This window comes from Drosophila miranda, chromosome XR, assembly GCF_003369915.1.
Source record: "Drosophila miranda strain MSH22 chromosome XR, D.miranda_PacBio2.1, whole genome shotgun sequence".
Lineage (NCBI taxonomy): Eukaryota > Metazoa > Arthropoda > Insecta > Diptera > Drosophilidae > Drosophila > Drosophila miranda.
The window spans coordinates 29480164-29731669 of record NC_046674.1 but is presented as its reverse complement, the minus strand read 5'-3'; the positions used below and the strand labels follow the sequence as shown (position 1 = coordinate 29731669).

The 251506-nt window shown below is 45.7% G+C and overlaps 13 protein-coding genes and 2 long non-coding RNA genes across 35 annotated transcripts; 7 read left to right on the top strand and 8 right to left on the bottom strand.

Annotated features, from left to right (window-relative positions):
• Nucleotides 1-10400: 10400 nt before the first annotated feature.
• Nucleotides 10401-90670, top strand: LOC108151943 (fasciclin-2). Of its 8 annotated transcripts, none has more exons than XM_033386285.1 (11): nt 10401-10703; nt 15303-15554; nt 65658-65832; nt 66231-66278; nt 72471-72634; nt 79549-79673; nt 79730-81220; nt 81282-81465; nt 87512-87713; nt 88699-88821; nt 89229-90670. In XM_033386285.1, exons 2-11 carry the CDS (start codon nt 15479-15481, stop codon nt 89350-89352), a joined length of 2712 nt encoding a protein of 903 aa, XP_033242176.1. In that variant the 5' UTR covers nt 10401-10703; nt 15303-15478; the 3' UTR covers nt 89353-90670. The 8 variants fall into 8 exon arrangements, with proteins under 8 accessions (XP_033242176.1, XP_017136363.1, XP_033242179.1 ...); XM_017280874.2 differs by having other exon boundaries at nt 88735-88821; nt 89229-89352; XM_033386286.1 differs by lacking the exon at nt 10401-10703 and adding an exon at nt 15101-15195.
• A 1135-nt stretch (nt 90671-91805) lies between these two features.
• Nucleotides 91806-93362, bottom strand: LOC108151945 (galactosylgalactosylxylosylprotein 3-beta-glucuronosyltransferase I). Its single transcript, XM_017280880.2, has 2 exons — nt 92903-93362; nt 91806-92835 (listed from the first exon to the last, which is right to left on the bottom strand). The coding sequence occupies exons 1-2, from the start codon at nt 93130-93132 to the stop codon at nt 92124-92126; spliced, it is 942 nt and encodes a 313-aa protein (XP_017136369.1). The 5' UTR covers nt 93133-93362; the 3' UTR covers nt 91806-92123.
• A 2144-nt stretch (nt 93363-95506) lies between these two features.
• Nucleotides 95507-96172, bottom strand: LOC108153501 (translation machinery-associated protein 7 homolog). Its single transcript, XM_017283552.2, has 2 exons — nt 96065-96172; nt 95507-96008 (listed from the first exon to the last, which is right to left on the bottom strand). The coding sequence occupies exon 2, from the start codon at nt 95992-95994 to the stop codon at nt 95800-95802; it is 195 nt and encodes a 64-aa protein (XP_017139041.1). The 5' UTR covers nt 95995-96008; nt 96065-96172; the 3' UTR covers nt 95507-95799.
• A 199-nt stretch (nt 96173-96371) lies between these two features.
• LOC108152874 (mitochondrial tRNA-specific 2-thiouridylase 1) lies at nt 96372-98025 on the top strand. Its single transcript, XM_017282504.2, has 2 exons — nt 96372-97100; nt 97158-98025. The coding sequence occupies exons 1-2, from the start codon at nt 96447-96449 to the stop codon at nt 97665-97667; spliced, it is 1164 nt and encodes a 387-aa protein (XP_017137993.1). The 5' UTR covers nt 96372-96446; the 3' UTR covers nt 97668-98025.
• A 1214-nt stretch (nt 98026-99239) lies between these two features.
• LOC108152875 (monocyte to macrophage differentiation factor) lies at nt 99240-102965 on the top strand. 2 transcript variants are annotated; one of them, XM_017282505.2, is made up of 5 exons: nt 99240-99477; nt 100927-101256; nt 101336-101526; nt 101591-101810; nt 101874-102965. In XM_017282505.2, exons 2-5 carry the CDS (start codon nt 101044-101046, stop codon nt 102153-102155), a joined length of 906 nt encoding a protein of 301 aa, XP_017137994.1. In that variant the 5' UTR covers nt 99240-99477; nt 100927-101043; the 3' UTR covers nt 102156-102965. The 2 variants fall into 2 exon arrangements, with proteins under 2 accessions (XP_017137994.1, XP_017137995.1); XM_017282506.2 differs by lacking the exon at nt 99240-99477 and having other exon boundaries at nt 100552-101256.
• Nucleotides 102966-103687: 722 nt separating this feature from the next.
• LOC108152073 (HEAT repeat-containing protein 6) lies at nt 103688-107017 on the top strand. The gene has a single exon (XM_017281098.2). It carries the CDS (start codon nt 103708-103710, stop codon nt 106957-106959), a length of 3252 nt encoding a protein of 1083 aa, XP_017136587.1. The 5' UTR covers nt 103688-103707; the 3' UTR covers nt 106960-107017.
• A 48-nt stretch (nt 107018-107065) lies between these two features.
• Nucleotides 107066-113076, bottom strand: LOC108152074 (retinoblastoma family protein). Its single transcript, XM_017281099.2, has 8 exons — nt 112570-113076; nt 112360-112499; nt 112085-112273; nt 111658-112012; nt 111254-111585; nt 110458-111193; nt 109906-110295; nt 107066-109817 (listed from the first exon to the last, which is right to left on the bottom strand). The coding sequence occupies exons 1-8, from the start codon at nt 112756-112758 to the stop codon at nt 109647-109649; spliced, it is 2502 nt and encodes an 833-aa protein (XP_017136588.1). The 5' UTR covers nt 112759-113076; the 3' UTR covers nt 107066-109646.
• Nucleotides 113077-113182: 106 nt separating this feature from the next.
• Nucleotides 113183-114107, top strand: LOC108150844. 2 transcript variants are annotated; one of them, XR_001774693.2, is made up of 3 exons: nt 113183-113483; nt 113604-113655; nt 113829-114107. It is a non-coding gene; the product is annotated as an uncharacterized LOC108150844 (long non-coding RNA). The 2 variants fall into 2 exon arrangements; XR_004471286.1 differs by having other exon boundaries at nt 113604-114107.
• Nucleotides 114046-115719, bottom strand: LOC108153784. The gene is made up of 2 exons (XM_017283928.2): nt 115428-115719; nt 114046-115370 (listed from the first exon to the last, which is right to left on the bottom strand). Exons 1-2 carry the CDS (start codon nt 115591-115593, stop codon nt 114136-114138), a joined length of 1401 nt encoding a protein of 466 aa, XP_017139417.1. The 5' UTR covers nt 115594-115719; the 3' UTR covers nt 114046-114135.
• An 86-nt stretch (nt 115720-115805) lies between these two features.
• Nucleotides 115806-117130, bottom strand: LOC108165244 (ESX-1 secretion-associated protein EspI). Its single transcript, XM_017301280.2, has 2 exons — nt 116017-117130; nt 115806-115945 (listed from the first exon to the last, which is right to left on the bottom strand). Exons 1-2 carry the CDS (start codon nt 116814-116816, stop codon nt 115864-115866), a joined length of 882 nt encoding a protein of 293 aa, XP_017156769.1. The 5' UTR covers nt 116817-117130; the 3' UTR covers nt 115806-115863.
• Nucleotides 117131-117548: 418 nt separating this feature from the next.
• On the top strand, nt 117549-119667 carry LOC108151731 (vesicle-trafficking protein SEC22b-B). Its single transcript, XM_017280531.2, has 5 exons — nt 117549-117764; nt 117852-118087; nt 118169-118278; nt 118403-118704; nt 118773-119667. The coding sequence occupies exons 2-5, from the start codon at nt 118013-118015 to the stop codon at nt 118919-118921; spliced, it is 636 nt and encodes a 211-aa protein (XP_017136020.1). The 5' UTR covers nt 117549-117764; nt 117852-118012; the 3' UTR covers nt 118922-119667.
• Nucleotides 119522-246878, bottom strand: LOC108151729 (uncharacterized protein CG43867). 12 transcript variants are annotated; one of them, XM_017280518.2, is made up of 13 exons: nt 245957-246878; nt 224968-225744; nt 224811-224903; nt 148341-148403; nt 127031-128558; nt 125728-126188; nt 125234-125656; nt 124871-125153; nt 124695-124807; nt 124411-124620; nt 123134-123229; nt 122544-122885; nt 119522-122478 (listed from the first exon to the last, which is right to left on the bottom strand). In XM_017280518.2, exons 2-13 carry the CDS (start codon nt 225712-225714, stop codon nt 121162-121164), a joined length of 5676 nt encoding a protein of 1891 aa, XP_017136007.1. In that variant the 5' UTR covers nt 225715-225744; nt 245957-246878; the 3' UTR covers nt 119522-121161. The 12 variants fall into 12 exon arrangements, with proteins under 12 accessions (XP_017136007.1, XP_017136008.1, XP_017136012.1 ...); XM_017280519.2 differs by having other exon boundaries at nt 124441-124620; XM_017280523.2 differs by having other exon boundaries at nt 125728-125861; nt 245957-246877.
• LOC117186075 lies at nt 138980-139614 on the top strand. The gene is made up of 3 exons (XR_004471251.1): nt 138980-139182; nt 139300-139429; nt 139486-139614. It is a non-coding gene; the product is annotated as an uncharacterized LOC117186075 (long non-coding RNA).
• LOC108151733 lies at nt 153586-154302 on the bottom strand. Its single transcript, XM_017280533.2, has one exon. The coding sequence runs from the start codon at nt 154177-154179 to the stop codon at nt 153934-153936; it is 246 nt and encodes an 81-aa protein (XP_017136022.1). The 5' UTR covers nt 154180-154302; the 3' UTR covers nt 153586-153933.
• LOC108151732 lies at nt 226328-227013 on the bottom strand. The gene is made up of 2 exons (XM_017280532.2): nt 226902-227013; nt 226328-226833 (listed from the first exon to the last, which is right to left on the bottom strand). Exon 2 carries the CDS (start codon nt 226828-226830, stop codon nt 226417-226419), a length of 414 nt encoding a protein of 137 aa, XP_017136021.1. The 5' UTR covers nt 226831-226833; nt 226902-227013; the 3' UTR covers nt 226328-226416.
• Nucleotides 246879-251506: the final 4628 nt, after the last annotated feature.

Below are 251506 nucleotides of genomic sequence, written 5' to 3'. Positions count from 1 at the left end.
AAAACCAAGCCCAGTTTAGTATATTCTGGTCCGGTCTGCATTTCCGCTGCATTGTATGGTGCTGGCAAATAGAGCGCCAACCAGAACCAGACTGCGTCTTTTTTTCGGGCGCTTCGTTCTTACATAACCAACAACGGAACGGGGACGGCACGGCGGCCTTTGTGCGACGACAAAGGGAAAGCCGACCAAAACTGAAACCGAAAGAACCGAACAGAACAGAACCGAACCGAACCCCGGGAGCACGGTAGACAAAAGCCGTGCCGCTGCAATGTCGAAACCCAAAACTGAAGAAATTCGCTAGAAAATGCCACGGGGTAATGACAAATATTGACATTTCCTGGGGGTAACCTTAAACCATCCATCCACACATATCCCACACAATAGACACGCTTTTATCGATAAATAGCACAACGAACCCGCCAATCCCCGAACTTTGAGTATCTATAGGGATTTTTGGGATACTATTGGGGAGGCACAGCAGGTTCTTGCGGTTAGGAACGATCGGATTACATTCACACGGTCCTTGTTCGCGTTCACGTTCGCGTTCTCATACTCATGGTTTCGGCTTCTTTTTTTTTGTTTTTGGGTTTTAATCTATCGTTCCTCAATTGGTTTTCTGGTCAGTCGTTGGTCAAATATTTAATCTAAACTAGAATCCCATTTATGCTGGTAGTTCTGTTTAGATTACCAATTAGCGTCAGTCTAATCAAAAGAGTACAATAAACTAGATTCCCAGGGCGTGATCCACTTTCGAGGGAGATCTTTGCTCTTGACAGCTGGGGTATCTCTAGAGACCAATTGAGGGAATGAAACTCTCGATGAAACTGGAAACTCTTGGGATACTTGGGATGCTTTTCAAAGGTTTTTAGGAACGTTTCAGGAACTGTTGGAAGATCAATATGCTCTTGGCAGTTGAAATGTAGCCTCTGAAAGAAAGATATACATATCTACAGCTTCCAAGGAGTACCATGGGCTCTGGGGAGCCTTCAAATTTCTCGGAATTCGCTAGGAGTTGAAAAAGAGTCTCGGTTTCTCTTGATTTCCTTTTGTGCCCTAATGTATCCCTATATTCTGCAGCAAAGATTATCTCAGATCGCATAAAGCACAACCCATTTAACCATCAACATTGAACGTTGAATAGCACCGGTCGGTGGCATTGTCCTGCATCCCGTGGGATGGCTGAAACTGAAACCCCATCCTGTTGACCACAACAAAGCGTCCTTCCGAGACGTGCGGCGCGGCGCCCTTTCTGGGCTGAAAGCTAATAATTATGGCACACGAAAAAATACCACACTCTTGCCCTGCTTTCACACTTGCCACCTGCCGACGCAGAGTGTCGTGGGCAAGGACCCCAGGCGGCAGCCAGTAATGCGTTTAATAGCAACGCATTACATTCCCGGCGCGTGGCACACGGCTGAAGCCCTAAATTTGCACAACTCCCCGGAAATGTTCAACGCCCCCGCTTGGCATGAAAATTATTTTGTTACATTTTTGTATACCCCACACAGAGTGGCGACAAGGAAGGGTATATTGGATTCCTGAAAAGAACGATGGAAAATGAGTGGTTCTGATAGGATTTCTTTAATTCTTTTCTTTTGGAATTTCTAGGCTTGCAATTCAATAATTACGAGTATGCGTTTAAAAGTGTGTCCCAAATTCTGAGAAAATGGCATATCAATCATTCCTGCATTCTTCGTTGAAGGGTAATGTTTAAGTCTTTGGTATTCACATCTTTCACACCCTGGCTGTAGAAGAGAAGGTATATATGTATCGATTATATATATAGTAGCTGTAGACAGTAGACTAAAGCATCAAAGCAGCATTGTTAAACCGCACCACATGCAGACATTTTGTGTGTGACCACATGGCATAATGAGCAAATGGCAAAGGACAAAGGCAAAGGACGAGGACTACTGGCCACTCGGACGACTTGCTCTCAGGTGTGTGGGTCCCTTCTGTGCCGGTGTGGGTGCTGGTGTCAGGCGGCAGGATGTCTGTGGTTAGGCGGCCAGCGATTGCCTTCCCCCATTTCGCTTGAGTAGGTGTAAAATTGGAATGTTATTCATGGGCAGCGAATGCCATGCCCCAGGCAAGGGCACAGCACGAGGTGTTCCCAAAAACCCTCTAACGAAGGAGATATATACATACATATATTGCTGATCAGCACTATGTAGGTGCCCGTCTTTGGGTGTGTCTCTTGCGTAATTATTTCCTTGTCTTCTAGGAGTTTATGGAATTGGATCGCCCTATCATATGACTGCTTATAGTGCCCTATAAGTCACGTCGATATGTCTATTTTCAAATGCAGATCTAGTCTGATCCGATGACTAAATAATATAGCAACCAATGGAGCAACCGTTGTATTGAGAGGGCTTTCTCCCAAGAGAAATCTAGTGAATTATATTTATAATATGTCTACGCATAATGCAGCTAATGAGTTCATTGATCTGCCATTCTTCCCGGATCTTCCACTACTCGCTAGAGCTCATCTTCAATTCCATGTGAATAAGTGTTGAATGTGGCCATGTTTCCAGTGGGATTAATGTAAATGTTTAAACATTTGGCGCTTCCAGTTTCACTTTTTCAGGGTGTTGATGAGAGTGTGGATGTGGGGATGATGAAGGGGCACGCGTCATGGCAACCAGCAACAAAAGAACACGGACATCCGCGGGCAATGTCCTCTCAGAGAGCCAAGGGAAAGTCCTTGTTTGTTTGTTTGCTTTCGGATGGTTGAGTCTCGGATGTCCTGCTCACGTTGCATGCACCACAACAAAAACAGAACAATGCGAGTGTGGCCCCTGCTGTTGTCCTGGATTAGTGGACCCATGGACCCTCCTCGCTGACGGCTCGCCGTCTGCAATATTACTTGCCCTCGAAAGTTAATTAAGGTTCGCACAATCTATGCGGAAAATGTCAACGAAAGCAAACAGAGACTGTATGCCGACTGTAATATACCTCTTAGACGGAAACATCTTGGAGTGTCGAAAAGAGTCACAGAGGATGGGTTATTTCTTCCAATCGTACTCCACTTTAGCAGCTCTCATTTCTGGAAAAAAACTAACAGGAAATGAGGTAAGATTTATTAGGAAGATCCAATGTCATTTTGAGGATTAGTAGTATACACTGATGTTATAGATAACTGTTTTGCGATTTGATGTAGAATGATGTATCAGGAAGATTTGATGTGCATTTGATTTCGGGGAACTGAAAGAAGTGTTCCGTGGCACTTTCGTAGTCCTAGAATGTAATATCTGCTCCTTAGTTCATACTTCTAGGGTGTTATTTTTATCTCTTATTTTGTTCATACTGCTGCTGGAATACATTACACCCTTGTCCTCTATGAATACCCCTCGTTGAACAGAGAAAGAGAGTGAAATTTGGTCCGAGCATTGAACCGCAAATGAGCCAAAGCCGTAGTTGTAGCCAGAGCCAAGGTCCCGCAGCCTCTGCCTCGCGAAGGTGAATGTGAATGTAGACATGGCTACCACCCGCGGCGACAGTGCCCATAATTAGCTGCGGCCGACGCTAATTGTCCTTTACCTAGGATGTGCTGTGCCTCTTCCTACTACTCCTACTCCGACTCCTCTCTGTTTCTGGGTTGGCATTCGGTGGGTTTTGGTTTACATCTGAATGCAGTACCATCCAGCATTATGCCATGAAATTCAGTGGAGATTCAGACTGTTTCCAGGTGACTTCACATTTTGCGCATATTTCGGGATTTTGGCTGCCAAATGAAGCGAGGACTGTACCTCCAATGTTTGACATTTCCTTCGCTATCCTGTGGCTAGGGATAGTCCAAAGAATGTATACCCATGGAGGAGAGTACAAGACGTCAAGAAACCATCAATCTGCAGTGTTTTAGGGTCTTTAATTCTAAATAAGAAGGAATTATAGAGACTTGCATTGGGTTTTGAAGGTTCTTTGATTAGAGAATTTAGAACAGTTTTGACCCTTACCCCATATCCCTACCCCTACGCCTACCCCTGGCCACCCAGCAACCCCTGCTGTTCCCGTTCCTCCTCCTCTGGAAAAATTTAAACAAAATTCATTCAATTAAATCAAATCGTTCGAGACGCAACAGGAAACAGCAGCCGGTCACAATTACCGTTACCCAATGGAACCCCGCACCCCTTTTACAAGCCACGCACGCTCGTCTGGTACCCTGCTTCTTACTCCCGATTCCACACCCAAAAAGCAATAATTTTTGGCAATTTAATTGAAAATCGACTACGGCACAGTCCAGGATGATATCCAGGGGACGAAATGTTTTTAAAACAATGCGAGGGCGGGGTCGGGGTCGGGGTCGGGGTCGGCCAGGCGACCAGGGGTAGGGGAAAGGGTCACGCGTGCGCTCTCCCCTGCTGGTCTGCACTGGTACGAAAAATGGGAACAAATGGACCCGGTCACGCGCCAAACGCTAAAAGGTCAACAAACAATTAAACAATCCGCAAGGAGAGTGAAAGGCTGAAGCATTAGATGCACTATCGAAATCTAATATTGTATGGAAAATATTTTCGAGAATTATGAGAAGATATTTTAGAAATAGCTCAGTGGAAAATTGCAAGTTTCAGGAGATATCTCTTGGAATGAAAGATGAACCTTAAATATGATCAGTAGTACCTACACTTTATGGAGTGATTATAGTCAGAAACATGAAGACATCTGAAATTGTATCAACAAAGCACAAAAACACAAGGATACATATGTATGGCTCCGTCAATGCATTGCAAACATCTTGCATGAATAATACGACCCACCGCAAAGGGTATGTGTCCTTTGAGATGCGGAAAGAGATGTAGATATTTGTGTAGTAAGGGGAGGAGAACCCTATATAAGGGTCGCTACCCCTGGCTAGGCCTGTGGATATTTTCCGCATAGTTTTGTCATTTTTGCGGTCATGCCGGACGCTGCTTGCCAGTGTGGCAGGAAGTGTGGCATGAGACACCCATTAAAGGTTCACTGTGAAAATACTTCATGTCCATTTACTGTCCAGCAACGGATGGTTTAATGAGACCTTTTTTCGTTGCAGAACCTCATCGACGCGGACTTGTTTGGGATTTGGAAAGGGCTATGCGAAGGGCTGACAATGGAGTGGAGTATCTAGGGCATAATGAGGCCAAAAGGGGTCCAAGGGTCACTGCTAAGGCTCCTTAAGTACGGGGTACATTCAATTATTAAGACAATTATCATTGTTGTTGGCTTGTTGAGCGCGGAGATAAGAGTTCTTTGATGGAGATCCTTTTAATGATATCCAAGGGTTACTAACGGATTCTGTGGCAGAGACTTAAGCCAAGTTTCTGTTGGAGTTCAGACGGACTTATTATTTGATTGTTTTAGTCCAAAGAGTATACAAACTTTTTCAATTTTAATTTCTGTTTGTAAAGATCGAGTTCGAGAACATAATGGATTAATGCTTTGATTCATATAGAAATATCCACTGCTTTCAGAACAAGAAAATAAAGCAAATAAAGATTTCTTTAGATGCACTCGTATAAAGAAATCTCTTATTTTTGAAAAACCATTATCAGAGCAAGCATTCCTTTAGAAAGAAGAGCGAATCGAACTTTGATTTGAGCCGCCATTATCCTGGCAAATCAACCCATGAAGCAAATACTTAAATATCAATTTATTACGTTGGCACCTCTCCCTTCGGATGGTATTTGTATATGTATCTGTGGCTGCAGTAGTATCTTTAGCTCCCTCGTGCGACGGGAAAACAATAATCCATCATTTGCTTTGTGCATGACCGTGGCTGTGGCTGTCCTACGGCTGTCCGCTGGCATCATTAGTCAGTCCAGTGGCTCAGAGTCTGGAGTCTGTCTCCTTTCGATGGCAGACGAACACCTGTCTGTCGGTGCGAGTCAGTCAGTGGCTTTGCCAGAGTATAGATGAGGGCCCTCTGCCCTCTAATTGCTTATAGAGTTATTAACCATTTTATAATGATTTTCGGGGGCAGCGGTTACCGAGGTAATTCGATAGCCCCGTTCTGCAGCGTTCTGATTCAGGTGTTCAGGTGCGGAGGGGCATTCTGAATCTGAACCCGAAATGAACCCGATCCGAGGTAAAAATTGGTACAGATTTAGAGATCATTTGGGATTGATTTGGGGACCACCCAATGCACTTCTTTAGATCTCTTAATTTGTCTGCTTTTTGTTAGGGAAAGTTCCATTGTATTCCATACACATATTCTATATAGTCCATGATATTGCCTCATATTTTTTCCCTTTTAATGGGTATATACACAAAAATATATGATAATTTTTAGAGCTAATTAATGGGGAATTAATTTTCAAGTGTTACTATCGCTATATCATAAAGAGCCACGTTTTTCGTGTATTACCTACGTGCAGTACGCAAAATATTATTAAACCGTTTTTTTATACAAATGTAGAGGAAATTCCCAGTCTATTCTATAGAAAAATTACTAGCAAAGTGCATTGCACAGAGATTATTGAAAAAACTATTGATTTGCAGCTTCTAACGGTATGGCTTTTGCTTGAATAGGATTCCATATGATACATAACATTGAATTTTCAATTTGATCAGTCACTCTTCATAGAACAATTCACAGATATCCATAAATTAAATATAAAATCAAAAATCTATGAGTAGTCGTTATGATACCACTTAGAAAGCACTATCAAAAGGCTCTCCTGTTTATCATCGCCCATTTCTTCGGTAATTTCTGTTATTGAAAGCAGACCGATCACTAGCTGTATCATATCAGGTTCCTGGCAGCTGCAGGAACGCCGGAGCCGCACCACTGCCGCTCTGTGTGGAGTCCTCCGAGTAGCTGACGAAAATCACAGCCGTAAACGGGCTCCTGGCATCCGTAGAGGATTGCCCTTCTCTGCTTTTCCGCCTTCGCTCAGTGTCGATTGTCGCATCCTACAGCGGCTTCGTAGGATCCAGCCAGAAGACACCTACTAAGGAAGCAGTGCCAGCTTCGAAAAGGCTCCCTAGGGGACATTTTGGTGGTTAGTCATTTCTCTCGTTGTGTTGCTGTGCCAGAGTATTCATACCATCATCCCCATCACAGATCCACGGAGGCGAAATAGCTTCGAGTTGCAGGCAGCTTGGTGAGGGACCTGTATGTCAAATATTGTACTACCCTATGGATGGCTTAGTTGAATGAACTTACTCGGCAAAATTTGTTGCGCCTTCTTGTTCAGGCTGTAGGTCCCGCTCTCATCCGAGACTGGGCCCTCATCCTGTTGCATCCGTCTGCATTAAACAACAATTATCAAATCTATGCTTATTGTAAACAAAATGCGATGCTATGCGTTCATCTGTGTGGCAACTCTGTGCGCACGGTCGTACAGCGACCTATCGACCCGCCTTGAATGCTGCTGCGTCTTCTATGGTGGTAACATCTATAGATTTCTTTTTTACATTTTTGGTGATAGAATTTCTACAAAATATAAATAAATTTTTGGAAACGTGAATCTTAAACGTGTAATAGAGAAGAAAAACATCGAACCCTTGCTTCTATCGATATCTCTAGTATATGCTTTCAAGATAGGTGGCAGCTCTGAATGTAGAGCTAGTCAGTGTGCTTTTTTTATTTAGTTCAGGCTAGAAATACAAATCTACTATTCTGTGGAAGATTCTGATGTGGCCGCGATTCCTTAAGGATGATTCCGCGGGCAAGAAGATTGGCGGGAGCAGGGAAAAGCGCAAGAGACGGATACAACAATCCGTGGACGCCGACTTTACCAATGTGGACCAGCCCCCAAACTGTTCAAGTTGATGAAAACTACTACTACTGCCTGTGCATCGTGGAGCTTGCCAGAAAAACTGTGCCCAAGATGATGATGAAGGAGAATATGCCCCAAGGCAAGGACTTCACTGACGCCATGGAGAGTGAGAAACTCCAGGCGAGCGCGTGCCACACGAGTAGAACAAAGAGAATGCTTTAGAATGCAATTATAAGTAAGTACGCAACAATGTATCCGATTCCATCGATATATTAACTCTAGACCCCTTATTCCTAGGTGTATCTTCGCCAACAGAAACTTCTCCTCAAACCCAAATCCCTGTCTCAATTTGCCAGCAGCAGCAGCCGTAAGGCAGTTCAAATGTCAAAGCCATTTACTAATGAAGCATGAAGAAAGGACAGGGAGTGAGCTAAAGATGCATGTACATACTCGTATGTAGAGAAAGACCTTCCCACAGTCCAACTCGTACGATCCCAATTCCATAACCATTCGTGGGTTCGCATGGAAAATGCGTTTGTTGTGCGCGGAAAAATGGAAGCAAAAATTAACACACTTCAAATCGGGGCAAATCGGGCGAAACGGTGGTACCACAACCATTGTCACTGCCGCAAACGAGGGGAATGGCATGGCATGTGGCAGGGAATCGTCGTCCGTAGTCCGGAGACAGTGCAATAAATAAAGCGCAACGAAAGTGCGACATCAACGACAAAATAACAATCCTATAAATCACTTATTGCCAGCCAAATGGGCGATGGTAGTGGGGCGGCGATGGGCTATAGATACTGCGGGGGTGGGTGCATTACTGACTGATCCGTGTGGCATAGTGGGAGGGGAGGGGAGTCCTACGCTTGGCCATTGATAAATTGCTATACGCTTGCACACACACACATGGAAATGGCAACAAAACTAAAAACAATGATATAACCAATCCACAGCCAAGGATTATCCACACTTTTCAGAACAGTCGAATCAGGAGATACCCTGTATAAAGGGTATCTCGGATATTAACGGATCGGAGGCTTTTTTTGGGCTTGGGAACCGACCACTTGGTCGACTTAGAAGGTGATGAGAGCCCTAATGGGTTCGACTCGTTGCTTTCCGAGCCATCTGCACCAAAATCCGGAGACGCAATCGAACATCCAACACCAAACTCCTCCGCCGGGGACTCTAGCGAGATGATCCCGATCCCGATAGCCCGGACGAGGACGAGGCCATCCAAGGACCACCAGCTCAAGCTTGGCAACCGCCAATGATGAGCCCCATAGTAATCGGGACCGCTTTTGACACTAGCGAGTGGTCCAATGGTTATATGGGAAATGGAATCGGTGTCGGTGTCGTTCTTCAGGAAAACATAGGGACAGAGGGAGGGACAACCGTAAACGTAAAAGGGATTCCACGGTCGGCCATCTGGTTGTGGACGAAGAGGGGCCTGAGGAGACGCCGGCTAAGCGCTTGTTTAATTTATGTTAAATTGTAAATGCTATTCTAAGAACAATGAAAGCCTAACCCACACACAAAATTACTATACATTTTCTTTTTGCTCAGTTTTAAATGCCACGACCAGCCATTGCCTTTTTTCGCAATTTTTTGCTTCTGCAAAAGCCTGCTGGAACTCGTAGTACCCTGAGCAATAACAAAAGGGTATACCAAAGCAATGGCTCCGGCAGATACGCATTTTTTCATTTGCTAAATTGCATTGAAACGTAACTGAGATTTCAGCGTGGGGTGGTGGGCGGTGTTGGTTTTGGGGGTCTTAATTGACAGCAACAATTAAAAACGAAGGAGTCCGCCTGTGGCAGCATGCTGCCGGTTCGAGCTTGCGCAACAAGTGGCTGCCGAAATGTTGCCACTCGTAAGGCTGCGCAACATTTCGAACTGCCGCCGCGCGTCGCTCTTGATCGGCAGTAGCACCACGGCACAGTGGAGCGCAATGGCAATGTTTTTCATACAAATAAAAATTCCCATTAGGTGCAAATGCGCGTTGGTACATGGCTGGTTCGCAGTGACCTGTTTTTTCTCACAGAGTGGGCCTCATGGGCACCCCCCCTTTTGTTTGTAGAGTTTTCACTAAACTTCTCTTGCAACAGAACTTTCAAGCAACGAAATTCGTGTCAGACTTTTATGAGCCGCAGTAATTAATGTTTCTAAACAAGTAAAGCTGACCTTGCCTGACATGACATGGTCTTTCCGCCTCCTCTTTCGCCTTCTGTTTCACTGTTCAGCGACTAACGGTTGCTCCACTGTGCCGGCAGCGCTGCTCTCGCTCTCTGGCAACATTCGAGTGTAGCTGCTGTCGCTTTCGTCTCTGCTATTTTGTAGCTCGACAGCATGTTGCCGCTCCCACTTGAAACGCAAAACTGAGTAGCAGCTCTCTTCGTCTTGATCGAACTTGCTAAGAAAACTTGAACCTCGACTCGAACCTCTGGGCCATGTTAAGGTATGGACGTGGAAAAAAGGCCCAGCAACACTACAAGATGGTACGAATATCACCACACCGTCTTGGATTGGCAATGTGATGTAAAGGTTTACAAGCCTTGTCCACGTTACCCTGATGTCCGTACCCTTCTTTTTCATGGCAACATCCATACTGTAGCTGCATGTGGCCGAGCAACATTTCAAGCACCGGCAACATCTGCGGGCGGGTGTATTTGAAAGAAGCGGCCTTGCCGCCTCAATCTTTGAAATTTGTAACGGCACAAGCAAAACGACCGCGGCCACCGAAACAACATTAATACTGTGGCGCCTCTCTTGTGGCATGCGTTCTGAGAAAGTTCCGTTTGCGTTACGATTTGGAAATAATATATCCAACTCATAAAAATATCAACGATATTAATATAAACAATTTCCGGCATTTTACCTCTCACTCTCTCCAACGGTCCCGCGTTCGCGCCTCTGCCGTCGCGTTCGTGTGTGTGCGAGTGAGTGTCGCGTACCGCACACAGTGTGTGCATGTGTGAAACAGTTAAAACAATTACAACAAAATTGGTAATAAAATAAAATACAAAAAACCATGAAAATTCCTCGAGAGTTCCCTATTTTTTAGGCCAAAAATAAACGCTGGTGGCATTTCTGTTGCTGTTTTTTTTTGTGACAAATACTAAAGTGTATCTCCCTCTCTGTCTCACGCACGCTTTTCGCTGTTGGCATGTTTGCACAATTATTATTATGGGTGTTGAGTCACGTGCCCCGCAGTAGCTTAATTTTTTTTTTTATCAGTTTTTGGTGTCAGGAAAATCGGTTATGTTATTGTTATGCTATGCTTTGGAAAAATGTGCATTCAAAACGCAGAGAAAAACCTTCGAACAACAACAAAAATTACCCAAGAAAAACACAAAAAACACAAATAATAAAAAAACAGGTTTGGGCCCGGTCCGCGCGCCGCTTCTGACGCCGCCGTCCGACACACACACACCTATACCGCTTTTGTTAGTGTTTTGTTGCTTTGTTTTTTTTTTCAACTTTTTGTTGAGTCACACACTGGGCGCTAAAAGTCAGTCAACTGGCATTTGGAGGCAATCGTTAGGGAAGGACGAAAAGCTATAAATAAAGTGAACTTTTTAAGAAATATTTATACAAGCCGAACTTAGTAGTTCCTATGGTACTTTCACTGAAATAATATTCAAGTGCGTTTGTTCTACGAGTAGTAGAATCAGATTAGTACAAATAAAACAAACACCCAAATAAATAAACAGAGGATGTATTTCGCAAATGAAAACGTCGTTAAAACCGTAGTTTCTATGGCCTTTTTGCTGAAATCATTTTTTTTTCCTTTTAATATTCAGCAGATTGTGAAGAATACAAAGAAAACCGACAGAAGAAGTATTCCGAAACCCAATGCCCTGTAGATTAAGCGAAATATTATTCAAATTAAAATTCCAATGGCGATTCCAATTCAATTCGTAAAATATAAGGTCTTTTAGAGAAATCTTAATTAAATTGTGTAAACAATTGCTATAGAGTAGAAAACGAAGACATTTAACAGATGAAGTATTCCAATAGCCAATACCTCTTTGAACCACTGAAATAATGATTCGATGTGAGTAGATTGTGGTGGAAGTGGTAGTGCAATTTAAAATATAAATCGATATTTATTAAATCAATTTGTGTTTTAGTGCCGTAGTTTGAGGGAAGCCTCTTCAAAGCCACAGTTTTTATGTTATTTTTGCTGAAATTCTAAACAAATTCACTTAATTGTATATTGGAAAAGGTAGAAGCGGATTGTACGAGAAGTACAATCCAAAAACGTTTTATTTAATCCAAAACATTATTCATATAAAGAGTACAAGTACATATGTACATACATATACATATACGTACACACGTTTAATTGAAGAGGTCTCGAGCTATTTATGTATGTTGCTTGGAAACTTGTTCCGCGATAATTTTGACGAACAAGAGACGAATTATTCCCTAAAGGGGAAAATTCCGTAGTATAGTATTTAAAAAGAATAATTAATATTGGAACTAATATTCTGGTTGATTTTTATAGGTTTTTTTTATTAAATAATTAAATGAAGAAAAATATAATACAAACCATAATTAAAGATCTACAAATCCATTGAAATATATTCTTAAATTTGATACTATGAAAATTAGTATTAAATCATATTTTAGTAAAGTCTTCAAAGTTTCGTTACTTTTTATACAAAAAACAATGCAATATTTTGATCATAAACGCCTTAAATAAAAGAAAAGATTAATGTATCTTTAAGGAATCCGTTGTTTAAGTTTTAGTATCCAATTTTTGCCTAAAAATATAGTAGAACAATTTTTAAAGTTTAAATAGAAATATTTCAAAATAGATTTGAAGAAAACCCCACTTTTGGATCCATGAATTCCACTGGATATTTCTTCTGCCTAGAATAGGAGAGTTTTTTTGATTTATATTTGATACAGACAGCTATAAGGGATAGTTTTTCCAAAACCAAACTGAAATTTCTTGCCACCAATACAAAAAATTCCAATAATTTTATTTTTCCTATTAATTTCAGTAATCTGAACTGTAGCAAGGGATATCCCGTGATATCTCGTGATATTTGAGATATTCGCTGTTGATGATGATGGAAATTCTTTCCATTATCATTGTCATGCCCCTACCGAAAAGTCCTGCTTCTCCGTTGTGTGCAAAACTTTTACTTGTATCCTTTTTGTCCCCGCAACTAATTCGATATATGAATATGAGGGCAAGAGAACCTCAACCGCAGGACTCCTGCATCGTGCAATTCCTGCAACGAAGGAGCAGCAGCACTGCCAAAACTTGTGTGTGCACCACACACACACACTGGAGGGATAGGCGGAGGCATGGGGCGGCGGCATATCATCCAATTTTCAAATAAAATTTGTGCTTTTTCTGTGCAGCACTAAAATGTTTCCAAACTTCCCAAATGTGATTTTTCTTATTTAATGACGAGAAAAAGAAGGGAAAACTGTCGTTGAATGTTGCCGTTGCCTCAATGTTAATCTTTTTTACAAATTTCTTGCAACTTTTTGATGCAACAAGCAATTAAATTATAGGTTCTTTTCGGTTTGAGCTCCATTTCAATTAGGATCTTAACATTCTCTTAATCTTTTATTGTGCGGGAAAACATTGCGGAAATGAATTATAATTTGTTGATTTTCAGAACAAAGTTCTTAGCGACAGGCTTAAATAAATTTGATTTTGGAATTTTTTTAATTTTCCTGGCATTCCGAGTTTCCTAAAAGTGTAATATGCTACGCAAAGAGCTCTATGGATGTACTCCATGCTTTTTCGGGTAGAACCTTAATTCCCTTAGAATGATTTCAATGAAATTTTGACACTGCAAGAATTTGGCTTGGACCTTGAAAACATTGTCGCGCGTCATGTTGCAAAGTCGCCTCTTGTTCTGCCATTCGCGGCTAACAAACTTCGGCTTGGGGCCATATTTATGATAATATTCGAACTAGAGAGCAAACACACTGAACGGGATAGAGTGTGAGATAGAGAGAGAAAGAATGAGTAAGCGCGTAGAAGGCGACCTGATCCGACCTGATCCAGTTTCCGGCAATCTTAATTCAGTGTGTTATCATAGGAGCCTGCACACAGAATTTTTTTGCTATAGCTCTTACAGTCTCTGAGAATTAGGTGTCAAACAAGACGGACGGACAGACATGGCTCAATCGACTCGGCAATCGATGCTAATCAAGAATATACATATATACTTTAAGGGTCGGAAGCGCTTCCTTCTGCGTGTTACACGCATCTATTTTCATCACAAGTCTAATATACCCCTACATTCTTCGATTAAGGGGTACCTCTTCTTTTTTTAAAGTCTTCAAAGAAGTAAAAAATCCAATAATTTGAAATCCGCATTAATAATTCTCAAATATCAAGGGAAAAGTTTTCAACTTTAATGAACAGATTTTGCACCCCTCCCCACCACGCTGTATTCTGTGACAAAAGTTTCCCCTTTTCTTAATAAGCGGTATATATGTATTATTTTTTTTTACTTTGTGAATATTTTTTAATATTTCGTCATTTTTAAGCGTTAAAAAGGAACCCCGTCTTTTGAGCGGTGCCTAGGCCTGCCCCAAGTATCGATTGAACGGGTCCTCTAGTAACAAGGCTAAATAAAAATATCGATTGGCCGCTCCATAACGGCAGACACACATCGCGTTGCCTGGAGGAACCTTTTGAGGGAGGAGGAGATGGATTACCTGTTTCCCGCTCTCTTTCCACAAGGACAACTCTAATGAGTGGGAGAGAGCGAGTGAATCAAAGCCGCCTTATCGCCAAACAGACAGCAAACAAAGCCACTAATCGAAGGTGCGCTCTCTCTCGCTTTCGATAAGCGCGAGTGAGAGAGGGCACCAGCAACAGATAACAGATAAAGATCAAGATAGAGAGAGAAATAAAGACAATATAATTTATTGGAAATTGTATATTTTTTTTATTAAGAGAAAAAATGCCAAAACATTTTTACTGTTTAAATATGCGCTGCAGGTCTCTAGCTCCCACCCTTATTATCCCCTTCCTCTGCCGCTTCCCGTGCGACGTGTTTCGACTGCAGAGAGTAATTTCCGTTACAAAACTGGCCGAAGTGGCAGCGACGCCGACGTCAAAAAAGAACAGACAGGCCATAGCAGAGGCAGAAGTAGAAGCAGCGCGCGGCGTCAGCGACTGCAAAGAACAAAATTGCAGCGTATATTGTATATGAACCTGAATATGAGCGTGAGGCATTTTCAGTGCACTTTTGGAGCGTTTAAGCAGTGCCTCACCCTTGTATGGCATGGTACCTTGGAAGAAACCTGCTGCCAAGACAAAGCACACACGAACACACACACACACATACACATGTGTGGACAAGTTATTCTCTTCTTTGACTGCTGTTGCGGTCGCTGTCGACGCTGCTGCTATCTCGCTCTCTGCAATCGAATTGCTCGTGTGTGACGCAGCGTCAATCCCCGCGTCCCTCCCTCATACATTTATAGAAGTTAAAAGGCCAACATTTGGCATTTGGTAAAAACCTAACACTGCGTTTTGCATCTTTTGAAATATCAAATGATTTGTCACTGCTTAACCCTTGGCTCTTGCTTCTCACTCTCACTCTCTTTTGTTTCTTGCAGATCCACACGCAACAACAAAATCCACATTAACAGAAAAAACTGTAATTTTTTCAACATTTTTTTTTCCTGTGGAACCAAAAATTTGACTAAACGTTGTGCTAGCGAACAAAAAAAAAACAGGGAAAACAAGTGGAAGGGACACCGAAGAAGAAAAAGAGAGAAGAAAGGACAACAAAATGGGAGAACCTCTGCGGACGCCGTCTCTGTCCCTTGTCTGGGCAACGCTGCTGCTGTGCAGCTGCTCGCTAATAGGTGAGTAAATACGTTCCACAAATGGACTTGCAGTCCACACATATTCCCGCCATTTATAATTAGAAGTTGAAGTTACACCAGCAAAAAAAACATGCAACAAAAGGTGGAAATCTTTCGATTACGCTTAAATTTTTTACGTTTTTCTTTGATTCCATTAAAGTTCCACTCAAATCTACATTATGATGATCTATATGAACACAGCGAATATACACAGACACCCCCTTCTGACTCTTTTCATTGAACAATCGCAATGAAACTTGACTGAACAATGGATAAATTACAAAGTGTACAATACCTAGAAGTCGAGAATTTTCCATCACAAGTAATAAAGATATAGCATTTCGAAACTGGAAACATGGCCAAAATACTAGTCGCTCTCTTATCAGCATTTTATTCTTGCACGATTTGGGTGTTTATTAAGAGTAACAGACAGATGGAAGGACGGGCTATAATCCGCACAAATTGCCCGAGGTGTACCTGAGCATTTTCTCGTTACCTGATTGTCTGATTGCCGCATGCCGCCTGACCGTGAGGCAAACGCTACGCAAATACTGACCTAGCGTAGTCGTATCCCAAAACAACATCCCAAATGCAGAAAAAACACCCAGAACTATGTATAATGAAATCCCACCTTATCGCAATCTCAAACGAAAATTCTATAGTCAATATTTGTCTGAGCTGCGAGGCTCTGGAGAGAGATGCGCTACTCGTAGGAATCGTACGTTTTTTGGGGGAATTACAGACAGAACACAGATACAATTTACAGACACATTTTGAAATTCAGGCAAGGCATCACCTGACTGGCGGTCTCATAAACACAAACACGAAGCGCTGGACAAACACATGATTCTAAAGATTGCGCAACAAGCGAGAGATGTTGCCATGGGAGAAAATTAGATCTCACATTTATGGAACCCCCAGAACAGATTTCACGTTCGTGGAACCTACCCAGACCTCATATCGTACCTAAAACTGAAAACCACAGAGATTAAGATACTACTCCGAAACTACTTTTCATGATAATAGCGGAGTAACTAGAGAATATGGCACCAGGAATACATTGAAACAAACAGAAGGTGATAAGTATTGGAATACACTCTTGAAACGATTGCCTCAGTGCTGTTAAGGAGGTTTAGAAGCTGAGGGACACCTTTAGTGGGCATCCTTATGGGGTGCTTATTTCGAATGGACATGTAGATACCGCTTATCTTAAAATATTGATCAATGGGCACGTCAAATGACCCCCATAGTAAGTGCCGCCAGTAGTGCAAAAACCCTCAAAGGGCCTGCGCTGCAGCTCCCGTATGTGGCGGTGCAGGTTTTCGATAGACCAGGATTATTTCAAAGAAAACAATGCTGTCAACATTTGTCTTGGTTTGTAGTCACCGTTTGCGGCACATAGACAATATCTTGTGATCACGGACGAGAGGGATTGAAAGTTGCCAGGCCAAAGAAAGCATTAGAATCATCAAAGAACTGGAAGGGCGAATGATGACTCGTCTGCCGCTGCCCTGAGACCCACTTTCTCCCGTCTGTAGAGGGGTGCAGTAACTTCTCTAAAAAAAACAGACTTCCCAAGCAATTAACGCATCCGGTTTTTTAGAGGGAAACAAACAAAAAACAGACCTCAGACTCCACACTTTTTGGGAGTTTCTAAAAACAGCAACAAAGTTAAAATTAATTAACGCTGATGCTTGCCCCCCTTTCTGTGGGATTTAGAGACGAGGAAGAAAAAGAACTTGCAACGAAGAGAAAAGCCAGCGTCATGGAATCATGACTCACAGAGAGCAAGAGCCGATCAATGCGTGCATTTTCTCCAGCCACAAAACAAAGAGGGAATTAAGGCTTTCAGTTGGAGAAGGTTTGCCGGTTCAAGCCTTAAACGATCGACAAAAACATCCAGAGGATGGGCTTTAACCAAAAGTCTTAGCTGTAGGGAAGAATCTTCTTTCTTTTGAAAACCTGCCACCTTTAAAGTTTTGCGTCGTGCGAGAGTTTCTCTCGGTTTGAGTTTCGTACTGGAATTCCGCGATGAACTTTAAAGATCTGTATTTTACAGAAATTCTCCTCTCTTTTGTGGTCTTTCTCAGAGCTCTCTCTCTCTCACTTTGCTCCAATTGATGGCCTGCTGTCTTTCTCAAGAAGTGGAGCCTTTGTTTTGATGTTTTCTCTTGCAATTTTCTTGGAGGAAAGCAGTCTTTGTTCGACAGCAGCAACAGAAGAGCAACAGAGGCCAGAAGGAGGCTTAGAAGGAGGTCTGCACGCCTGCCCGCCTGCCTGCCTGCCTGCCAAGAAGGAGAGTGCCTCATCGAGGGGACAGTCCCTAATTAGAAAAAGCCACCGAAAAACCAGCTTAATTTGTGAGGCGCTTTTCCCCAGAGAAGGAGGAGAGTGAAAAAGGATTGACGTCCGTCTGACAGGAAAATTGTCAGTTAGTCATAGTATATAGTTAATGGATGGCTCTTCCCGCCTCTCTCCATTCCCTGTCACATTTTTTAATGCTCGCCACAGTGCGTTTCGTGGCTATAAAAATGGGGACAGCTTTTGGAGAAATGGGGACTGTAAAAATAAATTGGAAGTTTAATGGAATTTTTAGTAATTTTTAGAAGAAATTCTGAGATGTTTTTTCAGTTTCCTGTAAAGATCTACTCCTATATGTATGTCCTCTCAAGATCCAAGTATTTATAGACTTATGGCACGCACTGTACTTGCGCGTGGAGTCTTTTGCAATACAGTCCACATGATGATGATGTTCCCTGTTCCGAAATCTTCTGCTGCTCATCTCTCAATTCCAGTTTCCAGTTCTCAAGAAACAGACTCCCTCTCCCGCTCTCTGTCTCTTAAGTGGGGAATCTCTCAGGTGCAAGAGACAGGGAGAGAGAGAGGTAGAGTCAGAGTCAGTGAGTGGACAAGCGGTGGGGCAAGAAACCTCTTGAGTTTCTTCGCAGTTGTGTGCCACTTGACAACAAGACACAAGGAGCGATGTGGAAGACACACAGAAGCAGTATACAAAATAAGAGAGTAAGAGTCAGAGAGAGACAGAGAGAGCTTGAGAATGAAGGGGGTACAAGAAAACGAAGCAACAGGAAAAAGGAAATTCCAATTATGTTGAAAAAAATAAAATAAAATACAAAAAAAAAAGTCTGCGGATTTTGTGCGTAGAAAACGAAGAAAGAAATGGTTGCTTCTTGTTTCCCTCTATCGCATCGCTCCTGCTCTCTTTAGGCCACTCCGTTCTTCTGCAGTTGCCTCTTCTCTCTCCCCCCTTTCATCCTCTATTTTCGCTTTGTTCTGCAATGTTCTTCCGCTTCTGTTCTGCGATTTGTTAAAAAATACCCTTCCGCTTGGACAGAGCATCTTGAATTTCCGATCCATAAAAATATACATAGCATATTCATGATCTGGACCAAAAGAAGCTTAAATATGGAAAAATATTTTTAAGTAATACGATTCTTCTGGAACTAAGTAAATAAAGCGGCGAACTATATATCTAGAGGGATCTTTATGATTGAAAATTCTCGCTTTCCAGAGATCGTAGATAATATAACTCATCTTTCATTAAAATTGTATAATAAAAATACATGAAGGTGGTTCTGAAAAGAAGGAATAGATTTAAAGACTCTCTTTCCACTGCAGTTTCCAAGGAATGTCCCTTCGAAATTTGAAGGTATATTCCTCAAAGGTTCATACAATACTAAAACAAATCGAATCCCTCGTTTTGTGGATATACCATATAGATTTTGAGACATTTTCGTGGAAACATTCAATCAAAACATTCTATCGGATGCCTTTTGTTAAGAGTATCTTTATCTTCGTCTATCAAATATGCTAATCTTTTCTACTTGTTTTAATTTTAATCCAAGTAAACCCACTCCTCGTCCTCGTCCTCGTCGCCTCCCCATCCCAGTTCCATCCGTTGGCTCAAAAGAGCTTTGCATTCTCTTTAATTAATAAAACAAAACATTTTTGGATTAAGCGCCGCGCCGCGGTAGGAAAACAAAAGCAGGACTCAAGTGCCTGCCTGGCCCCCGCAGGCGGGACAGCCAGAAGATACATTTGTATCTTTGTGTCTGTAGTATCTTTATCTCAATGCCTGTCTTGATTTTTAGAAAGAGAGGGCCCGATCCAAAATGAGTCTTTTCCCTAATTAACAAATTTACTACGCTCCTCATCGAAGGGGGGTGGGAGGGAGAGGGAAATGGAAACATTTCAGTGAGAAATTTCCTCCTGCAGGAAAACTGTTGGCCAAACGAGGCAGGCGGAGTGGGACGGCTTTTCCATGTCCCATTTAAGCCTCATATATTGATTACATTTGCACTCCAGTCGCAGATTCCAGGCAGAAGTGCAGCCCCAGCGACCGAGAAGAGCTGCTGCATGGCGCGTAAAAAGTGCAAAGGAATAGAAATCAATTCAATTTAGGAGAAAACTACACTAAAATATGTTTGCGTGGCTGCTGATAGAAACATTAGATCTCCTTCTCGTTGGACTGAAATCAAATCAGCATCGAAGTTGAGGCTTTCACGCTTAGACAGCGCTTAAATGATCGGTGCCACTGGTGCAGAAAGAAAGAGAGAGAGAGAGAGAGTGAGGAGAGAGTGAGCGACAGGGAGTGAGGGGAGGACGAAGGGGGGCTAGAGAGAGTGAAAGAGCGACAGAGACATACCATAATTATCGAATAAGAGGGAAAACACGAGAAATGAGAAAAAGAATTGAATTGAATTTGTGTGAAAAATCAACCACAGAGAGAGACAGAGAGAGAGGAGGGGAAATGCACTGGCGCCCGCGGGGCAGTGACGGGTTAAGCCCGCATAATCCCCCCACGCCCGGGAGGCGCAAAACAATGGGACAGAGGGAGAGACAATGAAGGAAAGTCGGAGTGAGGGATAGATAGAAAGAGAGAGCGAAGAGACGCCTAAAGAAATTTTATTTTTCTTTCTCGTTTTCCCATTTTGAATAGAATGATGAATGAATTTTAAATAAAAATGCAACCAAAATACAACCTCATGTATGTCTACCGCGATCGAATCAACCAAATCAAAGACAACGGTGAGGGCCCGCATGGTGCCCAATTCCCATCCTTAAGAGATAACCTAAATTTCTCCAGAGAATGCAGCCGCCAAGCTACTTACCCGACTCTATGCACAGAAGAATCCTCTCTGGAGACCTGCTGGTCACCACGAATAAAATATTGTAGCAGTGAATATTCTATATTCTTTATTCTTTACACCACTATACCGACCGATCCTCTCCGAAATCTGCAATATATGGAATAATAACACAAAAAACGACCACACAATGTAAATATACGAAGGAAAGAGTCCCAGCTTTCCCAACAATCCCCTTAGGCAATATAGCTCTTAGCCTACTTTCAGTCCTTCCCGCCTTCTCGTAACGCACAAAACATTATGATTATTTCTGAATTTCTGCATTTGGTTAGGGCCACTACAAGTATGATTTTTAGGAAAAGTGAGAAATATATATGGCATCAAAGATACACCTAAAAGATACATACATCATGGATCTCAAGAGATTCCTGAAGGAAAGAGGGCTAAGAAGAGCCTTAGATGATAGAGGTGACTTCTTTCTCGAGGTTCCATTGATGGTTGATAGTTTGGGTCGTCTGCTGCCGGTGGCAGGAAGTTTCCTCCTTCTCTCCCCTCCCTCTCCCTCTGCCGTGCCTCAGGCCATGTTCGGCCGACGTGCGTTGCCTCATCAAATGGACGTCCGATGTCGTACTCTGGCCTCCAAATTGAGTTATAAGACACGGGAGGAGGATAGGGATGGGATGGAGGGGGGGGGGGGGGGGGGGGGGGGGGGGGGGGGGGGGGGGGGTTTCTGCTGTTTTTCATTTCTCATTCTTTCGATTCGACTCGATTCCATTCGATTTGGGATTCTACCTGCCGTTGCACGCCGCATTCCGTATGCGGCATGTAGAACCATCTGTAAGGCAGCACACACAGGTAACCCGATGACGATGACGACAGGGGCATACACAACTAATTGCTAATTGGATTATGTCTTACTGCCAGTCCCCCCATTCCACATGTGGCATGCAGCAGGGAGCAGGCAGTGCAGGAGGAAAGGTCATTGATATACGCCTCCGCCTCCGCCTCAGCCTGCCGTTCCCGCCTTTGGCCGTAATCCGAAATGGTCTAGGCCTGGACTCTACCTCTACCCTCTTCTCCTCTCCTCTCCTTTCCCTCGTGTTTCGATGGAGGGTTGAATGTTTTTAATTGACTCTTGCCCCATCATTGCAATTGCATAACAATGAGAGACGACGGACGGCAACCCTATGCCTGCCCGGCCGCCTGTACCCCGTGTCGCCTTCAGTCTCCTTTGCAACCCTGCGACTGTCGCTCCCTCTCTCCCTCCCTCATGTGTGTGTGCCTCCCTCTGCCGCCTGATTGCGGCGTCAATTGTCAATTTTGTTACCTTCTGTCCCGTTCCGTCTGTGCGTCCATCTGTCCCGTCCGTCTGGGTCTTCTAATTGGTAATGCAAAGTGCATGACCAGTGCCCCCACCTTCATTTCTGACTTCTGGTGTGTCCTTTCATTCTTTCTTCCTCTGCCTCTGTCTCTGTCTCTGCCTCTGCCTCTCTCTCTACTGTACTCTTCTTTGTCTTCTGCCCTCTTTTCCCCTACCTCTTTCGTTCATTCATTTCTTTGTCTCCTCGTTTGCCTTTTGTTCTCTCTCTGTCTCTCTGTCTCTAGAAACGGACCTGGAGTTCGTTTAATCAATTTTCTTTTTTCTATTTCGCATTTTTCAAGTGTACTTTTGAGTCCTCTGGCCACACTGAAAGGGGCACCTTTATTCTCCTGCTCTGTGGAGAGAGTCCTGAAGTGGATTGCCAGTTGTTGGGTCAAATGGGATTTCCATTTGGATTGCATACGAATCTTGATCCAGTTTCGCTTAACCTTAATTCTTAACCTCAATGGATCTAAAGTGGATCAGAGTGGACCAAAGGATAGTGGTATAGTGGACCCAAATGTTGATTTGGTGCCTAGGATGTACATATGTATGATCCATAGAGACTGTAGAGTGTGTGGATCGCGTTGAATATTCCAGCAGGCGACGGTGGATGCCAATTGTGCGACGAATGAATTCCATTCGAGCTCTCCTTTTTCATTACCTTTCCAAATGCATTTTGTTTTGCATAGTCCTTCCCTTCCAGCCTCAACGACGCCTCCCGACATCTCTTGCCATCATGGCATCACTCATTAGGTTTCCCACACACTGCAAATTGTCTCCCTCCCACTCACGCCCCATCAACCCCATCCTTCGGTCTCCCACTCATCTGCATCCTTCAGCACTTATCTACCGTGGTTGTTGGTATATTTTTTTGTTCCCACCATTAAGCCGCGGCTATCAGCGGCAGAGGAGCGGCAGAGAGCATTACAAAAACAAGCAGAAGTGGAAAAGAGTGCAAGCATACGATACCCAGGACCAGTACTCCCCCTAAACCCTTTCCACTTTTCGTCTTCCGCTTCTTTTGGCAATTTTCTTCATTTAACCAAATAAACCGCTCCTCTGCCAGCAGTGCACCTCAGCTCTGCTGCCCCTCTGCTGCCCCTCTGCTGACACTCTGCTGCCACTCTGCTGCTTGCACTCCAATCTGCTCTGCTGGCACCTCTGCCGCTGCCGCCTGCTGTCACGCTCCAGTCGCTGCCTGGGATGCACACACCTTCAATCACATTCATATGGTGTTACGGTGTGCTGCTGCGCTCTCTCCGTCTCTCTGTCTCTCTGTCTCCCTGTCTCTCTTCGTGCAGTGGCTCTCGGCGTCATTATCAACGTTTACCTCTGTTGCTGTCGCTGCCTCTGCTGATGCTCGATTCCGTTGCGCTGCGCTGTGAAGGGGAAAGGGTAGGGTATGAGGTATGATGATTCGTGTGCAAGGCAATGAACAGGTATCTTGCCGATCATGGTGTAAAGGGTATCAACAAGCTGACTCCAAGGGGGAAGCAAATTAAAAGTGGACTACAAATTGTTTTTCGCTCTTCTTTGTCCTTCTCTGGATGTTCCTCTTTCCTTTTAGGGAGGAGGGGAAGAGACCAAGAAGGGGCGTGGATCACAGGAAGAACAAATGGTCATTAGGCACATAAATAGTTCTTGCTAAAAGATAAATTAATGATGCAAAATCAATCATATGTATGTGCACTAAACCATCTTCCGACTCTTCAAATACTTCAATAGGAAACCCCAAAATGAACTAGTTCTCGCAGTAAATGCTAGCAAATTTCAGTATCAAAAAAATGCCCTCGGTAATCATATAAACAATACGCATAAAGCAAAAACCATCTGGTGCAACTTCTTCTCGGTGAAAAGTTTTCGTAAACTACTTATGTAGTTCCGCGACTTGAACAATGAACTAGTTCGGCAAACTCCTTTTGGCTTTTGGCTGCCGGCTCTCTCACCCTCTCCCGCTCTACCGCTCACTCTTCAAGCATCTCCTTTTGGCCTGAGCCGCTTAGCTGCTTAGCCGCTTCCACCGTCATCATTATTATCCCATTCCACAAAAGTTGGCTAAAAACTTTTCAGCCGCGTGGCCGCCAACTTGGCTGTGCGATCCATGGGAGAGATGGCGTCCCTCCACATCCCCGCCTCTCCACTCCCCACTCCTCGCTCCCGTGGGTTGAGACATAGTTTAGCGTAAATTTTCATAATTTTATGGCAATTTTTCACATGCCCATTCGCTACAACAACAACAAAAGGGAATGCAGCAAAAGTAACATCTTACCGAGATGATCCGAATGTGTAGATACCTTTCAATATTGATGTTTTTTCACCAAGCCGCGAACGAAAAAACCCAAGAAGCACTGCCGCATGACGTGTGACACAAGAAAACTCTTAGCTTCGCTTTACAGGGTATTAAAAGAAGACGGGCAAAAGTAACAGCAGACGAAGCTTGCGAAAAACGGTCAAGCACAAGCTCTTTCCCACTCTTTCCGTCAGTCGTCTGGCCTCGCCTCGCCTCGCCTCTCCTCTCCTTGCCTCTCTGCCTCCGTCATGCTCTTCGCCTCCTCTCTGCCTAGACCCCTTGTTTGTGTGCCCATTTGTTTGTGTGTGTTTGCATTTCAGTCATGAACTTTTAAGCATTTGTCATGCATAATTTGAGCAGCAAATGTATAGGAATGAATTTCAAATTGATTGTTACTCCTTGGGTACTCTTGGTGTCTGTGTTTATGACTCCTCCAGGACTCTGACTCACAGCGAGAGGGGGGTTGGGGAGGGGAGGGGAGGAGAGGAGGAAGAGTTGCGGCAGTGAAGATTGTCCATAATTAGCTTAACCCATTAATAACCCAAGAATGCAGCAAACTGACTCAGCAAACGGATTGACAAGGCGGACACTCAAGATTAACGATGTACGGTCGTACCTGCTCCCAGAGCAGAGAGAGAGAGCGAAGTAGCTGCTGTTAACACGAGGACCTTAAAGCCGATGATGGTTTACCGTCGGTAGGTCCAGACATTCGAGGTATTTTATTGGCAGAAACTTTCATGTTTCGTTGAGATTTGAGGCCTTTTTTGGTGCAACAAATTATTCACTCTGCCCTTCGCTCGGCTGCTCGGCTCCTCTACTCTCTCCTCCTCTTGACTTCCTCCGTAACTTAGGGAATGCTTTGGCTGTGCCCCTGCTTTAGTGTTGCCTTATGCTCCTGCTGCCCAAATTCCAAGTAAAACGCATAAAACACCCGAAAGCGAGAGCATTGCAACACTGCAGGAAGACAGGCATCTGATGATTAAGTTCTCCGGATGATTCAGTTTTCCCCCAAAAACCATGTCTTGCTCTGTCTGCATGTCTGTCTGGGCTTTCGGGGGTTCTGTTCTGTAATCCAATGGCTGAGAAAAGTTTCCTTCCCCATTCAATTGTTTTCCTCAATAGCCTCGGGCAACTGTGAATTTGAGACTGCAGTTTTGGCCTAATCATCTCCACACGCAGTCGAAGGGCATTTCTAATGCGATCAGGCAGGAGGATTCCATTTATCGATTGCGCATCCATCTAGGCCCTGCTCCTGCATGAGGATTATATTTGTGGAATGAATGATTTGCTACTGATTTGGCCCAATTCTGGTATGGGTTATAATACCGATGGGCGCTGCTGCATTACCGGTGGACACAAGAAAGGAGTGCAGGAATCCTGAATCTCTTCTTATGCTCTGGTCTCTCTGCACTATCTCTCCACTCTCTCGCTCTCCCTTTCTGGATCTGTTCTCAAAATAGCCGAGGGGTGCTGCTTCATTACGCGCTGACATCCTTCTCTGTCGTTCTTCATCCTCTCAATCGCTAATAAACGTAATTGCCGCTGCACAATGCCTGCCAAAGAGAGACAGAGAGAGAGATAGAGAGAGTGTGGGTAGGTGAAGGGGGGAGAGTACCGTTAACAATAACGGGAACAATAAATTTGCCGTCGTCTAAAAGGTGCCTAGGGGAGAAAGAGACAGGATTCCTACTCTTATTCGCTGGTTAGCATTTGATTTCTGACGCGTGCCGCTTTAACGACAGCCCCAGAGGGAGAGGCACACTGCCGGAGTGGCAGGCAGAGGTGGCTGCAACACAAAGGAGTGCCACATGCCACACATACACACACCCCTCTGTCCCCCGTCTCCCTTCCACTGGTTATTTTTGTCTTTATGATTGTTTTTGTTTAATTCTGTTTGTTGCAAACAAATAGGCGGAAAATTTTGATGTAGTCTAACGACAGCCGGACTGAGAACGGGAGGTGGCGGAGGGAGGGTTGCAGGAGGGTGCCCATGGTGCATGCAACATTTGGCATGCGCCCGGGCCATTTATCCCGGCCCCCCTCGCACCGACCCTCCCCGCGCTAGATGCGGAGCGCGTGCTGCGGCCCCATTAAATTGTTTCTAGATTTATTAATTATTCAGTTTTCGCCAGAATCGGACGGATATTCACGGGTGGGGCGGCGGATATATCTTCTGGGAACTTCTTTGAGGAAGTGCTTTTCCTGGGCATGCCTCCCCCGAGGGTCATTCTCGGGCAGAAGCGTTTTGTTCGAAGCCAATTAGGAGAACATCTGCAGCTATTTATAGTTTTTCTGGCGGTGACTGTACTTGATATAACCGATGTGTCTATAGTTGAAACTTAATATCTTTCACTTTGGGATACGGCTATCCATTAACCGGTGACTACTTACGCCATAGCCATGGGTTTTTTTTATGAATTGCATATACATATATGTAGAATCGCATTTTTGGACACTTTTGGCTCTTCCTATCTGTATAATAACTGCATCTATATCATTTTATCTGCAGCAATCCTCATTTATTTTTTCGTTTTTATATCCTTATCTGTACAACCATGAATAATCGATAATTATTGATATCTACAACTTTATTTATACTTATTTTCTTGCCATTTCGATCTGCCTGCCCGTCCTTTTATCCCATAAATAGTGTCGTTCATAAATTGCATGCTTTATACATTGCAACATTTCATCCCTTCCTCGTTTCCATCCTTGAATTATTTCCACACCATTTAGTCACGGCGTTTATTTCATTCAGATATTTCTTTTTATCCTCTACATCTCCCTTTTGTTCAAAAACCCCAGTACAGTACATTTATATCCTTAGATCTCCGATGTTTGCAAAATACATGTCCAAGATCTCTCGCTTTGGACCAGCCTTTGGCTTGTCTTCGACCCTTGCCTCCCAGAGACACTCCAGAGAGGTCAGGGGCCTGTCGGATCGGTTAATGACTCTGAGACGACTTCCTTTTGCCCGTTTTTTGTCGCCCCCAATGTCGCCTGATGCCCACTGAAGCCCCAAACGGAAGTCATACAACGACATTTTCTCACTGAATGAATACCAAAATGTGGTAGTAGAGAGGCAGAGGCAGAGGCTCCTCCCTCTGTGTGTGTGTGTGTGTGTGTGTGTTTTTTTGGCACCTAATGAAGCCATCGATGCGTGCAATGATACACCCTCCAACAGGTGTTCTTCTACTTGTTTTTTCGGTGTTAATCGATGCGTGAAAACACATCGATAACCATTCGATCAAGAGGTACAGATGGTTGGGGGTATAAGGTTACTGCGACAGGAAGAGCCAGCGAAAGCTGCCACCAAGCAGGGGAACGGATGTGTAATACGCTAAATACTACCAAAAGTTTACAGAAAATATGAAAATTATGTTAGTTCATAGTGTTAGGCGTCATGCGGCAGCGCACCTCTGTTTTGTTTGGGATTTCCATTGGTATTTCTACGGCTGTCTGCTGCTTCCATTTTGCATATTTTTACTCGTAATTGGAATGATTTCCCCTTCTGCTGATTGTAGATCTGTTTTTTTCCGGTTGGAAGATACAAAAATCTAATGAAAATTCTCTATTTTTCCTCTCCCATTCTCTCTCGTTTCTCTCTCCTTTTTCTCTTGTCTGTAATTAAGTTTTTGTTCAGAGAATATTTTGTCAGTTGGTTTATGTCTCCGAAGTCTCCGATTGAAGCCTGTGATAAAATGCAGCTGCAGATGCATTTCATTTAGATACGGATACGTCGTCCGTGTCTCCTTCTCTCCATGCATTTCGAACAATTCAACGGGCGGCAGAGTGTGTGCCCCACAACAAACCGAAATGGCAGGGAAATTTACACAATTTTCTAATAGAGAAAAGCCACTCTCCACCAATCCATGCTCCCCACAGACGATCGCAGATGGGGGGAGACGGCGGCTGAGAGCTGTGGCTATTTTTGTATACTAATTGTCAGCGGCGTATAGCCGAAAGATACATTTGTATCTTTGTGTCTGGGGAGCACTCTGCCGCCTGAGGGAATACCCCAAGTAATTCGCATCCCGAACAGAAGCCACACTTGCCGCCCATCTATCATTCTGTTGGAGGGGAATTCTGTGGGAAATACGCAGTCCTCCTAATGATGGAAAATCCCATAATATCTCTAGCAAGGAAGTCCTAATGAAGTGTTTCCAATGCAGAACCTTGGGTTCTCTCCTTGCTCTTTGATTTGGAGAATGTTTTGTCGGAGCTCAAGATAGTTTTGGAAACATCTTGAAAATGGAAACTTTCGAATAATTTTAAAGCTAGAAACTTCTTGCTTATCCTAGGAATCCTGTCAATCCTGTGATTCCTTCTTAACTTCTTGAATATTTCCCAGCACTCTTGGAATTATGATTGAATAAACATTTCGAATGCTCTTTTTGTTCCAAAAAAAACATCCCCCTTCAGTGCAAGAGCCAGTCCCATCCCCCCGTCATTCCTTCTTCCCAACTTCTTCATCCAAGCTGCCGCTTGAGCAAATACAGCTGCCACAGGCTGCCACGGGCTGCCACCCCATGCCATCATGTTGCAAGGACAAATTCAATAAAAACTGAACAATGTTAACTATCCTGTTTACATAATATGTCAATTAATGGGCAACAGAGAGAACAGAGAGAACGGAGAGTGAGCGCGAGCACTCAATGAGGAAAGAGGAATGAGGACAAGCTTTTACTCTTGCAACAAAATTTATGGCCCGCTGTGGCCCGGTGGCGATGCCTAGAAATTTTGGCATAGTTCTAAATGTCGTTACGGCCTAAGAGCAACATTATCTAGCCATGCCACTGGGGGTGATGGGGCAGCAGTTGTGGCGGGGGGGCAGCAGCAGGAGGTGGGACTTGGACTGGGACTGGGACCGAGCTTGGGCCTTTGGTGCACTGAGGGGGTGGGTTCGAACAACATATTAATTTGATTTTCCTCCTTTTCTGCCAGGCCGCATAAATCAGTGCCCGCGCAGTGCTGACAACTCTACGAAAAGGAGGTTAGGGGGTGCGCTTTGTGGCAGGGTTGTAGTGTCATCGATTGCTCATTCCCTTGCCGGGACTGTCCTTTCTTTAGTCCTTAAATCAAAGCGCAAGTCCACGCACTGCACTTTGCCAAATTGCGAATGTGATTTATCTACCAAAAAGAAACCCTCGCCATTTCTTGGCAGCCTCCTCTTAACACTTCATTTAAGCTGAAAATCACGGGAATATCCGAAAGATAATCTCAGAGATTTCAATTAGCATTAGATCTCAAAGATGCGGGGGAATGGAGTGCAGGGGTGGCGTGTGTTTTTTATGACAGGGACTTCCCCCCTGTAATTATTGTTTACAATTTAATTTTCCCTTCGCCCCTGAAAGGGGGGGATTGCAAGGCCATCAAGTGGGTGTCGTTGTCACGTGTCCAACAATCATTTCGAAGGATTATCAAATTGGTTTGCCACCAAAACACCAAAACCCCGAGTACCCCATTATGAAATTAAGGCGATTACGTAGAGATTTTTCAAGGGATCTGCGAAACACGACACATAATTGAGGGGAAAGCCATGGAACAGGAAGGAACAGAAACTATAAATAGATCCAGAAAATAGATTTTGGGTTTTTTGGGGGATGAGAAATGTTGTTTGGAAATTGTCTTCAATGAATATTGAGCACTCAAATATTTTCGAACTGTATTGATAACTCAAATCCGTCATTTAACAGGCTTTGAAGCATTTGTATCTCTGAAATAATTTTACTGAATTCCTAGATTAATTCTAGTTCTCTAATGATCACTACAGATGTAAAAAAAACATCTGAGATACATTTTTTCTCTTGAGATACTTGGGTTTAACTAATATTTTTTCATCTGTATGTAAAAATAAACTTTAAATCGCTTATAGTGTGCAGAACCATAAGTAGCTTTCGTAATATAAATCATTTGGCTTGAAATGTATCTGAATTGAAATATTTGTATATATCTCATACAATAGTATCTCTAGATGTGCACTGTAGTAGATAGATACGTGTGTATCAATGATATATGAAGAATCAACCAAAAAGATACAAAAGATACAGTTGTACAGCTATAAAACTCGACTCGGCTCAAGAATATATGTACTTTATGGGGTCGGAAACGCTTCCTTCTGGGCGTTACACACTGCCACACTGTTTTACTCTGTATCAGAGATAATGTATCTATTATTGAAAAATACATAAAAGATATGTGCTAGCTTTTTGAAAAGACTTTTCATTGAGGTTCTGATAATTTGAGTGGAATTCCAAGTAAGCCGAAGTTCCTTCAAGTATCTACTACGCTTTTTTCATACCAAAGTCTACCCTTTGATGACTTCTGTGCTGTTTTTAGTGCAGCCAAACAAATCAATCAGTGCTGCGCATGGCTGCCAAGTTAATCAATCAAACAAACGAAAAATCAATGACTATTTACATGTTTTTATTTGTACAGCACTGTATCATGTAATATCTCAAACTTTATGTACACTCCTACGCATAAAAGTATCAGCGTTATCTACGATATATATTTTTTCACACCCACTAATGATTCCCATTTCTCTTTCTTTCAGGTAAGTGTCAATGTCAATGGCCATCATCGCCACACACGCAAACACGGCAGAACAGACAGAGAGACAGACAGACAGACAATTCGTAAGTCATGATTGATGATTTCACACCTTCCAAGAATGGGGGGAAATGGGGACTCTCTAGGGGTAGACATTCTCTGGATGATTGCCTTTCTCTCCTGGGCGTCGCGTTTTTATGGCCTGTTTATGCCACACATGTGCCTGCCGCCAAAACAAGAACTAATTAAAGGTGACAATGCAATGTGGCGACGATTCCCCACAAGCCACGCCCCATAACTCCAAGCAAACGCCCACTAATTGTCGTGTCGTATGGAGAGAGTATTGTGTTGTTTAAGGGACATCTTTGGGACAAGAACCTCTTCGTTCCGGAGGTGTGAACATCCCCCGTAAAAGATACAAAGATACAATTAATTTGACAATTATGTACCGCTGTTTGTTGTCATTGGATAACAGCTGCGTTGACATTGAATGGGGCTCCAGCTTCAGAGCTCCACAAGTGAACATATAAATGTGTAAATGTATCTGTCAGATACTGCGGATGCCGCGGCTGCGGCTGTTTGATGCAAAAGGTCAACTTTTTGGAGAACAGAAATAGAAAATGAAAAATATAATTGGATTGAAAATGTTTTCGCTTTCAAATGGTGGAAATTATAGCGGATACGGAGTATCTATGGAGGATCTTACAGATACAAAATAGAGCAAGGAATGGAAAACATTCAAACGAAAAGAGAACAAAATTTGCAAACATTTTCTTTCCTGCCACGCGAGTCACGCACAACGCCTCGTGCAGCAGCGCCACTCGGTCGAAGCCCTGCTTGGGTGCCCCGCGGAAACCTGTTAAAGGGACGTCAGGACTTTAATCAATGGCCATAATTGATTGAAACTCTTTTACCCCGACTCTGTGCTTCTTGCGCCCAATGACACGAAACAAATTCAATTAAGTCCCCTTACTCTGGGATTGGATTTTGGTTTCTTTATAAATAAATCAGGTCAAAAGCAACAGACACACACACAGCAGATGCCGATGCCGATGCCGATTCCCTCTCTCCCCTTAAAATTCTGTGGCGCCTTCTGCTGCAGCCCCTCTGTTTACTGCCTGCCAAAACATAGAAATTTTTATAGTTTTGTTTATGGGAGTACAACAGCAACAACAAAAACCAGAAGCAGAACCAGAACCAGAAGCAGAAGCAGAGGCCAGGCATTTAAATGAGTTTCGGCTTAAGCTACGAGATTTTAGATATGATTCAAAGCCAAAGCCAAAACCGAAACCAAAACCAAAAAGAGAGATATTCCTCTATTCACAATTCGTTGGACTTCAAAGTGCCTTGCTAGTCTCTGGAATTGATTTTCTTTTTGTCACACAGCGGAAAATAATTCTCGAAAAATTCTAAAAATACAAGAGTGTATGCTCTCCCATCGCCCATCTCCCATATCCCATCTCCCATCTCCTGCTTGTCCGAGAAAATGAAATGTGTCGCCAAATATATAAAATTCTGTATGTACGAGTAGCTGTCGTGCCCGAGTATGAGTAGGAGTGCCTCTGCGGCAAGTATCTACGCATTTACTGCCTGTATATTTAGACCAGGGGTTGGGGCTTAGGGGCTCCCCTGGATTTCTGGGTCAAGCCCCTGCCTCTGCGCCTTGCGTTTGTCGTCGTGTATTTCTTTGGTTTGGCTTTGGTTTCGTGTTTGTCTTATTGATTGGGAATTAGGGAAAGGTCAGGCGCCAGTCTGCTGCTTGTTCCGTTTTTGGGGCTTTTGTTCCTTTGTTGGCATCCCAGGATCCCGGCTTGTGGGTAGGTATCGGCCCATCGTCTAACGAGCCCTGTCTTTGCTTCATTAGCCAGCCAGCCAGGGAGATACAGCTCTACCAGATACCACTAGGTAGAAAGCCAGCCACTGAGGGATACAAAAGTGGTTGAGGAGTCCCAAATCAATGCGTAAAAGTGCTTAGGATACATCTTTTGTTGTCTGATAAATGTCAAATGGTTGGCAACTCCCTTACTGACTGAGTATCGGGTATAAAGGTGGAGCCGGCGCCCTAGCCGTAGCTCCCAACGAGACCGGACCTCAGTAGATAGATAGATGTGTATCGTGACATTGAAAGAACAGACTAACAAGATACGTAACTATCTGCATCTATAGGATATCCCATTAATCATCGAATTGAAGCATTTTCGCGTCTCTTCGGGACAATCGTCCCCTAATTGCGCGCTCCGTCCCATAACATCCCATCCCAGCCAATCCCTTTCTAATTGTCAGATAGATTTCTATGCGCGCAATTTAAGCGAACGGGAGAGGAGTATCTTTATGAAACGGCCATCAAATGGATGTAAATTTACGAGTATCTTCGCTCGCCTCGCTGATAAAGACAACAATAAAACAAAAAACAAGAAAAGAAACAGAAACAGAAAAAGGCTCTCGCCAATTGATGCGGAAAGTGCTCTGTCGCTGTGCTCTGAGGGGAGCACGGGACCAAGGGCGACCCCATTTTAACGGCGATTTTTGCTAGCCAACAAATATCTAAATGTTTTCGACGCATCCAATGGATTTCCGCGCGAAACTATGCGAAAATAAACGGGTAGAATGAGAAATGGGGGGGAGGGGGATGCCCCTGGAAAGAGGCGGAACTGTACGCTTGAAAAGTTTGCAGACAGTTTTGTGTCGAAGAGAGTATCTGTATCTGTGTGTCCGTGCATGCGGATGCGGGCGGATGTATCTCCGTGTTTGTATAATTGCTGGGAACAAAATCGAAATAAAACGCAAAACAAAAAAAAAATGGCAAAGAAACCAAAAGACTCGGAAACAGAAAAGTGCAAACGTGTGTTGTTCTGAAAATATTTCCTCTAAGCGGAAATAAAAACTAAGCAATTGGTGTTCGAAGCTTTAGATACACTTTCGAAATGGATATCTTAGGTATGTTTCGATCCCCCGAACAAAACAAAAGCAGAGCGACCGAGGGGCGCTGCTGCATAACCGAAGCTGAAATGTTCTGAATCGTCTATTGATTATTTCTTACATAAAATGAAGACGCACAAGCGAATGCAGAAAAACAGAATGCCCGAGCATTGAGCACATTGATTGAATCAGCCTGCCCACCGCTGATCCTATGCCAAAGAGCCCGAAAGAGCGCCATTTCCCGTCTCTATATGCCATATGCACATGCCACAACAGGTTTCCATTCGAAATCAATCAAACCACATAAGTCGAAAGTTGCATTTGATTTGTAAACACAAAAACCGCAAGAGAAGATGGAGAATTTCATTAAGCGCATGCAGTATCGGGAGGAAAACCCATCAAATATTTGGTTCATTCCATCATCATTCCATGGGCTATACTCGTATCCATCCATCCATCCATCCATCCATCCCCCCTGTCTGTCCGTTGTCCAAACTGTCCAAACAAAACATCTCAAAACATGGCGCAAAGAAACCAAAAAAAAGGTTATTAAAACTGTCGATAGATGGATGGACGCGCGTTGATGGCAAATTGCGAATTGAGATGCTCAATTGGGGCCAGCATCTGAAGGATAGAATGGGGTCTCTGGTCTCTTCTCTCTTTGTCTCTCTCTCTCTCTCTCTCTCTCTCGCTCTCGCTATCTCTTCTAATATTTTCCTGTGTTGCAGTTTGGTTCTCCCTGTCTCCCGCAATTGACACATCAACTGGGATGCACTGTTTGTACGATGAAATTTATTTGTCTAGAGCTCTCTCTCTCTCTCTCTTTCTCTCTTTGTTTTGTTTTGTTTTCGTTTCGTTTCGTTTTGATGTGAAATTGGTGATTGTTGAACCTCTCTACTCCTCCGTGTCCTCGGGAAAGGGGAGCTGCTTATAAACAAATTATGACAAAGTTGCGCACAATTGTGGATTCTCTGTGTCCCGACAGTTATTGAATTTCTGATTTCCGATTTCTGTATATTTTGTATATTTTGGAATTGGCTGTGTGTTGATTTAGCCAAATGAACTGTTTGCGCAGCTGAAATGAGCGATAATGTATCTCTGAACTGTTTACCGAGCTCAAATTAAGTATCTCACAAATGTTTGAGGACCTCTTGTAGAATCTTTAAAGTGTTTGGAGGCCTAAAAAAGTATTTTATGGTTTGCTTAGAGAGTAAACGTCTGAATTTGTATCTAAACTGTTGATAAGGAATAAGAATTTGTATCTTTGAACTATTTGAGTCTTTGATTTCGTCCAAAGATTGACCATCTATAAGATGTACGAATTTTTTTTTCATTGTATTCATTCATTTCGGATTGAAGAACAGGCAATGTCTTTGGTTTAAAGGTCAAGTTTAATCATTCGTATCTTTTCCATCTTTAAAGAATTCTTTTACTTAAAAGGGCCAGAAAGCACAGTATTTGTATCTTCTAATGAAGAAAGCACAAGAGGTGTATCTTTACTAAACCATTGGTATCTATGACTATCTCGATATGCTGTTTTAATGGAAAAAGATATGTTATTTATGTGGCAATATATTCAAATACTTTTGAAGATCCATTCAGAATATATCACTATACATCTCTTGTTCCTTTTGTTGTTTTTTTCTTAGATTTTAGATTTTTGTTGTATCTTTGGTAGATTTCGATAGATTTTTAATAAGGAAAAAAAATAGATTAAGTGTCATAAATAGTTTGTATCTATGGAATTTTTTTGGCAACGAGAAGAAAAGTGGAATTGTGTCATTGATTTGTATTCAAGAAACAAGAAAGTTTTTGTGTCCCAAAATAGCTTTGAAGTATTTTTAAATCAGTCAAAATGTTTTCGGAATTCTGATTTCTTCAGTTGAGAAGTAACTTTTGTAATTTTATCTTTGTATCTTTCAAGGGGCCTTCAAAGAATTTGAGATACTTTTGGTATATTTGGAGATAGTTTTTGTATATTTTGAGATACTTTTTTATGTACTGTGTTACTGTTGTATCTTAAGTATGTATATCCAAGTATCTTTTCATCTTTAAATGTTGCTAAATTTCGTATCTATCTTGATTTTTGTTCTTTTGTATCTTTTCTTAATATCTGATGACCATTGAATCGACTTTGGGTTTCCTTCATTGATATTTATGCAATCTATGTATCTTTTGAGAAGTCCTTGGCGTCTTGGACGCACTTTATGCGGGTGCTTTCGCGGCGAAGCCACAAGAATGTGTGACTTTTTTATCATATTTTTCTTTGGATGGGTCTTTGATTGTTTCCCAAATCATTCATCGACGAGGGAGAGCGCGTCTACCCGTTGAAAGTTTTGGGGAAACATTTGCCACATCGATCATCCAGACGATGTCTGGGGTCTGCCAGGGCCATAAACCAAATTTCGTATAGTTTTCTCATGGACAACGATGCCATGACTTGGATATAACTCATAATGATGCCACACCACAACTGCCCCCTCCACTGTGCGGGGCTTGGGGCTTGGGGCCACTGTTTATATGCATATAATAAATGTTGTATAAAAGACGCAGACGCCAGCATTATAATTGTTCTGCTGATGAAGCTCGTTGTTGTTTGTTGGGAGATCTTGAAAATATAGGGATGGGGCAGGGGAATGTGAATGTGAATGAGCTGAATGGTTGAGAGAAATGAGAACTGTGTGTGGAATCAATTTGTCGAAAAACGAGTACGACAGGGGCCGGAGTGGGGAAAGATATATTCCGACATGCAGCAATCGTTAAATGCCCCAACAGACAGCCAGACAGAGCCGCATATAGAGCAGACAGATGGACCGATGGACTGATGGACCGATGGGGCGACGGGCCGACGGTCATACTCCCGACGCACACAACTCATTTGGAAATTTGTTTGCTGGCTCCATCATCATGCCACATACACAAATGCCTGGGAAAAAATGCAGAGGAAATTCTTTTAGCTTTCATAACTTAATTGGATTAGTTTTTTAGAGAGGGGCGAAATCCTGTGTGTGCTCGCTCTCGAGGTTGGATTTTCCTGTGTGTTAATTAAAAGATCATCAAGTGGTTTTTCCTGAACAAAGCGTGTGCTTTGCGGTTCAGGTGCCTGCATTTCCCACAGAAAGAAAGCACATCAAAGCGGAGGAGTATCTCCCTAATTGCATTTTAATTGAACATCTTTGTGGATGTATCTGGAGTGATGCAGCTGCACCCATCGGTTGCTTCCTAGTAATAATTTTTGCATCTCCCACCTCCGACCTCCCTTGCTTTTTGAGGGGAAAAGGTCGTGCCTGGCACTGGCTAAAATGTCAGGATGCAGATGCATGGCATTCAAAGGCTTGTGTTTTATAGGTACATATTTGTGCAAATGTCATAATGTGCCGCAACCAATGGAGGCCGCCACAGGGGAAGCTGCTGCTGCTGCTGCTGCTCGATCTGCTGACAGTGCCCCTTTCGCGTTCCCCTGTTTTGTGGCACGAGGTCAATTTTTGCTCTGGCGCTTGATAGTAATTCTGCCATAAAAAAGCACACAGAGAGACACACAAAAAATGGGTACAAATTGGAACAAAAGAAATGGGAACAGCCAGAGAAGAACAGAAGAACGGCAGCAACAATTGCCCGTCATTGTGTTGCATGTTGCATGTGCAACGCAGCGTTCAGCTTCTGCCACTGGTACTGCCGATGCGCTGCTTGTCAGTCACGCAACAACAGTAGTGATTGCCTCACACAACTGTACTACACTTATCTGCCCCTAATTGTTTATCGAAAACGAAGAGGAGGAGGAGGAAAAGAAGAGCCATGCTTATATCCCAAGGTTCTTCATCATTGAAGCGCCTATCGGCTTGACTTATGTAGCTATCGATTAAAACCGACTTGAAAAGTTACTTGAAACTTTTTGGTTAGGAAATAACTCAATAATAAATAAGATGTGTAAGATAAGATAAATAAGATTCAGTAATGAATCGGTTATACTTTGATTAAAATCCATCAGTTGGCATAACACGGCGTTAAACTCGTGGAGAGTCAGTATTAGGAACAAGCTCCAAACAATTGGTCGGAAATTAGTGGAACGAAAACACTGGACAACAAAATTGAACCAAAGCGACTTTTCCTGATGGATTTGGGGCAATTATCGATCGGTCTATAGTTTTGAATCGGAATTAAATCGATAAATCATCCTCTTAGCGCAATGGCATTGTCTGAAAGTCCCAGCGGAACGCACATCTCTCGTTGGTTTATCGTTAAACTGTGTGGGCCACATTAGCGGAGGGGCATTCAGTCATCATTAAATCAACTCCATATCTCCATATCGACCACATTTGGCTGCCGCACCACCAATTAGAGGCGACCATGCACCGGGGGATTCCGGGGCGTAGGCGTAGGCGTAGGCGTAGGCAGAGCCAGCAGATCAAGTTACATCATTAGAATGAAAACAGTAGCCAAAACAGCAAGCAAATGCATGGGCAAAACGAAACATTTGGAAATTAATTAGGGCCCAAAGTCGTGTTGAATTAGTCCGACGGCCACAATGTTGCAACTGCAACAACTGGCAACAACAGCAGCAACAGCAGCAACAGGAGAATATCTAATTGAATTTTAAATAACCCGTTGCCCAAAAAGGGATTTCCCCCAAAAACTTTTGTGGGCATCACAGGATAGGATTTGTGGCCTAATCAGCTCTGTTCCAGTCTCTGCTGATGCTGCTGCTGTTGCTGTTGCATGCATCACCAGTGATCACATTCCACTTTGGTGCAAGGGCGGGAGCAGCACAAAGTTTTATGCAACTCGGAACGCAATCATATTATTTTAATAATGGCCTGACAGTTGCACAAACTGTCGTTCAGCGGCAGCGTTTGGTGCACAAACGGATGCGGGCGCCAGGGCTGCCGAGCGACACATTGAAGCGCTCTTTTGAAGGCACACTTTGGCGCACATCACACAAAGTCAGTGATTAAACTATTTATGACAGCTTTCAAATGCTCTCCTCTCCCCACTTCCCACTGCCCACTTCCCATTTTACACTTTACACTTTACAGTGTCCATAAAAGGGCTGCCAGGGTTGCCAATGCGGTCAGCAGAAAGGAGCAGCAACAAAGAGCAATAAACATTTACGCTGGCAAAAAGGAAATTAAGAAAATGAGCCAGAAATGGGGCAAAAAAAAAAAGAGAGAGAAAGAAAGAAAAAGGCAACCGCAGCGCAGATTCCACATTGCGGTTGGGGCAACACTGTTGCTGCTGCCACGCCTTGGGGGCATGACTCTCGACTGTCGACTCGCGACTCGCGACTCTCCCCTTCCACAGAGACACACATTGTTGCTGTTGTGGCAGGCAACCCTTTCTTCCCTTTTTGGACCATTCCATTGTTGTCATGTACAGTTATGCCCGGCCTTTCGTCACGCAGATTGGAATGTTTTGGGAATGGAACACGGCCTTGTCAAACGAAATAAAAGCGGGATAAAAGTACCAAGGACTGCGACTGAAAATCAGTATTTTATGTGCCACAAGAGCAGGGCTCATATTTGTGTTGACTTCCTAACCGATCTACAGCTGTTTCGTCTTCCGAACATTTATACCGTTTCACAGGTGAAACTTCTTTTGGAACAATCAACTCCCACACACTTTCCACATAATTATCATTCTTTTCGCCACGCCCTGCCTTTCATCTTCGGCGCCTAATTAAACCTCTTTCACCCACTTGAGGCAGAGTCGCACAAATGGAGGTGGCGGTGGAGGAGGAGGAGCAGGAGCCAGGCAGAAGAGCTGCTGCTTCAAAGTCGCCGACAAAGTGACATCTGAGGCATGGCGGGGGCCTACTGCCTCGTTTAGTTGTTCATTTGTTTGACTCTGTCTCTGTCTTACTTCTATTATTACCATGCAACATGAGAAGGGGCAAAGAGGCGGTGGCAACCTCATCAATTGACTTCAATTCCACGATGATGGCGAACGGCAGCTGCCTCAAGAACTTCCTACTTATGCTCCACGCTCCACGCTCCACTCTCCACTCTCCACTCTCTCCACTCAAAGCCATTTGACAGTTTTCTTCTCTTGTTCCATCGAGTGACAGAGGCAGGCAGGCAGCCAGAGCAGGGTTACCACCTGAATAATGAAAGAAGTACAGTTGTGTCGGCCGTAACTACCTGCCTTATCCGCCTCGCCCGCGTCGGAGCGAGGGGAAACCTAATCATAATGAAAGCGTTTTCCCCTTCCTGCTGCTAATGGAATTCTTTTGCAGTTTCCTCTCGTCTTAAGCCTTAATCTTCTCTATCCTCCACTCCTGCACTCCTCAGTCAGCGCTCCGCTCCAGAGTTGATTACACATCGAAGGCTTCTTTTTGCTAATTAAAAGCTCGTTTGGCTTCGGCTCCAGGCCGAAGCTCCGAGCAAATTTCTTTTTTATTTCGCTTTCCCGCCGATGATTAAATTATTTAGTTAAATTGTTCCCAAAAGGATTCCCCCGAAAAACAATTGAAAGTCAAGGCCTCTGGTAGGTTCTGAATTTCACTGTCTGCTGATTGCTGCTCGACGGTGCCACCCTCTCCCACGGTCTCTAGTGCTGCGGAGTTTTTCCCGGAATCAAGAGTCGAGAGAGAATCAAGTGTCTATCAGCAGTCGCAGTGGCAGTAGCACTGGCATCAGCACAAGGCATCTGGTGCTGCTGCTGCTGCTGCTCCTGCAGCTGCAGTTGACATGCAAAGTCAGCATTAAAAAAGTGAAGAAAATCAAGAGATAGCCACGAAATAGGAGATACACTTTGCAAGCGCAGTGAGAACAAAGTTCGAAGTACAGTTTCTCACATTTTGAGACTCTTTCATAGCTTTGGGGGCGTTTTTCTTTGTTAAAATCTTCACCTGTTATCGATTTTTCCATAAAATACCTAGAAAATAAATCTTTTCACGGGCTTCATCTTTCTATCGGTACGTAAGGATCTTTCTCAAATTTAAGCTAAGATTTCTCTTAAATGCAGCTGGACATGAGCTGAAAAAAAAATTATTTGACTCGCAAAACTAATCGATATCGATAAAATCGAAATTATAGACAAACATCGAATTTGTCGATACTTTTTTAGTATTTCATCTTCAAAATATGAGACTAAATCGTAGCAAATTACTTCGATGAACGATCAAAATTATCGATAAGCTGTTATCATAATAATACAGAAATCACTTGTGGCAACGTGTGTCGATATATCTATATATTTTAAGTTTTCGTCAAAATGGAAAATATCGATCAAATATATACAGTTTTAATATTGCATTGTCAAAATACCAGAATCAACACGTATCAAATGATTTCGATACCATCTAAGCATTCAACCCAAATTCAATTTAGCGATCTATCCATCTATAAATCGATTTATTTCGTATTATCTAAGGTAGACCAGAAGAACCCTTGTCAAATGGTCTCCAGTCCGCTTCGAATGACACGTAAGCTTGGAGGAACTCTAAGGAAACCTCCGTAGGAAGGGCATCCCAAAAGAAAAAGCCAAACGAGCAGTATATATTTATGTACGTAAGGGTATACCCTCGATACAGATATACATAGATATTGTATGGTGGGGCGGGAGGAGAAGCTAAGTGGGCAGCAAAGTAGTAGCTAAAGTAGCTTCCTTGTGGTGTTCAGATGTTCTGCTGTTCCGCTGTTCTGCTCTTCTGCTGCCCCCTCGACAGCTCGACTGCTACCAAATGCAGTGACAATTGGCCGTTCGTTTTTGAGTGTGGCCAGAGCAGACAAGTTGACCCATTTTGTGGGTAAACGAGTGGAAGGGCAAGTGTTGCAAGTCTTGCAAGTCTTGCAATTGGCAAGTTTCGCATCGGAATCAATGAGAAGGAAGCCAACTGGCGCTGACATCATCTTGGAAATTCAACTTCGACTCTTCGCCTTCTCCTTGGTTTTTTCTTTTCTTATTTTCTTGTGCGATGTTTTGTTATTGCAGAATGTTCTTTTCGTTTGAGTTGCCATGAATTCATAAACAGTGTTGAAATTGCCACTGGAAGCCCCCCACAACACTCCATTTATAAAATATATTTTTGATACGATATACGACTATGTGTATATGTGTATATGTATGTGCATTCCCTCTTCTCAAACAAACTTTTGCTTAATACAATTTAATTTCTAAATTACAATAAGGGACGCGCGTACAACTTTCTTCCATTCGCTGGCTATAAATTTTCAATTTTCATAACGAACAATGTCGTTCGATGGGGCATGCCACAAAGAGCCACCACCAGCACCACAGAGGAGGGAGTAGCAGGAGGGAGATGACTTTATGTCTTGATTGTTTTTTGGTGGAAAAGCCAAAGTTTTCATTTTTATCTTTCGACTGCATCTGAATCACGAATGTCAATTACTGGGGAGCCAACAAGCTGTGGGAAAGCAGCAGGGGGGAAAAGCCATCCAGCATACACATTAGGGAGAACATTTGGGGTGGCTGACGTTTCCCATAAGGAAAAGCGAAAGTTTGTCCTTGCCGCCGAGGCTGACGCCACTCCGATGCCCGATGACATCAGCATCATCCCATCGTTTGGATGTCTTTTCCATACCCTTTTCGACGCGGACGGGGGGAAAGGATATCGATTCAATCTACGAACTATGTTTTATTTTGGCTTTAAGCCCAACGAAGGGAAATGCTTTCTTTTGAGGGGTTCCTAAGTGACCTGTAGAGGCGATCGGTTCCGGATGGCTTGTCTCTTCTATCTAAAACTAAGATTACCTTTTGATTAAACACTAACACAATATTTTGTTTGTTCTTTCTCTTTGCAGGTATGCGTTTGAGGCCACACGACTGTCCCTCGAAGAACATTTCCACATCGTTTGTATAATTAATAGATTTTTCAAGTGGGGAAAAGTGTGGCCAGCTGCCAGCACTCTCGATTATAGCGGCCTTTGGGAAGTGGGGTTCATTATTAGTCATCCTCCTCGAAGAGCAAAAGTGTTCCCCCCCCCCCCCCCCCTCGTTCAATATGCGATAAATCCATGGACATACCGTCTGAATCACTCCTCTTTTATTGGTTATGAAACATAAATTTCGACTTAGTTTTCCAGCAGGCAAAGAGAAATACAGAGCTCGGCAAATTAAATGAAATTCCGCAAACCACATACAATATTTTTCGCATCGAATTTAATTTGTTGCTGTTTAAAAAAAAACCATCTTGGAGAGCCTTTCATTTATCTGTAGTCCCATTTTTTGTTTTGCCTGATGCAAATCCTAAAAATACAAAATCATCAACAGAAATCGCACGCGAAATGGAATGGCATGGGATTGGGAATGGGAATGGGAACGGGAAGGAATGGGTGGGAAGTGAAATGGAATGGAATGGAATGGAAAGGGTTAAATGGCAGCGACAGTGGTAGGGACTGGCACTGACTCTGGCACTGACGCTGGCGCTGGCACTGGCACTGGTTGTTGCCACAGTTGCAATTGCAACGTAAATAGACTTTTTCAATGCACTTGACACATGCTATTAAATGGCAGCCGGCGGCGGTGGCGGCGGTGGCTTCTGCGATGGAAGTGGGGTCGCCTCCGAATGGAGCAGACAGATACGAGAGAACGAGCGAGCGCTCATATGTGCCCCGGTTGCAAGGGGGGAAATATGTTATTTTTCGTCCCTCCTCTTTGTGGGCTTTATTTTTCTCTCACTGTTGCCACTGCTTTTTCAATACATCCAATATTTATATGCTGTTAGATTCGGCCGCAACCCAGCAGCGATTGCCCCTGCCACTGCCCTGCCAGTGCACTTGCCCCACCGATGCTACTCCAGACGGACAGCACGCCAGCACGCCCCATGGGGGGGTTAGGGCTGCTGCTAAGCGATGTTTAGTGGCTCTCCGAAGTGTAGGGTATACAAAATACTGTCCCGTAAGCGAATTTCGATGAAAAGCTTATCGATAGCGAGCGATTATCCCATGCTATCGAATGTTACAAATGACTCTAAAATAATTTGTAGTCAAACTTAATTTTATCGATTAATTTAGTATTATCGATAGCCAGGAGACGAGCCCCCTGCGCGTAAAATATCGGGACGACCACGACGACCAAAAACTTTTGTATATAATAGAAGAGAGATGATGCAATTTTTAATAGGGAATTTTTAGTAATTGAAATTGAAATCGATAAAAAAGATAATCTATCGATATTGCAGGAACTATTCAGATAAGTTTTATGATATATTTTTGAATAAGTACCTATTCTGATACCGATTAAAAACCGATACCGATTACCGATAATTTATCGATCTAAATATATCGATAACCGATATCCATAAGGGCTTTATAGTCGAAATGAGATCTAAGTGTTCATTATCGGATGCTAGTCATTCGAAATGACGATAATTTATCGTTAGGAGCCATAGGAGCTCATAGAACTCTAGCCATAAAGGCTGTGTAGGGCACCTCAGCGAACGGAGAGACAGAGCCAGATATGCAAAACGAAAAAACAGGAGGAAAACATAAATGGGGGGAAAACGTTATCCAGCAGCAGACGAGCGATGCGACTTGATGCTGTGGCATCTGAGTGGGGTGGGGGAGGAGGAGGGGGAGGGGGAGGTGGCGGTGGCAAACCTTTTTAGTGACATGAAAAATGTGCAACAGAACAGAAAAGAGAGAAAACCGAAATAAAAGTAGAATAAAACCAAACGGAAAAGAAAAAGAAAAAGATAGAGCAGGTCTAAATAATAAAATCAGAATGAAATGAATCGTTTCTGGGGAAAACCTGAGGGAAAAGCTATTGAAAAAATATTGTCGGCATCATCGGCCAAATCCTGGCCATTGACTCCCTGTTTTGCTTCTGCTATGCGAATGGAAAGCCAAATAAAAATCGTTTAACCGCAAAAAGTGGCGCACATAATAAAAGTCCGAATTGCCCGAGGACGAGGCAGGGGCAGAGGCAGAAGCAGAGGCAGAAGCAGAGGCGCCACAGATCCCTGCATGCCATATATGTATGTGTGTGTGTGTGTGTGCATATCCCTGACCCAAACGATATCGGAACGTGGTTATGAATTGAATGCAGAGTTCGGACACTCTGTCCCCGTCCACATTAAATAACTACAAAATGCGGAGATTGTTTTTCCTTCCTTTTTGGGGCCCGTGGTTCGTCGTCCACAGCTTTTCCTCTTTTGCTGGTGGCCAAATGTGGAATGTGAATTTGATTTGATTGCAAAACCGAATGCGAATGGGTCCGTGGGCCGTGATTTTTCATAGCTTCACTTTTAATTGCCGGTGTCGTTTGGACGTCGAATGCAATTGATAAGCCGAAAATGGAAATGCGGCCGAAAAAGGGAGAGCGACAAGTCAGCGGATGGAAAGCGTTATGCAAAAAGGGTTTAAAATAATGTGTGGGCGTTAAGAAAGGTGGAAATTACACGCACATGTATTTGGGATTGAGCAGGCAAAGGTGGAAGTTTGGTGGAAATATATCGGTGGAAGAAGGTTCCGATCATCGCTGAACAATTGAAACGATGAAACTGGGAAAGAGAGAGGACGATGCTTGAGTTTCAGGAGAAATAGAGAAGAAATCTCATACAATAAAGCGATAATAGATAATTTATCGATAAAATATGTACAAATATTGAGGGAAAAATTGAAGAGAATCAGAGAGAAAGAAGAAACCATAATGTCAACCTTCATTTGCGCTTCATATGACACAAAAACAAAAGCCCCTTTCACGCATACAGATATCGACCACTGATATCGATACAATCGATATGCAAATGCCAAGCAATCGCTTTGCAATCGTATGAAATCGAGAGCTGAATAAAAGAACACCAAATGCAGTCCCCATTTCCATTTGCATTTGCATTCTGTTTGCCCTCTGAAGTGGCGGCTACTGCCACAAATGACCGCTTCCGCATTCGGCAATCGGCGTTCGGCATTCGGGCGTTGGGGCAGACGTGAAGGCTGAGAGAGTGAGAGTGAAATGAATTATTTATCGACTTAATTTCGTATGTAATCGGATTCTGGGCACGGCCATCTGACTTGAGACCTCGCTCTCTCGGTGCTCCCTGCACTCACAATCGATAATTCATATGCATGGCGTCTGCTGTCTGCCGTCTGCCGTCTGGCAGAAGTCGTTGCGCTGTCGAAGATCTGCGTCTCTGCTCTCTGCTCTCTGCCATTCCAGATACATACATACATCCGACATATTGTAAATCATTTTTGACTTTTTTACGTGCGGCATTATCTCTGCTTAAGATTTATGCAGGCAAAATTGTGTGTCAATTTACTCCGGCCGTTCCTCGGTGCCACACAGCGTCCCGGCTACACCATGGCCTCCACATGCAAATTGTCCTCGTAGTCGTCGTGGTTGTTGCCACCAGGGCTCAATGATGTGGAAAATGTGAATTTATATGAGGCGGCGGCATAAGTAATAAAATGGGAGGAAGGGGGAGGGGCGAGGAACGAAAGTGTGGCAATCGACAAGAGTCGAGGCCTGTGTCCTGTAGCCCCCGGCTCCTACCGTAGCCGCAGCCGTAGCCGTAGCCGTATCCTTGTCAATGATGCCCGTAAAGATAATTTTAACGATGTCGATAAACTTCAATTTCCATTCCCACTGAAAGAGAGGGTGAGAGGGAGAGCAGACCGGCCATTTATGAGGAGTTTTTTTTTCCATTTTCCAGGCTTCTTTTTGTTCGCTTGAATGCCATTTAACTGTGTGTAATATTGGGGGGTAATAATGCGACGACAAGCGACAACCGATGAACGAAAGGGAGTCTGAACGGGAGTCGCTAGTGGGTGCCACATCCTGATTGAGTCCGATGCTTCGATGATTCTTTATTGCAATCGGATTATCCTCCGTGCGGTCAACGAGCGCTCTGATCCTTTATGCTCTCTGTGTTCAATATTTGTATTTTAACTATCGGAAAGGCTTCGATAGTGCATTTTTCACACTCGATAGATTCGATATGAATGGATCTGAGGAAATATCTTCAAGCTCAGCTTTGCACAAGCTTCAACGATTACATATCGACCGCTTGTTATCGATAACAACACACGAGTAGTACCGTTATTGTGATGGATTAATTTCGATATTCCCTATCGATATGAGTGCTGCAGCTGTCGTGATCTCGATAGTCAATTGCTTCACAATGAAATGTCGCAATTTGAGGGGTAATTAGTCTAATCGATTACCATCGATTATCTTTTATCGATTACCGATACATGGTATTGGATTGGATCGCTGCAGGAGCGAACTATAGGGTCGCAGGATGACCAAACCATAATTTCAATCTATCTTAAAGTTTAAAGATGTTTTAACGTCGGCTGACCGACACGAAAAGAGTGAATAGTTAGTTTCTTGGATCGCTATCTATAATAGTGGTAAAATTACGATGCGATTATCATTATCGATATTAAATCATCAGCCATCTAAATCTTCCCCCTTGTAAATCTCCTGAGGAGTGAAGCATCTTTCCGCATCTCCCGCACCTCTCGCACCTCCCACCGGAACAATCAAATCCCCATCGCTGTCAGCATCAGCATCAGTATCCCCCCATCCTGCATCCTGCATCCGCCCACCCTCCCTGGGTCCACTTCAAAAGTAACCTAAATTTTCCATTGAGCGAACCCCGTGCCACTTGTACACGTCATGTCATGTCCTGGCCATTGTAGGGGGCCGCTGCTCCAACCCTAATCAGCGGACAGCAGTGAGGATGCGGGGAGGAGCCTCCTCCTGCTCCTTCTTCTGCTCCCAGTCCGTGCTCCAAATTCGCAATGACACTTCAACTCGCTTACACTTGAATACGCATGCCACGTCCAGAGGAGCACATGAATGCCAAATGGGTTCCCCAGGAAGAGGGCAGGAAGCGGGCAGGAAGCGGGCAGGAAGAGGAGGAGCAGCAGGAGATATTCTGAATGAGAATGGACCCTCGTTGTCCGCCAGCATTTATATCGAATGGCTTCATCAGCCCCGGCAATGGGAGCGACAAACGGAAGTCGAGACTTCCGTTTTCCGTGAATGTTCAACATCCTCCCATTCGTCCGTTGGCCTCTCCGCCCGCTCCCCACCTGCGTAACATTAACCGTAGCGTTTAAGCGGCAGCCCGTAGCCTCCCCCCAACAACGACACGGCGACACAGCGACACAGCGACACCGACACCGACACCCACTCCAGAGACGAAGCAGTAGCAGAAGCAGCCTGTCAGCCCATTGCCCGATAATGACAAAAGTGTTAATAGCGCCACACGCTGCATGGGGCACTCCTCACATCGCCTTGCATCGCATCGCATCGCGCTTCGCTTGGCATCGGAGCATCAGGAGAGAGAGAGGATGCGACGGAACAGAAGCGACACTGAATGCACTGCGAAATTATGCAGGCACTGCTGATGAAATACAACAGGAGGCAGCAGGCAGCAGGCAGCAGGCAGGAGCAGGGGCAGGGGATGGGGAAGAGGCAGGCACAGACAGGAGTATATGAAGCTGAAACTGAAAGAAAAGATTGAAAAGAAGTGCCTGAAATAAGAAGCCCACGAAAAGGGGGAGGGCCATGCAATGGCAGCGACAAGACCGCAGCGTGGAATACCCTTCCACCACAGACAGGAGGAGAGCATTTAGAATTGGAAATCCTTTTGGAATGGGAGATATATTTTGCCGATTATGGCCAGTGCTCTGGCTCTCCTAGCGGGTAACAGCGCCTAGGTGATCCTTCCCCACTGCTAGCTCTCTTCCAGCGAGACTTTGTAGACAAGGGACCCTCTTGTGGAAGTGTAGTGAGACACAAGAGCATCAGAAGCAGGATGAGGCTGAAGGGACAGGCAGCCCACACACACGCTGCACAAAAAAAGAGACAAGACACAGAACGGGGGATCGTCGACGACTTCCTTTTTTGCCTCACTTTGTTTCCTCAATTCACGCCCCAAGTGAAGCGGCGGCAGTGTCGAAGTCACTTGTCGTAGGACGAAGGAGCTGTCGAAGGAGCTGGTTCGTTGTCAACGAGGGAAATCCTTTTCACTCAATCCCTGGCCTGGTCGTGTGCCTCGCATTATCTGTGCATCTATATTCCAGCCAGAGCCGTTAGAGCCGTTCGACCCGGTGGAGAGAGGGCCTTTAGAGCAGGAGCAGCGTGGAATCGGGGAATCGGGGAATCGGGGAAGCGGCGTCTTAAGTAGCACTCCCGTGGCAGCGCTTATGCCATTAAGGAGTTGCATGCAACGTCTGCATTCAGATGGGGTCGCTTTTGTGCTCGCCCGAGCATTGACAGCAGCAGCAGCGACACATCACATCCTTCGGTGCCTCCTCCTTCGGTGTGTGTGTGTGTGTGTGTGTGGCCCAATTAATGTCCTGATTTGCCATGGATGATAAGGTGGATGGTATTATGACAGCCCCCACCCCCCAAATATGCATATCCATGCATATGGGCTCCTGGCTTATCGTCTTATGGCCTTATGGCCTCTACTCCTCCGATTCCACCCGATGGACTTCTTAGAGCTCTAAGCCTCTATTCCTCTATGCGCGTACGTCTTATCCCACGAAAAATGCTCGGATCCCCCAAGCTGAAGCCTTAGCTTGAGATTAACTTTTGAGTGCTTTCCATTATGGGTTTTCTCAGCTTCAATTTCTCTGGCAAACATTTGGTTCATTCATGTTGCACGACGAAAAATGACACAAGGAGGGACGGACTGTACTGCCATTCAGCAACTGCACTGCCACACTAATTGCCATTCTCATGTAAACACTAAACGATACAGAATGCGAGTAAAGCTCTCATTTCAATTACTCTCTATAGCGAAAACTTCTCCTAATTGTCTTTCGAGTTGGGTCCTCAATTAGTTCTCAAAGTTTTCATTCAAGTCTTCATTTCATTTTCCATTTTCCATTGCCCATTGCCCATTTCCCATTTCCCATTTCCCGTTCCAATAGAATGTTCCCCGACAGCCAAAAGTGTCATAAAACTGTCTTGTTGTCTGGGTGGGTCTTCTTTCGTTTTCCATTTGTTGTTTTTACTTTTTGCTACGCCATGTGTCATGTGTGAAGCTCAAGACTTCAGACTCCCAAAACGGGTGGAGTGGAGTAGAGTGGAGTGGAGTGGAGGCGTGGCTGCCACGCAGAGGAGGAGGCAACAAGTGTCTGTTGTCTGTTTAGCATTTCATTACTCTCGAAGGAAGGTGACCCCCGAAAAGACAGGGGGCCAAAGTATGTGGCAAATTTATTACAATTAAACTTTTGTTCATCCCTTCGCTTTTTATTCTTGGTTTTTTTTTTTGGAGCTGCTTTTTAAATGAGGCGTAAACGAAAAGAGCAGGCCATAGCCAGAGGCAGAGCCAGAGCCTTCTCCTCCGCTCCTCTGGCTGTGGAATTAGCAGGAGATGGGAGCCAGGAGTCGGTAGACAGGAGGTGGAAGCCAGGAGTTGGGAGTTGTGGGGCCCAGACGCGTAGCACATTTTACAAAGTGATTTATGAGCCGTGACGGTGGATGGGTAGGCAGCATTTAAAACATGGCAATGCATATGAATGGATCCCGAGACCCCAAAAACTTGACACATGTCTGTTGAGCGGGGGGAGCCCGAGAAACGGTCTCTCCTCTCCTCTCCGCCAGACGGACAGAAATACAGACAGCTCCAAGAGAGAGAGAAAGGGCGAGCGAATGAGATATTTGCAATAAAAGTATGGAAATATTTTGCGTAGACCCCCCTCCTCCATTGCGGCTGTTCCCACAACAAGCAACAGTGCGGCAACGGCGCAACTTGCAACAGCCACAATCCTGTGCAACAATACATACATTTTTGCTATAAATTTCCCTTTTGGTTGTCAGTGGCATTTTCAAGTGCCACTGCCACTGCCACTGCCACTGCCACTGCTGCTGCTGCTGCTGCCGATGCTGCTTCTGTTGCACTCTACGAATATCGGGGTCGTTGTCGGAGTCACAGTCACAGTCGGTGGCAAAGTGGCAGCGAGGCGGCGGGGCAGAGGGGAAGGGGCACTCATTTCATTTCATTTCAATGCCAACCGCAAAAAGCATTTCATTTGGTTACTTTCTTAGACGGCATCCCCCTCTAGACCCTGGACCTGGACCGGGAACTGGGCCTGCGGTTTCTGCCTGAATTTAATTAAATATTTAATGCTCCCACACCACCAGCGACCGAGAACCAAACCTCAGACTCCACACCAGACACCACACCAGAAGCCAGAAGCCAGAGACCAGAGGCCCCCAAACCCCCCAGAAGATGAGGCTGGGCGCTTTGGAAGGGTCACCTTTCAATTGTGGGGTTTCTTTGGGCAATTTTCGGGGAGTGACCAGGGCCTGCTGCTTATCAAAAAGTTTAACATCAAATGAAAAAGGGCTTTCCTCCTTTGCTGCTGCTGTTTTTCCAATCGGTAATTGTTTATGATGAAAACTTTTGCGAAAGACGAGAGGGAAAAACCACCAGGCACTGAAAGAAAATGTGTGATATTTGATGTGAATCTTATGTTTTGGCCACGGCTTTGGCTTACTTTCGGGGTTGGTAAACGAAGTGGCGCCAGTGCTAACAATGAGACTAGTGTCGCTTAACACTTTCAAACTTAATCAGTTTTAAATATAGCTTAAGTTGATTTTCACTTTTATGTTCAAATAATTAAATCTACGACAGCACACCAATAAGATTACGAAAGCAATCAAAAACCAGTGTTAGAAACTCGTTAACGAAGATATATTCACAAATATTCCATTTATTATGCAACCGATTTGATCTCAATCGATGATATCTAATCAACATTCTTATAACTGTGATTGCACACTTTGTTTAGTGCTGCAAAACAGTCAAAAACTGTGTTGACAGCGATTTACCAAAAATAAAAGCTTCTTTCAGAACATTCAATTTGTTTTTCAATCGATCCATGGTTTATAATCCTTATGCCATAATCGACGATTTCATTTTAGTTTCAGTGTTGGTAAACCATCATAATTCGAGAATTATCAATTTCTTCTGCAATTAAACAATCGTTTTGCCACTCGATCGAGGACGAGACAAAAAAAATAAAAAATATAAGAACAAAATGAGATTATACAACCCGGTCACTTGTCGCGTGACTAATTTCCCATTGCGTATTTTCCATTTTCCGAATCGCGCAACATTTGCACGCACTTCACCGTAAATTTCGTCCACGTAGTGCAATTCAATTGAAATGTACGATTTTCATTAACTTTCCAATTTCCGCATATTCCCCGAATCGTTTTGGAAAGACCCAGAAGAGTGCGCGAGTGGAATGAAAAACCACATGAAATTGTTAATTATAATGGACAATTGAAACCCATTTGCCCCCTCTTCGAGTGGGAAAGGACTCTCTATCAGGACATACATATGTACGGCCTCACATTGTGGCACACGATTTGTGGGCTGGAGATTGCTTTCCATTTTGCATATTTGAATATATATATATATTTGTAGTCCCGCCTGCCCCGTGCCCACCAAACCGAGTGAATCGAATCGAATCGAATCGAATCGAATAGAATTGAAATGAATGAATTGCCCAAGCAATTGTTGTGGCCCCCTCATACTCTTGTTTTTCGACATACTCTTTGGAAGAGTGTATCCCCGATGGTTCAGCGAATGAGCGAGCGAATTTGCGGATACCCCAAAGTGAATCATGCATCATCGCTCAAGAAAGAAAGTGTATCACGAACAGCGGGTACTGTACGGAGAGTTTCCTCTTCTGCTGTTTGTTTGCCATTCAATTGTTCAATAAACGTTGAGCAGGGACGGAGGGGACTGACGAGCGACAGAGAGCATTTGGTGGTTACATGTTTGCATTTTTATTAGCTCTCAACGACAATGACAAAGATCGAAACAAATAGTGCAGACATATCTACGATACGACTATAGAAGAGATGGAGGCAGAGGCAGATACAGATACAGATACAGATACAGATACAGATACAGATACAGATATAGATACAGAAGAGTATGCGGAGAAGGGGGAGCGGGAGGGGAAGGCTTTGTGCAATGGCATTCGAAACGGGCATTATTTGTTTTAATTGAAGTCAATTAAAGTGTGTGATGGTGTTAATTTACAGAAAAACAGAGAACCGAACACTGCAGTACAGCAGATGAATACAATATCCACGTTGCGATGGAGAGATGGGGAGATTGGGAATAGACCGACACTTGACCTCCATTCGGAGACATTCAAAAAGCAACTTTGTCGCGACCCGTGAATGAGTCAATGAATGGGCCACACAATGTCTTCCCAGGGACCCCGCCCAAGGAGTCCTCTCTCCTTCATGGCTTCGGCCATTTCGCTATCGTTTTTAGGGGCCATCAAGTGGGGTGCTCGATTCGATGAGGGAAATGGCAAACTGAAACTGACGGGAAAACTGACGCCCCTAGAATCAATCAGTGGAATGATGGTTTGTTAATCGAATGGGAGCGACGATACTCCTATTTTTGTGCCAAAGGATTACCTCTTTCAATGCCCCAGAACTCTACTCTGCAGATGACCCTTCACCGAGGGAGAAAGAGAAGGGAGGACGCCAAACCCTACTCTATTGCTCTCTTTCACAAAAGTTCAATTGCATAAATTAACCAAAAATATTCCACATTCCACAGCAGAGTATTCTGTGGCAGCAGCGCATCATCCACGTCATCGAGGGCTTCCATTATTGGATGCTGCTGCTGCTGCTGCTGCTGTTGCTGCACTCAATGACAATTCGAGCATTCGTCTCTTTCTCGTTCCCTCATTAAAATGCCATTTAATTAATCATCGGAGAAGCCAAGCAAATGCTATAATTCAACGCTTCAGCTTCAGCTCCCTCCGTTCCTCCCTCCTCTAATTGTTCGAAAAGGGAATGCCATGGGACGCGGGACGCGGGACGTGGGGGGCAGTTGCTTTATTCATTCCATTTGGGGCCCACTGCTGATGGTTGATGGTAGATGGCTGATGGCTGATGGCCGATGATGGGGCTCGCTGTCCGCTCATTAAACAGCGCCAACTGCTGCGATGCTGGCCCCCATCGTCGTTATCGTCATAAACGCTGCATATCATCAGGCATCAGGCACCAGGCATCATGCAGCAGAATCGTACTCAAGAGCAACAGCTCCAATCCCCCAATCATCATTGTCCATCGTCTGTGGCTCCATTCAATTGGAACTTTGCTCCGCATAGATGGTTTCGTGAATCACTGAATCAACTGAATCTTAAGTGCCTAAAGATGATTGCTGAACGCTTACCATCAATATGTATGATATCCATATTATCTCTGTTAAAAGTTCAATCGACAGTAGCTCTTTATGGACTATGCACCTTTTTCTTCCAATATTTGTTTATGTATTTTCTTTTGAAGCCTCTTTTAGATGAAGTCCTCCCCCATTTCATTATTTTTTCTATAGAATCACTTTTATTTAGATACTAATCTGATAATTTGCTTATGTTTTTCTTCTTGCAGGTATGTCTTTGCCGTCACTCTGGACTCTGCCCAAGAAAATATCCACATCGTTTGTATAATTCATTGATTTTTTAGTTGCTTAAGCTATAGCCAGCTGCACAACGTTCCTTCGGATCTAAGGGAAGTGGTCCGATCCCCATTCGATATGCATCCTACTGCCTGGGGCTTAATCTGTCTTTGGGGGCAGTCCTACTTCTAATCCCGTCGCACAATTTTCAATTAGCCAAAGCAACTTTCCGCTCAATTGAGTCGCTCAAACAATGCTTGCGGCACGGCACGGCATGCCACTCCCCTGCAAACCACACTCCCCGCCACACTCTCAGCCTTCAATCAGGCCATCAATCAAATTTCACTGCGCCCCGCGCCGATGATCGATTTTGATGCTAGAAGCGATTTTCAGGCTACCTGCCCCCGCGGTCCCTGGCCGCTCGCCGCTCGCCCCTCGCCCCTGGGCCTTTTTCCATTTCCCCGCGGGACTCTAGCTGGAAAATTATGCAGCCCATCGATCAAAAAAAAAAGAATGTTTTGCAGAAGCAGCTGCTGGCCGGCCCTCTCCTACGAGTACTCGTATCTGCAGCGGCGACTCATATTTTTTGCACTCATCAATTTTGGTCTTTGATTTGGCTACGGCTTTGATACCCTAAGAGTCCAGGGTATGTCATCGACTTGCATAAGAAATGTTGTCCTGCCAGAATATACGAGAGCAGAAGGGCTTTACAGAGCAGGAATTTCAAAGATATCTAGAGCTGAGATCCTTTCCTGGGAACTGATTTCCCTTCAAAAACATTTTCTATCCGAAAGTTCCAGGGTATTCAAGACTTCAAATCACGTTTCCCTGATATTTTTCCCACTTTTTTTTCGTTCAGGTTTTAATTTCTGCAACGTTTGCATTTGGGATTTAGGCCTCGAGTCGTCGACTTCTCGCGCGGCTTAGGGCTCGGGGACAATCGAGCTGTCGTCGTCGGAGTCCTGCCAGCCGTGTGATGGATGGCCCGATTTCACAGATATATATAGACACTTATAAGGAGTGGATAGTAGGGTTCATCGCCAGAGGCGAGTTCATCATTGACAATGGCAGATGGGCGATGGGTGATGGGGGGGATGGAGGGCAATAAGTTGGATAAATATGACAGATGACCCCTTACCTTCGATGACACCGTTGCGCCGATTGGCCCAACAGTTCCCCGTATATAGGGATGTGTCCTTTTTTCGTGTGTGTGATTTCTATTATCTTCTATCGCCGATTGTCAATTTGCATTCCGAGCCCTCGACTGGCAACACAAATTGACTTTAGACACTGCAAGTCATATCGTCACTGTTGTATGACAAACAGAGCAAGAGAGAATCTATCGATAAGTAATCGATACATATGGAGTATTCGATTTGAATTGCTTATAAAATAAGAGCCAGGCTTAGAAGCACATCAATCAATAGCCATTCATAGATAGGCCGTCGACAATTTATCGATAAATTTGTATTGGCATTGGCTGAAACATTCAGCAAGTGATCGATAAAAGGGCGATAAATGCCCGACCTTGGCACTGGAATTGGCTTAAACAATTAGCAGCTCTTCGCTTTCGTCTCGACTTAATTTGAAGGCTTACTTCTGTGATCTTTGAGCACTTTTCACACACAAAGCCCGGCCGTCAGCTAACCGGTTAACCGGTTGCACTTACCGTTTCAAGCTTATCGCCAGTCAATCCCCTGCATTGGGCACACCGTCTAATCCCAATGATTTGGGCAACTTCTTGGGCTTACTGATGTCGGGGAATGCTTTGGACCGCCCCCTTGTTCCCTTGTGTCCCCCTGTGCCGGCCTTATCCACGAAGCCGTTCGACTTTCGTCCCTTATTCTCGGAAAAGCTAACTTTTTGGGTTTATTTAAAGTTTTCTACAAAAAGTAACGAAAGAAAAATAAGAGACAACAAAACTTTTGGCACAATACAAAAAAAAAGCCGAGAGAGGAAATCCAAGAAACGGGAGAAAAAGGATGGGAAGAAGGTACAGGGAGGAGGAACCGAAAAAAAATGAGAGTGAACATTGTAACTTTTGCCTTGACGGTTGAACCTTGCGCTAACCAAGTACCAAGTGGCATGGCATAGGCCTGCCCCAGGGGCTGCGTGGGGCAGGTCTAGGAGAAACACTTTGCGAAACATTTTGTGTGTGTGTGGCAGGGGCGGATGCAGAGGCAGAGGCAGAGGCAGAGGCAGAAGTGACTACATGGGGCACCAAAAAACTAACTGCTTACTTAACAAGACATATTCCAGCACTTAAAATGAAAATAAAATGGAAGCGAGAGACCAGAAGGAGTAAAGAGGAGATTCCAGAGAGTGGGAAAGAAGGGAGAAAGGAAAAGAGCGTCAGAAAAGAATAGGTGAAGGGGGAGAGAGTGGGAGTGAGGAGTGAAGGTGATGTCTGGGAGATGCAACAGAGCAACAGTGAAAGGTACATTTTCTGGATGCAAACCACCGTCTACTACCCCTAATCATACGGGGGTACCCTTGGTACACTCAGCCATCAGTCGAATACCCTTTCCAAAAGCTGTTTCCAATTTCCCCATCTGTACTTCTGAAGATATCAATCTTTTTGGATTATATTCCTCCCAAATGAATGAGTGTTTGGTCCACAAGGATATATGCGGCTCACATCAGAATTCTCAGACTTCCAATTAGCATTCTCTCGTTCTCTTCGCTGGAGTCTCACCATCTTCTATATCTTTATATTCTAGCAGGGTATTCCTGCTTTGCTGCCCTGCATCCTACTCTCGCGATTCTGCTCGTAGTTCTTCTCTTATCCCAGGGCGGAACTTTATCAGTGAAGTTTACTTAATACGCAAAGTAACTTAAAAGCAAGCGTCGACGGCGACCAGGATGAGGATGAGAGCGAAGACAAGGCTGCGGATGAGCATGGGCTGTAGACGGGGAAGGTGCTGGGATGCTGTGGATGCTGGGATGCTGGGGACGAGGACGGCCAAAGTTTTACGCACATAATAAGCTCAACTTCTATATGCAATTTCTGTTGCTGGTGCCACGTTTTTTCACTTTACTCCTAGTTTTTTTTTTTTTTTTATTGTAAGAGGCGACTTTCAGTTTCGCGGCGCTTAATACTTGACTGCAAGCAACTCCCATCCTGCCATCATCCTGCCATCTTGCCCGCGCCAGGTTCTCCGCCATATTTCTGTTTTCGTTCGGGGAAGCGAGTTTTAAATATATCAAACGTTGGTCCACCGCAGCAGAGGCGACCTGAAATCTGTTTCTCGCCCTCTCTGTCCTTCTCTACCCGCCACCGATTCATTCGCAGTGATTGAAAAACTTTGCGACAGCTTTCCAGCTTTCCAACGGCTTTTCACCGCACCAAGAAATTCGTGCTGGCGGCTGGCGGATGGCGAATGGCGAATGGCGAATGGCGGATGTGCGCTGCCATTGAAACAGATTTTCGATTTATATGGCTGCAAATCCTATAATTATTAACGTTAATATCTTGTGAATGCCGTTGCTCCTCTGTAGAACTTGTGGATGATCACTTATACAAGCGCTTACTTCTTGTGATTCCCAATTCTGATATATTCCCAATACAAATACCGCACTCTTGTGTACTGCGTTTCTTTGTTGTATTTGTAATTTATGAGCTTTAATCTGCATACTATACAAGGCTTAAGGTGAAAAATGTTTCGTTTCATGGGCTTCGATCGGAAACTGTCGTATTATAAAGTCCCTCTTGTTCTTACTCTCCATCCATTATTATCCTCTTGTCCGGCATTATCAGTGCTGCCTACTACGCCAGATCTGGCTTTTTTGAACAACAAATGCGGGAAAAACTTGTGAATTTAAGACATTGTTTGGCTTTTTTCACCATTTTTAATGTGGCCACCGGTTACATAAAAAGTGATACAACGGGGCCGGCTCATCATTATTTTCTAACGATATTTGCCAATACCAACACTAGTCTACCAGATAATTTAGAAATTCTACAACAGGTTGACTTTTTTGCGTCAACAAAATCTTGTGCGCTAAGAAAAGTGGAATTAGGACAATTTTGGAGCACTTGAAAGTTGAAAATATTCAAAATTAATAAGGCGAGAAAATGGTGAATACCAGCGACAGCACTAGGTTTTTGAGTGAGGCTTACTTCTGCAAAGATTCTGGTGGAAGCCGCAGATTTCTTGAGCTGGCAGCTGTTGCACTGCAAATGCTATCAAGGCCGTGGTCAAAAGCGGAAATTGAGCGGGTTTCAAGCCAGGTCAATACGGTTAAGACAAATCTAAGGAATGCCATGAAACTAAGCATGAAACTATCAGTGAAAGGATATTACTAGTTTTTATTGAAATATACAGGTGTGGCATGCGAAGGCTTGGAAAGTACTAAAATAATTACCTAAGCGTGATTGGTACGACCCAGTAGCCCAGAAGCTAGCCCCACAGAGCTGGATCAGTTAATGAAAATTCTATAAAATACATATTAACTTTCACTTGAATACAAAATTGTTAACACCATTTTGTACGCTTTTTTTTCGTTTTCTTCAAGTTAGAAACAGCTTGTTTCTTGATAAAAAGATGGCGTCATGAGGTGATATGAGAATGAGGTCATACTATTCATACCAATATGCCGCTTTCATACGTTCTCTTATATCATATTTACTCTCTTATACGTGCTCTCATATCATAATAGTCCTTATACCGCAAATCCGCTCCCACACGTGCTCTCGATCCAGTATTCCCCTCTCACAAGTTCTCTCATATCATATTTACTCTCTTCTACATTATAAGTTTGCTCTTATACCCACTATGGATCCAACATACTGTTCTTGTGCCTGTTCTTAAATCATAATAGTAATTCTTTTACTGCCAAACTCTTATACTTTCAACTCGTTTCCGCTCTTAAACAGAAATTCTTAGCCCTGTTTTCATAATTTCTGCATTTTCCTATATAAGAACTCCAGGAGGGGGCTTTCATAACACTCTACCGAACGACATGCTGGGCCGCCCATTCCAATCATATTTCCCTTTCGAAAAACAGAACATTTTAACCCCTTATTACGTGCCCTGGGGCTTGTCACTTGGCGCCTTTTCACGGTTTTCTTGGCTTTTCCCGGCTTTTCCACACCCCCAAATCCCACAATCCGCAAACCCAGTCCCCGCATTATCCGCCAAGAAAGTGTGGTGTGTGTGTGTGTGTGTGTGTGTGTGTTGGTGTGCATTCAAGTGCTAAGTGCTTACTTAGCAGAGTTTTCCCGGCTGCAGTTCAACAGTTTTCCCGAGCATCAGAAGCAGCAGGAGAGTTTTCGCAACCAGTTGCTGGGTGTTTTCCGCTGCTGCTTGTTCAATGCTCATCAACTTTTCATTTGCCATTTTATAGTCTTTCCCCCGAAACTGCAGTGGCACGGAGCAGTGGGTGCACGGGGCACGAGGCACGAGGCACAGGGCAGTGGGGTAACAAAGAGATAAAAACTTTAACTACTTTGTCGCCACTTGGCTGCTGCCATTATTCTCTATCTCTACCGCTCTGTCGCCCTCTCTCCTGCTCTTATAATGACCTCATTTGTATTAGCAATCGACTGAATGGAAGAAACACAGAAAGAGCGGGGGCATGGGCAGAGGGGTTGGGGGTTGGGGGTGAGGTAAAAACTTTGCCACTGGGTTTCTGGGTCGCTGACTTTTTCAAGTGCAAAACCAGAGGCGAAACCAAAAGAACACATTTTTTTGCCAATTAGAGAGTAATTTATCGCCCGAAAACTGATAATCCTTGAAGGTCAGCCAGAGTGTTGTTGGGATCACGAATCGGAGAAGAATCTCCTACAACGAAATACAACTAGATCTACATATGTGGATACGTACATATGTATGTACCATATTCCATATGCCACACATACCCCTGCTCGCTCGTTGCATGCATTGAGGCGTCTGAAGCGTGCAAATGGCAGCAATTACCACACACACAGGCAGACACACAGACAGACAGACAGACAGGCAGGCAGGCAGGCAGACAGGCAGACAGACAGACGGGTGTGGGTGGCACCCACACAATCACAGCCCGTGCGACAATCATAAAAATAGAGTGTGTGCCCCTTTGCCACTTGAGTGTGCCTTGAAGTGTGGCACACGACGAAAATTTCAAGTCAAATCACAAAGACACAAAAGGATAAGGAACAGCCAGCGAAAAAGCAATGGTATTCTATGGCATAGGGACTACGGCGATACCCCTAACATAAATATTAACGAGTTAACAGCAAAGAAAGTACATTTCTCAAGCGAAAACCATTCGCAAATGTATTGGGAGAGCGTCTGGCAGGCACTGCCACTTCCAGCCACAAGCGAAGACGATCGACCGAAGGGCGCTGCCGCATGACAAGCCAATTCGGCAGGTATTGGGCTTAGATTCCTGAATGAGGAAAATCCGAGTAGTTCCTCTTTTTTGAGGAACTATATCTATAGTGTCCCGACTACCTGCTAGAGGATCTGTGGCATCTTAGCATTAACTTCTGAAAGAACATATCTCCATATGTGCAATATAACCTCCGGGGTATTCGAGGGTGTCGAAAGGGTATGGGCAAAACGAAGTAAAATTGTCAATGTCTGTCTGCTCATTCTTCCCGTGGCATCCCCCCTCCACTCGTTGGCCTATTTAAAAATTCAAAAGGCATCCAAAGCGATGCAGTGCGGGTGGAAGTGCGGGGCGGGGGCATGGACGGAGGCGTGGGTGCGGGCGCGGGTGCGGGTGGTGGGGCAACCACTTGAGGCGGCGGCTGTTCCAGTTTCCTGTCGCCGACGTCGCACAAAAGTATGCAACATGTCAGCACAGACGCGGCAGCCGAAGCCGAAAGAAGGAGCGAAACAAAAGCGCAAGAGAGAGGGAGACCGAGAGCGAGAAGGAAGGAAAAGCCAACATAACGGGAAAATATTATAACGAGTGCAAACAGTGGATAGGAAGGCTAGAGAGCGCGAGAGAGAGAGAGAGAGAGAGAGAGAGAGAGAGAGGACTGTCTGCAGAGCAGGAAAGAGGGAGTAGGAGAGAGATATATGCATGCCTAACGGTAATGCCATCAAATATGCCGAGCATATAGGCTACAGAGGGGTACAGTGGGAGGCCGTGCCCCTTTTATGTTTTTATTGTGCAAATAAATTTGGCCTTGAATGGCCACCCGCCCACACACACCCACCCACCTCTGCCTCAAGGTAAGCCTCAGAGAGGGAGGAGTGCACTGAAACAAATCCATCCATCAATAGGCATTTGAATTGGCGCACACTGCCCCGCAATGGTCACGCGCTTTCCAGCACTGTCGATGGAGTTGTTATGCAACACTGCCCTTTTCTGGAGTTCGGAAAACATGTGTAAATACTCGTAGACCGTAGAAACTGTTATCAGCCGTGTAATGTTATTAGATCTAGTTATTTGACACAAATAATCTTCTGCACGTTAATTCTCGATAAATCGCAGTACATCGAGGGTATTTTTGTTGTTGCTTAAGCAAGTGAGACGGGGTTGGTTATTGAATCCTTATTGATTGGAGCAGCATTCAGTATCATTTATCTCTGATGGTGGTTTGATTGGTGGATCCACACACCCCAACCATCTGTGCCCTGTGCGACTCTCCTTCGAGTTCTTCCTGCCGCCTCTTTAGGCACTAGAAGCTACTACAGGATTCCTTGCAGTGTAGCGCCATAAATATTGATCTCCTTTCAGTCTGGCAGACCTCTCTCAAGCGTTCCCTTTGATCTCTCACTTCGTCGTGTTTCTCTGGTTCTCTCTTGAGAGTAAATTTAGGCTGCTCTCGATATGCGATTGAAGTCTATTTTTGGACGCGGCTCAGGTCTTGGGGCACACGCCACTTGTGCACGCCCCACGCTCGGGTGGGGGCGGAGGAAGTGGCAGAGGGAGGCTGGACAATATTTGCCCGTAAGCGTAAGCTGTTTTTTGTTTTTTTTTTTGTCGCCGGAGCGGGAACTATTTTGCAGTCATAATTCAAAAACTAACTTTTCGGGCGGGTAGCAGCAGGGCGGGTGGGTGGTAGGGCGTGGCCATGGCCGTGGGCGTGCCAGGGATTACATAAATCAACAATTTTTTGGTCTGGCCAAAGCAAAAAAAAAACCAAACGAAACGAAACGAAAGAGCTACCCAACTTTTAAGCAAACAAATATTAATTTTAACTTTTGCCGCGGCTCTCTCCTTCTCTCACTCGCCCTCCCTCCGCCTGTCTCTGGCAATAAACGCAGGAAAAGGCAGAAAAATAAAAGGCATTTGCTGCATTTAAAGCTTTAAAAGTGGGTAAAGCCTGGGAAGAGAGTGTTAATTTTTCCAGCCATTGGCCTTTTAATGTGCAGTTTTTAATTGTTTTTCAACAATATTTTCTGTGCGCGCCATGAATTAATTGCAGTGGGATGCTCAGGGAAAGAATATGGCCAGCAGTTGGCCCACACCCACACCCACACACGCGACGACAGCTTCTTCACCGTCGCGCCATCGTTTGATAATGGTCGGCAGTAATCGGTGTTTCACCGATACGCAAAAAGGATGCCAATGGAACAGTGCTGGCAGTATTTCGGGGCTCCGCCTTTGGCTTCGAAAGATCTCCGAAGAAGCTAAGTCCCTGATCTTTCACGCATCTCGCCGTTCTCCAGAGCCCGGCTCAAAGGCGGCCCTCTCTTCGCTTTCTCTGTTTTCACGGTTTTCACTGCGAATGTCAAAGTTTACCGTCGCGACGGTGGAAAATAGCTCCAGTGGTTATCGTGTAGTGCTCGGTCTCTCTTTTCTCTGCTCTCTTTTGAGCGTTCCTCTGAGCCTCGCGATAATTCTTAACCGCTTGTTTATTTATGCGGCGTCCGGAAAAGCAGCACGCACACACGAACACACACGAACACACCCGCACAAAACAGTCCTCGGGGGTCCAGGAAAAGAGAGGAAGAGAGAGGGAGAGAGTGAGAGAGAGGTGGGCAGGGGAGGGGGACGAAGGATGAGCTCAAAAGAGGTAGAAAGATAATGTGTGCACATGTGTGTGTGCGCGTCTGTGCGTGTGTGCGCCAGTGCCTTTATTTATGCAACATGCATTTAAAATAAAATAAATATAAATTAAGCATAAGGCGCCAGCACCGCCAGAGAAGAGCCAGCGCGCCGCTGAATGCCCTTTCATTTTTCAGAAGAAAGAGAATGCGAGGCGAACGACAGATAAAGACGGACAGGAAGAGTAATGGCAATAGAGAGAGTAAGGAAGAGTAATGGCGAAAGACAGACAGAGACAGCGAGAGAGGGAGAGAGTACGAGTAATGGCTACAAAGATAAAGGGGCAAAAAGTGAGCAAGAAGTGATCGTGAAGGTGATTCCAATTCGATTCTGAGACACCAGATGCGTCAGCCTTGACACGGGCTTAAACATTCGATAAATAATCGACTGGAAATGTGTTTAATCGACAAGCAAACAGCCTGAAAGAACATTCCGAAGTGAGCAAAATGAAGGACACACGCGTTTCGGTGTCCCCCCGGGAACACACCTCACAGGCCGCGTCTTTTCTGAATAGATTTCTTCTTCGCTTTCGAAGAAGAGCATTTGCCAGTTGCCCCGCCTTGTTTGTGTGGCGGGGCGGGAGGGGTGCTTTTTTATTGCGCGCATTATTCCCACATTTTTTTCGGGCTCCCGCATGGGGGTGGGGGTGAGAGCGCGCCATTTTGTTGCCTTGCATTAATTGCAATGCAAAATAGCAACGTCGCATAAATTTCTCATATTTAATTTCGCCCGAGCCGCGGCAGATGCTAGCCATAGACGGAGATGGCGGAGCCAGCCGTGGGTGTAGGGGTCTGAAGCCCGGGGGCCAGTTTAATGCACTCTCTGTGGCATGCAGCCCCTCTGCCACACCCACACCCACACCCACACCCACTCCCACTCCCACTGGTATTTGTTTACTACGCAGCCCCCCGCCCCACCACTCAGATGTGTGTGTGTGTGTGTGTGTGTGTGTGGCATCGTTTACATTAAATTATTTATGCACTCGACTGTGCGCTGCGGCACTTGCGGCTTGACAAACAAACCAAAAAAAACCAAAAAAAACCTTGAAAACAAACGAGCAGAAACGACCGCAAGATACCTGGGACTCAGAGAAAAGGGATCTTGAAACTAATTTATGTTTGAAAAAATCCTGGGGACACAGGATCACAGAAGTAGATACTGGGCAAAGAGGATGAAGCCAGAACACCAGATAACGACTCCATTCTAAAGCCATCATGGTGTCGTCCAATATACCCATCGCAATGCACATGCCACGAGAGCACGGCTGCTCCATCGAAGGGAAAGCCTGATCCCAGCCGGCGGGGCGCTGGTGGTCACGCCCCGGAAAGCCCACCCCTGGGCAGCCCTACACTTTAAGCTCTGGCCAAATGTTGACCGAACCATAAAAATGCTGAACAAATGTGCGGACATTGGCCATTAAGGTTCTTCTTCGCCGCTTAACTTGAACTTGGCCAAGGACTAAGCCAAGCTCTTGTCTGCCCTCCTGCCTTTCTTTCTACTGCCCGCCTGCTGCCTGCTGCCTTTCTGCCAAGTCAACTGAGAGAGTGTCCAATAAAATGTCAAAGAAAATGGCCAAAAGGCTTTTAATTGTAATGAAAATGAAAAGGAAAATGTTGCAGGAGACGGGGGCTCAAACTTTTGCAGTGGATTTAAGTTTAAGGAGCGGCTGTAGCCCCTGCCACTCTCCCTGTCTTTTTGGCCATTGTGTGACCCCGTTACAAAGGGGTTTCATGAGCGTTTAATTGTCGGTAATTAGCTAGATGAACAATGGGCAACTTTTCAGCTGCGAGGAGGATGGAGCTGGGGCTGGAGCTGGAGAAACTTTTGTGAGTAGCTCGACAAAAGCTGTGTAGGTCCCCGAAGGAGAGAGGAATGCTCTCAAGAAAGAGGAGAAGAGAATATCTACGGGAAGGGACAATCTGTAGGAGAAGTGATACATGGTTGTTACAATCAACGATAGACTGATGATATGGAAAACTGAAGGGAAAGGCCACAAATCGAAGTATCTTAGATACCAATAGATAAGGATTTAGATCCTTTAAAGACTTAGCTAAGGTTTTCAGAGAGGAAAATCGTATTGCCCAAGAGCTTTTTTATAATCTGCGTAAATTTCAATGGAAATTTCCATTAATTTTTCGCGAGAAAAAAATGTCTTAGCAAAAATGTCGCTTAAATTGCAATAGAAATTTCGATTGAAATTTGCTTTTCATTTAATTGACACTCACACAGATGCACAGCCACACATGGGCATAATGAGCGGAGGCGAAAATTACAAAGGTCCAACAGTCACTGTCTCCCCCCCACTGTGGCGCACCGCCGCTCTGCCCCCCGCCTTTGTTCGCGGCAGCGAGGCAATTAAAATTAATTTAAATTTACTCGCCTGTGCAAATGAGCTGTGGAAAAAAAGGCCACAGCGATGGAGCAGACACTCGCGTAGAAGAAAAAAAACAAAGGCCACCAACCATTTTACAGTCTCTTTAACGCACACTTTAACACTCTCCCCTTCTCTTGTTCTCTTCTCCTCTATTCGCAGAGCTGAGCCACGCGGATCTGATGCCCAGTCTAGAGATCCTTCCGATGCAGGAGGTCCAGCGCAAGCCGGTGGGCAAGTCCCTGATCCTCACCTGCCGACCGACAGTGCCGGAGCCAGCCCTGGTGGCCGATCTGCAGTGGAAGGACAACATGAACAACACCATTCTGCCCAAGCCGTAAGTGTGAAAGCCACCAAAACAAACAGACCAATCATCGCAGCCCGACTGACACATGTGTACATTGGTGTGTGGTTTCTTTATTTGGTGTTTTCTGTACACCCCACCGCCCACCGCCCACCACACACCACCCACCACCCACCACGGACACTTTTCCCAGTAGAAATCTGCAGGAATGCACTCAAAACCAGAGGCCAATGGAATGAATACTCGGTTCTTCCACAAATAGAAATGAATCTACGAATGAATCCATGCATAGATCTTAGGTGGAGTATCATTCGCCGCCATTCTCTTGGCTTAATCTTGGTTCGCTCTTTTTGGGTGCATTCAAGTGCAGAGTGCTCCTAAATCCAAACACTGATATATCCGTATACCATATACCCCGTATTGAATTGTAGGCCCAATTATGATCCACTGTACGATTCCAAGGGGAATAGAAGGAAAGCGTAAGTGAAAGTCGCGACATGCAACAACATTTCATAGTAAACAGTGCCACAGAGACTGTTAAAAGTAACCTCCCCAGTAACAGTAACAGTAACTGCAACCAGTATTCAGTATTCAGAGTAATTGCAAGAATAAAAACTCCGCAGTAACCAGAAAGACTCGAAGAAATGAACAGAGAACCCAAACCTCTCAAATCCCATACCCTAGCAGAATGAAAAATGAGCAAATAAGGCTTCAAAAAGTACAGTACACACCCAAGATTGTAGTCGAATGCATGTATCCTTCCATCGGAAGGCCGTTCTCTGAGGATTCCTCTCTAGCCTAGAGCATTTTTGATTCTGCAAGGGTATTTCGGATGGCATTTTCGGTGTCTTCTTCCGAAGTCTTCCCCCTCGTAGACCCGCTCCTGCTCTCTTGTTGATGTTCTTATTTTTTGTGGCATGATTAATTGTTTAACTTTGATTTGATTTGTTTTCATTTGTTGTTAACTCACTATGTAATACGGAGAGAAATGCATTTTGCGTGGCCATTTGACATCCGACCTTTGACACACACACACACACACACACATCCATCCTCCGCCTCATATCCTTTGCCATCAGCGATGGTTTGCTCTCCTCATGCAATTCCATTCAATTAGCTGTTGTACTAACCCCCCCTCATCCACTTATGATTAAGAACTGTGTGACAAATCAATCTTATAGATGGAGATACTCTGCGGAGAGTCGACCAGACATTAGAGCCTGAATTGGAGAGTGAGTTCTGGCAGAAGAAAGTACAGAGAAAGTGTGTATGGAATGAGATCTGCCAGAATTCGATTTCTGGCTGAAGGTACAGTTGTTTGCGTCACAGAAAGGAAATATCCGCTGATAAAGTTGAAGAACATCATGTGATATCTTCACACACCTGTCTATACTACTACAGGTACAGTCATCACAAAGAGAACTAAGGCTTGGAGCTGCTTCTGTCAGTGTCGAAGCGAAAAAACTTCCAATCTTCCAATTGCAAAAAATCCCAACATTGCCCCAAAAGAAATTACGGAAAATTGCATTCGCTGGCGAAATCAATCAAGGAATCCGAGTGAAAGCTTTTCTTTTTTCTAGGCTCCTGGGAAACATATCAGACAGAAGCCAAGGGAAATGCGCAAGAGGAAACTGCGGTGGAAAATGCGAATGGGAATTCTTGGGCAATATATTCAGATCCGGACTTGCAAAGAACGAGTGATGGGAGGTGTGCGTGTGAAAAGCGAAATCGTGTTAATTAATTTGCCTGCCGACTGACCCTGAAATGGGGAGGTGGGGCGGTGGGGCGGTGGGGGACGGGCTCGACACCGGACCCGGCCAATGCTTAGCTCTCAGTCCCTTCTTTCCCCGCTTGAAAAAGGGTGAACCCCCGAGGGGGCAACCACCCCTCGATTGCGTGCCAATTAACCTCGTTTTCCTCTTCAGAGGTTCAGAGGTTCAGAATTCAGAGGTTCAGGGGTTCAGGCAAGGAGAAGCAAAACTTGGGCGAGTGCAAATTTTCATGTTTGGCTTTGGCCCAAAAAAAATGTTGTATTATTTTTTGCTCATATTTCCAGCTGGCCAACAGCATTTTTAGGGTTCTGCGAGTGCCACTATTTGCTGTGTGTGTGGGTATTTCTTTATTTGCTTAGCTTTAATTATCGCTTGCTGGATGGAAATTATGCTGGAAAGTCTGGCATCCACATCACATCCCATCAGGCATCAGACACACGCACTCGCGCGTTTACTTCGATGGCCAGAAACCAGACACCAGGGACCATTTTCTCTCTCGCTATGCATATCCCTGGCTCCTACAGATGATATGTGCTCTGTGGAGGCGATATGTGCTCTCTCCATTTGGGATACCCTTTTTTTGTGGTAGAGTCCGAAAAATACTTTTTCCGGCTTCAAATACCGCATATTTCCAGAATTTATCGAAAACTATCGGCAATCCGATAATCGCTGAAGCAATGGCTCTTCTCTTTTCATCATCGTAGAACACACCTCAGGGATAAGTTTCTTGGGCTTCCAAGAAACGGAATGAAATGTCGTATATTTCGATCGGTAATCCTCTTCAGTTCCGATCAAAGTCGGTACACAAACGAAACCCTTGCTTGAGCGATACTTTCGCTGATTTCGTGATTCCCAGGATATGGCCCCTTTCCAGTGCTGCACATACTTTCCTTCTGTTGTTTTTTGGTTTGGGCTTTTCGCTGACTGTTTTTTTGGGGGAGGCGCCACGCCCCACGCCCCACACACTTCCACACCCACACCCACTCTGGACAGTGCGCACCGTTTTCTGCATTGCATATTTGCAGGCGCGAAATGTAATTAAGCTGCCAAAAACCCAACGGGGTTTCGACAGAAGGGGGTGCGTCAGAGGCGTTGTTTTTGCCCCCTCCTCGAGTTAATTAAAACGATTAAGTTCGGCATAGTTCTGCGGCCGTGCATTGTCCGCATTTTTGGGGGCTTTTTGCCGCCGCCGCTGCCGCTGCCGCTGCTGCTGCTTTGTGGGGACTGACATTTGGGGGCTTGCCTCCAGCTGCAAGCATGGCAGTAGATCAGGGCTTTGAATTGTGCCAGTAATTTGTGGAGTGGCATGCATTATGAAGGATGGTGGGAGTGAAGTGGAGATTCATCACTTTGGATTAGATTTCGGGGAGACTGGACTAGGGAGAATCCCTCCCAAAAGATTAAGAGGTGGATCCCTCCTAGGGCATTCCCTTGGGATAAGACAGACTTCAGGAGAGGAGAGACAGCTGATCTGTTGATTGCAAGATCGCTCTGTGGATTGTGAGCGTGTGGAAGCCATTGTCCGTGTCAGCAGAACAGAGGGCATAACAGACGACAGATAAATGTCGAAGATTGTGGCAGATGCAGGAGTATGTTACTATGAATGCAGGGAAATCCGTGCAGCAGACTCGCGTCTCCTTGAATCACGGCTCCTGCTCCCTGGTGGCTCATTCCAGGATTCAATAACAACGACAATCGCAGTCGAAACAACGACAAAAGCGCCATCTTGATGCGCATCTAACGGCCAAAAGAAATGCAATAAAAAAACGAGAGTCCCCAAGGCGCCAATAGGATTTTATAAAAAGAGGGAGGGAGATGGTGTGTGCGAGCGAGAGGCGAGATGCTTGTGTGACAGAGACAACCACAATGATGTACCCAAGAGACAATCAAGCACAAACAAAATAAAGAAAGGAAAGTTTTTTATTTTCACGTATGCGTAACGTCTCTTTCCCACTCTGCCTCTGCCTCTGTCTCTGTCCCTGTCTCACTCCCTCCCTCCCTCCCTCCCTCCCAACCGCAACAAGAGCGGTTCTTTTTTTGCCCTTCTCTTTTGTTTGCGTGTGTGTGTTGTGTTTATGTGTGTGCACTGCTTGGCGCAATATTAAAAATCCGAACGCAAATATGCAGCGACATTTTTTCTGCACAATGTCTTCTTCCGCTTCGAACCGCACTTCCATCCACTCCCCCACTCCCTATCTCCGCCCCTTTCTTATCGCCAACGCTGTCGCTGCGTTTTTTCCCAGTGCACGCTGATACCCTGTCAGCGAAGAAAATGCTTTTGCAAGGGATCGAAAAATAGTGCAGATTTCTGAGGCGAGTGGGTGGAGAAACTGGTTTTAGTGGACTCTCATGAGCTAAAGCCGTCGAAAATACTATATATTTGGAGTTTTTAGGCCAAACCGACCGATGGGCGGCACTGGATAACGCGTGATACATATTTGAGGGACCTTCTTTTGGGCTTTCTATTTTCAGAAAGAGGAGGAGGCCATTCTAAGTACAGGGCATCCCTCCGTCGAGACTCCATTCGGAGTCAAACCAGTTGTTGGCTCTCCGACAGCTTTTGTTAGCATAATTTTCGGGGCGCAGTCAACGCCGACGTTTTCTATGCACCGCACACGCACATCTGTGCCTCTGTGTTTGCACGATTGTGTGTGTGTGTGTGTGTGTGGGTGTGTTTGTAAGGCAAACAAATACGCCGCATGCCATACGTATTTTTTTGGTCGGAATTTTTCTGGCAACAATTGGGCGAAACGCAAATCGAACGCAGGTTGTTCCTCCACTCCGTATATTCCACTCGGTATTCCGGATACCATATTCCAGTGCCGTAGCCGTAGCCGTACCCGTACTCCCCCGCACACACACACACACACACACACAAATGCAAACAAACACAAAAATGTATTCGTTCAATATATAAAACCAATTACATTCGTAAAAACAAAAGTAGAGGGAAAAATAGTAGAAAGAAAAGCTGAAGAAGTGGGTGGCACGGGGCAGAGGCTGGCAGAAGGCTGATGTTGATGATGACGACGACTTTCAAAAAATTGAAATCCGCAAAGGGACGGGCGACTGGATGGAAGGATATTTTGGCGGAGGCGGTGCGAGGCGAAGGAACGTGCGTTGACTTTACGTTTATTCCATGGATTGCAATTCATTCGCAATATGTACACTGCCTCCTACAGCCTTCCCCCTGCCTTCTGCCGCCTGTGCCCCTCTCAAGTCGGAAAGTTATTTCCGAAATCGTTTCTTCATCTGGAGGCCGAATCCTCCTGTCTTTTTCATACCCTGGATGAAGGACTCAAGCAGTAATTATTTATGATCACATTGCAATGCACTTCCACCTCCAGAGGCTTCCAAACAATGACCGATGGGCGCTTCCGCATAACACAAACACACATTTAAACCCAGGCAGCCACCAGTCTCGATTAGTATCGATCCTTAGGACTACGGCATAAGATGCCTGTTCAACAATGGTCGATCGCTGAGATCGCTTCTTTAGCTGCAAAAGCATGGACCTCTAATGGAAGATCTTTCTACAGCGATGGGCGCCACTGCATAAAGCGCCTCTTCTGTGGTGATTCTTCTGTTATTCTATCCGCGATTAGGGCTGTTTGGGGATAACTTTATCATCTGCAAAATTTTGTTTCTCCAAGGGTATCGTCCATTTCAATGCCTAGCCTTCCCATTCCTTCTACTTCTTGTTTCTGCTGCTGCTGTGTACATTTGCTTTCGTTGCGTTCATTTCCGTTTCAGTTCTCGTTTTTGTTTTGCCCACTCTCATAATAATCATAATAATAACGGCTCTCTCTCCCTCTGCCTTTCTACTCTTCCTCTATGCATATTTAGTTTCGGGGGAGCCCCATGGAAACTTTTTTAATTAATTAGTACGTGAGCTGCTCAATGGGCAGGCAGCAAGAGCAGTTCGAGAGAGTCGGGGGTTCGTTCCATGTTCCATGTTCCATGCTCCATGTTCATTTCTGCCATAATTTGTTGGCTTTGTGCGATTTACTGTACACAAATTCGTGCACAAATCGCATGGAAATGAAAGGCAGAGGCGTGAAATTTTCCACATGGCCAGCAGTCCTGGCAAAGTTTCCAGTTTTATAAAGCCATCAAAATTTAACTCGCAGAATCGGCTATGAAAAGGATTTCCGACATGCTTGTAAAGCTGTCAGGAGCGAAAGCTCCAACAGGATCATAGACCCGGTCGAAAACTTTCCTTTGATTGTTGGATAGATTCGAAACAATAATCGTTAAGCGGTAACGAAACAGTTGGGAAGCGGTTATGCCATTAAAAGAGAAATATAATTGAATTCGAAATAATAGAAATGCACAGACTGAAAAAACCAGAATCACCCAATTACTTGGATTATACTTGCAACAAAGGGGTTCCGTGCCATGCACACACACAGAAAAGCAGAGCGAAAAGCCACGAGTCCCCGAGTGCCGGTGACCTCATGCTTGCGGCATACACACATACACACACACACACACACACACAAACACAACGAAAAGCCAAAGGAATTTTCCCATTTAGCTGGCAAATTTGGTGGAAAATGCGAGAAAATATACATATTTACATTCGTATGGCGAAAAAGGGAAACGTGGAACGGGTAACGGGAAATGGAAAAAATGCGTAGCACATTTGTGTGGGGAAAAGGCATGCAAATTGAGAAGAAAGGAGAACTAACACGCAGTCAACCAGCCCCACAGCCACACAGCAATCGTTATAATCATTGTGCATAAAAATAATAATTTTGTTCCCCCCACCTTAAGCATATACTTATACTCGTGCTCTTCTACCATTTAAAGTGCATATTGTTCTGTTACTAATACACTCTGTAATGTAAGATCCCCAAAAAAAGCTCATCCGTTTCTCCCCCATCCACCTATCCACAGAACGGGACGGAACCAGCCACCGATGTACACGGAGACGCTGCCCGGCGAGAGCCTCGCTTTGATGATTTCCTCGCTGACGGTGGAGATGGGCGGCAAGTACTACTGCACTGCGTCCTATGCAAATACAGAAATTCTTGAGACGAGCGTCACAATTACAACTTATGGTGAGTCCTTCTTCTCTTCTCTTTCCTTCCTTCTTTCCTTCCTTCCACACGGAATACCTCTCTTCTCCCATGCAAACGATAATGATGATTCGCATTCGCTTTCTCATTATCATAATCGTTATCGTTATCATTACCATTACTATGAGTGTTATTGTCCTTTGTGTTTTTTGCTGCTGTTGTTCTGTTTTAATGGTAAGTATTTTGAATGGTGGTACTGTACTGTACTGTGGGGCGGTACTGTACTTCAGTCAAATGTAATTTTGCAATTTCAATCAATGAGCAGCCTGAGGCTGTCAGGGGAAGTACAGTAGTGTGAGGAAGAGTCTTAAAAGAAAAGGAGCATAGCTTTCTCTGTCAAGCACTGATCGCAGCTATGGAACGGGACTGTACCATGAAATGCTCCTTGCATTTCTCAACACTGGAACAGAGAACAAAGAGCAGCAGAGTCTGTCAGAATAAGTACAGTTTAGAGGAAGATTTCAAGAGCAGAATCTTGAAAGAATAATGTGACGAACTCTCTGACCAACACTGATCGTAGCAATGGGACTGTACCTGTCATTTATCAATACTGGATCAAGACGAAAAACTGTCTGCTGCCATCGAGAACACCAGGATCCCAGGTAGAAACCGACCGATGTGCACTGCCGCATGACACATGTTATAGTATTTCTATACACACCAATAAAGGATATCTAATTTAATATATTATAATCTGTGATCGCCCAATGGAAACGTTTAATAAAGTAACAAATACTTTTCCTTGACCTCCGCTAATATCTGATTGAAGAACGGGGCTTAGTAGTCCCCGGCGTGAAAGAACTTTGTCATTACTTTGCTGCTGGCTGTTGTCATGCTTGACTTGTCACCATTTTGATTGGCGAACCCGCCTGGTTACTGGAACTGAGAGTAATCGCCGTTCAACGTGATTCCTCCTCAGTGCCTGCCACACGATTCATTTATCTTGTTAGCAATTTGTGTCCCCAGCACACGGTTCCAGCTAGAGCAGCCACTTTGAAGTACAGTGTGCAGTCCAGTCCAGTGCAGTGCAGTGCGGAGCAATTGCGGCATTGCCAGCAGTAAGAAATTACAGTTTCCCTTGGATTTCATTACATGATAGAAGAGAGGGAGAGGAGTGCAACAGACATGTATAAAACAAAATGGATGCGTCCAGCACAAAGCAATCGAGCAGCCATCCACACAGACACACGCACACACACACACACATACACACACACACACACACACACACACCCAGAAAAGAAGGCCACAACACGTCTCCCCATAAGCAGGACACGACACGCACACACTTTCTTCCAGAGCGAGCCATGGAATCCCCCTTTTGGGAAGAACGGAATGGATAGTCGAGTGCACATAAACGGCGGCACTGCCGTGCTCTACCGTGCGCGCTCCAGCTCGAAAAACTTTTACGAGATTGATTTTTCTAAGCAATTTAAAGTTCGTTCTCATTGCACACGGTACAAACCACGGCTCCCCGCTCCTGTGGAACCACTTTGTCTGTTCGTGATATGTGAGGAACTGCTGCCGCTGCCTCTGCCGAACCCCACGTCCTGTCCTGTTATTTCCTGGCAAACCTCACATTGAGCGGCGGACCAGTACCAGGTTGTTGCTGCGCTTGAAATGAAATCAAATATTTTGCTTCGTAACAATTTGTGCCTGATATGGGCACTCCATTCCTGCCACCATCCTCCTTTCCACACTTTCCCCAATCTCCCCTCTTCACACTCTCCAGTTCGATGTCGCAGTCGAGTTCGGCCTTTTGTTTGATTTTGGGTTTGTCCACTGGTTGAATGACGGGGTATATCTGTGGGCACCATTGACACCAGTGTTGACAAATGCCAAGGCACACAATACGTGGTATAGCCCTAGAGAATGAGGTGTGCAGGCAGCGCTGTAAAATTTGTACAAGATCCGAAATCCGTTCCCATAGCTTGAATCAGCTTTCGGGGCCCATGGGTAAAGTTCCAGTCTGCAATTATAGTTGCTATCAGTGTTGGTTAACGAATGCACAACCAGTGTGGGTCATTCTGTTTGATCTACTGTTGACAAAGGAAGGATATGGGTGGTATGTGATAGTTTTTAATGTTGTAAAAGGCCAGGAAATGTCTAGGTACAGCCCCTGCCTATGGCGACCATAAGGCTTGGTCAAAGAATAGTTGTTAGTCTGTGCGTTTTGATCAGTTCCAGTGCAGGAAAATGCCAGCAAAAAGCCGTGGTATAATGCCCTAGCCATAACTAAAGTCTTAATAAATGAGTAGTGGTCCGTTTTTGCATACTTTTAATTGTTTTTGGTCAAGGCGTGTGTGCGCCTTGTGTTTCGAGTGTAGTGTCGTCTGTCGTTCACATTTTAAAGAGCTGCTACTTCCGAGCTGGAATATTCCATGTTAAGCCTGTGGTAAGCCCCAGCCATCAGCCCCTGCTGTCTCCTGTCCTACCCTTCGACGCTCAACGTTGAACGTTGAACGTTCAACTTGCAACGTGCAACCGACTGGACCAGCTTTCAAATACAAAACCCAACAGCAGTTAGTTATCAACACCAGATACGAGTACATGAAGAGGAATCAGAATCAGAGGGAGCCCCAAAACCACTGCCACTGCCACTGCCGCACTGCCGCACTGCCGCACTGCCACACTGCCGCACTGCCACACTGCCACACTGGCATTGTGTTGACAACTCAGAAGTTGCATTTAGTTAAGCAAATAAGCAGCCAGGGACACGACACGAAGAGATACTTCTCGTACTCCTCCTCGTCGTAGGTGGCTGAATGCTAAGCTGTAGGCAAATTGCAAGATTTACTTTTCCTATGAAAGCCAACATGCATGGGAGCCAGGGACAGACGCAGTGGTATATTTACATATCATTGTTTGTGGCACAGTCACAGCTTAATATTTCAATATTTATGCTTTTCATAAACGCATATTTTTCGAAGCGCACAGAATTTCCGCCAGAGGCAGACGCACACCAGAAACAGTAGCGCCTTCAGATTCCATTCTTGCAGACACTTGACTAGCATTCCTTTTGTGAAGGCAAACATGGCGCATTAGAGGAGCATTTCAGAGAGAGAGAGAGAGAGAGAGAGAGAGAGAGAGAGTGTACGGACAAGGCATTAATTAAATATTTATACACCTCTATCGATACTCGAAACCGATAATTGCCGGCATCCTTTGGCCATTGCATTGTATTGGTATTGCCGGTCAATGTAATTGACACTAATCATCTTGATTGCAGACATTAAGAAGAAAGTTTTGTGTGCTTCTAGGACTTACCGAAGGATGCCTCAATGCACAAATGGCTGGCACAATGTGCAGCATTTTCCTCCTGTCCATCCTGCTGTATATCTCAATTATTTGTGGACTTGAAGTGTCTTTCCTTCCTACTGGCTGATGTTTATTCAGGAATTTGTGTGCATATAGTTTTTTGGCTCTGTTGCATTGCAGTATGTTCCGTGATTAATTTGATATAAAGAATTTGTTTGTTGTCATGATTTTTATGAGTCTTTAAGCGCTTCAATCATTCGACAATTTGTAGAAGAGAGCTATATTTAGGCCTTAGTTCTGCTGTCGTCTGTCATCTTTAAGTGCCACAAATCTAAAGCTCCTCTTCCCAACCACCACAACTCTGTTGCACTGTTGCACTGTTCTCTTTCTCTGTAGTATTTTGTTGTAATAAGTTGCTGCTGCTGCAACTTTTTCAATATGTTGTGATGTCTGATGTTTGACCATGGCCGCGACGGCATCTTTGGGACCATCCTGCAACCAGGAACCCAGCTCTTGCTCTGACTCTGCTCTCCTGCCCTCCTGCTTTTGCTTGTGTCCTTGTTCAAACTAATAATGAAATCGTAAACTAGTCCATCTTTTTTCCTAGTCCTGGTGGGGATATATGCGGGTGTGTGTGTGGAACGCCAGAGCCAGCGAAAAGTGTTTGAGCAACAAAATCTCACACGCTACGACAATGCGGCAGGCGGCGGCATCATGCAGCAGGCATGCGGCAGGCAGGGAAAAGAGAGAAGCTGTAAAGAACACAACGAGAAGGAGAGAAGTGAAGTGACAGCAGCAGAAAGTTTTGGTTAGCCTCTTTCGAAGAGGGTATAACGAATGCAGGAAGAGAAATTCTATGGGGGTCTACTGGACATCTATGCATTCGTCAAGGAAACTTCTTTCGAAGTAACTCTCTTTGGCGCGCATTTCTGACTAAACCAAGGAGTGCTGCCGCATGACGCGCGACACTTTATATTCATATATGTATATCTCGCTATATCTAGCCCTCTCCTTGGGATGAATCTTTAGATACCTATTCTATGACCGATGTAAACTGCAGTATGACGCTTGACACTATTTTCCGCTATATTGCTACATGTCTTTCTCCTACTTTTCTACCACTTCAGTCACACGTTCAGTCGGGTAGTAGATCTTTGCGATGCACCAGCAAGGGTATCCAAAGTATCAGCTCACCAGCGCTTGATCCTTCCTTCTGGTTATTTATTCTGCAAGTACGAATACGAGGACGAGTATACGCTCCTGCTGCTGCTGTTCTTTCTGTAAGCAGTTGTCTGGGATAAGGATGCCGTGAGGGATAAGGAGCTGTGTAGACCCAGACACTGCCAATAAAAAATTGCAAATAGAAAATGTTTTTAACACAACTTTCCGTTATTTTGGCTTCTGCTTTGGCTTTCTCTATCTCCTTCTCTGGCCAAACTGAATGCCGGACATCCAAGGGTGCATGTCCGTGCATGTCGCTGTGCATGTCTGTGCATGTTTGTGCTTGACAGTCAGCAGACAGAGAGAGTGTGCCAGAAAGAGGGAGAGACGGACAGACAGACAGACAGACAGACAGACAGACAGACAGACAGACAGGCAAACAGACAGGGCAGAGCAGAGCAGAGCGATTGCGATGGCTTGTTATTACACTGATTTATAAATAAACTGTAAATATTTGGGGACCATACACGTGTTGGAAATCGAAGGGCCCGGACAGGGACAGCAGAAAGCGATGGCTGTGGAAAACGAAGAAGGACATCCACAATTTCCGCTTTGAATGCAAAATTATATTCCAATGCAACAGCGACCCATTTTTAGCCCTGGACTCACTCTCATCTGTCTCAGCCTTTGAGCACAACTGTACCTGTGAAGCTGTACAACTGTACTTCTTACATTGTGCTGCTTTGCCTTTGAGGTTGAGGCGCAGAGCCCCTCTCTGATTATTTTTTTCTCCGCATTAAACTAAACAGCTCTTGGCCCCAGAAAAATCTTCCGCTTCACGCCCGCCAACTCCGACTCGACTCTGGACTCTCCCCCTCCCCCTACTGCTGCCTCAGCTTCTGCCTCATCGTCTGCCTCACTGCTGTGTGGCGTCTACTACTATTTGTGTTTGTGCTTTGGATTGTATGGCGAGTATTTGATTTAGGAATTTCAGCTTTTTGCAATTCCTTCTTTTTCTTTTTGCTCGTTTTCCCCTCATTTTCAATTTTCAAGTCATCTCTCGCTGCTGCTGCTGCTGCTGCTGCTGCTGCTACTGCAGTGTAGATTTATTGGCAGGACCCCAGGAATCACAAACCGATGCCAAGTCTGAGTGCAAGTACAAGCACAAGTACAAGTCCCTGTCCAAGTCGGAGTCTTTGTCGACCAGCAGCAGCTCGTTAGAGGCGAGACTACTGACCCTTACAGCCAGCAGTGGAACGGGCGTGCGTGGCTTTGCTGCTTGAGGATTTGTCGCGCACATGTCTTGGCTTTGGCGCTGGACGCCGCTTGGATTGCTTTTATGTGCCTGACAGTTTGTTTAAAATTATATTACGTATACGCCACGTACAGTCACCTCCAATTCCTCCACATCCTCCGACTGGGTTGCTTGCACTTTCCATACCTCTTAATCTTGAGGGACTCTAAGAAGCTCTCTGAGTGTCGGAAAACGTTAGAGCTCAGAAAGGCTGGTACCGGACTGGATCGTAGAAGATGTACAGCCACTAATCGGAACCAGTTCTTGCCGTGAATCGGACCGAACGCTCTCAAATGAAAATGTCCTTCTACTATCACTTTATCACTTCTCTCGCAACGAGTGCCGTCGCTGACCGCGCCGAGCACCATTTTGGATTGATGCGGGAAGAACTCAAAGCAGGAATCAACTTTGGACTGATGCATGCTAGAGCTAGTAGGTGGAACTGGCCAAAGGGGAAAACAGCAAGGAGAGGGAACTAGCGTCGCCAGTGGGAGTTCCACAATCTGGACCAGTCTAGCCTAGAAAGGTTCACGTCAATGTTTGAATAACCAACTTCCCAGCCGAGCCAGTGGCAGACATAACACTTTACGGATTCTAATTATAGATTCTAAAAACAAACACATCAAACGACAGCTACTCTTAACACATAAAAAAGCAAACGCAAGGGACCATGATTGCAGCAAGTCTCTACATAAACATCAAACGAAAACCATGTACCTTTAACGACAAGTGCTTCTAAGGACCAAAAGAACCAAAAGATAAAGCCACATAAGTGATATTCATATGTACATACATATGTGTACAGTGTACACTTATTAATTGTTTTATCATCGATCGATTGCTTGAACAATCGTTACGAATGCTAAAATCATAAACTTTATTCGTGTCACAGCCTGTAATTTTTGTAAGCAGATTCATTTCTCAGGAGAATAGTTACAAAAACCATTCATCCTTTATTTGTTGTTGTTTTCCCATGAAGATTTAGGGGGTATTTCCTAGTCCCAAGACTCACGGTCTGTCGACTGGTTAGCTCTCTGTGTGCTTTTTGGCTGTGTAAATGCCGGGAAAATCAAACAATTTTTGCACACCTTTTCCACAGGAATTTGTACGTGAACGCCTCGTTGTGTCTCCCCTTCTCCTTCAAGATCTAACGAGTGTTCCCCTCTTTCATTCGTCTTTGCAGTTGCCATTACCTGGACAAATGCCCCAGAAAATCAATATCCGACATTGGGCCAAGATTACGTGGTCATGTGCGAGGTGAAGGCTGATCCCAATCCGACTATTGACTGGCTACGCAACGGAGATCCGGTAAGTAAAAGGAAGAGCCACTTCCACATCATAACTAATCCTTTGATCCTTTGCAGATCCGCACTGGCGACAAATATGTGGTGCAGACCCATGGCCTGCTCATCCATGATGTTCAGGAGACTGACGAGGGTATCTACACGTGCCGGGCGGCTGTCATCGATACGGGAGAGCTGCTGGAGCGTACCATTCGCGTGGAGGTCTTCATCCAGCCAGTGATTGTCCACCTGCCGCCAACCCTGGAGGCCATCGAGGGAAAACCCTTTGCTGCCAATTGCACAGCGACCGGGAAGCCAGTGCCGGAGATCAGCTGGATCCGGGATGCCACACAGCTAAATGTTGCCACCGCTGATCGCTTCCAAGTCAACCCACAGACGGGCCTGGTCACAATCAATTCGGTGCGGGAGGACGACTACGGAACCTACACCTGTCTGGCCAAGAACAAGGCTGGCGTTGTGGATCAGAAGACCAAGCTGAATGTGCTGGTGCGCCCTGCCATCTACGAGCTGTACAACGTGACTGGCGGCAGGACCAAGGAGATTGCCATTACCTGTCGGGCCAAGGGACGTCCCGCACCGGCCATTACCTTCCGCCGTTGGGGCACCCAGGAGGAGTACTCGCCCGGCGTTCAGGTCGACGATGAGCGGATTGTTTTGGAACGATACTTTGACGAGGATCGCGGCGAGAGCTCTGGCACCTTGCGCATCGCCAACGCGGAGAGGACGGACGACGGCCTGTATCAGTGCATTGCAAGGAACAAGGGCGCCGATGCCTATAAGACGGGACACATCACGGTAGAGTTTGGGCCGGACTTCAGCCAGATGAAGGACCTGCCGCCGGTGTTCACGTGGGACCAGCGCAAGGCGAACCTCAGCTGCCTGGCCATGGGCATCCCGAACGCCACCATCGAATGGCACTGGAATGGGCGCAAGATCAAGGAGCTGTACGACACGAACCTCAAGATCGTAGGCACCGGACCCCGCAGCGACCTTATCGTCCATCCCGTGACCCGTCAGTACTACTCCGCCTACAAGTGCATTGCGACCAATATTCACGGCACCGCCGAGCACGACATGCAGCTGAAGGAGGCCCGCGTGCCGGAGTTCGTATCGGCGGCAGTGCCGCGCCAGCTGACGGCCACCACCATAACCTTTGACATCCGGGGCCCCCCCACCGAACTGGGTCTGCCCATCCTGGCCTTCAGCGTGCAGTACAAGGAGGCCCTCAATCCCGACTGGTCCACGGCATACAACCGCAGCTGGTCCCCCGATTCCCCGTACATTGTCGAGGGTCTGCGTCCCCAGACCGAGTACAGCTTCCGTTTCGCGGCCAGGAACCAGGTGGGTCTCGGCAACTGGGGCGTCAACCAGAAGCAGTCCACGCCCCGTCGCTCAGCACCTGAGGAACCCAAGCCCCTGCACAATCCCGTCCAGCACGACAAGGAGGAGCCCGTCGTCGTCTCGCCCTACTCGGATCACTTTGAGCTGCGCTGGGGAGTGCCCGCCGACAATGGGGAGCCGATCGATCGCTACCAGATCAAGTACTGTCCGGTAAGAGGATATGGCACTCTATCTAGAGGATCATCCACTGACTGATCATCTATTTTTGCAGGGCATGAAGATCAGTGGAGCTTGGACCGAGCTGGAAAACAGCTGCAATACGGTAAACGTTGTCGAGACCACATCGTATGAGATGACCGACCTCAATGGCAACACGTACTACCGCATCGAGCTCAAGGCGCACAATGCCATCGGCTACTCGTCGCCGGCATCGATCATCATGAAGACGACACGAGGTGAGTCTGATTCCGCTAACAATAATCTCGGCACGTTGCTTTATTCGGCCGGGTTCAACTCCGGCGTCGGGTCGCTACACAAACAACTGTTCACGACCACCACAAGAGCCTCCACATCGACAATCACGACAACAATCACCACCACAATCATTGCGCTGGCCACCACCATAAGCGTAACATTAGTTAGTGTCCTAGCCTCAATGTTAGTCTAAAGCCCAAAAGCTCATATCATCGAAAGAGAAAAGCAAAATCGCTGCAATCGATCGATCGATACACGGTAGACACGCTCAACACTCACACTGGGAGGGGAGAGACAGTGGGCCACACAAGCGTACTAAATATCCACTGTGGGGCCCATTGTTTGAGCCCCAGAATCAGGCATACATATCGGTTAAGAACCGCCCTCTCGAATAATCTACAAGATCCCAGCAAAAAAAAACCAATACATATACAATATATATACAATCGATATATATCGAATACACAAACACCACACGATTTTTACTGCTCTAAATATATGCTATATATAATATATATATATATGATATACCCCCAGATATAACTACTATCAACTATCGTTTATCGATTACTTTTGCATACATACATCGATATTTCTGTAGTGTTTACTTCAACTTGCGTTTCATGATCTTTTGCTTTCCTTTCACACAATCAGTCTGACAGTCGTAAGGAACATCTCCTGTCTCTTGTTTCTTATCATTATAGCATTATCGTTTATCATTTATCATCCATCGCTCTCTGTCTCTCTCTCTCGCTCTCTTTCTCTGTCCTTTGTTGTCGAAACATCTTTTTTGTTTTGCATGCGCCTTTCGTTTTATTTCGTTTCGTTAGAGCATCCTACGAAGAGCGTACTCTCCTCCGTAAATACTTCCATAAACAGTAGGCCGTAATATTATACATTCCACCCACAAACACACACACACACACACTGAAACACTGAGCAGCAAAAGTACTGCAACGCAGTTGATAAACATTATGGAAGAAGCCAAATCAAATATCAAAGCCCCCATCAATGCCCCACATTCATGTCTCATACGGCGCGTGCATGCGCGCATCAGTCAAAATGTCAGAAGTTGTATAGAAATAAATAATGAGAGATGCGCGCAAGCCCGAAATCAACACTAAATACCTTAATATTATTATTCTTAATTATGTTCTCCATATACTTTTTTTTTAATACAATTCTTAAGTATTTACTTAATTATATTTACCAAAAAAGAAAGAAAACAACACACTAAATATTAAACAAATTTATAACAGAAAATTTTAAAGTGAAAAATCAATTTATAATTTTATATTTTTGTGTGCTGTAATATTTTTTGTTTGAATAATGTGTGACCCCCACGAATATACATACATACATACCCTGTTAAATGTAAACCATCTATCTAGCTCTTAAACACAAAAAGAAAAAACGCAATTAATGTAGTAAACGAAAGCCTTTAATCTTATGCCCTATATTATATTTTGTTTTGATTTCGGATCCACTAGAATCACCAGTTTTATTTTATTTTATTTTTATTTTAACTTAATTTTATCATTTGATTGGAACTTTAATTGTGTTTGTGTATTCTACATGCTGCGTCTACTATTTCTATATTTCTTTAGTTAATTTTTCAATTATAAGCGACAAAACAAAAGTTTCTTGAATAAAACAAAGAAAAACCAACAAACAAACTGTAATTTACTGCCAATGCCACATTTCGTTCGTTCTCTCTTTTATTATCGTATCGTATCGTTATCGTTATGTATATCGTATCGTATCGTATCGTATCTTATCGAAATACATGCCTGCGTTGTCTCTCTATTTGTCTCACTTTCACTCGCTCGCTCGCTCGTACTCGCTCGTTCTCGCTGTGACTGTCTTGCTGTCTCCTTCTTCATCATCGTCTACTTAGTATATATACTATTTGTTAGTTTGTCACTTTGTATCTTTGTGTTTTGTGTGTGTTTTTGTCGCTACCTTGTGTCCTACTTTATCCCTATAACCTATCTCCCCGCTACATCCAATATCTGATCCCTCCTCCCACTATGTTCTCTTACTCAATACAACCAATTTAGTGTCTGCATTTAAGTAACAACTTAGTCATAGCTAATATTCTTAACCAAACAACCACTAACACATGTCAAGAACAAAATGCCCAACCCTCCGGCCAGACAAACAAACAACCAACCAAACAGCCAACAAACGCACACATGAAACACTCGCATACTAAACTAGCAAACAACAAACAATAAGAACAAACAACTAATCCTTAATAGTAGATGACTCAAACCGGGTGTGTTCTGGCGACCTCTATTCGAACCGAAAGCTCTAGAACGCAATGTAATTGTCGGTGTTCCTGAAATCTCCCCCCTCTAATCTATAAAATAAACCCTACGACTACAAATAGCACGAGTAATTAATCCCATGATAAGCTATTAAAAAGTGAAACTCTTAAAGCCTCTTCAATTTAAAATTTCATCATGGAGCGTCTACAAATTGCTGGATAGCTTGAATTTCACGGAACTGCCTTCATTCAGCAGAATGAAACCACCTGTGGGTCAGCCCTTAACCTAGCTGTCGAAAATTCAATTGAATTGGAATCCTCGAGATTTCAGGAGCACCAACATCAGCCACAAACCCTGGTCCTGGTCTCTAGAGATTTCTGGAACACATCGGACTAACCCACACACCCACCACCACACATTCGTCGTCATCGTCGCCCCAATAACCCAAAAGTAACCAAAAACTTAAATCAAACTAAAACAATGCCTATAAAAAATAACAACGAAAATGTAATGTTCAAAAAGAAAAGACCAACCAACAACAAAAATGTTCTTTTTGTGTGTTTCCTTTTCTTCCTTTTTTTCTTCTACCACTTTTTCTTCTTTGTTTTTTCTCTCTTCTATGCTGTGTGGGTGCTAAAAACCCACAAAACTACAACAAATAAAATCGAACGCAAAACAAAACCTGTAAAATGAAACAAAATACCTCGAAATACTGAACAAACCCGAACCGAAAAAACCCACGAAAACCTCGAAACTCTCATCTAGACAATCCACATCCCCGCAAGCAAAAAGGCGGACAAGCTGTTGCTGTTGCTGCCCCACCGCTGGTTCTACTGCTTTCCACTGCTTGCGCGCTGTTGCTGCTGCTTCCGACGACGACTGCTTAAGCGAACAGCCACCAATCAGAAACCAGTGCACGGAGGAATCTTCAACGAAAAGACCCCTTCTCTCTGTCTTTCCCAGATGTTTGTGTCGTCTCCATTGTGTAAATAATAAGCCGAAGAAAAGAAAAGATAACATTTATCAACTAAACAAAATATACTAAAATATCATGAAAATGCGGAAATAAATACATACTATATGTTGAATGTGCTCAAGTAGAAAATATGATCAATATGAAGAAAAATATCACCTATGGTGGGGTCACCAACGGTCACCATTCCATTACCTGTACAAAAACAAAAACCAAAACAAAAAGATACAAAAAATAATGAAATAATAGTCAATGAAACGGAATGCCAAAATCGAATCATATGAATACATAATACCGATTAACGGTATTGATAATGAAGATGATGTACTTCTTGTATGTATCCTACTATAACCGATGTCTAACCGCTATAGACTTTGTTTTAATCACTAAGTCACTGTTGATTTGTTGTTATTTAGTTAGTATGTACCACAGAAATACCTGTATGTACGAGTATATTTATGTATGAGTCCACAATTCTTCCGATTAAAATTACGACTACGATTCCAAAAACCCGTTCCGCTTAGTTCCATGTGAATTTTACAACACTGCCAAGCGTACGAAATTAGTACATAAAGTAGACAACATTTTAGTGAAATTCTACAACCAAAAACAAAGCAAAAATTAACCAATTATCAAATGCATACGAGTACAATTTATTGAAAAAGAAATTACATTTAGCCAAAAGCTTTTCCGCTTCGAAGCATTTGCAAGCAGCTTATGTTCTGTTTGTTTTTTGAGCGTATACGTTAACCGTTAAGAGGGGACAATAAGTAACTAAGTTAAAACATCGCTTAAGCAGTGCACACTGCTAGGACTCGGGCTTGTGCTCCACTACGAATTTTTATCACATGGTGTAATTGAATTATGAAAAACAAAGCAAAAGCCTCTCGGTTAATTCGCTCATGAAAATGGATAATCTATAATACGAGCATAATAGTACTTAAAAAAATGGTGAAGAACCCAACTAGGACGCAGTTCAATTTATAGGGACAGATATTCCTGTATACAAGCAAAACATTTTTTAGCAAGCAAAATGGATGTTTTCTAGCCAAATATATCGTAAACCCAACAAAACAAAAATGCAACTTATATCTTTACAATATCTAGTTATACTATATACTATATACATACAATATACACGTATAGCTAGAGAATAATTCAGCCCGCCTAACGTTGCTGAGAAGACGAGTGTTTTTTTTTTGTTGGTTCTAAGCTAACTGCAAGCAGTACAAGAAGTACGGGGAGCACAAGCAGTGCATTATCCATTGCTTCCAAGCACGGACACAGACCAGACACACACTCCCCCGCACATAGTCCGAATAGGGCGTCTTGAATTTTGTAAGCAGTGTAATAAGAAACGATACCTAACAATTAAGCAGTTCATTTTTTGGTAAATAAAGAAATACTTGAAAAGAAAGCAGTGTGTGACTATGACTTGGAACGGGGAATCACACCACCTTACCACCACCCCACCGCTTGGAAAGCCCACCCACCGCTTGGAAGGTAAAATACTGCAGAAATAGAACCCCAGCCATATGTACGAGTATCATCATAGTATCTTTTATATATGTACTATATATATCATATTTCTATCAATGCACACGAAATTAACCCAAAAACACACCAAATCGATCTGTCAATAACCGAAATTTGTTAATGATTCTTAATAATTCTTATATTGTATTAAAATAATATTCTATATTTTACTTTTGAAACCGAAACCCCTGTTACCGCGCCAGCACTCTCAAACACACACCAAATGAATCAAGCTTATCATTTTCTGTATAAAAATGTTAATGTTATACCAACCATATACTATAACATATATGCTTTATACACCAAACAAATATTGTTCCCCCCTGTACACCCACACAAATATACACATATATATATACAGATATTACGTAAGCGAAAACGATTTGTAAATCATAATTTCAATCTGCTTTACACTGCTTGTATACTTTGCATATTGGCATTTTTCTGTATTTTGCAATTGTAAAAATAAAAAAATCACTGAAAATTCTTTTGAAAATTGTTCATTTTTGTGCTTATCTCAGTCTATCACTTACGCGCTCTCTCTCTCTCTCTCTCTCACTCTCTCTCTCTCTCTCTATCTTTTTCCTGTCTCTGTTTTTCTATTCTTCTGTGCTGAGTCCCTGCCCCTCCCCTGCCCACCCTCCAAAACTCCTTCTTGTGAAAGCTGCATGAAAAAATAGGGCCTAAATGAAAATTCGTATCCATAAGTTTGTTGCTTTGTTTGAAATTGCTTTTCATGTCATGTTAATTGGTGCTGAAATTTGAATTTTCCGTATGATTTTCGTATGGTTGTTAATCCTTTGGTTCCATTGCGATTAAGTTTATTATTTCGATATATATTTTTATTTTAAAGTTTCGACTAATTCCGTTCTTTTGGTTTCCAACAAGTAATACACACACACAAAAATGTAAAATACCATTAACCATATACCAAAAAATTTAGAACAAGCAGAGGAAATAAACCAAAGCAAAACCGCCAAAAATAATATAAGACGCGATCATTATCATCTTATGTGTAAGAATAGACTTAAATGGAGGATCTGCCCATAGGATAGTTTTCGGTGCCAGGGTGCACTGTACTGTACCACCTACTTAGATATATGCGATATACGACCTATGCTATTCTACATACATACATATATTTAAATGACAATTTACTAATCAAGTACAATTATCCCTTCCACCTTCACCTCCACCATACGCATCCTGCATCTCTGTGCACCTTCCACGCACTGCAACACTCAACAGGTATCGATGTGATCCAAGTGGCCGAACGCCAGGTGCTCTCCTCAGCGGCCATTGTGGGCATTGCCGTGGGCGGTGTCTTGCTGCTGCTCTTAATCGTGGACCTACTCTGCTGCATAACCGTGCACATGGGGGTGATGGCGGCTATGTGCCGCAAGGCGAAGCGGTCGCCCTCGGAGATCGATGACGAGGCCAAGCTGGGAAGGTAAGTAAGCGCTAAGGCGATCAACAATATTCGATAACTTTTGTAGTACTACTTTTGTTTGGAACTCGAGACCATCTTCCCACAAACGAAACGAATATTGCACTAACAATCGAAAAACCGAATCGAAAATCGAATTAAAATCAATCTCTTGTGTTTTTTCGTTGTGTTTTTTATCTTATCCGTTTCGAACAAAAGCCGAAATTGCAAACGACCGGACTTCGAGTACAATTGGGTCTATGCGCGTCCCAAATCCTTGTTGTTCAATCGCAATTCCCTGATATCCGTCTGAGAGTGCGGCACCAGGCACAAAAATTAAACCAAAAAATGCACCGAATTAAAAATTCAATATTAAATTTAAAATTCAAAGCTCACCTCTTACGTTTGTCATACAGTTTTTTAGTGCAATATACAAAAGTTTTCAGTTTGCCACACACTCGCTCACCAATCATTTAGTGCAGAAAAAATCCACTCTTATCCCCACACAAAAAACAAAGAGAACACTACACACAGACAAGTGCTTAGATCTTCTCAGTTGTCGGCTAATTTTGTGCACAAGACTTGTGCGTGATTCAATGTGTAATCAAATGTCCGATGAGCTTCAAACTGGAACTTCTTTGTGTACAGTCTGTTGCTTTCTCAAGACTGTCCTCTCGTTTGTTCATTTGCAAGCGCCACTTGTCTTTGATCAATCACACAAGCATACACAGACACACAGACATACGCACACGACACAACCATCATCGTTATCATTTCATTTAAGATCATCTACTATTTGTATGTGTACTCTCTCTTCTCCTACTAAATGAACATCATCATGTATTACTCCAATCCATTTATCCAACACAAAAATCCGACTAAATCCAACTAAAAAACCAATCCAAAAACCACCAAACCTACAAACAACCAACCAACCAAATACCGAAACCAAATACCGAAACCAAATACCGAAACCAAATACCAACCAAATTACCATCTAACCAAGCAGTCTTTACGGTTGGCGTTTTCCGCTACCTTATTGCAGTGGACAGCTTGTTAAGGAGCCGCCACCGTCACCGTTGCCACTGCCGCCGCCAGTAAAGCTGGGCGGCTCGCCCATGACATCGCCATTGTACGTACCACCTCCTCCATAAATCTTTGCATCCTGCCTCTGAATCTTCTTCTGATCTTTCCTTTGAGTTGAAAGCCTGTGCTCGCCTTCTTGCCTGCCTAACTGCCTAACTTCCTACCTAGTGTACCTATCACCTATCCACCTAATATATCTATCGACCACATCAATCTAATCATCTTCGCTCATTAGCACTGCATGCGCCACTCTATAGCTGATATAGTTTTATACACCACTGTAGTTATATAGCTCTATAAGGTAAGTGCACTGCTTGTTTTGGTACAGTCACACAGCTTTTACGAGTAGATGGCTTGCGAGCCAGACAACCTTTGCATGGCAGATCGTTTTAATCCAACAGCCACACAACATTAATATCCAAACTAATCAAAAAATGCTCTTTTCTTCTATAGAGATGAAAAGGAACCGCTGCGCACACCCACAGGCAGCATCAAACAGAACTCCACCATCGAGTTCGATGGCCGTTTCGTGCACTCGCGAAGCGGGGAGATCATTGGCAAAAACTCGGCGGTGTAAGTGGGCCGAAGAGGAGAGCCCTCGAACACCTCGCAGCGTGCACAAACGATAGTGGAGTATAAATGAATGTCGTCTAAAACGAGAACAAGCCAAAGCCACAGCTGGGGGACAACAAACGGGAATATCGATACAACATCGATGATGATGATTGATTGATTGATTGATTGGAAAACTGAGTTGGGTTTACTTTACTTTCGTACACAGCGTAACTCTTACTAAATGTCTTACTATAATACAATACGATATCCAATGCCACACATATACACATACACATACACACATAGCACTCTAAGCTCGACAAAAAACAATGGGATTACAGGGAAATCCCAATACCCCCATTCACGTGTCCCCGTGTTGCTTCATTTTCTAGTTCGTATTTATTTGTATTCGCTGCATTTTGTATTGCTTTGTTTCTCCCCAGCCCCTGGCCCATCCCCAGCCACACAATAGAAAAAGTAAGAAAGAAAACCCAAAATTAAACAAAACAAAAAGATAATGGAAATGAAAATGAAAATGAAAACCTAGCCTAAGATATATATATGTGTATGCAAAGAGAGAAATCTTAAATTAATGCCTTACAAACAAAGAAAAATTACATTTATTTAGCAGGTAAAGCGAGAAGGGACGATCTATGTAAGCAAGTAAGCCGGAAGCATGGGATAAGAACAATTTCTTTAGTATAACTAACTTAAACATGCCATAAATAAGTTGTAACATTAAGTTTGCATGTCCCCACTACCACTACCACTCCCCGCACCCAAAACCCTATCCCACATATCCTACCTAGCCACCAATTCATAGTACTTAAAACGCTGAACAAAAGACTTGCGAGCATTTCTTTCTAGAACATGACATTAGAAGAAACAAAAACAAAACAAAAAGAATAAGGACTTGAATATTTGGTTAATATGTGGACTCCTTGGTTTCCTATTGGTAATTCATATACTATACTTAATCCACAGCCACAAGTATAATCTATGCGTAAGGATGAACAAAATGCTCAATGTACATTGATGTTAAAGGAAATTTGAATGTTTGAAAAGGACGGCCCGCAACTGTTTGGCACTGCTTGCCGAAACAGTGTTAGGGAGTACAGCGCACTGGAAAGCGCATTCCAAGCTGCACATGCATCCCACAAAAACACACACAAATATGAGAAATGACAGTTCAAAGAAAATTCTAAGAAAAACCTAAATAAAACTAAACTAAATTAATGCTAAGTTGTAGAGAAACGACGAGAACTATGAGATTGCCAAACAAGAATGTTCGTTCGTTCACCTTTCGTTCATCTTTCATCCCCACTTCCATCAAACAAAATGCAAAAATCGCTCAGTTTTATGTTGAAAGTATTTTCGTATGTATTGTAAAAACTAAACAAATTCTAGTTAAGAGATCTGCAAATGCATTAATCTAATGGATATATAAAGCCTATGAATATATATGTACATGTATTTACAATTACTCAGTAAGTAAGTTTTTTTTCTACACAAAACTACAAATAAACAAAAGAAAAAAACAGAAAAACAGAAAAGCAAACTACATACTCGTACATACCCCAGTATAATCGTATTTATATACTCGAACACACCAATCTGAATGTATGTATGTATTGTATATTCCATGGACAGCCCGTTTTCATTTGCCTCCAATGTCGCCAATCCCCAATACCCAGGACCCAATCCCTTAGGGGAGATCGCTCCCCCTTCTGTTTGTTGCCCAAGAGCTTTTGTAGCTTATGTTGCCTTGTCAGAGCTTTTTACCTATAAATATACAAGAATATTATACAAACCTATCGAATAATAATCCTGCAAGCCAAGCATACAGCCAAGTCGACCAAGCTCGACGGCCAGCCCAGATCAGATCACGTTCAATGAATGGGCCACAATTGTAGTTTATGCCGAACGTGCAGCATATGAAATATGATGCAAAGCGAAAGGAACGAAGCGGAGCGGAGAGGAGCGAATTTCTCGAACATTTCGGCGAAAAGCAGAGTGTAGCTTTTTATATAACCCGAACAAACAAACCAAGCAAAATTGAAAGAAATTGTACACTAAATCTAAAACCGGGGAAAATAAATCATATTTACTGTACTATAAATCCAAATCAAAGTCTTTTATTTGCCTTCAGCTAGAGGCAGCTATGAGTATTGGGCATTGCGCAGAAACACCTAACCTGCCCACCCATTCTATATGCATGGCATCTAAAATTCCAAAGGTGTAGCGACACGAGCCAGCCATCAAACCAGACCTATTCTCATTTTAACTGTATCGGAAATACTATATGTTGGTGGTTGGTGTGCTGATGTTTACAAAATGAAACTCGATCAGCGGCATTTATCGTCTTTCCTTCCGACCAAATATGCGAAAAAGCAACTTGATCTCGTATACATACATATGTATGTATATTGTGAGCTCCTGTAGCTTCTAAAATACTTATAAGGAAATACCATAACATATCGACAACAGAATATAATACGGTTACAGAATCTTAGATACATATGTTACAAATTGTATTTGAGCATTTTACAACTATAATATTATACAGACGAGCAAGGTAGCCGCAGATTTGCTTGTGTTGCAGTTTGATGCAATGTTATGTTCAATAGCAAAGTTGGGAATACCTTGCCAGTATACAGATAAGAAAAGCTCTTGTTAATACATTCTGGGCAAAAAAACGTTCAATAAATTCACTAAGTTGAGGCATTAAGTAATGGGACGAGGAACAGTTGCGTGACAAGTATGTACAGGCGAATCGGGGAGGCAAGATCTTCGCTAGACCTCCATGCCAGAATCTGAGCGCTTTCCCTGGCGCTGAAGGGCATCCTCAGAGGTGAGCTTCGTCTTCTCGGTGCGCGTGTGCCAGACGAGCACGTCCCGACAGGAGTTGGCGAGCGGCTGGAGCTGTTGTCTCGTGGTGAGGTGTCGCAGGATTTCGCTCTCCTGGTAGCCGCGCTGCACCTCGTAAGAGAAGACGGCCTGCGGGTTCTTAATGAATAGATCCATGCTGATGGCGAAAGCGGCCATGTCGATGGGGAAGGGGCGCTTCGGTTGCCATGCAGCGTTGAAGCCCACCACCTGAGTTTTGTCCTCGTTGAGTATGGGCCGTTCCACCATGAGACCTCCCACCAGCCCAACGGGCCAGACGCCGACGTGGCCTGGCTTGATCTTAGTCATCTCGGCGAAAAGTTCCGTGGAATAGGAGTTGTCATCATCCATGAAGAATACAATGGCATGTCTATCTACATCCACGTGGGTGCGCAGCCAAGCTAGCGCCATGTTGCGCTGCTCTACTCCGCGCGGCTTAATCCAGTTGGGATCCTTACCCTGCAGCTTGAACTCGGGCGGCGTCTTGATGTTCAGTTGCGTGGAGCGCTTCTCAAGCCCCGCCCGCTGCAGCAGACTGCGCACCAGCGGCGTGGTACTGTTAGCATCCTCCACAATGATCCAGTGCAGGTTTGGCAGCAGCATGAACAGGTGCGACAGTCTGTACGGAGATCGGCAGTGGTTAGAGGCTAGAAATGCAGTTTCCGGCCTCTTGGGACCACGCTCACCTGGTCAACTCCGCTTTTTGGGCTGGCCGCGCATACGTCGGCGTTATGGCGTAGATGTTGGGCAATGTGCCCGCCTCTTGCTGCGCGTACATGGCCTGCAGGTACTCTGGGCCCTGGCAGGTGTGCTTCCCATTGTGGTGGACCAGCTTGAGCACGATAAGGAAGACTATGATGAGCACCAGCACTTGGCGCGGACGAATGCGCGCCTCCGACATGCTGGCGTAAGCCATTTTGGGCAGCTGCCTCTCAGACTCTCAGTTTCTCAGGTTTTTGGGTAAATTCGGATGGAGCCGCTTTTTGGTCGCCAATTATATATTGAAAAAACAAGCTTAGCCCACTTAAGCCCCCTCTATTTAGATAGGCGAACAACTTAAGTTAAACCGCAGAAAATAATACTGTTTGCAATTTCTTCTTTCACATCCATCTTATCCTTCCTCTTTATCTACAAAAACCCCACTATATCTTTCATCTGAACTGCACTTCATACTGCATCATTTTCATGGAGAGTATTTTAATACCCACTGGTCGATAATGGGTTAATCGTTCTCTGGCCATGATCAGAACCCATATTTCTCGATTGTGATATTCGGTTTAATATTACTAGATAGGTGGAGCCCTCAGCCCTGCCCACATAATTTAATCCGATAAATAAATCAATTTTCTACTTGACTGGCTTGTTTTAAAATCTTCCATTTATTGTATAGTGTCTATCAAAAATATCGTTGAAATACCTTTAAAACAGAGACTGACTAATTTGTGCATTAATTAGAGCCTGGGATGACAAACATTTCTGCAGTTATATAATATCCTTTTTCCTAGGGTATGCCGAATGTTGAGCATCCCGCCCCACATGAGTCTGGCCATACAAATTACTGTTGCCGCAACTTTTGCGCATGGAATGAGACTCATTGTTACCTACTGGTTCAAAGAGAGCCTTAACTGATTTGAAGAAAACAACAAATAAATTGCTTGAAAGTGAATGAGCGACAAGGATTTAAATGCAATCTAAACAATGCGAAAACACGATTTGAGAGAGCGAAAATTTAAACAAATCTTGTGTATGTTAGTCTATATGCCCTGTGTTCTTTGATATACCTTTAGAAATAAAATTTAATAGATTCATGAAATTGATTAAATATACCATTATATACCGATATACCGTAAAAAAAACTTCAACTCAATTTCGACGTCAAAATAAACAGGAAAATTATATCAAATACCATAAAAGGTCACCCTGTTAGCCAGATTCGAATATTCAAAATAAACATAGGCGATAACGATATGGTCGTATGTGGGTGCTACCTGGCGGAAGCTTCCTGCTATGCACGAACATGGTCGCACTGGGTAAATTAATCATTATCGCTTCGCGATTAGCTATAAGCGGTTAATTTCAATTGACAGCCGTCAATGAACATATATTGTGCCTGCCATTTTTACTGACTCATTGAGCAGCCATCTTTAAAATTGAAAGCATTCATTTTGCGTTCTTGTGCCAATTATTACTCTTAAAATAAGCGCGATGAGCGACTCCAAACAAGAATTAGTTGAAATTTCTTCCTCTACAAAAGGCGAGGCCACTCTGGCCTGTGAAAGCAAGATGGTCAACGCTCAGATGGGCGCTCTAACTGGGGACGCCACTCTTGCCTGCAAAAGCAAGATGGTCAACGCTCAGATGGGCGCTCCAACTGGGGACGCCACCCCGGCCTGCAAAAGCGCCATACACGCTGAGAAGATCGCATTCACCGGCGACTTGGGGCTAGCTTTGTCTACCAATGGTCAACCGAAGGACAACCAACGCGAGTTGGTATTCCACGGCTGTTGCAAGATGACGGACGAAGAGTTGTCTGAGCACTACAAAGTGGATCAAATGACTGACGAGGAGCTGGCTTCGGTGAACATCGACCGCCAGGCGATGATTGACTCCTATCGCGTCATGCACGAGGTCTCAATGCTGCGGGGAAAGCCTTCGCACACCTGGGAGAAGAAAACTGAGGAGCACGATTCAGTGAAGCCAAAGGAGAAAAGCCAAAGCCAGAAGAGTAGCTTTTTGAACACTTTATAATTCTATATGAATTCCCAATGCTGAACACTCTGGTCCAGCTCCAGGCCACCGATGACGAGCTTTTTGAATCTTTTGTGGAGGTCTACATGGACCGTGACTATTAACTATCCTATTGCATATTCTTCGAAACATTATACCTGAGCTACAATCGCGAGCAAGCTCTCAACAGGGTGAACAATTAAGGGTGCCAATAAAGAGTTTGCTGCCGGTTTCTTTGACTTATTCCATTTCCAAAAGTTCTTTGGGTGCAGCGGAGGCCATCTGGTAGCTTTGGCTCTACTTGTATCCAAATCGGAAGCATCCATACATCTAGATGGCGGTGCAGACACGTGTGGTGCCAGGCACAGCTAGCTTGTCGAGCGCAGATTTACATATGTACATATATATATATGTATACCTATGGATCTAAATACATTTTTATAAATTTACAGCTAGATTAGAGAATTCTAATGCACATTCACACGTCTCTAAGGACACCGTCATTATCGTCTTACTATATAGATGTGTATAGAGTATATCTGAATATAGTTATAGTCAGCCTCTACAATTTCTAAATTCTCCGTTTATTTGATTGCCATTGTGGTTCCAACAAGCGCACACAAGACGGAAATAATGCAAGCTTATATAAATATAGCATTATTTAATCGTACATATTGGTAAGTATAAAAAAAGGGTACAGATGCTTCTAGTTTTCACACACTACAATAAATCTTGGTCCATGGTTCTGACGCGAAAACTGGTAGCTGCAAATGTTCGTGTTTCTGTTGTTCTGATTCTGCCTCTTCTTATTGGTTTGTGTGTGAATATCGTTTCTGGCAGCTGGTGGGCAGTGCAATCACTTCTTTCCGGACTTCTTGATGCCGCCGCCGACGAGGGGTCCCTTCTTAGAGGCGTTAGCCTTGGCTGCGTCTAGGGCCTTCTGCTGCTCCTTCTGCTTTTGCTTGAATGCGATTTCCTCATCGTCCATGTCCTTGGCGTCTTTCTTAGGCGCCTTCAATGGTTTTTTTTTACCACCCTCACGTCCAGTCATGATTTCAGAGTGTTCTAAATGCAAAGAGTGAAAAAATAATATAAATTTAGCAAAAATAGTTGTCACGCACTTTATCACGTTTTCTCCACACGGTTGGTTGTCACAGTCTTTATCGATAAACATTATTGAGCACTAGCATTGGTGCTTATCGCACAAAAGTACCGATATTTTTTTCAAACTTACCCTGTGAATCGATAAGCAAAATATAAAGTCGCGGGTAGCTTTAACGACGTAAAACAACAGGAATGTCGAAGTTCAGAAAAGTAGTTCTTCCGTATATGATATATCGCACAAAAATATAAATATTAATATATTGGCCATTTCAAAAAAAATATCTCCTTCAATGATGTTATCAACCAAAAATATATATCGATATTTTTGCGTATCAATATTTAATATCCCTAAATGGAACATTTGCAAACAAATATAAGTACAAATTTTTATTAATATAAATGATCCGCAATATTGTTGTAGGCATGTCCGGGGGGGTGGACAGTGCTGTGAGCGCCCACCTGCTAAAGGAGCGTGGCTACCGCGTCATGGGCGTCTTTATGCGCAACTGGGACGAGCACGACGAGGCCGGCCGCTGCAGCGGCGAGCAGGATCTAAAAGACGCGGAATGGGCTTGTCAACGGCTGGGGATCGAGCTGCGGCAGGTGAACTACGTGAAAGAGTACTGGTCTGCGGTGTTCAGCGCTTTCTTGGACGACTACCAGCAGGGCCTAACTCCAAATCCGGACATCCTCTGCAACCGGCACATCAAGTTCGACCTGTTCCACCGCCATGCCCTCGACAAGCTCGGCTACGATGCCGTGGCAACCGGCCACTATGCTCGTAACAGTCTAGGTAACTTTCTGGAGCATCGCGCGGACGGAGGGGAGGCCCGCCTGCTCATACCGGCGGACACCTTTAAAGATCAGACCTTCTTCTTGGCGGGGATACCGCGACAGGCCCTGCAGCGCACTATGTTTCCCTTGGGCGATCTGGCCAAGAACGAGGTGAAGCATTTGGCCCGACGAATAGGCCTCCAGCGCCTGGCCCACAAACGGGAGAGCACCGGCATCTGCTTCGTGGGCAAGCGTGACTTCAAGTCCTTCATTCGCGAGGTAATTCCATCCAATGGCTCCCCACTTCCTGTCCTCAAGCTCTCACTTTCTCCGTAGTACATCGCCTCCAAAAGCGGCCAATTCGTGGACATTGACAGTGGGGCCATTGTGGGTAGCCATGAAGGCATCCACCAGTGGACCGTGGGCCAGCGCTGCCGCCTCGGCTCCTTCTTACAGCCGTACTTTGTAGCCCGCAAGGAAGCTTCCAGCAACACCATCTATGTGGCCGCCGGCCACGAGCATCCTGCCCTCCTCAGCACCCGCATCCACATTGAGGCACCCAACTGGCTGTGCGTTCAATCCCAGCAGAGGCTCGCATCCGCAGGCAGCCTGCGATGCCGCTTTCGCTTCCAGCACACCAAGCCGCTCGTTGACTGCTGCCTCCGCTCCTGCCCTGATGGCGGCTTTGAGGTGCTGCTGGATATGCCTCTGCGGGCCATCACCCCCGGGCAGTATGCGGTGTTCTATGACGATGTGGCCTGCCTGGGCGCAGGCCGCATTATGAGCGCCCATCCCCTGACTTGCCCACACGATCAGCAGGCGCAGGTCCAGACCGTCTCCAGCTGACAAGATTCACGAAGGGATTCCACAAAGCATGTAAAACCCTTTTACATAAGCAGTGCAAGTGATTCTTTTCATGAGACTTATTTGTGACGTAACAAACAGACCCACCATTGCGCTTGGTCAAATCAAGCAAGAGGGCTTCGGTTGTGTTAAGGCTGAAAATTTTGAATGTCTGTTTTGTTGTGTTGCATGAAATCAAAAGATTCACTCGAAAATATTTTATGTGAACACGTCGACCCCCTGATTATAATGTTTTGTTAATTATTTTGTAAGAATACCAAAGTTTTTTACACCAAAACGGATTTGAGTGTGCAATAATTTCAATAAAATTCATTTAATATAGTCTTTCCTTGCAAATTAAGTTTCTTGGGCTTGTACTCGCTGTATGTTTAAGAATAAGAACAACTTTCAAGGTGAATTGAGACTTGTCTGACGATTTACAGTTTGTTGTTCTGGTTTCCCTTAAGAGATAAATAACCCCTCTAATTTCTGAGGGTTTGTTTGCCTTTTCTGTAAAAATACGATAATGAATCTTATGAAGGAACGTTTTACCAGTGATTGTTGTTCACAGGGGTAACTTTATGATATCGTAAGGATAGAAGAAATTTTACACCGTTTTCTCAAAGAGCCTATATTTTTGGGATGCTGTGTGTGGACTTGGAAAAAGTCTTCTGTACTTATTTTGTAGTCTACTGAAGTTTAATATTATCATATCTGAGAAATTTCATAGTCTGTTCTTAGTCAACATATTTCATGACATTTCCAATACATTGATGGTTCCCATTTTGGGCTATTCCTTTGTTATCCGTTAAGTACCGATTTGATGGTCAGATACACCACAATATTTCAAGTTTCAATTCATTTATACCAATGTATGCCAGGGATATTGAAGATCATGTCCGACAGGGAAATGGTATTTTTGTACCCGAAATGTATTCATTTTCACTTCGATTGTAGCCAAACAAAAGAACTCTACCCTCAGAGACATACCAATGCCAACTGCATCGCCAAAGGGTTCGATCCTCGCTTGCAGCCAGCAACCCATCCTCCAAAAGACAGAGCCCAAGGCAGTAGTGACTTTCATGGTAATCAAACACAACTACATGAAAATATTTATTCTAGGTGCGATTAACGCTGTTCCGATCGCACAACAATAACAATTTAACTAGGATTGTTAGATGTCTTGAGAATCCCAATATCATATGATATTTGTCAAGCAAAAGAACATCGATATTAGATGATATTTAGCTGTCGATCGGTGCCGCTCTTTAGAATCTTTTAATTTAAATTTTAAGCAACCATAAAATCGGATGTCGGCTCTAAGTATTATTTTCAAAACAAGCATGTTACCACCAAATTCGTTCCATTTATCGCACAAAAATACCGATTAGTGCATAAGTAGAAAAAGTCGCGGGTATATTTGATCTGACGTCATAAAACAACATTAGAGTAGTTTCGTATATGATATATCTATATCTCACAAAAATATCCATTATAATATTTTAGCCACTGCAAAGAAATATCACCTACAAATATATTATCTACAAACAATATATATATCGATATATTGATATATCAGAGATGCAAGTGCAGCGAGTGCGCTCGGACGTATTTAGATTTATAAACAAATTATCAAACAGATGTGAAAGTGTAGTGGCTCTTGGATTTTCTACGCGCGAGTCCTGTGTGGCTGTAAGGGCATCATCACCATCCACACAGCAGTCACAGGCACAGGCACAGGCACGGCCACAGCCACAGCCACCACCGCGGTCGCAGCATCTGCATCTCCTTCTGCAGCCCCAAGAACATTATTGTAAGTTTTACTCCCAGTCCGATATTCTATAACACATCTTGAAAACACGCTCAACTGCCGACACGGAAAGCCGAGTCGCCATAACAAATGGCGTGACGACACATCCAAACAAATTGGATTAACAGCACGATAGAATCTGTCAGACAGTGGCTATCTTAATCCCCAGCCCCGTGCCCAGCCACAGTCGGTGCGAGCCAGCCAGCCACTACCCCCCTCCTGATGCCATAATAGCCAATATAGGGGATACCCTGAGGCGGCGATATTTATAGCGTTAGCATATTCGTTGTTATGGAAATTGGGCGAGCCCAGGTGGTAGCAGGGGTGGGGTCTCAGCAGGTGTGGGTGGCAGGAATGCATGGCCCACATTCCGTTATGATTTGAGTGACCCCCAGCTGCATTTGAGGCATACTTTTAGGAGGTCTCCAACGATCCCAGGCAGTAAAATGCCCAGTGGGTGCTGGACCCGATCAAGTACTGTCTCAAGAATCTTGCGAATCCAGCATAAATTCGACGCCCAAGACCCTGACCATGAGTATCTGGCCTCTTAGTGCTCACTCTACGTGACGGCACTGCGTACCTTACCCTAAGCCACTCACCCATCACCCATCGATATAGATACACTCGAGTATGTATTGTAATCATGCTCGGACCTGGACTTTGAGTCATGTTCGGAGACACGCGCGATAAGCGGGACAGCCACTCAGAACTGAGAACTGAGAACTGGTTTCCCCTGCCCGTCTGTCCGTCCGTCCGCTTTCTCTGGTGCTGTCAATTGCTACAGCTCTAATTGGACGCAACTGCAGTCAGTCTCCGGGTCAGAGGCACACTTAATCCCCACTCAGATCATGATCCACATCCAAATCCAGATGCACATCCATTTGTCCTCATGCCTCATGCCTCTGCCCCTGGCCAATGGCCATTGTGTTTGCAATTGATATGAGCCGACCCAGCCGTTTTATATGCAAACCAAATAAATATAAGTTACGAGAGCTAACGAAAATTCTCAAGTGCCCGGGAATACGAGTACGAGTGCGAATACATCTACGATTACGATTACCATGTTCGGTCTGTCTGCGAACAGCAATCATTGTTGTTGAATTCTTATCGGAACAGTGTCGTTGTCTGTGCTGCACGCCACCGTGCCTCTCCTACCTCCTGCCTCTCCCGCTCGCCCCGGTGATAAGCCATCAACTGCCATCAACGACCAGTGGCAAAGTGATAATCAATTGGCCATAACCCAACCAATTGCTTGGCTACTTTTAGATTGGGAATGCTTTGTGTGTGGTAGGGGTTGGCTGGGGGTTGTTGGGTTGGGTGACTGGTTGGCTAGGTGGCTGGTTGAGTGGATGGGTGGATGACGGTAGCGAACGAAGGCCACTCGACAGTGGATAGACATATAATCAATCAATTTTTAGAACACGGACAACCAATTTTCCAACTCATCCGCAGTTGCGCGCGCTGGCGACCTGGTGTAGCTGTTGCTTACTGTAGCTGTAGCTGTAGCTGTAGCTGTAGCCTGTATCCTGTATCTGTATCGTACGCGGTACGCACTCTCCCAGAAGCACAATGAGCACCATTGGCATCGGAAACAACGGGAACGGCAACGGCAGCATGAGCCTGATGCAGGATATCCAGAACAAGTACTCGTTTCTGGAGAATCTTTTCAGCAAATTCTGGAAATCCATTATCAAGTCGAACTCGTCGCTGAAGCTCCAGCTGCGGAACATCAAGTGGAAGAATGCGAAGGCCAAGCCCGGCTGTGCCTATCAGCCGACAGAGGTTGGTCCCCCGCATCGGGCTTTTATTTTCGGCTTCCCATTTGCTAATTACTTTTGATTTGCTTTACCCCAATAAACAGATTGAACAGATGGCTAACGTGATTACCCATGGGATGTGGATACTGCCGGCATTGTTTGCGACCATCAAGCTGTTCGAGCGCTCCACCAACGCCAGCCAGTATTTGGTCTCGTGGGTGTACGGTGGTGCTCTGTGCATGCTCTTCACCATATCGACGTTCTTTCACTGCTCCTGCTACTGTGCCGAGCACAAGTGAGTGTAAATCTGTTATAGCTTTCTAAAAATGTCTCTATATGGATTTCCTTCCTTTTTGTAGACCACCGAGGAACTACAAGGCCTGGCCCGCGTTCGGCTGGCGCACGTATCAGGGCCTAAAGAATGTCCTGCACCGCTGCGATCGGGCCATGATCTATGTGTTCATTGCTGGCTCCTACTTTCCCTGGCTGACGCTGGAAAATACCGACCACTCGGCCATTCTCTTTTCGATGGAGTGGGTCATCTGGCTGATGGCTGGGGTGGGCATTGCCTACCAGCAGGTGAGAGTCGCAAGAGCCGCCACTGTGTAACAACGCAACCAATCGCAATCCTCCTCTCAACAGCTCTTTCACGAGCGCTACAAGTGCTTGGAGACGTTCTTCTATCTGGTGATGGGCCTGGGGCCCGCCCTCGTTGTAGTTCTGACTGGCCACCACTTCCACGGCATGATACAGCTGAAGTACGGTGGAGCCTTCTACATACTGGGCATTGTGTTCTTCAAGTCGGACGGCTTCATACCCATGGCCCATGCCATCTGGCACCTGTTTGTGGTGCTGGCCGCCGGCTGTCACTATTATGCCATATTGGTCAACCTCTATCCCAGCGACATTAGCATAAGTGATTAGTGGTTAGTGGACGCACACACAACACTGCGGAGAGAAACAGCGGTTTTAGACCTTAGAGTACTTAAAAACAGGGATTCGGGTGCGATATTATATATGTACCTATATGTATTCGCGGTGTATTCGAAGGGTTCTCTCTTTTGTCAGCCATTTGTAACGTGTTCCTTTGAACGATGGTACCCCCCAAGTCACTGCTGCTCCATAATTAGCCAAATTTTATGATGCCAAACCCTGGCGCATGGAAATAGCAATAGTTGTAGCCTAGAATAACAAATGACTAAACTAAAAAAAACTAAAATCGAAACGATTCTTGTGATCAGTATCTGCGGTCTTGCCAAAGATTCAAATTATACGTGGCTCATGTCTCTACTTTTCTCACCCAATATATGTTTATTTTATACATACAATACAATATATATTATATACTACTTTATTATGTATTATATACACTCTTAGCCGTAGCGTACTGTACGATATTAGATATTGATATTCATATACATATGTATACAGACAGATTTATATTATATACATACTGTATATTGTATACACATATATACATTATACAACAAGCTCACGTTTTAGCTATATGTTTCTCAAAGACTTCGACCAGACAAAAGGCAAAACTCAGACCCAAAAATCAAAAAAACAAAAACCCAATTTGTACAAACGAATAACATGAATTTTCAAACGACCGCCCACCCTCCCCAGCCTTTTGAACACTAGAAGCCCGCCTAGCATGCATAACATATACATGTTTATATACAGATATACATCAGATCAGTAAATATACAAATATATAATTATAAACTATTATATACGGTTATACATACATATGTATGTATTGTAGTACGATATTAAGGACAGGCAGCCAGTTACGAACTAATCTGTTGGCCAGTTCATTGTTTAGCTCAGGGACTACTCGATGTATTCGCAGATACTGAAAGATAATGATTTGATATGATTCTCCATTCTTGCTGCTTAGTGATGGCCCCTCCCCCACCCACCCTCCAAATAACGGCTTTCACGCAATATAGCGACTCTTTTTTTGTTGAACTTTTTCGTTTAAACCTTTTTTTACAATAAAAGCAAGGATTAAAAACTATCCAATCTTGTAGAAAATTTATTCATCAATGGGATAAAACTATGTGGGCATTGCTGAGAGATTTAGTTAGTCAGCATTATTCAATGGAATATCAAAATTGAGCAATTTCCTTTTTCGTTTGTCTTGATTGACCTATTTCGCTCCTTTTTTTTTGTTTGACTTATTTCGCTAAAACCTTTTTCTACGATAAATGCAATAAAAGCATGTATTAAGAATATACCAGTTAAATAGAAAATTGATTCATCAATCGTATAAAATTATGATGGCATGGCTAAATGTTCTATATAGCTAGTACTATTCGACGGAATATCAAAAACGAGGAATATGTAAAATAGAACTTGAATTCGTCAGTATATTTACGGTATATTTTGAAAATGAGGCGGTATGTTTTGGTATATTTCTGAGGGTCGGACGGTATATTTTATCGATAAATCCGCGGTCACACTGCTAATAATGGACGGCGATAGCGAGATACAAGCGCACGATGGGCTTTTAAACGTTTTAAACACTTTAAGCACCGGTGGATGCTCGAACAAATTGCCGTTGGACAGGGTGAGTCTTCAGGAGCATCGGCAGCTGCTGCACGATATCAGGAGAGGAGCAGGTGAGGCCCACGGCATCACAGCCGAGCAAGTGCAGCAGCTGTTGGCGGAGGCGGACAAGAGGGAGTACCATGACTTGCTGAGAGCATGGCTTCTCTGGCTCAACGAGCTGATCCTGACTAGGCGGCTGCTGCTGGCGCGGCCACAGCTGCTGGTGGAGTGGCTGCTGGAGCGGGCGGCTCAGAATAGCGTCGTGGACGAGCTGCAGCTGATGCACACCCTGCTGAAATCGCTGCCTGGACAGCATCTGCAGTCGTTTTGGCCAATTCTGTCGATTCTGTCCCAGCCGCAGGAAGCGGAGGCAGCTCTGTTGCTGGTCATGTGCCAGGAGACGGTGTATGTCGAGCTGGCTGAGTCAGAGGACCCGAAACTTAGCCAGTACCTGGCCAACAACCTGCTGCAGCCGCACTATGAGGGACACTGGGTGTCCTCCCAGTCGGAGAAGCTGCCCTTGCTCCTGGCCCACACCCTCCAGCTCCTCCAGAAGATCGTCAGCAAGAACGCCGACTACGCAGAGCAGCACGTCCCGGAGCTGATGGGCTGCATTTTGGCCCACCTTCCTTATGCCGCTTGCGGCGAGAACCCGGCCAAGCTGCACGTGCCCCGAAGGGTGCAGCCTGCCCAGCAAGCTGCTGCCTATGGCGCCGAGGAGGAGGATCAGTCCAACAGCAGCCATAATAAGTCCAGCTCCGGCGGCAAACGCAACAAGGTCCGAAAGGTACGCCCCCGCCAGAAGCAGAAGAACGGCCCATCGGGTGATGCAGCGCACAGCATACCACAGGACCGACTACTGCTGCTGAGCAATATCGACTACGGCTGCCTCACTGGCGACACGGAGGCATGCACCCTGTCCGACTCCGAAGCACAGCAGGCGGCCCCTAAAGCGCTGCGCCAACAGCAAGCCAGCGTGAGAATCTCCGCCCTCCACCTGATGAGCGCTCTGACCAAGCAGCTGCCCCGTCGCTCCTTTTACGGCTACTGGCACGTGATCTTCCCCAGCGACGAGGGCTCGCAGACGCACCATCTGCTCCATTTGGCAAAAAACGATGCCAATTCCCGCTGCCGCGCCCTGGCCCTCCAGCTGGCCGGACAACTGTTATATGGCTCCAAGGGATACCTGTGCCAGGCCCACTCCCGGGGACCGTGCACATTCACCCCGTTCTCCGTAAGCCTGGCCAGATCCGTGATGACCGTCTACCGCTCGCTGACCTCCATCCTGGATCGTGAGTACGCCCCACCCGTGCTGACGCAGTGCCTCAAGTGTCTGGCCATTCTCGTTCAGGCCACGCCTTTCGATCATCTGGAAATGGGCTTCGTCTACGAGTTCGTGCTGCCCGTAAAGAGGCTGGCGAAGACCGGGGGGAACACGCCGGTGACAGTGGCCGCCCTGCTGGTTATGGAGATGCTGGTGGCGACACCACGACTGACCCAGGAAATGGCCAGTGCCGTCGGCCTGTGTCCTTTACAGCGAATGGAGGTTCAATTAGAAGGCCTGCATTTGCAGCACAATGAAGAGCAGGAGCGAGAGCACCTTCTGGAGCTCTGCGATTCTGAAGCAGAGGAAGAGAATGAGCACGACCACGAGCAGAAACAGGGACAGGGACAGAAACAGAGACAGGAGCAAGTGGATCCGCCCAAGAGGCTGACTGAACAGCCATCGATACCGCGAAATTCGTGGCTCCTGCGCATGGTACTCCGATATCTGAACTGTCCGACGACGGAGCCACCGCTGCGGCTGGAGTGCTACCAAGTGCTCCTGGCCATGACCACGCACATTGGTCTGCTCCGAAAACAGCAGGCACACCTCGGGCGGGTCATTGCCTCGGGCCTCATGTATGCCAATGCCGACGTTCAGTTGCATGCCGCGCGATGCCTGGACTCAATGGGTTACCAGATGGGGCGGGCCCTGCCCGAACCGTCCGACCGGAACCTCGAGCTCTCCTTCTGGCTCGGCCTCCTCCCCCACATTTTCGCGGCCTTCTGCGCTGAGGCGGCCCCCGGCCCTCTTAAGTGCGCCCTCTGCGACTCGCTGTCGAACATGGGAGCCGTCACCTTCGAGGACCTACCCACCGCGCAGCGCCACAGTCTGGTGGCCTTCCTCAGCGGCTGCAGCAGCGACGACGCCGAGGAGCCTTTGGTGCGTGCAGCCGCGCTGCGGGCCCTGGCTGTCTTCGCGCATCATCCCTCTCTCAAAGCGAACTTGGTCTTCGTCGAGAATGTGGCGGAACTGGCGCTGCGGCTCACCAGCGATACTCAGATGGCGGTGCGGATCAAGGCTGCCTGGGCCCTGGGGAACATTAGCGACGCCCTGCTGGCCGGCGTCTCTGGCAACTCGGAGCGTGTCTACGACGAGCTGCTCGACCGCCTCATCCAGACGGCCACCAAATGCTGTAGCGATCACGACAAGGTGCGGGCCAACGCGGTGCGGGCCCTGGGCAATCTGCTCCAGCTTCAGCTGCTGGCAGTGCAGCGCCCAGATGTCGCCCAGGCAAAGACGCAGGCTCAGACGGCCATTATCAAGTTGCTGGACTGTATGCGGACCGCTGGCGGGGCAAAGGTCAAGTGGAATGCCTGCTACGCCATCGGCAGCCTAGTCAAGCACCGGGCCTTCTTCTCCGGCAACGCTGGCCTGGGTGACCTCCTCTTCCCCTCGCTCTGCCAGCTGATAGTCCAGCACGCCAACTTCAAGGTGCGCATCAACGCCACGGCCGTCCTACAGCAGGTGGAGCAACGCGCGGACTTTGGCTTTCACTTCACGCTCGTGTGGCGCTCACTCCTGGAGGCCCTAGAGCGCTCCAATGCTCTGGACAGCTTCGAGGAGTACAACCACCGCGACGGCCTGCAGCAGCAGCTGTGCCTGGCCATCGTCCACCTCCTGGCCCTGGCGCTACCCATCGATCTGCCCGCCTGTCATGAGGACCTCGAGCATCGCGTCGACGTAGTGGTACCCAATTGGAGGCGCGTCGCCTACCGCATGATTCCCGAGCAGTCAGCGCCGCTGTTCACCTGCAGTCCGCTGCTTGAACAACGCCTCCATTCCACTGCCATCACGCAGCGTCCTGCCCTGAACTTCATAGTGAAGACCATGCGTCTGGACCCATAGGACTTATGCCGTCTACAGCCCTCATGTTCCCCAATAAAGTCACGCTTTGAATGCAATATTCTGGAGAGTTTTATTCCCCCCAAGAAGAACGCAGATGATAGCAATATCGATTTCTATAAAGTGTATTTCTATATATTTTGTATACTCGTATATAATTTGGACCTTCTTAAATCTCTTTATCAGCGACAAGAGCGCCTGCCTATCGCTCCGCCTGTTCGAAAAAAAGTCTAAAGGCCTGAACTTAAAAGATGTTCCGATGGTTCTGAAAGCTCTTTATGTGTCGAACAATATGTGTTGTTGCGCGAATGACTTGCTCAATAATTGGGCAAAATGGTAACCCTACCCCATGCTAGGATAGTATTCCCCCCACCCCTCACCACGCCATGAACTTTAAAAATTTTTAATAAAAACAGAATAAGGCAGAAAGTCCCTAAACTAACGAAAAAATCGTAGGCAAATTATGGAGATCTAATTGGAGTCTAGTTTGTATATCAACTGCTTAATGGATTTTTAGATATCTATACATCCCTTGGCTCCTTTATTGCACAAAATGAGAGCGATCATGAAAAGAAGCCCAAGAATAGCTACAGACCATCGTATCGATTCTTTTCATGGAATAATTTATGGCATTCTGTGGTGAAATATTTAAAAAACGTACGTGAAACGGACTCGTGAAACACGGTAAAATGTAGATGTTGCAATAGACAAGAGATAGACTGATGCTTTAAAATGGTCATTGCACACACTAGGGGGGATATACATAGTAGGGGGAATAGAATATAGGAATTGTTAGTGGGTGAAACTGCTTAATGGATTTTTAGATATCTATACATCCCTTGGCTCCTTTATTGCACAAAATGAGAGCGATCATGAAAAGAAGCCCAAGAATAGCTACAGACAATCGTATCGATTCTTTTCATGGAATAATTTATGCCATTCTGTGGTGAAATATTTAAAAAACGTACGTGAAACGGACTCGTGAAACACGGTAAAATGTAGATGTTGCAATAGACAAGAGATAGACTGATGCTTCAAAATGGTCATTGCACACACTAGGGGGGATATACATAGTAGGGGGAATAGAATATAGGAATTGTTAGTGGGTGAAACTGCTTAATGGATTTTTAGATATCTATACATCCCTTGGCTCCTTTATTGCACAAAATGAGAGCGATCATGAAAAGAAGCCCAAGAATAGCTACAGACCATCGTATCGATTCTTTTCATGGAATAATTTATGCCATTCTGTGGTGAAATATTTAAAAAACGTACGTGAAACGGACTCGTGAAACACGGTAAAATGTAGATGTTGCAATAGACAAGAGATAGACTGATGCTTTAAAATGGTCATTGCACACACTAGGGGGGATATACATAGTAGGGGGAATAGAATATAGGAATTGTTAGTGGGTGAAACTGCTTAATGGATTTTTAGATATCTATACATCCCTTGGCTCCTTTATTGCACAAAATGAGAGCGATCATGAAAAGAAGCCCAAGAATAGCTACAGACAATCGTATCGATTCTTTTCATGGAATAATTTATGCCATTCTGTGGTGAAATATTTAAAAAACGTACGTGAAACGGACTCGTGAAACACGGTAAAATGTAGATGTTGCAATAGACAAGAGATAGACTGATGCTTCAAAATGGTCATTGCACACACTAGGGGGGATATACATAGTAGGGGGAATAGAATATAGGAATTGTTAGTGGGTGAAACTGCTTAATGGATTTTTAGATATCTATACATCCCTTGGCTCCTTTATTGCACAAAATGAGAGCGATCATGAAAAGAAGCCCAAGAATAGCTACAGACCATCGTATCGATTCTTTTCATGGAATAATTTATGCCATTCTGTGGTGAAATATTTAAAAAACGTACGTGAAACGGACTCGTGAAACACGGTAAAATGTAGATGTTGCAATAGACAAGAGATAGACTGATGCTTTAAAATGGTCATTGCACACACTAGGGGGGATATACATAGTAGGGGGAATAGAATATAGGAATTGTTAGTGGGTGAAAAAGTATATATATTAATTTAATGCTTTTGTAAAGTGCCACCAAAAGTAATTAAAAATGTCACATAGGATCTAATATCTAGAACGTAGAGATAGAAAAAAAGCTCTAAGTTGTTGATCGGTGCTATAGTACAAATTCTGCCAAATGATTTGTGGCGCTATATAAAACAATTGTGTCGCACAATAAAAACAAATGATTGTGTGCGGTACATCCTCATCCTCTGTCCTATTCTGTGCACACAATACACTCAATTGTAGATGATGGAACCGAACCGAACGAGAACACTCGCAAAACCACATACAAAAATTATACGTGATACAGACGCGGATGCGGATGTGTGGTTCGAATAAAATGCTTTAGCAGTAGCAGTAGCCAGTGCAAGAGTCTAAGAGATAATATGGATTTCTATGCTGAACGGATTTCTAAGAGGATTTCTATCGAGCATGGTGTAAAAAGGATGCTTACGATTGGGTTTTTTGTGTTTAAATTAACAAGTCAAACTAAAAAAAATAAAAAACAATCATAAAATCGACCATAGCCGCTCAGGTCCTCTAGTCTCACCGCCAGCGCCTCGCCCCCATCGTCCTTCTATACTAAAATCTAAGCTGCCCCCAGAGACCCGGTGTCTATCTATGTCTCGTTTAAATCCGTCTACTTCTTCTACTTGGGATCCCGCGGCTCGCTCTCCCGGTCGTCCATCACCGCCTTTATCTGGCTAAGGTGTGTCGGCAGATTGATGCGCTTCGTCTCGAGTTGGCCCAGGCCGGGCTCATCTCCGAAGCTGAGCATGCGCTTGCCCCCGCGCACCTTCTCGTTCATCAGTTGCAGATCCTACAGGAAGGACATTTTGAACAGATGAGCCACAGATGGTAAGAGGCAGGAGAGGCACGCGGCCACAGGTCACAGGTCGAATGGTTACCTTAGCGGGGCTGCGATAGAACTCGTAGACCATCTGATTCGGCGACTGTTGGATCTCGTTCTTGGGCATTTGCGTGACATACAGCGAGTGATTCTGCGTGACCTTCTTCGGCTGGGCGGCACGCTCCGAGGGATGGGGCGAAAGCAGTAGATCGGCGGCCTTTATCTTGCAGCCGGTCACGTCCGGAGTCATGTTCAGGTAGTCGATCGCAAACTGCTTCATCAGCGGCACATACTTGTGGTTATAGAAGTATATAATGTCCGTCACCTTCGGCTGCCCATCGTCGTTGAGGTCGAATAGCACCTCGCGATAGACGCTGTTCACCGCCTGCGGTTGATTGCGATAGGCGCGCATAATGTCGCTGAATTTTGGATCCTCTAGTTTCGATACCTGTGGGAGGGATGCCATGAGAAAAATATGAAAAATGGTTTACAACTGCATTAAGGCACGACAGAGCAGTGAAATGCCAATGTGGTCAATGTGGCATAGCATGGGAGCCCTTATGTACTTATGTAAGCGCATCAATTAGAGAGAGATAGAGCGCGCACTCACCCTTATGTAAATATATATTGCACACATGATAATTTGGTCGAGATGGCGGTCCTTCATGAGGTCTGTTTTTTGTGTAATTGAGTGCTCGAAAATGTGCCAGATGCGCTCGGGCGCCTTGTCGATCAGAATCAGTTCAGAGCAGAGCTTCTGGATGCGCAGCCAGCCGAGGAGGTAGACCTTGCGCAGAAAGATCTGCAGGGCGCCGGCGGTGCGGTCGCAGTTCACGTCGTAGTGGGTGGGCAGCGGCTTGGGGGCGGTGGCGATCATGTCCCAGACGGGGGAGTTACTCGCCCAGGCCAGGCGCTCGAGGCAGGTCTCCTCGATCGAGTTGAGATGCTTAATGAGGTAGCGGTTGAGGCAGCCCTCGTGCGAGCCGTGTCGCACGACAATCTCGATGATCTTCTGAAACTCAAAGGCACTAATACTGAAACACTCGAGCACCCAGGGGAACTTGAGCTCCGTCTTGTAGGCCTCCAGCACCAGCTCCACGCAGCACGCCATAAGCGTGATGTTGAAGATGTCCAGCGAGATCTTCTGCACCAGCAGACGCTTGAGATCGAACTCGGGCTTGTTCTTGATTTCCGCCTGCAAGATCTGATCCAGCAGATAGTAGTAGAAGGACTTGGCCAGTCGGAAGCGGCTCTTCGCCTCCCCCGACGGATATTTGGCGAGGAACTTAAGCTTGATGTCCTCGATGATTTTCAGCAGCTTGGCAATCACCTCATCGCCAGCTTGCCTGCAATGATACAGAACGATAAGCAACCGCATTCAAAGGCTGTCAGGATAGGAAACGCACTTGACATATTCCGTGGGCTCGGTGATGCGATCGAAGGCACTCAGCTGCTTCACATTGTTGGTGGCATTGAGAACGGGTTCGAACTTCTCACCGGCCATCGCCGGCTGGGCTGGCAGATCTTGTTTGCGTGTCAGCGGCGTGACGGGGGGTCTAAGGGCCTGGTCGTTCAGGTTGGTGTGATCGCTGGCGTCGTAGGCGCTCAGGATGCGCTCGTCGAACTCGCCCACGCTCAGCACGTACTGCTCGTAGCTGATGTTGAGCGACTTTAGGTTGCGCTCAAAGTTCTCGTTGGCCAAGAGGCCCAGCATGTTGTCTTTGTGGCCATAGATGGTCTGGAGAGGAATGGAAAGGCATGTTAATGACTTGATTGCGCTTGTTTCATTTTCTCTTCATCTGCCCCTCACCATTGTCTGAAAGAAGCTGGACATGATCTCCCTGAAGGTGGTGGCCTTCATGGCCTTGGCCTCTTCAGTCATGTCGCAGAAGTAAGTCAGTATGCAGTGGGGATTCGCCTTGAAGTCCAACTCCGTCCAGTTGTTAGGCAGGCCGTCGAATTTAGGATTGATGAGATCAGTGCGCTTCTCGGCCAGCACATTGTTGTAGATCAGATCGATGCAGCAGATCATCAGGTTGAAAGACGTGACCAGGTCAACCGTGGTGCTCGGCTTCTGGTTCTTGGCGCACAAAAACAGCCGCCAGCAAATGTCATCCAGTTTGATGTAGGAGCATTTGCCATTGGCGTGATTGGCATGCAGGGAACTGCAATTAGATCAGAAGATCATTGGATTACAGGGAGTACTCTTATTATAGACATAGGCGACCGGCACTCACATATATTTCGAGTGACGTTTCTCGTTGGGCGGACAGTTGAAGATCTTGTCAAAGATGTTACGAAAGCGTTTGTACAGTGTGAATGTGATGCTGAACTTGCGATCCAGTACCTCGATCTCGTTGACAAACTCTTGCGGCAGGTTGGCCATGTCGCACCACTGCTTGATCTTGGTCTTGAAGTCGTAGATGCTGGAAAAACCAATACACAAACAGACACACACAAAGCGATGGATGATGTGATATCGATGGTTGAGAGAGGATTCAAAGGGACCTACCTCATCTGGCAGCACCGCAGCAGATTGTTGAGGGATACGCAATTGCCGCGCACCACGGCATCCTGTCCAATCACCGTGGGCGTGCTCGACCGACGGCAGGCCGCAAAGAGACAGCAACAAAGCCACATCAAGGAGTCACCCTGTGAGATATCAGATTCAGATTGGTGGCAAGAAAGGGGATCGATGAGAGCGGTGAACGGGACAACTTACCTCCATGACGCAGCGCTGCCTCACATCAAGGTACATCGCCCAGCCGTCCTCCTCCGTCTGGCTGTCCATATTGAGTTCGCGGCACAGATTCGTGTATTTGGCTTTCGTGATCTCCAGGGTGTCGTCGGTGACCACGGCCCCACTGACCACCTCGGCGCCCAGCTCCTGCTCTTGGCCGTCGTTGCTCATCGTGCCCGGGTGCGTTTTCACTATTTTTGCTACACTAAACTTAAGTTTTGTTGGTTTTTGTTTGATTTTGTATTTTGTGTGGTGATGGTGTTGTTGCTGCTGCCGCCGCGGGGCGGGGGACGTGGGCAGGCAGCGAAGGCAGATTTCCGCACTTTTGTAGCCTGTTTTGGCGTCTGCTGATGCTCGCTGATGTTCGGCTGGGTTGGGAAACCGTGTTCCTATTATATCTACAGTGTCCAGGGCATGCACTTTCCGCGCCGCACCTAATTTTTTTATTAAGTAAAAGGCGGGAAAGTAACAAAGTGTGACCGCGGATTTATTGAATGTAGTATGTGTGTGCAGCAGTGTTACCGTATAAAAATAGTCGCACCCATGCAATAAAATACTGAAATCTGAAATCGATAAAAGTTATTTCTCAGCTTATTTGTTACTCGATAAACAAATTTTAAATATTCGTCGATTTCTCGTTTTCTCATGCGAATGCAAAGAAAACGAGGGGGAACGTTGTGAGTTGCTGCTGCGACCGCAACTCTACATTTAAACCCGAAACTAGTCAGTATGGCTTTCCTCCGGCAGACGGCGCTGACATTAAATGACAAAGAGTGTGCGCGAGAGAGACAGAAAATCAGTCAGAACGTGTCGTCGGGCGCTGTGTTGCCACAGCAAATTGATTTGTTCCTTTTGGCTATAAAAATGATACGATCTGATCCAGGTTCGGCAAACTGGTAAGAATACTAATTTCTGAAGATAGCGAAAATGTGTGACCTTTGAGGACTTGGCTCACCAAATTAAATTAAATTTGTATTAAAGTACATAACATAGGACTTTTTGATTTTTCGCTCCAGCCCCATAAAATGAAGCCAGCAGATAATCTTCGTGGGATTCGCTTTCTTCTTGGTATTTAACGGGAATGTGTATGGAATGAATCAATAATTAGTCTTCATGTCGTATAAGTTGGTTGGATAATTCAATTTGTACATTTTTATTATCTAGAAATAGATTTTTTTTGTCAGCTGCTTTCTAAATCTAAAATAACAGATCACAAAATATTTTTCTGAAATTTATCTCAGCTTCGAAAGTTCGGATGTAGTCAAGGACTGGAGATCGACGTCAAGGGCCGGCATGCTTAAGGAAGACGCCCTCAGCGGCGATCGACCAGCATCGGAGGAAGCAGAAAGGAAGTTCCTTTCTCGTTACTCCTCATTACAGTATTATCTACAGAACATATATATATTTGATATACTCGTATATACAAATTTTTTAAAGTTTTTAATTTTAATTTTGAGTTTGTGCCGTCTCTTACTTATTAATTTATTGAATATGTCACTAAATAAAAAAGTTTTATTTGTCGAGAGCAGCGTATCACTGACACGACTCCTACGCATGACTGCAACTTGGTTCATCTGTCTCTGGAATGACTCCGCGATCTAGCGCCTGCAGCGTGTCGCGCTCCACAAAAAGGGTCAGGGATGCTCCAGACGTCTGCTCCTTTTTTTGGAAATCACGTTGAGATCCATTCGCTTGATGCTTAGGTGTAGGCTTAACCACCGTCACGCTAACTGCCGAGTATAATTCGCATAGAGGCTCGTACACTATGGGACGACAATGGACGACGCGTCTTCTCTGACAAGCTGCCTCGTTCTTCATGAGAAACGTTGAGACTGCTCCTGCTCCTAGCCTGGGATGACATTCTGGCAATTGAGTGGCTGTGGAGACGCTCTTCTCCTGCTGGAACCTGCGCGGCAACTGTTCAGCGAGGGACTCCAATTTTTTGGTCAGCTTCTCGGCTGTCACCTTAACCCGTTTCCGCATGTGCTGCTGGACCTCGTCCAAAGTGGTGGCTGTCGTTGGTGGCTGGTGGTTGATCGATCCCCCAATCGTATCGCCAATCAGCTCTGTAGTGATGGAATTGGGTCCCAGTTCCATCAAAGAGTCGTCTGTTTCAAACATTTTACAAGCAGACTCGGACCGACTACGCATTTCACACGGCTCTTGGGTATCTAGATCGTCTAGCATATTCTTCGGTCCAAACTCTTCCTCCAGATGATTGAACTCTATCGATTGTTGTATGGAAGACCCGGATATATCATAAATCAGCTCCGTACGGACGTGGACAGTGGTTTGCCTGCAGGGCATATCAATCGGGTCTACGCCAGATAGAAATGGTGGGAGTGAAGAATACATGAACTCCTCCAAATTGATGGAGCTCAGCTCTGTGTCGCTTTGTTCTGACTCTGTCTCTAGGGGATTCTTCGGCCCTAGAATCTCGATCATGGCCGGAGCCGGACGAGGCTCCAGGTTAAAAAAGTTGTTCGGGGGGGACTGTCCGCGCCTCCAGAGAACCTTCATTTCCCTGTCAGTGTTTTCCAGCGGCTCCGTGAAATTTTCCGGTATACTCTTCTTGAGCATAGTGGACGTAACCAAATTGGTCATCTTTTGGCGACGCTTCAGCGAGGAGTGCGGCTGCACTTTTCGGGGAGATGACCGATAAATGATTTTGTGCCGCAACCAGGGCCCACCCGTTAGGGGATCCACATCCACGATGGTGGCCCTGACAAAGTCCTCGAAAGGCTTCTTCCCCGATGGCTTGTGCGGTATTGTCAATCTGTAACCTGACCGCGCAAATCGTACTGTTTAGCTGTTCAAAATTCTGCTTTTACTGTCCTTACTGTCCTGCTGGATCTTTACCAGGGAGAAGTCGAGAGGTGCCGGGGCCTTGCTTCCGGGACCCTCATACTCATCACTAGGGGGCTCTATGAAAGGAATCAGTCGCTGGAAGTTCGGATTTGGACGGCCTACACCACACGACTGCTCGATGCACTCGCTAAAAAACATAGTATAGTTCCTTTCGGATGTGTATATTTTATGAAATTTATGTGATTTATGTATTCTTCGAAAAATTTGTTGCTTTGTTTTATTGTGCTTGATTCGATTCTGTTTGAGATATTCAAGCCAAAAGGTAGAACTGATCGATTCTGAAATTCTCTCTTGATGTGGGACTGACATATTTGGGTCTGTGATAGATCTCCCACACACACACACATTACATCCTTATAAATAAAAAAAAAAAAAAACATATATAGAAGGTTGTTTCTTTTCTTTGGTTCACTCTCGCCAGTCGCCGATGATCTGCGACGAGGGCACGAGCTCCAGGCGAGCGTTGGCCAGCTGGTCCGGCATTCCGAACCTGGAAATGGAAGTGACTGATATAAGACCACCAAGAATCGTGGGGAAGGATCCACACGAGGCGAAACCTACCTGGCAGGGAAGGGAGACACTGGCGCTGGCTGTGGGGCTGCCAGGGCCACCCTGGGGCTGGGCTTCACGCGGTTCCTGGCCGGCGAGGTGCCCGCTTCGATGCTGTCCAGCGTATTCCGCACTACGATCTGCTGCTGCTGCTGCTGTTGCTGGCGACGAGACGAGGGGGCGCGTGGCGCGGTCATCTGCATGAAGCGGAAGAGGCGGGGCATGGCCTTGCCGTCTGTTACATCATCGGTGACCAGGTCATCCCCGCCAGCAGCAGGAGCAACGGCATCGGGAGCGCGGGGAGTAAACATGGCCGCCAGCCGGACGGGGACAAAGGCCGGCAGTCGAACGGTAACTGGAGTACCAGGTGCTAGCGGACTGGGAGCAGGCGTAAGCACCACTGGCCGTGGTGGTGGCGGCGGTGGAGGAGGAGGAGGCGGACGGGGTCGCCTTGGTGGTGCCGGCGTTGTGGGGGTTTCCAGTGGCTCTGGCACTGGGCTGGTGGCCACTTCCTGCTCTACCTCTCGCCAAGCGTCCAGCAGGGTCACCAGCTCATCCTTGCTCATGTGTCCCAGACCAATCGGATTGTAGGCCCACTCCCCGACAATCGGTGTCACGCTGTTCCAGCCGGCTGATGTAAGGGGAGCCAGGTGACCGATGGAGCCGAAGGAAGAGCGCGAATCCAAAGGGGGTGACCCACCGAAGAGGGAGCTCCGCTGAGGACGCGTGAGGAGATGCTGCTGGCCAGCAATGGCTCCCACTAAATGCAGGAGACAGAGTACCGCTACCGCTAAATTTATTGTTGTGGACATGGCGATTGTCGACCGTTTGTTTGTCCATGGGGAGGAGCTGGCGCTTTTTATAGTAGCCGTCTGTCCGGAACGTGGAAAGCGGAAGCGTGTGGAAGGCGGCTAACGAACGGAAGTGTACGCACCTTGGCGGCGGGTGAGCATCGAACATCGAAAATTTAACAGGTTCCCCAGCAGCCCATAGCAAATGGTCACTCTAATCGAAACACGAGTACGCACAAGTACAAGGCGGGCAAGTACTCAAACTCAAACCCACCCAGTCCCTGGTCCGGTTTTTGGCCTCTGGCTACGAACCACTTTTCCTTTTCGACTCTTCTCCATGCTTGTTCAAACAGGGGCCCAGACCGAGGCCAGGCGAAACGAAGTGAAACCAGTTGGGCGAATTGTCACACGGCTGGCTCCTTTGGTCGCCGAGTTTTGCGCCTATATTCGCCTGACCGCATAGAGGAAGCATTTGAAAAATGCGTTCATGTGCATTTCCTTCATGCCTGGTCAGCGGGAGAAGTTATGGAAGCAGTGGGAAGATGGGAGTTGCGTAACTATCTTTAGGCGAAACTCGTTTCAACGAGTTTGATCAGGGTACTGATCTTCATGAAGCTCCATTGATCTTCACCGTAGGGAAATTCGAGTTTAAAATTAACCGCCAAAACACGGTATCGATAGATGACCAAGAACTATCGTCCATTTGAGATCTCCACTGAACAAGTGTGACCAAATATTCCAGCTATCGTTGACACTGCTGACGTGTTTCCCTCTATAGGAAAAAACACGAATCGGATTTAGCGACCGCCCCTCGTCACCCAACGTTGCAACATAGTTTTCACACAAACTAAAACGCAAGCAATGCCGACCCCCCATAGGAGACCAGCCACCTATTAGGCCACGACTCACGCATTCGTTCAGCGGACACGAGAGACACTGGAGCGGTCACAGAAACAGGAACAGGCGCAGGTATGGGTATATATATATATATATGACTATGGGAGCCAGAGAGAAACCTTTCGACATATGTAACATATAAATTTCACAATATTACAGGCTGAATGAATTGTAGCTACAAACACTGCGACCACTACAACGGTGCGGAGCGGGACAAGGCATCGGCAAAGTGAAGCCGTGGCCACAGAGAGAGAGCGCTAAGCTGAAACAACACACCGAGCGACCCAAGTCCACGTAGCGAATGAGAAGGAGCCCTCAACATGGCAATGCTTACAATGATAGCCCGAGGCATCGATGGCCTGCCACTGGTAGGCACCATGCAGGATGACGAGCAGGTCAGTGTCAAAGGTTCCACTTCTCACCATCACACCTCAACCGCTAAATATCGCTCTTAACTGAAAAACTTTCACTTTTAGAGCGGACGCAGCATCTTGGATTATCAGAACCAGGCGAAGATGCTCTTCCGGAAGCTGGGCACACACTCGCCGGCCAGGAGTAGCATCGAGACGGGACCATACCTATTTCAGTGAGTACCGCCAGCCATCAGTGATCGCCAGTTGTGTATTATATACGATGATGCAATGAAGCTAACGCTGCCGGCAATCGCACTATTTCTATTTCCCTCGTCTCCCCCATTTCCCTCCAAGCAGCGTTCTAATCGAGAATGACGTTTGCTACTTGGTCATGGTCGATAAAATGTATTCCAAGCGACTGGCGTTCAACTATCTGGAGGACCTTGCCCAGGAGTTCCACACCCATTATGGGCGGAGGGTGAACTCGGTGACCCGGCCCTATGCCTTCATCGAGTTCGATGTGTACATACAAAAGGCGAAAAGGCAACTGACGGACCGCAGGCGAAACATCAACAATATCAACACACAGCTCCAGGACGTGCAGCGCATCATGGTGCAGAACATCGACGACGTGCTACAACGTGGCACGGTCTTGGCGGGTAACTAACAATATACCACCTCTGAGCCTATATCTTATCTCCGTTTTTTTTCTGTTTTGCGCTTGCAGACCTCGACACGAAGACCCAGAACCTGTCGCTGATGTCGCAAAAGTACAAGAAGGATGCCAAATTACTCAACCGCAAGTCGATGGTCATGAAGGTGGCGGCTGTCGGCATCGTTTTCATCATCTTTTTCCTCTACTTCTGGGTTTTGTAATATTCGTTGGTCCCCTACTCTCTGTTTGTGTTTACGTTTAGAATCAGTTGTCAGTGGAAGTTTTCCCGGCAGCAGCGAAAGGTGACGCTCGTCCATCGGCGGTGGAGCATGCTCAGTGTCGGAAGTCGGACGTCAAAGACGGACGGCCAAAAGATATTTAGGCTAACACACACATATACCAAATCATATATTTCATACATATATATATATATACATGTATATATGAGGGGCAATATTTACTAATGCAAAGGAATCCAGCAGCTTGATATGATTTAAGTTTTAGATATTTTTCCTCGGTCCGTAATACCGGAAAACCATTTAACCCAGCACACCCGCACAGTCACAGTTGCGGTCATCGTCATGGTCATGGTCCCTCGTTCGCACTATATTTTTCTTAAATATTTTATTACGATTTCAATTAAATTTAGTTTGCTCGACCTTTGCACTTGTGCTACCTTTGCTCTGCTACCGTGAGGCTGGCGGGGGGTGGCCGGCTGCCGGCGGGGATGCCTGTCTGTAAATTATAATACTTAATGTGTCTCTCTGTGTGTGTGTGAATTTGTAGATTGTACGTACATAAATGTGGAATAGCTATGAAGATAGTGCGTAGGAAACCCAATCGACTGCGATTAGGAGCTAAGCAATAAGAAAAAAAGACAGCACAGAACGGGAAATAATACAAGTTTTAGGCAATTTATATAGTTACTAAATTAAGGAAAATAAATAAATTTACATTGTTTAAATAAGCATACCGCCATTAGATTACCATTTGATTCCCCCCATTATCCCCTATCCCTTTGCCCCCGTAGTAGAAATACTAATGCAGATCTTTGGTTTAGTTTTAATTATTAATTTCCCTTTATATATATATATATAATTCGTTTCGTTCGAGTGATGTGTGTGATACATTTGCCTATATAGTTATACATACATATATACTATATCCTTGTTCGATTCTTTGATTCTTCTTCCCAATGTGATGGTGTTTCTTCGGTTCGGGTCTTGGGGTTGGGCTTCTTTTACATCGTATAAATGTGTAATATCAAATCTTTACAATTAGGAAAAAATGCGCTTTTGCCATTTGAATACAATTCTTTTGTTATATCTTCTGTATAATTAGTTTTTGCTTGTGTATAATTTTGTTAAATATCGATTCTGAGTACATTTATACTCTCCCTATATATATATATATTGTATAATTTTTATATATGCGTGTGTGAGTGAGTTTAACGAAAGCCGACAGATAACCAAGGATCAGCGATGCTATTCTATTCTCTAGTAGGTCTCTCTATGAGTGCCCAATCTCATCTATCGCTTCTATGTAATTTACGCTCTGTATATCAATGGAAAGCCCTAAGCCTTTGCTTTAGAGAAGCTCTGGGACACCGAATAAGGGCTAAAACGTTTTAAAAACAAATGCAGCATGATGGTGCTAGGGGTGGGAGGATCTAAAAAAGTGCTGAATGCTGCCTGAATGCGCCATCTCGCCCGAAGCGGAAACCATAGTACTAATACGAGTGTAGTTGATGGAGATGTTCTTCTACTTCTGTTTCTGGCTCGAAAAACTCTTTACAAAATATTTCTCTTTTTGTTTTGGTTTGGTTTGGTTTGGTCTCTAACACTAGTGTTTGCTATATGCTGTTTTTTTGTTGTTTTTGTTTTTGTTTGGCTTGCTCCTGGCTTCTATTCTTCTCATCTTTAAATTCAAAAGGCAGTTATCGCGCATGGAGGGACAATTGAGACTCGTATTACAAAGCATTACATCAAAGAGCAAGAACACTCGAATATACCACATACTAGTATCTCTATCTTTACATATACGTATATATGTATCTCTATCTTTATCTGTATCTGAGGGAACTACAACCACGAAACAAACAAAGAAAAACTAACGAAAAGAGATTCAAAATATGTTCTGTTTCAGATACCTCCTCAATATTTTTTTGGGGTACGCTCTTAGGACTATACAAAAAAAGAGACTATAATTAATCGAATTATACGATTAGGTTAGAGTACGTGTACCGTTGCTAGTTGTTTAGGAAAGAACAGTGTTGAGTAGTGCCTGTGGATCGAGGGATCCCCCGCTCTTCTTATTCTACGTAAATATATGTGTGTATCCCTTTATGTGGGCGTGTATCTGTAGCATATGTATATTAGTCGTATATGTGTCTGGTTGTGGATGCGTATGCCGCGCCTATGTACAATACGGTATAGAATGAAGTGAAGGGAGGATCCTTCCTCTACTTGATCCTCTGATGGTCGGGCGTGCTTTTCAGTATATCCGGCTGGTGGTGGTGATGCTGCTGCTGATGTTGATGGTGATGATGGCCCGAGCTGAGTGTTCCCGGATGACTACCGCCGCCTCCTCCGGTTGTGGCGTGATGCGAGCTGCTCAGCGTGTGCGAGTGCGTGGAGTTGAGCGTGTGCGTGGCATGGGAGTTGAGCGTGTTGTGGGCCGTGGTGGTGGCGTTGGTGGAGAAGCCAGTGCCGCTGCCCGGTCCGCCTGTGCCAATGCCAATGCTGGTGAGGCCTGAAGCGGCCACAGTGGATCCGGCACCGGGAGCAGGACGATTGGAGGCGCGCAGCGAGCGATGCGATCCGTTGCGGGTCAGGGAATTCATCTGGGGCGTGCCGGGCACCGTGTGACCAAGGGCGTTCATGTAGTCGGCTATGAGCAGGGTGATCTCCAAGATCTTGGGCTTGCTCATCGCGAAGAGAAGCTTCTGTTCGCAGCCGCCGGCCAGTGTGCCATCGTCGTGGGAGACGACTAGCATGAAGTCGTCCTGGCATCCGCCGAATGTCATCACCGAACTGTAAGGATAGCGCGCCACCGGCGCCATCGTGGACAGCTCTAACACGTTCAGCGCATCCTCGGCGACGGCCAGCCAGGCTACGTGCGAGGTCTCGCTCTGACGTGGCTTGGCCTGGAAGAGGCAGGCCCCGAAGTAGGGCCACTTGCGGCAGCAGGTCAGGTAGATGCGGACGCAGTCGAGTGTGGAGCGGCCCTTAAGGAGCATCCACTTGGAGATGAGCAGCTCTTGAACCTCCTTCAGCTGCTCGGCCCCGAGGGCGTCTCGGTATCGGTACGGATAGAACTTGTCAAGCCCTTTGAGGCCGACGCCCACATCGCGCGACTTTTCCAGCGAGTAGTCGCCCATGTCGATCTGCGACATGAGCGAGGCCAGCTCCAGGGCCAGCTCGCGGGACAGGGGAAAGCGACCCTGGACGATCTGGGCATTCGTTTGGTAGCACTGCAGCAGCCGCTCCTTGTCCGTCTCGCACTTTATTGTGTGCTTCCAGTAGAGCCGGTTCTTGTAGCTCAGCTGGATGACGCGCGAGTTCTCGAACTTCCCAGACCCCTTCTCCCGCAGCGCCGTCTCCCACTTGCTGATCACGTCGCACAGCTTGGCTAGCGGTTCCAGATAGTGCTCCAGATCCTTCTCGATGGGATCATCGCTGAACAGACAGAAGCCATTGCTCGCATCTCGGGTTCCTAGTTCGTGGGCGAGCGTCGCCTGGAACTCCTCGATGGTCGTCGAGCCGTCAAAGGAGACCACCTTCAGGAAGGGAATATAAGCAGTTATTTAGACGAGGTCTACACGCTGTGATTACCATCTCATACCTGGTAGGTGGCGTTCATCATGTGCACGGGTATGGCATGGGGCAGGGAGTGGTGATATGGGTTCTTCAGGAGAATGGAGAGTACCTCCATGCGCGATGGCTTCGTTTCGCGGCCGCCGTTCTTTAGAGTGCGCTCCAGGGCCCGCTCACAGTAGGCCGCATACTTGCCCGTCTCGGTCTTGGTGTCCGCATTCCGTGAAAGATGCAGCTTCAAGTACCACAGCAGGCGACTCGACTTCGGGACAAACAGGGAGACGGCCAGAGCGAGGAGCTGCCAGCCCTGAACGAAGCTGTACGCCGGCGGATTCGACTTGCAGTCGATGATGGGTGCAGCAATAGGTGCCTGGTCGACCGAAGAGATGAATTAGTATACAATCAGAGAGATACTGACTAGATTCCGGTTAGTGGTATGGTGGTGGTTATGGTTAGTCTTTTTGTGGGGTTTTAGGAGTGTTTGTAATCTACTTTTATCGAACTACTGGAATCGAACACAACTGTACCTGTACGTGTACGTGTACGTGTACGTGTACGCAAAAGAGAGTACAAACAATAAGAAGAAAAAAAGAAAGACGAAAGATTTCCCCGTCATACCTGAATAGATGTGGGCGAACTGCCGTTGGCATGGGCATTGCCCGCCTGTTGGGTATCACAGGTGAACAGGCTTTGGGTGGCGCACAACAGTAGTTGCTGTAATAAGTGTTCGTCAAAGAGTCATCGGTCGGTGGGTACGCGGTGTTTTTGGAAACGTGGTTCAACAATTTGGTTGGTTTGGTTGGTCACACAAGAGAACACATCAATCAATCAATCAAATTCGAAATTCAAAGAAAATAAGGAATGGAAGAGAAGCCATCATCAATCATCAGTTGTTTTTTTTCAGTTTTTTGTTTTTTCATGTTACTCAATCATCAATGTAATCAGTGTTCATCAGTGTTGGATGTGTTTTGTTGTTCAGTGTTGTGTAACGTTAAGCTCCAAACAAACATAACGAACGAACCAGGCAAAAATAGAGAGATAGCGAGAGATAGAGAGCAAGAGCGAGAGCGAGAGAGAGAGACATTCAAAGCGAAAAACAAAGATGGAAAAACTCTAGTAATAGAAAACGTACACACACTGAGCTTTAAAAGTACTGCTGGCTGATGTTCTGTTTTATCGAGTGTTCTGATGGTTTGAGTGTGGATTCATTGTAGTGATTGTTGTTGTGGGTGCCGTGATGGTTCTATGCTTCTAGTTTTCTCTTTTTTTTTGTACAATTTACAGCAAATACTTTATACAGATTGGTATTACAGATATATATATATACATATATACATACACACATATATGATATATGTACAGATATGTATGCATGTATGACAGTTATGGGGGAAATTCATTGTCTGTCTGCTACGAAAGAACTTATGAAACTGAGAACAGATGAAAACGATCTACAAATTAGTTACGATCAAACATGCACTATCTACCGATACTACAAATGGAGTAGTTGTATGTTGGTTAGTGATTAGTGAGTACGTGTTATTTGGGTATAGAATAGCTCTCTCTTGTTGTTGTTTCATCGATAAGCGGAGCAAACAATAGTAGCATGATGTGGCATGGCATGGCATGGCATGGTACCTCACGAGTCACCAGTCGGGACGGTGTTCTTTTCTTTTCTTTTTGGGGGCAAGTTTTTTCGTAAGTTAGTAGGGGATTTCATTTGGGGGAAGAACACACTACATCAAATCAAAAACCAACTATTTTTGGGTGGGTTCATTCAACTAAACATTCTTTTTGGTGGTGGTAGGTTGGGTTTCGGGTGGAACATATGGGGCATGGATGCTGGGATGCTGGGATGCAGGGGATGTAAAAAGCTCTGCAACTGAAAAACTTACGCGCGTTTGCTTGCCCAGCTTCTTGTTTACCTGGACGCCGACACTGAGCTTCTGGCCCATGTGCCGGGAGGTCTGCTTGATCAATATGCAGATCATCTCCGTCTGCAGCTCGGGCATGTCCAGGGAGTGCTGCAGTGCATTCTGTGCCAGCACCACATGGTAATCGATGCCCGGCTGATTCACAGCCACCGACATGAACAGCTGAATGCTCTGCGGAATGGATCGAATGGATAGAATGGAACGAGGATCAGTTTGGGCTTCCTCTAGCTCCCCCTCTGTCTTACCTTGAACAGTTTGATGGCCTCTGGCTGCATGGTCTCCGTGTGCATGGACGTGAGCGGTGCCGTGATGGTGTCTTTGGTGTGCAGCAGTATGGGATGGCGCCACAGAACGCAATCTGTAAAGGGTAATCAATGGGGAATAAGCTTCCATTCGCTGCCGAGATTCGGAGGTTTCTCACTTGGATCTCCGTCCGTCTCCATGAGCTTCTGCACGAGCTGCTCGTACTGTGTGCCAGCGCTTGGACCTCCGCCAGAGACCACCGTCAGGTGGTAGAGCCAATTGTCGCGCTCAGGCTTTCCGGACAGGATCAGGTAGGTGGGTCCCTGGTGGGCCGGATAGATGGCGACGGTGAGTCGTGCCTGATCCTGGGCGGCATCCTCGCGCTCCTCTGAGTCCGAGTCCGAGACGTGTTCCACCTCCTCGACGCGTGCATCGCGCATGTTGATCTGTCCCAGGGGATTCTGAATGGGAACGAAAGTATGGTCTTTCATGAGTATTTCCTCAGAAAACCTGTGAATCTCTTAGACGACTCTCCGCTCACCGTCTCCGCTGGAGCCTTGAAGTAGAGGAACATCTTGCCGAGCAGCACGCACCAGCACTTCTTGGCATGGCCGTTCTTCACCTTCGTCACCCAGCCCTGGACCGTGGGCTTCTGGTCGTCGCGGCTGAGAAGCAGCTTGGTCGCGTTCCGTCGCTGCACATTCTGCAGCACCCGGATCCAGTCGTCCATGGTAGCATGGGAGTCGGCCGTCAGATAGTAGACCTTCTTCCCGGTGTCTATCTCGAAGGTGGAGGCTCCCTCCGCCCGATTTATGCGACATGCCTCGTCCAGTTGGATCTGCCCCTGCGGCTTCCGCTGCACATCGTGCTGGCTCTTCCAGTAGTTTAGGGACCCGTTCTTCAGGACGAACCACCGCTTGCGCCACGTCTTAAGCTTGCCACCCAGCTTGGCCAGGTGACCCATCTAAAAGAAAGAGTAGAGATTATAGCTGGAGCTGGAGCTGCGGCTTCTCTGGGGATTCACTGGGTGCTTACCTTTTCTAAGGACTCGATCTTCTTGCTGGGCGAATCCACATAGGAGGCCCGCATCAGTAGCGACGGCATCGAGGCATCCATGCAGGTGGACTCCGACACGGCGTCCGGGGGCAGGGCGTAGTCATCCGAGAGGCCTGATTCAAAGGAAAGATCTGAAATTACTGTGCCACGCATGTGTTGGGGACTGGATGCAGAGGCGATGCAACGGGGTGCAACGATCGGTGGCACTGGTAGCCGCAGCGTAGCCGTTGCCGTTGCCGTTGCTGTCTGGTGTGCACGTGGCAGCGTGCTCTGCCCTGAACCGCCTTGGGGCAGGCATGTCGGCGACAGTGTCAGCGTCAGCCCCTGGTGGGGTAATGTGTGGTGATGGTGATGGTGCTGGTGATGTTGGTGGTGCAGTGGTTGGTGGTGGAGATGCTGTGGCTGTGTGGATGTGGATGTGCGTGGCTGGTGGAGGTGGACTGTGCGGTGGTGCGGTGTGTGAGGCGGATAGAGCGGGTTAATGTCGGTTACATAATTGCAAGGCGGATCGGTGGATCGGTGGATCGGTTGAGTGGTTTCGATGGTTTTTGATGGACAAAAGTTGTCACAAATTGTTAGTTTTTTATAAATTAGTTTTATTATTTATCTAGGTTCTAGAGGGAGGGGGATGTGATGGGCAGGAACTAGAAGTAGATACGGTGTGGAAATCGGAACAGGATGTGGAGTTGGAAGTGGAACTATACCTTGGATCTTGAAAAGGAAATAAATTGAGCTCCAGGAAAAGAAGGAATGTCAGAACTAGAACGGGAACAGACCCACAAATGGATAAATTTAGTGGGAAATGGCAGTGAGGATGATTGCTAAACAGTATTGAAAGTAAAACGGAAATTGAAATTTCGAACCGAAATGGAAACGGAACAGAAAGCTAAAGGAATCCGGACTGCGGAAATGAAACAGTGAAATTAAGCATATTGAATGATATCGAAAGAAAAGGCATTGGAAGTGATACTGAAGTTTCGAAAGCAAATGAAGGCCAGGTTCCAAGGGCGGGACTACTGTAGAATCCTGGGGAATGGTGGCAGGAAGTGGCAGGTGAACGGGGATCGGGATCAGGATCGTATGGGGATTGGGGGAACTGTGTGTGCGTTAGATTCAGGGTTTTCCTGTGTGTATTTGTCTCGGGTGTGGCGATACCTACGCTCTACGCGGGGGGTGGCTACGGGGCTACCAGGCTACCAACAAGAGAATGGCTTAAGGCAGATGCAGACTGGTGGTGCAGGGTCTACTGTGGGGCAGGGTAGCAAACATGTTAGATACATACCACGCGCCTTGGCGTTCTTGGGGCTCTCGGAGCCACTCCGCTTCGCGGGACTGAGGCTCGAAGAGGTCTTCAGGCTCTTGGAGGGGCTCGAGGCGCTGCCGGAGGTGGAGGTCTCCGTGTTGTCCGTGCTGCTCGAGTTATGCGAATTGTGGGTGAGCATCACGGCATGGTCCTCCCCATCGCTGGAGTCGTCGCTCGAGTCCCCAGTGAAGGGCATCGAGCGGATCTGGGAAGCCCGTCCCTTGACCGTTGCGTACACGGGCACCGAAATATCACAGAAGCCGCCGCTGGCGGTTTGTTGCTGCCGCGTTGGCGGCAGCGGAGTGCCTGGTGTGCCGCTGCCTCCCACTGTTCCATTGCCGTCTCCAGTTGCCGTGCCCGTGCTCGTGGCCGTGCCATGTCTGTGCCCGTGTCCGTGTCCCACATGGCCATGACCGTGTGTCCCATGTCGGGACCTTCCGTTCGACAGGGTATTGCTGGCGGCTGCATCTGGCTCGTGACTGACGGTGCTCTCGGCTGTGCTGGTGCCTGTGCCAGGACCTGTGCCGGCCAACCCATCGTTGGCCACCTGGTAGATCTTGGCCTCCCAGCTCGGGAAGCGGTGTAGTGGCGGTGTCGGTGGCCGGGGGACGCCCAGGTCACTGGTGGTGGTGGTGGTGCTGCTGTTCCCGCCGCTGGCCATCAGCGCGGGATTGTTCTTCATCCAGGCGGGCAGCTTCTCGCACGAGGGCGTGTAGATCTCCGCGTAGTCGTGGGCCGTGTCCGTGTCGGAGCTATCCGGACGGGGCAGCGATCCCCCTCCCGCGGAAGCAGCGCCTGCTCCAATTCCTGTCGAGGGCGCCTTGCTGGCGATGCTGGAGAGGGGTGCCAGGGTGAGGCCGTCGACGGCCGCCACCAGATTGCGCTCGAGCTCCTGCGGCTCCATCGAGAGATTGCGCCGATGCTGGTGGTGGGGATAGGAGCTGGTCAGCGGTCGACTGATGATCTCCTGCGAGGGATCGAGGCTCTCGCTGCGCCTGCGCGTCTCCGCCGATCCGCCGGCAAAGTCCTGCACGTCCAAGCTCAGGCTATTCCGCACGGGTCCGACGATGCTGTGCCGCTGCGACTGGTTCGCGATGTGGTTCTTCAGGAGCTCCAGCTGCTGGTTGCACTTGACGTTCTGCTCGCGCAGCACCTGGTTCTGCTCCTCGAGATCCCGCAGCTTATTGTTCACCCACTCTTTGATCTTGGCCGCCTTCGCCTCGATCTGGCGGGCGTCGTGCAGTCGCAACTGTCGCTGCTCCTCCACCTGGATCTCCAACGAGGTGATGGTCCTCTCAGCTTCGAGCGGTGCTCCTGGGACTCCTGCTCCTGCTGCGGCTGCTGCAGCTGCTGCTGCTGCTGCTGCTCCTCCAGCTGTTGTCGCGCAGGAAGGTGTCTGCTGCTGCTGGTGATTGGGGGGTTGCTGCTGCTGCTGCTGCTGCTGTGGCGGATGTGGCTGTGCTGGAGGCTTGGGCCACTCACTCAACCGCTGCTCCATGGCACGCACCTGTAAACAGAGAGGGGAAGAGGGTGAGTGTGTGAGAGATGGAGAACCGCCTCACGAAATAGGTGGCGCACTCTTTAAAGATAGATCTTTGGCGAAAAGAGTTCCTGTGAAAGATCTCCTCTCTGAATTGGAATCTTCTGATGTTGTTTTTCCCATAGATACATCGGCTATTTCTGCTATTTTCTTCACTTCAGATACATTTTCCCTCACATCTCGCTTGAAAAGTGAAAGATTTCGAGATCCCTGCAGCAGTTGTTCCTCGACAAAAACGTCGGCCTTTCCAATACACCAGGCCTCGACAGAAACAACTCTTGTTTCCCTGGATTTTTCCCAGTGTAGTGCAATCTCCACTTTCTGTAGAAAAGTTTTGCAGGCGAAAACTTTTCAAAATTAAATTAAATTCACACCGAAGCCACGACAAAGTCGCTTGGCTGCTCCTTTGGCTGGTAAGACGAGTGGCTCTCGGCAGACCCTGGCTCCCTGGCGCCCGGGGTCCAATGGCAGTGTCTAATGGTTACACATGACCCCCGTCGTGGGATTAGATGGGGGGAGAAACAGAGGGTGGAGAACGAGCAGCAGAAGGGTTATCCAGGGTTCAATCGCGGAGGGGTTTTGTTTCTCCTGCTTTTCTGGGAAGAAGGAGCACTGCAGCTCTTAAGTGTGTAGCCAGAAAACTTGTGTAATTAACGACGGAATCCATTGGATGCAGACCAAATGGCGACCGTTTAACACTCGTAGTCGTAGTCGCGGTACGAGACCGGGACACGCCATTTCCATTCCCGTTGAAGTTCCTGGGATTCCCCTGCACCCGATACGACTGTTTTTATGGTTACACAATAGTTTACAACTGCCACAAGAATCGAAAGAGGGTGGGTGGAAGCGGGGGAGGTCAGTGTACGGAGGCGACAGGAAAGAACTAACTTAATTTGGCACGAAAGGAAACCAAACTGACAACTAAACAAAGCCGGAAGCCACCACAAAAAAAAAGGACATGTAGCAGAATGGGGCCCGAAATGGGGTACAAAAGTAGGAGCTGGAGCTGGAGCTGGAGCTGGAGAAGGCATCAATATGAAAGGAGAGGCATCAGGCGGAGAAGGTCAAAGAATCAAAGCGGAAGGAAGGCCTTTCCTTCTTTCAAATAAAGCCAGAGTCTAAGAAAGGAGAACACCAGCAGGATTGGGGGGGCTGAATCAGTAGAAATGAGAGGAAACAAAAGAGAAACAGTGACAGAGAACGAGAACGAGCCGCTGGATGTGGTGCACAAGTGGTGTACAAAGAAGACCCATGAGGAGGCGGAGGAGGACGAGGAGGTGTCCCTCCAGGACCTGTCGGCACCTATCCTATCGCATTATTAGTTGTGGTATCTGCCTCGGGTGTCTGGCCACGAAATGGGTCAACTGCTTAATGTGCGCCGTCGTGGGGTCCTTGCCACCGCTTGTGGCATGCGGCTAAAAATAAATAAACCGCCAAAAATAACAACCTCCGGGCATGAGGTACTGATACTGCTGCTCCTGCTGCTGTCACGCACATAAAATGCCATGTTTATGCCTGTCCTGACACGAGGATGAGCCCCATGCCACCCGTAGCCCCAGAGATACAGAGATACGCGGACTACAGACAGGGAAATGAGTTATGGATAGTCCTCCTCTTTTGGGGGGAGGAGAAATCAATCTATATTCAGGGTTTCGTTGGAGGTGGCCAGCCCCGCCAAAGGGTCCACTTTCTTGGCGCTTCAATCGCCAATGAAACACCAAAAGTTGGAGGCAGCCTAAATCGAAGAAAACTAAAGTGGAGAAGGAGACGAGTAAGGGGAGGAATCTACTGATTATAAGGCGGAACAGCGGAGGAGAGAGGAGAGGGATGAAATCTTTCTGTTTTGGTAAAGTTGAGCCATCAAATCTGAGTGCGCCTAAAACCGCTTTGGCCAAAACTTCTGCCAAAGGAATAGGGAGTGGCAGGGCCAATGGCTGCTTCAGTAGCCCCAACGGCAGAGTGTGGCAGCAGTGCAAAGTTCAGCTTCTGTCCGCGCTGCACCGCCTGCAGCCTGTGCATCTCGAGCCATAACATGATTCACACGGACGAGTCACACAAGGCATTTAGGCGTGCGAGAAACTTCTTGGCCAAAAGAACAAACAAAGAACCAATCGGAGTCGCTAGACAAGAGACACCATCGAAAGGAGGAGGAGGAGCAGAAGACGGGGTGGGATTCCAGAGGACACCAAGGCATGGAGACGCCACTAAGCTGTGACTTTATCTAAATGTGTTTCCCAGACAACGAGCTAGATCCGGGGTAGAATGCGGCTCCCTTGTCCCTTGTCCCGTGTTTCGTCCCCCAGCTGCCCCCGTCTCCATCCGAGCCCGTCGGAGGCAGCCAAATCCCCAACAAATTCCCTTATTGGATTCCGTGATCTGTGATTGCTTTTGGAGACACCTCCTCCATCCACCCCAGAGATGTGCAATTGATTAAGCTACAGGATATATGTATATGCCATGCCCCCTCTCGAGTGGCAGGTAATAGTGTATTCATATAGAAATACATTTGGCAAACAGCTGCTAAGGATTTGGGTCTGTCGGCTGTCGGTATTGCCCATGAAATTGCCTCTACTTCTAGCGCTACTTCTATCCCTCACACAGATGCCACTTCGTGTGAAGAAGGACAACAAATCCTGAATACTCTTGCCGACAAAGCATGCAAGGAGGTAATGCAAAGGCACATATTAGAGCCCAATAGGAAAACACAGCCCCAACCGGCTATTTGGCTTTGAGTTGAGTTCTGGATAGCACCAACACCGCAGGGCTGCCGATGTTACTTGCCGATGGAAAGTGGCAGATAGGAGGGCTCCAGATACATTTAAAGGCACGTTTACAACAATTTGTAATAATTTATTTTAGTATTAATAAAAATTGTCTGAGATTCGATCAAGCTTTCGCCTCGAGGAGCAGATCTTTTGAGGTGTATTTCATGCGAATGGGAAACGTTCCATTCCACATTCCTCTCTGAGTTTGAGCAAAGAATTCCTTTGTTTTGTACAGCTATTAAAATATCAGTTTATCTATCTACCTATTATCGGTTTATCTATCTAACTAGCGTTTTCAAATATATCGTCATATTTCGGCCGTAGATTTGGTCCAAGTCCTGGCTGTCGCTGGCCATTTTCACGTCCTGCCACACAAAGAGAAGCTCGATTTTATTGCAGAATGACATTTTTATGGCTGGCTGGGGGTGCAATCTCCGCACCGTGCCACCACAGAGGAGCCCCAGCATCCAGCGTTCCCCCTCCCCCGCCGCCGAGTCATGCGGCACCAGGATAATGCGACGTCTGCCACTTAACATAAATCTCACATATTCCGTAAGTCCCATCTCCGAATAACGAATCCCCGGCCATAATTTGCCCCAACGCACAATCGGATTATGGGCTCCAAGACGAACTAGAAGACGCAGACGCAGACGCAGACCGTAGATGGAAATGGATGGGATGTGGGGTGTGGGATGTGCGGTATGGGGTATGGCTAAAAGAATCTCAATAAAAGAACAAATTCCAAACGATAAAAAGATGAATGAATGAGTTAGCGAACACTTGAATACGATTTGAATTGAATTTCCACCGACAGAGAGGGAGAGGAGGAGAGCAAGAATAGCTCCCCTCTTTTTTGTAGTTTTTCTGCTCTCTCTCTCTCTCTCTCTCAATTCCGAAACTTTTCAATGCACTCCGGATTATATACATACATATACGGTGGACGCCCCTGCTCCACTGGCCCCTTGTCTGTTGTGGGTCTCGTTTTTATTACTAAATGAGCAGACGCAATTAAGTGGGGTCCTAGGGGTGTCAGAGGGGTGCCAGAGGGGGTTGCCATGGAAGAAGGGGTTGCTAAGGGAGGAGGGTTAGCAGATGACTAACGACATCAGAGCCATTATGGGGTCTCTGGCTTTCATATATGCATATGTCTGTATTTACAATAAAAAGAGAGGGGGAGAGAGCTCTCTCTGGGATGGGGATGGGGATGGGGACGGGGATGGGTGCCACTGTGTGGATGACTCAATTGTTTGGTGTTGCTGGCATCTGAAAGGGTTTTCCATGTGGACCTCTCAACCAACCAGTCCCACCCATCATCCCTGATGGATGATTAATCTGTTTATAACGAAGGCAACTACCGTCCCCTGGCCAGGGGGCTCTCTGTTGTTGCACAGACTCCCGAAACACACTCCAACGATCTCTCTCTTTGTTTTACTCAGGTGATGATTCGCTGATTTTCCGGGACGACTTCCAGAGCAAGCTGACATCGCCAGTGCGAAGGAAATACTGTCTTCGTCTTGGGATCGACCCTCAGATCAACTCCAATCGAAGGACAGCTTCAGAACGTGTCTAAAATGTCGCCAGAACTAGACGCCAGAGAGATCTCGGAACTCGGTTTGAAGAGGATCTTAAATAAAAGGAACAAGCGTTCTGGGACATGGGATTTTTAGATGTATATCTCCCTTTCTTCCAAATCTTTTATAGACATCGAAAGAATGGGTATGGAAAGGTCGTGTCTGCAGTGTGAAAGTCTTCTTGTTGTCTCCCGCTGTATCTGCAACGAATTTGGTTCTTGGCTCAAACAATTTGTTAATATTACTCAAAATGTGCCGCAAATCAAACAAAGTTCCTCCCCCACGCCCCCATGCCCCATGGGGCACTTCCTCGACTGTGGCCCTGTGGCAGCCACTCATATCTTACGTACGTGTGCGAGGAAAAATACAGGGAAAGCAGATACCTATGTATATGTATGTATGTTTGTAATATATTTGCGTTTCTTGTGTGTTTCTTTGACTTTTTCAGAGAGCAAACAGCTTCCCCTGCCAGCAGTCTCTGGCTTTCTGCTGTGTGTTTTCCGACGTTGCACGACGTTTAATTTGGAGTCATGATTCCATTGTTATTTATAGTCAACAAAGCGGCAGCCGCTTGAAGCAGCGGCAGCAAACAGAAGTGGCAGCATCTGAAGCGGCAGCAGAAGATCCACTCAAGAAAACACTCCATAAAACATTGTAACCAGAAGACATCCCTATCCCCCCATACACATACACATCCCCATTCCCCTCAAAGGCGGCACGCGCGCCGTCTAGTCTGAGGGGAACTGCTACTTATCGGGCATGCCCCACGGCCATCCCCTGCTCTGAGAACGGGGATATATGAGATATCTTCAACTGCAGTCATCGAAACACGCAGAATACCACTCCCATCCACAACAGAGTCGTCAGAACGGAAGGAGACGGACAAATTGATTCGGGCCATTCCCGAATCCCAAAATATCCCAAACACATGTGCTCTTCAGACTTAAATATACCAAAGCTCCAAATGATTTCTATATAACATCGGTTGGGAATAGATGTTTCCTCTAGAAAGAATATCCTTCAAGCAGTAGAACCATAAAGTAGATTATTATTGCTTCCAATTCTTTCGATTTTGCTTATAGCAAAAAGGACTGTAGAGTAAGTGTAGAGCATCTATGTAGCTCCTGCTCTAGCACTCCCCATAGAAGTCAGAGGAGAAGAATATCTTGGAATGGAATACATCCTTCCTCTAAAGGGTTCAAGGCAGCTTTCTTTCAGATTGCTTTGCACTTGTCCATTATTGGAAACACCCTAATTTAAAGTCTGGTGCTCTCTATCTTTTGGTTTGAGATGATATATTTCTTAAAATTTCTAAATAGATTTCCTCAATAATTGCTTAATCTTTCCCTATCCCATCGTGGCACCTGGGTTCCTTTCGGTAATCCTCTGGAATGGGTTCCTGCCCAGGGGATCCATGGGACAGTGCTCTTATTTTGCCCTCTCTCGCTATTCCCCCTGGCTGCTGGGTTTTCCCTCCTTGCTGTGAATGATTTTCCCATTACAGTCAGTGTCAATATTTGCAGCATGTTTTGGCAGCTTTGAAATTGAAAAATTGTGCATGTTTTGCATTACCCGACGGTAGGGAACGTGGGATAGATGTCAGCTTCATCATTCTGCAGCACCCTGCTCTCACCATCCATCCTCTCCAGTGTGCTGCCACTGTTATACTGTTCTGTGATGCGGCAACAATTGCAGCGAAAGCGGCACGGATGATGTCTGCGCTCCCTTTAATTACGAGTGGCACTCACTCGTCCTTCGTCTGCATCCCATTTGATGCCTGGCTGCCCCGCTCCTGCCCCTCTCCAGTGAAGTATCTCTTAAGCGAAGTTCCGCTTTAATGCTTTGGATCCATTACTTAGGTATTTTCCCAACAGGTTATATATGATCTGAATTTAGTTCCTAATGGGATCGAAGGGACCTCCCATTCATCTCGCACTCCTGCCTCCTGGCCAACTGATTTATAATGCAGACACCGTTTGATGTATCCCTTCTCTTGCCCCATAAAATTACCATGCCAAGCCTTTCTCTCTGTCCCCCCTTCGCCCCTCCTGGGCTTAACCTAATCAGTTTTCTATAAAAAAAACAGGAGAAAAAGAAAAGTAGAAACAAAGTTTTCCCCACCATCTGCCAGACAATAAACTAAAACAAAAGTTTCCACGCTTTTGATAAAAGTTTGGGCCTGGCCTCATCCTTTCATCGTTGTATTCTCACAGCCTCTCTGCTCCTTTCTGGGGTGTCAGCGATGGTCCTGTAGGTTGTAGGGTTCCCTGGGAATATGCAAAGGAGCAGCAGTCCTCCAAGAAGGAGTCTTCTCTTCTGCATTACAGATTCTTCAGTCGAATGAAACTCCTGATGTTGAGCCGAGATCGGAGGAGATTCCGAATCGGGTTTCTGGTTGGGGGAGGAGTAGATTGATGGGATATTTCTATACTCCCTTGGAATGCAGACTTCCAAAGACCCGTCCATGAATATTTCCTACTTTCAGGATACATACATATACCTGATGTACCTGCTGTATAGAAAGGATTCCCTTTCTTGACTTTTGCTTCATTGGAAGGAAAATAAGTTTCTGTAGAAGGAAAGACTCTTTTCCAACAGGAGCTTTGGGGACTGATTGATGTTGAAGTGTGTTCCACTCTTCTGCTCCTTTGAATACGTTTTCTTGTGATAGAAGGACACTCTTTAATGGGGAGGCATTCCACAGCTCCCGGATGGCGTCTGCTGTCCCCCGACTCCAGGAAGATCTTCAGCTGCATTCCCGTCTGCACTCCACTGCTCTCCACTCTTTGTGCAGCTCAAGCATCTTTGCCACATTGTCGAGGGGCTGCCACTTGAGCACTTTTCTGCACACAGAAAAGGACAAACAATGTCCAGGAGCTGTCGAGAGCAGCAGCAGGACTCCAGATGGTCCTCGCCGCCGTCGTGTCTGGGATGCCAGTGAAAATAATGGAAAAATGAAAATGTAAAATGCGCTGCGATATTTCCGCGCTGCTCAATAACTTTCCTCATTTTGCTTTCTCTGCTGCCAAACCCCTAACCCAAACCCAAACCCAAACCCAAGCACAATACCAATCCCAATCCCAATCCGAAGCCCAATCCAAAAGTCTGGACGTCTGAAGGGGGAACTGCTGTGGGGCTGTGGCTGTGCCAACTGCTTGCGACATCAAGAAATGGGTTTGGTTCTTCCAGTGGAATTTTTTGGGGGTGTAAATGGTGTTGTTTTTCCGCTCCACTGGCGCTGTGCAGCGACAGGGAGATGCGAGGGGACCTTTGCTTCCCATTCTCGATCGAGCTTGGGAACAATGGGCGTACCTCTGCTCCGCCTTCTCTCTCCATTCTCCACGATTCATTAGCCAGCTGCCAATGGCCAGGAACCAGGAGCCAGGAGGCAGGAGCCAGGAACAGGAGCGAGCTTTAATTATGGAAACCCCACAAATCTCAAACCCCCAATCGCCGCTTCATATTGCACTTTGTAGCCGACGCGCCGCGCCGTTTGTTGCTGGTTTTTGCAGAGGATACCCTTTCAAAAGGACACCCAGGCAGCAGGGGGCACAGACAAAAACTCGCTTCGGAAAATGACAAAAAGTGCATTCAAGTGTAAGTCTTCTTCTCCCTTTTCCCATCTCCAACTCCTACTCCTACTACTAGTCCGGCTGTCTGTTATTCGGAAGAGTTTGGACAAGGGGAAAGGTGTGGGTGGTGATGGCAAAACTTTGGTCTTCGATCAAAACTCGTTAACGTGACCTTTTCCCTGCTCCATTGTCGAACCAATTAAGCGTGAAGACAACAGAATCTTCTCCAGCGAACCATTCAGACGGCAGAGACAACAGAGAAATGGAGAAAAGAGTGATAGAATGGGAGAGAGAGAGAGAGGGGGAGAGAAGAACTTGTAAGCAATTAAAAACATTTTCTTGCTTCTCCACCGCTTGACACTCGGAAAACTCCTCGCCCCTCCTCCATCCGCCACTCGCTCCATTCGCTCTTCCATAAATATTAGATTTTTATGAAGCATTCGCGACGACTGCTCACAGCTGGGGCTCCCAACACGTAGCCCCAACAGCAGAAGCACCAGCAGCAGCAGAAGGCAGCCATTGGAAGGGGGGAGAAGAGGAAGGAGATGGAGATGGGCATCTGAGGGCAAAGGACTGCCTGCCACTACTCGTAGATATTCATCATAAAGAATCCAAGAATATTGCCCTCAAAGCGTGTTCCCAGTTAATTATTCGAGCGAGAGATTTCCAGATTTTGAGATTTCTCAAGATTAAAGCAGCGGCAAATGCAACAGATGCGTAGATTAGGTTATATTAATGGTTGCATCTTCCCAAAAGTCTAGATATGTAATATTGTAGTAATTCAGAGGCAGGTAAAAACGTCATATTTTGTGGATGAAGGCAGAAAAAATGAATCGCCCATTCATTATTCGTATCTGTAGCTGTACGCTTGTAGATATCTAAGAGATCTACAATAATGCCTAAAGTGCTAAGAAAACTTTCCTTCGGATTGGGCTCTAAGGAATCGTTGCTTCCGATTCACATATAAATACACACCATAAAGAAGTAAGGGATTATCCATCTGTAGTTAAAGAAACCCAACCAAGAGTAAAACCCAAAAGAGATGGAGGATGCAGATTAATTTCACTAGTTCTTAAAAATAAGTAATGATGATCGTAATGGGGATTCCAGGTTTCTTGAGAGATTTCTTAATTTTATTTAAGGAGATTCATCAAACGAAAGATCCCTCTCTGAATGTGTTTTTTTATCCCCCCCCCGTATACCTACATTTAGGGCATTTTGTGCGTTGGCCCTGCCGCATTGCGAATGTCTCTGTTTTCGCCATTTTTGATGGATTAAACATATGTATGTGTATCCTGTGTCCTGTATCTGAATCACTCACTGCATGGAGAGTCTTATAAGATCGAAAAGGTTCATTGCCACTACCACTGGGGGTTAACTTCCACTTCCACTCCCTATTCACTTTTTCTCACTGTTCTCGGGGTTGGGGGTTGGTTTGTCCGACTATTCACTCGAGGCACCACTCGAAATACTATATTTCGCGAGAGGAGAAACCGGTTTCTGGGCCAGGCAGGCGGTCAGGGTGGGAGGACGAGGACGCGGACGCGGACGCGGACGAGGCGCCTGCTGGCTGATCCTCAACGATAGCGAAGGGTTGGTTTTAGTTTCAGAATTCTTTACTTCTCCTCTGAATCCTTAAAATCCACACCAATATACCACAGAACGGAACCATTGGACACTCAAAAAAAATTATGGGAGCCCCGTATGGAAATCCACCGACGCGTTTTCAATAAGAATTTCACCGATTTTTCCGAAATGAACGTTCTATATTGATATACATATATATTTGGTAAAATATATGTTCTGGTGGTATCTTTTGTGGGATATTGTCAGTCAGCTATCAACGGACTTTTTGAATTCTGAGCAACACCCGACATATTTCTGTTGTTTCCTTAGCCACGGCCCGAGAACGATTGGTTGATTGGGGCGGCAAGGCCGTGCATTTCCCATTTTCCCATACAAAACGTTGCTCGCTGCTGGCGTCGCTTGCTTGGCATTCCGGACTCATGTTGCATGTAAGCCTCTGGCAGGGCCAGATATTGTCAAGTGTGGATGTTTTGATACCCTATTTGCTCTAGTACTTCTCAATGCATGGCAGTGGAACCAAAATTTATTAGCCATAAATTAATAATTCATAATTTATTATAAAATATCGTGTTTAGTGAGTAACTATTTTGCAGACTTGTCTTTTCATGACCGATAATATCCCGAGAGTAGTATAATAATACATCTCACCAAATATCCTTTTTTTCAAGGGTTTTCGAATGTTGCCCACTTCTGGCTGAATGTTGCTGTGGCCAGAGTATATACATACATATGTATATACAAACTGTATGTTGCCCAGCTATACCTCGTTCCACTTACCATGTGGACGTTTTCTAGCAACATGCGGACGATTCGTTTCCCAGAAACATTACTGCGGAAAAGAGAGAGAGAGCAAAACGACAAAAGCCGAGAGATGCTCCGTTTGCCTTCTCTCTCGCTCTCTCGGGTCTAGACAATGTTGCCTAAGCATGTTGCTGGTATCATGCTGCTGACAGCATTTTGCTGTGCAGGAGGTGGAGTACGGAAAAGTCTTTACCCTGTGCTTTATTTACAGTTAAAATACAAATTTATATCAAAGTGTACGGGAAATACTGAGAGGATGCATTGCACAGGGCGCTTAAGCACAATGAGGGAAATGGTATGTTAAGAACCTCAGTGGCTCATTCAATATGGTTGGAAATTCTTTAAAAACTGTAAGCATTGGTACTATTAGTAACGTATTTTGCAATTAATTTACAAACCGCCCTGCCCGAAGTCGACCGATGGCACTGCAATCCCACAAGCTACAGAAATATTTAAAATAATACATGATTCGGGTGAATTGGATCCACTGGCGGCACACACACTTCCCGCTCAACTTATCACAGTTTTGCAAACATAAATATGTGTGTATGTATGTATATACCACACTAATTACTAATTATTTGTATTAACCTTGTAGAGCGAAGGACCGTTGGCCGTTCCACACAAAATATGTATGTATATGTCTATTTAACAGATTCATGTAGTACATAGATATGTATGTTATTTGCCTTTTAAAGCACAATATATTATTTCTATGTTGTATAAACAACCGCTCTTGTTTGGTAGCTTCTTCAAGGGTGTCTACATCTCGACCTTTCTTTCAGTTTTGTTTTTTTTTTTTGTTTTGAATAGGAAAAGCAAACAAATTAATCTATGTTCTGCTCTCAATGTTGTCCTCTTACTCGTGGCTTAGAAGGGGACTTTGATTACACTGAGAGCCGAGGGTTCCAATGGGTTGTATGACTTTCAGGGAGAGGAAAATATCATTCTGCCCCCCCCCCCATGAGTCATGCCCCGAGATCCGAGATGGATGAAAGTGCGTGTAATATGGAGTCCGCCGGATCACAGCCTGAGGCGACGCCTGGGGGGAGAGATGTTACATGTTACATGTCAGATTAGGTCCAGGGTGGGGCGGCGGCGCCACACAATTTATCTCTGTTTCGCCTCCTCCTGCAACAACGATACTACTTTTCTGGATGCTACTTTTTTCCACACATAATAAATGTAACATGTTGCTTCGGCTCCCAGGACTCCACTGCTGCCACTGCTGCCACTGCTGCTGGCTGCCGCTCTGGCTGATTGTTTGCGGTTGGCGTTAACAATTTGCCTGATTAAATGACAGCGAAGCGACAGGGAAGGCAGGAGCAGTACCAGGAGCTAGGGCCCGATGACTCAGTTCCATTGTCATCCGTCAGGGCTCCAGCCGGCGTGAAGAAGACGATGGGGCCACCAGACATGCCAGGATAGAACTTCAGGGCAGACTGAATGGCAGCCAAAACAGAAGGAGGCGACAGTGTTTCCCTTTCCCTCTTTCTCTCAATGTCTCGCGGAATAGAGAGGCGGGGGAATAAAGAACATTAGAACATTGGAAGAACTTTTAAACCTGGAAGATATCAATCAGAGGCGTTGCCTGGTCGTCTCTGCAGATGGGAGGAGAGCTTTCAGGCAAAAGTTCTTGATCAGCTATGTATGTGGCATCCCCAATCCCTTTTGCAATGGAAGGCATCGGTGATGTGCCAGAGGTGCTTTTATCCCTGCCGGCGAGTTGGATGACCGGTGAGCGTGAGCATCATCCTCATCCTCATCATCATCATCCGGATATCTTTCACATCATTCACAGCCGGCAGCAGCCGCGAGTCACCGCCGAGAGTCGCGACTTCTTTGGGGCTATTTATAAATATTTATGTGGCCCCCGAATAGTGACTCTCGTGGTCCATCATCGGCTGCGGCGGGCGGCTTCTGCCTCATCAGAAGAAGAGCAGTCCGCCAAATGATGTCGTCGACTCGCTGATGAGTTTAAAATAAAGAAAGCCAGGGCGGAGAAACCACTTAGATCGGGGAAATGGAGTCAGTCCGCGATGGAGATGGAAATGGAGATGGAGACGAGGCCAGAGCAGCGCATAAGGCGCATTACATTTTTCAAATGTGCATCAGAGAAGGCAGACTGCAACTGCAACTGCTGCGGCGACTGGGGCATGGGGCATGGGGCATGTGGGCGCCCAAGATGCGGAGGCTTCGGCTCCACAGCGAAAGTGGCAAGACCAAAGACGAGGGGCACTACTCCGATGACGGATGCATGCATCATTAATTCAACCAGAAACAATGTTCAAAACAAAAAACACAGAAGCCGAGGTCCAACGTCCAACGCCAACGCATTGCCACTTCTTGCTGCTCTATGAACTCCCTCCTCCCCCTCCTCCTCCTCCTCCTCCTCCTCCTCCTTCTCCTCCTCCTCCTCCTCCTCCTCCTCCTCCTCCTCCTCCTCCTGCTTCTCATGCATATTCATAATGCACTCTCTGTTCAGTGGGGATACAGTGCACACGAATGCGACAGAGTGCATGCCCTTCATTTGTAGTATATTTCCTGTAATAATACGATATCAGTGTGATGTCTGAGGGGACAGTTTAAATACCTGAAAGTGGAAGGATTTTGACTCATGCCATAATAGAAGACTAGAAGAATGGAAGGAATTTAAAGAAGGGAACACTATCAGATATCTGGAATAAGAAGTACTCGTACTAGAGACGTTAGTTTTAATTTTGTGATTGCATTTGTCTTTTGGCTCGTTTACGATCTCTTATAAATCTCTCCTGATCTGTAGAATCCACAGAACAGGATTCAGTTCTGTTCCTTTGCAGAGGTCTAGTGGACCTTAAGACCTTGATAAATTGTTTGGTAATTGATTTCGAATGTTGCTCGTATTGGGATCTTAATGATTTTGTTTAGATTACATAGCTCGCAAATAACTGTTGACACTTTCGGCGTGTCTGATAAAAACCACTCATTGACGGACACATTGAGAAAATGGACTGAAAAGACCCGATCAAATCTGTTTTTGCTCAACTCGCTCTTCGGTCAAGCAAAGACCGATTTCTTCATTTCTCTTTTGTTCCTGTTTTTCACTGAGCATCTTGTCGCGAGTGAACGAACAAAGTGTCTTTTGCGTATGTATGCGTGCTTGTACGTGTGATGCTTATGGCAACGATCAATTTTTGTGAATTCTATACGGTTTGACTATTGGAGCTTAAAATGAATTAAAATGAAAAGCAAAACGAAAATGTTCGTTTGCCAATTTTGCAAATAAATATACATATTACAATACAATAGCCCAAACAATGCGGAAAACATGAATAAATAAACATATACACGAAAAAAACTAAAAACACTTCACTCAGACACTTTTTTGGTTCTGCTCATCTAAAGACACTTTTGCTGTGAGCGCTTGACCAAAGTGTCTCTCTAAGTTGTTATTGTGAGACACGATCGTGTGTCGGGCTCACCCGAAAACCCGAAACACATAACACAAGCGAAGAGACAAAAAGTGTTCTGCTCAGTGAGAGACCGTGTCTTCGTGGTCTTTTTCGGTTTTGTCAGTGACGAGACAGCAAAGGGAAAAAGTGTTGACCGTCGTTTGCGAGCTATGTTAGATTATGATCATCATAATGAATGGATAGTGAATGAGTGTAACAGATATTAATTTCTCAAAGAAATGATGTTGCCGTGTAGCTATTGGACTGAGGGTATCCCCGAGTTCATTTGGGTTAAATGGCATGCTACAGCCAGTGGCAAATGCAATTAATATTGTGGCCCACTTTCAACTGGAGGCGCGGAGCTGCAACTGCATTTCGATATCTCTCTATTTTTGCATCTCTGCATCTGTGTATCTTTTTGTGCCTGGCGCTTCTAATCAATGCTCTACAATGAGATAAATGGCCACTGTCTGGGGGCAGAAGCAGAAGCAGCAGCAGCCAGGAAACGACCACGTGCTCGGCTTGTGGCTGGGCCATCCATCACCAGCTTGCGGCTGCTGTATCATCCTCATGACGAATGTGATGCCTCACGGATGCGCTGCGGCACCCACGTTAATGGAATCTGCTGCTGCCGCCACAGAGTGGTCTGTGTGTGGCAGGGGCATGATAGGGCGGCCTGTGCATCAGCCACAATCAAAGTGATGACGACGGAATTCAATCAACAGGGTGACCCACTTCACGATTGGCACCATCCACATTCCCCATCCCCGTCCCCCAAAGGGTTGAAAGTTCAAATGCGAAATGTTTAATTGGATTTTCCTGCCTGCTGCCCGCCGCCGGCCCTCTCGGAACTAGAGCACTCTCTGGCCATAAATTGTTCGATTTTGAAATGCATCATGTATCATGAATATATGCACATAAATTACAATCCCATCTCCCATGCCTCCGTTTGATGTGGGAGGAAGCTCTAATTATAGACAGAATACCTACAATATATATAAATTCTAATACATAATCCAATGCGTGGACAGGTAGCGATGAATGGTGTGGGGGACCCCCTACAGAACCCCAGATATGCTTTGAAAATAAATTCAAAGATCGACATAGATTTTTATAGATTTTGTTTTGGTTTGCAATGGATTTGGTACATTCTAAGGAAATTATCACAACAATTATATCACAACGGCTCTAGTGGACTATTTTCTGGGAAATCGAATGATATATCGCGGCCGTTTCGTAGTCCAAAGTGATTCTCTTGTCCAGCTATGGTCCACCGACAATGATCTTATGATCGGAATGCCGATTATAGAGTTCTACTTGTCATATATAGCAGTGCTTCAAAGCCAAGAATGTGGCACTGCATCATAGAGGAAGCTGATCGGTCGGCTAACGTTCCTCTAGAATCTAGATCCCTAATATTCTCGGTACAGCATGGCCTTACCTTTTTCCTATAGTTATCCATTTATACAGGTGAGGGATTTCGTTGTTGTTGGTAACTCTGTTCTACAGTTTGTATCTTCGGATTCGTTGATTTTGGAAGTGCGTTCATGGGGTTTACTGGTACTTGTACTGGTACTGGTAATGCTACTGTTGTTGCTGTTGATGCTGCTTCATTCGTTGTGGCTGGTATTTTCTTTGTTTGTGGCGACAGCAGACGCAACAGCGGCGACATTTGGCCAAGCGGCAATGGCAGTGCCACATTGCAGAAAACCTTCTCCCAATTTTTACAATTTAACAGGAATAAATTGGGCTGGCTGGAGCGGTATTTGCAGGTGAGATATGAAGAAGGGTTTCCTTCAGTGTTCCTCCAGCGTCTCCTTTCATTCTCCTTCCTTTCTGCTCCTTCGTTCTGTTACTTTCGAGGATTCCTTCTTCCGCTTCCAATTGGTGCCTGAAAATGCTGGAAATGGATCTTTTGCCCCAAAACTATTGAGATCTGGCAATGCTCTGGCAATGTAATGGGATCTCCAGTTGCTCCTTTTTTCTTTCACTTTCTCTTTTTGTCGCTTCTCCTTCTCTGATGTTGTAAATGGACGTTTGTTGTTGCTGTTGTTGGGCTGCTGTTTGTTGTTGTTGTTATTTTGATATGTTTCGCTGCTTCTCCTCCTTCGTTGTCTTAATGTCCTCTTTCGTGAGGTTTTAAACGTCTTTAAGAATACTGTAATTATTTTCGAGACACTGGGAACTTTGGTCGAGTTTTTCCTATTCCTTTATTGTATTTTGTCTGTCCTTCTCCTTCTCCCCATCGTGATTCCGATTCTCTTCCTCTTGGTGTGTGTTTTCTTCTCCCCTTTGCGACTGCTTTCGCCAGTCAGCTGTCATTGACACATGTGCGCGCTGCGCTCTCTCTCTCACAAGCTGCACAACTGCGCTGCTCTCTCGCTGTGGCCTGGGGGTGGCGCTCTCTCCAGAGGAAGAGAATAGGAGAGAGAGAGAGAGAAAGCTGGATGTGAATGGCCGCCCGAAATGTGTCCTATAATTTACTACGTTTACCGATATGTCCTGTCATCGCCAGGACACACACGTCCCCCTCCCCCCGCCACCGCACGCTCCACAGATATTATTCGCACTGGAATCGGCCTTAAGTTTTTGTTTAATTTGCGGGTTTTTCCTTAGTTTTTCACTGCTTTTGCTCCGCTATGCCGTTATGTTATGCACTATGTGGGCCGCGCGCGCCTTTTGGCTGTGCCACACCGTTCCACCACTCCGCCGTTCCTCCGTTTCCCGTTCCACCGTTCTACGGTTCGCCGTTGGGGCAATGCAATGGATGGTTGAGGTTGAGGCTGAGGATGATGACTTCACCGCGTTGGCAACTCTGGCACTCGCTTCCACGCGGGATGGATTCCAGGGTGAGTGCGAGGAAAGGAATTTGTTTAAAGTTTAAACAAATCCAAATCGAAACGTTAAAAGTGAAAGACGACGGCGACGACGACGACGACGACGACGACGACACAACGAAACCGAGGGGACAGCCTCGCGCAGCTACAAGTCTTCTTTTGCACAATTTTTAACGCGCTCTGCCTTTTGTTACGCTGCTTCTTTGTGCCTCTCTCTCTCTCTCTATCTCTGTTTTCCATTCACATTTTCGCTCGGCTGGCTTGGCTTTTGGGTTTTTTCCTCTGTTGCTCCTTTTTGGGGGGTTGTTTTCCGACGTCCGACGACCGACAGCTGTCCCATCAAATGAAAGTTCTCTTGCAGAAAGGGATGCATCAGCATGCTCTCTCTTCCACGTCGCTCTCTCTCTCTCTCGCTGTTCCTCAATTCCTCTCAGCTGTCAAGCTTTGCCGCCCTCATGGCTGAACTCTGCTCTCAGAAGGTATATCCCGCAGAAGGTAAGGCATTCCCGCTGTGAAATAGTTTCCGATGAGCAGCCTCACCTTTCGGCTTACACATTCCTTGGACTCGTTCCCTTCTTGTTGTTGCTTTTGTTTTGACTCTTCTTCTGGCGCTTTCCAACACTGTGCCACGCGACATGTGCGACCTTTCCCCTGCCCGCCGAATGCCCGATCTGATGGCATTCGCAGGCCCCTTACCCCTTTCAATCCATGGAATAACCCCCTTCCTCAGGTGGTCCCCCTTTTGGCCCTTAATTGGCCGCGCTCGGGCATATCGAAGAGCTCCACTCATGTTTATATTTTCCCTCTTTAATGCATACTTAATGCGATATCTGGAAGCGAGGCGGGCGCCAGCCGGAAGCTCGAGTTGCAGTCCAATTGGGGAGCACAACACCGGAATAGCACCCCGGGAACAGGCACAGGATGTGTCGAAGGATTCTGTGGGGGCGTTAAGTGTTTGTAGATGATGGGGCATCCTCTGACCTTGTCTGGATGGATGGACTGGGGCTTTACTGGGCTTAAACTAAGGGACTGTCAAATCGAAATATTCCTCGACATACATATGTAAATGAAGTTCGCGCTCGTATTCCAATCGCCGTCCAATGAGGAATTTTACCAGTTTATATTTCACAGACAATAAGTTAATGAAGTGCGAAAGCTCTCTTCAGGGGACCCATTTGGCAATCGTATCAAATACCGACTGTATTCCCTATTAATTTATTTCCAGAACACTGCAATGGTATATTCTGCAAAAAGGCGTTCTATACTACGATTTCCGTATAATGAATTCTCCTTGAGGTTCGCTGTATGGAAGATCTACTATAATTCAAGTTTTACTCAAAAATGTGTGATAGAGTCCTAAAAAACTAGAGCTGAATCACCAGAAGCGATGAACAATTAAACCTCAAAGTAAATAACATTTCATTTAAGGACTATGTACACCAGCCGATAAGTGGTCCTGACCAGATCTGCTAGCCGGCTAGATCTCCTCAAAATAGCATATTAAACATTTAATGGCTAATCTTCTTCATGAGAGATTTATCTATTGCAGTTTTAGTCGCAAAGAAAGTATAGGAAAAATGGGAACAGACGCATCCCAATATTTTAGATCTTAGCAAAAGATCAATGTCACTCCATCCCACCAATGCGAAAAGAGGATCGTATGTGCACAAAATGTAAATGTAACGTATGAGTCTATTATTTCAGCTGCCTTGCAGAAGCCCCTCTGTTATGACACAGATCTCCTACAGGAGATCCACAGGTTCTAGGAACTGAACAATGGGAAGTGCCCGAAAATACTCATAATATCTTAAGAAAGAATGCTCTTCACCCTTTGCTCCCATTCGTGATAGTTCTAATGAGGCTAACCAATTTTAAAGCCCTTTCAGGACTAATTGAAGCATAAGTAATGAGAAGCTGTTAACAGGACCATTGAAAGGGCAGGGAACCGTCGAAAGGGTTGCGCAGGACCAGAACCAGAACCATAGCACTGGGTAGAGTCTTAGCCTCGGTCCCGGTCCCGGTCCTGGTCCCTGCCTTTGGGGGTTGACTGGGCGCTATCCAGAGGCACGTGTTTGCACAGGAATCTAATCTCGGCGCAAACAAAGTAACAAGAATTCAATTTGTCACAGTGGTTGGCCGTGTGGGACTGCGACTGCGACTGGGACTCCTGGATCTGCTGGGGTTTGGTCTGTTTGGTCTTTGAACAACACGCGCGGCGGCAATAGAAAGCCCAGTCTCAAGCCCAGGGATCGGGAAAGCGGTAGCAGTCCCTTTGCCAGAGATAACCCCACTCTTCATGGATTTCCTGTGTGTTGTGCGGGGGTGCAAATATTTGCATTTCGCTTGTTTTTCGGGGTGTTGCGCGTTAGGTAAAAGCCAAAAGCCTCCGGGGACTTGTTAATGCAAACAATGCGCATTTGATATTGCCAGAGAGACTGGAGAACGGGCGGTCGGAGGAGGAGCAGCTACATGTGTCCTTGGTCCCCATTTCGGGGGTAGTTTTCTGCTGGTCTGCTGCTGCTGCCGCTTCTGCCGCTGCTGTGTGTGGAGGAGGGAGGAGAGGACTAAAGCTCCGCATCGCTTGCAACCGCACGAACTCCATGCTCCAAGCGAGTGTGGGGCTGTGGCGCTACGCAGTGTTGCATTAATGTGCGTTTGGGTGATTCCCGGAACGGAAGTCGATTTATGTTTTGTGTACCCTCTATCCCCGCTCCCTCTGTCTTGTCTGTCTGCCCCTCTCTTCTGTCTCTGCGGGTGACAACTTTTCGCCTTGTTTCGGCCTTCGTCTGGGGGTCCGGCAAATGGCAAATGTTTTTGGCCGCAGCTGCCAGAAAGCATCCACCGCAACGCATCATTCGCTTTAAATGCACCCCACACACCCCACTCCGAGTGTGGATACCACCCCCTCACCTTCCTATTATATTTCCCATCCCCCCAGCAGCCCATCAGCCCATCAGATGAGGCATTGTCATGGTAATGCTGGAAAAATGCTTTAAACTGCCTTCTAATGATGCAGACGACTCGACTCCCTCGTCGAGGACACGCTCTTCTCTCCTCAACTCTCCCGTAATGTCTGCTATCCCTGTTTTAATTTGCCAACCTTCCGCATACCCACTACCCCCTCTAAGGGGACAAGGGCTGCTTTGAGGGTAGGATGCTGTACTGTCAGTCATTTAATGGCTTACCTTATCTTCAGCTTCCTCGGCGCGTTCTTCCGCTTCGATGACGCGCTGCTCCAGCTCCGTTAACTGCAAAAATGAGGAGAAAGTTGGTTAAATCTCATTGTAGCGGGTGGCGGGGAAGGGTCTGGATGGGTATGTGGGTGCTTAAATATCGGAAATTATGTGAAAATAACCCGCCACATGCGGATCCTTATGCTGCAGCAGAGATTAGAAAATGTTGAACGGGGAAAATGGGTATTTTTACAGGCAATTATGAGATATATACATGGTTTAAAATTTCTCTTATCTTTTAGATAAATTTACGAAACTTTAGATGGCATTTAGATAGTTTCCAGACCATAAAACCCCCGAAAATGCAAGGAAACCCCCTTATAAAGTGGATTCTTCGTGGATTCTACGTAGATTCTACGCCGTAAACACATGAATTACATGCAATCCACGTCTTAACTACTAACTACTTGCCCAACTAACCATCATCCACAGTGCTTAGCCAATACACTAACCAAGTCCACACGGTATCTAATGAGTTTCTATTTCAAAAATGAATCGCACATAGCACATACATAAAAATGTTTTATGCACGATAAATAACAGAAAATATATTTGCGAATGTTTTATGTTTATATTTATCTAATGGAAAATTGTTCTCATATAACTTTATGTGTTTAATACATTATTTCTAATAACACCTCTAATTTTACTGTACGAAACCAACATAAAATGACGAATTGCTGCTTTTATCAAATAACATATCGCAAAACAATTTGGTAATGAAACACTATTGATGGCCAAAAGATACGAAGGCCGGAGCACACACATTTCGTAATTGGATAAGTTTTCGGACACCCGAGCAGGGATGTACATATGTATGCTCTGTCTACATGCAATCCACAAATTCCGTCAAGACACGAACCAGCGACAATTGGATGCACAGCTCTTAGCTGATACACACACCAACTACAGCACGAATTTCCCCGTATCTGTGAGAATTTCCCGTGTTGAATACGCTTTAAGAGCCGACAGACGGCGCCGGTTGTCCCTTTTCGGGATTTTGGCTGTTCAAAAGTGGTAAGGACCTCCCATTCATCCCCTCCAGACAATCCCGGGGAGAGCTGTTGACCTCCCCAATCCCATGCTGGACATCCATCAATCAGTGGACGACTCAATCATGGGGAAATGGCACATAATTTGCGGCTAATAAGGATAATGCGAGGATCCCCGAGACAACGAATGAATGGAAATTCATGGGAGGAAACACCTGCCCGAAAGCACTTGCCCATCATCATAAGCACCCCATGCTCTTCCCTCCCACCTCGAAGGATACGCTAATCCTGCTAAACAGGAGGCCCGAGAAAGGAGGCACGCGCCCTATAAGGATCACCATTACCGCTTGAGGGGGATGTAACGTTTCCATGCCAATTAATCAGCCAAGTGGCCCCCAAAGCAAAAAGCCAGATGGATAGATGGATAGACTTTGCCACTTGATTCCGCTGCAAAGCACACAAAAGGGGACTCCCTCACTCCCACTACCACCACCACCTCCACCTTCACCACCACTACCACTCCCAGTCCCCACGTCAACCGTCGGCCGCTCAAAGATTCGATTTTGAATGCCTTAAGTGCATTAATTTCCGCTTTTTATGCCATTCAAGTGGCCACTCAACGGGGACAGGAGGGGGAGGAGCCGGGGTACTCAATTGATTGATGGCTATCAAATTGTTGTGCAAAATATGAAGCAGCCCCAGCCCGCCCTCACTCCCCGCACTGCATAAAGAGGAGAGCGGAAGCGGAAGTGTCAGAAGGGATGGTTGCCTTAACCTTTAAGTGCCTTTTCCCATTAGAAGTGGACGCTACAGGAAGAATGTAACAGAGGAACACAGAGAATAACTAATCCATTCCCTCCTGGTACCCTCATACTCATATTTTATTTCCTTATTTCCTTGAGTACTTATCCTCTGTCTCTTGGCTCTGAAAAACTTCCACAGAACTCTTATATTATCCCACAATATCCCATAGAATTGCACTGCTCTACCATCGATGCGTCTGTTAAAGAACTACTAGAACGACTAGACTAAGCAAAAGTTCCACTTATCCAGAGCTTCCGAGAGTCCGAAGAGGCGGACACGATGGCGACAGTCTTTGTTGTTTTCTTGCAGAGATCGTCTATGGAATATGTCCACTTGCTGTACGAGTCTGGTCTGCAATCGTCGGAGGAGAAGCTGCCTCAGTGCCTGGCTCGGAAACAGCTGCTTTGCATAGGAATGTCGCTGAGTCAGCTCCCGACAGCCGTTGACCAGTGGCTCTATAAAACATAGGCGGCACTCGTCAGAGCAGCATCGTCTGCTGCCGACATCAGAGAAACCAGAATGTGCTCCAATCTGGGCGACTTGTTCGCCTGCATCAAGCCGCAGACAGAGATAGAGCCGGAGACAGTGCCTGAGACGCCGGACAGCATGGGGAACAGCCATCGGCGGAGCATGCAGGTGGATGACATGGAGGCATACGATCTCGACGAGCAGTTGCATCAGGAAATGCTGCGGGAGAAGGAGGAGCGCCGTCTCAGCCTCGGGAGCCTGGGCAGCCTCTCCAAGCGACTGGTGCGCGCTCCGAGGCCCAATCTGCCGCCTTCGAAGCACCTGCCCGTCCCCACCTGCATCCGTCCGCCCGCTCGCGGGAAGCGCGCCTCCTTCGAGACCCTGGAGCGCTATGACCAAGTCTTTAGCGCTCCCTCCGGATCCGACCGCTGCATTCCCGATCAGTTCTAGGGGAATTCGGAGTTTGGGGCTCGGATTAAAGGCCGGCCAGTCGGCAGCCTATAACATTATGTTGGTTTTTCTTTGGGCACAACTTTTGGGAATGGATTAAGGAGTAGAAAAAGTCCTAAGGCTGAGGGAAAAGTTGGGCCTTGGGTTGCGTGCGTGCAAAAGATGGCCGGCCACTCGTCCTCTATCCCTTCATCGATTCGCGCTCCTGTTCATTGTCCCCACCCCTGAATATAGGCGTTTCCACCGCCAATTGGCTGAGTTAATTGGTGGGAAGCCCATTTGCTAGTTGGTTGGGGCTTTAAGCAGCCGCATTTTGGCTTAATTGCATGGCGCTTCATCCTGCTGGGGGTGCGAGAGGGGGGCGGTGCCACCCCCACCCACCCTTTTGCAGACACTTTCAAAACAACTTTTACAACTTTGAATGGAACGGACAAACAATGCGAATGAAATCACCTCGAAACAAACTCAAACACAAAACCAGAAACAGAAAATGCAATTTCCCCGCCACGAATGCAATTCCCACAAACAAATGCCATACAATGGGACACTGCAGGAGGGTGCTGCAGAGCGGGTGGCCGTGGCACCACCCCCCCGACATGCGAGCCATGAAGTCGTTTACTTTTGGCCATTAGCTAGGGGTTTAGGTGTCGTTCGCCTCGCGTTGCAAAACTTTCCCCGCGAACGTCGCCTTCTCACAAAAGTTCTCCTCTCAGTCTCCCCCTCTGCGTGGGGGCAATAGGGGCAATAGGGGGGACAGAGAGATCTTGATAGGTTTCAATAGTAGTTTCAGTGGGGTTGCGGGGGGTGTTGTCACCCCCCATTGGTTTGCTCTCAGGTTAATGGTTACTCAATTGGGAATCGGTTGAGGTAGAGGTAGATTGCGCTCTGTTACGAGTACCCCTACTCCCACCCGTACCCGTGCCCATTCTCGTTCTCGTTCCATGTCATTCGGAATCGGTCCATTATACAATTAAGGACAGCCATAAACCACTATCTGCTAAGGTGATATTTTTATTCCAATCCATTATGCATTATCCTTCTTATCTTAAGCCATTCCATTCCTGTGTGGCTTTGGAATTCTTCTCTATTTGCATCAGCCCCACTTTGCCGAATCTCTATTTATACGCTACTAGTATTTCCAATATATTATCTCTAATCAATTGTCCATTATTCCCTTGAATCTCTAAAACACACGTTGGCAGACTTGAGCATAATTTGCCTTAAGAAAAAGGTTTAAAACAAACAAAAAGGTGGAAAATCTAAAAGAATTTCAATCAAAAATAATTCGAATATTTATCTGATACAAAAACAGCATCATATGTAGTTGCAGGTGCCCCTGATAAGGAATGCTCATTCAGGGATTCCAATATCCTCCCATATCTATTAGTTGGTACACGTTCCCCCTAAATATTCCCACATATGTACATATATATTCCCATATATTCCCATATTCCAATACCTAACAACCGCCAATAGATGCACATAATTATAGTTGAACATAACAATCTGATTGCATTCTTTCAGTTTGTTTCTCACTAATCAATCCACATAAAACCTTAACCATTTTATTCCTTTCGTTCCCTTCCCATCTCTATATAAAACCGAATATAAATCAAGACAATCTCCACTTCATCCATCTCATATGATAATCTTATCTTTTGGCCTTATCGAACTCTAACCTTCTCTTTCCTAAGATCCATTAGGTGTGCACTATGTCGCGCGTGATGCAGCAGCGCACTTCGGTGAAGAGAGAGAAAGAGCGCCAAGCTGTTTCTTGGGCCACTTGCTGCACTATGCGACCATGACCCCCTTTTTCTGAGCAAAATACATTTTTCAAAAGTAGCTAAGATTATATATTTTTAACAGAATATATTTTTTCAAGCATGTGCCGTTGACGCGGAAAATGAAACAGTTTAAGTGGAATTTGTGCAATGCATTGGACATCAATAATCTGTATATTATCCGTATATGGCCCTCACGAATTCCGCCCAACTTAAGAGAGGATCCCCTGCATGGATCTGCCATTACGCGCCCTGAAAAACTGCATCCAATTCATCACGCCCCCACCGATGCCGCTTGATGATTTGCGGAATTATTATTACTCGCTCAATTTGGCTTACGATTCCGATTGGGATTTCTATTCATATCAAATATATAATATATTATTTATTTGGATTAGGTTTTTGTTTGATTTGTATTTGCATTTGCATTCGCATTCGCACTCGCATTTGTTGTCTTCTCATTCGGGGTTCGCGTTCTTTTCTGTTTTGTTCTGTGTTTTGATTGCAAAAAGTTAATTAAAAATTTGTTGTAATTGAATTTTATCGCATTGTTTGTTGTGGAGTTTGCTGCTTTGTTTCCGTTGTTTGCGTTGTTTTTTGTTCTTTCTGTTTGTTCATTTTCATACCCAGTACTCGAACAGCATACAATATTAGGGTATATTCGATTTGTGGTCTATGAGACAACGAAAAAGCGCGGAATCGTAGAGAAGAACCGTATCTAGCAGATCAGCAGGCCACGCGTTTCGCAGACTCTTCCCGGTGCAGGGTGAATGTAGAGCCGGGACGCTAGCTGCGACTCCCAACGTGCCCGCTCGATTTCTATTGGATACATTTGATTGTGTGTTTTGTTTTTTGTTTTTTTTTTTCATAGAGAGAGTTTTATGGCAAATGTCTGGCCATTATGCCATTTGTTGTCATTTGGTTTTTGCCTTTTGCCCGTAATTGGATTATTGCAAAAGAGTTTTAATTAAGCCAAATGAATGGAGCGCAGGGGAAGTGGGATGAGGTGTGGCATGTGGGATTGTGGCAGGTAGTAGCATGCGGCATCTGTTAGATTATGAGCTCGGGCAGCCGTGGATCATCATAGCCCTCGTAGCTGTCATCCACTTCCAGTTCCTGGACCTGCTCTTCCTCGATGGCGGGATGGGAATACCCCATGGGTGGCTCCACAACCACAGCCTCCGGGAACGGCGTTGGTGCCACCATTACAGTCAGAGGTGGTGGCACGTCCATCGGGGGGGCGTCGCCGCGGAATCTGCGGCAAGCAAAGAGATCCAGGAAAAAGCCCATAAGCATGATCCGTCAGCAGTGAGTGCTCTTGTCTCGCTATCTCTATCTCTATCTCTATCTCTATCTCTATCTCTATCTCTATCTACAGCTCCAGCTCCAGCTCTAGCTGTAGCTCCAGTGATCCCAGTGCGTGGACTGCTGCTCGATGACAGCAAGCGGAGCCTTTAATCCAAAGCCACCTCCATGGGGGGTCCGTATAACAGCTGTTTCCCCTGTTTTCCTGTTTCCGCAGCTGTTTACTGTGCTAAATGGTTCCACAAAGCCAAACACTGTTCTACTAAATAAGCACCCGAGCCCCATCCCCCGCCACACACAAATGACAAAATAAATTAAAATTAAAATTAAGTATATCCCGTTGATTAACGAATGCGATCATGCATTTTGCATTAAATGTGAATATGCATGAATATAATGCACGAGTGAATGCACTGCAGTGGCACGTAATCCACCATCGAGGAGTATACAAAAAGAGATATATGTAGATGTTGTACAAGTGCTCTCGCATATGCATGTATGCACGTTATAATTACATTTATGCGCTGCCATCAAATTCAATGGCGCTAAAACATTTGCGTAGCGGGAGACGGGGGACGGGGGACGGGAGACGGTAGACGGGAGAAGGGCCCTGCCGCCCAGCCATTCAGCGACAGGCCGTGCTGTATGCGCCACGTTCAATTCAACAATTCAATTCGAGCACTTGCAACGCTTCTGGCAATGGCAGATTTGTCCGAAACAAACGCCGAGTCGATATATCCTTACAGCGATCCCTGCAAAAGGCACAAGTCCTTCTCCAGAATGCACTGAAATGCGCGAGCAGTTCCCCTTTAAAGTAAATTGTCTGAGAACGAGACTGGTTCTCGTGCGATGTATTGTCGGGTAATGTACATGGCCTTTACTCCCAGAAATGAAAGCTGGGGTCCCCTCCTATCTCCCTGGCAACAAACCGCGCTCTTGGAGTATTAATTGCCCAACTTTGGGGCACTTTTCGGGGGGTGTAGCAGTAGAAAGTAGGCCAACTGCCGCCTGCCTATTTGCTCTCACAGAACGATGTCAATTGCATAAAGGCCATGCCCCAAGAGTTCCGGCCCGGCCCGGCCCCGCCACGCCCCACCACTCTGCCACACGCATCACGGCAGCCGCAAGTGTGGCGGCTCTTTCCCTTTGGGGGCTTGGGGTCAAGTGGAGGCAAAACACAACGTACAACAATCCAAGAATAACCACAACACACGAAAATGTAGGCTAACATGGGTTAAGGTGTGTCATTAGCTTGCCACAAAATAAGCGAAACCGCGCGCACGAGGCGACAGAGGCGACAACGGCCCTACCTAACGGCCGTGCGTAAAGTATCTGCGCTTCAAAAAGACTCTTGATTTGCAGTATTTTTTGCACATATTGTATGTATTAGCTACCGATCGTTCCTAGATATGTATATGTGGATAAAATTTGGCATGGGACAGCAGAACAGGGGGGAAGACAACGAAACGTAACGAAGAGAATGAGAATGAGAGCGTAAGCCGTTCGTTGCTTCCAATCCGCACAAGACGCCCTCCTATCCTTATCCTCCTAACTCCCCAGAGAGAAGACTGCTTCCCAGTGGCCCGGAGGCTTACTAATTATGGTTAATGGGCCAAGGGCGACCCCACACCTGCACCTTCACCTGCCACACCTGAGCCAGAAGCAGCGCCAACGAACTAATTAGAAGGCGCCTTAAGTGCAACAAGCAGGGCCCGTGGCTCCGAGGCAACTTTAAGCTGCTGCACAACTGCTGCGGGGCCTAATGCTGCCTCAGCCTTGAGTCGGGGGATGGGACTGGAGATGGGGCTTCCACCAAATTGACACAAATTGGCAGGAGGCAAGTACATCATGGCAATCAGATTAGACAACGACGACGACGACGACGACGACGACGACGACGACGACGACGACGACGACGACGACGACGACGATGCCGTCTCCAGTCGTTGCCAATGTGCGCTCATCATGTGCGACATTCCGCTCCGGTTCCAGCCATAAGCAGGGGCATGCCACAAGGCACGCAACGTTTTTGCAGCTGCTTTCAATCATGACGCACGGATTAGGACTCAGGTTAAAGATTAACAATGGCAAACAGCAGCAGGAAAAGAGCACGAAAAGTGAGCAGGAGAGGGCGAAGGACACCCAGGACACAAAGAGGGGGATGAAAGGTGGGGTGGGATGTGTTCTCGATGGATGAAATGCAGTGGGACAAAGACCAGGATGTTCCCCCAAACGAAATGGAACGGGATAGGAATGGTATGAGACGGAAGAGGAGACTATAAGCCGATTGGCAGCAGGACATGCAACACTGAGAGAATAAGCATCAGATCAAAGGAAAAGGATGGATGGAAGAATAAAGAATAAGCTTCTATAAGGGGCCATGCCATCCTTTGGTTCGAAGCGAACCAAATTGGAGCCAAAAATAACACAAAAAGAACGGGAACACAGGAAGCAAAGCGAAACGATCTGGAATGGAAAGGGAATGAAATGAGAGAAACGTGCAGTTCAGAAGTAAACAGTAGAGGAACAATGATAAAGAACAAGTCAAGAAACCCCGATAAATGAAATGGGAACGGAATACTTTCGTATGGGGCAAAAACGAAAGGCAACCCGAGGTGAGGTGTCAACGCTTGCAGTTTGACATTGGCATTGGGCTCTTTCGATCATCTATTCAAGGACCTTCCACCTTCACCATCTCGAGTTGTGCATATATCTACATATATGTATCTACATATCTACTCCACGACTGACAGTGGAATGAAACGGCGGAATAAATCAATTTAACGAACCAATGGAAACCAATCACTGAAAACCTGTTGAGTGTTGGAAAGGTAGAGTAATGCAAACGCCCTAAAAAGACCAGAAGACCACCAAGAAGGCATGCATATACTCGAATATGTGTGCGGTCATTACTCCTTGGCGTGAGAGAGTTGTGAGAAAGATATCCCAAAGCTATTAGCAGTTGATAGCGTCTCAAGGACTCCTCCAAAGACTCGTCCACTTACACCAAGTTCTGAAACTGAAACTGGAGGAGTCCCAGACTCCGGGACATGAGAGACAAAGCAAGAGATTCGCAGCGACAGTCGAGGAATAACAATTAGTGGCAGACTTTTAGGCGCAGGAACAGTGCCGGAGAGTGGAAGGACAGACAGACACAAAAGGCAAATGCAAAAGCTGGGTGTCGTCCCGTCTGCCGTCTCCCGTGTCCCGTGTCCCGCCGCCCGTCTCCCAAACGAAAGCCCAGAGAAAGTCCGCGCAATAATCACGGCCAAGTGCTGCATATTTATAGGCGCAATCAAGTTAATTGCAGAAACGGCAGACAGTGATAGGAACACACAAAGGAACGGCATGAATGAATGAATGAATGAATGAATACGAATACTGGCAGTGACTTAGAGAGGATGAGGTGCCGTACCTGCCTTTAACCGGCTTCCACTGGTACTACTCCGTAATTAACTTAATTGTGGGCCGTTTGCCGATGCTTTGAAGAGTCCTCGAAGCTCCTCCTTGAGGCTAAAGTAATTGCCACTCAAAAGTTCAATGCATTCTCAGATTCCATGGTTCCCTCATCCTCTGGCAATAACAATATTTTTGGCCTCGACTCCTTCAAGGCCAGTCCTCTACTGGCGTTTCCCCTCGAAAGTTTCGTGGGCTTACAACATTAGCACAAAACGAATTAATGAGTGTGGAAAATCTCTTAATGCTGGACAAAATCCCAAGCAGCGTAGCCAAGCACTTCCTGCCGGAGCGAAGCGCTCTTTCATTTCCATTTCAATTTTTGGATTTTTGAATTTTTGCAATTGGATTTCACAATATTTTCCTTTACCAAAAACTGCATTGCTGCTGCTGCTGTCGCTCCTTTTACTGGGTTTTCGGGTTTGTGGCGAATTTCAATTATCCTTGCGGGGGTCCGAGCAGCGCTTCGCATCTATTGCCTGCATTTCCTCTCATTTTCATCTTTCGGGACGCTTTTTTATTTATTTTGTTTGCCTTTGCCTTTGCTCTTGCCTCTGGCTTGTATTTCATTTTCAGTTTTATGCATGAGACGGCGCCTAGTTTTTCATTCTCATTTCCCAGGCCCATTTTTGCAGGACTCTCCTCCAGCTCTGGGTCCACATCGTCTTCCTCTGTGCCTTTTGAAGCTCGGGCGCCCATTCACGCTGTAAATTGTTTGCATACAATGGAGGAAAAGGAGCACCAGATGGGGGTCCGTGTCCCCAGCCCCCAGTTACAGCCCCAACCATTTGTTCAGGACCAGCCGCAGCAGGAACGGGACCTGGTCTCTGGGCTGTGGGTCTTAACTTTTGGCGTGGCTTATTGGTGCGGCAAGATTAAGTTTCAAATTGATGTGCGTTTTGAGTTGGCCGCCAAACGGAAACGGAAATGCCAAATGGGGAACTGTGGAAATGGGGAGGGGGAAACAGAGTAGTTTCCACCAAGTAGCCAAGGTTCCAGGCCCTCATCAGTGGCCGATTCTATGCCCCCGTAAGCCACATTGATGGCCAAACTTTAATTTGATCATTCTTTCCCCACTCCTTACACTCCTTACACTCCCCACTGCTCTGCAGTCCCAACTCCAATGGATACGAGTACGTGGATATATTTCGGGTGGTCTCTAGCCGATAAGCTAGGTTTTATGACCGAGCTTTTGGGGCTGCTTCACAGGGATTGGGGCATTGGGTCCGCTAATCAGGCTGGATTTTCGGGGATTGTAGAGCGTTGCTGAGGTGTGGCTGGAGTTCGGGTGGAACTGTGTCAAGTGTGACCATGCTACGCAGCGGAACGTGGAATACTTTAAGGGTGACCATGCTATACAGGGGAATGGGCGAAACGTAGTTCAAGGTTCAATCTTATTCGTTGCTGCAGCGGAAATGCCTGCGACTTTGAAGTCCTACATCGCCCTCATCTTCGCCTCTTGGAGTTTTTTGTTCTTGCAAGTTTCTGCTATGAAATGTGGAATAGATAAGAGGCTGTCACCCTCTGTGGCTTCATTTCTTGTGGCGTTCTTCTTTCATCTCAAAAATTCTTTAAAGATGTTTCACTCATGTTTTCAGTTTTCATTATTTTCAGCAAGGAAAAACGGAATAAATAATGCATATCGCCCTCTCTAACCTTATTTTGGAGCTCTGAGTTTCTCCAGTGACGGTCAAGTGTGACCATGCCAGCCAGCGGAATGTCGAACACTTAAAGGGTCACACTAAAAATGGCAGCAAAACAGCGAACTTTGATCTGATATCTGCGCTAAATGCCCAGCAGACTTAAGTGGTGCTGCCTCTTCTCCGGTGGAGGAGTACGAGGAGACCAGTGGAAGTGTGGCAGGGTGGCAGGGAGCAGGAGGCAAGAGACAGGACACACCTGACGTAGCAGCCAGGCAGGCAACAAAGCGAATGTGTTTTTGTGTGTTTTGTGTAAGGAAACGGAAAAGTTCTTGACTCCGTTTTGTTGGTGTGTCTGTCTGTGTTTGCGACGTGTGAAAGCAAGAAAAACTTGCGCATAAAATTTCCATATCAGCAATTTTATTTGCAACAATTTGGCAACACTTTTGTGCGGACTGGTGTGGTGGGTGGTGCCGTGGGTGCTGCAACTCCGGAGCTGGCGGTGACGTATCAATTTCCGCTTGATTGCATTAAAAAAGAAATACCAAGAGGGCAGGGCGCCAGCGAATGGGAGAAAGCGCGGCGAAACTTTTCCTTTTCCGTGTTTGCGTTCGTGTGGGCTCGTTTTTTTTCCTCTGCTTTCTGTTTGGCGCAAATTAAGTTTTTGGCCCTGGTTTTTGGGGGGCTGCAAATACGATTTTTGCGGCAAACGAAAATCGAAAATAAAGTTAAAAATTTTACGTTTTACTTGGGGGGTGCCCCGCTGTCCCGCTGTCTCGCTCTCGCGCTGTCTCGCTGGTGCCGCTCCTCTCCTTCTTTCCGAAGAGGCGAAAAGTTTGCAGGCTCTGGGAAACTTTGGGCGAGTGCAAAAGTTTACAATTCCTGCACACAGTTCGCTTGCCTGCGTCCAAGTTTAAAGGTTAATGATACCACAAAATAAGTTAAGGATCCTTTGGTCCTGAAGCCAGCTGCACACATGCAGCAGAAGGGAGCAGGAAGGACAGGGGGTAAAGGATATGGGATACGGGATACGAGAGTACAAGGAAATAATGCTTTTGATTGGATTTGTGTAGTGAAGCGGCGGTCATGGCCACATTGGCTCTGTGTTTGCTACGTGCCCCAGTCGCAGACAAATTGCTTGTGTGGCCGGGCGACAGCGCGTGGAACACAGTGGAAACGGAATGCAGCAGGTCGCCAGTGTGGCCCTGCCCCGCTGAGGAATTCGGTACACAGAAAATTACACAGAAGTTTTATTTAATCAATGCTCAACATATTTAGTAGTGGGTCGTGGACGCACCATGCTGAATCGCTTGTCGTATGGATCAAAGTCCAGCTTCATTTGCGACACAAATGGCACCGCAATGGCATCCACTAATTCCTGTGTCTGCTCCACTGCCTCCAGCGGCGGGGCCGGCGTCTGAGGGGTCACTGGGGCCTTGCCATCAGCAGTCCCGTGGCAGCCACAGCAACAGGCCACTCGTACAAATGCCGCCCACATGATGCACTCTCTCTATTTCCGATGTGGAACTGTGGCAAATCACTTTCGAGGAGCCAACACTTTAGCTCTCGACTGACTTCAGCTCCATCTCCCCCACTCGATTGGCTTCAGTTGACAGTTGTTTTTTTGTGGATCTGCATTTCTCTGAGATAAGGGGCGACTCTATCCAAGACCATACAAAAATGTACTCGCATCTGTAGTCTGCTGCAAAGACATCTGGGAACAGACATTCATTGCTTCCCCTGCTTATCCACCAGCAATGCTTCGTAAAGAGATTTAACGAGCTGTGATTGATATCGAAGCTCAATCTTTTTTACTCGAATTTAAACAAGCAATGTATATATTCATTCCATACCTTGGCCGATAGAACTTTTAATATTGTTTCCACTCATTTCTGCAGCTTAATGATACTCATATTCATTCGGATTTGTGTGGAAACGTGAAATTGATATGGTACCCCTACAGAGTTCCCTTCATTGGAATTATTCCCCACATCTTTGGGCTTGGGAGGCATTTGTCATCCTTTGGTTCCTCAAGATGTTCCCCTGGCATTCCGCACTTCGGGTCCTGGGCCTCCCTTTCACTCGCTCCACACTCAGCGCTCAATTGTTCCATTAACAAATGGCAAAGCCCGACATCTGTCGCTCCTCCTTGAGGATGTACATGTGTACATCCTTACGGTTGCTGTAACGTCTTCTCCTTTGCCTTCAAGTCCTTCTCCTTCTCCTTGTTCTTATTCTTATTCTTGTTTATTGTTAGCTTAGTGAACATTTAATTGCTGTTTGCATTTGTATTTTGGTTTTTTGTTTCTTCTTCTTTTCTTCTCAGCCACCCATCGCCTAAGCATCGCCCAACTTCCTTCTCCATGTCCTTTTTCCTTCAATCCGACTCTTCATATAAATGACAGAGTGGCGCCCCGACTTTGGGATACCCAGTAAACAGTAGAGTGCTCTTAAAATGGAATGCTGGGTAGATAATATGAATATTTATCAGCACGTAATATTCCCAGCAAAAACAAAAACTTCTCATTAAACCTGATCCTCTAAGTATCTTTTGAAATTGGGGCCTGCTTCAACAAATATTTATCCGATCACGATGATTTTGGGAAGACAGGTAGATCATATATTTGTTTATGGGTCCGCCAAGTGGGAGAATTTCAGAATTTTCAAAATTACAGATGCCACAACATATTTTCGGATACCATGAGATTCCTGCTGATCCCATCTTAAAGGCTTTCCCCTGGCTGCACATACACACTCACTCGCCCAGGATACCCTTCCTCGTCACTCCACGAGCACAAGGGGTATCAAAAGTGTGGGGCGGTGGGGTTTGATGGCAGGAAAGCGCAAAATTTACATTTTAATTTCCTTTAATTAAAAAAAACAGACAGCCAACGACACAAAAAATATCAAAAATAAAATACATTAAAATGTTTTTGCTCCCTTCATTTCATTTCTTACTTCTTGGGTCCCTTTCTTATTTTCGTTACTTTTCTTATCTAAACGGAAGGAAGGCGAATGTGATGGGAAGCGGTGACAGCTGTCAATATAAACAATTTGAAAGGATTTCCACTTTAGGGACTCCAAAGGAGTCGCCAGAAAAAAAACAGAATAACTAAGGTACGGAAAAATGGTAGCATAAAAGGGAATCCGCCAGGTGAAAAGTACGTGCAGCCGTCCCTGAAAATGTACGCGGAAAATATTTAAGGGAAATGGAATGGGGTCCTTGTGGGGGATGGGGATGTGGATGGGTGACCTCCGCAAGTGGTGGAAAATGTAATTATTATACGCTCATCAAAAAAAGAGGAAGCACAACTCAGGGAATGCACCTTAATCACAAGAAGGATAAGAAGGTTCCCCTAGAGGTACTAAGGATGTAAGGATATGTCTTGTGGTGACCCCGATTCAGCATAACCTTTCAGAGCACTCCCTCGAATAGAAGAATAGAACACAAGCAGATCTGTAACTTGTTCCTTAAGTATTCTAATTTCTAATTTAAGAACTTGGTCGTGTTTCCGTGTTTGAGGCAATCTTTGGCCAATTTAAATACAAATTACCTTGCCGAATGCTCGACAAACCTTCAGGAAAGGGAAGGAAGATTGCTCCTTCGGTGAGCTACTCAAATTGCTGGAAAATGCATATCCGATAAGCACAAAAACAAACAAATTGATGAGGCACTCGAGACACTGGACACACTGCTCGTGCCCCGTCTCTGCTCTTGCCGCTTGCCGCTTGCCCCACACAGAATGGGAAAGAATGGTCGAGAGCATAATTTTGTTTTTTGGGATCTCAATTTCCCTGCTCTCCGCTCCTGCAGGCCATGGCTGAGAAAGAGACACTGAGGACACAGCTGGGCAGGGATGATGTCAGGGAGTGCAGAAGCAACAGCCACGAATCAATTTCTGACATATGGCCTGTCAATGAGCTTTGACGTGTGGCTGAGGCAAAGATAAAAGGATATACCCGATATGCGAGGCACAGGGCCATTCAACAGAGTGCTGCACGGAGAGGAGGCGCACGGCTCCGACAGTGGAGCTGCAACATTGCAGCTAAGCAAACATGACACCAGTGGGCCACCACACAGAAACGCCCCCGGACGCCCACACTCCGCATGAGAGATAGTGCCAGTGAATGGAGAACGGAGAATTGAGAATGGAAACCAAATCATACTGAAGCTGAAGGCTAAAGGCGATTCCCCCTTATACTAGAGAGGGAGAGGACGCTGCAGGACAGCTTCATTAAGGGGGCCTTGCGTCTATGTGTGTGTGTGTATGTGTTTGAGTGTGTGTGTGTGTGTTTGTAAGCTTTTTACATTTTCTTTTGCAATTTTCCATTTCACTTTGTATCTTGGGCCAGCGCGTTGATGGGGATTCCTGCGGAGCACATCCCCGCCTCTCTCACTCTCGGCAGCATAGTGTATTTATCCTCCATCCCTCAACAGACCCGCGCACACACTTGGACACCCAGGCCCTCGGACAACACTACACACTGCACAGTGAAGAACAGGACTCTCGTTTCGGTAGCTACTCGAAAGATTCCATGGGATTCGCATCCCATCATTATGTGTCGTGGAACTTGAAACTCTTCCAGCAGCAGACTGCTCCCTGCCATTCCATGCAGGAAGTCTTTTGCTTTAAAATGCAACAAAATACGCAAATTGGGAGTGCCAGTACCAGGAACAGCTGATCCAATGAGCGCACATGTTACTCGATTCTGTCCCGATGCTAATTCCTAAATTTATTGAATCTTTATTGAAAGTAATTACTAAACCAGCACCAAATCAGCAAAAGCTCAGTTTTTGCAGTACTTCTTGTACCGTCACTATCTTCTATAAGAAGACAGAATTCCTAGACACAGCCCCCCTTAAATATTTAACTATCAATAAAAAATCCCAGAGAAAGGGACTCAAGAAGAAAGAAAGTAGGTTAAAACCAGTGCTTTACGACATTCCCGTACGACATCATGGAAATGTACAAAAGTCTGTGATTGCTTGAGCTCCTAAAAGTATCCTCTCAAAGGCGTGCCGTGCCGCTTATTGCTAGAAAGCCAGGTGCTCCAGCCAGGTTTCGCTTATTTTGGCTTTAATAACGATCCGATCGGCGAGTGTTCCTTTAAACAAAACTATTCTGCTTTTCGTTTTTGGGCCATAAACCTACGAGGACTGAGTGGGAGTCATAGGAGTCGTATCTGCTCTGTTTTCATTCTAGACTTTTCTCGCAGTGTACAACGCATAGTACAACGTTTCGCTTCTGTGGGGAAAACATTTTGCGCAAATTGAAGTATTTACCTTTTTGGTCAAGGCAATGCAAACTATCCATGTGCCCCACTCCTGGCTGCTGGCGTTCCGGGCGCTCTTGGCCTGCGTCTCCCAACTCCCAACTCCCATCTCCCATTTCCCAGCTCCATTTCGCAGCTCCATTTCCCATCTCCAATTTCCCACAGCCTCCCCGATGCACCCCCTACTCCATTTCAGCTTCATTTGCTTTATGTAAATTTCTACCTCTCTCTCGCCGACTCGAGGCCCTCTCTTTGCACCTCAGTAAGCTTTCAGTGTTATTTCCCAGTGCTTTTCCTGACTTGCAGTTGTCTGCTGCTGCTGCCGCTACTCCTCGCTCTTCTGCCACACCTGTCATCCACTTGCCACCCGGTTGCAGCCATTTGTCTCCCACACCCACACCCACACCCAAGCCCACACCCACTACAGCTCGTCCTAGGTTGTCCGTCTGACCGGCTCTCCGTGCGTCCGTTAGCTCAAACAAAACGTTGCGTAAGCGTTTGCCAAAGTTAAACCCGAGAACGCGCCCGAAACCCACTGGGGGGCATGCCACTAACTGACTATCGCTTACTGCCGCTGTCTGTGGCGCCCTGGCCCTGGCGCCTGGCGACGAGGCTGTGGCGCGGCACATGTCTGCACGTCCTTTTTTTCGTTTCGTTTCGTTTTTTATTTTCTTTTTTTTGGCTAGAAATTGCAATGCGCTGAAGCATTTTTCTGGGTCTGGATCTGGATCTGCACTCCAGGCCGCTACTCCCCAGCCTCATCACCGTCGCAGACATCCCAGCCATCCCATCCCAGCCCAGCCATCAGGCATTGGCCCCTGTGCCATCAGCAGCCATTTGTTTCTTGAATCGCGGCGTGTTAGGTTTCATTTTCAATTTTCATGGCATTTGCCTTTGTTTTGTTTTGTTTTTTTCTGTTTGGAATGGAATGAGAAATGGGTGGAGGGCACAGGATAAAGGCAAAAAGGTGTAGGAGGTGGCGGCATCCTTTAATCAGGCAACCGAATCGATTTGAAAACCTGGACTGATATCAATGCCACGAAGAAGTAAGACTGGAACGAGGCGCCCCCTCCCAGAAGCAGTAACAGTGTGACCATGCCCACGTGTGGAATTGAAACATTGGAAAGGTAGGAATAAGTTTGTGTTCTTTCGTCTCTTTCCTTCTCGAATGAACTCGATGAGAAGCTATTGGAATTACTCGACTTTCGTTCCTGTGGAAGATCCTGTGTGATCTTCGACTGTTATTCTATTCGGTGTGACCATGCATATATGTGGAATTGCAACGTGTCTACTGTTTCCATTAAAAAAAAGTGCTTAAAATCATTTATAGACAGATCTCTGCAGGAAACAGCGGGAACGGAACGATTCCATCCATTCAGTTTCCTAGCAGGGGACTGCTGCGGAACTGGAACGGTTCAGAGCGGCCAAATCTTAATGCCAGATTCGATTTGCCATTTGCCACATGGCCATAAACAGAACAACATTCCAACAATTACCAAAGTCCGAAAGAACTTTTTTATTAAGTCATTTCATCGTTAGCCAAAATGTACCCAAAAGAAAGAAAGCAAAGACAGAGTAAGAGCAAAAGAAAGAGTAACACAGAGAGAGAGAGAGAGAGAGAGAGAGAGAGAGAGAGAGAGAGAGAGAGAGAGAGAGAGACAGTAAAAGCGGCTGAAAATATAATCATAATAAAAGTGAAATTAAATAAAATGAAAAGTCATGAAAAACATTTGCACTTGTTCAAAAAGTAAGCAACACACAACAGCCAGCAATCGTTTGGGGAATGGAAATCGGAGTGGGAAGTGCCTCCGAGTGCGAGTGTGTCCATTAGCCTGGGGGCATCCAGAGAGAGATAGCGAGGGAAGAGACGGAGCCAAAGAGGGAGAGATGCAGAAATGTGCCATTAAATATTTACTTCTCAGGCTCATTTCTTTTACTTAGGCAAAGGCTCGCCGAGAGTTTCGCTTCGAGCGCATTCCATTAGCTCTTCTCTACGTTTTCTCTGGATGGAGGGAGACTCTTTCTCTCTCTCTCTCTCTCTCTCTCTCTCTCTATCCGAAAGGAGGTGGAAGGAGCACAAGGCTCGAGCCAAAAACCCAGATAAACATAACCGTTTCGTTTTATGGGCAACAATCATTGCTTTTGATTGCCGTCCTGATGGCTTCAGCGCCCACCTACAGCTCCAGCTACAGCTACACCTACCACTAGGCTACTGCGGCCACAGGACCTGCTGCTGCCTCGGCAGCACCTTCTACTTCTTATCCCTTGGAAAAAGGTGTAAAATGCCGCATTGCTTAAATTTTTTATGGCTCACGCCTGCTGTGAGCAAGTCTGCCTCTTTGGTTATTGTGTCGTTCTCATGATTGAAACTCATTTGACTGGTCCAGAGGCATCATTGATCTGATGCCCTACTCTCCTACTCCCCTCCAGGACTCTCCTTGGCCCAGTGCCACATGGCTGTCAAATTGATTGGGGAGGAGGCTGCCCCCAAGAAATGCTGGCGGGAGTCGAGCAAGTGCCCCTGCCGATTGGGGGATCTTAACAGTGATGAGCGGCTCATTAGTTTTGCTTGCGGTTTCTGGCTGATTCGAGATTTTCGCCACCTTTGGGGGGAAGGTAAGAGGTAGAGCCCTGCCCGTATCCGAATCTTCTTCGCCCTTCAGTTCTGTTCGGGTCGACAACGAAACAGACACCTTCTCGGACGAAGTGTATGCTCCGTGGAAATGCTCGGAAGCGATTATCCGGAGAGCAACAGAGAAATTTGATGCGATTGATGAGGGAACTATCAAGTGACAGCTCTCCTGAGGGGCAGCTTCCCCTCGAACTGAAAAGGAACCAAGAGAAACCCAGAGAACCCAGCACCAGCACCGCGAGGGAGTTGTATCAACTTTAATGAAATTTCCTGCATGTTAAGGTGAAACTTCCGAGCGCGAACGGCGACTGGCGACTGGCGGACCAGCGAAAGGAAAAGCCAAAGAGAAAAAGCGGAAAAGTCCCTGGACTTAAGGAGTGGGAGTGACAGGATGCTGCGTGGGCTTCCTTTTTAATTTCCGTTTTTATGCGTTTGGGTCCCCAAAGGCGTCCAGGGATCGCGTCTCCACGATACCCCCTACCTGCAGGAAAAGACAGTAAGGGAGAGCCAGACAGGGAGAGGAAAAGAGTCCTGATGTTGCAAATTAGAAGCCACCATTGGTGTCTCTCTCTCTCTCTGTCCGAGTGTCTGCTGCTGGCTGCCCCTGATGATAAGCATAAAATTATCGACACAAAAGCAAAATTTGTGTAATAAAAATTTTAATTAAGTGTGTTTCGTCGTCTCTCCTCTTTTTTGTGTGTGTTTTTTGTTGTGTGTGTGTGTGTGTGTGTTTCTGTGGCAGACGAGCCAGCGATGCCCCAGAGCGATGACAGGGCTCTATCACACGGACACGCGGAAGAGAGGAGAAACGGAGACGCAGACACGGAGCCCGGCTATCATTGCTGGAAATTTATGCAAATCGGTTTCATCCGGGCAGCAGGCAGCAGGCAGCAGCCAGCAGCCAACAGCCACCGACCATCCACTGAATTAAAAGTGGAGTGTTTTCCACGGCAGAGAAACAAAAGGGAGAGCGACCGAACGACGATAAGGAACGGGCTGGGAGGCAGCGACAAAGGCAGCGGAACGATTAACGCTTCTAATGAGTACTAAACTCGCCTACGCAATTATGAGATAGCAAAGGCCCCCGCGGACCCGCGGACCCGCGGACCCCCGGACCCCCGGAAGCCCGGCAGCTTCCACGGACCAAGGCGTGGCCGTGTGGCGCGTGATGGCCAGAGGGTCTCCCCCTATACCCCATCCCCCCACGAATATCTCCCCAGACAACAGGCAATACAGAAACAATAAGTCCCCATGGACTGGAGACCCCAAGTAGAGATTGGTGCCAAAAGGATATCTGTGAGCGCTCACTTTTAAGTTTCGTTTGAATAGGGGTATCGATAGAGCGGCCCGAATTCGACAAATGTGCTCGATAAATCGATAAGCAGTTTATTGACACCGATTTCACCTTTTGAATGTCATCGAGAAAACAGTTGACCCTATCTTGACTTTCATTTTATAAGGATTATTAACAAATATTTCGGGGGAACACTTATGCAGAAGAGTGCTATCTCTCCATCTCTCTCTCTCTCCCTATCTGAAGATTCATTTTGGTTCTGCCTCCAAAAAGGGGCGTATATATTCTCGATAAATCGATAAACAGTTGATTGTCATAGAACACACGGCACCGGTGTTCCTAAGTCTTCTTTCTATGGGTACTCGCTGGACAATGAAATCACTTTAAGGATGGGCTGTGTTAGCTTAACTCGTTATATCCTTGGTAAACGATTCATGGACTCCGTGTAGCAGTGGAAATCCCCGTGCTCAAACACTCTGCTCCACAGTTAATTTATACGGACATGGCCGTTGCTCAATCTCTGCCGTTGCCTCATCCTGCCCCATCCTGCGCCAGCAGCGGGGCAGCAGGTGGACTTCCAGTGAGACAGAACGCGACAGAATCTCCTGCCAGAGACACGAGCCGAAGGCAAGAGTGGAAGTTGCACACAATTTATGGGTCGCCACTTCAAGTCAATAAGCGCATTTGTCTTGTCCTTTCGAGGACAGCGGGACATCCACTGACATTCTACGACAAATGCAGTCAGTGAATAGAATGGCCTGCGTTGGAGGGATTCATGCGATTCATCGGCCAGATCTCTTGACGGGAGTGAAGTAAGTACAAATCTGTGTGCAGTGGAAAAACGGAGAGGCAAGATTTAAGAAATTTCATTACAGGACACGGACTCAGGAGGGGTGTGCAGTCTCCATCTGCTTTCCTGTCGTTTACAATTTCATTTAATTCATTTTTACCATGGATTTTCAAGGCTACGTGCCAAAGGTCCCACAGGATAAAGGATGCATGGATGCAGGGAATCAGTGTCTCGTCTATTCGACTATTCAAAATTCAATCAAATGCATCTTTCTTCTTCCAAGGAGTTCCCCCTGCTGCAGTTTTTCCCAGTAACAATGGTTTTCTCCCACTTCTTCCTGGCTGCTGGCTCCTGGCTGCTTGCTGCTGGCTCCTGGCATTGTTTGGGCCATAAAAAGAAACAGTTATTAGAATCAGGACTCTCCCCCTGTCCGGCAGAAGAGAGAGTCCAAAAGGGAGACAGCGCGCAGCAGCAGCAGCGGCAGCCTGAATACTTAGGAAGATTATTATTATTATTGCTGTGGCTATTTGCCATTGCGTTATTACTGCCACTGCGTATCCACTGTGCAGTGCATATACTTACACTTCCGTCTGGCAGTGTAGTGCACTCCCGACTCTTTTGTTTAGTTTTCGTGCCCTTCAACGCAGTCGTTTCGCCGATTCCCGACTAAAGATGCGAGAGTTCTACGTGATCTATGATCTTTTTCTGAAGGGAGGAAAGTTTGAGTGTGCGAAACCTCTACTAAATATTATGAAGAATGCCATGGACAGTTCTGCACCCTCTAAGAAGTAGATCCACTCACTTTAAGGCCAACTTCTATTCAGATTTAAGCATTTACTTCTATGGTTGTGCTCCTCTCTCCCACAGGGGCTTTGCAGCCCACAGTTTTGCCAGCAGTTTTTTTGGTGTTCTTCCGCTTCGATTGTTTTGCTTTTGGGGTCCTCGTCATTGTGGTGGCTGCTGTTGTTGTTTTGTAGCTAAATTAGCTAAATTGCTTATGGGCACAAACCTCACGTAGCATCCGCCCACCCACTCACCCCCCCCCCCCCAGCCACGAAAAAAGAGAGCAGAGGGTGGGAAACAGAGTGGGGGAAGGAGCAGAGTTTGTGTTTGGTTTTTGGCTGAAATTTCTGCTGCTTTTTTGTAATTGTTAATCACGGAATGTTGAGCATTTTCCACGAGCAAGAGAATGGAGATTTCTCCACCGCTGCTGTGCTCTCCCCCCCCCCCCCCCCCCCCCCCCCCCCCCCCCCCCCCCCCCCCTCTCTTTTCAGTTGTGCGATTTTCTGTTTTGCATGGTCCATTGGGTTCGCTCTACGCTTCTCCGGAGTGGGGGCAAATCTCTTTTACTGTTTTCATTCCACACCCCCAATTCCCCCCCACTACAAGGGTGTGTACGTGCAGGTAAACGCATAATTAGGAAAATTCCTTTGTTGTCGAGTGCGGAATGAGGTAGGCGGGGGGCGGGGGGCCCCCACAAAACAAATGCTAAACTCTACACTGAGGAAAAACATTCTACAAAGATATTTACTCGTATCTTTTTGGATTTTGAAATTAATTTATAATTAATTTAGTGATATTTTCCCATAAACATTGGAAGACACTTCTACTTCTAGGTCTCCCAGATATCCAAGTTCTCTCAGCTTTTGCTCTCAGTGCGTGCAGTTCTATCGGCAGCAGCTAAAACCACTTTCGGTTGAGAGAGTCGAAAGTTTTTCGCAGCGGAAAATCTCATTTGTGTACACTGCCATTGAATCAAAGAAGAAAAGCGTATAATTTCACAGAGAGAGCATCCTTCGCTGCCATAGCTACCTGCCACTCCAGAGCGAGTATCTTCCCGTATAAGTCATCAATCGGCAGCAGCCCCAGAGGCCTACCCCTCGGTTTCCTTTTAGGGCATCACATTTCAAGAAACATCGCATACCATTCCATGGGGGAGGGGGATTCAGACTCACCTGAAAGAGATAGAGAGAGAGAGACAGAGGGGGAAATGTGTGAGTTAAAGAGATGTAAGATGAGAAATCAATGTACGTCTGTCTGTCGCTGTGTTTCCGTTTGTTTGCTGCCTCTGTGGGCTTGGTGAAACGGTTAACAAGTCGTATGAGTAATTTTATGACAGCCGAACGGCAGAGGACAGAGGAGAGAGGCAGCGAAAGGGGGGTGGAGGTCGGGGAGAAGCTGAAACTTTGATGCCCTTCTTGAACGGGGGCATTGGCCAGGACTGCCTCGGATCGCATTTCGGTGTTTCCATAATTGTATTGTCCTTGGTATGATGATGGCCTCCGTTTTCTAAAGATGTTCCTAGCAAGAACCACAGCTTCAAGGATTGACGATAGCTTTATAGTCCCTGAAAATAGACGGACCATCAATCAGACGAGAGTATCCAAAGAGTCGACCTCTTTCTCTGCCTACTCCGCCTTTCACTTTCCCTTCCAGAAAAGATGCCTAAGATACACTCGGAGAGAATTTTTATTTCCACGCACGCATAAAATGCCATTTCTAATTTACGATCCTTCCGTGTGGGTCCCGGGCCGAGCTTCACTTCGCCTCTGCCTCTGCCTCTGCCTTTTCCTTTGCCTTTTTTTTTCGTTTATGATGAATTTTCGTTATTTTCTTTTGCTTTATTGTTATTGTTCTTTGTTTGCTGTTTTCCCTGATTGCCATCCCACACACCCCCCTGCGAGCCCAAGACCTTTCCCCGCTCTTCGAGTGAGCTTACGATTTCGAATTCGAATTCGATTTTCGACTGTATGGCTGCACACCTAAAATAATGCCATAAAATCAGAGGCGAGACCCAGCTTTCCCTCTAATTAAATCAACATAAAAGCGGAGCTTCCCGAGCTCCAAGGGGAAGGGGGTGTGGCTGCATTTTTTCCACAAAAATTAATGACGTGGAAATTGGTTCTTCCTCAAACTTTTGTTCTCTCCCACGCTCCCGCTCTGTGTGTGGAAGGAAAGCAGCGGAAAACGAAGCCACAGATACAGATGGTCCCGGCACGCAGAGTACGTTTTTATCTGAAGTTCGCTGCAGAATAAAGTTCAAGCTCGACCAAGAAGTAAGTCACAAAAGATGCTTGGATGTCACAGAAAAAGAGTGCATAATTTGAAGACTACGCGGATCCCAGTTCTACAAAAAAACTCCGAGGAGAAGATGTGCCTAATGACAGAAGTCTTGTAATCTTAATATACCATTTAACAATATGCTAATTCCATACATTTTATTTCTGCAGCTTCATATTTGTCTTTAATCCATCTTCAATCTTCCTCTTCCAATAGCAAAATATATGAACTATTCTGAAATAAGACGATAATGGAACCACCATTTCGTACAGCTCATATGTTTCGCCTTAAAAGAAGGAAACCTGAATGGTCCCCTACTTTTTTGTGTTGTTCTGCTTGGGATTTACAAATCTTTGGAGGGAGCATCAGCCTTTTATACTTTGGGATCGATGCAACGCATTGTTGTGTTTTCCCAGATGTAAGGGCGCTCTCCATGGGATATTATTCCTCAATCTCCATATTGTGTGGCGCAACAAGAACTGGTTCCAACTGATTTGAATTCTGTTGCCTCTCCAATGAATTTCCTTCAGGTTTATTAGTAGGTCTCTAGCTTTGTTTTACTTTAAGGTTACCCTATCTTTCACCGAGGTTTTCTTTTCCTTTCTCCACCTTTATATAATACAATTGTAGTTCTCCCCATCTCTTTATCCCTTCTCTATGTCTCCACTTCTAGTCCATGTATTTATCTGGATTCCAGCTATTTCCTTGTTCCACAGTTCTGCTTCCCTTCTGTGCTCCCAATCCATCTGTTTCCTCCTCATCCATCACTTTTCGCTTCCTAAATCGCAGTACAATTTTCCATTTTCCCCTGTTTATATTTTCTTTTTAATCAATTTAATGAACCCAAAAACGCAAAAATTTGTCATGCTTCGATATGCCGAAAATTTGTCAATTGGACAGACGTCTCTCCCCCTTTTTGCCCACAAATTTCACGCAGAATATATTTTGGGGGGAGGAGGAGGAGTGGAGTGGTGGTACAGTACGCACACTGCATACATAAATCAATTTCAATTAACGTTAATTAAATACGCATCAAGTGGGCATGACCACAAAAGCAAAATACAGAGGCGGCAGGACTCCCCGAAACCCGGAACCCAAAACCAGGAGCGTGTCAGTGGCACGGTACACGGGGCACAGGGCAGGACACAGGGGGTTGCGCGAGAGCCAGGAGCGGACAAGAGCACATAAAAAACCGACGCTGAAATGGGTGAATGGTTAAAGTCCCACAGATTCAGAGATTGGGGGAGACTCAGAGAAGAGACTTCCTTCCACAAATGGAAAATGCTAGTGCCCCGTCTGTTGTGCGTCTGCTTTGCGGTTGTGCGCCTGGCTGGCTTGTCCAAAGACCAAAAAACACTGGAAAAACAAGAGGAAAAGGCTTGCGTTTTCACAGTACTCTTCCACCGAAAATGTAGCTTTGTATTCGATAGAAAATTCAATCGATTTCAAGCCTGATCAGACTATGTCAACATATAGCCCAGGGCTCAGATCTGTTTATCAACATCGAATAAGGTTTGATTAAATGGTCTGCTTCCCTGCAGTTTTCTCATATTCATATGTACCCCTTCGAAAGGGTATATCGAAAACCCCAAGACCAACAACACCCACTGCACTCCACACAAACGGAAATAGCGTAAAAAGCCAGTTCTGAAACCGCAATGATGTGACCGAAAATGGACGAGCAACCGAAACGAAACCCCAGTGCCCGAAAAACCAGCCGGAAGAACGGAGGAACACATCTAACATTACAAACAAGTAACAAAATCTGTCGTACATCCCCCCCACCGTCCTGGCATTGCTAGTATGCGCCACCCCCAGAACCAGAGCCAGAACCAGAGGCCTGGTCTGCCTGCAAATGACATTGATATTTTTGTAGTTTTCCACATAGTCCACAAACGAGCGAGCGCCCACAAATGGAGTTCGGGGGCGAAATGTACAATGGAGGAAGGAGGAGGGAAAAGGGTCCGAAAAATCATACAAATACGATAGCCAGAGAGAGTAGACTGGCGTGTTTACCCTGTAGATATCGAAGAAATAGACAATTTTCAGAGTAAAGATAAGGAATGAAAGATCATTATATTTGAATGCAAATCGAAACTGCTTGCACAAGAAGCTTCCCGAAACTTGACACTGCTTGCTAGTGCAAACTGCTTGGATTACTTAAGGTTCAGATGCTTTTTTTGGTACAGTTGATGCCGCACTTCTTTCCCTCTAAAGCCTTCTTGGTGCCTTTTTTTTGGTTTACGCTACAAGAATGGCTACGAGTATGGCCCTTTAGCCTACTCTCTACAACTTAATTGCTTGCACTGCTTACCGTAAACTGCTTCTTACGAGAAATAGTTAGCTTTTCGAGAACCCGAAGCTTAGAAATCTTTTAAACTACATTCCAAGGGAGTGATTCCAATCCATGATCAAACCATTCCTTTCAGATATCATACCTCAAAAGATCTTGATGTACTTTCAACGGTAAGTACCTACCACATTTAATATCCGATAGATGGGAACATCGAATGAAATTGCAGAATAGCTTTCCCTTCTAAGAGAAGGTTGGTTCTGCTCTCAGGGAAAATCCAAACGCATGAAAAATCCACTCTTCCCTATCGTGAAAGCTCTTGTTTTTCCTGTTTTCCGCAGGACACGTGGTACTATTACGAGTGGGGCTCTGCGATTGCCTTTACTTTGTGAATCATTGGAAAAGTGCGAGTTTTCCCAGCATGCAGCTGCTGTAGTGATTTTTCTATTTTCCATTTATATTTTGGGGCGCTTTTGTGTATTCAATTTTAAAGTTTCGTTTAATTACAAAACTCATTAGAGTGGAAGCTTTTGCGTAGCGCACCAGGGTATGCAATGCTAATTGAAATTGAAATTCGAGTTGGAATTGGAGTGGGAGCTGGAGCTGGAGTAGGAGTTTCGCTGGCAGAGGGAGCGAGGGCACAGCCTGGTACTGCTGTCACTAGTGGCACACTGGTACTGCCGCGGCCACTGCCACGGAAAACAGCCCCAGCTGACGCACATCTCTCTCACATCATGGATCGTGGATCGTGGATCATGGCGCCCTATAAAGGCCCTCGGACAGGCGCTCCACCCAGTTGGCGAACCACAGTCGATGGGTGAACATGCTGCGCCTTATGTCCCACTGCCCCGTGTACTCGATCTTCTGCTGCCGCCAGCGTGAAGCCCGCGAGGAGGATCAGCAGACCATTGCCGATCAGCTGGAGATCCCGCAGCAGCAGCCGCAGCTCCATGGAAGCCCAGCCGAAAGCAGCACGGCTGCCATTATTATGCCCATGCAGGAGGTGCCGCACCAGGAATTTCACTCTCCACCGAAACGTGTGGCCTGGACAGCGGACCGTATGTTTAAACGACACACACGACGCCGGGCCTCCCACTCGCCCGCCCAACTCGAGGAGATGTGCGTCAATGTGGAAGTTCATCATTTCCCAAAGTCAGAGACGGAGACGGCGCCTGGGACGCAGATCCCTCACCTGACGATGCAGATAGGTAGGGAGATGGAGCTGGAGCCGGACTCATTCACTGACAACCCCATTGCGGCGGGCGTTGAGGTCTTCCCAGCAGACACAGTGGCCATACTGCACCTGGCCACAATCGAGACAGCCACAGCCACAGTCAAGCATCATCGGCCTTTGATGTGAGAGCTCCGATGTCGAGCGAACGCCCCGCGCGTGTGGAGCTTCTCTATATTTTGCTGCTGATTTGCACTCGCAAATTGGTAACAGAAGAGCAGTCAGAACAGTCGATAAGTGCACTATAATACGATACGATATAATAAATTGCTGTGCGATGGCGATGACGATTGCGAGTGCATTTTCCGCGGAATGACCATAAGCGACAGCGTTTTGCGTTTTGCGTTTTGCGGAAAACAGAAACAGTTGTGGGTCGGAATTCCAGCTAACACAACTGTACTTTCGATGGGGGATGGGGAAACACATTTGTTTATTTTCCGGCAGAGGGTCCCGCTGTACAGTCATTGGAGTCTATATAGGCCGCGCTGCCACAGAGCCAGAGCTCAGTAGAGCCCTCGTTTGCCTCGTTTCAAGATGTGTTTCCTTCAGTTGCTCTACTGCTGCTGCTGCTGCCGCAGACTGCAGCACAAGCGTCAGCAGGACTCGCACCGTTCGCCTCTGCCCGACGTGCAGCTGCAGCAGCTATCGCCCGATTGCCGGCTGGCGATCGGGGACATGGACCAGGGACAGAGGCACAGCCTCCAGGCGGCGCCTCAGAATCGCATCACCAGCAGCACCTTCAGCAGCTGGTCCTGCGGCGACGAGCTGTACGATGCGGATGAGCATGACAATGAGCGGACGCCCAGTGTGTGGAAGGCCTGGTGGCTCCAGGGAGCCACCTTGAATGAGGAGATCCTGCGCAATCCTTCCTCGATCGTCGCCTGAACTCCAGAAAGGGAAAGAGCGAGCGTGGGCGAGAGAGAGGGAGGGAGTTGGGGGAATAAAGATTTCTTTGAAGGCATTTATTTATTACTTTAATAATGCAAAGTTCTGTTTTCATTGGAGCTGCATTTCCATTGCATTTTCCAGTGGAGGTGCGCCTTGCAATTCCTTTTGTGCCCGCTCTCTGGCTCCCCAATTGAATTTCCCACACAGCAGCCAAGGGAACAACTATTCGTTCTGTCCCCCCCAAAAGGATAGCAAATCCTTTTGGTGGCACACTCTGGACCTGCACCTCCACCTGGCAGGGCTTGGCCATGCATTTTTAAAATTAAATTACTCCACGTTTAGGGGCGAGCGAAAAAAAAGGGACAACGGCCAGCAGGCAACAAGCAACTGCCAACCGATTGGGCTTGTGGCAGAAAGAAACTGTGTAATAAAAATTTGATTAGCTGCTTGTTTAACTTTAATTAAGTGAATGCCACATGCCACACACTGCAGGAGGGAGAGCGCGGAGTGGGGTCCACTGGGTTATCAAATATTTAGCCAGCTTCCAGGGTCCTCTGGGCAGGGCACTCCTACATATTACACATTTTGTTCAAGAGCAAGCAGCAGGCAGGCAGACAAATCCCTGAATATTCATGATAATCATTAGCACGAACCCCGCAAAGGCCGCAAAGCACACACAGCACTCGGGGCAGACAGGAGGACAGCAGAAGTCCTCTAGGTCACGACCTGGGAATATGTACCTATCTGAGAGTACAATTCGTAATATAAGCAGATCAATCAGGAAATGAATATTGTTTCATTTATTGTCAGATCTTCAGACGTTACCAAATCAATCCAACATTGAAAGAGAAACTGCACGAAAAACTTGCACATTCCCCTCCAGATTCCAGAGTAATTCCAATTCAAGGAAAAGAACGTTCACGATTCACGATAAAACTACCCAAAGGTAAGTCTTTGTATACCTACAGCTGTTGGCTGAACAACAGATGCTATATTCCACCGTATCATATTGTACAGAATCATTCCTCATTCAAGAGAAGAAGAGCTCCAGCGATAAAAAATCGGCTATGAAAATGTAGTCCCTAGTATCCCGAAATTCTTTTGGAATTTCTCTAAAAACAGATATACCTATATTCCCAAATAAAGTGAGAAACAACAATCACAAGGTAAGTTTAAATAACCTTAGATTTTCGTAAGCAACGGGTTCCGTCAGATTGTTCCTTATAGCTACCCTGATGTTAACCAACACTTCAAAAAGGGAAGTGGTTTGTAATCCACTAGATCTTCTTAGATAACACAGGTATTTCCGTCGGTCGACGTTGAAACATCTTCAGACATAAAAAAACATTCATGTGTGTATAAATACTTAAGGAAATAGTTTTTGCTGTGATAAGGATTCTTTATCAAGGTCACTATGTGACCAATGAATTGATTTTAAAGGAGGCCCGACTCTGCTTCATTGCTTGGGACTTCAAGCCTACCAGCAGCCTGTGCGGGTGCCCGGAGCATCCTTGAATTTTACAGAACGGCCACAGCTCCAAGCAGCTGCGATCTTCTATTTCAATAATACATAAGTTCTCTTTGGCTCCGGGGAAAATCAATATTTGGAAAAAACTTTGAGTCATTGCGAAAGTCTGCGTTGGAGTGCTCATAGCTTCGGATGATTCTTGGGAAATGTTTCCGAGAACAAGAAGTGGTTCGTAGAGAAGTTCCACTGCAATCGAATCGATTAATCGGCTTGAACGAAGGCTCTAACAAATGTTCTCCCATTCAATTACTGAAGTACCTTGTGGGTAGTGGACGTGGGTTCCGCTTTCGGGGGACTGGGGCTCCTCACTGGAGTTCCATTTAATCGTTGCCCATTAGACGCCAATGACACTTTTATGCCCCTTTAATAAACTTCAGGAGCGAACTCTCTCTTTCTCTCTGTCTATCTCTCACTCGAGTGTGTTCGTTGGGGGCGGGGGGCAAAACTTTTCGCACGTTGCGACAAATGTCTTGATGCTGCAATCCTCCCTGGAATGTGGCAGCCACAAGTTTCTCCCAGGCGTTGGAAGGGGCAGGATAACGGATATCTGTACGGGGGAGAAGTCAGTCAAGTGGGTGGAAGTGGGTGGGGGAGGGGGGAAGAGTTGTAATAACAGAAGCAAGTGAAATGCATAAATAAACATTTAGAGAGAGAGAGAGAGAGAGAGAGATGGAGAGGGAGTGAAAGGCATATCCCCATCTCTACTGTTAAATTGATACAAATCGTTCAATAATCACGCAATTGCATTTTATTTCCCATCGAGAAACGTAACGTTCGGGGGGAGAACTCTGGACACGTGTGTGCGGGCGTGTGTGTGTGTGTGGGGGCTAATTTCCTCGCAATACTCATGGCAAAAGAGAGAAAGATGGAGAGTGAGAGACTTGCAGGACATGCAATGGAGCATGGAAAGGAGTTTAGATATAAAATAATGTAAGGAAAAAGGAAGATTTTTTCAAGGAAAAGCAGAGAGAGAGGGAGACGGGGGGGGGGGGGGGGGGGGGGGGGGAGGAGAGGGGGATAGATCTCCGATCAATGCACAACCACTTGGCTGCTCCTCTAAGCACACATCCCCCATTTCGGGCCCCTGCTCATCCGATTACCGCGTGGCTCTCGATTATTTATCATGTGGCAAATGTTGTAATGCATTTTGTAATCGATACAAAGCAATCACAATCGAATCGAAGACCCCCACCACGAAACGGCCACAGGGGAGGGGAAGGGAAGCCCGTGGCAGGCACGTGACCAATCAAAGGGGCGTGGCAGCAGCGAGGGGTGGTGCGTTCTGTTGGTTTAACGTTACACTAAATTAATGGAGCGCCCGGGACAAGGGGGGACAGGGCGATACAGCCATAGACAGGGAGAAACAGAGACGAGAGATAAAGTACAGATACAAAATAGACTAGGAGAGAGAGAGAGAGAGTCCTACAGAGAGGGAGAAAGAGACAGAAGTTGAGGTTAAGTGACAGCACCACGTACAAGAGTATTGTATTGTTCCCCCAATCATAAAACAACTCAATATTCTCCCTCTTTCGAATATATCCACCAGATATGTACCATATGTCATATTCCAGTTGGGTTTTCCTGCGTTTTCCACGATTTCTGATTCTAGGAATGATCCGTAGAACCCACGGATCCCAAGAATACTTCTCCAGATCTTTAGAATAATTATGGAGTGTACTGTAAGAGTGCACCCACTGTACTTATTCCCGCATTCTGCTATCGCGAGCGTCTTGTCCTTTTGTTCGGTAACTTTTTGTTGCATACTTTTGAGCGTCGTTAATTTGTAAGCTTCTCGGTGGCAAAGGAAAATGCACTAATGGGCTAACGGGATAAAGCGCCAGCCAATCGAATCAGAAAACTTTAATGACTTTATGCGCCAAACTTGTGCACAAAACTTATTGACCCCACACCCAACCCACCCAAAAACCACCCAAGCCAGGCAGCCAATGCTTGGGGGAAAAAGTTTCATTGCAATTGCCAGAGTGCAGCTGCAACACGTTACAGAGTACAGGGCACAGAGCACACAGCAACACAAGAACACAGGAACTGAAACTGGAACAGGATTCAATTAATTAACAGTCAATTGATCAGCCTTCACCCCCCTCCATCAATCCTCCCATCAACATACCTTGCTTCCACCTTCCTGTTTATCCTCTTGCTTCCAAAATAATTAATGAACGGCAATGACGAGGCTCCAAGGCAGCTTGAGGAATACTCTGGAAACCCCCAATAGAGGATGCCTCTACCATTCCGTTCAAAGTGCGTCTTTCTGTACTATATTTCTACATTTTTAATACTTAATCTGAAATCTATGATATTCTCTTGGATGCAGATACGGTACTCTCCGCACCCCTTAAGATACCCCTTATTCTAAATCTATTCTTAACTGTTCTTTAACTAGTGGTTTCTTATGCTTATGATTCCTTAGTGGAAACCCGTTCTTTAAGCGCTTATGGCAGTTTTTTGAACTCGATCTCTTTTTTCACTTAGCTTAATATTATTTTTGACAGATCCGCAAACTTAATAATTTTTCATTTGGGTTTTTTATACCTGGTACTCGAATTTGTGGTGGAATTAGATTTTTGCATCACCCAGAAACACCCGCCCCATTAAGTATATATATCATCGGATCCGATACCAATTCCAGTGATTCATTTGGTTATTTAAGGGGCAAGGGGCTTATGTCGTGGACCGTAATCCTTGCCCAAATGTAGCCAAGTCTCCACAACACTCTCTAACCAGAAAGATTTTGATTAACTTCATCTTTACTAAAATACCACTGGATTCAGGGATGAATTTTATGGTCCTAAATAAAATGTTGCCTATTGCAGACCTTTTCTCGTTTGAAAAATCGTACAAAATAGTGCAATTAAATTACGCTTATTTAATAAGCCAATCTCATAGAAAATTGAATAATTTATCGAGTTTTTGCTATTGAAAATCGCGGCTAACACATTTATTGACTGAGTACCGGGTAAAAACGTAGAGCCGCGGCCCTTGCATCGTTTCTGCTCTTTCAACGAAATCTTGTTTGGAAAATGCAGAATGATTTTCCTTTGAGATTCTGTGATTATTTTTCCTTATCTCGGAATTATCTAATTGATTACTTCGCGATTGAATGTTGCAGTGGTCATTTGGGGAAAGTAAAAGAATATACATAGCTTATTAGAAACTAAGTGATAGAAAACTCTTTTTTGTAACTAATTTCAGAACTTTTTTCGTTTACAAAATTCTAAAAAATATTGTAGTGAAATTATGCTTATAAAAATCAGCCAAACTTATAAAAAATTGCTGAATTTATCGTATAAAACTGTTATTCGTTTCAAAATAGCGATGGAATAGCTCTAAAGCAGTGAACAGAAATTTCACTGCTGTGCAAATATTTTGGTCCGGTACCGTACGATAGGTACATATGGTCAGTGTGGTAGTGGTTGGGGTCGATATTATAGCCAAAATATATGAAATAGGCCACTCTGCGTGTCACTTCCTAAGCTCCTCCCTGGATTCCGTGAAACCCTCTCTCACTGGATGATATTCTGAGAAATGTTCGTAGAGGTTCCCTTAAAAATATGGGACTTCAATAAATATGTATACAAGGGGTCAGTAGTGCTTCCTGCTCCGGCCAAAATGGAGCACCAAATCCTCTGCGCTCGCCTCAGTGATTGGGATTGTAAATTTCTCACTGCGCTTCTGTGATTTTGTCTCTCGGTTCTCGTATTGCAAATTGATTTGACACCGAAAAAGGAGTGAAAAAAGCAGAGAAATAGCAGAGGGCACGATAAAGGCGAGGCTGCATTGTGGGAATAGTCGAGCCAGAGACAAAGGGGAAAGTTAACCAGAGAGAAGAGCGGAAGGAGAAACATACCAAAACTACCACAAGGCAAATTCTTCAGTGTTGGAAAAGCCATCCCACACATTCTGGAACCGCAATTAGTTGTTAAAGACGATTCCCAATCTGCTAGAAAGTATGCACAGAGATACAAAGATACAAAGGAGGGCTGGAGGGCTAGAATGCCCAACAATTTCAGTTGAACCACTTCTCCAGTGTTGGGCAACGCACTGGCAAAGAACAGAGCAGTGAGGCCCCGATTGGCCTAGTATTTACTGTTGAGCCCATTTGCCAAATCTGACCAAAAGCCGCAGGATCTGGATCCAGAGTTCGGACTATTCGCATGCAAATCTGGAACAGCTTTCTCTCTAACCTCTCCCTCTCCTTGTGGAGTCCTTCCCTTCCTCCTTCCTCCTTCCCCCTCCCGCTGTGCGACCTCCTCTAGGTCATGCATAAATCATGGGGGAATGAGGAACCCGGAGCGAAAGGGTTGAGCAAGTGGCAAACTTTCGCTTTCGCTTAGGCTTCTCGTCTTTGACTTTCGGTTGAGATTTGGAATCGATAGCCTCCACTCCTCCCCAGAGCCCTGGACGCGGAACGGGGCGGGGGGTGGGACAGAAGTGAAACGTTTTGCACGCCACAAAAGTCTGCTTAGCTTATTTATTATTTACACGAGTGAAACGTGTATGAAACCGAAAGAGAGATGCTGAAAAGAGAAGAAAAAAATTGCCTCCCAAAAACAGAACCGAAATAAGGACGCGGTCCAAATCCTTGGGCTTCGTGTGTTTGTGTGTGTGCAAAGTCGGTGTTTTGTGGTTGATTTGATTGCTTTATGCACCCAGTGAGTGGCCGCATGAATTTCAGATGAGCCGCTTGTCGCTTGCCCCACTTGCCCCGCCTGCCACTTCCACTTGCCGCTGCTGGTGCTCCCAATCTCCCCATAAAAAGTATTTGGCACTGCAGTAGCAGATAAGCAGAAGGACAAGCGCGAGGCACTTGTGATACTCTTTCCAGAAAGGAAGCCAAAAGAATGCCAGTGCTTACTTATTTCCCAGATGAACAAAAAGAAGGATAGAATGCTCCTCTGGGGTGCAAAAGAACAATCGATATTCTTACGATTTGAGTGCCGAAAAGGTGTGTTTATGCATAAGGAATATCCAGGCTGTTCATAGCACACATATCCATGGCTTAGCTTCATGGATCTTAATAGGGGAGGTGTTCCCACACTTTCCCAAGTCAAATAGCGAATAGAAACCGATCGTCAGAGAGCATCTCACAGAGATGTCGTCCCAAACCAGAGCAGGGACATCCTCCAACTGCAGAAAGGATGCTCGCAGGCGAAAGGTGAGAACTTTAAAAACGAAAGAACGTAAGAAAGAAAGAAGGAATGGATGAATGGATGAATGAATGAATGACCGATGGAATGAAAGGAGGAAGCTTTAAAAATGTTGGGGCACGAACCACAGAGCAGTCATTATCCTGGACAGGGGGGCACCTTGCGGCATTTGGCTGCCACATAACGTGTTGCACACGTTCCTTGGACGTTCGTTGCTTCCGACGTTCGTGTGTGTGTGGGGGTTCCCACAGTAATTTGAAATTCATGCGCTTCGTATGTGGAATAAATTCAAGATTTTGATTTGCTGCTACGTGAGGCAGCAGACAGCAGGCTGCTCCCCACCTCACTGCCGCTCCCTGCCGCTCGCTGACGGTCCCTGACGCTCGTGCAATTGAAGGTGTGAAATCGCACATAAAGGATAATAAAAGTGAAAAGAGAGAGAGAGAGAGAGGGAGGGAGTTCTAAAGAGCGTAGGGCATCAGTTGCAGAGGCAGCTCTCACGAGCTCTTAAAGCTATCCCCATCCCCATGCAACACCATGGGGCATGAGCCGTGTGTGTGTCTGTCTGTGGGCGACATTGATGGTGCAAATTGAAAGTGTCAAGCGTCCGTCGAGAGAATGAAGTGCCCCGCCTAAATGGATGACAGCAGCTGGTCAGAATGATTCCGCACCGCAGCTACGAACGGACAGACTTCCCCTGGCTGTATACACGTATAGCAGATCAGTAATTAGCAGAATTTGGTAGGGTATCACAGGTATTTTCTAGGACACACTTGAGAAGAAGCTGCGCCTCGACACTCACGTTCGGGAAGGGCTGATATGATACATATGTCTGGCAGCCTGATCCTCAGGGGACCTGCGATTGAAGGTCGGGACACATTTATTGGTTGTTCATCTATGAAATTAAAGTTTATTTCCCCAAAAGCAGCTCTCTTCCCCACTCTCTCTTTGGGGGGGGGGGGGGGGTGTGTGGGGGTGGTACGCCCCAAAGCAAATCATCATTTAGTGGCTCCCCAGGGTAGGATCAAACGCACAAACACCACACAGACAGACAGACAGACAGACGGACGGACGGACGGACAGGACCCACGCTGGAGCATGGAATAGGGCACGGGGAACCCATAGAAATATGCTGATTACGACCCGACGAGGAATAGTATTCCCCTGGTGGCGCCATCTGCTGTGCACTGAGAGTGTGTGTGGGTGTCTGTCTGTGTGTGTGTATGTGTGAGCAAATTTCAATGACTTTACTGTTATTTATGCCGTTCGAAAAGTAATTTATAGAATTTAACGCCTAAAAGCACACTTGCGATTTCAGCAATTTGCAAAGGCAATAGACGGAAAATGGAAACCGGAGGATGCCCCCATGCCCCCCTGCCCCACCCGCAGAAGACAAAGTAGGGGAACACACAGATGAGCCGCTCCCAAAAGGTATACCGCTCTCTGAAGGGTACACTGCTTCAGACACCGAGAACAGGCACACAAAACCGATCCTGATCCTGGGTCTGAGAGAGTGGAGAGCAACATACGTATGTAAATGCACGTGGGTCAAAGTCAGGGTATTGGGCAGGGTATCCCCATCTTCGTATTCCCCAAAAAGAACTACTGGCCTTTGCTCTCTCTCCCCCCCCCTCCTTGTTCGCGCTTATTTTGTGTTATTTTTTTCGGGCGGAGCACAGGACGAGGAGCGTAGAAGAAAGAAAAAATACATGTCAATGACTTTACAGAAAGCGGAAACTCATAAAGATAAGTGTTGACATGGCGGCTGCCAACACATGGAAGGCAACTTGGAACATGGTCGTCCTCTCATACACCTCTGCCTCCGCCTCCTTCTTACACTGTACGCTTCCCACTGCTGCTGCTGGCGCTGCTTCCTTCCTCTAAGTGGCATCTGTCGTCTCGTATTTGTGTCACTCACACACATCGGGACACTCGAGCATATGCATGTATGTACATATGTGCGTGTCGCACTTCGCACTTTCGTAAAGCTTTCTTTGGCTTTCATTTCGTGCTCCAAGAAAACATAGAACGGGAATGAACGAAAGTAGAAGGCAGCTGCAGGGAATCGAATCGAGGAATCGAGTGAGGAATCGAAATTAAAATACAACTGGAAGTTTTCGAAAAATGATTGCAGTTTTTACAAATAAAAGGAAGTTTCCCAAAAGTTTATTCTGACTTCCTAAAGGTCCAATGGAATATACATACATTTTTATGTACGTATTTATATTTTTCATAAAATGAAAAAATGCATGCATTTTTTTTAAATTTAAAAAATAGATATTAGTAATTTATTCAAATTAATTTACAAAATAAATAATGACTTTTTTTTTTGCTGGCACACCCTATCCACACAAACACACAATTCGGTGTCAGTATCATTTTTTTTTGTTAATTTTAAAAATTAAAATAAATAATCTAATATAAAATCAAAATAGTTAAAAAATAAATTATACTAAATTTGTAGTTATAACGAGGGGGAACGTTGTGAGTTGCTGCGGACATCGCAACTCTACAGTTATACCCGATACTAAGTCAGTATGGCTCTCCTCCGGCAGACGCCGCTAATATTAAACGACACGCCAAGGAGTGCGTGCGAGAGAGACAGAAAATCAGTCTGAGCGTGACGTCGGGCGCTGCGTAGCCACTGCAGGGGGGAGGGGGGGGGGGGGGGGGGGGGGGGGCGAAAATTTGAGATATACGTTTTATAGTGACATCTTAAAGGAGTGTGTGTACCAAATTTGGTTACTCTAGCCTTAATAGTCTCTGAGATTTGTGGATGCCCCAGATTTTCGTCATTTGCGGGGACGGAAGTGGGCGGGGCAAAGTTTTGAAATATTCTTGTAGCAGTGACGTATCACAGAAGTCTGGATCCAAAACATCGTTGCTCTCGCTCTTATAGTCTTTGAGCACTAGGCGCTCAAGGGGACGGACAGACGGACAGACAGACAGGGCTCAATCGACTCGGCTATTGATGCTGATCAAGAATATATATACTTTATGGGGTCGGAAATGATTCTTTCTGGACGTTGGACACATCCACTTTTACCATGAATCTAATATACCCCAATACTCATTTTGAGTATCGGGTATAAAAACGGAAAGGTATATTCTAATAAATAATTCGAGTTAAATAAATAATTATAGAATTTATGAAACATAATAAGAACATGAAACCAGGGACCGTTTGGTTTTTAAATAGAAAAATCATTCACTTATATGTAATGCACCTTGAGAACAATGATTCACAGCAAAATATTATTTTAGTACAATCTCTGCATCGTCGCCATAATTTTCTACGGGTTTCTTCAATGATAATCAATGGGTATGAGTACTTTTTTTGTCCAAAAAACTTAAACTCAAAAATAATGATTATTTACGATTTGTTCTTTAAATGTTTTTACAGCACAGCCTATCTGTTTCTATCTTAACCCATTTCGGGGTCATTAGGTGCTCAGGGCTCTACGGGTAAGGCGGATCACCTCCACACAAAGTCTACGAAGATTTTCCTTACCATAAGTAGGCCTTGATTTGTGTGCAGAAATCATTATTAGCATTGGTTTCTGCTTTCTCTCTCTCTTTCTCTTTCTTGTTTGCTTTTCAATCGAGAAAAAGAGAATTTATTCTACTTCATAAAACATCTGTGATTTCCTTGTAGAGGGCATACTTTTTGGGCATTTTGTTGGTTCCATATCTCTCAGAAACTAGTGCTATAAACTCTTTCCCCCAAAAGGACACATACGCAAATGTCAAAGCATTAGCATGGGCCTCTCCATGTATCCTCTCGAGAACCTAATCCTTATCGTCGACAACGAGCTGGAACCATATTTGTGGCTCATATTCACATGAATTATGACCTCGCCGACTCTGACGGGTGGGGAGGGGGGCATCTATCGTTATTATTATTATTATTACTACAGGGCCACGGCTGGCAATTAAATTTTCCCGCAGAGAGAGATAGAGAGAGAGGGAGTCCTGCCGCATTGGTATGCATGGGACACTAGCTCGGGTGGGGGGAGGGCATAGAGGAGCCAACGGGGTCACCATTTGCGGTTCGGTTCGTTGGCCTGGCTAATTAATGTTATCGCATTTCATGCATCACTTGCTAATAGTTATCGACGAATATTTCACTGTCTGGCAGAGCATACTTCAAGCGGCATGTGGCATGCGGCATGTGGCATGCGGCATGCGGTAGTACTCGTATTTGGTTTAGGATTTTCTTCTGTGCCCGGGTATTATTTAATTTACAGGAGCAGAGGCTGCGCCCACCGGATACCAGTTACCGGATACCAGTGTGGGAGAGCGGGGAGTCCCCATCCATTCGCAGTGGATAAGTGGGAGAGTGGATTCTCGGAACGAGATTCATTCACTTTAATTTATGGGTAATGTCAAAGCAATTGCCGTTGATTGATTGATGGGTGGGGCTGTGTGTGGCGCAGTCATTGATTAACTTGGATTAGAGCTCTGCTCAAGAGAGGGCCGTCGACCGTCTGACCATCTGACCATCTGACCATCTGACCATCTGACCATCTGATTAATTGCTGGAGAATATTTCACACATCAAAAGCCGCGTCGCAGGTTATTAAAACTCATTAGAAAGTCAGTCGCAACCCTAACCGGAACCGGAACCCGCAGCCCGACAACACACACAGAAAACAATGCCAAAAGAAAGGCCAAGAGAGCGGTCCGGGTTAGGGTCCGGGCCGTAATTAAAAGCAGCAAATAAAAAGCACATCACAAACAGAGAGAGAGAGAGAGAGAATGGGAGAGAAAAAAGTAGGAAAATAATTACCGGCACCCGGAAAAACGCTGCTCCCCGAGATTTTTCATCTCTTTTGTATTTTTACGGACTACACAGACTACAGAGTATTTCCCGCTGTCCGAGAAGCCCGATGCCCGATGCGAGGCGAGAGAGAGAGAGGCATAACAAAGATTTATGCCAGTGGACAGCCGAAAGGTAAAACATAAATTTGATGCGCCTAAAAGTGGAGTACGGTGTCCGCCGGAGTCCACAGGACTCCCAGGGAAGGATACTGCGGAAAGCAAAAGTATTAAAGCGAAAAGTTTATCCTTCCCTGCTCCGGAATTTGGCTAAAACTTTTCTCACTCTCCTTCCGACGGATTGCCACCCGAATGGCTGGTGCGGTTGCATGATACGGGAAATTCTGCGGCTGCCCCCAAAAACCCTCAATCCCCGCGCACACACACACTCGCACAACATCCTTAAACTTTCTCTCTCGCAGAAAAAAACAACAAAAAATTTGCACAACGGAAACTTGAGTATTTAGCCGTAAGTGGTAATAATTACGACTCCGGATACGAAGCCCCGGGCGGAATATGAGAGTTAAGAGACTAGAGCTGCGGCCCCAAAAATGGCCGACTGCATGCAAGTTAATTAAGTTTAATTGGATTAAAATTATACAGCAGATCCTCTAGCTCCTTTCCTGTGATATGGTCTCTGCGATGGACGCACTGCAACACTGGTCACTGAAAAGCCGAAAAAGTACGAAAGTGTGCATCAAAAAGGACAACTGCAGTCTGCCGCCTCAAGGTTGAGCCGAGGAATGCAGCTGGGCCCAGAAGTAGCCAAAAGTACAGCTGGCGCTAAGCGGAAAGACTTTGGAGGGAAAGTATAAGTACAGTTGCTTCAAGCAATGACTACATGTACAGTCATGTACATCCCTGCATTCAATAAACATTTGCAGGAAGTACAATTGCTCCGTTCAAAGAGTGTTTGATCGAATTTCCCTCTGAGAGAAGCCAAAAGTACAGTTGATGCTAAAATAACATAGCTTCCAGCACACAGCATCTGTGAGTGAATATCTATAAGTCCTTACTCTGGGTACAGTTGCTGCCAGCAAAAATTAGTTGCCTACAAAAATCTTCGGCGAAAGTACAGCCTCTGCACCCCGCCGCCTCCTCTGATGGAGCAGAAACTTCTCTAATCAACAATTGTGACGACGAGTGAGAGGGGGAGCACCTGGCAAACTCCATTCATTCTCTGCCTCTCCCTGTCCGTGTCACTGTTCCTGTCACTGTTGCCTGTTCCTGTTCCTGTCAGTGTCCTGCCATCCTGCACTGCTTTATAATGCAAATGGAAAATTCTATTAGAGTCAGGCAGCCCGAAAGTATGCTTCATTTAATTTACGAGCCAATTTTCTAGCTGCAGAGCCCCGCAGGAATGTTGACAAATTTCACAATATGTTTTCTATGGCACAACATTATTAGGGCCTCCCTCCCCAAAACACTCCCCAGTGCACTATTGAGAGTGGAGCTGCTGGAGCTGCAGCTCATTTCATGAGGGGGCCTTGGGGCTCCAGTCTGTCAACGCGCGCAAAGTATGCTTTAATTTTATGACACCAACAGCCCCAACAGCCCCAAAAGCCCCGCTCTTTGGGCTTTTTATTGAAATATTATGCAACAAACTTGATGAATTTTCCCAGCTACGAGGAAAAGTTCCAGCAACTGCACGGGGACTAGGCATTAAGCAGAACTTAAGACTTGAACTGGAAGTAGAAGCAGGCAGAAGCCAGGAGGCAGGAGGAGAATGAGGAATGACTCTTGGCCCTTTTAGCATTGTATCAGGTGTTTACCAGGAGGAGGCCCTGGCATAAAGGAACAGCAACAGAATCAGGACAAGGACCAGGCAACAGGAACAGGATGATCACCAGGACCAGGCCCAGAGATGGAGACGAAGACAGCCAAGACGCTGAGGCGGCGACAACAAAGGCAAAAAATATTATAATAGCAATTGAGAATTGCTGATGAGCCATTCGTCGGCACAAGCATGGAGCGGGGGCACTGAGGCAAAGTCCTGCCACTTTTTGGGGAAACTGTCAAGTCACAGCATACACACAATGCAGCAGAGAGAGAGAGAGAAAGAGAGAGAGAGAGAGAGAGAGAGAGAGAGAGACTCTCTTTGCACAGGCCCCCAATGCCGAGGGAGCTTTTTAATTATTCAACATTGTTGACAAAGTTTCAACTGCCTTCGAGGGAACTCTCCCTCAGACACAGGCGGCACAGCCTCTCCACTTCAGCCTCAACACAATATGATTTGCTGCTTGAGCAGTCAAAAGTTTCCATAGAAATAGGCAACAAAACAATAAAAAAGGCCAGCCCAAAGGAGCCGAAGTTTCTGATACACTCTTCAGTCTCCAAAACGAAGAAATAGATGCGGGTTTCAGTTCATAAGGTGAGAAAATGGGTACAATTTAGAGAGCATTCTTCTGGGGAATAACTTGGAGGAAACAGCCCTGAAAACTTACGGGATTAGGAGTCGAAATCGAGCGTCTATCGATTGACTATCGGGGTAGAAGCAACCAAAGCCAATCCCCAATTTTGTATTTAAAAATAAAAACAGAATACAGAAAATAATAAAGGAAGAAAAGGCCTTGCCTTGAAAAGAAATTAGTAGATTGAAAACAATCGACTTTTAATCGATTTCCATTTGCAATCAGCGATTAAAGGAATTTTAAGAGAGAATCACAGAAAATCAACTGGAAAAAAAAAGAAGAATTTCATAATCAAGCAAGCAATTCACAAATCGATATAAACATCAGCAAACTATGGGGATCGAACCCCACTAAAATTCCGAAGGCATAATTATTCCACACCGAAAAGAACTCAAACACAAAACAGCTATCGAAATCTCACATAAAGGTAAGCCCTGATGTACCCTGAAAAATATACATATGATACGATGCATGCTACCGATATAAAAGCTATTTCACGGAATGTCAGAAATGCTGGTCACCGTCACAGTGGGGAGTGGGCCTGCTACCTGGCCTGCCTCCACCTCATTCAAATGGAGCGCACTGTCGTTGCGGATCTGGCCAAGGTCTTCAATGCCACGACCTCACGTGATCAATCACAACTACGGCAGGCCGCTCTCGGATAGGTCCCACGATGTGGCCAAAATGATCGTGTTGAAGGCCAAGGATCAATCATTGTCGATTGCATCACAAACTTCTTCAAGGGCGGCCTCTCCGTAACACGTCGACGGCGAGAGCCTGACGAGCGGCACCGTCCCCAGCTCTGGACTTCTTTGCTTTCGAGGCACGAAGCCCCTTACTGTTTTAGGGCTGCTTTGGAGTGCTCATAGCGGATGATTCTTGAGAAATATTTCCTCGGATGATTCTTGAGAAATATTTCCGAGAACAAGAAGTGATTCGTAGAGAAGTTCCACTGTAATCGAATCGATTAATCGGCTTGAACGAAGGCTCTAACAAATGTTCTTCCATTCAATTACTGAAGTACCTTGTGAGTAGTGGGCGTGGGTTCCGCTTTCGGGGGACTGGGGCTCCTCCCTGGAGTTCCATTTTATCGTTGGTCATTAGACGCCAATGACACTTTTATGCCCCTTTAATAAACTTCAGGAGCGAACTCTCTCTCTTTCCCTCTCTCACTTAATGTTCTTAAGCTGAAATCCTCTCTGGAATGCTGCCACAAGTTTATCCGGAGAATAGTAGAGGAAGGGACTCCAGCAGCGGCTGTGTTTTAGCTGCATTAAGTGCTGAATAAAAGTATGCTAAATAAAGTTGGCTTTTTCCATCGATACATTCTTCCATCGCAGTAGAATTACAATCGATTTCTCTCTTTAAAATCCTTTAAATCTTCCGTAATCAATTTGTGGGAGTCCTGCCATCGTTACAATGAGTGTCCTTCATTGCTGAGCTTAATGCCAGGCGACCAAAATGCCTCTCGACTGCAATTTAATTCCTTTACAGCCGCCCCCAACAGTAGGAGGAAAAGGAGACTCCACAGAGGGTTGAAGGCCTCCCACAGAGTGACCAAAAACCAAAAAAGCTTCTGTTGCAACTGCAGCCTCAGCTGCTGCATCGTCGGAACATTTTTGGGACGACAACGCGCTTCAATAATTCTGTTTGCCCACGCACACCAAACGGAGGAGGCAAACATGTTTCGAGTGGCTTTTGCGGCGGCATGGAAGCGAAGACAAAAAAAGGGGTAAGCAGAAAGCAGTACCACCAAAAAAAACGAAAAAAGAGAGTCAGATAGGGGATCGAAGCGTGGAATACCCCGAAGAATGGTTATGGAATCTGAATTTAAAGCAGGAAAACTACGAAAACTTCCGATGAAATGAAGTTCCTTTTTTCCAGCTGGAGAAAGGGGGTAATTTTAGGAAACGGATTGAAGAAGGGATTGAAAATTAATGACAGAGACAGTGAGAGAGTGTGGGAAACGACATTATGCACTCATCCATTGCTGTTTCCCAGGAATCTGTGCTGATGGACATACCCATTGAAGGTATGGCACAGGGTATGCAGAGACCAATGCAATTGTTTGCCCATTGGCATGCCCCAATGCCCCCATGCTCCACAAGCCACACAACTTCGTTGCAAAGAGTCCAATGCCACAGAACCCGAAAGTCAGACCAAATCCAAGCAGACGATAGGAACGGAACGGAATGGGCTGACGTGGAACGGAACGGAACGAAATGGGGAATGGAATGAGCGAACTGGCAGACTGCCTGGCGACGAGGCAATTATCGATTAAAAAAATAAGTGCAGTGCTGCAGAAGCAGTGCCCGCCAAAAAAGGGAGCACTAAAGAGAGTCAGGACGAAGGCAGGAGAGGATGTGGAAGGAGTAGGCTCTGGGGGGCGTGGCAGTGCACTTTTTCTGATTAACTGTTGCATAATTTTCGGCGCTGCGGCGCTTTCCTGCTGCTGTTGCGGTTTTCTTTTGTGCGCGGACGCTAATTGAATTTGCATGACAAATCAGGCCACTCACTCGAATGAATAGCGTATAGCGGTGAATGGTGCATGTGTGTGTGTGTGTGTGTGTGTGTGTGTGTGTGTGTGTGTGTGAATGTATGCATATGAATATGAATACGAATATAGGGGGAACAAAGGCCAAGGGAAGTAATTGTGTGCAAAAGAAGCAGCAGAAAGGGGAGCAGGGCGTTCAGAAAGTTACTTAAAAAGAGCACCAAAAAAAAAAGAAAAGATAAAAGCAAGAGCACAAAGGAAGAGAAACCACACGTAAAAGACATGAAAATGCATGTGTGTTCAAAAGACGATGCTGCAGCACGATACCTTTTCCACCGACAGTTTTCGTGGAGAACGAATAAACCAAAGGGAACGCTCAAATTTCTGGAATTTCTTACAAGAGTTACAGATAAATTCCGTGGAATTTCTAGTCTTCCGTGTCACGCGTCATGCAGCAGTGGTTTTCGGTCGGTAGAACTGGGATATTTTCGGGGCTTGCATCCCCTGCATCGGTGTGAAACCGCCCTCTTTTTTTCGGGCATGGCCTCCGCATCCCCACATCCAGAGACACATCCGCCTCCTCCAAACAATGAGGCCTTTGTATGCCGCAACGCGTTCGCCTTTTCTGTGCCACACACACGACACACACGGATACAGGACTCATACGTGGCCCCATTGTTTGTATTGAGATGAAGAAGAGGAAAGCAAGGCCCACAACATCAGGACGTCCGTCTGTCTCCAGTCCTGATGACGGGAGGCCGTGGCGGCTGTGGCGGCGGCGTTTTCATTTGCGCGTTCAAATCTAAGAATAATAGCCGCCTTGATTACATTCACGCCGCTTTATGACGAGCGGCTGAAAAAATAAGAGAGGTGTAGAGTGGGAGGGGGTATCGCAGATGGGGGAATGTGTGGCACAGTGGGTGAAAGGTTGGAAAATCAGGCAAGAAAAAGAAGTCAGCGAAAGAAACTTTGAGCTTTTCGGTGTCTCAAAAAGGAGACAATGCATTTAATAATTGTTCCTTGTTTTACCAAAGAACACTCCTCTCTCTCTCACACAGAGTAGCTTAGCAGTAATGGGTGAAAGCAGTAACACCAGTAGAGGTAAAGGTTTCTATGTGTGGAAAGTCAGAGAGAACTCACTGCTTCTCTGTCTCACTCACTCAGGAAGAAGCGCTAACCAACCGATGGGCACTGCCGCAAGACTCGTTAGACCTCGTGTAACCGAATCGATCGTAGTGATTGAACTCTTACTATCGTTTGAGATTTTCAAAGTAATCCTAAGCATTTAGACGGCTCTTTCTACTATTCAGAATCATTTCGCCCCACTGTGTGGCGTTTTCCGGCGGCACACAGGACCTTGCGTCTTCGTGTATGCCCTGCCAAAATGAAAAGAAATGAAATTAAGTGGCATGTTGTTGCTTGTACCACGTCTGAACGTTGAACGCGGGGGCCGGGAGCCGTGCAAGGATGTGGGAATGCGGCCACGCATGACCAGCTTGCAATCACCACCCGCGCCTTCCGGAGAGCCCCAGAGCCACAGAGCCACAGCCACAGCCACAGCCACCTCCACAGACACTGGGGCGACTGAGGCGTCTGTCACCCACTTGAGCCCCTCACTGTAAGCCTGTTAAACATTTCGAGTGTTAATTGTGTGCGAACAACAATAACAGACGGAATGGGCTGGGATGGGATGGGATGGGATGGGATGGGATGAGAATGAGTGGTATTTGGTTATGGATAGAGAAGGAGAAGAAGAAGAAGCAGGGGCTCCCCGACAGGCGGGATGTTGTGATTGCAGCTCCTCTTCTCTTCTTTAAAGGAGTTCACTGAGCGAAAGAAGGGCCTCTTTTCGGATTGATATCGAGGAAACCCCTTCCGCAAAACCCTTTGACCCGTTTCTTCTTTGAATTTAAGTTGAATTTTTAAAAGTATAGTCTGGAGAATTCGATTTCCAGAAAGGGTTTTTTTCTGGCAAAGTTCTCTCCAAACAGAACAGCATGCATGCCATCCTTCTTGGTCTTTGGTCAGACTTTATCGACTCACCTGCAATGAAAGAAAGGAGAAAAATTCTGCCTTTAGAAGAGTATTTCTATAGATCACAGATCACAGATCACACATACGCCAGCCCCAAATGGATCAGAAAAAGATTGAAGGTTTGTTGCCCAGTTATATTGGGAAAGATCAATGTATGAGTGGATAAAGCCATTTCCATATCTCAAGCTGTATAAAAACGTATTTTTTTGAGACTTTAAGGGATAGAAGAGCTTGTGGCACACACAATTCTAAAGCACTTTTGTGCTTATGGGAACGGCCAAAGGGTCAGATATCCGATCTAGCGGATGCACCGTTGGCAGCCCTGCAGAGGAGGAATCCCACTCCCCACGGGCGAAGGGCCACGAGCCGCTGAGTCAGCCGCGTCACCCTCACGGGTTGAATAACAATAAAACAAATACCCAACAATCAGCTTAAAATAACTCGTTTATGGATACTTTAAACCAACTTTGGACACATCTTTCTCCAAAGTGATCTACAATGACACAGAATTCCAGCTAAAGAAGATCTTTGAGCGCTCTTTCCTTTCCTTCTCTTCCAAGGAACGAGAGTCCTGCCATTCAGCAGCGATTCCCATTATAAATCTCACCACAATCTCTTTGCTTTCTCTGTTGATAATTTGCATTCCCCTTATGATTGTTTCCTGTATTTTTCCATCCACTTCAACTTCCCGTTCCCCTTCCAATTTTCATTTCCATTTCCCCCTTTTCGCCTTTCAACATTTTACATTCGCATTTCCATTCCCAATGGCGAATCAATTTGCGCTTTACATAAAAATCAACAAAAGATCTCTGAAGTTCGAGGATGTTCGTTCCTGAAGGATGCAAAATGGGAAAATGGAGTTGCCGGATGGCGAATGGCGAATGGCTTCCGAAGGATGGTCTCCTCACGAAAATCACGGCACATAACCCATTAACCCAACGTTGCCCAACTATGCATGCGAAATGAATGGCGACGACGACAACTACGGGTACGATTTCCATACAATTTTTTTGCATTTCCTTACCTGGTCTTCTCCGGTTTCCCCCCGGATCCTTTTCCGTGTCCTTTCTCTTGTTTATTCCCCTTACATTTCCCTGTTTATTCCCTGCCTACCCGAGCTCGGGGAACAACATTTACATAATGAATTCATATGTTTAATAAAATCTACACGTGAACATGAATATACACGACAGCACGAGAAGGAGCATGGGCAAGGGCAGGAGCAGGAGCAGCAGTAGAGAGGGAGAAACACACAAAAGGACAACCTGAATCCAGTGAATCCTGTGAATCCACGGAATTCTGAATCTCAATGCATGGAAAAATAGCAGCGGCAGCAGCAGCAGCATACAAAAGTATGCAGCACGCAAAAAGAAGGAAAAATAGTATTCCAGAAAGGGATCGGATCGGATGATGGCGGATGAGGAGGTTTTGGCTGGCAGGTTTTCTTTTTGAATAGTTTGACGATGACAATGACGATGACGCCACCATTGAGGGCACGCAAGCGGAGATGGGGGGGGGAAGCGGAAAGAGTGCCTGCCCGAGGAGTGGCATGGCGTCACTCTGCTGTTTGGCCAAATTAAAATCATATTAAATTTGCATATTGCGCCAAAGTGTCGTCACAAAGTGTTCACTCTATCTCTCTCGCTCTCCCTCTCCCTCGTTTGATGATGCTCGAAACATTGTTATCGGTTATCGGGTTAGCGGCAGATGTTGCATAATGGACTACGATACAGAGTGGGGGGCTGGAGCCGCAATTAAATTTCAGAAACGAGTCACACTTCCGCGGTAGAGATTCCTAGAGAGGGCATCATTCGATGGGTAGCTTTAAATAATCGATTGACCAATAAAACTGCGATTAATAATCGCATGGCGGATATGTCTTGTTCACACCAATTATCAACCGATTGTTGCGTGGCAAATCGATCGATAGAATATTCACTGCAAGTCCAGTGATGACTGTACTTTCACTGCCCCCACCCCTCTGGCCCAGATACAAACACAAAACTTTTCAACAAATTCTCGACCACAAACTGTCCAAAAAAGCACAAACAAAACAAAAGTTCAAATGACCCAATCTCCAAAAATAGGCAAACAGAGAGACAGAGAAAGAGAAGGAGAAGGAGAGAGAAATATATGTAGAGTACATGAGAGAGAGAGAGGGGTAGAAGTGGCCGGCACAAATGGTGTCTGAAAGGAAGAGTGACAGGGAAAGAAAAATCATTTTGACAGCTGATGGAGGTGGGAAGACGGGGGCTAAAAGTTGTCAGAGCCCCCCCACACATAAACCTAAAGAGAGTGAAGGAAAAAGACACATATATACAGAGGCACAAGGAGTGGGAGGGACTGCGACACATCCAATTGGCAATTGTGATAAATTGTACTTTTAAGCATTTTAAACCCCAGACCCCCAGACCCAAAAAAAGAACACAAACACATACGTAAAAAAGGGGCAAAAGTAAGCCTTCAGGATCGCGTCAGTCCCTCATCAATGGAAAGGGATATCCTTTTTGACTTTTGACCAGGAATTTTCCCGCCTTTTCCCCTCCCTACCTCCCCATCTCAACGGTTTTTCGTTTCGCTTTTGGTATGTTAAAACTACTTTACTAATAATGCCTCAATTGTGCTTTCATTCCTTTGGGGTTGGAAGATGGGGGGCTAAAGACATCCCCCCCTCCAACTGTGTTCCCCCCATGTTCCCTGCTCGGATTGATTTTCGCCAACTTCTCCTGGGCTCTTTCTTCAGGATTTTCCCTTTTCCTTCTGTAGTATCTTGAGTATTAATCCTAATTGAAGGGAAATCCCCTGATGGACACGCACATGGCCAGGGGAACGCTGGCTTGAGTGTCAACCCTTTTTTTCTTTTTCTTTCGTTTTTTTATCATATTTTTGTTTTGAGTCTTGGATTTTACGGCCTTGTGCTTTTTTGTTTGTGTTTTTATTTTTTCCTGGTTTTGTTTGTGGCTTTCAATTCCGTATTTGGCCGACCTGAAAAGTAGACCAAGGATTTTGGGGATATAGAAACTGTCCCTTCACCCCCCTTGACGTCCCGTCCAGCCGTATTCTATCCCAACCCCGCACTCTATTCGATTTATCTCTCTTACTTTCTATCTTTATATCTCTCTTTGTGTGTTCCCAACACGTTCACTTTCTCTCAGTGTTTCATGGAAATCAAAAACCGGTAGAAAGAGATGGCCAAAGCAAGCATAAGAAGGGGATAGCTGGAAAGTGCAAGCCTGAAAGAAAGCTGCGTATTTCTAGAAGCAGAGAGGGGAAAGCAGCTTAAAGGAAAGCCCTATCCGAAGCAGTTTTGTTGCTCTACCTCCTTCTCCACAAAAGCAAAGTACCCTCTTTTTGCAGGGTATGTAAAAGTATATGCGGAAAGCAGCAGAAGAGTAGAGCCAGAGGGTACAAAGGCAGGAGCAGCCATCACCGATGGAAAAGCCAAATAAAAAATGCTCAAATAGACATTTAATGATTCCCCATTGTCATTACATAAAGGTGACTTATAAAAACCTTATTTCACAAACACACAACAAGTGAGAGAGAAAGAGAGAGCAGTAGCAGCAAAGGGGTAGGAATAGGAGCAGCAGCAGCTGCAGGATGAGGATGGGGTCCTGGGTCCAGTAATGGAGGATGTGGCCATGCGGGTGTGAGCTCACTTCATGGCACAAAGGCATTTCATGTCGGCTAACGAGCACTTGGGGCATAGTACACGGCCCCAACCCCCTACCACTCCCAGAACCCCCCAAAGAGTCAGGGAGAGCGGCTACAGAGGGCGAAAGAGCGAGAGTCTAAGCCACAAATGGAATAGCTACGGGGAGGGGAAACACATTAGCACCTGCCCCCGAACTTTCACACTTTCTGAATATTACTAGAAGCGCATTCGATCACACTGGATCGAGGGATTGCCTTCCATGCGTCATGGACATGCAATACCTTTTTTATCATTTAATTGAAGGACTAGCCACACTCTCTAACCGTACAGTATGCAGAACATGTCGGTCTTCGGCTCCTCAGGAGCCAGCCTTTTCATTTGCAATATTTTCTCACAAAAATATGCGATTGTATGCTTTTCTCATTTTCAGCGGTTGAAATGTTTTGTTTGGTTTTTCGGCTTCTGTTTTCTATTGTGGCTACAGCGTGTTCTAGGGTATGGGTGCACACGTATTCCCACGTACTGTGCGTGTGTGTGTACCGAAAATTGTGCGTTCATTTTTGTTTCGAGTTTTCAGCAAATTGGCGAGTTGACCTGGCCGCCACAAAATAAATGAGGAATGGGCCGGATGAGTGGGGGTGGGTGCGACACAAAGTGAAAGATAACAGCTGGTCGGATTTATTTGGATACGTAAATATACAAATTACAAGAATAAAATTGCACATTTATATCCATCGTTCATAGAATGAACGACTTCTTTGCTGCCGAATTATAAACTTTGTCAACAAATTCATTATTTTATTATTCATTATTCGATATTTGTATACGTATTCATGGCGTTGGGATACATACATATGTATGTATATATTTAGATTTTGAGCCCCAAATAACTTATTTATCATAAATAAATAAAGCGATTTACTATATAAATATATATGTATGTATATGGAATTGGCTTATAAACATATTTCAAATCACTTGTCATTCCAATGGGAGTGTACATGCGTGCCGCACCTTGAACATCCTCATGGGCAGAGTTCTAGTGTGAAGTCAATTATGAAATATCGTTTTTTGCATGAGGGTATTCAAAATTGGGTGGCAAGCTTCTTTAAGTACTCCCAAATGGCGCTTATGATGGAATGACCAAAACAGCGGGCGAGTCCTCTGAGAAAGACAAGAGGATCCCTTCACCAACACTCACTCATTAAGCATACGCAGGTCTCTCAGTATAAAATAGTTTTGGCCCGAAATTGTATTTTCACCCGCTCAAATGTGTCTCACAGATACAAATGACCAACACGTTAATTCTCTAAAAATCGCGCTCCATCGGGGGTATCTTTTGTAACTGTCATCCTTGTAATGTTATTAGATATACATATATACAACACAGAGATAATGTAGTTAGAACTACAGCAGGGAGTGACATTCGAGTGTATTTTTTTTTGTTGCTTTAGCAATTGAGATGGCGGTTGGGTCTTGCACCCTAGTTATTATACTACACAATACAACGTTCCAATACCATGCAATAAAATATACAAATGTGTAGGGATAGTCCATATTTATGTTTATACGACTATATTATACACAAATACATACACATATTACCGGAAAACTCTTTGCTTGTACACACTGTGCACCTTAAATACCCTAATGGACGATGATTCTTATGCGAAGTCTTGAGCTCAGAGACTATAAGAGCTAGAGCAACCAAATTTTGGTGGCCATACTTCTGTGTATTTCCAAATGTTGCCCCGCCATCACTAAGGACAAATATCTGTGGCATCCATAATTTTGAAGATAATATAAAACCGAAAATTCAAAATATAAACAATTGACATTCCGATTGCCGAATCTGGTTTAGACCGGGTCAGAAGGCACAAATGAAATTGTCGTGACTACGCAACGCCCAGCCACGCGCTGACTGATTCTCTCTCTCTCTCTCACACACTCTTCTTCGTGCAGTGTGCGGCATCTGGCGGAGGGGAGCGAGATAGCAACACACATACTGACTGAGTATCGGGTAGAACTGTTGAGTCGCGGCAGTAGCAGCGACTCACAGCGTTCCCCTCGTTTTTTTCACTTTTATTTGGTCACACTATCGTTTGGGAGTATAGCTTCCATAGTTTATCTTACTTCTGAAAGACCTTCTTGTAGACACATTAAGACAGATTTATGTTATCTATTCTATCAATTACTTGATTGATTCCCAGTGATTCTTGTTAATTGAATAAGTTTTTCTTGAATCTGTGGAAAGTACAACAATGAATCTTCAAAGCATACGTCTTGCTGGTCACACTTTGGGGTTTTCCTTTCAATTATTTCAGCACATTCGAACTTGAATCGAGTGTTCATGGGAGCGGATATCATACTATAGAGTTCTTCTCTGTTTCTCCATTTCGGCGAATCTCTTCAATGGACTGTGGAGAGTGCATTGTCCTGTGCCCATTGTCCTGCGCTTCTTTTGAAAATCTTTCACAATCTTTCGTTTCGTTTCGTTTGGCTTGCAGCAGAACTTGTTCGAGGCGCTTCAAAGTTTTTGGTTTAGTCGACGAAGTTTTGCTCCCCATAAACGACACCACACCGCGAGACAACCACAAGTCGAGTTTTCACTCCCGTCCCTGCTCCTCTTTTCTCGGGTACTCTGTCTGTCGTTTTTCGGCTTCCCCATTCTGCTTTTGTGGACGGTCTGTTTCTGTGTGCTTGTTGTTTTGTCGTGTGCTTCGGATTCGATTTAAGTTCCGCTTTGCCTATTGAAAGTTTACTTTTGTCTTGCATCTTCGGCAGTCATTTTTCTTTCGAGTTTTGGCCTTTTCCACTTTCCCTAGGAGCCGGGAACTGCTTTCGCATTCTCTAATTTCTCCGCTTTCTCGGCTCTCTCTGTTTTTTTGTTTTGTTTTTGGGCTCTCCTCGTTATGTCCTGGCCATGTTTATCAGAAATTGAAGCGACTGGGGGAGTCGATTTAGTTGAACTTTGATTGTCAGAATTTTCCAACTGGTTTGCCTTGGCTCTCTCTCCCTCTCCCTCTCTCTTTCCCCTCTGTGGCCCAGTTTTTTTGCGGGTCGAATGGGTGGTGGTGGTTCGCCAGTGGTTCTGTGTTTCTGTGGTTTGGTTAAACAATGAAATGTCTGCATATTTGGCACCATTATTCAAATTGCCAGTATGCACGCGCTTCGCCTTCGGGCTGTGTCGTTACCCGTGGAAGTATGCCACACAGTAATCGAGCAAATGGCAACAGTTTCAGCCGCAATGGCGCCCCTCCCCGTACCCCTGTCAATTATATCTGCCACAAATTCAATGCAGAGTAGGCCCCAGTGCCAGAGGTGCATGTACTCCCCTGTTGTAGAGGACAGCAATGCGACATCCGCAGGTGAAAGCGGCGAAAGAGCCGCAACCGCAACGAGTGTTCCACTGCACTGGGCGGAAAAAGCACACAAAAGCCTACGAAAGAGCCTGCAAATATTTGGCATACAACAGGGTTTTTGGTAGATAATAGCTATTGCCAGAGGCATTCCCTTTACAAATGGCATGATCGTATTTCATGAACTGCGGATTGCAAAACTGTAACGAGAGCTGGAACATGCGTGTGTGCATCGACAAAAACGTTTCGCTTGGTGGGGCCGTAGCGGATCTGCAAGGATATCTCGCAGGTCTCGTTTTCGATCTGTTTTGAAAGAAGATCTAACCGACTATTAATCCTCACACATCCAGACATCCGGTTATCGCTCTAAGAATCTTCTTCAATACTTCTGGATGGCTTATGGATAGATTCCTTATTTATTGTGGGTATAATGCTGATTCTAGGGAGATATATTCCCGCTCCCTTGGGCATGTGGTCGTGCTTCTTGAAGGATACATTCCCTCTGCAGAGGAACTTCAGTTTTTTCCTTCAGTGTCGATCCCCCTGGGGCACGTGTCGAGTTCATTATCGCCCATCGGCACACACATGGCATACATGGTGGCAGCTCTGGCACCGGCTAGGGTTGCCACCGCCGTCATTCGCATTTGCATTGGCATTTTCTATTGCCGACTTCTTTGTCGGTTTTTGGGGCGCATTACAATTTAAATTGTTCGCATGCGGCCGGGCAAAACTTGTCGCATATTATTTATGAGCCACGACCCGGGCCCTCTTTCTACCCCGGCAACCTCGACCCAGGAACAGGAACAGGCGGACCCCTTCTCCATCTTTTCCGTGTGTGGCCAGCCTTAAAAATGTTAAACAAACACAAAAAAAACCTTGCATACATTTCGCAGTGGCCCCGCAGGAGGAGCAGGAGCAGGAGCAGGAGCAGAAGCAGGAGCAGAACCTGGAAACCTGGAGCCGACCACACGCTGTGTGCGGACTAGGCTCAAGATTTATGGCTTTGCGACAGGCGGGGCAGACAGACAGAGGGACGGAACCGAGGGGGACAGGGGCATGGCAGTGGACAACCAACAGACAAGGGCAAACAGAAGGAGAGAGACAGACGGACAGATAGACAGACAGCTAGGTAGAAGGAGGACCGACACGACAGCAGGACAGAGGGGCCTGCAGCCTTAAAGAACTGCTGTCCACAAAAGAAAACTTCCAGGAGGAGTAGCGACCCAGGGAGGTTCCTGCAGAGTCAACCCCTAAACTAAACTTTGAGCTCCACCAACAGAAAGCAGCAAGCTTCCATTCATTCCAGAGGCCTTCACGACTCCGAAATGTACACTAAAAATCTGTATTCTTGTTTGATTGAGAAGCTATCAGAGTAGCAGGAATCAGAAGATGTTTAAGCCCCCTTTGATATAAGGGGTTCTCCAATGGACAGAGATCTTCTCTAAAAGAGAATCCCCCCAACAGGCTGATCGCTTACCTTTTTCAGCATATCATCGAGCGAGTCGACATCGAGGCCGGCATAGTTGTTGTTGAATTGGCTGGAACAGTTGGAAGAGGTGCTCGTGTAGCGTTTTCGACGGCCCAGGGCCGGGGAGTTGACCAGCGAACTGGGGCCGCTGGACCCGGCGTATCCCAACGAAGCCGCAGCCATCAGGGGATAGAGCGAGTGGTGCGGACCCAGGTGGGGAACATGGCCCATGTGGTGGGCTCCGGCAGTGCAGCAGACGGCCGGGCATCCCGCTGGATGTGGATGCTGCTGCTGCTGCTGCTGTTGCGGGTGTGGATGGCTGCGAACGGCGGCCAGGGGCGAGGGCGGAGCCGTGTGATGCAGCTGGAAGGGATGCAGCTGGTGGTGGAGCGGGGATCCATGATGCATGTGGTGATGGATGTAGCCCCCAGGTGATCCGCCACCCGGCGAACTGTTCGACGATGTCCCTGGCCCAGCGTTCTCTGTGGCTGCCGCGGCAGCTAGTCCGGCGCCTGTGGTTGTGGTCGAGGAGGAGCACTCAATGATCGTGGTGGTGGTGGTGGTGGTGCTGGTGTTCACCGTCACTTCCATGGCAGAGGTGCTGCTGCTCGTGGGTCCTGCACTATGGGGCCGTCTCGAGCACTCGCCCTCCCGCGGCAGCAGCTTGGCTCCTCCTCCATTGATTTCCATCGAGAATCGAGAGTTCGTCACACTTTTCACGGAATTATTCGCTTCGCTTAGGCTGGGCGCACTGTCCGGCCCATGGCACTCACTTTCTCTCACGCTGGCGCTTTAAATCTCGCACTTCTGTGGCAAGTGGAAAAAGAATTTGTTGCAACACACACACATGCACACACGCACACACCCTCTCTGTTTGTCTGTCTTTCTGCCATGCAAATTTATGTTGCAATTGTTTCTTTTTTAATTGCATGCTGCATACTTTTAGGCGTCGCGACGCCCACGTGATTAATGGCCCCGCGGGAAACGCGCCCAAAAAGGGTTGGGCAACGGACATTAACCGCAGAAACAGATTGTTTGTCATTTGCCATTTGATGGCGACAAAATCGAAAATCATGAATCCCGTGAATCCACATGGAAAATGGCAATCGAATGTCATAAAGAAGATAAATAAATAAATTAAATCTGATTCCGCAGTCGCTTCGACTGTTGAAGAATCAACCACAAAAAATTTCGAAGAGTTTGAGATGTGTTTGTATATGTGTGTGTATGTATGGGAAGGCACTGCCATCGGTATCTGTTCACTTAAGGGAACTTTCGTGCAGCCAATCAATCGAAACCGAATGGATAACCAAATTTCAACCAATTTTTGACAGCATTTTGCAGGAAAAACAAGAAAGTCCTTCTGGAAGAACTGAACTCTCAGAACTCTCAGAAATAACAAAAATACCATTGAAAAAGAACAATAAATGCCAATTATAAGTACACTGAGGAAAACTAGTAAATATTTATCCCTTTTAAGTGCATTGCAGACAGAACAAATGATTGCTCGGGTTAAAACAAAATACATAATAAGTATAAAACCATAACGTATCGGTGGCACACACGTTTTGAGTCTCCCCACACGCTGCACTGAGGCCCCAGACGGACGCACTGGCGCTGGAAATTCACAACAAGCAGCAATCAATTCCGTAGCATAAATAACTCAATTTCTGATGGAAGGAAGGAAGCGAAGCGAAGGAGCCAGGCAAGGCAGGCTAATGCTGTCCGGTCATCAATAAATTCTGCTTTTTCCCTGAGAAAAGAGGGGAGCAGGAAGATAGAGCGGAGAGAGATGGAAGTGGAAATGGAAACGGGAACGATGGCTCTCTGAAGCTTTAGCTAATTAGTGGCTAAACCTTTTTCGATTATGCGGCCAGACATTGGCATGATTTGAGCCCAGGAATACCAGGGATATATGTATATCTATACAATAGAGATAGAGAGAGGATAGAGATCAGATATCAAGTGGCATAGTGGCCACAGTCCAGAGCAGAGAAATTCGATGCAACAGCATGCATGCATGCAGGAGGCGGGGGGCAGGAGGGAGTAGTAGATGGTGTCCTGTCCAGGACATGTCCGTGTCCATGTCCATGTCCATGACTCCTGCCGTCTGCTGCTGCTGCTGCTGCTGCTGCTCCTGCTGCTGCTTTGGGGTGTCTGAAGTTTTGTATCGTCCATTTAACAATGTGTGCCACACAAAATGCATGATGATGATGATGATACATATACTGCCAGGACGGAGGCACGGGCAGGGCCAGGGGCAGGGGCAGGGCCTCTGAAAAGGTCTCTGTGTGTGCTGTGCTGTATTTGTGGCAGACATGGAGCCAGTGGCCAGTGCCAGTGGCCAGCGCCAGTGCCCAGTGCCCAAGAGTCGCCTGGAACTTCAGCTGTAGTTCTTGTAAGGACAAGCCGTTTTGGAATCTATATGGCCAGGCCATAATTCACTGGAGATAATATACATACGGCTCCCACTCGCTCAACCCTCGCCCGTTCTCCTTCTCTGTCTGCTTGTGGCATGTGGCAGACAGGCTGGGAGACGGGAGGCACGAGGCACGAGGCACCAGGCACAAGGCATGCAATTGCCTCGACACACACACGAGACACACGCATACACACATCTGTGGAAACACCCGGGGAACAACATACACCATAATGACACCAGCTTGAAATTTAAAGGGGGCAAAATCTAGACGAAAATCAGCGGGAAAATCCAGCGATTCGATCAATTGAATTTCGATTTTGGTCTCAATTTCACTTTCTCGCCTTAGCGATGCTCTAAAGAGCATTGAGCATACTAATTTCCCATAAGCGAATAGATATCTTCAAGCGTTCTTCCGAATTTCAAACAAAAAAAACCAAAGGGAATCGAAAGCGAATCGAAAGCCATTTCACTCAGTCAATCAGACATTTATATTTCGGAACTTTCGGGGAAGTTAAAGTATAATTTAATAAACAATTCAACAAAAGCGTACAGGATACAGATCCGTTCTATTAAATTTGTGATTTGCCGTTCGAAAAGCCCCACAGATAGCCAAGACAAGTCCTGGAAATATTTCCATCACTTCACTTTCCGAAAAACACATTCAACATTCTATGAAACACCGAAGGCACTTGCCACACAAAATGAAAGACAAACAAGTGGAGGGCAGGCCCCTCTTTTCCTTTTCAAAAATGTCTTCTCTTTGGACACAGATTTTCGCGCCCAGCAGCAGAACGAGAGCCCATCGAATGTGACAGAAACAGAAAAGAGTGTGTGGAGAATTTCAGAATTTTTTTGGTGGGGAATTCACAATTTTCACAATCATATTCTATGGGCAAAAAAAAATATTCTAAAAAATATATCAACAAACAAAACTTCACTTGTTATTTCTTCAACGAGACGGGCGCCCCACACGGAATACGCGATACGGATGCAACTAGGATATGCGAGGATATGCGAGTATATGGGATGTGGAATATGCGAGTACGGAGGAGTCTCTTTCCCGCGGAGCACGCAACGCGTTACGCAGCCAAAGACAAACTGATTGCCGTGTGCCGTGCCACGGATGTGATTTACCGACGCACACAGAGAAAGCAGAACAGAACACTGCCACACAGACACTTTCGCACAGAGCATGCTGCTCTTGGCCCGACTAACAGCTGGCAGGGCCTGCGCATGTGTGTGTCCATGTCCGTGTCCGTGTCCGTGTTGAGAATGGAAATGTGGGGAAAAGTGCTGGAGGAAATTCTCCACTGAACAAGCAGCTGGCAGCTGGCTGGCAGAAAAGAACGGTTGCAATCGGAGCGCAGGTCCTGCGTCCCAGAATTTTACACACATTCAATATCGAAAGCGCGTAACCACTAAAAGGATACCCCGTACATAAAGTCATCCATGTCCAGACAGAAGACATGCACACAGAAAACAATATCCGATACGATACTTTTTACCTATCGAAGATGGAAGAGCAGCTCTCCAACCGACATGTTTTATCGACTCCACTACTTAAAGGGAAAGAGTCCCTTTGAAAGATACTTTTGAAAAACCCTAATGAAACAGTTTCGGCTACGATTACTGACAACTAAACGTTGCAGTGATACAGAACTATACAAAACTAGGCGCCTTAAAAACTAAAAACTATTTAAAAACTGAAAATTCGGATAAAGCAGAGCCCAAGTGTAAACTACAGCCCGTCCTTGCCCACAAGCTCTGATCTGAAATGAGGCGTGCCAAACGGATAGACCCTTCCCGCAATTCGAGCACAGGGTAAGCCTCAAAGGAACTTCCCTTTTTGAGCGCCAAAATCAGGATTTCCCTTTATTTAGGGGGACATTTGTTGAATGGGGAACACTCGTGTTCGTCTCGTGGTGGATAACGGGGTACACCATTCGGGCCTGCTGATTTCCCTGCGCCACCCGAGCACCACCCCATAGGCCATACACGCCGTGGAGCGCCTGTAGCATACTTTCCTGCTTTGATTCCTGTATTTGGTACATTAAAGAGGAGAGCACGCTGGAGGACTTTCTTAAAGCACTGCCTGGGATCTCCCTTAACATACTCGACTCCCCTCTCCTCCCCTCTCTCCCCCTCTCACCCTCTGACTATCTCTCGCTCTGAGTCCCCGCTTAACCTTAAAGCGGGGGCCTGACAGACCAAAGCAAGTTGGCCACATGTTTTTTTCCGCCTGCGAATTTTAATGACTTGCCCCTTCCCCACGCGGGCACTGCAGGAGCCACCTGCCAGCCTACCGTCCCGCTCCCCCCCTTGCCACCTACCTGTATGCGAGCAGTTCGCGTTGCCAAACATGTTTGCATTTGAATTTTAAATTAAACGTCGTCGTTGTCGTTGTCGGTGTCGGCCCCGTAGTCGTAGTCGTAGTAAAGCGATGATGATGACGACAACATGTCAACATCAAACCAGAGAGAAGGATGAGCAGCAGCAGGGACCCCCCAACGATGAGGCAAGAGGCAAGAGGCAGGGGACAAAAGGATCAGAAAGGAAGAGACGGGCATTAGTTGTCGTCTATTGATTTTCGGCTGCTGACCTTTTTTCCCCCCACTGAAAAACGAAGAAGAGAGAGGGAGAGGGAGAATGGGAATGCCAAATGCGGGCCGAGTGCCAATCACATAAAGAAAGAGAGTGGGCCGGAGAGATTTATGGCTTAAGTCAAAGCTAGATGGAGGAGAAATAGAGAGACATAGAGAGCGGATGCCGGAGCCACAGAAAGGATCGAGAGATTTTGTTTGATTTCTTTCAGAATCAAGCAATTTTCAATGTGATCGTGACACAAGTTTTGCTATCGAATGAAATCTTAAGAGAGAAAGAGAGTATTTTAAATAGAATAACAAATCTCATGAAAGGAAGAGAGGACTATGACAAGTTTTCGACTGGCCTCAGAATCAATGGATTTCAAAGGATTTCAGATCTAATGCCAGAAAGAGAGAAATAAAACGATAGATAGACAGGCGCAGCTTCAACGGCTGTCAGAATCAAGGAATTCGGTTCGGGATCAAACTGAATTTTCGGGTGAAATGTAATTTCGCCCTGCCAGAGTGCCACAACTGCCACCAGAGCCTGGCAGGTGGCATGCCCCGCACCCACACACAAAGGGTCAGACGCCGATTCGAATGCTAAAATACGGAATATTTTGCGAGGTTTTTGCTTGTGGCTTCCAGCCGCAGCTGGAGGCCAACTTGTTGAGCAATTAAGCCAAAAACGCACAGCATGCCAGAGCAGAGCTGCCAACTCGATAAAACTGATGTAAACTAACAGCTCCCACCCCCCACCCAATTGGCAGCCCTGCGGCAGCAGAAAATTTGTGGGAAATCGCAGTCAGAAAGGGTTTGCAAAAGCCAGTAAGCATTCATTTGTGGAAGAATTAAACGACGGACCGAAGAGCAATAATAAGTACGAGGAGGAAACTGATCTGGCATCAAGGATAAGCTTTCAAAAATTTGGTCAACGTTTCAGTCGAGGCACAAGGGCTTTAGCTCTGAGAGTCTCTCACATCTGGGCCGGAATACAAGAGCTACATATATCGATTAGCTTAACCTTCCTTCTGGGTTTTGCATAAATTTACCTGAACTCAACATATCCTTTATTCCTCTATAAGTACCGGGTACCAACAAAAGTATATTGCATTCTGTACTCCAGAAAATATAGAAATTGCAAGCAAACGATTACCAAATTTGAGGGAAATCAATAGCGATACATGTAGCTGCTTGAAGCTCTGAAGGATCTCATTTTGACGAGTCCCTCCCAAAAGCAAATCTCCCAGCGAGAGGAGCGAGCCCCCCTGCAGTGCCTCAGGAGTAAATCAATTTGCAACACCTACGTACGCAATGGATGGGACTCTCAAATGTTTGGCTTTCATCACCAGCGAGAAAACACACCCCAGCGCTGCCCTGCCTGCCCCCTGCCCGGACACACACACACACACACGGATATCGTTAAGTGAATGTTTGTCCCCTGTTTGGCACAGAGAATCCTGTGGAAGGAACGTCTCTGTTATTGTTGACCAAAGTCCAACAACTGTGAGGATGTGAGTTTGCGATGATGGGAGGATGTAAAGGGCGGAGGGCGGAGGGCGAAGGGCGAAGGGGGAGACTATATAAAGTAACAACTGGCTAATACCCTTTTTAATCCCATACACATAAATATATATTTTATTGCTCTCTGACTTCCATCTGCCTCTAGTCCAAGGGTCTCCTCTCGTATTGTTGTCGTGTGGTTCTGCGACTGTACTCCCCACACACTTTCCTCCATCCTTTTCCCGTTTTATTGCCACTCTTCTGCTCGTATAGTTTTCCATAAATTTTCGCCCACTTTTGTGTGGGCTTGTGGGGAGCAGTGCGGAAAGTGAAACCTTTACTCGAGGTAAGACGACGACGACGACGACGACGACGACGACTCTCGACTCTTGGGGCAAATCCGCTTAAAATCATTTTTTGGCATTATTATTTCGAGTGGCATCCCCAACCCCCTCCCAGTGGCATTCGCATGTGTAAGTGTGAGTTATTGCAACATTGCAGCAGCAACAACAAATAAAAGGCTTAAAGTACATTTGCCAAAGCCGCTTAACACACAACTGTACTGCGGTTTTTCACCAAAAGCAGAGAGAGCGCTGGCTCTCGCATTAATTGCTTGAATAGCGTCATAATCTGCGTCATGTTTTATGCCACACCAAAAAGGAAGCAATGAATCCCACGGTGAGGGGAGCAGATCCCCCCAAAAAACGGAATTCTGCAGTAACTTTCTTAGGTTTTTACCCTCGAGTCGGCCTTGTTATCCCTCATGTCTCCTTTTTCCCCGGGTCAGCATGGTACAGAAAGATCAATCAATCGCATTTGATCATTCGATATCGATATCATCGATATATCCATCGGGTATAATCATAAACAATTACCAGGGAAACGTTCCATGGCGTTCACCGCTCTGCTTTTCAATTGAACGATTGAAAATCATCGATAAAATCATCGATTTTTTATTAAATGTACTTTATTTATCGCAATTTGAAATTATATTCATACATAATGTCCGAAAATGAAACCTTATGTGGGCATATTTGAGCTTGTTATTGCAAATATTGGTCTTTGCCATGGTCCCCCCCTCCGCTTCGTGCACTTCAGTGGGCTATTCGGGCAGTCGGTGGCGTTTCTTGGGTCAAATGTCTTCATCTTCCAAAAAAATGTCCCCCTCTAACATCGTTTCCCTTGGGCTCGCCACCGCCGTCCATCTGCTGGCTGCTCGTGCCCCACATTTAAATGCTTGTCAACATTCAGAGGCACGGGGCATGGTGCACTTACAGTTGCTTCAACATACACCAGGACAGATATAAATATATAGGTTTATATGTGTATGTATCTCGGAGGAAGTAAAGCAAACCCGAAAACAGAATGTTGGCCAAATATTTTGGAGCTGAAATATTCATTTGATTTCTGCGAGTAGTCCGCCCTCAATCGTCTGATTTTCTCCGTTTTCCTTTCTTTGGGCTGAGCATTGTTTCCGCTTTTTTTATTTGAGTTTTTGTTGTTGTGTGGGTGGAACGCATATTTTGGCTCTGCTTCTGTTTCCTGCTTGCATTCCTTTCTATCTCTCTGCCTCTGTGGTAGTACTTCCGTTCCTGTTTGGCATCGCTGGGGAAATGGTTGCATTGCCTACTTTCAGGCGGTTGCCGTTTTACAGGGTTCCCATAAACGAACGGGCATCATTCGCATTCGCATTTAGAAGACTGCAACAAATCGCTGCGTGTTGAAACAATGAAAGCTCCATTTCTTTCCACGAAATTTCCATCTTCATCTGGCATTCATACACGTACTCGTGTGTATATTTGTCTGCATATTTAAACAAAGCAAAGACGAGCTTCAGCTCCATTTCCACTCGGCAGTTCTATAATCCTGCCGGCAATGGGAGCGTGAAACAGGCACGCTAATGGGGGTAGCGTGTAGCCGTCTTTGAATGAGGCATTGTCACGCATAATTAAAATTAAATGCGCTTTTGGGAATAATTCAAATGAATAAGCGAGCGAGCTGGCTAGCCAGCATGTGTGCTGCATACACAAAATGAGGTTTCGCCGCGACGGGGTGTACCCCAGCAACTGTTCAGGTCCCATGGTCGTCCCGTGGTCCCTCTATCCTTAGCGCATTACTTCCCCCTGCCAAGTCTCTCCTCAGACAAAATCAAGCAAAAGATCGTACTAACAATCGATCATAAGGATACCCTTCTTAAGGGATGAAAATCTCTGTATGATGACTCGTTTCGTTAGCAGCACAGCATTCGTCGAATGCTGCAGAAGTTTCCCATAAACGAAAGGACATCACGCGTTTCATGTGCTGGAATTAAAGAGGGAGGCAAGTGCGCACCTTCCTCTATGTTGCATTTGGTCGGACCGCTCCGCCCTCCTTTCCCTATAAACCCATATGCCCATATAGCTGTACACTTTACGACTAATGGGTATACAAAAAATTGCCTTCAACATAAAAACAAAACAAAATAAAACGAACTTTTTTTAGAAAACGGTTTTCTTGTGCTCTTGTTTCTAGTTTGCCTTTTCTCTGTCCTTTTGCCGCCTCGTCTCCATTGTCCTGTACGCCTCCATTCAAGTAGTAGGCGTGGCAAGGACAAAGAACACAGTCATGCGAAAAGTAGAGGGACGGGACGGGACGGGACGGGGTGCAGGGCCCTGTGTGGTGGTCTGGATGAGCTCTTCATTTATTATGCGACTGATGGCCATTAATTTTGCAGACCACCGTCGTCGTCGTTTGGTCTTTGGCTGTGCCTCTTTTCTGGTCCTGCGACATCCTCTGGATGTCGCCAAAAAAGTGAACAGGATGCACATGTTGGTGGCAGGGGCAAGTGTGTGTGCTGCTACATGGAAAAAGTTGCCGCAGGCCAGGAAAATTCATCGAAATCCTTTACGTTTTCCATCACCCAGCGAACGCATTTTTCTATTCACTAATTATGGAACAAGCGAAAGGGTTTGGGCTCCAGCGGGTGGAGATTCCTCTTCTAATTGCTCAAATAGTTGGCTAAGTTTTCCCTTTTCCCGCCTTTGGGCATCCGAGCCCTGGTCCTGGCCTCATGAGCCTCCTTCGCATCGATGCCCAATTTATGCCAAGGCACGAAGTTGTCAAAAAATTTTAATTAAACACGAAGGCATTCATGGCCATCCACTTTCAACACCAGACGTCCGCCCGTCCCCCCGTCCCCTTCCAAGGATAGCAAGGGCGCAGAGGGTCGCAGGAGCAGGGCTGCAGCAGGGGTCGTGTGGCAGCTGTCCACAAAGTTCGAAAACCGAAAGGAAATACTCCATTGGTTAAGAAACAAAAACGAACTGAAATCGATAATTTTTCTTCTTCGATGACTAATCTTTTGTTGGCCAACTTATCGATTAATTATCGAAGCAGCACTGAGATCGATCATCAATATTTCCATGGTTACGTTTACTTTGTTGTGTTACTCATCGATTTATTATCGAAACTTTTTTTTCGGTAAACAATCGATTTCTCTAATGCTTTTCCATTCACTAATCATCACTAGTTCCTTGCTTTAAAGACAATGGATGAATGACACTTGACGATTAATTTTCGAAGAAGAGCTGCAATCGATCGATAATCACAGTTCTACTAATTTTCCATTCCCTAGTCATCACTATTTCCACGATTGAATGATTTTTGTTGGCCCACTAAGCACACTTATCGATTAATTATCGAAGCGATTGGCATTTACATCCACCCGCACCCGCACTCGCACTGCCACACCCATAACACACACATCGCACAGATAAAGTGGCAACATTTTCAATTTCCCGTAAAACAATTCCAGTGCCCGTTGGCATGGCTATAAAAATGGCATGAAAACATCGACAATCCTTTGTCTCCCAGTCTCCCAGTCCCCCACTCCCCCACTCTCTCTCCCTCTCTGTCGTGTGTAAGTGCAACAGTCCCTTGCTTATGGGCCTCAAAGTGGGAATTGCAACTGCGACTCTATTGTGCCATCGGATGTGCCATTGTTGCCACCGCCACTTCCTCGCAGTCCTGACAGATGCCATACACGGATTTCAGTCTACACTTGGAGAAAACAATATTGTCTGCGGATGTCCCGTCCTTCGCATTTCAATGCGCATTGCTGAAAGTGTACGAGTTACGTTCGTTCTATATTAATCGACAATGCGAGCAAACTTTTGTCAGCACTTCTCGTTTGGGGTTTTTGGTTTTGGGTTTGCGTTTGCGTTCGCGTTCTGCCTTTGCAGATGAAAATTGAAATGGATGACAGCCAGGCTGGGCACGCCAGGCGGTCATTTGCCCCAGAGCGCAGTTTTCGACGCGTTAACGCGCTCCACGGGGGGTTCGATGGCAGGGATGGGAGGCCTGATGAGTGCTCGTTTTAGGGGCACATGCAGCTTATGGCAGATAGAACACACTAATGTGAGTCCACTTTCGGGCCATGTTTGCCGTTTGACGGCTGCTGCAATCCCTGAAACTGCGACCCAGGCCGTGGGGCACGGTCGCTGCCAGAGAAGTTGCATATTAGTGGCAGTCAAATGACCAACGGAATGCCGTCAACGCACAGAGAGTGAAATGACCAATCTAGCAGGAAAGCCCTTACTTTCCACAACATCAGAGATTTTCCTCTTTTCTTTACAGAATTGGCCAAATTCATTGAAGAAGCCAATTTCGAAGTTTGTATCAAAACACAGGATGGTCATATGCACACCAGATCATCCAGGTCAAGCAACTGGGTGCCATCGGAAGTCGTCTTGAGGAACAACCTTCTGTTGCTCCTACTTTCGGGGGCAGCATTTTTTTGGTTCATTTTCAAGGGGGTTCCCTTCTGTTACCCTAACTTCCCACATCTCCTTCTGTGATACTCTACACACAATTATACAACTAAAAGCATATAAAAACCTACTCTTTACAACCATTATACATATGTATTGTATAATTAAAGTACAGAGAGTGTGTTAGATGGAGAGACGGAAAATCAGTCAGAACGTGTAGGCGTCTCTTTAAAATTGTGGATGCCACAGATTTTCGTCCTTTGTGTCAAAGGAGTGTGGATACCAAATTTGGATCCACTAGCTTTTGTTAGTCTCCGAGATCTAGGCGCTTATCGAGAAGGACAGACAGACGGAGGGAAAGACATTTATGTATATATATACATAAGTATATTGACTCTGATCAACAATATATATACTTTATGGGGTCGGAGACGCATCCTTCTGGGCGCATCCACTTTCCCCAAAAATCGAATATACACTCCCCGACACTTGAATACGACACACTAAAATGTACACTTTAGGCACCAATATTTCCGGCACAAGCCAAAGAAAACTGTTTTAGTCGTGTTTTTTAGATGCGGCTCGCAGATGAGATCTCATAGAGGTCTCGGAAGTAGCAATTTTGGTTCGGTTTTTTATGTTTTTGCCATAATTTGACCCGTTCTATATGAAATCACTCAGAACACACCTAGTTTTACCAATTTTATTACTTATTGAGGGACCTACTTCCTTCGAGGCTTTTATTTTCGATTTTTCGTTCTTTGAAAAGGATTTACCACAACCCAAATTTCTTTCTCGTAATAAGGACTATTTAATTGATTTCTGAGAATTTTTTCGATATCCGGTCGTGACCACATCCAAAATAACAAATTTTTCAATGTGAATGTCGTATTCAAGTGTCGAATTTTTTAAGAACGGAAATTTGAGATATGTCAATTAAATTTTTTTCCTCAATCTACTTTGATGAAAATTCAAATTCACCGTTTTCTTTTGCTGGTGCCAGAAATATTGGTGCCTAAAGTGTACATTTTAGTGTGTCGTATTCAAGTGCCGGGGAGTGTATACCCCTATACACCTTTTGAGTATCGGGTGTAAAAATATTATACTTTCCTGGTCTGCACAGTAACAATTTTTTACCTTAAAATTTTTTTTGGTATTTATACCCGATACTCAAAATGAGTATTGGGGTATATTAGATTTGTGGTAAAAGTGGATGTGTGTAACGTCCAGAAGGAATCGTTTCCGACCCCATAAAGTATATATATTCTTAATCAGCATCAATAGCAACTCACAACGTTCCCCCTCGTTTTTGACTGTGGCTTCACCTGAAAACTTAAAAAAAAAATCATTTTTCGCTCTACACTACTCTCTATTTGTTCTGTCATATTAAATACCGTAAAAGCTAACGATTTGTTCCTGACAGATTCGTCAATTCCCCCACTGTGCAACGCTGGCTAAGCCAAGGGTTGGGTTGGGAGGGGCTCGTTGCTCTGTAAATTTGCATCAACATAAACGAGGGATTAGTAGTTTTTCGTATGTACCCGTAAATGCTCCAGTGGGCTTTCCAGCTCTGTGGACCCAAAAAGTGTCTTCTGATGGGGATCTTCTATTTATTTCTGATTTCATTATCTTCTGCCCACTGGACGAAGCAGCTGTAAAGTCGCCTCTCTTTGATTCTATTTGTTCATCTGAAATTTGGCAGTTTCCAATGGTGGCCATGGGGCCATTCTTGTCAGCCTTGCTCTCGGATTCGTTTGCCGTCAGCCAGAGTCGGTCGTCCGTTTGCTGTTTTTCCTGGCATGGCTTTGGCAGTAAACTTGAATTTTATTGTCCTACAAGAATGTTGCAATATGCTTGGCCATAATTTCAACATCCTCAACATTGTTGCCAGACGAAAATAGGAGCCCCACACACTCTCCCACTCCCCCAGAGCCCAAATTTTGCGGTCGTTGCAGGTCTGAAGGGTCTTAGGTTCTGGTCCTCGTTTCTCCTTTCTTCTCTGAAGGGAGTCATGATAAGATGTGGGGACTACATTCCACAAAAACAATACAAAGTTTTTGTTGTTTTCTTAAGTTAAAACCTGCATTTAAATGGGATCTTATATCAGTACTAGATCCCATACATAGGTGCTCTTATTTCATTTTCCCCTTGATTTATTTTGCTTTTCTTAGCTTCTTTCTGGGATTCAAAGGAGTGGAAATATTATACAAAATATTGCATATTTAGAGACGCTTCTTTTGGCATTTTTAAAGGGGGTGGGGGTGGGGAACCAGTGGAATGGTGGATTGACCCAAGAATCGGTTTGTGTCCGGACCATTTCAAGTTTTTAGTGCAACTAATTTAAAATTTATGATGCACTTGAATTGCATTGCTAGCAAAAGTTGAAAAGTCAACTAAAAAGAGCAACAAAAAAGGCAGCGAGACTCCGTCCTTATGGGGCCAGGGAAAAGGGCGGGGGGAAATGGGAACTGCATAAAAACAGAAATAAAATATTCATCGCATACTTTTAGCCATCGAGTTATGCATTTTCTTCTTTTCTACTATTTTCTGAATGCACACACTTTTCCACTCTGTTTTACTTATTCTTGTTTATTTTGCTGCATTTCTGTTGCTGTTGCTGTTTCTGTTCCTGTTTTGTCGACTGCTCGAAAATTGGCAATTAAATATTGAAAAAGCCCCAGCAACACGAAATAATATTCATATTCGTAATAATAATTGAGTGAATATTTGCTCTCAGCGGAAGGGGCCTCTCCTCCTTTTTGCTCCATTGGTCGGGGTCACCAGTTGTTGAATTCGCATTTTATTTGGCCCTGCAGCTCTCAAGGACAACGCTTCACGTATTCGTTGTACTCTTTGAATGTCTCGTTTTGGGTCTACATAATTGAGACTCATTAAATCGACAATCAGCAACGCATTACACTGAAAAATGCCGTCGATTGTGGAACTGGAACTAGCAATAATTGTACTTTGTGATGAGTGAGGTTTCGATCAAAGAATTCGAATGCGCATACGATACAGAGACTGACATGAAAGAGACACTTCTTTCTACTAGGAGGCGAATGCAAGAAAGGAGGATCTAAAGTATTTACGCTCAAGCCAGCTGGTCTAAAATATGATGGACTCTACGTCATTGTATAAACCAAGTTTATACCAGGAGCCGTGCTGGGCCGTTGCAGAGCGATTACTGTTCTTCTGGAATTTAAGGACCCAAAGACCCATGAAACAAATATTATGGACCCATTGTATTATGGTCTCCAAATCAGTCGGCTTTTCGATCACTGCCTTGATTACTGCTCATCGTCTGTTGATAGCATCAAATGCTTTTGATCATTTTCTGGGAATAATTAATAAAATAAAGAGATTTCTCAGTCAGCATCTTTATCGCTCCACTTGCGTCTCGCTAGATTCAAGACGGTGTCAGATTGAAAAACTATAGACGTGCAAAAAGTGAGTGCTATGTTAGGTCGTGCCCGTGCCTCAATGCCAGCGAGAGTGTGACAGATCAAGAGGGCGATAGAGATGGCGAAAGAACGGCTGCATGGGCTGCTGCCGAGAGGGAGCATATGTACATATGTATATGTGTACTGCCGATCAATAGAATAGATCGAATAGATGTTAATTAAGCCATCGACACAATTTTCGTTGTGTTTGTTAAAGCATTTAAGTGAACCAAATAGGGGGAAAAGAGCGGACTGCTATTTCCATTTTGCGTAAGCCTATGCCGAGAAAGTCGAAAAGACTCAGAGGCTGCGATTTCAGTTACTGATTCAATTCAATACCTCTCGCTTTTTAAATCATTTAAACATAAAACGGGTCATGATAAGGCTCTAACAGCGGAAGAAAAAGCTAAGATATTGGCATATCGAGACAGCAACCTTACAACCAGGCAGGTAGCCAAAAAAATGTTTAGAATCCAGTCCGTTGTGTCTCATTTCTCAAGAAATCCATCAAATTATGGAAATAATATGACACCTCCTAACAGAAAAGCATTCACGCCTTGGGATACGCCAAAAATTCAGGGAGAAGCCTCAAACTCAACGAGCTCTGCGGCTAAAAGCGATCAAATTTTGGGAGTTAACCCCAGCAAAAGATATTAAAATTACAAAAAAACGAGAGGGAACGTTGTGAGTTGCTGCGGACACCGCAACTCTACATTTATACCCGATACTTAGTCAGTATGGCTCTCCTCCGGCAGACGCCGCTAATATTAAACGACACGACAAAGAGTGCGTGCGAGAGAGACAGAAAATCAGTCTGAGCGTGACGTTGGGCGCTGCGTAACAACTGCAAATTGATTTGTTCCTATTGGCTATAAAAATGATCCGATCTGATCCAGATTCAGGAATCTGATAGATATGGTCATTATCTATGATTCTGCGTTTTTAGTTTTTTCGTATCATCAATATTGTGGATGCAACAGATTTTCGTCCTTTGTGTGAGCGGAAGGGGGTGAGGCGAAATTTTGAGATATACGTTTTATAGTGAGATCTAACAGGAGTGCGGATACCAAATTTGGTTACTCTAGCGTTAATTGTCTCTGAGATTTGTGAATATTCCCAGATTTTCGTCCATTGCGGGGGCGGAAGGGGGTGTGGCGAAATTTTGAAACAAACTCGTCTCGGTCCGATATATTAGGAGTATGGATACCAAATTTGGTTGCTCTACCTTTTATAGTCTCTGAGATCTAGGCGCTAATGTTTTACTCTAAGCAAAGCCGGCTATACTACGTGTGTGTTAGAGAGAGACAGGGCGAGAAAAAATTAAATTGTTTTCTTGATGCTGGCTCTAATAATAATACGATCCAATTCAGATTCTGTAGTCTAAAAGATATAGTCATTCTGTACGATTCTGCGTTTTTGGTTTTCTCGTATCGTTAAAATTTTGGATGCCACAGATTTTCGTCCTTTGTGGGGGCGGAAGTGGGCGGGGCGAAGTTTTGAAATATTTTTGTAGCAGTGACATATCACAGAAATCTGGATCCAAAACATCGTTGCTCTAGCTCTTATAGTCTTTGAGCACTAGGCGCTGAAGGGGACGGACGACGGACAGAAGGACGGACGGACAGACGGACGGACGGACAGACGGACAGACAGACATGGCTCAATCGACTCGGCTATTGATGCTGATCAAGAATACATATACTTTATGGGGTCGGAAAAGATTCCTTCTGGACGTTACCCACATCCACTTTTACCACAAATCTAATATACCCCAATACTCATTTTGAGTATCGGGTGTAAAAACCAACACTCACTGATGTTTTTTTGCTCGAAATCATATGACATGGAACACGGAAGGGTGCGAACCGTTTTTTCTGATGAAAAACGCTTTAACTTGGATGGAACAGATGGTTTTAATTATTACTTTCATGACTTTAGAAAGTAAGAACCTCATTTGACCCGTGACCATAGTCGTCTCTTATTATGGCACATTTGAGATCCAGTTTTTTTTCGTGTAAGATAAAATCCATTCGCTACAAAGAGCTACTCCAATATTCATTTCTCTGCTTTCTCCACATCTTTTGGAATTACATTGTCTTGGAGCAATTCAACGCCCCAATCCATACTGCTAGATCTATACTCTTCAGATCTATATATAATAGAGAACGTATAGGGATGGCTTTCACGTAAAGTGTATGCATCCGGAGCACTATTTGAAGATGATGAATGATTTAAATCGTCGGCGACAGCGAAATTAATGCGAGAATGCAAAATCAGCATTGGGATGAAGGCACGAGCTTTGGAAGTAGTTGATCGAACAATGGATTTACGGGGCGATTGGACACGATTCGATGTGGCTATGATATTGCTCTCCGGAGTCTTTCGTCAAATGCTTCCCGTCATTCCGAAATCTACTGCAAAAAAGTCTTCTTTGTGGCGGTATGTCAAGAAGTTGAAATTGATCACGAACATGAGAGTCGCAGAATGACCCGTCGAATACTGAATTCTCGAAACAACTGCTGGCTCTTGGCAGTGGCCCAATTCCCGTTGATGTTTCGACTGGACTGATATCGTTCCCGGCATATTTTTGCGATTTCACATCGTCAAAGGAGAAACGAATCACTAAAGAGCTCCCCGCATTGCACAAAATTTTACAAATCTTGATTGGATTGGATTGGATTGGATTGGATGAGTGGACGGGAAATACCAGCAGGGAAAAACAAGGACGTCGATAGCTTGAATTTCATTATTCAAAGTCAAATCGCTGGAGAACTGCATTTATAAAAATCCGTTGACAGCGTGACCGACGATGATGAATTTTTGAACTCGCTAGATGTGCCAGAAACTCTGCCAGATAATTTACTGCTGAAAGTGGGATCGACCATAATCATGTCGAGGAATCTGAATCATCCAAAACCGTGCAGCGGTTGCCCGCCAAGAAACTGATGAACAATGCGATTCAAGCGACGATCGTCAAGGGAAAATTCAAGGGAGAGGTAGTCCTAATCCCACGAATTCCGGTTGTTCCAACTGATCTTCCATTCCAATTCAAGAGAATTTAGTTCCCCGTTCGATTGGCCGTTGCGATGACAATCCATAAACCGAAAGGCCAATCTTTGGAAGTCTGTGGGACTATTCTCGAATTTCCCTGTTTTTCGCACTGTCAGCTGTTCACTGCCTGTTCGCGTGGTGGCAAACCGTCCTCGTTGTTTGCTTTTGAGTCGGAAAACAAATCAAAAAACATTGTTTACAATATCGCTCTCAACAGATTTCGATTCCATTTAAATAAATCATGTCGAAATTTGAACTGTTTGTGTTATATGAAGGCATTAAATTGGGCGAGACAACATTCGCCGGGTCCGAAAGCAATGGATAAGCATAATAAAAGACAAGAAAATATGAAGCTGCCACAAGAAATACCTAATGGAGGGGCTAAGGGACATATTTTGTATTCCATTGCCAAGCAGGAAATTTGAAAGTATGCTTATATAAAAATAAAAGGTATCGGATTTAGTTTTTTTGTGCCCTTCGTGATATGAACTTTGCTCATACGTACAAGAACTTTGTTCCGAGGCTTACTGTGTGGAAAATGTGAAATGTGAACGTGAAACGTCGAAAATCATTAAAAACCAGCAAAAAACACGATGGACCATTCATTCGCGAATGAAACTGACGATCAGATTTGTTGTTTGTGGCTTACTCCAAAACATACTAAAAATTCACAAGTCCATAGCCTATTTTTTGTTCAAAGTTACCTTCCGAATAATTGTATTAATTCTCTGTGCACCGCCATCACAGGGAACGCTCTCTGCTGATGTGGGTCTCTCGTTCACTCAACAGTTGTCTGCCCAGCCACTAACAGAAGCTGCGCTAACAGAGCTCTGTTACGCTGACATGAATAAATGATATGCCCACAGAGGCTGGTTTCAAAACGAGCAAAAAAAAAAACAGTACCAAACGTTGTGAGTCGCGGCGTATCCTGCACAACTAATACCCTGTACTCTGTGTGTGTGTATGAGCGCTTGTGATCTATTTATATATATTTAGTTTAACAATTATATGCTAATAACGAATAAAAACAGGAGAGAAAACAATTTTAAAATTTGCTAAATATATGTACATATATAGATACATAAATACTTAAACAATGTATTTTATATTCAATTGGCAGTACGCTGGAATAGAAAATGAGGAAAAAACCAAATCAAACCTTTCATATAAGTTTAATTTTGCATTACTTGTTGGTGTGCAATACTTTTTGCTTTGAAGACACGGAAGCACGCCATATTTCGTTCCCGCCATTTTCAGTTGATTTTCTCCCGTTTTCCCTGTTGCCGAACTCCCACCAGACCGGTCTCCCGCTACGCCTCTGGATGCTTGGTCCGTTTCTCAGTCGTACGGATGTCCGTTCTTCGCCAGTCATATTCGAAAGCAGTCTTCTCAATCATTCTCTGTTTCTGTACCCTGGATACTTACTCCGTTTCTCAGTCGTAGCACCGAATGAAGTCATTTGGAAACATTGATTGTGTGATTGGATATTTGCCAAAAATGCTCCGATTCTTGTGTTTCGCAACGTAGAAATGAAAGCAATGCCGCAGGTGGCAGAGTCAGTATTGGCCATTTCATTAGAGTAATGGACGAACAAAAGGATGCGACATTTCTTCTGCTCTAGTGTTTGATGCCTTACTGAATTACGGCCTTGTCGGGAAAGACATGGGACAGCCATGGGACATTGCTTAATCTTAAGTTCTGTGATATGTCATTTGGTTCATATTAACCAACGAACTCTCAAACGTAAACCGATCAAGCCATAACTCTTTTATATTTTTATATTTCTATATTTCTTTTGATAGTTCAAGATTTTTTAGTATTTAAACTTTTTTGCATAAAAATCATATCTGGTATATATGTATTTACATATCTCTTCCAGCACGTTCTGATCCACCTGTTGCTCCTGCTCCTTTAGCTCCTCCGTCTTCTCTCTCCACAAGCCGATCACGCGACTTCTCTTGTTTTTATTCATTTTTATTGTAGTATAGTTGATATTTATTATAATATTTATAGTCGATAGTTATAACAATAGTTATAGGGTATAGTAATAGTAAGTTCTGTGAAAATTCATAATGTTCTCATTAACAAACCGACGCTTAAGAATCATTTGGAATATTCTGAAACCCGTTTCCATCTACCGAAAACGTCCATGTTATATTGTCGATTTTTACACCTGATACTCAAAAGAGTATAATGGTACAAAATATTAGATTTGTGGTGATGGTGGCTGTGTGTAACACCCCGAAGAAAGCATTTCCGACCCCATAAAATGTCTCAGAGACTAGAACAGCTAGTGCAACCGAATTTTGTATCCAGTCTCCTGGGATATTGTTGTGCATTGTTGGTATATATCAATATTAAAAAAACGAACAGGAACGTTGTGAGCCGCGGCAAGGGACGCGGCTCTACTTTTACACCCGCCAGTTAGTCAGTAACGTAATTTGTCGCATGCATTTCTCTTCTGTCTTTTGGTATCCCTGTTCGCAAAAGGGACGAGTGGATTTTTTTGTTAATGTGGGGAGGGCGATTTCTCTCAATTTTACTCAAACTCGTAATGGAAGATGGAGGAGGAGAGGAACCACAACCGCGTTTTATGTTGTAAGGTTACGAGTAATTCTGGCACTCCGTTTATCCTCTTTACACGATCCTCCAACGATCTATCTGATCAGAACTAAAGAATATTTGATCTGTTTTCCATTTTTCGTTACATATTTTCTCACATCGATGGATAGCCATGTCTGGACATCTTTAAAAGTTTATAACACTATCACACCCCCGCCACACGGAGATCGTACCACGTGGGTGTATGGAGAGGGAGGGGAGGAGAGTACTCATGCATAATTCATGGAGCAAAAATCATTGAAGTAAAATGAATTTATGTCAGGCTCCAGCATGTTGCAGGCTCCGGCTCCCGCCCGTGAAGGCCCACCCCCCGGGAGCGAGACGAGAGCAGGGTTTTCGCCACGGGCATGGGGCAAGATGGGTGGCTTGGCTGTATTGTAGTTCACATTTCACTCTAATACATAATTCATGTAGTTTTTTGCATTAATGCGGAGACCGAAACCAGCCCTGGGACGCTCCCCCAGCTGCTCCCTTTGGCTGGTCTTTTGGCCAAATGCCTAATGACTTAATTAGCCCGATAATGGGGGATCATTTTCCACAGCTCCATATGCCATCACCGCCTCTAACAGTTACACTATTTCCTCCGCTCCACGCGCTGTATCCACATTCGAGGGCTGTTTGTGGTCGGTCGTAAAGATGCTTCAACCGTGGCGCGCTCGCATAAATCATAATTACATTCGCTCAAGATGTGGCCCCTGTCGGCAATTAATGTGGTTTCTGTGTCATCTGCCCCCGTCTTCAGGGCCTAGCGAGAGGTCTCTTACCTTTTCACGCAGCATATCCCGTATACGTCCCGCCTGGTTTTTTGATCGATGCAGCTCCAATTGCAGCTCCAGGCAGCGTTCCTGCCAGTTGATCTGGAAAAAACGAATCTCTTGAATACAGTGCTGTGCCCCCGCCGAAAAACCCACGATGTCTTACCTCCGGCAGGGCCTGTCCATAGTTGTTCACCTGATGGACGTCCAGGTGCTCGGTGAGAGCGGAAAAGTGCGGCCACGGTGCATCGGGGTCATCGAGGGCGGCCAGCACGGGATTGACTGGATTCACTGGATTCACGGACGGCTGAGGCGCCTCCGCCTGCTTGGACCCCTGCTTGGCCGGAATGGGCGGGGGCCGTGGAACGCGGCGCGGCATCAGCCGTGGGCTGTTCGGCGTGGAGGTGGTGCTGGAGAGCCGCCCCTGGACCAGCGGTATTTGACCACTAAACGAGGTGGCCCGCTTGACCAGCAACGGGGAGCCGTGCAGCGACTGGGAGCCCGACGACCGCCCAGGCAGCTGCGAGGGCAGAGACGGCGGCTGCTGGAGCAGCTGTTGGTTGAGCAGATGCTGCTGATGCTGCGGCTGGTGCTGCTGCTGCTGGTGCTGGTGGTGGTAGAGGTGCGAGGGAAAGGTGTGCAGGAAGCCCACGCCGCTGCCATCCTGGGGCCGCAGGAAGTAGTGGCTATGGTGGCTCTGCGCATAGTACAGAGCATGGGCGCCAGCCGAGGGTGTGGCCCGGCCCGAGCTGGAGGCCGAGGCACTGGCCGACGGCGAGGGCGACGAGGAGGCCGAACGTCGCCGCTGGTCCGCCGTCGCTGTGGCCTGCACCTGAAGCGACTGCTGCTGCTGGAGATTCGTGAGCGTATCGAAAATTTGCGATAAACGCCCCAAAGGCACTTCGTCAGACATTGACGTTGCAGGAGAGCAAGAGAGAGAGAGCTGCAAGATCAAAGAGAGAAGCAGAGAGAAATGCTATACAAATGGATATCTACACTTATACGCGATACTCAAGAGTGTGCGAGAGAGAGACAGCGAAGCCACTGAAATTTCATTTGTTCCTTCCGGCTATAATAATGAGCCTGGAAGATATGGTCATTCCCTAAGATTCTGCGTTTTTGGTTTTCGCGTATCTTCAAAATTATGGATGCCAAGGATTTTCGTCTTTTGTGGAAGCGGAAGACTGGTCCCAGGAGGCTTGATACCAAATTTCGTTGCCCCAGCTCTTACGGTCTCTGTGAACGAGGCGTCAAACAAGACGGACGGACGTACGGACGGACATGGCTCAATCGACTCGGCTGTTGATGCTGACTTTATGTCGGTCGGAACCGCTTCCTTCTGGGTGTTACGCACATCCATTTTCCGCACACCCCTGTACTCTTTTTGAGTATCGGGTGTACAAAAATCCAAGATTTCCCTTTATATTACTTTGAAAAAGCCAGATCTGACGGTAAAGAGCTGACTTTGCAACACTGAGGCCCCAGTGCTCTGAAGTCTATGGAAATACCATTGAAAAATGCTTTAGTTTTTGGTGGCTCTGCCGTTGGTTTTGTATTTATTCGAGCCTCAGAAGAGTAGGCGTATTATCTAGAAACTATAGTAATTTTGAAGTATTCAGTTCCATCCAAAGAGGCGGTGGATGATGCCGCGCCTTTCCGACGCAGCCTCCTCAGTATCGTCACCATCCGTGGACTCATGGGCTGGCGTGGGTGGGGGTGCTTGTGCGGGCGGCACCGGGGCCACGGGCAGCACAACAGTGGAGTCACGCCGCTCGGTGGAGGTTTGCGAAGGCACCAGCGGCGTCCCCGGAAGTGTGGCAACCACAGCCGAGGCCAGCGTTATTGTATCCTCCGAGGTAGGGATCCGTGCAGGAATGATGCTGGGAACTGCCGTGGAGGTGGATGGCGCGTCCTCGGTCGTCGTCTTCTGGGCGGCATCTTTCTCTGTCTGCTTCTGTTCGGCGTCCGTGTTCTTCTGATGCCCCTTGGAACGGGAGCTCTTGCCGCTGGTCAACCTGGGAAGCTCCATCCTCTGCAAGGGAAAATATCAAGCAGTGATCAAATACAAACTCTCACTTTTTTCCTCAAAATTATACTTACAACCGATTTTGATCTGGAGAAAATGTGTAGGTAGTGTTTTGTTGAAAATCTCAGGCTCGACTGAGAAACTAAACGAAAACTCTAGACACAAGGCCCCAAAATACCTGAAAGGTAAGTCTTCCAGGCCTTCTACGATCGTTGACCCAAATCTAAACTGTATTTTCGATTTATTTAGAGCGATAATCGCTTTACATCAGGCTCATTTTTAGCCTCGAATTGAACCAAATTTCTATCTGCTAGTAAGTAGTGGGTTTTCCCCATAAGAAAGAGAGAAATGTTTCGGAGATGCAGAAGCTGCGAAAACCTTTCACTCCCTCGCTCCCACTCGCTCAATAAAGACGCAGTTAAGGATGTGTTTTCATGCTTGTAACATGTGTGAGAGGGAGAGAGAGAGGGTGCGACGCTCTCGCTCACACCAGGAAAGACTACCTAACAATTGTCGTTGTCGTCCTCGTTCTTCCCGCGGAATATAATCAGCATTCGATAATGCGGAAGTGGTTCGGTTAAGGCCATGGTTCGGCTGTGGCCAGCCCCCACTGCAATCTGGACAGAAAGGATAGGTATCAAATCTGACAAATGTCAAGTGTGTTGTATCAGTCACAGTCACATTAGCTACACAGTCGCCTCTGCTGTAAATCTACGTGAAAGTTCTGTTAAACATTTCTACCAGAAAAGGTAAGTGCAATGCCTACCCCTATACACCGTACATTTATTTACAGTTTGCGATTCAATACAGCCCGCCACCAGAATGTACGTAACTTAAAATTGTTCGAGGCTCTTAAATGTCACTGCTAAATTCTGTTGTGGTCCCTCAAAGCGCGCCAAAACAAGGATTTGTTTAAAATTTTTGCCTGAAACTGACTCCATCAAATGCCTGCAAAGTGCGTACCAGCTAAATACATCCGTTTTGCATATAAATATGCACCTGCAGTGGTTTCATCTAATATTTTCCCACTTTGAGGATATTTTGTGGCTTGCAATAACCAGTCGACAGTTTTGAGCTAAGGTCTCCGGCTTACCATAGATGTGAATTAGAGATCTGCGTGGCTCTATTCAAAACGCAAGTCCATTGGGCTGTGGGCTTCATAGCTTCAGTATTCTGTTGTATTTGCTAGAAGGAAGGAGTGCAACGGGAGAGCCTCAAAAAGTCGAATTACCCGAATTGTTGCATGCGCACTCCATGCACTCATTCGTTGCTAGTTCTTCTCTTCGTTTCGCACAGCCACAGCAAGGCAGCAAATATTTAGCCGAAAATCTTAGTATTTAAAATATATATCTAGCCATGTAGCCTATGTACACTACGTACTCCAAATGGTAGAAATCGATGGAATTTTATAGACAAATGTGTCTTCCCCACATACGAGATCACTTTCCAGCAAGACGGTAGCCCGACGCACACAGCTAAATTCGTGAAAAATCGTCCCAATAATTCGAGTTTTCACCTAATCCAGTGGCCTGCTCAATAGCCCAGATCTAAGTCCCATTGAAAATCGATGGGCTCTATTTAAAAAACATTGGAAGAGTAGGAGTGTGCACCAAAGGGATTGGGTGAGTCTTTGGGAGCGCGTGAGGTCGGAGTGGCACCTGATACCTTGCCAGCACCTACTTACTAAATTTAGTCGAGAGTGTGCCAAAACTTATTCGGAATATAATAAAAGCTAAGGCCCTTTGGAACAAACATTATCTTTTTTCGAACAAATTTAAATCTCTTAAGGATAAGGAATGGTTTTTTTTTAATTGAAATTATTGTCTTTTTTCATTCTCTTTAAATTAAAGAATCTAAAGAATTAAAGATTGATGAATTTTTAAAGATTTTACAGGCGTTTAAACTGAAAAGTGATGAACATGTATCGACATGTGTTCGCCACTGTATTTTTATGTTTTCTGAAACTGTGTGCAATACTTGCACCAAAAAATATTATCCTTTTATCACAAAAACAGCTGTTTTTCTTCTCCAAAGTTAATAACACTGAGTCCTGCCCAAAAAAAGAAGAGGCAAAAAATAGAACGCATTCGAAACAATTCGGAAACAGCGTATACGTCATCGCACTCACTCACTTCAATTCTTCCTTGAATTCGTTTCGCGCAATTCATGCGACCTCTAATATAAATATATTCGTATAATGTAATAATATACATATACAGGGGTGGTCAAAAGTATTTACGCAACGAGTTGTTTTTTTTTTGCATGTTCAATTTCAGGAGCTTTTTCTGTGGTTGTTGAAAGATAAATTTAAAAAAAAAACTTGTATTCAAAAAACATTGATCAACTAGGAAATGAATGAGAGAAGAATTGGAAAAGATACCTGTTTATTCGAATGAGGAGAAGCAAATGAAGTGTTGCCCATCAGTTGTCAAAAGTATTTACACACATTTTTTATGCTGCAGAAGTATTTACACAAAACTTAAACTTAATTATTTATTATGATTTAATGATTTTATTGAAATTGTTTGGATGAATAATATTAATTTTTTAATTAATTTAATTTTTAATTAATTATTAATATTTAGTGATTCCACCTTTGGCATCAATAACTGCCTGCAACCTGGCTGGAATTGATTCCAGTGGCGAGCACATCCAAGATCCAATTTCGACCAAATTTCCTTTACTTCCTTGATGGTATCTTCGCGTTTTCGGTTCTTATTAATTGTTCTTTTCAATAATATTGAGATCAGGGCTCTGCGCAGGCCAAGGAAGAACAGCCACATTCAGATCTTGTAAAAATTTAGTTGGTGCTGATCCCTTGTGGCATGGAGTCTTGCTGTAAAATCCAGTCGGTGATGGGAAATAACCTGGCACCAGACACAAAAGCTGTGGTTGTTCGTTCAGTGTAACTAGATACCGGGTCTGATTGAGTGTGCCTTCTATTGGGGAGAAGTCTCCAAATCCGTAGTACGACATGCAACCCCAGAACATCACTGTGCCTTCCCCAAATCTGTTCATAGGTTGCACTGCATTTTGTTTTTTTGCTTGTCGTAGATGCATAAATCTTTTACATAGTGAGCCTTGGAACTGGAAAGCTACTTCATCTGTCCATAAAACATTGTACCAAAACTCCTTTGGTTTTGTAATGAATTCCAATGCGAAAGAGAGGCGTTTTCTTTATTTGGCTCGGAAATTTATATTATCGTAAGTCGATCTCCTTTAATCCCCGACGTATTGTGGCATCGCTGACTTTTTGCCAATCAATTGTTGCGAGTCTGCTGACAATTTAACTAGGCTTATCGACGGATTTTTATCGAATATGCCAATTAACCGTCTACATTCCCGTTCATCCATCGCTTGTTTCCTTCCACTTCTTTTTAAATTCTGTAAATTTCCATTAGTGTCCTTTTTCTTTTCCTTGCCTTGGCAAGTTCCGTTGCTGAAATTCCACTTTTGAATTTTGTAACGATCTCTGATCGAGTTTCAACAGACAACTCCTTTCTCTTCACCATTTTACTTAGTTAATTAAAATTTTTAAATTAAATTTACTTTTTGCAACTGCAATAAACTAAAAAACGACTGCACTAAGTCAAACCAAGTCTAAGTCTGTAAATACTTTTGACACACTTTTACTTTTACTTTCACATGTCTCTATTTTTTGCCCATTAACAGTTATTATTTCAAATTCTTCTTTCATTCAATTCCTAGTAGATCGAGCTTTTTCCCCTGAAAGCTTTTTTGTATTTTGATTTCAACAACAACAACAAAAAAGGCTCCCCAAATTGAACATGCAAAAAAAAGCTCGTTGTGTAAATACTTTTGACCACCTCTGTATGTATTTTTAATAATAATAATTTGGTTACAATTTATGAGTAAAAATCCGAACCACTTCCCCAAACTTCTAAAAATACGTCGGAAACTTATTTCAGTTAGTAATTTAATAATATTAATAGTACATATGTATACTAATTATTATACTAATTATTTTAATGTATTATAATATTCATTATTCTTTTTTAACGAATAAAGGAATAACACTAGGCAACAAAATTGAACATTTTATTTACGCTTAGAACCAAACCAATTTTTAGAATTGTTAATTGTTATGGTTTTTTTTATGCTGTGTTTTTTTTTTTAAATTTAAAAAATCTTACATCTGGTTTTATTCAATTTAGAAATTCAGCTATAAGTATATCAGACCCAAGCACTATGTTGCTTCAGCTTACCGTCTGGAAAATAATAATCTTTCAAATTAAAAATTGATAATTTCTTGCGGTATTTCTTCTACAACATTTTGATTTTCCTTGATAGGTGGATAGCTTTATTAACTAGGCGTCGATTGCGGTATCGTTCGTACAAATCCATGGATAAACGGCTGAGGTGCAGCCGTTAGTCTCCGAGATCTATGACGCGCATCGGGAAGGATTGTCGGACGGACGGCTGGACGGACAGGCAGACAGGGCTATATCGGCACGGCTATTGAAGCTGATGAAGAATATATATGTATACATTGTGGGGTCGGAAACGATTCCTTCTGGGTGCTACACGCATCCAAATTAAGCAGAAAACTAATACGTATATATTCCTAAACTCATCGAGAACCTGAAAGGTCCTTAAAGAGATAGTCACCAAGATCTAAATATGTTTATAGATACGTTTTTACTATTTAATAAATACTATTTAATAAATTTAATACTATTACATAAATAAAATGAATTAAAAGCTAGCTCGAAAACTAGTTTAAGAGTACTCCGAATAGCTAGAATCTGCCATCTGGGAACAAGGGTTCCCCGTATCGGTTCGTAAAATGGAATGAACTGATACCAGACATGATGAAGTCGATAGTTTTTTTTAAAGCAGACAACTGAACTCATTCGATTTCCCTTTCTGCTATCTCTGGCGGCTCTTCTGTGTCTCAAAGAACACAAAATAACATTCAATGGTCAGGAGATGATCATGTGTTCTGTGTGCAGTGTTGCACAAACAATGAGCCAAGTCCCTCAACTGTGCAACCATCAATCAATCTATCAATCGCTTCATGCATTGGCCGGAACCAGTTTTCATTTACGCCTCCATGGCAGTTGAGCCATGGAGCCCTCTGTTCGGCTACGTGCCCCAACGTGCAGACAGCGAAGGGAGAGAAGCTGTAAAGTCGAGGGACGCCACTGACCAGCGGATGGTCAAGGATGGTCTGGGGTCTGGGGTCTGGCGTCTGGGTTCCAACAGGTGCGCGAATCTGGGGCATCAATTGCCACTACGTGTGCGCAATGCTTAATCAACAGACAGAACAGGACCGAAGGAGACCTGCAGCTACAAAAGGACTTGGACTTGGACTTGGACTTGGACTCGGACTCGGAATCGGACTCGGGATTGAGGGACAAATTGAATATGCCACTAAATTATAGACAGAAGACTTGACATTTCCTCGCTTGTAGAGTGGAGTGCCACTGCCTGCCACACTCCGCAGAGAGAGAGAGGGAGAGGGAGAGGGGAAGGCTCTTTCATGTTTTGTGGTTTACCCAGAGGCTGATGGGTTTTCAAGCACATTCCCTAGGACTCATAGGACTCGGACTCCTTTGGCTCTGTCGAATGCATTTGTGGATGCTGCTTTCTTTGCTGTGAATTTTTGTGGCTAAAAAGCCTTCATCTTCAGACTCCATTTCCTGCTGCTGCCGGCTGCGGTCGGGACGGGTGCAAGGGACAAGGACTCTCTCGACCAGACTCCCCAACAAGGACCCGAAACCCATTCATAAGAATTATATTCCAATTTTCGTGCTGCATTCTAAGGACTTTTCAAGTGTGTGTGTGTGTGTGTGTGTGTGTGTGTGTGCGTGTGCCATGCCTCATGCCATTTTCAGTGTGCACACTTCATTTTGCAAGTTTTGATTTAATTCAAGGTGATTGAAATTCAAATTCAGTTTTTGATTTGACAAAATGTCCCTTCCTCCACTCCAAAGGGACAGGACGGGACAAGACAGGACAGGACAGGACATTCCATTTGCCACTGCCACACTCCTTCCACTTTCACCTCCACTTCCATTTCCATTTCTCAATTTCTATTTCAGATTTTAAGTGCACTCTACAGCAAATTGTTTCTAATTTGGGTGAAAATTGGCAACGCTGCTGCCGCTGCCGCTGCCGCTGCCGCCAGGGAACATCCTGCCTGCAATCGAAAGACTTTAGAGGAGGACGGAGGAGTGGCAGAGTGGACAACAGTTGGCCCGAAAGGTACTTCTATTCGAGACTAAAGGGATTCAAGGGGCCAACAAGATTGGATTGGTTTATCCCTTTGACTTGGAGTCCTGCATGATTTTCACTCTTGAAGGGGTTCCACACTCCAATAATTTGAGCGAAAAATACAAGTCATACGCAAATTATGCACTTCCCTCAGCAGATTACGTTCTCTGCCAAGGAAGTGCCGTGCCACAGCACAAAACAGGGTACTTCCTGTCGCTCTGCCGTTGTGTGGCACTTGCGAAACGAGGGGTTTAACGAACTCATTAGCCCCGGCATTAGGCCTCGGGTTTCGGTGGGTTTCATGTCTCGGGACTCGGGTCTCAGGTTGTCAAAGGAGGAATCACGGCCGCCATAAGCCGCTTAACAATATGTAACTTTGTAGTGCATTATCTTAGCATGCCACATGCCACATGCCACACATGCAACTGGAGCTGGAGCTGGAGCTGGAGCTGGAACTGGAACTGGGATTTGGCACTGGGATCTGCGACTGAGTGCAGCTGAGACACGGCTTTTGGGGTTTAGGAGAGTGGATTCCTTCTTCGCATTGTCTTCCGTTTGTCGGCAAGGGGGGGGACGGCGGAAAGCAAACTAAAGAAATGGGGCATTGCTTGAGGGGAGGAAAACTCACTCAAATAGTTAGCAAAACTTGTTCCAGCTCCAATGAAGTGCAGAGAGGACACAGACACAGACACAGACCCGGAGACGGACACGGAGACAGAGCAGGGACGGGGAGGCAAAACAAATTTCTAAAAAACCCCAGACGACAGTTAAGCCCGTTCCCCCGCACCAGAAGATCTCTGGTTTCTTCTTCTTCTGGCTCTCCAGTTTCAGTTTCAGTTTCAGTTGCAGTTGCAGTTGCACGCTGCAGCTGCAACGTGGCTTGTGGCTGAAGCTTTGCAAATATTAGACAATGTATTTATGTGTATTATCAGCGATTGCACGGGGAGTGTATCTTCTGGGGGTCGGTCTAGCACTCAACGCAGCACACACATGTGTCGCGCCGTCCAGTGGGGAAAACGGAGGATACGGAGGATACGGAGGATACCATTCGCGTCCTGCCACATATGGTGGCATTCTCTAGAGATGCGTTCCATCTCTTGTTTGAGGATTTTCAAGGGGTTTGAGTAATGAACTCCAGTGCTGCTGTATATTAAGTGCAGTGTTTTATTGAACATTCCCCGCCCACACTGCCCCCCCAACCCCCTCTTTCCACTCCTCCTCCCTGTTTTCCGTGTGGCCATCTCTCCTTCCCTCTCGTGTTGCAAGCTGCAGAAATGTAAAGTTGTAAAATTAATACAACATAAAGGACCAACCCCCTCCGCCCTCCACCCTTCACCCCACCTGCCACAGAGAGGCGCCTCGCCGCTCCACGGGGAACACGAAAATAATTTCCAACATGACAACACACCTTGCTTCCTTGTGGTCCTGCCCCTCCCCTGCTCTGTTTTGTGGCACTTGAAAAATTTAATAAACGTTGCAGCATCTCCTCCCCGCTCCGCATGCCAATAATTTTACTATACTGTCTTCTCTCTCGCTCACTGAGCACTCTGGCCATCTCCCTCTCTCTCTTCTACTCCATAGTGTGTTGCATCGGGAATATGCAACACAAAAAACAGAGGAGTAAAAGGGAGTAAAGGCCCTTGGAAGACGCCGAATCACTTGATGCCCTTACATATGCCATCGATTTAACATTAGTGTTGGGAAACACCTAACAGTGTCAGAAAGCGCCTGCAGAGCCAACTGTAACCCGCATTTCCCGAGTCGGAAATAATTCATACATTTCGACATACAGAAACAGAAACAGATCAAAAAGGAAACATCAAAGGCTATATATACTTTTCTGAAAAGACACTTCTGTGAGGGAGAGAGTGCCTAGTCTGTGTGTGTGTTTCCAGTGTGGGACAACAACTACTAAGCGTCGTATTAACAACATTGAAGCATGCATGAAAAACCAAGAGAATGCAGGACGGAGTGGAGTCAGGCCAGAGTCCCTCCCGTTTGCTCCTTTGTAAGAGGGTTATACCCTACGACACAGAATTCATTTTCAGCATACGTCAAAGGGCTAGGTCATGGGATATGCGAGTCTTAGACTCGAATATTTTCCCAATTTTTGAGGGAAAATAAAAGAATGGAAAATGTATGCTGGACGAAGAAATAAGTGGAAAAAAGATGGCTTGTAGTTGGAGTAGATGTTTTTCCTAAAAAACGGGAAAAAATTGCATGGTAAAAAGAAATCTATATATTTCGAGGCTTTTTTCTCTGAAATGAATATTTAATGTATATTCCCATGAAGTATCTGCAAAAAATATGTCACTACATCTCCGAAATGATATTTTTAATGCTATTCGGATTTCCAAGGACATATCATAAAAGAGTTTTCTCCAAAGAATGTATCCTATGGACATAAAAGGTTCATATATGAAAGATCACGTGATAAATCAAACTCTATCCGTTCGAAAGGTATTATAGGGTACTCCCCGTCTCCATCATATCTATTACTCTGTCTGGTCTTTTCTTCGTTTTTCAGTCAACTATTTTTCACTCAATTCCAACGAAAAATGTATAATAAATGCTCGCGCACATGTGATGTGTGGCGCATTTTAATTGGTTCTCTGTTTGTTTCTGCCACAACTGCAGGGCGGGGGAGTGTGGATCCGTAGAAGGGGCATATAGATATATGTAACCTCTACCGTTCTCTGCCCAATCTGCGCACTGCTCCCCTGCAAAACGATTGTCATGCCCTTCCGCTATCCGCCCAGCTGTAAGCACTTCTCTCCGGCTCTTCCATGACCTATGTACGTGACAGGCGATGCGACTGGCAACGCGTCTGGGCGACCAGCCCTAGACCCTAGACTTGGGCTGTAGATCAATGGCCAAGGCACTTGCAGAAATACGGCTCAAAATGCCAAAGAAAACTCCACAATATATTCAAAACACATTTTCACAGTGGAAAAACATCAAAAATACAATATATACAATCACATAAATAAATATAAAACACATTATAAAATATGTCTGACCAGAACCAAAAATTGCACTACCATCTGCTTGAGGAAATGGAGATCGATCAAGATGATCCGATTGTGCGGCCACAGCCCGACAGCAAGCCAGTACTGATGGATATTGATATTGATGTGAAGGCTCTAAATTTGAAAGATGAAAAGCGATTGGGGAACAGCGTTGAGCCAATGGATATCGATATCGATTCCATCGCTTCCCAAAAGATCTAAAAATATATATTAGCATGAAGTAAAAGAAGATGGTTTGATGATATTCCTACTTTATTCTCTCTTTCTGCTGTCATTTTCTTTTGGTGCATAAGTGCACAAGTGCGGGACTTACACACGAATACAAACGAGGGGGAACGTTGTGAGTTGCTGCTGCGACCGCAACCCTACACTTATACCCGATGCATAGTCAGCATGGCTCTCCTCCACCAGTCGGCGCTAACATTGAACGACACGACAAAGAGGGCGAGCGAGAGAGACAGAAAATCAGTCAGAACGTGTCGTCGGGCGCTGCGTAGCGACCGAAAATTGTTTCGCTCCTTTTGGTTATAACAATGATTCGATCTGATCCAGACTCGGCAATCTGGTAGATTTGGTCATTCTCTAAGATGCCACAGATTTTCGACGGAATGGGGCGGTGCGAAGTTTTGAAATACACTTGTAGCAGTGACATATCACAGAAGTCAGTATGCAAAATGTCGTTGCTCTAGCTTTTACAGTCTCTGAGAACTAGGCCCTCATATGAACGGACAGATGGACAGACAGACATGCGTCCATCGACTCGCCTATTGATACTGATCAACAATATATATCCTTTATGGGGTCGGAAACGCTTCCTTCTGGACGTTACACTCATCCATTTTGACCACAAATCGAATATACCCCCATACTCATTTCGAGTATCGGGTATAAAAATATACGCTACTTATATTCCATCCATACGCCGTGGCATTGGTGCTTTATGGGTTTTAATGCGTTTCTCTTGCCTGCATAATAATGCATGACAAGTGGAGGGAATATCGCCTTGAAGAGCCCATCAAATGCATTTCTGGGATATGCGCTGAGACCTGGCGTGGTTTTCTGGCTTCCAAACGGAAGCAGAACTTACCTGTCCACGAAAACCAGCAGCGTAGAACCGTAAAAAACTCAGCCTCAATCGCAGACAAAATTTTGGACTTTAAACAAAGCCCCGCCACACACAGCCATGGCGGGCCACAGACGACGGCCCCAGACAGCCCCACGCTATCAAAGCAGGCTGAAACCGAAACTGAAACCGGTTAGCCACCCGCTGCAAGCGATTCATGCGAGTAAAAGACAACAGGTTGTCTGGCCCCCTCTAATGAGACCACAACAGCAGCAGTTGGCACCAGTTGGCGGTTGGCAGTTGGCGGTTGGCAAACACAAAAAGTGTCAAAAAATAAGCAACTAATTAAGAGGCATGACCGCTGCTGGCCAGCAGCTTCGACACAACGTTCGACCTTCGCGTGGACCAGTTTTCCGGCGAGTGAGTGGGAGCGGGGCCAGCGTGGAAACATAGCTAGTTCGCTGTGCAAAAAGTTCCCATAAACGAAAGGACATCTTTCGTTGCGAATGACACAAACAGAGACCATTCGTTACAAGTAAGTCGGTGGGGATGAACAATGAAATCTCGCAAAAGAGACAACAAATTCCATACAAAATTGACTCCATTTTTATTAATTTTGTAATTTGTCCAACAAATAACCCCTTTTATACCCGATACTGGTCTGTAGTGTTTTTAAGCGAATGGCTGTCTCGTGAACGTCTGAACATCCCTAATAGATTGCAATACCCAAGGGGTATTCATTTGTCGTATCTCAAAGGTCGTTAGAGCGGCACTCGCCTGACCAAAAAAATCGCAAGTAAGAGATTCCACGATCCAACTCCTGTGGATGACCTACATTCATTCGAGTTCTGTTGAGGTTGGTCCCGGGGTCTCTGAACGTTGCGAGTGTTTGACAATTTCCTTTTAGTGTCTGAGCTTGCGCTCGAGTCGAGTCGAGTCTCCGGTTGCATTACAATATTTATGATTCGCATTTCGCATTCGCTTTAATTAAATTTCCACGAAGCCACTGGAGTGGCATCACGGCACACAGTGAGGAAATAGATACATATGTACATATGTAGATGGAAAGAGGGCGGAGTGCCATTGCATATACAATTAAAGCCAATTACAGTGGGCTTTTCACTGTGAATGGATCAAATAGCTTAAAAACCAACTATGGGAGCATTAATCGAATAAAATATTCATCGAGAATCGTTCTCTATGCACTTTTTGATAGAAACAATTAAGAATACTTTAACTCATATTTTGCAATATTCTATCTACTGTACATTCCCAGAGATTTAGGGAGGATATATATTCAATCAATTTTAATAGTTATCGATCTGTTAGTGTATCGATAAACAATCGAAACTACTCATGTTCTTGCAATATTCCGTCTAGTCCACGTTACCAAGTATTCTAGGCATTGAAGGGCGTCCTGAATCTCAAGGAGAACCTCCTTCCGCTCCTTAATTATACATTCCGATACCTCCAATCAAATGTAATTGTTATCGATTTGTCTCTAATCGAGTGAAGGGCTGGCTAGGCAAATCACATTCTGACTCTGGATTCCCTGAAATCGAGTGCACAATTTATTTGTTTTTGAGTGACGGCCGCCCCCGAAGCAGTGGCGGAGTGGGAACGATAGCCGGACTGGAAGGAGGAGGGGGATGGGGAGGAGTAGGAGTAGGAGGAGGAGGTGGATGTGTCATAAAGTGAAGTTATCTTAATTAAAATGCAACAATAACAACGGCAGCAGCAGCAGAAAACAGAGACAAGAACAATATGCAAATAAACCATAAATAAACAACGTGTTCGGTAGTTAAGGATTCATGCATGTGTGTGTGTGTGTGCTATGCCACTCGATATGGAATGACGAGACTTTCGAGTCCGGCTCTGAATTGAAGTTGCATCATCATTAATATACAAAACGAGGGGAGAAGCATGCCTCAAAACAACAAGAAATTATACGAGTAGAGGGGAGTGGAACATACACACATGCAAATGTACAACATATGTATGTAGCTTTTCCAAGAAGAAAACACTGCAATGCGATCCAATTGGAATTCAAACGGTAGGGTCGTTTTTATTACGCCTCTAACGCCTAAAACTGAAACAATAATCACAGTCGGGAGGGAATTCGGCTTTTGGGTTTTGAATAAGACAGATTTTACTCCATCGCGGCATCCATACGGGTAGATCGTACAAATCTTGGCCACGGACAGGGCCACCCAAAAAAAACCTGCCTCTCCGCGTGCGAGAGAGGTACGAAAATTCATACGAAGGGAAACAACAACAAAAAAGAGCAAACGGTATAAGTCAATGGACTGCAAAAACAACGAAAGTCAAGCAGAAAGATAGCGAGAGAGAGAGAGAGAGTGAGACAGAGGGCGAAGGGGGACTGCTATTGCTGCAGTCGCTGCCGCAGTCGCCACAGTCGAAACGTCAACGTCAAATGCTCATTTACAAGAAAAAACAGAAATAAAAGAGCGAACGCAAAAAATACGCGTGTATCGACCGTCGGATACCCTGTCATCATCGAACGCATGTACTGATGAGTCGCTGCATCGGTGGCTAATAGCAACAAATATATTTTTAAGCGACTATTCAAACGTGATAACTTTATTTACAAGCGCATCGCTTTGTTGTGCTTCTCTTGATTCTTGATGTTACACGGCTCGCACACGAGGTTCAGCATACCCCTGGTGCTCTGCGTGTAGCGGGGTACGACGTGCGCCTCGGCTCAGACATGGCTTGGGTTCCAACACACACACACACACAAAAACAAGCACGCGCTCGCTCTCTCTTGAACAACATCATAGTGGCTCTCCGAGGCTGTTACATGGAGCAGAGCACTGCAAATGTCCACTATTAAACGTATGTTATCGTTTACATATGTAGCTCTGTTATTGATTGTCATACAGCTCTGTTAAAGCTGTACCTTCTTTTACAGAGCCATGTAACTAGAATAGTAACAGTACAGCAACTGTTAATGGTACGCCTCATTTACAGAGCTCTGTTTAACACTCTGTTGACGGTCTGTTAGATCTTTGGCCGAAGGTTTGTTCGTGGGTGCGGTGGGAATCTTTCAGCAATGCACTCACACATCCCACAGATCGATACAAGAAACTGTTCATAGTTTATTTATTTTCTGCCTCCTCGTTTTGTATATTTTTTTATAAAAATAGCAATCAATTGTTTCAACTTGCCACTGATATTCGCGGCAGTGCCACACATAGAGATAGAGAGAGAGAGAGAGGTGCGATTGACACCATCGATTAAACAAGGCAGCGCCTTGGGGGTAGGCGAATGGGGGAGCAACAGCAGAGGAGGAGAATCTCGTGATTGGCAGAAGAAACCATAATAAAGAGTACTGTTGCAGCACGGCCCTGACCTCGTTTTTATGGTATATCGATTATCCGATTACCCGGATTCCAAGTATCAAATACACGATTCTTCTGGGATATTCCGCGGTATTAGGGCTCACGCTTTAGCCATCCTTCTACCACGTATCCTACATCAACTCCATACTTATGAGTGCCTTTTGGGGGTTGGAGATCTGCGAGAGCGCACCCCTACCCCTACCCCTACCCGTACCCGTGCCGCTGTGAATGTGGAGCAATCATAATTCCTGGCTTTTATCATCCAAGCGAGCGACAGAAACATGAAAACAAAAGGGAAATGCTCATTAAACGAGAAATGACAGTGCGCTGAGAGATGGGAGAAATGTGTGGGTGGTGTGGGAGGTGTCGGTGATGTGGGTTGGTTGAGGTTGGAAAAAAACAAGGCCGAAGTGCAGGAAATGTCAGCGTTGACAAGAAAATGCACTCGCTATGCCAAAAGGATATACAAAAACACACTCTCGACACACACACACACACAGAGAGACACAACGAGCCATTAGCATATGGCGGCTGGTGGCAGTGCGGCCAAGTGCTTGGCCTGACAGACACACGGCGGGGGTATGGGACGGGGTGCATGTTTTAGCCGGAGCTAAGGACATGAAGGAGAAACAAGTGCCTGCCCTGCTGTTTGTTGTTGTCTCTGGCTAAAAGGTTCAAAGTTCAAATGGTGGAAATCGGGGCCATCAATGAAAACAAACAATGAAAACGTCGAACAAATAGGGGAAATCCGCAGACACCCCACACACAAAGGAATGACAACTATACGATAGGTAGGGATTGCCTCATTCTGGACATTGCCAAAGAAAGGAGTTACTTTCAATTAGTAGGACATCGAAATGCGTGTTGACAGTGTGGAAAACGATCGTAATTACAGCTGTAATCTCGAATACATACTGTACATACATATTCCTGCAATGACACCATCTACTCGGATCTACTGTCTCATGAAAGATGACCAGTATCTGTACAACTAGAGATTCTTCTCATGTCAGATACGCCTAACCGTATGCAATCATTTGCTTCCTCAAAAGCTCCTCCTTCCACTCACATCATCTCTCTCTCAAGGCTACTCCTGCCCGGGTCCTTCTGTCTTTCAGTGTCAGGGTCGTTTCATGCTGTATTCCTCGCATCCTTGTATCCGGCTAGGCAGGAGGGTTTATGGCCAGCAGTCGATTAACCAACAAACTATCCCAAAAAAAGAGAAACCAAGAAAACGATGATGATGACAGCGACACGGTGGGATGGAGCACGACGATTGCCAGGACGATTCCTTGCATTTTTCATTTAGCCAATAATCACAACATTTACCAACACCCATAAGCATCCAAGGCATGCAACATCCGAGGCATCCATCCGCCTGTCTGTCTTTCCCACACACACGTGTATGATTTCTTTACGCCGTAAATTCTCATTTACGTCGGGAGAGTAGCCAGCCACAACCTCCTGTATATCCCATCCACTCTGTCTCCTCCTTCGTTCCGTTTCGTTCTGTTCTGTTTTGCTCCGTTCCGTTCCGTTCCCGTTCCGTGTTATATAGCCAGTCATTTAATCAATTATGCAAAAAACGATGTCGACGATGTATCGTAAAATGTTTCCTACGGTTACGGGGCTCTCCTCTGCCACCGCCTCCGCCTCCGCCTCTGGCTTTTTCCTGGGCTTGTGGTTTTTCGCGTGCCTTGGCCTCGTCCCCATCGTCGGTGTCGTGGTCGTCGGCACGTTTACCTTTTCTTGTGTATAAATAATTAATTAAATGTACACCAGTTTTTGGAAATCGTCTTTGGCTCGGAGCCAGAGGCCACGCGTGTGTATGTGTGCGGGCGTGGAAATCGCAGTTACCTCTCCCAAGGCTCTAAGCACTCATTTTTGGCAGTTAGCAAACCACTTCGATTAACGGGGGCCAAGGCCAATGAATGAACCGACCAGAGAAGCAGTTCGATTCGATGTGTCTGATCAAGTGGTAAGCCCCTGGTGGAAAAGTGTTATTCATTTATTGAAACAAAAACGCTTTTTCGCTATTTAATGAGAAATGTGTTGCTGTTGTAATTTCCCATAGGCGAATGGACACAAAAGCAGATGCGAATCGAGAGAGTGGCTCGAATGCAACATCCGAATGAAGCATTTTTATTCGCGAATATAAATCCTGACATAGAAATTTAAGTTTCGAGTCGCAGACTTAAAGCCAGAAAGGAAACGGGTGCCCATGAATGGGGCCGTCTCTGCGTCTGCTTGCTGTTCTTCCAAAAATTGGCCAAAAAGCGAGGCAACATCACGTAGCAATTGGCGTAGAAACAGCCAACGGGCTTCGGTCAAAGTCGGGACACAGGACACACAGCGGAGTCGAGCTTCAGTGCGGGGCTGGCTTTCTGGCTATTTTTTCGGGTCTGATTGCAGTGGGCGTGGCAGAAATCTAGGACGCCTTTGCCATGTCCACACAGTATTGCCCAACCCCCACCCCCCCAAAAAAAAATAATCTATGGCAATTGCATATGGCAGGCAATAAACTTGGTCAAGTCGAAAAACAACAACTGCTGCGGTCTGTAGCCGGTGGTGCAGCCGTATTGCAGCAGGGTGCAGGTGGCGAGTCCACTACGGGGGTCGTGGTGGCTGGTGGCTGGTGCCTACGAGTAGCGTAAAGTGCTCTTGACATGTTTTTATTAAAGTTTCCTCCACATTTCCGGCCACGTCTTCAAGACAGCGCCGAGGAAATGCAGCACAAAACATTTGCCAATTGCACTGGCACTGGCACTGCAGTAGTGGTAGCACCCCTATTTTGTGAATACCCTTTTCCAGGGTACACTGGAAACCTTCAGCTGTTGCTTTAGTCTAAAATATTGGATGGTCCGCAACGCGTTCTCTATTGAAAATATTCTTTGAACACGACGATCGATCCCGCGAAAGGGTATCCGAACAGAAGTCTTTCGACTCTGTTGTCGGTGGGCTTTGTTCCCGCCGGTTAAATTATGTTTACGCTGTGTGCGTGTCTGGATCATGGAAGTGCCATTTGAGGTTTGGATTCAGATGGGGCACCATTTTGTGGCATCTTTCGCGTACTTAGATCTAGATTTGATCCAGCTTCTGTTGGTTTTTTACCCACACTTTTCTGTGGCCTTTTTTCATCTTTGGAGCTGAAAGCAGAAAGCAATAGGAAAACCAATTATTTGCAACAAATTTTCAATTTTTCCTGGCGAAACAAGCTCGTCTCCAAAAGAGAAAAGTGCTAGAAGCAGAAGCAGAAGAAGTGTTGAAGTGTTTCCCAGGGAATGGGCACAGCAAAGGATAAATCACAAGGCGAAAGCAAAACAAGAGAGAACTTGTAAAGTTTGGACAAGGAGGATGCCTCGGCTAGGGGGATACCCCCCGAAACAGAAATTAAATATCCAATAGAGTGCACTTCATTAACACAGAGCCCGGCTGTCCCTTGGCCTCTGATTCGCACAGTGGACAACACTGAAATGCGTGCTGGTGTGTGTCCCAGACCAAAGACCGACACAAGCTGTCTTGGGTCGCAACAAAATGATAACAGAATATACCCGCCATGAAGAAGAGGTATCGAAAAGACGGCGCGGCAGCATGGTTGTCACCCTTGCACTTGGATAATGCCCGGGCGCACATTGCTGGCGACGGGGGCGGACGGATAGTGGTACGGGCCGTGGTCGAGGCACAGGCACAGGCACGTATCCACGTGTTGGCAGAGCCTAGGGACGAAAGAAAGAGCGCACGAATGGAACGGTAAATGCACTTTGAATGAAAAAGTTTACTTGTCACTGGGGAGGGCAAGGGAGGGGAGGGACAAAAGCAGGATACAGACAACAACAGCAGGCAGTAGTAGTGGCATGGAATGGAATGTCAATTGAATCGTAGGCTGACTGCCACGGCACTCGCTTCGGGGAATACTTCAGGGGAGCACTCAAAAAGCTATGGAGCTTATATGACACTTATGCTGGGTTGATGGTCCAATAAATGGTCCAATAATATGGCCACGGCACTTCATCCAGTTACAGGAATCCTTTACGTTTCCTTTGAAAGGTCCTAAGGCTTGTGCCTCGACAAAAACGTTCCGACTAGTAACTCCCCCTCTTCATTGGTCCCCGTTTTTCATTTTCTTGTTTCCAAAAATATATAATACAAAATTAACGTTTTCTTTAACTCTAAAAAAAACAAAAAATACCTGAATATCGCAGATTATCCTTAGCTCCGTTATCTTTCCCACCTTTCTTTCGAAGGACCAATATATCACACGCGTATAACGGTTACAGGACGTACGATCGAGAGCCCTTGACAATGGCAACCTCCAAGAGCGAATCACATATAATTTTTCCATGCGATGCCGGTGCATTCCGGGATATTCCCGGAGAGGGCGGTCGTGGGGCTACGGAATGCAGCAACAAATTAACATAAATTCCGTTTTCTATAAAACTTGATCAACAGCAGAAGGGTGAGAGAGGAGGTAGGTAGGTAGGGAGAGTGTGCAAGGAGTGCAGTGCAAAAAACCGCTACTTACACGACTCTCTGCAGTGGTGGGAGAGGGTGAGAAGGACATACACATGTATACGTGGGAGTGGGAGAGAAACGGCGAGTAGCAAAAAAGTTCAACGACAGCAGGGCAGACGGAAAGAACAGGAAAACGGAGAAACATGGCAAGAGAGAGGGAAGAGCAAAAGGAAACAACAAGAACGATGTCATTCTAGGGGGGAGACCTGTGGGAGGGTGTGTGGGTGCTGCCCAAGGACTACTGCCATCGAGGGGCCGCGAATGGGTGTAGTAGGCCGCTTTCCCTACACCCACCCTCCGCACTCCTCGCACTCCTCGCACTCTCTGGCAAACAACAATTCCCAGAAGAAAAATCAATGGAATTGTTAGGTATGTTGAGCCCCAGAACCTCCCCTCCCCACAACCATACACCCCCGCGACCAATAGTCTTCCGCCGACTGTTCCCCTCCCGATGACACACAAGAATGTTTTTCTCATGATTTACTATTGTTCGTCCTTATCCTGCTCTTCCTTTTACTCCTCATCTCTTGGCTCGCCCACTTATTAGCAAAAAAAAACGAACAACAAATGTGTCTGTCTCTGTCTGACACGTTGACATACTTATGGATGGCGAGACATAGAGAGAGAGAGAGAGAGAGAGATAAGGAGCGTGAGTTCAGTGCAGTGTAGGGGCCCACCTGTCATGATCAAAGAAAATATCCGTGAATACAGCGTGAGGCATTCGCAGAATACGCTCACCTTTTGCTTAATATACCATGGCCACGGGCCAGACTTAGTGCATAGTCAAGGGCATTGACAGAGAGCACTCTCGTCGATAGTTGCATATTCCGTTTCAGTGGACACGAAGAGAGCACTCGTTTTAAATGCAAATATGCACCTTGCGAGCACGGATCTCACTTCACACACACGCACTCATTAATACGTACCACTCTCTCCCTCTTTTGATATTTTTGGCGGCACAGCTGCTTGGCGTCTCTCCGTCTCTTATGTGTGCGAGCAGGCCAGCGCCAGTTCTCTGCTCTGCCCAAACATCATCATCATCTTTAGCGTCGCAGCAGCAGCATCACTGTCGTCGCCGGTGGGTGGCAGCGGGTGGGGGGTGTAATGTACAATAAACGGCCGCATGGGAATTTCCTTTTTGCATTCACATTTATCAACGCCGACGTCACGTCGGCAGAGGGAGCTGCTGCTCCTACTACTTTTACAACTGCTGCTGCCCACGCTGGCGTCGCAGTCGGCGCCAACACGTGAGAGCTCCTCGACAGCGCGCGCAGGCAACAACAAAACTTGATAAAACACAATTTTTTCGCTGCTTAAGCCTCAGCTGCTGCCTTTGTTTTTGGGCAAAAAGTCAACGGTAAATTTTCTTTCGAGCCAACAGCTGTCGTCACACTGATGGCGAGGGGTGCCGGGAGAGGGCACTCCCGCTCTTTATTGTTGTTGGCCTGCTAGCACTTGTGCACTTCTTGTTGTTGTTGTTGCACTGCCACTGCTGTTCAGCCTTTGCTCTGACATTGCTATACTTTCGCACTGCCCTTTTGCTTTTGCATTTGCGCTGCCACTGCTTTGCTCTGCTGCTGTGTTGAGGAAGGCTCGCACGCACACACCCACAAAAGCTGAACACACACGCCCGATGTTTTTGTCAATACAAAAAATACACGATAACACGAAACACAGAAAAAAACATTGCTAATATATTGTTAACAAACAAACACAAACATTTCGGACGCGAAGGCGAGAGACAACGAAACTAGACGCGACAAGACGAGACGAAACGAGACAAGGCGGACAAAAATGACAGAGCGCGCGCTTAGGTGCCAACCTAACGCCACGAGAGAAAAAATTGTTCTGCTTCTGCCAGCTCTGTGCATGGTAAAACTATTCGTAAGGTGGCGGCAGCTCAGTGAGCTGGTTTAACCCAACGTTGTGCCAATGTGTTTGAATTTATACTCCATAGTCATGTTTTGGTTTTTATTCATTAAAGTATAGAAAAACGTTGACCAAATGCATTTAGTAGAGGCGGAAAATGAATCCTAGGCACTGACGTAAGGAGGCGGGCGTAAGATAATGGAGAAACAACTTAGGCCACCGAAGAGCGAGATGGTCGTACCTTTCGTATAATTGTTTCATTGCTCTGTGCACCGCCATCACAGGGACCGCTCTCTGCTGATGTGGGTCTCTCGTTCACTCAACAGTTGTCTGCCCAGCCACTAACAGAAGCTGCGCTAACAGAGCTCTGTTACGCTGACATGAATAAATGATATGCCCACAGAGGCTGGTTTCAAAACGAGCAAACAACAGTACCAAACATTGTGAGTCGCGGCGTATCCTGCACAACTAATACCCGATACTCTGTCAGCACATATGATCGCAATATATGTATTTGCCTAGCTGTACCCTGACACGTATCGCTGAGGCGCACATTGTGGTTGAACGTATAAGAAATGAGAAACAAAAAAAAGCAATCCTTTCATATCCGATCTGTCTCAAATTTGGGATTTCCTGTGGCGCGTCTCTACGTGCTTATGGGGCGGCGATCTACGTCCGAGTGGAGCAGCCTCCGGCATTTTCAGCACTCTCTCGACAGCGAGCGTCCAGCGTGGTGCCCGAGAAAACTATCTCCTTGCTTCGACTCGAACTGTGCGGAACGGTCCTTCTGGCAGAGCTTTCCGCTGCCATCCTTTCACAGATGCCGTTAGACAACAGACAGGTGTCCTTCTCGACCGATTCATCCATTGTATTGGCCTGGCTAAACAGGTCACGTGCGATTGCGCAATCGAGTGGCCAAGATAGCTCGATGCAGCTCTAGCGATCGAGATCTATGCCTGGTTGCGATGTCCGCAATCAGAGTGGCCGTGTCTACTGGACTCCTTCTCTGGTGCACCATGCGATTCATCCAACGATGCAGAGGGGAGTCAACCCACGTCGCCAAGGCTCCAAGAGGGGAAGAGTTAGGTGACGCTCTGCAAGCTGATTTACAGAGACGCAGAGCATGCGCTATGCGGACGAGCATCGGGGCCTCGCAACTAGGGGGCCTCTGCGAGCATATGGTCGAGTCCATCGACACCTTCCTAGCCACTTTTGTCCGATTTTTTCGTGAGAAGAGGATTCTCCCACGAAGTCGAATCCGACTTTTGTCGGTGCTCCCAGAGCCCTGGCCGTAAACCTTCTCGGGGCCAGTCAACGTCGGACTTCTGAGGCGTACAGCCGGGAGGGCCTAGCTTGGCGGTTCATCCCTCCGGTAACCTCACAAATGGGAGTGTTCGTCCAAATACACAGTGGACGAGTTCGCCACCTTACTCGCCTGGAGGATGCTGGAGGATCCGACTGACCCGCTAGCCCTAAACCCTGGTCACTTCCTGATCGGTGTTCCACGCTCCGTTACTCTCCGTGGCGGAACCAGAGATCAAGGAGGGCGCCTCCTCCATTCTGAACAGCTGGCAACATCTCAAAGCTCTCAACTAGCAGCTCTGTTCTCTCTAGAATTCAGATTGGAGACCTCGTCGTTGTCAAGAAACGACGTTTCGGGCTACGTCAAGGTCTAGAAACGGCGTCTAGGTCGAGTACAAAAAAGGTATCTTATCAAAAGACCGATCGCGAAGGTATCCTATGCCTATGGAATCAAAGAACCATTCCACCTACTCTCGCGTAGGCTCTGACCCATAAGAATCCGCCCTTCACCCCCTTGGCTTAGATAAATTTAGTTTATTTAGTTATAATTCATTGATTTAGTTCATTCCTTCAAGCTTCGACTTATCCGGGGCCGCCGCAGGCGATGACCAATGCAAGCACTGCCAAGGAAACATTTACTTTAGGACAATTCTGCGACAATACGATCGACAATAGTGCCACGACCTATGAGACTAGCACGCTCATTGATCTCTGTCGCCCTCTGGATTCCTCTGAAGCCTGCCCACTCCAACAATGGGAAAGTTATAGCGTAGTAAACCACTATTAGCACGCTTCCTCATCAGACCTTTTCGTTATGTGGGAAGTAACGGAGGAGGAGGTGGAGGCATAGGGACAGTCAAGCTGGAATGTCAGCTGTTTACAAATACAACAGCGAGTGCAATAAGGCAACCACTACTCCAGGAGGCATACAGCGATGAGGACTTGGGTCAGGCGGCCACCACCTTCACTGTGAGGGACGTGCAGGAGGTTACTGCCAAACTAGGGAACGGCAAAGCGGCAGGCCCCGATGGAGTCTCCAATGTGGCCCTGAAATGCCAGGTCAGCTCTCACCCGGAAGCAGGAGCGGAAGGTACCAATAGCATGGAAACGACAGAGGCTTGTTCTGGTACTCAAGCCAGGCAAGGACCTAAGCGACCTATTGACCTAAGCTATGACTGAGAAGGATGGTCTTTAGAGAACTTTTCAGCCAGATACCAGAGTACTCTTTCCCGTAACGATTGTTAGGTCTAGCACGTTTGACGATGTTGGACTTAGGAAGATGTTTTCTTCCCCCACGTTTTCTACTTCTAAGTTAGTTGATAGTATAAAGTCCATTGATGTCAGGGCTTCCCCACACACTGTGCTGGGCATTGGCGTCTGCACCAATCAGAAGTTGGAGATTTTTAGAGCCGGCCTCTGTCACCAGACTCCTAAGTTCGTCCGGTGGTGCGTGTGCCATGTAGCAGGAAGTTGCCATAAGGAGCTTTTCCTCGCTCTGCAGCATCACTACCGTCAGGTTATCCGTGCTGTAATGAGACATAAGGTGGATCCCCTGTCGTACGAGTACGACGGTTCTGTTCCTGCTTACCGATGTTGAGAAGAACAAGTTGTGATTTGAGGACTTTAGTCCGGCCACTGAGTTGCCTGTCGCAATCCAGGGCTTCTGGACTAGAGCTATGTCGGCGAGCCCTTGCTCCTTGGCGATGAGGAGCTCCGCTGACGCTACCTTGCTTTTATGCAAGTTAAGCTGCAGCACACTCAGCATCATGGGTGGCTGGGTCTTCTTCCTCTGCGTCTTCGAGCGCAAGACCCTGGGCGGCCTCCACGATGAACTCGAGACCTAAGTCCCTTTCCACCTCGCTTGTCTGTAGGGTGTGCGCGTCCTTGTCTTCGGGGTGGCGCTTTTTGAGGCGCAGGTAGACGCTAACCATGCCCCACGCCATCTTCCCGAATTTGGGGTACAGCAGATCCTCTGCTTCCTTATTTATTTGGAGGATCACACATTGGCCCCCCTCGTTGGGTAGTGGGCTACCAATGTATAAGATCCTCCAATCCGTCGTTGGCACGTCCGCGTTTTGCCGCTGAAGGAGCTTCAGCGCTCGGTCTCCCTGGATTATGATGGGGAAGCCTACCTTCGCCTTAGGTTTGGACGAGAAAAGCTCCCGGTCCACAACCTCCAGCTTGGCCCCCTCCCACATCGCCTCCATCCAACCTTAGGGTTGGATCGTCGTTGCACTTTAGGATTTTAACCCCATTTAGCCACCCAGCACCATCGAAAGTGGGCATTGGGGCCGCGGGGTCTTCCTCCATATGTGCAAACAGTGCGTCGACGAGACGTGCATGCACCAGCTTCCACTGTGCCGCGGTCATCTTGCCGTTCTCCTCGCTACGGTCGATGAGTGCCACGATCAGATGTCGTTTGGTCACATCGCTGACCTTTGCTTTCGGCTTTGTTGGAGGGGCTGCACTCTTGGGCCCGCGTTGCCGCTTGCTCGCAGGAGTGTCCTTAATGACACCCTCAGTCGAGCGCTGCCTCTTGGTGGCCATCATCTCCTCCACCTTATTGGCAAATTCGCCATTCGACGCCCTCATTTGTGGCATCTGAGCGTAGTGCAGCCGGCCCTCCTCTACTCGCTGCTCGGCCCAGGCTAGCTTGACTTTCTCCTCCTGGGAGATGTCTGCTTTACCTTGCAGCCGGCTTTTGATGTTGAGGTCCGCTTTGTACTTTGCTTTGGCCTTCATCCCCTCTTTGGAACGTTTCGGCCCTTCCCTACGCAGGGAGCTGGTGCCTGGTTCCGGCGAGCGGAGAAGGCTCTCTTCCTCCGTCCTGCTTAGAGAGAGCACGCTCTCCAGATCCGTGTCTGTTTCGACTACGGCATCTGTGCGGCTCAATTTGCAGGCTGCGGAGTGAGTTGTCGTTGGGGCAGCAGCTATACAACTGACCTGGCCTGCTCCCGCCAAGTGCGAGGTGTGACCGCTGGCGACAGGCAGAGAGGATTGCTGCTCCCCGTGCCCGCCGGTGGTAGCAGTCACGCTTCCCACCGACGTTTGGGTTGACCGGTTTTTATTTTTCGGGGCGACCACCCCCTAGCGTCTTATGCCTGGCCGCCAGGCACCTCTAGCCATGGCCCTGGTTCAGTTCCCCCCGACTTTAGATCGGGAAGACGCTGGACCATTGCCTTAGCTAGACACTGCATTACCCTGGACAGAGCAAGCGACAATGCATATACCCCGGGAAAATGCAGTGGCGATTGCCCAGCCGGCACCCTCGTGGAGGGTTCAGCTAGAGGGTTTTTGCCAGCCTA

Coding starts and splice junctions, on each gene's coding strand:
- LOC108151943 (XM_033386285.1), top strand. CDS start 15,479: ATGGGAGAACCTCTGCGGACGCCGTCTCTGTCCCTTGTCTGGGCAACG. Junction 81,221..81,281: donor ACCAGATCAAGTACTGTCCG/GTAAGAGGATAT, acceptor CTATTTTTGCAG/GGCATGAAGATCAGTGGAGC. Junction 87,714..88,698: donor GACGAGGCCAAGCTGGGAAG/GTAAGTAAGCGC, acceptor CTAACCAAGCAG/TCTTTACGGTTGGCGTTTTC.
- LOC108151945 (XM_017280880.2), bottom strand. CDS start 93,132: ATGGCTTACGCCAGCATGTCGGAGGCGCGCATTCGTCCGCGCCAAGTG. Junction 92,836..92,902: donor CAAAAAGCGGAGTTGACCAG/GTGAGCGTGGTC, acceptor ATCTCCGTACAG/ACTGTCGCACCTGTTCATGC.
- LOC108153501 (XM_017283552.2), bottom strand. CDS start 95,994: ATGACTGGACGTGAGGGTGGTAAAAAAAAACCATTGAAGGCGCCTAAG.
- LOC108152874 (XM_017282504.2), top strand. CDS start 96,447: ATGATCCGCAATATTGTTGTAGGCATGTCCGGGGGGGTGGACAGTGCT. Junction 97,101..97,157: donor TCAAGTCCTTCATTCGCGAG/GTAATTCCATCC, acceptor CTTTCTCCGTAG/TACATCGCCTCCAAAAGCGG.
- LOC108152875 (XM_017282505.2), top strand. CDS start 101,044: ATGAGCACCATTGGCATCGGAAACAACGGGAACGGCAACGGCAGCATG. Junction 101,527..101,590: donor TGCTACTGTGCCGAGCACAA/GTGAGTGTAAAT, acceptor TCCTTTTTGTAG/ACCACCGAGGAACTACAAGG. Junction 101,811..101,873: donor TGGGCATTGCCTACCAGCAG/GTGAGAGTCGCA, acceptor TCCTCTCAACAG/CTCTTTCACGAGCGCTACAA.
- LOC108152073 (XM_017281098.2), top strand. CDS start 103,708: ATGGACGGCGATAGCGAGATACAAGCGCACGATGGGCTTTTAAACGTT.
- LOC108152074 (XM_017281099.2), bottom strand. CDS start 112,758: ATGAGCAACGACGGCCAAGAGCAGGAGCTGGGCGCCGAGGTGGTCAGT. Junction 111,586..111,657: donor CCAGCTTCTTTCAGACAATG/GTGAGGGGCAGA, acceptor ATTCCTCTCCAG/ACCATCTATGGCCACAAAGA. Junction 111,194..111,253: donor GAGCCCACGGAATATGTCAA/GTGCGTTTCCTA, acceptor GTATCATTGCAG/GCAAGCTGGCGATGAGGTGA.
- LOC108153784 (XM_017283928.2), bottom strand. CDS start 115,593: ATGTTTTTTAGCGAGTGCATCGAGCAGTCGTGTGGTGTAGGCCGTCCA. Junction 115,371..115,427: donor GGTAAAGATCCAGCAGGACA/GTAAGGACAGTA, acceptor TTGCGCGGTCAG/GTTACAGATTGACAATACCG.
- LOC108165244 (XM_017301280.2), bottom strand. CDS start 116,816: ATGTCCACAACAATAAATTTAGCGGTAGCGGTACTCTGTCTCCTGCAT. Junction 115,946..116,016: donor GTGTCTCCCTTCCCTGCCAG/GTAGGTTTCGCC, acceptor TTCCATTTCCAG/GTTCGGAATGCCGGACCAGC.
- LOC108151731 (XM_017280531.2), top strand. CDS start 118,013: ATGGCAATGCTTACAATGATAGCCCGAGGCATCGATGGCCTGCCACTG. Junction 118,088..118,168: donor CCATGCAGGATGACGAGCAG/GTCAGTGTCAAA, acceptor TTTCACTTTTAG/AGCGGACGCAGCATCTTGGA. Junction 118,705..118,772: donor ACGTGGCACGGTCTTGGCGG/GTAACTAACAAT, acceptor TTGCGCTTGCAG/ACCTCGACACGAAGACCCAG.
- LOC108151733 (XM_017280533.2), bottom strand. CDS start 154,179: ATGCTTATGGGCTTTTTCCTGGATCTCTTTGCTTGCCGCAGATTCCGC.
- LOC108151729 (XM_017280518.2), bottom strand. CDS start 225,714: ATGTCTGACGAAGTGCCTTTGGGGCGTTTATCGCAAATTTTCGATACG. Junction 128,559..148,340: donor CCGAGGAAGCTGAAGATAAG/GTAAGCCATTAA, acceptor CTCTGTTTACAG/GTGCGTGCCATGGAGCAGCG. Junction 126,189..127,030: donor CAAGAACGCCAAGGCGCGTG/GTATGTATCTAA, acceptor ACCACCGCACAG/TCCACCTCCACCAGCCACGC.
- LOC108151732 (XM_017280532.2), bottom strand. CDS start 226,830: ATGGAGCTTCCCAGGTTGACCAGCGGCAAGAGCTCCCGTTCCAAGGGG.